General features: G+C 37.6%; 4 protein-coding genes across 6 annotated transcripts; 2 read left to right on the top strand and 2 right to left on the bottom strand.

The window, feature by feature from the left end:
* The first annotated feature begins 5590 nt into the window (after positions 1–5590).
* Fatp1 (Fatty acid transport protein 1) lies at positions 5591–54219 on the top strand. The gene is made up of 12 exons (XM_083139037.1): positions 5591–5838; positions 28802–28952; positions 29456–29693; positions 31514–31748; positions 33354–33555; positions 34495–34687; positions 36115–36258; positions 36995–37132; positions 38595–38661; positions 48893–48983; positions 50577–50730; positions 51643–54219. The coding sequence occupies exons 1-12, from the start codon at positions 5612–5614 to the stop codon at positions 51795–51797; spliced, it is 1995 nt and encodes a 664-aa protein (XP_082995163.1). The 5' UTR covers positions 5591–5611; the 3' UTR covers positions 51798–54219.
* A 19824-nt stretch (positions 54220–74043) lies between these two features.
* Positions 74044–136662, top strand: LOC146001546 (long-chain fatty acid transport protein 4-like). The gene is made up of 12 exons (XM_083139000.1): positions 74044–74495; positions 112857–113007; positions 121848–122085; positions 123820–124054; positions 124642–124843; positions 128051–128243; positions 129529–129675; positions 131225–131362; positions 132160–132226; positions 134237–134327; positions 135268–135421; positions 136147–136662. Exons 1-12 carry the CDS (start codon positions 74344–74346, stop codon positions 136299–136301), a joined length of 1923 nt encoding a protein of 640 aa, XP_082995126.1. The 5' UTR covers positions 74044–74343; the 3' UTR covers positions 136302–136662.
* Positions 136663–138976: 2314 nt separating this feature from the next.
* On the bottom strand, positions 138977–195784 carry LOC146001550 (uncharacterized). 2 transcript variants are annotated; one of them, XM_083139015.1, is made up of 10 exons: positions 195399–195784; positions 191230–191485; positions 185262–185553; positions 184954–185042; positions 181421–181549; positions 170458–170976; positions 157460–157852; positions 151685–151840; positions 146584–146835; positions 138977–142407 (listed from the first exon to the last, which is right to left on the bottom strand). In XM_083139015.1, the coding sequence occupies exons 2-10, from the start codon at positions 191470–191472 to the stop codon at positions 142252–142254; spliced, it is 2229 nt and encodes a 742-aa protein (XP_082995141.1). In that variant the 5' UTR covers positions 191473–191485; positions 195399–195784; the 3' UTR covers positions 138977–142251. The 2 variants fall into 2 exon arrangements, with proteins under 2 accessions (XP_082995141.1, XP_082995150.1); XM_083139024.1 differs by lacking the exon at positions 170458–170976 and having other exon boundaries at positions 138978–142407; positions 195399–195760.
* Positions 195785–217870: 22086 nt separating this feature from the next.
* Positions 217871–271435, bottom strand: LOC145989046 (ornithine decarboxylase-like). Of its 2 annotated transcripts, XM_083124344.1 has the most exons (9): positions 271356–271435; positions 242252–242369; positions 240123–240219; positions 230311–230387; positions 228318–228490; positions 226353–226647; positions 221646–221894; positions 220508–220716; positions 217871–218521 (listed from the first exon to the last, which is right to left on the bottom strand). In XM_083124344.1, the coding sequence occupies exons 2-9, from the start codon at positions 242339–242341 to the stop codon at positions 218440–218442; spliced, it is 1272 nt and encodes a 423-aa protein (XP_082980470.1). In that variant the 5' UTR covers positions 242342–242369; positions 271356–271435; the 3' UTR covers positions 217871–218439. The 2 variants fall into 2 exon arrangements, with proteins under 2 accessions (XP_082980470.1, XP_082980476.1); XM_083124350.1 differs by lacking the exons at positions 230311–230387; positions 271356–271435 and having other exon boundaries at positions 242252–242353.
* Positions 271436–272525: the final 1090 nt, after the last annotated feature.

The following is a 272525-nucleotide window of genomic DNA, read 5'->3' as shown; positions in this document are numbered from 1 at the left end:
CTCTTTACCTCGTCCCCTTCTTCCTGTTCTAATGCTTCAAGTAGGCTACCTATACAAACTAATTGATCTTCAGAATTATATCGGTATTTTCTTGCTTAGGACACACCCAATTTCTGGCACTATCGGTTGATTGATTAATTGGTTTCGTTTATTTTTCTTCGCTTTTCTACCACTCGCGAAGATTAGGATGAGTGATGATATGATGACATTGTTGAAGGGACACTCACAAAGAGCAGCCATGCCCAGGACGGGATTCGAACCCGGGACCCCTGGCATTGTAGCGTGCTGTGTTGACCACTCCGTCGCGGAGGTTGGCTCTGGTATTTTCGGAAACCAATACTTTCCATTCTGTCTCGCATAGTGGGCGAGCACCTCTTGGAAGCGCAAAATTTGTCTTCGCTTTGCTTCGCCACACCTCCGCTCTGGCATTACACAGGGTGGTACTTGTAGTGTGGTGAAAAGGAGTTTCCCTTTCTGGATTATGCAGCCCCCCTGTCTAGTTGCAAAGTTCTAGGTCTTCTCTCTCTCTCCTTTTCTTGCTGCTCTACACACGCACGAATTTTACATTACAAGGGGTAGAATGGGGAGTATTAATTAATTACATTGATTCAACTTTCTGTATTCCAGCAATGCTAAAAAAATTGGATTCCAACGAAGGTGAAGTGGCTGTGCGAACGAAGCGTTCGATTCCCAGTAAAGACAAGGTTTCGAATTCTACGTTAAATGGTAGATTCAGTCCTGCTTGCCCCCTCTGAACATAAAGTTAACGTAAAAGAAAATTGCCAAAATTTGAAACTAGCACATTATCATTATTTTATACTCAAGTTGAAGTTAAGCAACAGAATATGAGTTCATGTACGGTTTTCTATTGTTTTTAAAATATAATTTGGCATGAGAATTTATTTTAAAATTCTATTTTTGTGTCTAAATTATTGCCAAATTAGGCAATGGATTTCTACAATCTGCACTCCCTCTTCTGTCGCCTGCGATGAAAGGTAAACACATGAGATACTTATGCCCTACCTTCGGTAGGATCCTATCCACTGTGCAATGTGCTTCCATTTGGAGTCTAACCCACCCCTATTGATAGCAAGGTCATCGTGTTAGCCATTTACCGACAGGGCATAGTTCAATCTCTTTTCCCTGCGACGTAACATGCTATATAAACAACAAATAAAATTGCAATGGCCCTTTTATTACGTTATATACTCCCAGGCTATCGATTCAGGTTTCCGACAAGTTCAAGTCTATCCGAGAAGGAAGAGAAAGCTACCTTGTGGTCCACGTGAAAGCAAAGGACAGTTTTCTTCCCTCAAGGTTCCTGTATAGGAGTGTACCGAAAGTCACGCAACGACAACATAAGGAACAACACTTTTCGTTCCAAGGCTCGTGAACATTAATATTCTTCTCTCTCTAGTTGACTAATCAGCTGAGAAAGTAGAGTATGGTTATTTTCATAGCGTGTTAGGGGTGTGCGGGACAGATTTTTTTTGGTTGGGACGGGAATTTTTTTTAATCCTGACATTCGGGACGGGAAAAATTCGCTATTTCCCGACCGTCGGGAAATTTTCGGGACGGGAAATGTTCGATATTTCCCGAAGCTCTGAAAATCTCGAATTCTACACATCATTTTCAACTTAAGTGATCGTTTTTACATTTCTGGAATAAAAACAAACCATTTCCGATAAGTTCCAGACACTTGCAATGCAGAAAACGTCGAGAATTAACAACTTTTTAAAATGACCATTCGGTATTTCCCGACTGCTCGGGATCCCGAAAAGTCGGGAAGTCATTTTCCGAAGTCGGGGAACGGAACGGGAAAATTTTTTCCCGATCCCGGTCCCGACTTTTCGGGATATAGCGTGTATAGTCGTTCCGAAGAACAACATTGAGAGCGAGTCGCACTGTCCAAAACGGCCAATCACCTCGCCTGGTAAGTTCTTGACGTCAACCAAATACAACCTATCGGTTTCCTCTTTACCAACATTACGCAGTTAATAGGTTCGGCGCCTGACTTGTGCTGATTGCCACGGGCTTCGTAAAAACAACCCGACTGTTGACTAACCAGCCATATCGCAGGAAGTACGGCATGCAATAAAATACAGAGGATATAATCATACGTGTAATTGACGTGGTATCGAGACATTTGCCGGCCATCGTGGTTTAGGCATTAGAGTACTGTCTCTGTTTCTTGAACAATTAGCATCAAAATTGGAAGTGTTATTATCATGCTGCAAGTGCATGAAAAACAAATTTTCTACGGATGAGAGCTTGGTGATTTAATACGGAGCTAAGAAGAGGATCTGAGCCTATACTATTTCGAACTCCGATACATGCTGATTCCCGGGTTCGAATCCCGGTCTGGAGATGGGTGTTCTTTGTGAGTATCCCTTCATCATATCATCACTCATCCTCAACTTGGCAATGAGATAAAAGTGCCAGAAAGCGAAGTAAACCAAATCAACCAATCAGCATTCTGATTCTTACCGATACCGGAACTTTGAATTAATTTCAGTTTTGGAGACAGTAATATGCATTTGAAAGAAGGTAATTTCTTTACCAATCTCTCAGAGCTTGTCTTAAAAATATCCACGTGGGGGTAAAGTTTGTTCTAAAATCCACCTTTCGCTCAGATAGGTCAATCGGGACTGGAGCTACTGTTTAAAGTGGGATTGAAATCCTGTGCAAAGTGCCTCCACCGGGAATCAAGGCCTATTAAAATAATTGTCAGTTTATCTTGAAACTGATTTTTGCCGCACAATTTCGATGTAAAATAATGAAAGCAATAACGTAGACAATTCTCAGGAATTTTAGGCTTCGAATGTCCACAAATAGTAACATTGCCTTTTTGGCTCGGTTTTCTTTAAGATAAAATACGTGGTGCATGATAAGGTGATAAAGGAATAGCACCACTACTAAAGAAGCATGTCGTAGCCACCGTCACTCCTCACCAAACACCTATGCCCAGCCTAGATGGCAGCGCGCAGGCCTACGAAGTCAGAGGTCCCACCCAGTTTCGAATCCTGGAAAAAGGATGAACATTCCATTGCGTTTGTTCCTCCTGTAGCGCCACAATATCTGTGCCATATTTCCAAGTGATTTGGGCATGCGATGCTAGAGCCACTACTCCTAGGACAGAGATACAAAAGGGCGGTGGGTTAGTATCACTAGCTCTTATCCCCGATAGCGTAGTAGTTAACTTTCTCGGCTTGTATTCTAGGGATCCCGGGTTAGATACCCGGCGAATCCACATTAAGCAGTGCTTCAGATTCCGCTTTACGCCACAGGTCCAGTTCCGGTTAGCTTATTTATTTATTTAATTATTGAACACAACAGGCGAATGCCCAATAACGGTGTTCTACATTTTCTGCTTTGAATTTGTAAGTTTACATGATTTCATGATAAGAATATTCTTGCAGAAATGTAAACAAACATAAAACATGTCAGCGCTAAATCAAATGTGTATACAACAGAAGGTATAGTTACCAAAGCGTGTTTTAATAATAATGCATGTTAATTAAAGAGAGTGGAATAAAATATCAAACTATTATGTACAAAAAATAGCCTACATGAATACAATATTTCAAATATTACATTGCACAACGTACTTATCTTTACCACCATGTACAAATATATATATATATATATATATATATATAATACATTATAAATTACATAAAATATGGAACAATATCGGAACATTATGAAGACTTGGAACAAACTGTTTATTTCATGAATTCAATTTTACACTCACTGTTGTAGAAAAAGAACGTAAAATAAAAATAAAAACAAAAAACAAATAGAAATTCCTGATCATAATTGGTCGCTGTTTACTTGGGTTCTAGAAAGTTGACCGCAGGTATAGGTGATTCATTCTGTCCATGGCACTCCCTCTCCCTGTTATTTCACACCCTAGATTCAGACAACTAAAGGATGTTCACCTTACATATACTCACATACAAGTTCCTTTTTCCTATCGCGTCATCTTGCCAGCGTTCCTTTCGATCATTGTTTATCGTGCCAAAGTTTTCGGTGGAACTTCCGATAAGCGAGGAATGTCCATCATGTTTGCGGTGCTTATCTTTTGGACGGAAAGAACTTTGATCCGTGGCCTTGGTTAACTTTTATATTCATGTTTGAGAGATAACCTGATGTATCCATGCTTTCCTGTGTACACGGCTAAGGTTGAGTCGATCCCACTTTGAACCCATACTGATGCCGATACTCTCACTGATTCTCACCGATACATGCTTCAAGCACAGCGCTCTACGACGTCAAGGGTCCCGGGTTCGAATCCCGGCTTGGGCATTCTTTGTGAGTGTCCTTTCATCAGTGGTATCATACCATCACTCATCCTTATCATCGCGATTAGCCAAAAATAGTAGTAAAGCGACGCTAAATAACAAGAATCAATAAATCAAAAGTAGTTTAAAATATTGGTTAACGTTCGTGGATGAGTATTAAATTCTAATTGTAAGCTTCAATTTTCTAGAGTTTCGTAATATTCAAGAATTATATAAAATAATAAAAATATCTGGTATATATCCACGAAATACAGTTTTTCACGCAATAATGGTCCAAAATAAATAGAATCTTTGAATTTTGCATAACTTCCAGGATACTTACACTCCGCCGAAGTGCAGATCCCGTACGCTGACGTATTGTGAACATTGACGTGCTTAGTGGGGTTCGTGGGGGTTTTACCCTCTTTATTGAGAATGTATAGAAGCTGTACTCCTTGCGATTCATTTTTTCTTCCTTTTTCTTGGCTTTTCTGCACCTTTTGGCTAATCGCGATGATGGCATGGTGATTACATGAAATTGATAAAGGGACACTCGCAATGGAAATTTAGTTTGCTTTTTTTTTTACTTTTAAGTTTACTTTATCCACGAATAGGCTAATGGGGAACTCTTCCTACAGTTGAATCCAAACCACTGTATGCCTCCACCAGGTCTCGAAACCGGAACCCCTTGATCACAAGGCGACAACGATACCACTACGCCATCAGGCAGGCCCTAGATTGATAAAATTGCCCATTACCATTAATCTTCCTGTCCTCGATAGAGTAGTAGCTAATACTGATGTAATCAACTCATCCGGGTTCGATTTCCAGGCCGACCTCCGCGGCGGAGTGGTTAGCGAAACGCGCTATGATTCCAGGGGTTCCGTGTTCTAATCCCGGCATGGGTTTGTTTGTTTGTTGTTTTACGTCCAATCTGTGCACAGATAGGCTAATCGGGACTGGACCTACAGTTTAAAGTGGGTTCCGAATCACTGTGCAATGTTCTTCCATCGGGTCTTGATCCCGGAATGGGCGTTTTTCGTGAGTGTCTGTCAATTTCATCCTATCATCACTCATCCTCGTCGCCGCGATTAGTCAAAAGTGGCAGGAAAGCAAAGTAAAATAACAAGAACCAAACCAAATCGAATTCTGGTGGACATTTTATGCTTCTGTATTTTCAAAATAACTTTAAGGGCCACTTTGTTGCCCTTATTAGAACCGCAGCATGTTGCTTTTGCTCCTTCGGGAGCGAAAGAGAGTGGCCAAGATGCGAAAGTTAACGTCCTTTCCTCTCGCTCTTCCAGGATCCCGAGCGCCAAGACACCGACATGGCGAGGCTGGGAACCTGCACCTCAGTTCGCCGGCAGCTTCGGAGCGCTGCGGTCGTCATGGCGAAACTCGCTGTCGTGGTGGCGTTCGCCGCCATCGTCGGATACTTCATGGGATGGATGTTCCTCGTTCAGCTGGCGCTGGTCGCCGTCGTCGCCTACCTGGCTGCCGGCGGAGGGTACCGGTGGCTCTACGTCGCTCTGAGGACCTGCCCGAGAGATTTGAGGTGAGTGAGATTGGGGTCGATTGGATGTACCGTTATCGCCTGGTTTACTTTCAGCCTCTTGTGCACACTTGAAGATCCAAAGAAGTGAGCTACGATTGTGTTTGTTCTGCCCTTGAATGAGTTGCTGTGGAGGTAAATTGGGAACTTGCTCATGTCTGCAAGTGACAGGGACATAGCAAGCTAGCCTGATGTTTGAATTGATGTTGTTTTAAGTCCACTTTATGCATATATAGGCTAATCGAGACTGGACATGCAGTTTAAAGTGGGATCCGAACCGATGTGCCTCCACCAGCTATCGAACTCGGGACCCCTTGATTACAAGGCGATGACGTTACCTGTAGCCTGATGTGTTTGTTGGGGAGAATTTGTGTGTGTACTACATAATGCATTATGATTTATTTGTCATGTTCAGTTTTTAATATATAGTCTGAAAAAGAATGTGATTACATGCATTTGGAGAATATGGAAGTAAAATTTCCTCTGAGCCAGGGAATATTTGGGGGGAACATGCAAATTTCGGAGGGGCCAGTGCTGACATCCTTGGCAGAGTGGTTAGCAGCTTAGCTACGACGGCAGGGGTCCCGGACTCGAATCCCGGCCGAGCATGGTTGTTCTTTGTGAGTGCTCCTTCATCAATTTCATCATGTCGCTCATCCTCATCTTCGCGATTAGCCAAAAGTATCAGAAAATAAGTAATATTAACAAATCGGAAAGGCCAGTGCCCCCGCCCCCCCCTTAACAACATGTGTGACCAGTGATTTATCCACACATACCCAGATATTTGAAAACACACTCCCTAAATTTTTCATAATGGCTCACTGGAATTTTAGCACTAAATTTACCCTTACAGACTCATAAAAATGGCCTTACACCCCCACCCGGATGGAAAACTCTGGATAATCCCCTGATGTCAAAACATGCCAAATAGGTTTATGTTATATATTCGGTTAACATGAACTCTTTAATACAATTTTCTTGACTGTAAACGGTAGTAACACCAGAAAATGTTAGAAGAGTAAACAGAGTGACTAACGTGGGTACGCAAACTATTTCAGAAGTTTAAACGTTAATGAAGAATATTGTGTGTGATGATAAACAATGTCGGCGTACACTCAAGGGGTCCCTGGTTCGATTCCCGATAGAGGTACATTGCACAGTGGTTCGGATTCCACTTTAGCCTGCAGGTCCATTTCCGATTAGATTTTCTGAGTATAAAGTGGATTTGAAACAAACTTTTTTGATAGTCGAAATATCCACCCCCCCTCAAATGGGTATCTTGGTTTACCCGTAAACGTTGCCATTATAAATTTAAAATAGTGGAAAGGGCTAAAAGAAATCAGTTATCGAGTGACGTCACGTTCATGTTTACTGTACAAAGTGTATTTTAGTGCAAAGTGTGCCACTATGTAACTGTAGGTGGTATTGTTGAAATGGGGGGGGGGTGACTAACTAACATCCAGGAAGCAAGGCTTAAGAAAGGTACGCTTTCAGTGGAGAGTATTTTTTAGAGAAAGAAAGAAGCATCGTAATAAGGAAAATGGGCGAAATTGATTGATTTGCTTTATTTTACTTCGCTTTTTGTGCCACTTTTGGCTAATTTCCGAAGATGTGGATGAGTGATGACACGATAAAATTGATGAATGGACACTCACAATCCATGCCCAGGCCGGTATTCGAACCCGTGACCCCTGGCGTCGTAGCGCGATGTACTAGCCACTCCGCTACGGGGGTCGGCAAATGTGGCGAAATGTAGGACCTGATACTAATATAAGAAGACAAGCGCGCCCTCTTTTTCTGTTAGGTAGTGATTGCTGCTACAACTGTTATAAACATTGCCATTGCCTGGTAGCTTTTTGGGATAGTAATAATATGTGGTGGTTAGGTTAGGCTTGTTGGGTTTCGTTCTCTTAGAAGAATACGACGAAAAATAGTTGTAGCAGCAATACCGACGTTTCTGTTATATCCGCCATACTAAATTCGTACTCGAAACTCTAAAATTATTAGGCCCTATATCTTGCATATGTTCTGTTTTTACGAATTGGGGTGGTTGTGACCTCACTTAATACTCGAAGTGATGGGGGTGCGGGGTGATGGTAGTTCACAGCTGTTGACTGCCTACTCGTAAAAACATAGGAGCATCCCTTTCCCTCAGCTTGCCCCAAGATTTGTGCAAACATCCCCCACCAACTGCATTCCTTGGGCACAACTGGTTCCAAGCATACACAAACATTTCTTTGATCTATATGGGCTCATTGACCCTTTCATATATAAATATAATGCGATTTTGCAAAGGGGGAGAACTATAGGGTACCCAAAATCAACTACCTTGATTTCAGCTGGTTGCAGTTTTGTAACTTTGAAATTCTGTAAAGAATGAAAATTTGTTAAATTCCACAATATCTGGCAATTTCACGAGCACACAAGATTGGCGGATCATGATGGGAGTGTAATCTTAACACAACACCTTTATGTGAAAGGTATCTTTAAGTGTATTGCCGGAAACTTACATTAATGAATTTATGACTGTATCGTCTTAGCATTTGCAAGTGATGCCAATATTACTGTGCGTGCGTTTAAAATAATCTTAATCGTGCGAAAACAATATTATCTCATCGTTATATCACGAAAGACATGTTGTTTTTAGTGGATTCAAGGTTAAAGTTAATAATGAACAAATTTGAATCGTCGGCGCGCACGTCATTGTACAGCCGACGGCAAATATAATCATGAACCCAGTGTCTACCACTCTCATACTATGAGGTTTGAGAACTTTAGATGGGAAGATTTTCCTTGACAAAAAAGTGAACATTCTGTGCTGGATGCGGATTTACTTGGATTAAAAGCTTGTAAAATGAAAGTGTTATTAATTTTTAGTTGCATGCTTATTAATTTATTTTGTATTCTATTTATCTTATTTTTTAGTAGTTTTTCTGTTACTTTTAGGCTAATCGCGACGATGATGAATGGTGGTTGTTGAAAGGACAGTCACAAAATAAGAGATCGTCCTAGAAAAGCATTTTGAGGCAGGATGATGATCAGGCAGGCACTCTGCCTAAAATAGACACTATAGAAGTGCATTGTGAGGCTCGAAACAGCATGAAATAATTAAAAATATAAAATCCTTAATGCAAAAGGAATTCAAAAGGCATATAGGGAAAAATCTACGTACACCCTACTTTCAACATTTCGATTCCATAGCATGTTCCATGGCACCTTTCGCAGATTTTATTAGCAGTTTGCTTAGCATAACCGATCACAAGCGCAGATGTAGCAGCTTCCCTTTGCAATCTGAGCAATATATGACGTCTCATTTTGAAAAGCCATTAAGTATAAATAATAAATTGAATGCAACAGAAGAAAAGGGCGTTTCCTGTAAATAAATATAGGTTTAACTTAATCTACACTTCTTAAACATCGATTCATGTGCATTTACAGTATATAAACATCACAACCACACCACAAACAACTTGGAACTAGTGCACGGTCAGAATTGTACGTTAAGACTCGACACAAAATATTCACAATACTGAGCCACTTAATAAACTTATAATTTTATTTATATATGCAACAACATGTAGATACTTGATATACTAATAATATTGTTAGTCTCTGCCATTTCTGTGTTTGTTTTGAATAAATTAGTTTTAAAATCAAAACTGCACATCTTATTTTAACTCGCAATGTCTTTCATGTTGTATATAATCAGTCACAAATGCTATAATCGAATGTTACTTGCAATGTTCCCGTGTAAATTACTGCCTGCTATAAAATTACTGAAACTTTTTATATATATAATATATGGTGACAATATAGGGAAGCCAGCATGATGCAATTTTCCTCATGTTCTCACTGACACATCCCAATGTGCAACTACCAGATATGGCTAGGTATTGTTGCTACAGGCTTCATGTTAGTATTGATGACAAACTCGTGCATTTTTGCCACGGCCACCTGGATTTTGGTCCAAACATGTCTTAGGGCAAAGAACAAAATTATGTTCATTTCAACTTCCTACATACACAAGATCACTCTCTGCACCGACCACTTTTGGTAATCTGCACATCGACATGGGCCCCAACTAACAATGCTCACCGTGTGATAGCACATGAACGGTGTTATCACCTCTTCCTGACAGTGTTGCCACTTTTAAATGTACAACCCATATATATATATATATATATATATATATATATATGTTAGCAAAAACTGTTAAAACGGGCCTTAGGAACATACAGAGTGTAAGAGAAAGAGAATACAAATTGAAATGGACGGTTTGTCATTTTTGCATCGAAGGGGGCGGGGTGCGAGTCACAAAATAATCATTAACAAAGATTCTACAGCTTTTTTTGCTTTCTTTCGTGAAGCAAGAACACAAATGATAATGAGGCTCTGGCCTGGACTAGGGATGGCCAGATCGCCGGATCCGCGGATCCGGAATTTTCAGATCCGGATCCGGTACTTTTGGATCCGGATCCGGTACTTTTGGATCCGGATCCAGAACTTTCGGATCCGGATCCGGTTTTTTTGGATCCGGTTCCAGAACTTCCGGATCCGGATCCGTTTTGCCATCCCACATGCGCTTCTTGGGAAAGTAAGAATGTGCTTATAACATATTGTTACCCGCTAATATACATACATATATATATATATATATATATATATATATATATATATATATATATATAGTGTGTGTGTGTGCGTGCACGATTTGTAATTAATTAATGCAAGGGAGGTCTAAGTCTCCCCCTCCGATTTGCATGAAACTTGGCAGGTGTATAGAGGTCCCCCCTCAAATGTCAAGATGAGGAGAAATTGAAGTGGGGATCTGACCTCGAAACCACCCTAAATATGGCATAGGAAGAAACAGGGGGCATAGGGCCTCACTATACACCTGTCAAATTTCATGGAAATCGGATGGGGACACAGGGGTCAGATGATCCCCACGTCAATTTGTCCTCATCTTGAAATTTGAGACGGGTTTTGCCCCCTAAAAAAGTTTTTTAGCCGAAACAAAAAAACACGTATTTCTTCCTTTGGGCCCCTCTATACACCTTTGAAGTTTCATGAAAATCGGAGGGGGGCACAGGGGTCAGATCCCCACTTCAATTTGTCCTCATCTTGACAATTGAGTGGGTTTTGCCCTGTAAAACCGTCTTTTTTAGCTGAAACAAAAAAACACGTATTTCTTCCTTTGGGCCCCACTATACACCTGGCAAGTTTCATGGAAATCGGAGTGGGACACATAGGTCAAATGCCCACTTAAATTTGTCCTCATATTGACATTTGAGGGGGGTTGCCCCCTAAAACAGTTTTTTAGCCGAAACAAAACAAACACGTATTTCTTCATTTGGGTCCGTTTATACACACACCTGCCAAGTATAATGGAAATTGGAGTGGGACACAGGGGTCAGATCCTCACTTCAATTTATCCTCATCTTGACATTTGAGGGGGTTTTGCCCTGTAAACCCGTTTTTTAGCTGAAACAAAAAATACGTATTTCTTCCATTGGGCCCCACTATACACCTGCCAAGTTTCATGGAAATCGGAGGGACACAGGGGTCAGATCCTCACTTCAATTTGTCCTCATCTTGACATTTGAGGGGGTTTTGCCCCCTAAAACCGTTTTTTAGCTGAAACAAAAAAAAACACGTATTTCTTTCTTTGGGCCCGTTTATACACACACCTGCCAAGTATCATGGAAATCGGAGGGGCACAGTGGTCAGATCCTCACTTCAATTTGTCCTCATCTTGACATTTGAGGGGGTTTTGCCCCCCTAAAACCGTTTTTAGCTGAAACGAAAAAACACGTATTTCTTCCGTTGGGCCCCACTATACACCTGCCAAGTTTCATGGAAATCGGAGGGACACAGGGGCCAGATCCTCACTTCAATTTGTTTTCATCTTGACATTTGAGGGGGTTTTGCCCCCTAAAACCGTTTTTTAGGTGAAACAAAACAAACACGTATTTCTTCATTTGGGCCCGTTTATACACACACCTGCCAAGTATAATGGAAATTGGAGGGAGACACAGGGGTCAGATCCTCGCTTCAATTTATCCTCATCTTGACATTTGAGGGGGTTTTGCCCTGTAAACCCGTTTTTTAGCTGAAACAAAAAAACACGTATTTCTTCCATTGGGCCCCACTATACACCTGCCAAGTATCATGGAAATCGGAGGGACACAGGGGTCAGATCCTCACTTCAATTTGTCCTCATCTTGACATTTGAGGTGGTTTTGCCCCCCTAAAACCGTTTTTAGCTGAAAGGAAAAAACACGTATTTCTTCCGTTGGGCCCCACTATACACCTGCCAAGTTTCATGGAAATCGGAGGGACACAGGGGCCAGATCCTCACTTCAATTTGTTTTCATCTTGACATTTGAGGGGGTTTTGCCCCCTAAAACCGTTTTTTAGGTGAAACAAAACAAACACGTATTTCTTCATTTGGGCCCGTTTATACACTCACCTGCCAAGTATAATGGAAATTGGAGGGGGACACAGGGGTCAGATCCTCACTTCAATTTATCCTCATCTTGACATTTGAGGGGGTTTTGCCCTGTAAACCCGTTTTTTAGCTGAAACAAAAAAACACGTATTTCTTCCATTGGGCCCCACTATACACCTGCCAAGTATCATGGAAATCGGAGGGACACAGGGGTCAGATCCTCACTTCAATTTGTCCTCATCTTGACATTTGAGGGGGTTTTGCCCCCCTAAAAACGTTTTTTAGCTGAAACAAAAAAACACGTATTTCTTCATTTGGGCCCCACTATACGCCTGCCAAGTTTCATGGAAATTGGAGGGGGACACTTAGATAACCTCCCTTGTTAGTCTTACACTTTGTAATTATATAACACTGCATATATTATAATGTTCTATTTTAATTTGTAAAACTGTAACTGTAGAACAATTGTATAATTTTTGTATAACATTTCTATCTTGTTATATGTGTTAAAGGTTTCATTCTGGAATGGAATGTCTCACATTTATGTGTGTTTTCATTTCCAATACATTGGAATGAATACATATTCGTTTCCTGTGGCCGAGTGGTTAGCACATCGCGCTGCGACGCCAAGGGTCCCGGGTTCGAATCCCGGTCGGACTTGGTTGTTTGTGAATGTTCATTCATCAATTTCATCATTTCATCACTCATCCCCATGTTCGCAAATTAGCCAAGAGGCACAAAACGCGAATTAAAATAAACTAAATCAAATCAAACATATTCGTTTCAATGGCGTTTACAAAATCACCTCTGACATTTTATGTTAAACAAGTAAGATTTTTTTGTGCACGAGTGTGTTAGCCGATGCGTAGCAAAGTATTTTAGGAACAACACTTGAAAAAAATTCTTGTAGGACTAACTAATGAAAAATTTCTTTGTAATCAAAGATCATAATACCTTTTAAGGTGTGGTAATATTATAATGGGATTGAGATATGAAACTCTCGGATCCGGATCCGAAATTTTTGGATCCGGAACTCTCGGATCCGGATCCAGATCCGGAACTTTCGGATCCGGAACTCTCGGATCCGGATCCAGATCCGGAACTTTCGGATCCGGATCCAGATCCGAATGGATCCGGATTTTTCGGATCCGGATCCGTTTGGCCATCCCTAGCCTGGACTTGCCGTGAGGATAATCCTCTGCAGGAATTGTGTTGTATTGTCCATATGTGTTTGTGATTGCCCCTTCATCCATATCATCTTATCACCATTCGTCTTCATCGTCGCGATTAGCCAAAAGTAGCAGAAAAGTGAGGTAAATAACTTAATTCAGTCAATCGATCCAAAGCACAAAGAAACAGTTTCAGCAGTTACTCTGGCACGCCCCTTTCTTCAGACCTGAAAACCATGTTAATAGAACGTAATCAAAGGGTTCCGGTTTCAATACCCGGGGGAGGAATATTGCATAGTGGTTCGGATCCCACTTTAAACTGTAGGTTCAGTCCAGATTAGCCTTTTATGTGCACAAAAGTGGACTTAAACGAAATTCATGTTAATAGAACTCAAAAGTTGAACAATGCAAGCAAAACGTGCATATAATATGGAAGATTCTGCAGTCACAATGCATGCAGGATCGAGGCCGCCGGCTTTACCCGACTCCTTGGAATTCCAGAACTTCCGAGAATGAGGTAACAGCCCGCAAGACAATGCTGACGAGGAAGCTTCTTCAACAGTTGCTGGAGATCGCGAAACATCTGTTGCACGTCTCCGCGAGTTCAAAGATGCTGATGCCGTCTGCCGCGTGAACAGAAAGTTCGCAAATGTGGAGTTACGACCTCCTTTTTAGTAGACCCAGAAATTTTTGTAGTGAGGGTCAAATCATTGATATATTACGAGTATTATTATTCAAATAATAATTTCTTATTTAATGCTAGAAACGAGCGAATGTATGGTAGAACTGTAATTCTAAAATATAGTCGTTCTCATATTTTGTTACAATTTTAATGCATCTTACTCCAGGGAAAATCTTTGAAAGGGGAAATTTGTCACGAGATTTGTGGTACGTGACCTCTCGCATAAAAAAATCTCACTTTTATTAAAAAAACAAAACAAAACAAAAACTTATTGAACCATTATACTCTTTGGGTTAAGATGAACGTTAAAGCTTCCTTTTCGAACTGATTTTTTATTTTAACTATAAACATGAGGTTTTTAGTTTTGTCTTTACAGAATCAAACGGATTATGCCAATTTCCATGGAAAGGAGGAAATTGACTAACCCATTCGACATCCCCCCACCCCTCTTAAGTGTCAGCGGCGTTTTATTTCTTGAAAGAAAGATCAGCCCAATGTCTTCTTTGATGCGAGAAATTTCTGTTTAATCTCCGTTCAGTGCATAATTTTCAGTATTAAAAACTGCTTGGCGAGCGTTTGCCCTCAATAGAATGTTGCAGCACAGAGTAATCGGTTATTATACCACCAACGTATCTGTAGCCTCGGGGAAAATGCAAACAATAGAAAGTTCCCTTCCGTTTTTATCAGTCACAGTATTTATAGTTTTGTGCTATCCCGAATATGTCTTAATCCCTCCACACTCTTCTCTCTACACTTGTCAACACGAGAGAAAACCATTTCCAGCAGCCCTTTCCCATGTCTTAAAACCACTGATCCTTCCTCACCACTTCGGTCTACACATTCGACGGCATTTCAAGCTCACGGCTGCAGATATGTCGGTGGATCCGTAAAGTTGGGCCAAAAGAGAGCTTTGTAAATACCATCAACCCCCTTCTGGACACGCCACTGGATGCTGATGAGTGAAACTACGTAATATCTGCGAGTATGTCGATATATTGCATCAGGCAATAGGGATAAGGAATGAGGAAAATAGATACAAGGCAAGCAAGCTACACTATCAATTGGAAGATCATATCAACAAGTGTTTCTGTCTATGTAAGAAATATATTGTATCGAACAATCATCAAAGAAAAAGTTCGCGTTGTGGACAGTGGTGTTTTTTAAAATTTTACTTCGGAGGTGGTGCATATTCATGCAGCTACGTATATGCGTCGGTGCTCAACGGGGGATTAGGGAGCAGATGGTAGTTTTGTTCACCTGTCAACTACTAGTTCAATTAATAGGTTAGTGTTACTTGTAGTTGCCTCATGGGAGTCCATCATATGATAAACACCAAGAGGCACTTCTTTGCACGTCAAAGGGAGAGGAGAATTATTTAGTTGTGAGTTATTGACGACTTGTCATTAGTTTTAAACTGACCTCCGTGACGGAGTGGTTAGGGAAGCGCGTTATGACACCAGGGATCCCGGATTCGAATCCCGGCTTGGGATTCTTTGCGAGTGTTTATTGGGAAATTCCCCACCACCCCCTGCAAATACCACATTGATTTGCCTCGATAGCTTTCTCTCTTGTTACGCTTTTCAAACGGTTCAAGTTCGATTGCCAGTAGAGCCACGCCACACAGAGACAGTGGTTAGGATTTAACGTTGAACTCTAGGTCCAATCGTGAATAGTCTACATGAGCATAAATTTTCGAGCGAATTATATTTTTCCCTGCGAAACGCGATCGACGTGAGCTTCGTCGGTAGAAATTCATTGCTTATGCACTTTTTATGTAAAATACATTCCCACGTTTCCTCAATTCTCCAAGCAGAATCTACACACAACTGGTTCCACAAGGACCCACTTTTAACCTTCAAACAGCAGACAGGTGCAAAGTTGAATTTCATCATAATGTTCTCGGAAAAATCAGACACGTTTAATTCTTTCGTTGTGCGTATGAGACCGAAACAAGAAAATAACAAGGGCAGTCAGTAGAACACTCTTTTTTAAATCAATTTTCTCCGCGTATTTTTATGACAAAGGTAACCGCGTCGGCATGAATAATCGGGATGGACCGACGTGGGAGTTTAGCCGATACCAACATTCAGCCTATTCGATATGAAATCGCAAATGTTCCATGAAAAACATTTGTCATTAATTTATTTGTTTAATGTATATAATATAGGTGTGCGCAGTTCTTAAACATTTCACGATGTCACCTAATTTATATCGACAATAAAATACAGATTATGTAAATAATTTGTTTATTTATTATTTAAATTTATTATTATTATTGCTTTGAATGTATTTATCTATATATTTCCATTTTTTTCAATATGCAAGGATTATTATAATTTAATTAAAATTAGTGCAATTTTAGATAGTCATAAGTAAAATAAAGAACAGCACGCTTGCAAGTCATGCATCTAGAGCAAAGTAACTCCAAAAGTTAGTGACTCAGATCCTTAAAGTATGTAAGCAACTTTAAAGATACTCCTCCCTCCTGGGAATCTCATTTTCAAAATATATTACCAGACCTCCTTGATGGCATGTTGGTAATGCTGTTACCTTGTAATTAACGACTTCGATAGTCGTGGAGGCACGTAGTGGTTCCGGCCGGCCTCCGTGGCGCAGTGGTTAGCACACCGCACTAAGACGCTAGACGTCCCGGGTTCGAATACCAACCTGGGCATGAATGTTCTATGCGTGTCCTTTCATCAATTTAATCACATCATCACTCATCCTCATCTTCGTGATTTGCCAAAAGTGGCAGAAATGCGAAGTAAAATAAACCCAAAAATTAATAATTAAAATAGTGGTTCGGATCCGACTTTAAACTGTATATCCAGTCCGGATTAGTCTGAGATAAAGGGGACCTGAACCGATGTATATTATACTGTAGAAATATCACTGTACCATCTAACTTAATGATTGTAAAAGTATGTCCGTTTTATGATTGCAATGTTATTTATGTATCAGCATTGCATTATAAACCGCACAATTGTTATCAACATTTTTATTGGTACGGTAAGTAAAACACTGGGAGGCGAATCATCGTAAAGGAGTTGTTTATTTATTTAGTTTATTTAATTCGCTTTTCTTACACTTTTGGCTAATCACTAAGATGATATGATGAAATGGATGAAGGGACACTCACAAAGAACACCCATGCCCAGGACAGGACACCTGGTTGTTAGCGATCTGTGCTAACCACTCCGCCACGGGGTCGGCGCAAAATAGTTTTGTGCTAGATATTGTTGTCGAATCATTACGTGAAGGTTACCGTGATTTGATTGTTACATTTAGAAAAAAATAATGTGTTGTAACATTGGCACTTGCATGTGTGTTAGAACGTGTTTCGGCTTTGATGTTGTTTAACAGTTTTACCATAACTTCCTTGTACTTGAGAAATTGCGACACGTTGTTTCTCCGAGGACGTTCTTGCATTGCTTAACACTTGAAATGTCGACCTTGCGAATTCCATACCCTGAAGGAATGAATGAAGCTTTAGGGAGCACATGGCGTCAACATGTATAAAATATTACCATATTTAATGGATGATGGATGCCAACTAATTTTCAGCCTTGGTGTGTAGTCCGAAAATGCGGAATAAGTGGAGCCATGGGAAGGGGACTTTGTCCCCCTTGCGGAAACGAAAAATCATGCAGTTTGTACTTTTACTTCATTAATTTTCTTACTTATTTTATTTTATTTTATTTTTTTGTTTGAGACCTTTCATTTTTATCTCAATTTTCAATTCCGTTTCTGTAGCTTTCTTTCTTACTCTCGTCTTGGTCATACTTGCCGATCTTCGTGGGAGAGTGGTGAGAGTAACACGCTACCAAGCCAGAGGTAGAACCCTGTTTGTCCCATCACGCATTTCATCAGTCATCCACGCCGTCGCGTTAAAACGGCCAGGTAGAAAAAAAGAAAAGCCAACCATAAAGAAAGTTTTATATTTCTTCCATTTTTCTTGTTTGGTTATGGTCTTGTCTGGTTATTAGTATAAATGCAAATGTCCCCCAAGGAAATTAATGTCAAAGAATTAAAAATGGAATATTTATTGAATAACAATATGAGATTAGGTCCAAATCGTGAAAAGTGGGAGTTCACCGATGGCGTAGTGGTAACGTCGTCGTCTTGTAATTAGGGGATCCCGGGTTCGATCCACAGATCTCACTTTAAGCTGTAGGTCAAATCCAAATTAGCCTATTTGGGCATAAAGTGGACTTAAAACAATGCATGTGCAAAACTATGTTCCCAATCTAATCCTTACATTCGTGTAAGTTCGACGGAAATACGAGTAAATAACACTCGATTATGCAACAACTGATAAACAAGCATTTTGCTTATTTGATTTAATCAATTCCTTGGACCCCCAAATATGTTCTTGGCCACTGGTAATAAGTGCTAAGTAACATACTTAAGTAATTCTAAACAGATGTGTTTGGTGGCTGTGAAATAGATTGACGGTATTAGTGTGAAGAGGAAGAGAAACGGACACAGCGAGAGAAAGCTTCGGTGTAGAAAGCAGTGGAAGAAAAACTTTCAGAGGACCAAGTTTCTGCAAGTGAAAGTAAACACGGGAGTAATTACGTCGTCCACTGCCTCTTCCTGGAAAACAGTCGAAGGTCAATGATCCTGAGGAATGTCGCATTGTTTAGATTCCACGATTGCTGCTTTGTCAGTTGTTATCTTTTATCTCTAAGCCGTATTAGATAACCTCTGTCACAGATTGAGTCTATATAAATTCGTTACGGTATTGTGGGCTTGCGCGATGACGTAGAAGCGCTGACGCTTTGTAATAAATTGGTTCCAGGTTCAATCCCTGTTGGAGGCACATTGCACTATGGTCCGAATCCCACTTTAAACTGTAGGTCCAGTCTAGGGATGGCCAAACGGATCCGGGTCCGAAAAATCCGGATCCATGGATCCGGATCCGATAGTTTCGTATCTCAATCCCATTATAATATTACAAACAAATTTCTCATTAGTTAGTCCTACAATAATTTTTTTCAAGTATTGTTCCTAAAATACTTGCTACGCATCGGCTAACACACTCGTGCACAAAAATAGTCTTACTTGTTTAACATAAAATGTCAGAGGTGATTTTGTAAATGCCATTGAAACGAATATGTATTCATTCGAATGTATTAGAAATGGAAACACACATAAATGTGAGACATTCCATTCCAGGATGAAACCTTTAACACATAGAACAAGATAGAAATGTTATACAAAAATTATACAATTGTTCTACAGTTACAGTTTTACAAATTAAAATAAAACATTATAATATATGCAGTGTTATATAATTACAAAGTGTAAGACTAACAAGGGAGGTTATCTAAGTGTCCCCCTCCGATTTCCATGAAACTTGGCAGGTGTATAGTGGGGCCCAATGGAAGAAATAATTGTTTTTTTTGTTTCAGCTAAAAAACTGTTTTAGGGGGCAAAACCCCCTCAAATGTCAAGATGAGGACAAATTGAAGTGAGGATCTGACCCCTGTTTCCCCCTCCGATTTCCATGATACTTGGCAGGTGTGTGTATAAACGGCACCAAAGGAAGAAATACGTGTTTTTTTGTTTCGGCTAAAAAAACTGTTTTAGGGGGCAACCCCCCTCAAATGTCAATATGAGGACAAATGTAAGTGTGCACTTGACCTCTGTGTCCCCCTCCGATTTCCATGAAACTTGGCAGGTGTATAGTGGGGCCCAAAGGAAGAAATACGTGTTTTTTTTTGTTTCAGCTAGAAAAACGGTTTTACGCGGCAAAACCCACTCAAATGTCAAGATGGGGACAAATTGAACTGGGGATTTGACCCCTGTGTTCCCCTCCGATTCCCATAAAACTTGGCAGGTGTGTGTATAAACGGGCCCAAAGGAAGAAATACGTTTTTGTTTTTTTTGCTTCGGCTAGAAAACTGTTTTAGGGGGCAAAACCCCTCTCAAATGTCAAGATGAGGACAAATTTAAGTGGGCATTTCACCCCTGTGTTCCCCTCCGATTTCCATGAAACTTGGCAGGTGTGTGTATAAATGGGCCCAAAGGAAGAAATACGTGTTTTTCTGTTTCGGCTAAAAAACTGTTTTAGGGGGCAACCCCCCTCAAATGTCAAGATGAGGACAAATTTAAGTGGGCATTTCACCCCTGTGTTCCCCTCCGATTTCCATGGATCTTGGCAGATTTGTAGAGGGGCCTAAAGGAAGAAATACGTGTTTTTTGTTTCGGCTAAAAATCTGTTCTAGTGGGCAACCTCCCCTCAAATGTCAAGATGAGGACAAATTGAAGTAAGGATCCCCCTCCGATTTTCATGAAACTTCGCAGGTATATAGAGGGCCCCAAAGGAAGAAATACATGTTGTTTTTTTGTTTCGGCTAAAAAAATGTTTTAGGGGGCAAAGCCCGCCTCAAATGTCAATATGAGGACAAATTGAAGTGGGGATCATCTGAGCCCTGTGTCCCCCTCCGATTTCCATGAAATTTGTCAGGTGTATAGAGAGGCCCAATGCCCCCTGTTTATTCCTATGCCATATTTACGTGGTTTCGGGGTCGGATCCCCACTTCAATTTCTCCTCATCTTGACATTTGAGGGGGGTTCCCCCTAAAACATTTTTTTTTAGCTGAAACACAAAAACAAGTACTTCTTCCTTTGGGCCCCTCCATACACCTGCCAAATTTCATGGAAATCGGAGGGGGAGACTTAGACCTCCCTTGTAAGTGTATTAATTAATTACAAATCGCGCACGCGCGCACACACTATATATATGTGTGTATGTATGTATATTATACAGGGTGTTTCTAAAGGTCCTTTACAACGCTTGGGAGGTGATTCCTCACACGAAAACAAGCAAAAAGTCTAAGTTCCATTTTTACGACTGAGGCTTCGTTTCCGAGATAGGAGCCTCGCAAAAGGTGACAAAGTGAACGTCACACCTGACTGGGACGAATACTATAACAGATAGAGAGGCGGTTCCAAGGGAATCATAAAGGAATCGTATGTGCTCAGTCCGGAAGTCACTATGAAAAGTTCACTGCACGCATGCGCAATGGAGTCCTCAAAGGAATTGGAGATTTCCAGCAAGAACAATACATGGAAAGGGTATGTAACGCAGCAAGAAGGACCGTGACAATGAGAAATGCGTTCAAGACAACACATCCCGACCTCAAACATCAAAACATGAGCACCGAACACAAAATCCGAAAAGTTGAGCAAGGTTGCATACTCCCAGTTACACGCAAGGAATGAACGAATCATGTCATGTGGCATACGAGTTACACATTACTCCACCAGGAGGAGGGAAAGAAAAACACAATATCAGATGATTGCGACAACGTGTATTTTTACACGCGACAACTACGTAATATCCCCCCCCCCACACACACACAACAAACAACAAATGCTACAATATCTTACGCACAGACAGTGAGTGTCACTGTACACCAACTGAAGATGTCACTTTCACCACACAAAGGGGGTGGGGAGCAATACCAAGAGTGTTCTCACTGAGATTTGCCGAGGGCAATAATCACAGACGGTTTTCAAATGTCTGCCGTTTACTTCTACGCAGAGATGACAGCAACGAATCAAGGATGTCGAGTACGAGCAAACAAGCCAGGTGTATCTGCTACCGTCGCGGCGGCGACGTTGATGCGAGCAACGAGGTCTTCAGCTGATGTGACAGGTGTGTCGTATACGAGGGTTTTCATTTCTCCCCAGAAGAAAAATTGAGAGGGTTGAGATCTGGCAACCTCGGTGGCCAAGGCACAGGCTCATCCCTACCAATGAACCTATTGCGAAACACGTCATGCAGGAAATGTCGTACATTACAATCGAAATGAGCTGGTGCACCATCGTGTTGGTACCACATTTCTTGCCGCAGTGCCAAAGGTACGGCCTCCAACAGTTCAGGCAAAACCTCACTAAGAAACGCATGATACGTGCGACCATTCAGGCGAACAGGGAGAATGTATGGTCCAATTAAATGATCATGTACTATCCCGCACCACACATTCACTGAAAACTTGTGCTGGTCATGGGCCACAAAAAGTGCATCTGGGTTGTCAAAGTCCCATACATGACTGTTTATACTATTGAAGACATCCATCCTGGTGAAAATGGCTTCATCTGTCCACAATACGTTTGCTAACCACTCCGGCACGGGGGGCGGCTCTGCGTGTTCGAAACGAGGCATCAAACACATCATGTTTACCTTTGTTCGTTCGTGGATTTCCCCTATCTCACGTGTCCCTTGCAATTGTTGATATCACATGATACACGAAACACTCCGCGGTGATGTGATTAGCACAGCTCGCTACGGCGCCAGGTATCTCAGGTTTAAATCCTGGTCTAGACATTGGTGTCATTTGTTATTTCATCATATCATCCTCATCTTCGCGATTAGCCAAAGGTGGCAGAAAAACGAATTAAAATAAACCAGATCAATCAATCAATTATGGAGATATTTTAGAATGAGCAATCTTGAATTTCAGTCTGCCCATTATTTGTCTTGGTCAGTTTATAAATACTGTCAATGCTTCTTACAACATCGCAAGTATCATTAATGTTTTGGATTTTGTTCAAGCAAGTCTCCCAAGTTGTTGTTTTCAAGTCGTCTCTCTTAACGAGGAATGCTAGTGGCAACGCTGCCACGCGCCCCTGGTAGTTATGTCAGAGCAAGCGTTTGCTGTGTTGGGTTGCATACGTACAGGATAGAAACTAAGCGCTTACGAGGTAAACTTTATAGGGAAAAGTTACTTGTTTTTATGATATCTACCAGCACTCAAGCGTTGTTGAAAGAGTTTTGCGACACCCTGTATGTGTGTGTATATATTAGCAGGTAACAATGTGTTATAAACACATTCTTACTTTCCAAAGAACCGCATGTTGGATGGCAAAATGGATCCGGATCCAAAAATTCCGGATCCGGATCCGAAACTACTGGATCCGGATCTGAAAGTACCGGATCCGGATCCGAAAGTTCTGGATCCGGATTTCGGATCCGGATCTGGCCATCCCTAGTCCAGTCCCGATTAGTCTACCTGAATATGAAGTGGACTTAATCAACAACAAAATCGTAGCTAGAATGTGCCTCGACGAAGTGCGCTCTCGCGCGCTCGCGTGTGTATGTGTGTGTGTGTGTGTGTGTGAGGGGAGAAAGACTGGGAAGGGAGGTCGTCTCAACAAATAGATCTATAAGACGTAAGAGTCATTCCATGCGAAATCAACACAGCCTTTGACCTGACCATCTCCGATTTTCATGAAATTTTTTGGAGTTGAAACTATGCATGGAACTTAGTAAGTATAAAAATTTTTAGTTTCGTGCGTCTTGTAATTGTTAAATTATTCAAGGTCAAAGTTAGAATAAATTGCCCTTTTTGAGCCCGCTTAGCTATACTAAATCTGCTGTAACTCCGCCCCTATTTTGCCTAGGAAGCTCAAATAAAGCTTATTGTACAGGGAATTGAACAAGCTTTCCAGTGATATATAACAAGCATACCTAGCTTGATTCTAGCCTGATTTGATATATCGCATCACCCCCTTTCCTTTGAAACTTTTGCGTTGAATTCAATATGGCGGTCAACAATTTGCCGGACCTGCGCTTGACACACACGGCTAGGAATCTCCCTGTGCCTAACCTATTTCTTTTATGACCAATTATACCCAGGATAACTCCTTCACATTTTGTAGGGGGTGTTAATGGACTTTTGACTCGTTATAGTTCATGTAATGGGGCTTTTATCAGTCACATAGTTACACATATTATTTTGTATCTTCTGATCCCATTGCAGTCCCAGAATGATTTTTTGGTATGTTTTATAGTATGGTATGAGGGACCAAATATATTTTTTCACGATTGTTGGGGATGACATGTTTTGAGATATTCAAGGTCAAAAGTCAAGGTCACGTGACAAAATTATATTTTTATCCAAAGGTAGGCTTGTTATATATCACTGGAAAGCTTGTTCAATTCCCTGTACAATAAGCTTTATTTGAGCTTCCTAGGCAAAATAGTGGCGGAGTTACAGCACATTTAGTATAGCTAAGCAGGCTCAAAAAAGGAAATTTCTGCAAACTTTGACCTTGAATAATTTAACAATTACAAGACGCACGAGACTAAAAATTTTCATAGTTACTAAGTTCTATGCATAGTTTCAACTCCCCAAATTTCATGAAAATCGGAGATGGTCAGGTTAAAAATTGCACATATCTGTGTTGATTTGGCATGGAATGACTCGTAAGCGAGTTACTAACGATATACCCTTGAAACTTACTTGTAAATTTTCTATTAATTTATTTTTTATCAACCGCGTTGTTTATTCCCCTCAACATGAAATAGATCTAGGTGTCTTACTGCCACCCAGGAGACTCGGGTTCGATTCCCAACATGGATGATCTCTGGACGATGTTCCTGTACTAAGCAGCTCTGGGGTTCACCCAGACTTCTCAAGGGCTGAGATAAATCTTGCCGGTAAAGGAAACCGCAGCTTGATACTGATCACATAATCTGCATTGTGGCCGATTCAGTAGCGGCTCGTGCCTAAAATAACAGGCGAAGAAGTATATGTATAGGCAATGAAAAACAAATAGTAAGTGCCAGTGCCCCCCCCCCCCAATTTAAAACGTCTTTTTTGTCTTCATCCGTCCATCTGGAAAATGTTGTCTGCAACAAATTACACACTAAGTCATTTACTGGGTTCATTGTAGAAACCACAGCTCAACACATGAACACAACACACGATAGGAAACGCGAAACACACACGCGGAACAAGATCTCGCGAGAACGCAAAGATTTTGCCACGACCACTGGATGCAATGTTTTCTCCGACGAGACCACTGCTTCATCTAGGAGGCGACACCCGTTCAAGGCCAACGCTAGGTGACGTCACCGTTGCCATGACAACCGGCTAAGTTTTCCGCAACCTGGCGGTGTTTGCTCTTGGGTTGGGACGAACTCTTCACGTGCGTAGCGCCGAGCGGCGTGTTGTTTGAGTATTATCGTGTGCGTTCTGCTGGAAAATAGTTTAATTTAACAAGCAAATGAAAAATGTCAATATTAATTTGAAAATTAGGTGAAAACATCTGCACTTGTTGCACTTGGCCAGCCGCCACTGGCCAATATCGAGAATGTGTGGAACCCTGTCCCCCCTTTTCTCTCTCTCTCTCTCTCACACACACACACACACAAACACACACCTTCCTTAGGTGTCTTCATGGCATGGGTCAATGAACATGAGATATATGGGGAAAAGGGGGCCAAGACCCATTGGATATTAAATGTCATCCTAAAAATTTTCCAGGGGCAGGGAGGGGGTGTGCAAGTAAAATACTTTTCCAACAAAACATTGTTTCAGATTTAAGTTATCATGTTCCTGCAAATATCTGTACCAATCTAACTTGTAGGTACCAGTGCTTTATAAACATTTACACAAATTACTGACAAACAGAAATTATATGTGTGAGATTATATTGGTCCCCCTATCCAACTTCTGTACGTCCTTGGATTATATATTTCCATTCTTTTTCCATGTGTTGCCTTGCAACTAAAGTGAAAGTGTGTGTGTGTGGGGTGAGGGGGCAGAGCAGGGGTCTACAGGGTTCTGCTACTATGGCCCTGGTTCTAGCTATGGGTCTGACTCATTATAGCATCATCACGCATAAAGAAAACAAAGGTACTATGATTCCAGTACATCAATGTTCAATTAAATGTGAATTACACTTTTATGAGAATGAAACTTTAAAATAATAGTCCAGGCAAATTAGAAAAAAGAATGGAAAAAATTCCAACAGAGATAAAAATTGGTAGATATCACCAGTATGGTATTTCAAACAACATACTAAAAGTCCCCGACAATCCGAGTTGTGCTCTGTACGCCATATTGGAAAATGGCGGATGAACGGTGACGTTTGATCATAATTGCTTTATTAACTAAAAATGGTGAAGGCTGAGCCGAAAATGTGTTCAGACATAAATTAAAGAAAATAAAATTTCCAATAACTGTAAGAAGATAAATTTTTGTGATTTAACCTACCATTTCACTGTTAATAATATATGTAATTTCTTTAAGGGTGCTGCCCGTTGTGGAACTTCGATGTAATGGATCTGATCATCAGACAACAAACTGAATAACCTTTTTGGCAAGGCAACAATGGATATAACCCAATATTGTATTATTTGTGAACAAACGTTGAGTGAAGGTGACACTGTGGTTGTGATAAAAGGCTTAAATGCTTGCTATAAAGAGCAGCAGTTTACGTGGAAAAGATGGAATATTTGAGAAATTGGAAAATGAGACGAATGTGAGGTTACATATTAAGTGCCGTACAGACTATACTCGTGAGAGTAGTATTACTGCTGCAAGTAATTGTTCACCACAAAATTCAATACTCCTTCGATCAGCAGTACATATATTTCACTTCAAATGTGATTGCTTGTCTTGCAGTGAAGTTTGTGATTTTCAAGCAGAAATGAAAAACAAAAATGTGAACAGACGAGTTAAAATATTTGAAGTTCGATCCTTAACATTCAAGGATCAAATCATTGAAGTTGCCATCAAGAGGAACGATGATTGGGGAAGGACTGTGCTTGATCGAATACACATCGTTATTGATCTAGTTGCAGTTGAGGCTAGGTATCACCATCCTTGTTTCACTAAATTTTACACATCCTCACCTACATCAGGAAAACGTGGTAGGCCTGAAGATGAGTGTATTTCTATAGCATTTCTGCAGTTATGCTGCTACCTTGATAATGATAACGACGAGTGTCAGTACTCGATGAATCAACTTATGACGAAGATGAAGGAATATCTTCCACAAGATACTGATGTCTCAGAAACATCTCTTAAGAAACACCTATGTGATCACTATGGAGAAGACATGATAATAAAATACGTAAAGGGCAAACCACTACAGTATGTTTCCGTGATACAGGATATAAAATATTATCCGAAAGTTGGTACACACAGAAAGAAGAAGATCCAAAGAACGAAAGACATAGAATTGTTAGAACTGCTGCCGCAATAATTCGGGAAGATATACGATCTGAAACATATGATCCAAATCCACATTAATGCTTGAAGACAGCTGATGATATGGTTCCAGAGACATTAAGGGTCTTTAGAGAGGGTGTGATTATGAAACAAATAAAAGGAAATGAAGACTCCATCAAAAGAAAATGTGCGTGTATTGAGCATGCTATTATATCAGCAGTAAGACCACGGTCATTCAATTCAATGATTCAGATTGGACTTGCAGTTCATCCACATAGATATTTTGGTTCAAGAAATATTATTGATATGTTATCAAGCATGGGTTTATGTGCATCTACAATGAAGCCGTATTGTATCTTAGTTCTGCAATGTTAAGTGATGAGGAAATTGTTGTTGACAAGGAATTATTGAATCGGTTTGTTTTTGATAATGCAGACGTCAATGTTCGGAACTTGGATGGACTAATAACTTTCCACAATATGGGGAGCATTATGTGCACTACTCCTGCAAGATCTGTTCATCCCAGAAAAGAAAATGTTCGATTGAAGAAGCAACCACCAGAATGTTACCTTGCCAAATTTGGTAATGTTCCATTACGCACGTACGTTGTGCCTGCTGTCCGTTGCCTGGAGAAAATCAAGATTAAAGAAATTGAATACACCAAACAGGTAGCACCATCAGTGCATGTTGCATCACTTCTTGATTTTGTATAGATGTGTGGAAATCACCTTACCTTGTCACCAAGTCCAAGTTGGAGTGGTTATATGGAGCTTGCCACTGAAGGTAGCAAGGAAAATCACATTTCTGAAATAAGTATATTACCATTTATAAAGCTGCTGCCGACAAGTCCAGATGCCATATACTCATCCCTTATGTTCGCAGTTGAAGAATGCATGAAACATGCTCAAAAGACATGTATTGTTACTATCGACCAACCTCTATATCTGAAAGCCTCTGAAATTGTTGCGGCTTCTCTAGACAACGGAGATATGTCGTCAGTTGTCCTTCGTCTAGGTGGATTCCACATGCTTATGTCGTACAAGGGAGCGATAGGATACATGATGAGGGGAAGCGGATTGGAAGAAGCTTGGTCAGTAATATATATTGTTCGTTACAAGTCGCGAAATAAATTTATTTTTTACATTATTGGATTATATTGGTTAAATTTATTTTTAACATTATTAGATAGGTTGGTTAAATCACAAAAAATTATCTTCTTACAGTTATTGGAAATTTTATTTTCTTTAATTTGTGTCTGAACACATTTTCAGCTCAACCTTCACCATTTTTAGTTAATAAAGCAATTATGATCAAACGTCACCGTTCATCCGCCATTTTCCAATATGGCGGACAGAGCACAACTCGGATTGTCGGGGACTTTTAGTATGTTGTTTGAAATACCATACTGGTGATATCTACCAATTTTTATCTCTGTTGGAATTTTTTCCATTCTTTGATGACATTTTACCTACTTTTACTGGACTATAAGCTGGAATAAAGATACTCTTGTAGTAATCGACAAATATACATTGAATTTATTTAAATAATACTTGATCTCCAGAGTTTGTTTCTTTCAAGCAGTGCAGATGCGGGTCAGAGTTTTGAAAAATTGAATTTGTAACATTTAAATGTATATTTTAACATTAGAACATGAAAAGCACTGAGCATTTTCCATTATGTTGTTTCATTACAGAGCTCTCTATTGTTTTATAAGACTGCAATTACAAGTGAAGGGTTATGAAAGGAAGAATTTTTCAGTAGCAAAACTATTTGAACAACAAGTTGCCAAACATCCAAGTAAAATATGTTTCTATTTTGAAGACCAGACATGGACATTTCAACAGGTAATGATTTCGTTTTTTAAATAAATATTATATTTTTTTCAAAATATCCACAAAATAAATCATAAATTTTACCTCAGATATGATTTTCTTTATCCACAAAAATGTAAAATTGTTCTTATATAATATTATAGTATATGCGATATTTAACAAGGTTGTAATGTGCAACTAGCAGACTTGTGTGGCAGAAATGTTTAATTTCTGTATGTTATTTTGGGCAATTCTATATGATTGTTTTAGTATAGTCAAACTATGTTATTGTAAGTCCTTTGAAAATTTGTTTTAAACATATGTAAACATAAGCATATGCAACACAGAAGTAACCTCAGTATCCTAAATTAACCACAATAGATTATTTTAAATTTAAGCAATACATATTTATTAATAGGCTTGTCCTTCTATGTAATTACTGTAATGCACTAGAGTATGAGTAACAATATTTTTAAGGTGCAATTGTGTTTTTGTTTTTTCACATATTAACGGTATTGATTTCTTTTTTTTTTTAGGTGAATGAGTACAGTAATAGGGTAGCTAATGTTTTCAAGAACCATGGATATCAAAAAGGAGACACAGTTGCACTGTTCATGGATAACCGACCAGAATATGTGTGCATATGGCTAGGCTTATCTAAGTTAGGCATCACAGTGGCCTTCATAAATTATAACCTGCGGCTTCATACGTTAATTCATTCCATAAATGTTGCCAACTGCCAGGCCATTATATTTGGAAGCGAAGGAGCAGAAGGTAATAAGTGGCTTTAAATAGTTGCTAGATAAAATGAAATGTGCACATTTTGAGACATGAGTTGAATAAAGGAACTTATGGGTTTCCAAATTGGAATAGAAGATGCTGAAGTTGTATTTTAGCCTAAATGTTTGCTGTAAATAGTTCTCAAAGTGGGAAGAGAAGGGGGATAAGAACATTTCCCAGCTATGGAAATTTACTTAACACATCATCGTGTTTCATTGTCAGGATGTTAACATAAAGGAGAATCCCCACGCTCCCCTAAAATTTGTCACATGCTTGATTTATGGCATTTTTTGGTGTTAAATTTACTATTACATTCCCCTAAAATCATCCTTGTACCCTCCAAGTGGCAAATTCGAGATAAATCAATAGAGCAAACATCCGCTTCTAACAGTTTTCATGTAAAGAGCTGGCTGTAAAGGAAGAGGGAGGAAATCAAATCCATGTAGGTAGCTGTAAGTTTGATTGATGTATAAATCATTGGTGGACAACGCTTGAAGTGCAAAATGCTAATTGGGGGAGTTTAGTCCAGCCTTGGGCTAGCAGGAAGGGGGGTTGCTCCTATGGTTTAACATGGTGACATTGAGTCAACCGGGAGGTGATGGTTGGAGAAGATTTTGCTAGCCGGGACCCTCTGCATTCCTCTCACTTCTAGTACTGTTGGTGGATTAAAACAAGAAGGTACTTTTGCTTTTGAGCTTAGCCATATAATATGTAGTTAAGAAAGTAGAAGAAACCAAAGAGGGACTGAAATTAGATCATGTAATGAAGATGATGTTGCAATGATGTATATATAGTTCAGAATAATATTAAAATGCTTTTGAAAGCAGTAAAGAAAATAGCTTTGTATGTTAGCACAGAGAAAACTATGTACATCTACAGGCTGAAACCAAATGCTAGGTAATAATCTAAAGCTAATTATAGATAATTTTTCAACCAATTTCTAAGTTCAAATAATTAAGAGTAATATTAACGCATGAAAACAATGTTTAAGAGGAAATTAAAAGCAGACAAAATTCAGGTAATGCATAGTATTTTTCAGTTTTAAAACATACAAAATATTAATTTTGCCTGTATATAGTGCTTGAAGTGAAGGGGGAGGGGATGCAGGAGAGGTGGTTACAAAATTTCGCAGAGCATTCTTCCAGCTGGACCAACATTTAACCAATCATTCCCCTAGCTATCAATTTCCACTTCATATATGTGCATGTATATATTTGAAATATGATTCCTTACACTAACAGATTTTTGGGGTTTGTTTATTACTTAGTATGCAGGAAGTGGAGATTTGTTTGGTGACTACAGTGGCCATTGTTGACCAGGGCAGGATGTAGTCCTGACAAAGTGTGGGAGATGAGTTGAGGTCAGTTGGATGCCCATGATTTTCAAAGGTGGGGGAGGGGGTTACAGATACTTTGTTTAGTAGTCAGCCCTCATTTTTTCCATCTTTTCCTGCCTTTGATGTTCATTTTTTTAAGAATACTGTTCCGAATGGGAGGTTACAATCCCCACCAACTCCTCCCCTCCTTGGGCATGCCACTGGTTGAGGTATTATCTTCTAAGGGCCAGGGAGCATGGAATAGCTTTTCTTATGTGGTAAGAGTGGAAATCTCTCTGATAATAACAATAATTATGCTACACCTTTGGCTATTTGTAGATTTGAAGAATTGAAAAAGTATAGATGACCGTATGAATTCCTCCAGTAATTTTTGTAAGTGTTTGCATATGTGTGTGCACTTTTAGACATTGCATTATGATTATGGTAAAGTATATATGTTTATTGTGCAGAAAAATAACTCGTGTCTGTCTTCTTTCAGCAATTAAAGAAATTTCATCCTCGCTTGATTCAAACATCACGCTGTATCATTCCGGAGATAGTTCAAACACGCTCACAAGTGAACTTGGCTCAAAAAATCTGAATGCATTGGTGATAGAATCATCTTGCTCACCTGCAGCTGTTACAGACACAGTTGGCTTCGCAGATAATTTAATGTACATATACACATCAGGAACTACAGGTTTGCCGAAGGCAGCAATTATTACAAATTCAAGGCAAGTGTTTGTATCTAGCTAACAATTATTGTTTTTGTGGTTATTTCCAACTGCCAGTAAATATAATAAAAGAGTTTGCATGCTGTGTTAATAATTAACTAATATGAAATTATCATTAGCGTTGTTGATTGCCTAAACATGTTAATTGATGAACAAGATGTATTTAATCAATGAATTGAATCTTAATTGATTGTGAACAGTGTTTGCTCCAAGTTAAACTTGGAGCGAAACCAATCAATATCATTTTTAATTTTAATATTTGTAGAGAATACAATATATTAGTTTTTATTTATAGTAATTCCATACACTATGAAGAATAACACACACATTTCTTTATTGATGTGTTCCACAACTATTTATTATTATTATTATTATTATTATTATTATTATTATTATTATTATTATTATTATTATTATTGAAGTTATGCAAGAAACACTAGTTCATGTTAATGACCTGTCCATCCTACCTAACCAATGGTGTATACAGATTTTCCGTACATAGGATTCACAGAGCACTTCACATTACATTTTAATTGAATCAATTAAACACAGTTGATCGGATAATTGAATTTTCAAAGTTGATCAGTTAGTCAGTATTATTATTCAATTTAATTGACAACCCAAATTGCAACTTTAATTAATGTAATACCATACTGTTTTAATACTAATATACCAATAGTGTAGTAATGTATTACAAAATAGCATATATTAAGTACAGAACTTGAATGTTTCAGGAGTGGAAAATGATCAGTAATGTCAGTTTTTACATCTTGGTCTGTAGTCAGTTTAAAAATAAAAAGTGGTAATTGAAATCAGTTTTGTGAGTTTGTGCAATTTGTGATTTATCTTCTTCTTTTTTAGTTTGTTTGTTTTGGTTCTTTAATTTAGGGGAATTTCCCGTAACATTTATTTTTTTTTTTTTCAGTTTAATTAGTTTTATCACTTTTCCTAACTTAGTAATAAGTAATGTATACTGCCAAAATAACCCAGTTATGAAAGTGTTTCTTTCTTACTATGTGCTCATCATATTATGGTGCCTTCATGAACAGTCCATTTTTCTTGATTTTCTAGTACAAATAAGAACATTGTCTTATCTTCAAAGAAATATTCGTTTTGTGTTTAATAAAAAGGTGTGTCCTTGCTGGTTATGGGAATGTTGCATGCTAGATAATATTTTTTAAAAAATAATAATATCCATTTCATTTTTAGATTGCTAATTGATAGGTTGTAATTATACTGGTAATTAATTAGTCAGCTAATTATTTGGTTTTTAGGTTTTTTATTCAGTTAAGTGAGTAATTTTGACCCTTTGACTAGTTTCTACCTAGATATTTTTCACCAATTAAATACCATTGATGGATACAATGGTAAATAGAAATACACTGTGAGCAGTAAGGTAACCAAGTGTGTAAACTGGCAAAGAAAATATTTTGCGGGTAACATGATACCCTTCCCGGATGCACTTATACTACGAACAAGGTTTTGTGAGTCAAATAAATTGTTATATCTGTGTAATATATTATGGAGAGTAAGTGTCAATGTACTCACATGAACAATGTCTTGTATTTAATTGGTGTGTGTTCTGATTGGCTGATTTTCTTTCAGGTTCTTCTTCCTAGGAGGAGCAATTCATTGGTTGGTGGGTGTCACTCCAAAGGATAGGCTGTACATGACCCTTCCCCTCTATCACACAGCTGGAGGTGTCACTGCAGTAGCACAGGCCTTAATGTATGGCAGCTCTGTTGTAATAAGGAAGAAATTCTCTGCATCTGCATATTTTGTTGACGCTAAGAAGTATGAGTGCACGGTAGGTTGGGAACCATAAGTGCATCCACAAGGTTTAACCATCAAAAACACATTTTCAGTGCAATTAGGAATTTTCTTCATAAAAATGGAGTCCAAAGGCAGGATATTTTGATACCTCTCCCCACCTTTCAATAAAACCCCTTTGGTATACCCCAAGAAGAAAAGAGGGGCATGCTCAGGCATGGGTTGTTCTTGTGAGTTTCAACTGATCATCATTCACCCTTACCATGATTACTCAAAAGTGGCAGAATATGATATAAAATGAGAGAAAAAAACAATCTTAGAGACAAATAGGAATGGATCATTGACATTTTAGCCATTACTAGTAAAGATGAGATATAAAACTGCAAATGACTCTTGAAGAAAATGAATGGTTCATTAGCCTCCATCGTTGATTAATGTAACCAGTTTCCAGGGTATGTGAAGTATACCTTTATGTATCCATAAAAAATAACAACAAAATGGCAGGATTTTGCACTAAATTACATGTTTATCTCTCTCTCTCTATATATATATATCTGTTTATCAGACCAGCAAAATTATCAGTAATTGTAGCACAATCTGATACCAATATGCTTATATCAGCCAATACCTACAAATTATTGATTACTTTGTCTGATCCCTAATAAAAGATTGTATAAGACAGGAAAGCATACTTTATACTACAGGAGTAACTTGGCTGCACTTGTTTCCCTAAAATTTGCAGGTTTATTAAAATTACTTGTTAAGAACATTTTTTTAACTTCCTGGAACCTGAGGTTCATATTCTGTATCCTCTCCACCCCTAAAGTTAAGCCCCAAGTTATGTTGCCACCACCTTACACAAATATCTTTCTGATGAAACAAATGAATGATTTTTTTGTTGTTGTTATGTGTTGTGGTAGTCATGCAAAGGGAAATAAATACTGTTATGAACAATATTTTGTTGCTGTTTCCGTAGGTTGGTCAGTACATCGGAGAAATGTGCAGGTACATGTTGTCGGTCCCTCCAAAGCCTGAAGACAGAGAGCACAAGATCCGTGTCATGTATGGCAATGGCCTTCGTCCACAGATATGGAAACAGTTTGTAGAAAGATTCAACATCCGTGGCATAGCGGAGTTCTATGGAGCAACTGAGGGAAACGCAAATATAGGTAGGTATGACTACTTTCTTTTGTACAACTTCTTTAATATTTTTTAAGTACATTTAAGTGGCCGCAGTGTCTCAGTCAGTAACACGTCTGACTACCATGCTAAAGGTCCTGGTATGATATGATATGATTTGCTTTATTTTACTTCACCTTTTGTGCCACATTTGGCTAATTTACGAAGATGGGTATGAGTGATGATATGATGAAATTGATGAATGGACACTCACAAATATCCATGTCCAGGCCAGGATTCGAACCCAGGACCCATGGCATCATAGCACGATGTGCTAACCATTCTGCCACAGGGGCCGGCGCTAAAAGTCCTGGGTTCGATCCCCAGCTGGTTCAAATCCGGGAACTTTTCTAACGTTGAAGCGGCTCCGGCACCCACCCAGCATCGAATGACATGGGTACCTGGGGAAAACCCTGGAGGGTAAAGGTGGTCAGAGGCGTGATGCTGATCACATCACTCCCACTCACGACCGGATCAAGAAAGTGTGGGCATTACCCCCACACCCCCTATACGCCTTCATGGCATGGTGCTATGCACAGGGGAGCACTTTACTTTACTTTACTTTTTAAATTTATGCACATTTGTAGTGCAGCAACATGTCATCTTCTTGTCATGGTTAATCCAATTGGGCAATTAGGCAGCATTAATTAAATCATCTAGCTAATTAAAACAGTTCTTCTGCCAGATTGATGTTAAAATTATGATGGGCACATCAGTAAGGGGCAACAATGAAACATTGACAGGTCTGCAAATCAAAATAATTAAATTATTTATTAACTCGTAACTCGTTACTAAGAACTTAATGAACACTATAATGTACTAATTTTTTTATAAACAGGATATAATTTTTGTTTAAGAGTTTTAACAAAGTTATCGTTTGCATTATCACATGCAACAGAGTTGTAGTGTTTATTACATAGTTTGTTGAATCAGTTCCAAGATGCTAAATTCTTGCCCAAGTTGTAAGACAGTTTACAGGGTCAGATTTTTAAAATATCTTATTTGCATCTAAGCACTAGAATTTTTCCTGTTTGTGATAAAAATTGAGAGTGGAAATGTATACTTAGGGCAAACAAACACCTGATATTCAATAATATAAACTAACTAACAAACTCTCTAGCCTTCTTAAACCTGAAGGTTTATGGCTGCAGCAACTCAAGCCTTCCATCTGTCCCTATTCTGGGCAAGATCAATCCAATCTGTGCCATTCTTACCGATTCCCTTTAGGTCCATCTCAACGTTATCCCTCCATCTTCATCTAGGCCTTCCTACAGGTCTCTTACCATCCAGTTTTCCAACAAGATATTCAATAATGTAATACAGAAAACACTATAGTGGACATCAGAGCATTATACATATTGTTATTTTAATGGTTTTGAATTATACTTTAGAGACCTAATTATTGTTTTGTTTCCAGTGAATGTTGACAATACAATAGGAGCTGTTGGGTTTGTCTCCCGCATAGTCCCATCAGTGTATCCAATTGCAATCATCCGGGCAGATGCAGAGTCTGGCGAACCAATCAGAAATGAGAAAGGACTGTGCACATCATGTCAGCCGGGTATGTAGTTACTTGAACTGTGTGGAAAGGGTGGCCAAATCGAAATAGAATTTTATTTGGATATCACATTAATTGGATGTCTCGACTACTTAGATTATTTGGATATTCATGAAAATGGTAGTGGGCTCTGTAGTTCATTAACTTAATTTGCAACTTTAAACCATACCAACCCAATGTAAAAATCTAAATTAAGTTATACAAGGCATGTAGAAAGCATGTTCATTTTTTTTTCTTTAGTTAATACTAGACAAATCATTTCTGGCTTTTAAATATGTTGTGGTTGTTATGTACTATGATGCTTAACCTTCATATGCTTAACAGGAGAAATTTCTTCCACTGCCTTGCCTATATTGTGGTATGGCCAAGTGGGAGAAATATCTCCCACCACCATAAGGTAGAAATTAATGTGTCATTTATTTAAAACTACATGATATTTCAGTTATGTCTTTTTTTGTTGATTTGTATACATATGAGAGTATGACATTTTCTCAATAGCCTGCATCTTGTTGCCTTGGTCTATTAGTAGCACGTATGCAGTGAATACTTTTTCTACAGAGTAGAAGAGCCTGTGTCACTTGTCATTTTAGTCTGAAAGCTCTCAAAACTTATTGCATGTGTCACTTGGTGTACGCAGAAGTGAATAGGAAGTAGTCGTATGATAAATAGAATAATTCCAATTTGACTAAAACCTTGACCAGATCGTTGAAATTATGTATTTGTGTTTTTATGTTTACAGGTGAACCAGGCATATTTATTGGAAAAATAATACCCAATAACCCTGCCCGAGCTTATCTGGGTTATGTGGACAAAAAGGCCTCTGAGAAGAAAGTTATTTTCGATGTATTTCAGAAAGGAGATTCTGCATTCATATCTGGTGAGTACATTATTTGAAATCCGAATGTAACACTTTAAAGCCTGTGATTTTTGTATTTGCTTATTCTCATCCCTCTTTATCACTACACATAAAGAAATGAGAAGTTGATCCACTTCAGTCTCTTATTTGTTAAAATGCTGAGTCACTAAGAAGCAAAAATGTATAATAAATAAATGATACATTAAAAAGAAAAGAAAATTAGAATAATTTTTGTTGAACTTTTACTCTTCTCAAAATCTCTAAAGTCCCATTCGAAATATTTTTATTTTACAAAGGTCCAAATATCAGGTCTGAAATAATTCAGAAAATATCATTTTTAAGTTTTGATAACTTCTAAAAAATAACTGATATTCTTTGGTATTGACCCAATATAACTTACTTAAAATTCATATTTTTTAAGTTTGGCTTAATGCTTAAAATATTGCAGTGCCTTGAAATATGTTTTGGTAAAAAATGACTGATGCTAATAAATTAAGGCAGAGGTTCATGTCGTATTCAGTTCTTTGTTTCCATTGTTTATTTGTTAATACTTTAAAACCATATCATTCATAACTTGAAGCATGTGCACATGGCATCAAAACTTCAACAAAATAAAAGTTACACTACAGAGTATTTAATATGCAAGATATACAAGGTCCACCCATAAAGAAACTGAACTGTCAAAAAAAAGAACCCAACCAAATAAAAAGGTACTGTATTCTGGCAACACTGCAAAGAGCTATATCTAAACTTACCATCAGTGCATGTTTCAACCTGTTACAGGCAGTCGGTATTGGGGCAAGCGTGCATCAGATTTGGTCGTGTGCAGGCAGCATACAAAATACACACACCAAGATGGAACAAAGTTGCAACATAAAGTTTTGTTACAAATTGGGTAAATCGTTTACTGAAACAATACAAATGATATGGGCAGTGTATGGTGATGCAGCATTATGAAGAACCCAGGTGTTTGACTGGTACAATCGTTTCAAAGGTGGACGTGAAAGTGTCGAGGATGAACCAAGATCAGGATGCCCTTCAACATCAAGGAATGATGACGACGAATGTTTTTTGTTGCACGATAATGCTCGACCTCATACCACATTGTCTGTACAACAATACCTTGCTAAGCATTCAGTGACAGTGATCAATCACTCTCCATATTCTCCGCACTTATCGCCTGCTGATTTTTTCCTATTTCCTAAACTTAAGATGGCTCTGAAAGGGCAATGATTTGACGATGTCGCAAATGTTATGCATATTTTGCGAAAACTTACTGTCAATGACTATCAACACTATTTCCAAGACCTGTACAAATGCTGGTCAAAGTGTATTGCCTCCTCTAGTGATTATTTTCAAGGTGATAAAGTCATTTGAAGGTAATTACTTGTTTTCTTTCCTAAAAAAAAAGTTATTGGTGAATTTTGTATATTTGAACACTTTACTGGTTAGAAATTCATTGCCGTTCACTTCTGTTTTGCAGGTGATATCTTAGTAATGGATGAATTAGGCTACCTTTACTTCAAGGACAGAACTGGTGACACATTCAGGTAATAATGGTGTTTATATTGTAGAATAGATTATCACAGATTTAGATTTATAGATGTATACATTGCACATATGGAAAAACTTTTGGGGAGACATCACTTGTAATCAAGTAGCCTGGGATTTGATCCCCAGTGGGGAAAAATTGCACAGTGGTTTGGGTCCCATTTTTAATGGTAGCTTAAGTATCGATTACCCTGTATTGACATAAAGTGGGGCAAAACAAACTTTTGCTGTAATTTTTGTGATGAGTTACAGGGCAATGATGCCAGAGAACATAGAGTGTACAAAATATAAAAGCAAGGAGGGCTCTATATATATATATATATATATATATATATATATATATATATATATAGGGTGATTGGTAATTCAACCTATTCCTGGAAAGGGGTAATACTAGAGCACATTTGCAACAAATTTGACCATATGCACCGGGGGTAGGAAATCAATGGGTTTTGAGTTATTGCAGTTTGTAGATTTTCGTGAAATATTCCGACTTGCGACCAAAAAACTAATAATTGTGAAAAAACTACTACACCCTGGGCACTTAATCGACACGTTGCTAACAGCTGACGAATGAGTGACTACTGGGGAAAATATTCATGCCCAAAATTCACATACCCACAGAAAGAAACAGTCATTGGTGTACACGTCATGAATACATTTGGAAATTATCGTTTAAATCGAAGAGGATTACTCAAAAAATTGGTAACACACTTAGCGTAAAAATTACGGGAAAAACTTCCTCGTTTCATAAGCTCTCCAAAAATATACAAATGTTGTCAACTGGCACACGGGTTGGGGGAAAAATCTGAATAAAAAGCGGAGAAGGCATGTTATAGACCTCTTTGTAAAGTGAAAATAAGTTGTCGGTTGTGAGAAATAAAGGGACGAAAATGAGTGAAATAATAATGTTATTTATCATTCTCATGATTCCAGGTTGTCAGAATTAACTGTTACAAAAACTACAAATCCTAGTAAAATTGCCTCCCCCGGATACGTATGCAAGCACGCAGCCTGCGTCGTACTTCAGACACAGTCACTCGCGTTGACACTCTGTCTCTTATGTCTCATTTCTCTCTCTCTCAACTCTTCTTGGGAATCCACTGGTGTAATGTAGACTAACTCTTACACGTGACCCCAAATGTAAAAGTCGCATGGCGTAAAATCCGGACTCCTCGCCGGCCAGGGTTTCGGGCCGCCTCGACCAATCCATTGCATGGGATAATTGTCATCCAGCCACTGTCGCACACCTCAGAAATAGTGGGCTGGGCAGCCATCATGTTGGTAAATCATACCCCATATTGTGGCAAGCGGCACATCCTCCAGCAGTGTCGTCAATTCTTCCCTTAGGAAGTTTTCGTAGATAATGCCATTTAGGTTTTGTGGCAGAATGAATGGCCCGATCACATGATTGTGGATGATTCCCATCCACACATTCAGTGAGAATTTTCTCTGGTGAGCCTTTTCTTTAGATTTTCTTGGGTTATGACCCTTAGGGGCCCAAAAATGTGCATTATGAAAATTCGTAATACCATCGTGGTCGAATTTGGATTTGTCCGTCCACAGAATTCTTGTCAGGTGAAGGGGGTCTTCAGTGTCGGTATGTAGTAAAAATCGACAAAAATCCATCCTTCTGACAGAATTTACCTCCTCATTAGCATGCGACTTTTACATTTGGTGTCACATGAAAGAGTTAGTCTACAGTACACCAGTGGATTCCCAAGAGGAGTTGAGAGAGAGAATTGAGACATAAGAGACAAAGTGTCAACGCGAGTGACTATGTCTGAAGTATGCTGCAGGCTGCGTGCTTGCATACGTAACCGGGGGAGGCAATTTTAACAGGATTTGTAGTTTTTGTAACAGTTAATTCTGACAACCTGGAATCATGAGAATGGTAAATAACATTATTATTTCATTCATTTTCATCCCTTTATTTCTCACAACCGTCAACTTCTTTTCACTTTACAAAGAGGTCTACAACGTGCCTTCTCCGCTTTTTATTCAGATTTTCCCCCAACCCGTGTGCCAGTTGACAACATTTGTATATTTTTGGAGAGCTTATGAAACGAGGAAGTTTTTTCCGTAATTTTTACGCTAAGTGTGTTACCAATTTTTTGAGTAATCCTCTTCGATTTAAACGATAATTTCCAAATGTATTCATGACGTGTACACCAATGACTGTTTCTTTCTGTGGGTATGTGAATTTTGGGCATGAATATTTTCCCCAGTAGTCACTCATTCGTCAGCTGTTAGCAACGTGTCGATTAAGTGCCCAGGGTGTAGTAGTTTTTTCACAATTATTTGTTTTTTGGGTCGCAAGTCGGAATATTTCATGAAGATCTACAAACTCCAATAACTCAAAACCCATTGATTTCCGACCCCCGGTGCATATGGTCAAATTTGTTGCAAATGTGCTCTAGTATTACCCCTTTCACCAAGCCCTAACCAACTGTGGTTACGCCTCCACCCTCATCAACAAAAAAAATCACTAGAGCCACCTCCCACAACCGCACCAAACAACCCAAAACCAACCCTTCAACTCTGATCACCCAATACCACTCCCACATTACGAAAGTCAGACATACCCTCCACTCCCTCATCCCCATCCTGCACAGCGATCCTGACACCAGGGACATCTTTCGGGGTAAACCAAGGGTCATCTTCCATCGCCCCCCCAACCTCCAAAACATCTTGGTCCAAAACAGTCCCACCCCTTCCACACCACTCCCCCAACTCAAAGATCCAACAAACCCAGATGCAATACCTGCCCCATACTTATCACCTCCCCCACCCTCCTGATCCCCACAGCGGCAGGTGAATTCACCCTTCACCCTAAGGGCACCTGCCACTCATCCATACTAATTTACACCCTCATCTGCGAAATCTGCGGCAACTTCTACTTAGGCAAAATCTCCACCCCCTTGAACCTAAGGATCAATAATCACCGTTCCTCCACCCAAAACTTCGATTTCACAGTTGCCATCCACACCAGCAGCTATAACTCCACCTTCAATAACTGCTTCTGTGTTGCCATCATCCATCTTTTACCCCCCCCCCCTGCTCTGACACATCTTTCCGCAGGTGATGGGAAAGGGCCTAAAAGCAGGCATGCACGCTACTATATCCCCCGGACTCAACCTAGCCAACCAGTAACACTTTCCTCTCCTCCTCGAAACTACCCATCCACCTTACAGTAAACACTGGTTAAAGTACTTTTTGTTATCTATAAACTGTTTCTGGCAACACTGATTGTAGAGACACTACGGTCAGTATTCTGTGCCTCTACTCCATGTGACGTCGATCTATCTATCGTCTACCTTGAAAATGCGACACAGATCGCGAAATAGATAAACACAATTGAAGAAGGAGACAGTAAACACTACCACACAAAGATAAATAGTTTGATATCTCGCGACCCAGGTTGCATTTTCATCGGAGAAGAAAGAGATTGTGGTTACGAAGAGTAGAGGTACAGAATACTGACGGCTGTATTGCCAGAAACAGTAGATAGAAAACAAAGTTACTTTCACTAGTGTTTACTGCATGGTGGGTGGGTGGTTTCGGGAAGGGGGGAAAGAGTTATTGGTTGGCTAGAGGGGAAAGAGTTATTGGTTGGCTAGGTTGCATCCGGGGGGGTATAGTGGCGTGTATGCCTGATATATAGGCCCATTCCCATTGCCTGTGAAAAGACGTGTCTGTGTGGATGGGTTAAAAGCTGGAAAATGGCAACACGGAAACAGTTGTTGAAGGTGGTATTATGGCTGTTGGTGTGGATGGCAACTGTGAAATCAGAGTTTTGGGTGGAGGAATGATGATTATTGATCCTTAGATTCAAGGGGGTGGAGGTTTCTCCAGGTAGAAGTTGCCACAGATTTGGTAGATGAGGGTGCAAATCAGGTTGGATGAGTGGCACGTGCCTTTGGGGTGAAGGGTGAACTCTCCTGCCTCTGTGGGGATCAGGAGGGTGGGGGAGGTGATGAGTATGGGGCAGGTCTTGCACCTGTGACCTGGGGGGGTGGAAGGGGGGGAGTGTTTTGGACCAAGATGTTCTTGAGGTTGGGGGGGTTGCGATGGAAAGGACCCTAGTTTTATCCTGAAAGATGTCCCTGGTGTCAGGATCACTGTGCAGGATGGGAGGAGGAAGTGGAGAGTATGTCTGATTTTCGTGATGTGGGGGTGGTATTTTGTGATCAGAGCTGGAAGATTGGTTTTGGGTTGTTTGTTGCAGTTGTAGAAGGTGGCTCTTGTGATTTGTTTGTTGATGAGGGTGGAGGGGTAGCCATGGTTGGTTAGGGCTTGGTGCAGGCGTAGGTTGTAGTTTTAGTGGGATGAGTTGAGGCACTGGCCTCTGAGAGCTAGGGAAAATGTGATGGCTTTTTTGGTGTGGTAGGGGTGTGCGCTGGAGTAGTGAAGATACTGGAGGTGGTTGGTTGGTTGGTTTGATGTGTATGAAAGTTTCCAGGTGGTCTCCTGCAATGTGGATGTCCACATCTAGGAAGTGGTCACTTGGTCCTTGGAGTGGAACCAGGTGAATTTGAGGGTAGTGAAGTTGTTCAGTTGGTTTAGGAATGTAGTGAGGGAGGGTTCGCCATGTGTCCAAAGGAGGAAAATGTCATCTATGAATCTTAGCCAGAGGAGTGGTTTCATTTGTTGGGAGTCAAGGAATTCCTGTTCCAGCCTGCCATGAACAGGTTGGCATAAGAGGGGGCCAAATGGGTACTGATAGCTGTGCCACGTATCTGTAGGTAATGTTGGTCACCGAAGCAGAAGTTGTTACAGGTAAGTACAAGGTTGGCTAGTTGTATCAGGAAGTGGGTGCTGGGACTGTGGGGTTTGGGTTGGATGTTAAGGAAGAATTCCATTTCACAGAGACCATGGGCATGGGGAATATTGGTGTAGAGGAAGGTGACATCAATTGTAGTGAGGATGGTGTTTGGTGGTAGAGGTGGTAAGTTGTGGATGATGTCAAGGAAGTGGTTGGTGTCACGGAGGTAGGAGGACAGGGCTTGGATGATGGGTTGGAAGTGAGAGTCCAGAAAGGCTGATATGCGTCCAGTGGGTGAATTGTAGCTGGACACAATGGATCTCTCGGGATTGTTCGGTTTGTGAATTTTCGGGAGGAGGTAGAAAGTGTTGTCAGGTATGAGTGAGAAGATGGTGGAGTTGGATAGGTCTTCAGGGGGTCCTCGCGAGAGGACAAAATTGTGGATTTTATACAGGTATGTGGTGGATGAATCAACCGTGGTTGGCTGGATGAATCAGAGAGTTGGCGGGAGGCTTCCGCCACATAGTCAGAGGAGTTCATGACTACTGTGGTGGACCCTTGTCGGCAGGGAGGATTTTGATGTCTGGGTTGTTTCGGAGGGATCGGAGGGCTTGGTGCTGGGCTGGGTTTAGATTGTGGTGGGAAGGGGAGTTTTGGAAATATGAACTGTCGGAATCGTTGTTGACAACAGAGGTGATGTATCTTTCGAGGAGGTGGTTTTTGGTACCGGGGGGGGGGGGGGGACAGAATTGGAGGAGACTGGGATGTATGTCTGAGGGATTAGCATTGGAGGGGGGATTCTTGGCACAAAAATAGGTCCACCTGAGTCTGCGGACGAAAGTTTCGATGTCAAGAAATAGCCAGAAATTGTTTGGGTTAGAGGCTGGGGAGAAGGTGAGACCTTTGGTCCAAAACACTCCCACCCCTTCCACACTACTCCTCCCAGCTCACAGGTGCAACAAACCCAGGTGCAAGACCTGCCCCATACTCATCACCTCCCCCACCCTCCTGATCCCTACAGCAGCAGGTGAGTTCATCCTTCACCCCAAGGGCACCTGCCACTCATCCAAACTGATTTGCACCCTCATCTGCCAAATCTTCTACCTGTGCGAAACCACCACCCTCTTGAACCTGAAGATCAGTAATCACCGTTCCTCCATCCAAAACTCTGAATTCACAGTTGCTATCCACACCAACAGCCAAAATACCACCTTCAACAACTGTTTCCGTGTTTCCATTATCCATCTTTTACCCCCCCCCCCCCCACACACACACAGACACGTCTTTTTGCAGGCAGTCGAGCCAACCAATAACACTTTCCCCTCTTACCAAAACCACACACCCACCATGCAGTAAACACTGGTGAATGTAACTTTGTTTTCTATCTACTTTCTGGCAACACTGAAGGTAGTAACTCTGCCGTCAGTATTCTGTGCCTCTACTCTTTGTAACCACGATCTCTTTCTTCGATGAAAATGCAACCTGGGTCGTGAAATATCAAACTTTTTAATTTTGTGTGGTAAGTGTTTACTGTCTCCTTCTTCATTTGTGTATATCAGCCCTTCTGGCACCTTTTCTCATCCTATTAACACAGGAATGGGATCAGAAAAGGTGCCAGAGGGGTGGATAAATACAAATTTTAAAGGAAACACTAAACACTTACCACATGAAGAGAAATAGTTCTATATTTCGCGATATATGTCGCATTTTCAACGTAGAAGAGAGATAGATCAGCGTCACATGGTGTAGAGGCACAGAATACTGACCGTAGCAACTCTACGGTCAGTGTTGCCAGAAACAGTTGATAAGAACACTATCTATCTTCTACGTTGAAAATGCGACATATATCGTGAAATATAGAACTATTTCTCTTCATGTAGTAAGTGTTTACTGTCTCCTTCATCATTTGTGTGTGTGTGTGTGTGTGTGTGTGTGTGTATACACAGGGAGGTTATTTCAGCGTGTCGGCCGTTCGGCGGTCCCTTCATGCAACAGGTCCCGGCAAATTGCATTAGAGGAAGTCCGTAACAGAAACCGCTTGTTTTGTAATGTTTCCACTTTTCACAATTACAGTTACAATTACAATTGAAATAAGCAGGTACCTTGTCGCAAGGATGCTGGAAAAGGTGTCCTCCCAAATACAAATATTTCTGACATCTAATCTTAGATTAGACATCGCTACTTTATCCTCTGTTGTCGCGAGAGCGCCGGCAGCTTATCGGGGAGTTGTCAGCTGCGAGAGAGTGCTTCATACTGCAGCTGTCGGTAGTGATGTCAACCATAGGGACATGTCCCTAAGCATAGGGACTTTTCACTATATTTCGCCCACATAGGGACAGATTTGCCAAATGAGAGAAAACGTAGGGATTTTTTTCAATCTTGGAAAATAACATTTTATTGTGCAAAGGTGCAAAGCTTACTCGCCAGTCAGTTGCACTTTCTTCGTTCTTGGTTTGGAATGAATAGATTAGTTTATCTGGATACTTTAACGAGGAGGAGAAAAAAGAACTAACTAACAAATCTCCATCAGAATTTTGGAACATGTTATCGCTTACCAAGAACTTTCAAGGCAAGTTCTTTTTTGAAAACATTTACACTCTCGCCAAAATAGTGCTAACATTGCCACATTCTAACGTGGAAACGGAAAGAATATTTTCAATGTTAAATGATACAAAAACAAAAAAGAGAAATAGAATCGGACCTGAATTGTTAAAGACTGCAGGAAGTACAGCATCATCAAGCAACATCTATCTCTTCACAGCAGTAGCAGCATGTATGACTTCAAATAACATAATCAACATTAAATGATTCAACGTTATTCATTAGGGGTGTGCGGATCCAGAAAAGTCAGGACCGGGATTGGGAAAAAAATTTCCCGTCCCGATCCCGATTTCGATAAATGACTTACTGACTTTTCGGGATCCCGAGCAGTCAGGAAATACCGAATGGTCACTTTAAAAAGTCATTAATTCTCGACATTTTCTGGATTGTAAGTTTCTGGAACTTATCGGAAATTTTAAGTTTTTATTCTACAAATGCAAAAACAAACACTTAAAGTGAAAATGACGTGTAGAATTCGAGATTTCCAGCACTTCGGAAATTTCCCGATTTGGTCGGGAAATTGCAATTTTTTTCTGTCACGAATTTCAGGATTTAAAAAATTTCCGTCCGGACCCAAAAAATTCTGTCCCGTACACCCCTATTATTCATTAAGGCAAGAATTTACAATACCGGACCATTCTGTAATTTCTATGCTACGTCTTATACTCACGAAATAATTAGTCGTGATGATTTATCTCAAGTTAACATGTTGGGGTGATGTGAAAAAATTGTTCATTAATGTGTAGAAGTTGTAAAATAAGCTTTTCTATTCTCACAATGATTCTCTATATATAAGTATGGTAGCCATATTTGTTGATATGAACAATTGACGTTCGCAATTAGTTACGCTGTCTACAGCATTGCCACACTGTTGATTTCATACTTGGAGAGCATGGATCGTGTAAGAATGGCGGAAGAGAACAGTAAAAAAGTTGTTAATGTTGTACAGATTGTTAGGTGGAGTGTGCAGGAGGATGGCCGGGTGATAATTAATATACTGATGGATTTCGGTATATTGCCCAAAGAAGGTGCTTACATGTGACAGCGACAGTCACAATGTAGAAGAACGTGTGGAGTGTGGACTGATTTGATTACAGGTAAGTTTGACAACAGTGCATCGATCGTAAAATTGCAGGATACGAAAATGGTGTCTTCGATGATGAACGTTTGCCATTAAAGTGCTACAAAAATAAGATTTTTTATCGGTTCGTAATCACAGTTAGCGCAAAACTATTCACGGATAGTCCCACTGACCATTCTCAGTAAAGTTAGGTTAGGTTAGGCAAGGCAAACATAGTTAAAATTTGGGGTCGAAAAACCATGCACGGGTAGCCCCACAAACCATTGACAGATAGCCCCACGAACCATTCAGGTAAGGTAAGTTTAGGATAGGATAGGCAAACATAGTTAAAATTTAAGGTCGTAGTAATATCAGGAATGTATATTTCGTTTTTTAGGTATTAGAAACACAAAATCTTCCGGTAAATAATGAGCAATCGTGCCAATCGCGGCCCACTCAATTTCACTTATTTTGCAATTTCTACACGTGACCCACAAATTTTAACTTCAAAATTCGTGATTAGGAGGCCTCAATTAGTGAGTATGTGAAATATTACAAAAATCGGGGAGGGGTCCTGTATTGTAAATTCGTTCCTTCATTAATTGTGGAAGCACCGAGCAGAAAGATTTGGTAAGTAAATGTGTATATTTTATCCTCTGTTTTGCATGCTCATGAGGTGATGTTTTTTTTAGTCGCTTTGCTTGGCGTAGGGACATTTGGTCAGTTGTAGGGACATTGCCGAAAAATGGTTAGCAACACTGTCGGTTACCAGACGTAGTGAGTGTACCGTACCCTCATGTTCACTTCTGTTTGCGTTTATCATTACGCGTGTTTTTTATACTGTTATTTCTAGTGCTTTATTGTGTGTTAATTGTTATTCATTCATTAGTTATGCCGCTAAACAAATATAGTCTTGAACAAAGAGTTTTTATGTACGATAATTACGTGAAAACGAATTCTTGCACAAAAGTGGTCAGGCAATTACGAGAGACAGGATCTCTTGAACCTAAGAAACGTGTTGTATTGCTGTTGAAGGAGGTCATTTTCAACATCTCTTATAACACAGGAGGTTAGTGATCATCATTATTATTACTTTTAAATATCATTTTATGCTTTCGGTTTGCTTTATGCGCCTGGATGCTGTCTTCCCTTTCTGTCAACTGAGGATAAAGTAGCGATGTCTAATCTAAGATTAGATGTCAGAAATAAGGTGCCAGAAATATTTGTATTTGGGAGGACACCTTTTCCAGCATCCTTGCGACAAGGTACGTGCTTATTTCAATTGTAATTGTAACTGTAATTGTGAAAAGTGGAAGCATTACAAAACAAGCAGTTTCTGTTATGGACTTCCACTAACGCAATTTGCCGGGACCTGTTGCATGAAGGGACCTCTGACCGGCCGACACGCTGGCGGTAAACAACTGAAATAACCTCCCTGTTTATATATATATTATCAAGTTTGCAGGGCAGTGCTATTCCAGGCCAGTTAAGTGCACATCCAGTTCTAACAAACTGTGGCCTGCCTTTATCAAGCTGTTACTATAGGCATGGAATAACCTAATACAGAGTGTCCAAAAGACTTCACTTCTAGAATTCATAATTTACAAACCCCTTAGAGCACATGTTTCTTTAAGAATTCCAAAACCTTCATTATCTTCAGAAGAGAGATAAACATGATAATAATAAAAAGTTTCAAATGTGTTTATTGCATGCATTTGTGGCCCTTTTTATCACAAGTAATAATAATAATAATAATAATAATAATAATTAATAATAATAATAATATAAATTTTTATTCTTATAGATGGAAAGGTGAAAATGTGTCTACTTCAGAAATAGAGGGTGTGGTCAGTAACATTGCTGGGTACAAGGATGCTGTTGTGTATGGAGTTGAGGTGAGTTCAGATTCCATCTTTTTCCAACTCTTCTTAGTGACCCATTAAAACATACAGGAATCCAATTACTGGCAATTGTGTTATATAAGAAAAAAACAATATAATTACATGAGAACCGCAATGTGATGCAGAATTCTTTTCTGCTGAGATTTTTGTTGGAAAGGTATGGTGTATTGATTTATCTGTAAAATTACTGATAATTTTGCTGATTCAGTATTTCTAAAAATTGTTGATAATTTAGTTCATAGTTCTAATATTTTGTTGCTGTTTTTATGAATAAAAAGCATGATTTGTGAATTTATGTATCCACCTTTGTAAAATAAATTTCCAGAAACAGGAGTTTTTCCTAAGCTAAAATCCAACAGTGTTATGATTACATACTTTTATTAAGAAAATGAAAAATAATCCAGGTTTACATGAAACATTTAGTATTTTAAATAATTGTCGGTACATCTCTAATACTACTTGACTTTGTACCGAATGACACTTTATCATTTATCAGAACTTGATAAGTCCTAGGTTAAGTGTCTATTGATAAATTCCAAAACTCTTTCACTGGCTGACCTACATGGTGGATTAGTTAGCATAGCATGCTAGGATGCAAGGGGTGTCAGATTCAAATCCCAGCCTAGGCATGGGTGTTCTTTGTGAATGTCCCTTCATCAGTTTTATTATATCACTCATCCTCATTTTCTCAATTAGTCAGACATAAGTGGCAGAAAAGTGAAGTAAAATGAACCAAATGAAAAAGATATCTTTCACTGTTTTCAGGCCCAGATTTTGTGTGGGGGAGGGGGGGTTAAAGCACCAGGCTTTCATTTGCAAAGGCGACTCCACTGGAGAAGAATCCCTTTGAAAAGAGCCAGACTTTTTTTAAGAAGCAACATATTTGAAATGTGGTAAAAATATAAGTTTTGTAAGTAAAGGGGCCTCATGAAGTTAGATCTAGCCTTACACACATATATGAATCTAGACGTGACTGCGACATATCATAATGCAGTGTTTCATTGTGTCATTGCATTTGATATACCATCCAGCAGTATACACTTTTTGACACAAATTCCACATATACAAAAAAAAAAAAAAATTAAATCAATTACATGAAAAGAAGCTAAAACAGCGAAAAGTTCACAACTCCCCCTTTTTTTTTATCAGAAACCCTCCAGCTTATGTAAGTCATTGGCACATTAATGCATATATATTGTTACCACAGGATACTGTTACTGTTCAAGTAGATATAGTAAAACCTCTATATTAATTGAAGGTTTTCTCGGGCAATCAGCCAGGTGATTTCTGGAAAGGCTTCTGAGCTTTCGCGAGCTAACATCACCCTCATTTCAGGGAATGAAGTGCAGAGATAAGTCAGGGTGACTTTATATGTATTTGGTGTGGGAGGGGTGTGGTGTAGGTGGCGGGCCAATCAGGTGGCATTTCTCCGACGTCCGCACTCCCAGTCAACTATCGCTAAGCAGGCTGGAAAGCTTGGAAGCCTTTCCGGAAATCACCTGGCTGATTGCCCGAGAAAACCTCTTCAGTATTCGCCAAAAAAAAAGCTTGAAGAATTATCCCTATATTAATCTTTATAATCATCAGGTCCCAGGAGCAGAAGGTCGTGCGGGAATGGCTGCAATACTTGACCCAGATGATTCTTTGGACCTTAAGGCTTTGGCAGACGGAGTAAAGAAGCTGTTGCCATCATATGCTCGACCTTTGTTTATTAGGATAGTCAGGGAACTAGACATGACAGGTATGTATGAATTTTTATTATTTCTTTTTTATTACACAAAGACAGTTGAAAGTGCAATGAGCTCCCCACCCTCAACTTTCAAATTAAATGGCTCACTTACAGCATACTGCTATAATGCTATTGGTTTGAGGTATTGCTACTTCTTATATGTTTTTATGGGTGTCCTGGATAGCCCCTTAAAGAAGACTAAATCTAACACTAAATTGTCAATTAAAGTTATTGACACCCCCTACACTTGTCATCTAAAATTAAATGATCATCCCTTGAAACATCTAAAACTAATAATAAATCATCAATTGTCATAAGAATATTAGATACATTTATTCTCTTTTAATTTCTAAAAAAATGATTGTCCCAACTTGCCATCTAAAATTTAGCAATTGCCCACATAGACCATCTAAATGTAACAAATCATCTTAATCACAAATCATCTTAATCATCTCAAGACTAATTATAGTATTCACCTTCAAGAAGTGTACAATAAGTAAATAACAAGTCTTCATTATGGATCCTAACAAGCAACAGGTGCATGCTTAAGAGAGGAGAGAGGAATCACAATTTTCTTTTAAACTGTCCCCGAATCCACCACTGGTGGGTGTAACACACAACTTAATGTAATTTTAAGCAAGGCATTTTGCAATGTATTTTCAAATCAAAAAATCTACATTTGAGAATTCTTATCTACACAAAACAGGTGTTACAACTTTTCTCCCTTTACCCCCTTTTTTCAGACCTTGCCATGATACTGATGAATTTCATCCTGATATGCTTAAAATGTTAGTGGACCACACTTTTCTTAGTTTTTGACCTTCCAGTTTCCCTATTACAATTAATTGTCAAATTATTCCTGATTATATAAAGTTACTGGATAAATCAACTCAGACGAATAATATTTTTTATTATTATTTTCAGGAACTTACAAGTTGAAGAAAAAAGATCTGCAATATGATGGATTTAGTACATCACAAATTAAAGACAAGCTTTTTTACATGAGTTCCTCAGGTCATTATGAGCCTCTCACTGAGCAGATACATGATCAAATCATTTCCGGAAAGATTCGGCTATAAAGTTCAAGATAGGAACACTGAGTTTATTTTTATAATTGTGCGAGAAAATCCTCTTCTCCTCCCCATGAAGAACACTGTGCAAAATGGTGGCGGCTCAATACTCCATGGGCAATGATGGTCAGTTATCCACACTCAAGTAGACACAAAGCAAACCATGAATATGATCCATGGAACAGCACATTCCATTGCAGTTCGGATTTGTCCGTCCATTTCGAAAGTCACAGCATTTGTTGAAAATACGATAGGCAATTGCTGTCATGTTTATTCCTCTTGCTGCATATTTTGTACAATTTCTTATCCTATCTGAGATGTACTGCATTAATTTGCATACAACTATTTTTGTACTGAAATAATGCATACCATTAGGTGAAAGCATACAATCTTTTCCACCTTTGTTAAACATGAATAACCATCACCATAATCAAGTCTGAGTTTTGAACAATAGTTTTTGTGAGAATGGCAGAATACTAATTTCACTGAAATGTTTTATTTATATACAAATTTGACATTGGTTCTTTTAGATCTAAGCCACATATTTAATTTTTCGGTTCATATATGTGTCATCAGAAAGAATGTAATCTCAGAAATATTAATTGTCATATATGAAGCACACACAGCCTGCAGTACTCGTGATTTCATAAAGTTTAGTGAGAAAGAGCTTTCTATGTATGTAAAACGATATAGTTTACCTAGAACTGGGAAGTGATTGGTGATAATCTTATGCACACACATGTACTTTTTTTTCCACTTCTGTGCATCATATATGTGGCAAAAACTGTGCATAGAACTACATCGAGCAATGCAATCTACTTCCCATACCCTGAATCACATACCACATTCACATGATATTAAAATAACAACACACTTTTGGGGAGATATAATTCTAAATTATGATCAAAATATGATTTCCAAGTACTTATACTGCAGTCTGCTGAAACATTATTCTGAATTATGTGTGCTGTTAAGTTGTAAATATTTGTTATACATTTGTTCACAGTGCTTGCGCTGTAAGTGAAGTGTGATTTAAAGTATGCACAGAATTTTAATTTCATTACATAACTTGTTTGTGCCATTGCCTTATCGTTGAATCTGGAGAGTGAAACATAATGACAAGAAAAACATTTCTATACAGAGTTGTATGAGTGATTATGTGTGGTGAGATTGATGAAGTGTATTGTCATATAGAAGAAAATGGGACAACTTTGAAGTAACTCAATATTTTCATTCCACAAAGATAGAGCTTTTTTGTGTCTGTAATAGTAAGGCATTATATGTAGAAACCTTATTCATATTATCATACTAATTATGTTTCTAAATAACCGATCAAAAAGTTACTTTCCAATATATACTCTTTTAATTATAATACACAAATGAGGTAGTTGTCACATATGCAAGATGTTCACAAGCAAAATACACAATTTATCACGTGTGTTTGAGATGCTTCCAAGAATAAAATTACAATTTCATTTAAGTAAAATACTTGCAGCTATGAATGCAAGTATTTTATTATATATTGCATATGGAAGTAGTTTTGTGCAGAATTTTCATGTTAGACCAGACTATTAAAGAGAGTGAATACATGAGAATCTCATGGAGTGTGATGCCATGCACATACACTATATAGAGAATAAGCAGTTTTCTCTACAATTATTTTATATGTCTGGGTTATTAATTGTTGAAAAATACATTGTACTGCAATTAATATAGATAAATGACCAATTTTTCTGACGTTGCCAAAATTCACAAAAAAGGGGTACTCGTGTAGAAACAGATCTGCCATGTTACGTGTCCACAGAGTTGCCATGTATATTTATAATAGGTATCACACAGTATTTTGAAGGAAAAGTATATATTTTAGCAGAACAACCACTCCTGACTACATGGTGTAATGTGTAAGTGTTCATATTCTGTTCCTTTACATGGAAAATTGTTGTAATAAATACGAATTTGTAATTGTTAGCAAACTTTTTGAAAGCAACATAGAACATGTGTGTTTACAATACTGTAAATGTAGTTTTTCTTGTTTATACACAACATATGTAGTTTATCCACCAAGATATTTCTTTGGCTGGTCAGTTATATAAACAGTAATTCAGACCAGAGAGAGATCAGATTTGGTGCTGTTCTGCCTTGCTCTTTCTTCTGCTTTTGATTTAAAGAAACATGCCATAAATCTTTTTTTTAAAAAATACATGGTTTTTGTGTATGAATAGTTGTGGTGAAATTGTGCATTTCCTTTTTGTATGGATATTTGTTTACATTGTTAGTCAAAAGCTGTGATCTATTGTGCAGACGAAGATATTTACTATTGATATTCATAGTTATATTTTTACAACTAGTTGGGTTTTATGTTTGTATGTGAATTATAGTTGTCTGAAATGACAGGAAGAAAAGAAATGTTAAATAAAAGAGAGAAATGGTATTCTTGGTTATTAATGAAATGAACCATTTTTTCTTTCAACAAAATCAAGAGAAATTGCTGGTGTTAGGAACTTACTGAAAACTAACTGAAGTGCCTACAACTTACACCCCATTCTGTAAAATAACCTTGCATCATGTATTTCCTCTTGATTTTTACCATTGCCTGTTTGTCTTGCAAAAATGAATGTAAATTGTAGGAAATTTAGGGTTTGTTTTAGTGGTCACAATTTTCTTGTGACCACATAATTATTTACATCCATAATTCACAGAGATATGCAGTTATTTTCATTACTCATTCAGTTGAGCATGTAGAAATATGAGAAAAGCACATTCACAAGAATGGAACAGCTGCAAATTCAATAATTTCAGCTAACCTCATATAGACAGTGCTCGAAGTTGTATCCTCCCAGCTAGCTAAATTTTCACATAGCATCCCCTCAGGTGTCTCATTGTCACCTTGTTAGACCATAGCAGCATTCCCCCCAGCTAACCACAAGGCTTGACCAAACAAAAATTCCCCCAGTTTCCACTTCATATAGAACATATAGAACAAGAACATGCCACCACCAGATGTGTATTCCGTAGCTTCATCAGAATTGGATGCATTGCATTCTCCTTTTTTTTTTTTTACTTTATCATAGTTTATTCTAAGTTTTGTGAAGAAGTGTTGATTACTGACGTGCACACACAATATTTTGCCAATTACCTTTACATTCTATATCATTAAGCCAGCCAGCAGAAGATTTTCCAGTATTGATAATGCAATATTACCTCTAGTCATTGATTGAACAGCCTTGTCCTTAGTTAATATTTAGGTTCTCAGCAAGAAGAAATTCCTGTTCTTTACAACAGTTGAATGTTCACTTTCTGAAATTATTTTTCATTTTCACAAAAATATTGTGTACTGTGGTGTCTCAAGAGATGTCTTGCATTTAATATCTGAGTGCATGGGCTGGGTGACCTCCAGGGTTGCTTTAAGAAGCAATGTTGTCAGAGAAATTCCTGCTCAAGATCACCTACCCTGGAAATAGAACTTGAGTCTCCCACATAATCAGAGAGTGATTTCTTTGAGGTCGTTGTACGTAAAACAAGTAATGAAATTTCCTTTGCAACTGCTGACTGTCTACATTCTAGTTTTACTTACTGCACAATAAATATTTGATGCAAATTTATGACATCATACTTACATGGAAAAGAAAGGCAAACAAATTGCATTAGGGCAGATTGGTTATCACACACTGCTATGACGACAGAGGTCCCTGATTCGAATCTTGGCCTGGGCATGAATGTTGTTTGTGATGTCCCTTCATCAGTTTCATCATAACATCACTCACCCTCATATTCGTAATTAGCCAATGTAGCAGAAAAGTAAAGTAAAATAAAACAAATCAATAAACAATAATTTGCATTAGGGAGCATAAAGTAAATGAAACTTCAAAAATTAAGCAAACTATCAGATCTGTGGAGACATTGTACAGTGGTTTGGCCCACTTTAAATTTTAGGTTCAGTCCAGATTTGTTTACTTGTTTCCATGTTGAGTTGACTTGTTCACTTAAGTCCACTTTATGCACAGCTCCCCCTCTTTCCTTCTGGTCTGGCCTTCAGCACTTGTCTAGGCTTGCGATCCTCCTCCATTCTTGTAATGTGTCCAAAACATTGATGTGCCTTTCTGTAACTGTACTTTCTGTAGTGTTTTTTGCTGTAACTGATCTCTAATGGTGGTATTTCTAATCCTATCTCTTCTACTCTTTCCTACTACTCTTCGTAGGTATCTCATCTCCGCTGCTTGAAATCTGTTATTCTTTTTTGGTAATAATGTCAAGCTGTCTGTTCCATGCAGGAATGTGGGAATGTAGATTGTGTTATAGATCGTCATTTGATCACTTATTTCCTTTTTACCAATTAATGTGTTATTGAGTTGATAGTACACTTGGTTTGCCTTTTGTACTCTATTATTCACTTCTTCATCCATTCTTCCATCCGATGTTATGACTGTTCCTAGGTATGTCTAGCTTACTTGTTCCGGCTGCTTTTCTTCCCACTGTATATTTAGGGGTACAGTTTCTATTTCTTTTGTCAAAACCATCACTTTACTGTTATCCACTTTTATTCTTATTCATTCCTTTGTCTTCTATTGTACTCGCCCATTCTATTATCACCTTCTGCAACTCCTCTCTATTCCTAGCCACCAGGGCAATGTCGTCAGCATATAGGAGCGACTGTACTTGTACTGGTCACACAATCTTCTCTTTCCTTACTTAGTGCCTTTTCAATGACTTGCCAAAGTGTACTGTGTCAGACGGTTCTTTCAAAATGCAGCTTGTTCTTCTTCTAGGCTGTTTTCCACTAAATTTCATAATTTCATCTCGTGTAGACTTTCATAGCTACTGAGGACAGGCATATAGCTCTATAATTCTCACACTTTACTGTACTACCCTTCTTGTAAATTGGTATTATTATATTTTTCTCCTAGTATTGTTTGTATGCTCTTCTTCTTCTTCCATGCTTCTTTATATATTCTCCACATCCATGGTATAACCCCCTTTCTTCCATATTTGACAAGCTCTGGGGATATTTCATCTGCACCTGCCGATTTTCTCAACTTTATCTTTCTATTGGAAGCTCTACTTCAAACAATTCTATTCCATTTCCATCTTGGCACTCACCCTGTTCTCTCTCTTCCTTTTCTTGATTCTGTTTGAACATTTCTCCATAGTATTCACTCCATACTTTTAGCACTTCCTCTTTTTCTGTTTTGATGTTCCCTTCTCAATCTTCTATATTCCTTATTCTCTCTCCATATATCCCTTGAAGGTTTTTGACTGTTTGCCAGAATTTTTTAACATTTCTTTGATAGTTCTCTTCCGTTTCTCTTCCAAAATCTTCCCAAGCTTCCTTTTTTTGCTTGTTTTGCTGCCTGCTTGGCACTATTTCTTTTTTGCACATATTCGTTCCAGTTATTTTCTGACTTATTTCTAAGATACTTTTTCCAAGCTTCTTTCTTCTTTCTAACTTCCTCTTTAACAGTATTGCTCCACCATTAGGTTTGCGTCTTTCGTCCTCCTATTGTGGTAAGTCTACACACCTCTTCTGCCTTTTTAGCAAAGTTTTTCTTAACACATTCAATCTCTTTTCCAATGTATTTTCCCCTTAATTTATTTTTCTCTTGTGCTCAATTCTTCTGTCACTCTTCTTCCAAATTCTCATCTTTTCTCTGGGATTCATAGTTGGGCTACTTTAATTTTTGTGTATCTTTCTGATTTCTTGGTTCTTTAAATCCTGTCTTCATAACAAGTAGTCTATGCTCAGTGCTTAACTCTGCACTTCTATATACCCTAAAATCCTGTACTGCATATCTCATTGTCCTGGTGTATGTAAAGTAATCTATTGTACTTCTGGCTCCTCTGTTTCAAGCTTCAAAAGTTATTTTATGAATCTGCTTGTGAGGGAAGAATGTATTCCCTGTGAGCAAGTTGTTAACTATTCAAAAGTTTATCCTTCACTCTCCATTTGTATTTACAGTTCTTTCAGCTTCATGTCTTTCCATACCCCCATGTCCTCTTTCTTCTTTGTTTCCTATCCTACCATTCCAATCTTCCATTATCACAATATGCCTTGTATTATCTCTGGCTTTGTCCACTGTCTTGTGCAGATTTGTGTAAAACTGGTCTTTTTCAAATTCTTCTGCATCTTGGGTTGGGGTATATACTTGTATAAGTGCTACTTTTTCTTCTAGATCTAAATTTACTCTAATTATTGTGGAGCTCATAAGTTCCCTGTCTTATCACTTTGCTTCTAAATAATTCCTACTCCTTCCTTAGCTCTTTTCTTCTTACGTATTCCTGAGTAGAAAAGTGTGTAATTCTTATCCAGAATCTTCTCTCCGTTTCTTTTTTTCTTAGTTTCACTAACTTCTAGTACCTTAATTTTATATTTTCCCATTACTCCAACTATTTCAGTTTCTTTGCCTGTCAAAATAATATTCTGTGTTCCAAATGTCATTGTCCTTGCCTTGCCTTGTTGCCTCCAATGAATCCATCCATATTCTTTCCTTTGATTTGTCTGAAAATTTGTTGTTTTGCTCTGGGTGGATTATTGGCCCTACACCAGGCTAGCCTAATGGATGGGCTGCCTCCTCTTGGCCTTTAGGCTTGCCAGACTTTCTCTTGGGGTTTCTTTCCCTAGCCTTTGAAGATCCCTCTTCCATCTGCAAGGCAGCAGACCCTCACTTTTAAACTCTGGTGAGATTAGTTGCCTCTTCCACCATCCATGCTGATAGAATTTCTCCTCCGCCACTTCTGCCACAACCCTGGCTAGGGGCCCTTAGAAGGTACTGTCACGTACCAGCGTCCAGCTCCTTGGACACCTCAGGTGTCATTACCTTCTATATCGGACTCTTTAGTAAGGCTGAGGTAACACCTAGTCCGTTGCCAGCAATACAGGTCGGAATTTATCTGTTCTGTCCTCGAACAGATTGTGTTGATATTATCTGATTATTTTATGATGATAATTTTGCTGTCTTTTCTAATCTGATCTGGATATCATCAGCTCAAGTAATAGCGCTATTCCAAGAATGAGGTTTGTGTAGATCTTGTTGACATTGCTTGATCCTGTGGAAATACTAAAAAATCTCGTTAGCGGTGAGAATTAGGTACCCCTGGGTAAAGACCCTGGGTCGCCTTATTGCTGACGAATATCAAACGAAAGTTCCTGGTTGGGTTTAGGTGAAGACCTCGTCGCCCTTCCAGGTTTCCAAAGTGATCCTCAGACAGCTAAATCTATGTCTCGAGGGTGAAGACCCTGTTGACAGGACTGTTGGGCAGAGAGCACACGGGGTGATGACCCTATATGTCTCTGGTTAGCTGTCGAAATTTTCTCGCTTTTATACCCTAGTTTGTTGATATGGTAACTAAGTAGTCTTCAACTGTCTTGAGGGTTGCTATGTTGATAATTTAGTCTTGTGCCTTTCTGGCTTTCCATAATTTGTAAGTAAGAGATAATTATTATTCTATAATTTCTAGCAATCTTCTGAAATCATCATTTTCTTTAACATTTGCAGTTTTATTAAATTAACAAAATATAATTTATCCGCGTTTCCAACGAAATCCACAAAATATCCCTTTCGGAAAGAGGTCGTTGTATAGGAGTGTCCTGATTCTTAGAAAACGATAAAGTAACGTTCCTATAGGAGAATCCTTGTTTTACATATGACAGGAAAGTCGAACTTATAGAGTGGTACCTGTCAGTACTATCATCTGGAGCCAGATTGACCAAGGTTTTTTAAAGAGGTATTAGTCCTCTAGGTTCCTCTGCCTCCTCAGCCGTTGAGATGACCATCCATCTTCCGCCTTTGGAGCCTTGACCAGTAGGTTGCTTCTTAGTCTGGCTCTTCCCCCCTAACCTGCCCAGCTGTGTGACACTACCTCTAGCTAAGCTACCGCCGATATAGCCTAAGGGATCATCAGAGCATTCAATCCCCACCACCAACTTCAAGGTCATGCAACCAGTAGGTGGGGGATTTTGTATCTCTTGGGTTAATTGTGACAACGAGAGTGAATAATGAATTGATTAACACATGATCAGACAACACACACGTTCATGTCTTACAGAGGATTCAAACCAGGACTCCTGACTTTATGGTGCACTATGCTAACCAATGTAACTAACGAACACCAGGACCACTAGCTTTGGAGCACAATTTGCCAATCGCTATGCCTAGGATTACCAGATTGCTATAAAGGAAAAGTAGGACATAATGTCTGAAAATGTAGGACTTTAAGTTAAAATGTAGGACACTTTAACATTCACAATAAATAATACATATATCTAGAACACGTTAGAAAGTAATGTAAAGTTTACACTTTGCAGCTTTAAAAAAACATGATTTCTCAATTAATTCTTAAATGCAAAATTTCCAAACCTGTAATCAATACTAAACAATACACTTCTCAGTACATATGCTTTAACTCGTACTTCTCAGAGGAGCCAATTTTTATCAAAATTTTAAGTTTAGTCAAAGTATATTTATGAGAGACTGAACAGTCAAACTCTTTGAAATTATACTGAACTCAGGTACCAAACTTTTTACAGACGTTTTGAATAAAATATTTTTATCATGACTCCCTTGTACTGATGGTAAAGAAAGTACTCTCTCATTATGACCTGGAATGGTAAACAAATATTGAGCAATTACCGTAACTTGAAATGGTTTCAGAAGTTTCATCTAGGGTAGTTTTTAGTTCAATAACATTGTTCTCTATACCCCATGCTTTACAACCAAAATATTGAATAAGAATGGGAAACACCTTGTTCCATCAGTATAAACCCCAAGGCAAGAAATTCCACACATGCACTGAACAGTGACATCATCAGAATGTGGCCCCAAAACTACTTAGTTTTTGTTCTAACAGAAACTTTTCTTTTCTTTTTGGGCAATGACAATCAAAATAAATTTCACTACAGAGTTTGGGAGTGCAGTCCATAGACTTGTAACTTGCATAATTTCACTTTAACTAAATCACGCATTTTCCTAATTAATATTAAGTGATGCTCAAAATGTAGGACATTTATGATATTTTTCACATTCCTCCTGGATGCCGGACATAATGCAAGAATGTAGGACATGTCCGGAAATATCCGGACGTCTGGTAATGCTAGCTATGTCACAGAGGCCATACAGATTATCTCCACTGCTAATGACACTTGCGCTGACAACTGAGGGTGGGAAGATTCTGCCAAGAAAATGTAACCCTGCTAGTAGCATTAGATAAATCTCTCCCACAAATTATCTTCATTAAAAATCATGGTGTGCATTTTGTTAGAGTGAGCATGGTGCTGGGTACAGGTATATGGTATTAAACATGATCCCCCCTCCAGAAAATATTCCAACCTCTTCAGCCTCCTGTCACTAGAAAATTTTTGTAGGATGGATTTTAGATTAAGACCTCTTTGATGTGAGAGAATTTTTTTTCCCCAAGGATTTTTCATCTTGTTTCACGGACAAAGAAACAACCTTACAAAAAATGTTCACTGCACATCAACGAATATATTGTCTGAAAGTGATATATATATATATATATATATTGGCATCATATTTGTGTGTCATCAGAATAAGAGATAAATATTTTAAGGAAGATATGAAAGAAACGATCACGATTGAAGGAAAGGAAGACAAATAAAAGAAACGCTGAACAAATTTTCAAATACACTTTATGCTCATATAGGCTAATTGGGACTGGTCCTACACTTTAAATTTGGATCCAAATCACTGTGCAATGTGCTTCTACTACAGGTCGACCCCGGTAATCCTTGATTACTGAGCGAAAACTTTGCCAATATCCATTGCTGAGTCCCAAGCAAGGAACACAGAGAGAGAGAGAGAGAGAAAGAATAAAAGGTAAGAGAAATAAATAAGTGAAAGACATAGAGAGTCAAAAATATTAATGAGAAAAAGAGAGAGAGGAAAAGGGAAGGACGGTAAATATTGAAGCGAGACAGAAAGAGATGGGTAGAACAAAATGAAACAGAAAATGGAAATTAAAACATAGAAAAAGAAATGATCACGTGAGGAAAGGAAGAAGCACAAGTTGCTGTGTAAATTGCGCTTGGTGTCTAGAACGATTGCTACACTGACGTCAGTGGCGTATGCTGGTTTTAACTAGTGGGTAATCTCCGACACTTGATTCATCCACTCACTCCTGAAGTCTTCCTGCAAATTTACCTCAACATCCATACAGGATTTATGAATATATGTGTTAAAAATTTTACCATATTGTTGCGACCACTGTCGAATAATTGTTCAGATTGCACTTGCAGTTAATCTACGTTTAGAATTTCAAATAATTAAGCAAGAAAATATAATAAACATATAAGAAAAAACCTGTAACAAAGAATATGAAAGGAATGTGATGGTGAAATAAAAATTCAAGTTACCCCAGTACCCAGTTACTCGTGCATTCCCGATTTTTGTTTTTATACACGGAAGTTTAAGTTCAAGACCTGTGGTACAAGAGATGCTACTGACCTATCTACATTAACTATTTGCAATTTCTCCGGAAAAAATCCCGTTCCAAATATTTTCACACGCAAATATTGTATTATATCCATTGCCTTTAACTTCAGTAAACACAGCACTAGCACGAATACTAAACCACTAACAGCTAAACAAATATTAAATTCTCGAATAACTACAACACGCATTCAATTCCCTGCGCCAATCTTCTATTGTGGTTCCTTCCTGCTTGACACAATTAAATTCCCTACAGATGCTGAAAAATTCCCTTTCCCAGCTTTATATTCCCTGCGATGCGCGAGGTTCAATAAGTTGGAATCATTGCGTTTTTTGTTTATATATTTTACATTCAAACATCTTTTATCATTATGATAATTTTTAATCTAAAGAGGGGGGAAAGCAACTTAAATTACCTAATATATGTGTACGTATATATATATAATTTATTTCCGATAGCTTTCCCTTTTAAAAATTATTCATTTCTGTGAAAGAAGTACTCTCATTGGTTTTGAAGGCCACAAAGAAAGTAATCACGCATTTTGAAATACAAAAATGAAAAAAAAGTAAGCATATAAATAATTTAATTACTTCAATAATCGATTGATTAAATTGTTATTTAACGTCGATTTTCTGCCACTTTTGACTAATCACTACGAGTGATTATATGAAATTGATGAAGGGACATTTACAAAGAACACACATGCCCAGGCCGGTATTCAAACTCTGAAGCTCTGGCATTGTCGGAAGAATATTGCGAAGAAATAAAAAATAACTTTTTAAAAAATTATAGCCGGGTCATCTCCGATTACCTAGGTGACCCAGAGTATACGCCGCTGACTGACGTATATGGAGACTGGATAGTAACGGGCATGACTCATCGCACGAAAGTCAAACACCTTCTCGGTCAAGTGCCGTATTCATCTGAGGCAAGCGCGGAACAGAATGCTTTCGAGGTTAGGTTAGGCATGTTAGGTTAAAATCTATTAGCATAAATACACTACATTTACAGTAGTGTAATTGGTGCTACAACCAGTGCCACTTACAAGTGTACAAATGATGAGCTCATATAATTAAACAGCCCGATTTGCCCACACTTAAAATTATGCCAAGATGCCCTTATTCCCCAATTCTTCAAGTGTAATATGCTCTTAATTCTAAGAATTTTCAATCCTAGTGTACAAATGATGAGCCCCCTCAGATTGATTTGCCTACACTTATAAAAGGCACTTCTGTGAGATTGTTGTCCATAAATTTGTTAAAAATATGCCCCTCTTGATATTTTTTTTTGCCCACACCTAAAACTAAGCTAAGATACACCCACACCCACACCCACACACCCACACCCACACACACACACATATTTACTTCCGGTTCACTTCCGGTCCACTTCCGGTCCATTTTCGGCCCACTTGTGGCCTATTTCTGGTTTATTTATATTGCATCATGTTTTGCAACAAATTATTACCTAATATTATTCAAAAAATTATTAGACATGTGTTGTTTTCTGATTGGTTGCTTATGACATAATGTGATGATGTGGTGTTTTCTGATTGGTTTAAATAAGCAGGGTTTCTATTGGCTCTATAAATCTATATAAGCCAGAGCACAGTGCAGATTCTTCACCATTGCTGGATCGGCAGTGGAACCCACATCGCGGGGGATAGAACCTGAACAGGCTCCACCAAAGTATAGGAGACTTGAAGCATATAATTTGGCGGAATAACCCAAGTAAGGTCATAGAAACAATATACACTGGTGCAGTAAAAGCCAATTTTTGGCAGGGGGGCCAAAGTGGTTCCTAAATACAAAATAATTAATATATCAAGAACTAATTGACATAGAGCTATGCAGTTTTTTTTTTGTCTGCACTGAACCCAACTGATATTTTTTATTAAGCATAGAATTTTGATTTGAATCCCAAGAAATTTTATATAAATACCAAAGCCAAAAAATATTAACACACATACACACATACACACACTAAATATACAAAACACACTGCTGAACCCAACTGATATTTTTTTATTAAGCATAGAATTTTGATTTGAACCCCAAGAAATTTTATATAATAAACATAACAAAATTCTAATATTTATTTTTGTTTAACAGGAACAACAAGTTCTGAGCACATAAGCAGTTTCTGAGGAATACAAGGCAGCAGCAGCAGCAAGCAAATAACTTATAGAAGGCAGTGTGTATCATATCTAATTGCATGGATAATCTTGACACAGGATTTTTTGAGAGAAGATGTATTTCAAAATACATAAAATCTAAGTCACTTGTTGATGATTTAAAGCTTAGATTCATTGGTCTGTCGGAGTATGATCTGTTTGCTGTGCAGAATGAAACTGAAATGCAGTGGGTGCTTGCCAGTAACAGGCCATTCCAATGCCTATATCTCAATTTTATCAGTGAGTTTGAGAGGCATGTATACAACAAGAACAAGAGAATTGTTGGATTGTTTGTTAATTTTTATACAGACAGGTGCCATTATAATTTAAGGTTGAAATTGTTTGACAATTATTGGTTCAACAATGCTCATAGCAATTGTTTAGAATATAGGATGTGCATGATTGCATCTCAGAGTTCAAATTGGAGACATTATAAATATTCAAATAAAATTATTAACAGGATATCTAAAAATAAGAATATTGAATTTGTTACAACTGATAATGGGTATTTGTACAGTGGTGAAGATTTCAATCCAGAGTTTGTATTAAATTCCAACTATATATATTTGAATGAGCTTATTATGTATTTCATAAGGCAAAAATTTAGAGATTGCACTTATGATTGTATTGTTGAGGCACTGGGGCAGAATAATTTGCATGGCATATGCAACTGTGGGAGAGTTTTGTCCAGACTCTCAGTGTGATTTCAGGCACAGGAATCTGGCAGTTGGGCTAGGGATAATAAGTATAGACTATTGATATAGAAATTATTTTTTTCTTCAATCTTATTCTTAACAGTTCTATGCTCCTATGTGTCTGAGCAACATCAGTACAGCACAGCTCTGTTAATTAATATCTATTGAAACATGTGTCTGTGCGGGGATTTGTACCTAAGTATAGCTATTATTGAGTATAGAATTATTATATCTAGAACTATTTTCTGTGTCTGTGCAGGGATTTGTACTTAATGCCATCAGTACAGCATTGCTCTGTTAGAGTATAGATTTATATTATTATTGAAACATCTCTTCACAAACAATCTCATCTAACAATTCTATAACAGTTCCGCTCAGCTCTGTGTCTGTGCGGGGATAAACATCAGTACAGCACAGCTCTGTTGCTCATCTTTTCAGCTCTGTGTCTGTGCAGGGATTTGTACCTAATAACATCAGTACAGCACAGCTCTGTTAGAGTATAGATTTAATTATATTATTATTGAAACATCTAGAAATTATTCTTCAAACAAATATCATCTAACAATTCCATAACAATTCTATGCTCAGCTCTGTTGCTCATTTTTTCAGCTCTGTGTCTGTGCAGGGATTTGTACCTAATAACATCAGTACAGCACAGCTCTGTTAGAGTATAGATTTAATTATATTATTATTGAAACATCTAGAAATTATTCTTCCTAACAATTCCATAACAATTCCATCCATGCTCAGCTCTGTGTCTGTGCGGGGATTTGTACCTAATAACATCAGTACAGCACAGCTCTGTTAGAGATAGGGATATTAAGTATAGATTTAATTATTGAAACATCTAGAAATTATTCTTCAAACAAATATCATCTAACAATTCCATAACAATTCCATGCTCAGCTCTGTGTCTGTGCGGGGATTTGTACCTAATAACATCAGTACAGCACAGCTCTGTTAGAGACATTTAATTCTTCACATTTATATCCATAACATCTCTGTGTCTGTGTGTCAGTACAGCACAGCTCTGTTAGAGATATGGATATTGAGTATAGATTTAATTATATTATTATTGAAACATCTAGAAATTATTTCATTCTTCACAAACAAATCTCATCTAACAATTCCATGCTCAGCTCTGTGTCTGTGCGAGGATTTGTACCTAATAACATCAGTACAGCATAGCTCTGTTAGAGACATTTAATTCTTCACATTTATATCCATAACAGCTCTGTGTCTGTGTGAGGCAAGCACAGCTCTGTTAGAGATAGGGATATTGAGTATTGAAACATCTAGAAATTATTTCATTCTTCACAAACAAATCTCATCTAACAATTCCATGCTCAGCTCTGTGTCTGTGTGGGGATTTGTACATAATAACATCAAAACAACACAGCTCTGCTAGAGATAGGTATATTATATAAATTTAAAAATTATTTCATTCTTCACAAACAAATCTCATCTAACAATTCCATGCTCAGCTCTGTGTCTGTGTGGGGATTTGTACCTAATAACATCAAAACAACACAGCTCTGTTAGAGATAGGTATATTATATAAATTTAAAAATTATTTCATTCTTCACAAACAAATCTCATCTAACAATTCCATGCTCAGCTCTGTGTCTGTGCGAGGATTTGTACCTAATAACATCAGTACAGCATAGCTCTGTTAGAGACATTTAATTCTTCACATTTATATCCATAACAGCTCTGTGTCTGTGTGAGGCAAGCACAGCTCTGTTAGAGATAGGGATATTGAGTATTGAAACATCTAGAAATTATTTCATTCTTCACAAACAAATCTCATCTAACAATTCCATGCTCAGCTCTGTGTCTGTGTGGGGATTTGTACCTAATAACATCAAAACAACACAGCTCTGTTAGAGATAGGTATATTATATAAATTTAAAAATTATTTCATTCTTCACAAACAAATCTCATCTAACAGTTCCATGCTCAGCTCTGTGTCTGTGTGGGGATTTATACCTAATAACGTTTATATAGAAACAATGGGCATTTGTATGGAATTTAAAACTTGTCTGAAAAGTGGCAATCAATGCTGAGCATGGAACTGTTATGGAATTGTTAGATGAGATTTGTTTGTGAAGATCTTTAACAGAGCTGTGCTTGCCTCACACAGACACAGAGCTGAGCATGGAACTGTTATGGAATTACACAGAGATGTTATGGATATGGATGTGAAGAATTGAATATTCTGTCTCTAACAGAGCTGTGTTGTTTTGATGTTATTAGGTAAAAATCCCCACACAGACACAGAGCTGAGCATGGAACTGTTATGGAATTGTTAGATGAGATTTGTTTGTGAAGAATGAAATTTAAATCTATACTTAATATTCCTATCATATAACAAAGCTGTGCTTGCCTCACACAGATATAGAGCTGAGCATGTAATTGTTATGGAATTATACAGAGATGTTATGGATATGGATGTGAAGAATTGAATATTCTGTCTCTAACAGAGCTGTGTTGTTTTGATGTTATTAGGTAAAAATCCCCACACAGACACAGAGCTGAGCATGGAACTGTTATGGAATTGTTAGATGAGATTTGTTTGTGAAGATCTTTAACAGAGCTGTGCTTGCCTCACACAGACACAGAGCTGAGCATGGAACTGTTATGGAATTGTTAGATGAGATTTGTTTGTGAAGAATGAAATAATTTTTAAATTTATACTTAATATCCCTATCTCTAACAGAGCTGTGCTGTTTTGCTCTACATAGACACAGAGCTGAGCATGGAACTGTTATGGAATTGTGAAGAATTGAATATTCTGTCTCTAACAGAGCTGTGTTGTTTTGATGTTATTAGGTACAAATCCCCACACAGACACAGAGCTGAGCATGGAATTGTTAGATGAGATTTGTTTGTGAAGAATGAAATAATTTCTAGATGTTTCAATAATCAATATCCCTATCTCTAACAGAGCTGTGCTTGCCTCACACAGACACAGAGCTGTTATGGATATAAATATGAAGAATTAAATGTCTCTAACAGAGCTATGCTGTTCTGATGTTATTAGGTACAAATCCTCGCACAGACACAGAGCTGAGCATGGAATTGTTAGATGAGATTTGTTTGTGAAGAATGAAATAATTTTTAAATTTATATAATATACCTATCTCTAACAGAGCTGTGTTGTTTTGATGTTATTAGGTACAAATCCCCACACAGACACAGAGCTGAGCATGGAATTGTTAGATGAGATTTGTTTGTGAAGAATGAAATAATTTCTAGATGTTTCAATACTCAATATCCCTATCTCTAACAGAGCTGTGCTTGCCTCACACAGACACAGAGCTGTTATGGATATAAATGTGAAGAATTAAATGTCTCTAACAGAGCTATGCTGTACTGATGTTATTAGGTACAAATCCTCGCACAGACACAGAGCTGAGCATGGAATTTGTTAGATGAGATTTGTTTGTGAATAATGAAATAATTTTTAAATTTATATAATATACCTATCTCTAACAGAGCTGTGTTGTTTTGATGTTATTAGGTACAAATCCCCACACAGACACAGAGCTGAGCATGGAATTGTTAGATGAGATTTGTTTGTGAAGAATGAAATAATTTTTAAATTTATATAATATACCTATCTCTAGCAGAGCTGTGTTGTTTTGATGTTATTATGTACAAATCCCCACACAGACACAGAGCTGAGCATGGAATTGTTAGATGAGATTTGTTTGTGAAGAATGAAATAATTTCTAGATGTTTCAATACTCAATACCCCTATCTCTAACAGAGCTGTGCTTGCCTCACACAGACACAGAGCTGTTATGGATATAAATGTGAAGAATTAAATGTCTCTAACAAAGCTATGCTGTACTGATGTTATTAGGTACAAATCCTCGCACAGACACAGAGCTGAGCATGGAATTGTTAGATGAGATTTGTTTGTGAAGAATGAAATAATTTCTAGATGTTTCAATAATAATATAATTAAATCTATACTCAATATCCATATCTCTAACAGAGCTGTGCTGTACTGACACACAGACACAGAGATGTTATGGATATAAATGTGAAGAATTAAATGTCTCTAACAGAGCTGTGCTGTACTGATGTTATTAGGTACAAATCCCCGCACAGACACAGAGCTGAGCATGGAATTGTTATGGAATTGTTAGGAAGAATAATTTCTAGATGTTTCAATAATAATATAATTAAATCTATACTCTAACAGAGCTGTGCTGTACTGATGTTATTAGGTACAAATCCCTGCACAGACACAGAGCTGAAAAAATGAGCAACAGAGCTGAGCATGGAATTGTTATGGAATTGTTAGATGATATTTGTTTGAAGAATAATTTCTAGATGTTTCAATAATAATATAATTAAATCTATACTCTAACAGAGCTGTGCTGTACTGATGTTATTAGGTACAAATCCCTGCACAGACACAGAGCTGAAAAGATGAGTAACAGAGCTGTGCTGTACTGACGTTTATCCCCGCACAGACACAGAGCTGAGCGGAACTGTTATAGAATTGTTAGATGAGATTGTTTGTGAAGAGATGTTTCAATAATAATATAAATCTATACTCTAACAGAGCAATGCTGTACTGATGTTATTAAGTACAAATCCCTGCACAGACACAGAAAATGGATCTAGATATAATAATTCTATACTCAATAATAGCTATACTTAGGTACAAATCCCCGCACAGACACATGTTTCAATAGATATTAATTAACAGAGCTGTGCTGTACTGATGTTGCTCAGACACATAGGAGCATAGAACTGTTAAGAATAAGATTGAAGAAAAAAAATAATTTCTATTTCAATAGTCTATACTTATTATCCCTATCCCTGTGCTACTGTAATTAGGTACAAATCCTTGATATTTGTTAGATGCGATCCTAACTGAGCTGTGCTGATATTATTAGGCACTATGAAAATTCTCACAGAGCTGTACAGGAACAGGTTTCAAATCTCACAGACACAGAGCTGTACAGCTTGGAACTAATTGGGAACAAAGTTTCAAATCTCACAGACACAGAGCCTTGCTGATATTTCTACAACATGGAACTGTTATGGGCAGGAATTGTTAGATGCACTCAATATTCCTATCTATTATAAACACAGAGCTGTTATGGATATGGAGGGGTTGATGCCCAACTGCCAGATTCCTGTGCCTGAAATCACACTGAGAGTCTGGACAAAACTCTCCCACAGTTGCATATGCCATGCAAATTATTCTGCCCCAGTGCCTCAACAATACAATCATAAGTGCAATCTCTAAATTTTTGCCTTATGAAATACATAATAAGCTCATTCAAATATATATAGTTGGAATTTGATACAAACTCTGGATTGAAATCTTCACCACTGTACAAATACCCATTATCAGTTGTAACAAATTCAATATTCTTATTTTTAGATATCCTGTTAATAATTTTATTTGAATATTTATAATGTCTCCAATTTGAACTCTGAGATGCAATCATGCACATCCTATATTCTAAACAATTGCTATGAGCATTGTTGAACCAATAATTGTCAAACAATTTCAACCTTAAATTATAATGGCACCTGTCTGTATAAAAATTAACAAACAATCCAACAATTCTCTTGTTCTTGTTGTATACATGCCTCTCAAACTCACTGATAAAATTGAGATATAGGCATTGGAATGGCCTGTTACTGGCAAGCACCCACTGCATTTCAGTTTCATTCTGCACAGCAAACAGATCATACTCCGACAGACCAATGAATCTAAGCTTTAAATCATCAACAAGTGACTTAGATTTTATGTATTTTGAAATACATCTTCTCTCAAAAAATCCTGTGTCAAGATTATCCATGCAATTAGATATGATACACACTGCCTTCTATAAGTTATTTGCTTGCTGCTGCTGCTGCCTTGTATTCCTCAGAAACTGCTTATGTGCTCAGAACTTGTTGTTCCTGTTAAACAAAAATAAATATTAGAATTTTGTTATGTTTATTATATAAAATTTCTTGGGGTTCAAATCAAAATTCTATGCTTAATAAAAAAATATCAGTTGGGTTCAGCAGTGTGTTTTGTATATTTAGTGTGTGTATGTGTGTATGTGTGTTAATATTTTTTGGCTTTGGTATTTATATAAAATTTCTTGGGATTCAAATCAAAATTCTATGCTTAATAAAAAATATCAGTTGGGTTCAGTGCAGACAAAAAAAAACTGCATAGCTCTATGTCAATTAGTTCTTGATATATTAATTATTTTGTATTTAGGAACCACTTTGGCCCCCCTGCCAAAAATTGGCTTTTACTGCACCAGTGTATATTGTTTCTATGACCTTACTTGGGTTATTCCGCCAAATTATATGCTTCAAGTCTCCTATACTTTGGTGGAGCCTGTTCAGGTTCTATCCCCCGCGATGTGGGTTCCACTGCCGATCCAGCAATGGTGAAGAATCTGCACTGTGCTCTGGCTTATATAGATTTATAGAGCCAATAGAAACCCTGCTTATTTAAACCAATCAGAAAACACCACATCATCACATTATGTCATAAGCAACCAATCAGAAAACAACACATGTCTAATAATTTTTTGAATAATATTAGGTAATAATTTGTTGCAAAACATGATGCAATATAAATAAACCAGAAATAGGCCACAAGTGGGCCGAAAATGGACCGGAAGTGGACCGGAAGTGAACCGGAAGTAAATATGTGTGTGTGTGTGGGTGTGGGTGTGTGGGTGTGGGTGTGGGTGTATCTTAGCTTAGTTTTAGGTGTGGGCAAAAAAAAATATCAAGAGGGGCATATTTTTAACAAATTTATGGACAACAATCTCACAGAAGTGCCTTTTATAAGTGTAGGCAAATCAATCTGAGGGGGCTCATCATTTGTACACTAGGATTGAAAATTCTTAGAATTAAGAGCATATTACACTTGAAGAATTGGGGAATAAGGGCATCTTGGCATAATTTTAAGTGTGGGCAAATCGGGCTGTTTAATTATATGAGCTCATCATTTGTACACTTGTAAGTGGCACTGGTTGTAGCACCAATTACACTACTATTTACCTTAACAACGAAAGTATTTAACCTGACGTCAGAAGATGAAATACGGCGCTTGACTTACGTGCGATAACTGATAACTGGTGAATGAGGAAATCTGAAGTAGGTTCAATTTCCGGTGCCGATGTCCTGTGATCAAGACAGCTCCATTGTCGACATAACAAAGGCTTTTTACAAATACGAATTTGGTTCAGATTTTGACGTATTTCTATATATTTGTGTCAAATGGAGGAAGTATTGTTACCGAAACTAATTTATAACATATAAATATAACATGTCCTTTTGAAATTGAATTTAAAAATTTTAAAAGTCTGTATTTCACTGACATACAGTCTGATTTTGCTGAAACTTGGAATATTTAGAAATTAACATTTAGTTCTCTCTATTGTACACAATAATTATTCTTCAGCATTAATTCAATAACTCAAACAACAACAGCAAACAAATGAAACACAATAACAATAAAATATAAACAAGGCGTAATATAATTTCATACTTTTTCTCGGATGTGTACTGTTTTCACACATATTTTCACCATGATGGAAAGACTTCCACAATGGATGAATTAAATTCTTTTTAAACGAAAGAAGAAAGGTATCGTGAGGATGAAGTTTGGAAAATTTAACTGAACCTCCCTTTAGAAATTGTTTTTCCATGAACTGTCCACATACATAAATATTTTACAAATTACACCGTGCGAAAATAACAACAGGCGGTATCTAAAATTATTATTCAATATTTTTTTTTCGTTCAATTGTCACAATATGTACGCAACGAGTTATTAGGTTTTTAAGAAAATCATTGATCGTCCATAATAGCCCGTTGGTTGTTATTGGATCACTCAACTTAAGTTGCATACGTCCAACGGCATTTCTCACTTCGTCGGAAAAGAAGAAACCGCTAGCAACTGTCAGTTTAGTAACTCTTATTCTCGCAATCCACCGAACGAAACTCTGGGAACTTGTGACAGGCGACCGTTCTCATTCTACTATACTCTGTCTCGGGAATCTCTGGAGCGAACGAATGAAAACAAGTCTCTGCGCAAGTAGAATCGAGAGGGCTCGACCAATGAAGAAGTGCGAGGGAACGGAATTGCGTGGAAGTGGGGGTGGGGGAGGCGAATGCAGTTACCAGTCTTTGCAGAAAAGTGTACTGCTTCGCTCCGCCCACTCGCTTCCTGCATTTCTCTGCCGCTGTGCGCGACCTTGCTCCACAGATTCCCAGGAGATAGATAGATTGATTGATTGATTTGATTTATTTTACTTCGCTTTTTGTGTCACTTTTGGCTAATTTGCGAAGATGGAAATGAGTGATGACGTGATTAAATTGATGAATAGACACTTATAAACAGCCATGCCCATGCCGGGATTCGAACCTGGGACCCCTGGCGTCGTAACGCGATGTGCTAACCACTCCGCCACGAGGGCCGGCTCCCAGGAGATAGAGTATAGTTGCCTTGGTGTAAAGCAGTCTTCAAGTGATCGACTTTTCGACACCGAAGTCCCCAGGGGTTCGAATCCTGCCGTGGGCCTGGGTGTTCTTTGTGAGAGTCACTTCATCATGCTCTCAACCACCAAGTCCGCTGGGTACACAAGACAGAATATTTTGATCGGTATGTATACTTTTCATGTTCTACACTTCGAGTTCGATGCATACAACACGGTACGGAGTTCAGATTCCATCACGAGAGGGTCTCCACAATAGTGTATTTAACTTATGAAAGTACGTCTGGTAAATGTCTTATACCACGAGGTGATTGAAATGACCCAGGTATAATAGCCTACGTATATTTTTTCCCTTTCCTTTTCTCTCTGTTCATAAAAGGCAAAAAGACCTTGAAGTGAATTCCTAACGACATGCAAGTATCTGCTGTATCATAACGCGTGTTGGTTTGAACAGTGAAAAGAACGCTAGACATCTGCTTTCTTGCTGGGAGTTGCAATTTGAAAAACAAGGGAAATAATAATCAGCTCCTCATAGATAATAGGTCACCGATAAGAGCTCGAAAGGCAGAAGAAATACATTCTCAGCTCAGATGCAGCAAAGAGCGAGACAATCCCATGCTGATTGTGGGATATTAAGAAATATTCCAATTGTCTTTTGATGGTATCAGATGTGCGCATGCGTGCTTCGAAGGGCCTACGTACTTGGTGTGCACGAGTGGTTCGCCCAGTTCGCTCGTCTCTGTTTTGCTGGGTGACTTTGCGCGATGAACTTATTCGTGGTTTGTGCTGCAACTCTGTGTGCAGGACTGGCTATAAAATGCCTCACGTTTCTGCAACTCTCGCTTTTGTTGCTTGTGATTGCAACGTTTTGGAAGAAAATTTACATATCCCTTCGTGTTTTACCAAGAGATGCAAGGTGAGTTGTATATATTTATTCTTTGTTTTTAAAATAAGTATTTTTATATAAAACGAAAGTCTTTGGAAGTAGAAGTTATTCTTCTTGGGTAACTCTAACCACAACTAGTTACTTTTTGTAGTTAGTAATTGAAACTGTTACTTTTTTCAAGTAGCTACTAACGAAATTACTTTTCTTTATGTATGAAAGGAGATTTTCTTGAGCCAGATTTTTTTCTTTTTCTTTTTGCAATATCTTGAACCAAATGCTCGCGTGAAAGAATTGGCGAGTTTATTATTATAGTTGTTGGAGAAATATATTTTTATAGTGAAAATCGCCACTGCATATTTACAAGTATAATTATTTTGGGGATTCAACGGTAATTAACAAAATGAAGGTTTTCCAAGGACAGTAATTCTTTCAAGCACTTTTTAACTGTATTACTCTATCTTTTGTATATTTAGAAATACAAACACTCGCAAAATTCAACGTGTATGCAATCAATTTTGTCAACATTTTACGTACTTCATCTCGTTATTAATTATATACAAAAGTTATAACGTGGCTTTAGGTAAATTTATTTTCTATAAATTAAATGTGTACAGCCTTTGTATATACTTTTGTTATTAGAGGGAAAATTCTGCTTAATCGTTTCTTTGTTTTTCCATTAAGGTTGGTGCAAGTTCAATTTTTTGAGATACTGTATAGGTGGGTTTCATCTGACGTCACGATTCGCACCGCCGCCATGTTTGCGGCGAGGTTGCTTGTCGTCTGCAAGGAAATACCCACCACGTAGTGTTCGTTACACCTGCCCCAACTGTACGTTTGTTAGTACCGTGTAAAATGTCGTTGCATAAAATTAATGACAGTGTTGTGCAACCTGGAAATAGCTGTAATCTTTCATATGTTCCAGCTCTTTCCGTAGTCGACAGAGAAAGATATGGTGAAAACGGGAAGTTTTGCGGTATACGTATGAACTGGACGATAACGAAATGAAAAGGGGACTAAACCTTTGGCCAACTGTAGTTCACGTGTGTTTATTTACTTGACCCAGCTACCTGGAATCAATTTGTTTTTGGATTTATTAGTGGTTCGGATTCTGCTTTAAATATTTACATCCAGTACAGATTAGCTGTAAATTCCAAGGCTCAGCCATTATCGCCTGTTTCCTTTTAAGGTTTTTATACAAGCGCTGATCGAATAACTGTTTGTGTTAACGAACGAAATATAAGTAATCAGGTACAAACGTACAATTATCAAGATGAATTTAACTTTGAATGTTATCATTTTTATCGTTAAACTTATCGGAAGTATCAGCACCTTTCTACCAAAAAACAAGGAAACACTATTGTAAGTATGATTAAAAACACACCAGTTCGATCCATTTGTACTAAAAGTCACAGAGAAATGTGACATGAAATTACCTGAGAGGAATTGTTCAATGCACACTCTGTAATGTTTGCTTTGTTAATTCATGTTGGCACTATTTATTCTCGCCAACCAGACGACGCGGCATCTTCTGATCAATAATTATAGTCCCGTGCCGTGAAGCGCAACTTATTTTCTTTCTCCAAAAATTGGAGGATAAACGTGAGTTTCTCTTAAACAACCGAATACTGCACAGTACCATCGTAAACAAGGTTGAAATCTCCCGCCTGCTTGAATTGCGTATGTTTACAATAAGAACCGGCCTCAATCATGGCTGCTGGATCCCACAATGCAAGAGATTGTGACGTAGGTGAAACTATTTTTTGATGGTCATAATAGCCCAGTCAATAAAGGTTTCATGTCGGGAATAATTCCGTAAAAGCTGAATTTTGGTCAGTTGTTAGAACAATACTATGTAGTGCAAAATCCCAAAAGTCCCCGCGGCTTTTCCACCCCAGCCCCCCCCCCCCCCGAACATCAATTTCGTAGACTCTCGGTTATTGACCTATATCTCCGTAACCAATGGTCGTAGGCAGGTAATCTTTTTTTACTATTAATCCTCATTAGATGGATTCTGTTTAATTTTTCGATAATGTCTGTGGTTTTGCCGTAATTTAAAAAATAATAATCAAAAATATTTTTTTCTAGTACTTTCTGAAGTTCTTGCCTTGTAACGTTTGAACAAATTAAATAACAAAATATTTTTTCTTATAAAAGTTGCAGCCTAATTTATAAGCTTTAAAACTATATCAGTTTTAATATGTTTTAATGAAAGATACGCCATAAAATGTGTCTCCAAATGGAGGACAGCACCAAAAAAGTGTCTTTGTCACAGTCCGGCGGTTAAGTCCGGGATCATTGACTTTTCGATAAAAGCATGAGACTTGGTAGAATCAATTGTTATACCACTTAAGACATGTTCAGTCTAGTAGCCAATCGCCATCTGTGTGCTGATGGCCGCCATCTTGAAAAGAGTCCGCCATAGTGGATATTTTTTTATTTGATATCTCGGGAACGGTGGCACCTTTCAACTTCAGGATTTTTCAGAAATGTTCCAAATAGTGTAAACTTTTATAATATATCAATAAATCTATTTTTGAAAAATAAAAATAGTGGTCTTGTAGAAAAACTCACTATAATACTTTATGTGAATAACTCCGAGTTAAAAGTCTTAATAATTCTCGAACCATACAATAGTATTGTATATTTGGTAACGTTACGAAATGTTTGTCAGAAGACTTTAGATGAACTTAACCCTATTTTGTATTTATAAATTTACCTTAAATAACATTTTTAAAAGAAATTCAATTTATGTACAACCAAATTTGATTTCTGAAAGTAGAAGTAATTGAAATTCTATTAAATTGTTTTATTATTTGAAAGTAAAAAGCATTCAGTGTAATTGATGATACCAAAGTTTTGCAAAATATTTTGTAATGAATTTCTCATCACATCGGTTCCCTTTTTGATCATGTTTTAAATTCAAATCCTTCAAATTTGGATAATATAATACAGGCAAGATTTCCCATTCAACACCAAACGCCTATACTCTATCCTGGGAATCTCGGGAGCAATCCCGCGCATAACGGAAAAGAAGGGGAGAAAGTGAGAAAACAGCTGGCAACCGCAGTCCCCTTTGCCAATCCACGCAATCCCGTTTCCTCGCAAAATTTCATTGTTCGAGCCCCTCTTCGGCAGAGACTTACTTTCGTTCGCTTGCTTCATAGATTCCCGGGACAGAGTATAGTACTCTGTGCTTGGTTGTAGTGGTCTTGAACGTGAGAAAGTTTGTACTGTAGTGTTTTCAGAAGATTTACAGTTTTTTGAGTGACGTCAAACCCATGTCACATCATTACGATTTATTTAGTCATTAGGAAACAAAATCAGCAGTGCTGGTACATCACGTGAATGAGTTGAAGTTTGGGTATCCACTCATTGCTATCAACTCGTCTAGTTCATAACATGTCAGCAACAGGTGGTTTCTTTACTTGCAAGTATTTAATTAATCAGATCTTGAAGGCTGAAAGGTATTCAGCCTAAGTAACTCATTCACTTTCTAGCATTTCTAAACCCGAAGGTTTATGGCTGCAGCAACACAAGCCTTCAATCTGTCCCTATCCTGGACAAAATCAATCCAATCTTTTCCATCCTGACTGATTTCCTTTAGGTACATCTCAACGTTATCCCTCCATCTTCGTCTTGGTCTTCCTACAGGTCTCTTACCATCAGGTTTCCCAACGAGAATCCTGTAAATTCTTCATTCCTCTCCAATTCGTGCCACGTGGACTGCACACCTAAGTCTTCTTGATTTAGTTATTCTATTAATACGTATCTGGACATGAATACAAATTATGCAATTCTAAATGATGTAACAATCTCCACTCACCTGTCTCCTCATCCCTTTTAGGTCCAAACATTATTCTAAGGATTTGATGTTCAAATACTCTTCATTTATGTTCCTCTTTTAATGCAATGGACCAAGTTTCACATCCATGCAATACTACAGGCAAAATTACTGTTTTTTTCTTTGTGTGTTTTTGTTAATTTTAACTTTGTTTCATAGATATTATGTGCGAGGATAAAAGTTTATGAAGAGAAATGTGTTTTGAGCTTAAGGCCATCCGGAAATGTACAGTTATTGGAAAATATCCCAATCGTTTTTACTCGTCTTGACATGGCTAGAGTGGGATATTATGATCCACAGTGGCGCAGGAACGGGGGGTACAGGGGTACATTGTACCCCCTAAATTTTTGAAGGGGGTACTGTACCCCCTAAATCCGTAAATCTAATTGTACTCCCCTTAGATAATTTGACAGACGCAAGATGCTACTGTTAAAATAACCTATTTTCAATTAGCTCAATAAAAAAATGTTTAAATTGTTTATAACTTATAAGCATTATCTTCCTTACCACAGAAATTCAAACCATTATAAACTTATTCTACTATATTGTGCTCGCTACGATTTAGTTCATTGATCTGTGTTCTTGTAAACTTTTTTAAGGAGATGAAAATTGTTCAAAATGTGTGTGGAACAGTGGAATAAGGTAAAGTTTCGTCTACTCTCAGAAAATCACTCTCCAGGCGAATGTTCTTTTGCGTAAGGGGGTACACATTTCTTAAACGGTTGCGTTGATTCGAAGATAAGATATTTCAATTTTTCAAATGGAACTTTCCGAAACGAAATACTTACACAAACAAGACTAGACACGACAGACCAACTTGGAGGGGTACAATGTAGCTACACCTCGGAAAACTATACTTAAAACTATATATTAAGAGATTTGTTAAAAATAGAGATGTTACTAAGACAAGAAAAGTCTCTCCTCTCAAAATTTCAAGACGAGGATGAAATAAATCTCTGCAAAATCAAAGCGAGACGATACTTGATGCCCGAGACGATCTCATTGGAAACTCTGGTTATCATATTTGAAAATATTGCTTAAAAAAAATTTAAAATACTACAGTATGTCTTATTCAGACAGAGACATATCAAGTGTATATCTCATTGATTTTTCAAATTAGCCGCATATTTTATTTATTTTAATTGCAAAGTAAATCCAGTAGTGACAATTACGAGCCTGTGCTGCCCGATTTCATCCATTCAGGATAACATTCCGTATTTCGACGGTTTGCAGTTTCGAAACGAGATGTAAAGCAGACAAACGTTATTAAGAAAAGTTTTTGCTTTAATTATATATTGTACGTTGTGAGAGTGGTGACACAATGTATATATTGCTTATACTAAACATTTCGTGCGTCAGGACGAGATATGCCGCCCCATGGCGGAGTGGTTAGCACATCACGCTACGATGATCCGGGTTCGGGTTCCCGGGTTCGAATCCCGGGACGGGCATGGATGTTTGTGAGTATCCATTTATCAATTTCATCATATCATCACTCATCCCTATCTTTGCAAAATTAGCCAAAAGTGGCACAAAAATTGAAGTAAAATAAAGCAAATCAATCAATCAATCAGGACGAGATATCTCACCTTGTAATTGAGGGGTCCAACATGCACAGTGCTTTGGATGCCACTTTAAACTGTAGATCTAGTCCCGAATAGCCTATCTGAGCATGAAGTGAATCTAGAAAAAAAAAGTTTTAATAACTTCTGATCCGAAACCGAGACAAGAATAAGCACAAACACAAGAACGAGAAGGACCTCACCACACAGGAAACGATATGAGGCTGTGACAATTCTCGACTCGTCTCATCGCAATATCATTCCAAGGTGAAATGAAATGTTTCCTAGTCATTAAAACAGAGAGCGATTTGTGATTGTGGGAGAACTTGTTTTCACATATGTGTTAGGCATACTTAGAATTAAGACACTAATTGCTTCAAATCTAATTTGATATTGAATGAAACAAAAACACGACGCCATTTTAAGTTAAACCCTAAAGTCAAACTGAAAAAGATCAGATGAATGCACGATATAAATTAGATTTAGTGCAGGTTCTATGGTTTGCCAGTTGGCTTGTCAAGGGCACTGTGATGCTTAGACTTAATCCAATTTCTTGCAAATTTTTCTGCATGGAAAGAATGCACTGCGGATATATTTATTCAAAGGAAGAGTAGGTTTAAACTTCTAAATGATTTCTCTAATCAGTTAAGGTTAGGTTTATTTCATTGAACCCGCTTTCACATTCAATTGTAGATATTGGCAGTGGCGGCTGGCAGCTAGTATGATGGGTAGTGCCAACGTGATCAAGAAATCGAAAAAATTTCGCTAGCATATGTCATAGAAATCTAATGAAAGAGGTAATTTTAATGGAACTTTGTTTACTAAAATTGCAGGCAAAAATTCAGAGTTCCTAAGATTGGTTTATTTTACTTCATTTGTACTACTTTTGGCTAATCACGAAGATAAGGATAAGTGAACACTCACAAAGAACACCGATGCACAGGCCCGCAATCCCTGGCGTCGTAGCATGCTGTGCGGAGGTCGGCCAGAGTTTCTAGGAAATAAATGCGACTATTAAAATTTCGACGCCTGTCACCTTTACCATCGGACACTTTCACTTCACTAAAAATAAAAACACTGAACAATTAGAGACACAGAGTCGATCACGGTATTCCCGCCTTGTTTTGTTTATAATTTGCAACCCCAGCACGGCAGACGGTACATCAACAATCGGTGTTACTAACAACTGAAATATGATTATCTGCTAAATGAACTGTAGATCTACAATTTTTAGAATTCAATGCAAGAAATTGAATTATATCTCCAAGTAAAATTCTTATTCTGATAGATTTTCCGTGTGATTTTTTACAAATATTATAGTAAAAAATCCCCTGGTGATGCGAATTCCCTTTGATATTTAGGCAATTCTTTTGTACAGTAAATGTCTTCAATGTTATCAACGTCAGTTGCAACACATGAGTGTCTCTGTGCGTGAGAGCAAGGGATATATATTTTCTTAAGGAATAAATCGATAACAAAAAAGTCTGGATGGCTCTTTAGACGCATCTATCTAAATGGTTATATAAGTTTGGGGAAGTTATTACGTTAGTTCTTGTCAAGTATGCAGGAAAGCATCTTTCTCGCAAATTACTTCTCCAACGAGTATTACAAATCGGTCAGGATTAGTCACTTCTCTGTGAAGTTTGCAACTATGTCAACACAATGTGAAAGCTCTCGCGTCGTGCCACGACGCGAGCTGGCACGGCAGGTTGTCTTATGGCTGCCACTGGGCTACCACCCCACCTCCTCGCTCGTTAACTGCGGAGACTTTTTCATGCCTCCGCACAGGCCTCTGCGCTTAGGCCAGATTATGCTGGCCCAGAGCAAGTGAGAGAACAGCTGGGGATGCCGCGCAGGAATTGAGGCGGCCGTAAGCTGGAACGCTTACGAGATTCGAATCTCCTCGTTCGTAAATGTATTAATTTAACTATATTTTGGCAAAGCAAGTGCTATTTCTTTCTCTGAGGGTAGAGCCATGGCACGGCGGCTCTCCCCTTAGAGCCGCCGCTGGATATTGGTAAATTTTGGATTGGATTCACAAAGTCTTTGAGTGAGATGGGAATGTTTGATTGATTGATTTGGTTCATTTTACTTCGCATTTCTGCCACTTTTGGCTAATTAGGATGAGTGATGATATGATGAAATTGATGAAAGGATATTCACAAACAACCAAGCCCGAGCGGTATTCGAACCTTGGCGTCGCAGCGCGATGTGCTAACCACTCGGCCACAGGGTCCGGCGCCTAGAGATAAGAATGATGAAGGGACACTCACAAAGAACACCCATTTCCAGGCCGGGATTCAAACCCGGGACCTCTGTCATCGTAGTGCACTATGCTAACCACTCAGCCACGGAGGATGAGGAATTGACTTGTCACCCTAAACATACGCATGCATGTATCTACATTTAATGCTACTACATGCAAAAAGAAATCTTGGCTGGCTCTTCATATTGTCCACCAAAGATTGAAAAGAATGAAACTTTCGAGCGTATGGTTTTCCTTGCTTTCTCTGAGATATGAAGGATTTCAGTTTTGGTATGTTTAATAATAGTACTTTCAGTGCTTGAAGAGCGTCATTAGGTACAGATAAATAATTATATTACAAATAAATGCTTTGCCATGATTTTTTTAAATATTTTTTTATACGTAGGCATGGGACTTTAAAATTAAAATGAACTAAACTGAATTGGAACTCTATAAGTATGATATATTCAATAATATGGTTTTTGTATCCAGTAGGTGGGAGATGATTATTCCTCATTGGAATGGCTCAAGATAGAGAGGGTGGAAATCCTTCTCACACCCTTTAAATCGCAACCTGCATTGAAATGAATAGATGTATCTTTGTTCACAATTTTCACATTTCGATCTCCTTATTCTCCGTTCCATTAAATTCAAAATAGCCCAGAACAAGGTTCAGAGCTTTATATGTTTCGGAATTATTATCTGGTCTTAAAATCTGTTTTTAAAATAATCATAAATTCTAAAGAAAAACAAATAAAAATTATTTGTGCAAATTTTGCATTAAAGAACAAGATTCGTGTGTGCTGTTCTAAAATGGAATATTTCCCATGCCTTCACATTATACCAGGTGGTTATAATTAAAGTGACGGTGTTCAGAGTGGTACAGCACGGGCTGTAATGAGAGTAGCAGTCTGAAACTTCGTAGATATGATAATGAAGCAATGCGCTCGCGAATTATGAAAAAAAAAAAAAAATAGTTCCAATTCTCGCCACCAGGGTAAAAAATGGCGCTGTAAGCAGTCAAAACGTGGAATTTTCCGTAACTCTTACGTCAAAGTCGGTGACATTGCCTAACCATTGTGTGAGCTCCCTGGTTGTTGTTGGTGACGCTTGTTGCTTTTTTTTTTTCCTTTAGTGATGTGAATGTTCGCCGAACATTAAAAGTTTGATTTTTCCCGTGTAAAAAGCAATGGCTATTGCGAAGAAAGACCGTGCACTGCTAGTGAAGTTGTTTTACCAGAATGGGAGCAATAGTAACGCTGCACTGCGGAAATATCGCCAACAGAAAGGGCTGAGAAGAGAGCCCATGTCAATTAATGGGTTGAAGAAGATGATGAAGAAATTCGAGGAAACAGGTGAATTGGGTGTTGCACCAGGGAGAGGAAGGCGGCCCATCCCCGTGGAAGTTGTGGACGAAGTTGCTGTAGCTGTAGCTGACCGTGCAGCACATGCCTCAACTTCTGCAACCAGTGCTAGAGCTGTGACACGTGAATTGTCACTCCCCTGGTCAACAGTTCGCAAGGTATTGCGGTGCATTTTACACTGGTATCCCTACAAGATTCAAATTGTGCACCAATTGAAACCCCAAGATATTCCACAACGCCGTGAGTTTGCCCATCGGTTTTTGGCACGCATGGAAGTGGATGACATGTGGCCGGGGAATATTCTGTGGACTGACGAGGCGCATTTTACTCTGGTCGGTACAGTGAATACTCAGAACTGTCGCATATGGGGTTCCACTCGTCCACATGTTGTGCAGGAACAACCATTGCACTCAGTTTACGTGACTGCATGGTGTGGGTTCACTAGCTCCTTCATTCTTGGTCCGTTTTTCTTTGAGGAGATGACACCTCGAGGGCCTGTTAGGTGTACAGTGACATCTGCACGTTATAGGGACCTCCTTGTGCAACACGTGATTCCAGCTTTGCAAGAACGGAACTGTGAACACACCACCATTTTCATGCAAGATGGGGCAACACCACATGTCGCTCGCCACGTGAAAGATTTGCTGCGAGAAACCTTCACTAATGACCGCATCATCTCTAGGCAGTTTCCAGATGATTGGCCTTCCAGATCCCCCGACCTTAATCCATGTGACTTCTGGCTGTGGGGATATTTAAAAGATCGTGTCTATCAGGGACATGTCCGGTCTCTGCCTGATCTGAAGGCTATAGCTCTTTTCAGTTCTTACGTCGTGCGGTCTAGAAGCTGGCAGGGGAAGTGGGGACCGGGGAACATGCCGCTGACCAACCAGAGAACAGACCACCTAGCGGTGGAGCCGAGAGTTAGGCAGTTGCGGGAGGAAGCTGCAGGCGCTAACTTCGTTCTGCACGTTGCTGTGTTGCCAATTCATCGCGTTGCTGATGGTGTTTTGCCCCAGTGTTGATTCCTGTTTGTTATGAGCGGAATGTAGGAATAACATAAGTGGGAGTAATTGTTGTCGCGTCGTGTATTGCCTAACTGCATTGTTTCTTCGATAAACGTGTATGTGGCATGTGATGTTACGTTTATTTGTACTCTCGCTGTTCCATTGTGACGCGAACTGTGCAGCATATTGTTAGGGAAGGCAAAGACAGTCTTGAATCACCGCGCAAACGAATCAAAAGGAACAGTATCACAAAGGCAATCGACGGTTGCGATAAAGATATAACAAGAAGAATTATCCTCGGGTATTATTTAAAGGGTGAATATCCAACACTGAACAAGTTTTCGTTCATTTGCATACATTAATAAGCTTTCAGTGGGGAGTTTCGTCGTTGTGAAGGATACTGAAATATATGGGGTTCAAGTACAAAAAGAGCAATGACGGTAGACGATTTCTGATGGAGAGAGCCGATATACGAGTTACAGCCAGAGTAACGTTTTTGAGAAAAATGCATCTTCTAAAAAATAAGGAACCTTTGCCCTATATAGGTATTTCATTTAGATGAAACGTACATAGATCAGAATTACGCTCCAACGAAAATCTGGCAAAATAAAGAGGGTACAGGGGGTTTAAAAGTGCCCATGGGTAAAGGTGGGCGCATTATTGTTTGTCACGTAGGTTCCAGTCACACTGGTTTTCTAGAGGCATGTAAATTAATTTTCAGTGGTTTTTGCAGTTTTTAGATACGCTTGACGAAAGGAATATCAAAGACGCAGTGATTGTAATGGACAATGCTAGCTACCATTCGGTACAGTTGGAAGAATTCCTACAACGTATACACTTGATATCATACACTTATCGGTATTCTACTAACCACAAGATGGGGATAATACACATTCTCAGGCCATACGCGAACAATGGGACGTCTGTATTTCATGTTCTTTCGATTTCAACTCGCCTTTCCCGCTACTCTGGCAACGCTGCAGTCTCTCTCTCTAACCGGCCTGTCTCGTAGCGCTGGATAGGTCGTTTCCCCGCTCTCCACTTCCCCTGCCAGCTTCTAGAGCACACGCCGTAACAACTGAAAAGAGCTATAGCATACAACGACATGTCGCTCAGATTTCACCAGACATGCTGCGAGCAACCGTCGACCATGCCGTGTTACGAATGCAGCATGTTGCTGAATTGGGAGGCCATATTGAACAGTTCTTGTAACCATAGTTCCTAATAAACATGCCAGAGCCATTGTTCTCATGTGTTTGATCTTTCCTGCCTTTTTCCTGTAACTATACCACGTTTTGACTGCTTACAGCGCCATTTTTTACCCTGGTGGCGAGAATTGGAACTATTTTTTTTTTTGCATAATTCGCGAGCGCATTGCTTCATTAGAATATCTACGAAGTTTCAGACTGCTACTCTCATTACAGCCCGTGCTGTACCACTCTGAACACCGTCACTTTAATTATAACCACCTTTTCGATTTTATTACATGTCACACCCTTCCCACCCCCACCTTTAGGGGTGCCAGGGGTGTCTTGGACTTGAACGGCATTGGGTGTGTCACTATTCATCTTAGAGACCCCGAAAACTATGGATTCTACTAATATCGGTCGTTGTCGATTATTTTTACATGTCACCCCCTTCCCACCCGCACCCCTAGGGGTGCCAGGGGTGTATTCGAGTTGAACGGCATTGGGAGTGTCACTTTTTTCTTAGAGACCCCGAAAACTATGGATTCCACATTAATAACGGTCGTTTTTCCATTATTTTTACATGCCAGGAATAGGTAGGTAGGTACCTGTGAAGTAATATATATATATATATATATATATATATATATATATATATATATATATATATATATATATAAATAGGAGGCTGAATTTTGTACCCCCCAAAAAGAAAAACGTTCACTATTCGCTGTTCGTGATGAATCGCACCTTTGGACACACGAGCTGCAGATAGGAAATTCGTGTAATGGGATATATAATTTTTTGATCGAACTATGCCTGTCTGCCAATGGGAGTTGAGAAAATTGGCAGTAACAATCGATATTATAGTGACCTATTGGTGACAAATCAGTACAGAAATATTATATTGACGTCAGGAAGGACGTATTTAGGGGGAATCCAGTTGTCCGGACCCCCCCAAAAGACTTATTAAGTACGAAAATTAAATAATGTAAATATACTCGTTTAGCATTTGTTGTATAATTAATTTCCTCTGAACTTATTGGAAGACAAGGATTGTATTGGGATCATACGGTTTTGAAGGACAGGAAGGACGTATTTAGGGGGATCCCGTGGTCCGGGGCCGGACCCCCCCGAAAGACTTACAAAGTACTAAAATTAAGTAATGACAATATTAGTTTTTGTTGCATAATCGATGGTTATTAATTTCCTCTGAACTTTTTAGAAGGCAAGGATTATATTGGGATCATACGGCTTTGAATGGCATTACAAAGAAGATTTAGGTACACTACTGCTCAAAATAATATGCATAAAATATTAATCAGAAACTTACTTTTCTCCAACTACATGTAACATCATCATTTTTGTTATTCGATAAATATTCAATTATTCATCTATTTGATATTTATTTCATTACCAGGGCACTTGTTTTTATGTAAATTATTCCAATCTTAACTACAGGCAAGCTACGTAATGAATAGCTATGTGCTGTTATAGATATATCTATTCTTATACAGTATTTTACCTATTCGTGTAATAATAATATAATATTAATTGATGTATTGTGATTAGTATTAATTTGATTTAATATAATTATTTTAATTTAAACATTATTATTATTATTCCTGAGACACTTGGTTCGTACCCCCGGAAACATATTTCTACATACGTGCCTACGTTTAGTTTCATACACCAATTTGAGATTAAAACAAAACAATCAAATAGTAAAGTTGTTGTAACTTTCTAAAGCTTCTAACGTGTACACGTCTGTCTGTTTACATCGTCGCGTGGCAATGTCACATGTCATGATTTGAAATGTCAAGGACTGAATATCGTATATGCTGATTTGCTGTTGATCAACATGTGACCTGTTGTAGTCTAAGGCCAAGGCATTGACAGAAGTAGGCAATTTATATACATTTATTATTGTCATAGAGTAATTATATAGGTGGGATGTAGGAAGTTGCCGTTGTGGGCCTAGACAGATGAAAAATAAGCCAGGTCACTTAAATACTGACATGGGTCGATATTAATAGAAACAACTGACGATCTGTCTCAAGGTTTTGACACTAATGCTGTCTGAATTGTTGATTTGGATTCAGGAGCCAGTAGTAATAACAGCACAGAATATGCCCAAACTTGACATTCAATGTTTACAAGTTTCGTTAATATTATTTTGAATATCTCTGAAGCAAAGTTGAGTGAAGAGAATAAAGTTCAGTCCATCGCCCAGTCGAAGTGTAACACGGCAGACTTTGAACTTCAAAGAAGTTGATGATTCATCATGAAGTTTATCGCCTTAATTTTTTCTTTGAGTGATAAGGTTCTTAGCAGCAGCACTACATAATTTTTAGTGCAGATTGTGGACCAGGGTCAACACCCAATATGACAGTGAATGTTTGTTTGTTTTCAAAGCTTATTTTGATATAAAAAAACTTCCTAATTTCCAGTGGCGGCACAGAGGGTGAGCCATGGTCCACCCAAAGTCAGGCTCCCCCATCAAAATGTAAAGGACAAACTTTGCGACAAAAATTGAAACTATAAATATGATGGGAAAGTTGGAAACCTTACCCGATTTGAATCCAGGATCTCTGGTTTCGGAGCATAGTCTACTAACCTCTGGATTATGGAGGTTTGAACTCAAATTATAACACATTTTCAATGCAACATTTCAATTTGCATAATTTTACTCCAATATTTAGATTTCCTATGATCTTTGTGTTTGGATCATGTGAATTTCAAAATATATTTTTATTTGAAGATTTGGTCCACTAAAATCTTCTAAAATTATCCAGAAAGTCTGGCACCGCAACTGCTGTCTTCAATGTTAAAGATGACATCAGCGTTCACACGTTTCAGGTTCTTAGGACACAATTTTTACACTGTATATGATATGTTTTATAACTCCTGCCCTTTTGATAGGAACCGAGGTAGTCCAGTCGGCAGGGCATCTGACTGTCACATGGAAGACCTGGCTGGCTTCGATCCCCAGGGTAGTGAATTTTTCTCTGACCTTGTCCCTGCATAAAGCAGCTCTGGCGTTTACCCTGCCTCAAATAAATGTATACATGGGGACAAAACTGGTGGGTACAGGTGGTCAGAGCATGGTGCTAATCACATCACCTTAAAAAATGCCTGAGATCGAGAACGTATGGGACCCTACCTCCACATTCCCCTAGGTATCTTCACGGCACAGTGCAATCCGAATGGGGAACTTTATTATTATTTTTTTACTTGTCCTTTTAATGTTTTGTTCATGCTGCACAGGACTTATAGCAACTTGCTACTTCTTAATTATATCCCCTTTTTACTTCATGTGGGGGTTTGGTAAGAGCAGCCTTCCCCATATATGCCATGATGGCTGGGTGCACAGCCAAAAGGACTGATCACCAAACAACTTTCAATTTCCCATTCATTCACTCCTCACTTTTTCAAAATATTTTATTCGCATTTTTCACAAACAAGATTTGGTAAAAAAAAAAGCAAACTAAAAAACAGAGGACTTACTTGAACACTTAGCCAGTGATGTGAAATGCAGCCTTCTCATTAAAGTAATAGTTGATTGGTAAAATACAAATATTAGTATTCTAGTAAATTGTTCTATATAATTGTAATAAAAAAAACTATTGATGAGCAACTTTTATCAGGTATTAAGTTCTAGTCTGTGTCAAATGAAGGGTAAAGGTTAAGAACCCCTTCTTGTTGTATTAAATATTAATTAGGGCTGAGCCGATACCACTTTGAATCGATACTGATAGTCTCACAGATACCCACCAATACCGATAGTTGTATAATTTCAATTTAAAATAGAAAAGGATAATTGTATGTGTGTGTGTGTGTGTGTGTGTGTGTGCGAGAGCGCGGGTGTATGTAATTTTTATTATTATTACATTTTATAACGTATGCATTTCTGACGAGGGGGTGATGAATAAATTAACCCACCAAATGATGCTCTCTTCCAACGATGCATCTCAACTTTACAGTATTTTTTTAGATAAGTGACAACCGATCAGATGTTTCAAATATGAGAGAAATATTAAGTGCAGCTAAGAAGGAGGCAATCGTCGTCGTCGTCCCCCTCTCCCCCAATGTTGAAGAATGAGATCATGCCTCTTCAACCTCCTCTAAAAGTAAGGGATGATTCTTCCCAAACTAACATTAAATCATCCGTGAATACAAGAACAATTGGCGATTTAACCGCCCTGGACACGACGTCTAAAACTAACAGTAAAGCTGTAATGTGAAAACAATCTTGTCTCTTTTTTGTCCTTTAACAAAGAGAATAATAATTAGTAAACTAAATGTAAGGAGAGAATGAAAACTTACCAGTCACTTGTTTCTATATCAGGCGATCGACTAAAGTACAGTGATATTCCAACGTGACTTTGCTTTCGATATAATATACTATCGGGAGCTGCCCCTCCCCAGGCTGTAATGCAGTATTCTAAGTGAGGATAAATAAGACCATACTACAGGTTCATATTGATTTCCTTAATATTATATTGTGAAAGGATTTTCAATAGATAAAGATTTTTTGTGAGTTTATCAGAGAAATAATCAATATGACATGGCCAATTTAATTTATCATCGATGATCAATCCTAGGAATTTTTCGTGGTTAGCATACTCTATTTCATTTTCATCTAAATAAACCGTCAAGTTATCAAAGTTCTTCTTGTTGCCTGGGTGAAAAATCATTAAATTTGTTTTTTGATGGTTTACATTTAGGCTATTAGTGTTCAAGTACTGGGCTATTTGATTAATTGAGATGTAAGTCTGAATTTCTAATTCAACGATGCTCGTAGTTGAACGAAACTGAAGAAAACGAGAGCTAGCAAATGTGCATATGAATGGAAAACAATGTAATTGTTTTCACGTGATTTCATTTATCTCAGTTCCTGATAATTTAAAAATGGAAGTAAAAATATTTCCGGTTAGAATTCGCTTATTTATGATTATTCAGCATTTCTGGACATTTTGAAAAAAGTAATATATATTGGTAAGTGCTAGATATTCGTTTAAGATTTAAATGATAATCCATTTTCTTGAAATAACAGATACGACAGATCTCACCATTATTATTGTTACAACAGTGAATTACAACACTCAAGTGGCAAACGAAAGAATCAGGAAGACCCTAACGATCATTCTTGCTTGTTTATGTAATCGTCTCAGGGAGAACTGAAGGGGTAAGTTTAAAATGCCATTTTCACCTTCATTGATAACGCACAATTATAGGGTACTACATTACATTTTTGATCATTTTCTTGTTCATAAACACTTGAAATTGTACAGAAAATGTATTTCTCTCTGGTACGCTCTTTATGCGAAACAGACCTCCCTTCTTAGAATATATACTACGTGAGTGATATCTCTCTCTCTCTCTTTCTATACAGTTTCTAGAATTCCACCCCACTCCAATGGACATTCCTTAAGAACAACAATGATAATGAATACAAATGTTTAAGTCGCAGTAGCTCAGGTCAACCTCTGTAGTGGAGTGGTTAGCACAACGCACTATATGTCCGGGGTCCCGGATTCTAGTTAGTTTCGGACATGGATGTTTGCGTTTGTTCCAATGAGAATACAGAAAACAGAAAATTGACATACGTGGAAACTGAGACACTGGTGGTATCGGCTCAGTGCCCCCTAAAACCGTAAATCCCGTTGTACCCCCCTTAGATAATTTGACAGACGCAAGGTGCTACTGTTAAAAGAACATATTTTCAATTCGCTCAATAAAAAAAGTTTAGGTATATTGTTTATAACTTACAAGCATTATCTTACTTACCACAGAAATTCAAACTTATTCTATTCTACATTGTGCTTGCTACTAGAATGTAGTTAGTTCTTGGAAACCTCTTTAAGGAGATGGAAATTGTGTAAAATTTCTGTGAAACGATGGAATCTGATAAAGTTTACTTTCAGAAACAGATGAATGCTCCTTTGCGTAAGGGGAGTACACTTTTCTAAAGAAGTGGTCGCGTCGATTGATAGTTAATATATAAATCTTCATCAGAAGAGTAAGTATATGACTGACCTTTTCTTTTGAATTTTTCAAATGAAATTTTCCGAAACGGGACGACACACGATAGACCAACTTGGGGGGTACAATGTACTTCTGTACTTCACCCATAATTTTCATAAGTTTGTACCGTAAGAGGTAAAACATGGAGATGATACTGAGACAAGAAAAGTCTGTGTTTCCTCTCAAATTTTGAAACGAGACTGAGATAAATCTCTGCAAAATCGAACTGAGACGGTACTTGATGTCCGAGACGATCTTGTTTGAAACTCTGGTATCATATTTGAAGAAATTGGTAAAAATAAATTTAAATTACTGTCTCTCTTATCCAGACATACCAAGCGTATAATTTATTGACTTTTTTTTTAAATGTCGTGTATTTTGTTTAATGTAATTGCAAATGACATTAGTGACAATTGCAAGCCTGTGCTTGCCGGTTTAATCTATTTAGGATATAATTCCGTATTTCAACGGTCCACAGCATCGAAACAAGATATAAAGCAGAAAAACTTTATTAAGAAAAGTTTTGCTTTAATGACATATACGTTGTGAAACTTTGAGTGGTGACACAATGTGCGTGTTGCATATACTAAACATTTCGTGGGTCAGAACCAAGGACGTAGATAGGTTGATCAGTTCGGGGGGACCCAAAACTTAAGATTTTTTTTTCTATCAAACCATTAAAAACTAACAAACTATTAATATACCATATAGGCCTACATAAGTATATGTACAGTGTGTGTGTGTGTATAAAATATTGTTGGAAGAGAACATTATCTTCTCCTGTAGCACCCCAAAATTTCTAGACAGTCTTTAAAAATCCATGTATTTTCTCTTGTGTCAGATTTTTGAGACACCAAGAACAATGTCATTAGTCCTTACTCCTTAGATTTGTAAATTTGCTCGAAGAAAATTGAGAAGTAGAAAAAACCCTCTTCCGTCAGTTTAGATATAAAAAGGTGCTGGAATCAGGTGCACAAGTATGACAACGGTGCGAAAATGAAATGATTGTGTAATGAGTTCAAGATAGGTATCCCATGTATATTGTTTATACCAGGTGGTTATAATTAAAGTGACGGTGTTCAGAGTGGTACAGCACGGGCTGTAATGAGAGTAGCAGTCTGAAACTTCGTAGATATGCTAATGAAGCAATGCGCTCGCGAATTATGCCAAAAAAAAAAAAAATAGTTCCAATTCTCGCCACCAGGGTAAAAAACGGCGCTGTAAGCAGTCAAAACGTGGAATTTTCCATAACTCTGACGTCAAAGTCGGTGAAATTGCCTAACCATTGTGTGAGCTCCCTGGTTGTTGTTGGTGACGCTTGTTGCTTTTTCCTTTAGTAATGTTCATGTAATTCGAATAGTGAAATTGTAGCGATATTTTATTACAAAGAGTATTGTTTTCTGCGATTTATAGTGTTTTTCCTGTAACTATACCAAGTTTTGACTGCTTACAGCGCCATTTTTTACCCTGGTGGCGAGAATTGGAACTATTTTTTTTTTCATAATTCGCGAGCGCATTGCTTCATTAGCATATCTACGAAGTTTCAGACTGCTACTCTCATTACAGCCCGTGCTGTACCACTCTGAACACCGTCACTTTAATTATAACCACCTGATACCAGAATCGAATCCGGCGGCCTTTAGTGCAAGGCGACACCCTTAACCACTATTCTATGGGACATGCACGAGTCTTTTGTGGCGTCGTACTGTACACATTGGAGAATGATGACGAGATATATAAAATTTTACGCATACATCTAGTTTCTTAAAACTAATCTTCTTTGCGCGTGCAAAACTGAATATAAGATGGCAATAGAAACAACAAAATTCCCGCGCGCTCAAATTATTGCGCTCTAGTCTTTCAAGGTTCGATCCCTGGTAGAAACTCCAAAATTTCTGTGATGGCCTAACATCGTGAGGACAATTGAGAAGCTACTTAAAATCAATATGTAAGCGAATTCCACTCTCAAAACTAGATGGGACTCGATGTGATGACCACGCGTCACCGAATGGAAAAACATTTCGGAGGCTTTGTCCTTCAAAATTAATTTTACTGAATAACTGTAGTTTTCTTTAGAGGACCTAAACATGGCTTTTTTTGCACAGTACAATGTTGTTTTCTTTCACTCTTTTATAGTTTTTCATTGAAAGGATTCCACTCCCGAAGCATGAGCATGACGCACTACGAAACCAGAGGTCCAAGGTTCGGACCTTGGACAGGTGCGGTTGCATCATGTCTCGCATTGCTATTCCTTCGGATCATCATTCAATCTCATCGTCGCATTTAACCCAAGAGGTAGAAAAGCGGCGTAAAATAACGAAATAGAAATTATTGATTGACTTGGTTCATTTTACTTCACTTTTCTGACACTTTTTGGCTAATCGTGAAGATGAGAATGAGTTAAGATTAACTTGATGAAAGGACCATCACGAAGAAGACACATTCTCAGTCCGGGATTCGAACACGGGACATTCTGCTTCGTAGCCTAACATGCTAACCACTCCACCACGGAGTTATCGACCCAAATAGAAATGAAAATTAGAAAATGCCGTCTTGAATTTCCAGGAACAGAGTTCACCAGCAAGGGCAAAAGGTTTTCGCTCCCACTAGGATAGACAAATAACAGAAAATGCTTGATAAGTAATTTGGCTCTCCATATTTCATGATATTATTATGTAAGTAACTGTTATTCGCTATATAACTTTTTATTCATTTTATTTGTGTGCCTAGTCAACTTTCCCGCCTAAGCAGCAGCCACAGCGTCTGCATTTGCGGGTGGAGGCCAGGGTTGTTAAAGATCCAGGAATTTTAAATAAATTCAATTCCGGTCCAGGAGAGAAAATTAGCAAGCGTAAATGGATTCTGGACCGTAAGGAACCTCTTCATCTGTAACGTTTTCAATTTGGTCCATGATTTTTTTTTTCCAGATGAATTTAATTTCGGTCCAGGAACCTTATTTCCTGAAGAATTTAAATACGGTCAACGAACATTTTTTTTCCGGATCAGTTTAAATAGGGTCAAAGTTCCGTATTGAAATGAAACAATTCGCAACTTGGTACGAATTTAGATTGTGCGAGAGAAAAGGTTCCGGTCCTATAACGGAATCCTATAGAACAAATTAGAATGTACGCGTTCCCTAATCTTTAACAATCCCAGGGTTGTTAATGGTCCAGATATTGTAAATAAATTCATTTCACCTCCGGGAGAGAAAATCAGCAAGTGTAAATGAGTTCTAAGCCTCAATGCGGTCCAGGAACCTTTTTTCCGTATGAATTTAAATGCTGTGCAGGAACTATTTTTTCGGTAAAATTTAAATACGGTCCAGGAACCTTGTTTTGCGGCTGAGTTTAAAGACTGTCCAAGAACCTTTTTTCCAGGATCAATTAGAATTCGGTGCAGGAATATTTTCCGGATCAATTTAAATACGATCCAGTAACCTTTTTTTAATGGAACAATACACTACTAGGACCGAATTTAAATTGTGCGAGAAGAAAGTTTCCGGTCCTGCAACGGAACCCAATAAAACCCATAGAAGTTGTGGGTAGATGGACCTTTGACAACCCTGGTGGAGGCTAAATGAAGAGAAATCACACAATATGCAGAATTTTGAAACTTATTATTTCTAAAGCATGCACACTACTATATAAAGTTGACTACGTACCTAGTTTCCTTCTTTAATTGAAATGTGACTTATTCTTCATCACATGTGAGATCCACCGCCCTGGGAGTCAAACCCGGTCTCCTGTGTGGTAGTCGGACAACAATTTAGAAAGTCAATGTGTTAGACATTTGGTCGATCAGTCGATCCTACTTCATTTTTTTTTTAGATGAAAACAAGCTGGCAGCTTCACACTCGAAATTTCACTTCGCCTACCCCCGTGGCGGAGTGGTTAGCACATCGTGCTACGATGCCAGGTGTGCCGGGTTAGAATTCCGGACTGAGCATGGGTGTTTGTTGTGTCCATTGATCAATTTAATCATATCATCACTCATCTCCATCTTCGCAATTAGCCAAATGTGGCAGAAGAGCAAAGTAAAATGAACCAAATCAATCGAAATTTCACTCGCAATGCATGAAAATGAGATCTCAAGCACTCCGTGATCCTACCGGAATCTTACGTTTACACAAGCTAACTATGAAACCACTTCTTGGATCAAACTGTTCTTCAAACTAGCTGACAGTCATCAATTGTCGACCAATCAACACAGTAGGGCAAAAAGAAGCAGATGTTTCTTGAAAATGAGTGGAAAGTCACCAAGGAAGGATATAAGTCGATACATTACAAAGGCTTATTATGGCCTTTCCCTTCATTAAAGGTTATAAGCACAAGGTGTTGAGTGTGGGAACCTGAAGGAACCGCGACATCTTTGTCATTCATCTCCCGCCAGAAAAGGGACAAACAGTAGAATTTTGTCTCTTGCAATTTGAAAAGCCTATGTCCATGCTGAACCATAAAGTAATTAACCCAGAAAGTCCTAGTTACCTGCAGTGTGTTTCGGCGCGGCCGATAACCAGAGCCGGATGAAGAGGGTGGCCTGGCTTAGGCCCCCTAGTGTGCATGAAGGGAAAGTGTGTTTACAAAAGGTCCCTGACTTCCCAGAAAGGGACGGCCCATAAAATCACTGCATTTCCTACCAATGCATCCGTTTGTGTTTAACCAAAGTATATGTCACCGTAGGATCCGAGCACTTCGCGTTCTGTCTGTTGCGGAACTTCTTGAGTCTTTTGTCAACATGGTGCCAATCAGAGTTTCTTTCTGCCAAGGTCGTTGCACCTATGAATCGGCTCTTCAGCTTAAGTGGCAAAAGACATGTTGCATGGAGGAAAGTTGCACCGGAAAAATTACCTTCTTAAATACGATGAAACCTGTAAAACATCCACAGATATTTAGTCGGGGGTGATTCCTTTGACAAAACATCAATATTCTCAAAATTCTTCGAACGGACTGTGTAAAACATTGCAATACTCCACAAACTGAACCTGCTCTGCAACACAAGGAAAATGCCTCATTTAGCTATCAATGTGCCTTCGTTAAGTTGGTAAGTTCAATATGGCACTACATTTTAAATAATGCTGATGGAATAAATCAATAAAGTTTGTTAAATGATAACGACTCCTTACCACCAGAATATAATTATCTTTACGGATATCCCCTATAACGGTTGGGGGTTCGACGTGCTGACCCCACGTCACCCCATTTCTGGCTAAAGATCTCCACACCTCTAGGTAGGATTGTGGGAGGGACTGGCAGACGGGAGATAGACCAAGGCGTTCCAGGGCTGTCGAACCAAGAGACATTATTTATTTATAGATGCTTAAATATATGTGCAACCTCACATGTCTTTCCAGTGACTTATTGCAAGGGTTTGTTATTGTACTTAACTGAACAAAATAAGCTTACTGTGTGAGGCAGATTCATAGGAACCAAAAATACCCAAAATAATAACAATAATAATAATAATTTAGTTCAAAGTTACAAAAATGTATTTACTTGTTCTTGTTTAAATTTTGGATTCTTCGAAAAGTTTGTTAAGGAGTTGAGTTGAGTTGGTGTTTTTAAGTCCACTTTATGCACAGTAAGGCTAATCGGGACTGGACCTACAGTTTAAAGTAAGATCCGGACCACTGTGTACCTCCACCCATGTATCGAACCCGGGACCCCTCGATTACAAGGCAAGAACGCATCACTGCGCAATCGGGGAGGCATCGTTTCTTAAGGAGGATTCTCAAAATCGGTCTTCACGATATCGAGAATAATATGCGACTCTAGAAATCGTACAGTTTGTGAAGATAATTACTTTTAACACGTTGCGTGTTTTAGACTGTTTCAATAGTAGAATAGATATTTGGTGCGAATAATACTGCTTACCCGGAGATATGAGGCATCCTGCCATCATTATACTTATTTTGCGTATATACTTATTTAGCATATATGTGGTTTACCGCTGCACAAGCGGTCGTTCTTCAATCTACTCAAGCTCAAAACATTGTTTGGACGCAACGGCAACACTCAACGCCCAACCCTGCCTGTTGTTGACCTGCGACTGCTAGGGGTGGAAAGACCGCTCCCTCAAAATTCCGAGAAACAACGAAGTTCTAGGTTCCTACACTGATATCCACTATAGCTAGAACCAGGAAAACGAGAAAGAAATGTGGTTTTGGGTTCGTGCCACTCAAATTAAGAACAGTGTTTCTAACTTAAAGAAAAAATGACTGAAAAACTATTTTGCAATATTTGTCATGAAAGTAAAATTTTCAGCAAATGTAGAACAGTTTGCCGGGGCCACGTGAACGTTTCGGGGGGCCAGTGCCCCCCCGCCCCCCCTAACGACGTCCCTGGTCAGAACGTGATATCTCGCCTTGTAATTAAAGGGCCCAACATGCACAGGGCTTTGGATTCCACTTTAAACTGCAGATTCAGTCCCGATTAGCCCATGAAATGAATATACATAGAATAAGTTTTAACAACTTCGGAGTGGACACCGAAACAAAAAGCAAAAACAAGAACGAGAAGGACCTCACCACTGACACGGTCGTGCCAGGTTCAACTATAGCATATTAATATCCATAAGAATAGATTTATCTCAATACAAATTGAGCATGAGTAACATGAGACTGTATATCGGTATACACGTGATACCTCCCAGGGCACGGGAAAACATTAAGATTTGCAGTAAATTAACCAAACTCAGGACTTACGTGTTAACATCTAGGTTCAGAATATATTTATCTTGATTATACAATTAAGAACAACATTTTACATCATAACGAAATGCACTAAAAATCATATTAACAGCAGCACAAAAATTATCACATGAACTTCCATTAATCTCGTAACTTCTATTCCAAGATTCATATCTATCAGGCGGGATGATGTACTTCAGCAGACTGTTCATACGTCCGGGAAGGACATGTCAATCGCCACCTCCATTGAGAAACAAAATCGACGACGACTCGTGGAAGCACTCACAGTCTAGGAGATTTTGGATTCAACCTTCTAAAAGTATTTTCCTCATGTCTGGAGAACAATTAAAAATCTTCAGATTGTCGAAATTTACCTTGCACACTTCCTTACGAGTTTTTGTGTCCAATAACACTGCCGTGTTGAATGTCACTTGGGTAGCTATGAACGGTCCTGTCCACAAATAAAACAACTTGGAAATGGTTCGGTTAACAGCTGAACTTGGACGATGACTTCTTAGCAGCACCAGGTCATCCTCTTTCAACTGCAAAGCATGGCACTTCTGCTTCAGTTTCCGCCTCTGCACAGAATATCGTTCCCTTAACTGCACTTGAACAACCTTACTCTGCCAGTCTTTCTCACCGTCTTCTGACTTCTTCTAGTCTGGTCAAAACATAATTAATGTGCCGGAAATGTTTCTGCAAATCACAATCGAACAGTAATAAATCGTCGATATACTGGGTCAGAAATGAATCAGTTTCGGGCCCAAATATAGAATGCATAGCCGAAACAAAAACTGAAACTGCGTTAGCTATTCCGAAAGGCATTTTTGTAAACATCCACTGTCTTCCTTTATAAGAAAATGCAGTGTATGACTGGCATTCTTGCTTTACAGGAATCTGCAGATACCCGGATACCAAATCAAAACTAGTGAAGTACTTGGCACCTTTAAATTTCTGGAGTGCTTCGTCTATTGGTTCAACAGAACTTCTAGGAACAATAACAAACTTGTTCAACAACCGAAAATCTACACACGGACGTACAGAACCATCCGGTTTGTCCACAACAATGAGCGGGTTCAAGTACGGAGAGTTACAAGGCACAATTATTTCCCAATCTTTCCATTTTTGCAGTTCAACCTCCAGTTTTGCTCTTTTTGCCACTGGAATCGGGTACGGTTTTTGACTCACTGGAACGGTACTGGACAAATGAATATCACAAACTAAGTTCTTGGCAGTGCCAGGCCTCTCTAAAAACACCTTACTATGGGCAATAAATATCTCGAACAATTCGGCTCTTTGTTCCTTAGCCAATAATTCACTGGAGTCAATCTTCTCCCTTATATCCTCTAGCGGTGTAGCCCATTTATCGTAGCTAGCTTCAATCCTCCGGACGCTCCTTTGCTTATCAACGGAATCATCATCATCTAGCTTTTGCTCAATTGGCTCTCCATCCACCATTAGATACAACTTCTTATGCTTGAGATTGATCTCTGCTTCATATTTCTGCAGGAACGAATAACCCAATAATAAGTCTGAAGGCAAATCCTTCACAACAAAAATTTCTAAAGGTATGGTGTTCTCAGCAATTTCCAGCACGATTCTGCGCTTTCCCACAACTCGAGTTCAACTTTTTCCAGCGAAATCAATAAGTCGTACCTCTGGAGTAGCTTGTAACATGGCCCCTGGCAAATTTTGCTTTATTTTCTTCCAAATCTCGAGACTCAGAACAGATATTTCAGCTGCAGTGTCCACTATACAAGTGATATCAACATTTGCTACACGTGCCTTGAACTCAGGCGCTCTTCCAAAGTTTTTAGACTGACTAGCCTGACACAAATTGTAAAGAAACTCACTCTCTTCATGATTAATAACAAACACCAGCTTCAGATCATTACTTACAGACTGGGAATTATTTTCTGCAGGCCCCAGTTCTATCCGAGACCGCCCGACATCAGAAGGGGATGTTTCTATGCCAGGCGTGGGGTAAAATCCCGCACCTGGTCGAGATTTGCTCCATTCTCCCAGCAAAAATTTCTGGTCAGCTCAACGCTCTGTTGCTGCTCGTTACTAGGGTACGACACTGCAGCATCTGTTTGTAAGCCACTGCTCGCCGCTTGGAATCGTGAAGAGCTACGACCTTCCCTCAAAGGTTCACTGTGCTCCGGTGAAGATACACGGTTCTCATTTCGTGGTCTCTCACAAGGTTCGTATCTGGGAGCAGCATACTCACGTCTCTGCCTATTTTGGCTTTGTTGACAATAATGATTGCCGTTTCTATATGGACCTGCAGGGCGATTTTCACGGTAATTATTCTGCCTCTGGACCATACGAACCCTCGGGTTTCTGTTTGCCGAGTTGCCTGGAATATCTCTGTTGTTCTGGTGAGTAGGATTCTCCTTCCTCCACACAGTTCGCCAAGCATCCTGCTCTTCCGCTTGCTCGTATCTCTTAACAAAATCTGCAAGCAAATCAACAGTTACGGGTGTGTGGGCCATACACAATTGCTTCACTCTATAAGGCAATTGGCCGATTATGAGGTTTACCACCTCATGCTCTGTGTAGTGGCTACTCAGGTTTCTGTAAGCAGAGTATACAGACCAAACATATTCTTCCAAACTATTGTCATTGTTTTTATTGTACCGTTTGGCCCTAACAGATGCCAACTCCCTTTCTTTTGCCTCTGAAGACGCAAAACGCCTCTTAAACGCCCTACGGAAATCTGAATATGTGTGGAAATCATTCTTATGAGAGTAGAACCAATGATAAGCCATGCCCGTTAGCAAACGAGGAATAATCTCCAGCCTGTATCTATGCGGGATCTGAAGGATCTCAAGGTTGGTATCTAATTCTTTGAGATAAATCTCAGCCGAAGTGGCTATAATATTTCCGTCGAATTTCCGCATGGAATTCAGGTCAGCCATCCGGGGAGTCATCCCACCACGCGTAGCATTGATTCGAGATTTTCTTTCTTTTCTCTTTTCCGATAAAGTCGACTCGCTGCCTGAAGAACTGGAAACGATCTCTCTGTGGCGTCTTTTCTTTACATGTGTACGGTTTCGTTGCCCCGAAGAGACCTCAGAACGACTAGGAGACAGCAACCTTCGAAAAGGCGGGCCCAGCTGGTCCATCCGCGGTAACTCTGGTTCACCGGAGAGTGGCAACTTGCTTAAAGTGGTTGAAATTTGAGCCACTTCGTCACAAAGATTACGCATGTCTAAAGAAAGCTTCCCTTGTTTGGATTCCATATCATTTTTCCACTCTTCAGCATTCTCTCTAGGACCCTCCGTGCTGCTTTTAAGGTTTTCTGCCACCGTCTCTACAACTCGCAAATTCAAGTTCTCTCTCAGCTGATATGCCATACTGGTCACCTGGTTATCCAACTCTCTGGACATTTCTTCCCTGAAACCACTCTGTGTTTCAGTGATTTCCTTTCGGAAGTCCTCCTTGGTCTGCTCAGCTTCTTCCCTCAACAGAACAACTGTTTCATGGAGTTTAGATTCCAGCTGCTGAGAATTTGACTGACACGCTTGACGTAAGCTCATCTTCTCAATTTCAAGGTTTTCGTTCAATTTCTGCTGTCCCCCAGACATTTGCAGAGTCAGTTGTTCGATCCTCTGTCCCATCTCTGAATTGGACGCAGCGAGTTGTGAACAACTATGGGACAGTTTCTCCTCCATCCTTGCTTCTAGCCGGCACTCAAGACTTCTACTACTTTCTTCTAGTTTTAGTTGTAAACTGTGCTCCAATATATTCATATTTTCCTGGAGTTTATCCTCTAACCTCCTAGAGTTCTCGTGTAACTTAGCCTCCAAGCTATCAGAATGTTCCCGCATTCTAGATTCTAGATTATTAGCATTTTCCGTAATCCTTTCCTGGATTCTAAGTTCTAGATTACTAGAATTTTCGGCCATTTTTTTCTCGATTCTAGTTTCCAGGTTGCTGGAATTTGCCTCCAGCATTCGCTGCAATGACGCAAGCAAATCAGCAGTAACAGGAACAACAGGAACTGCAAGTTTTTCTTTGCATGCGAGACATGCTAATTCACCAGGAGAATTACTTTCCTTTGGTGACTTTAACTTTGCACAATTCAAATGAAAAGTATTGTGACACTCAGTGCAAACAAACGTATCATCAAGCCTTGATGTAGTCTCACAGCAAAACACATGAACTGTGCTTTCATCAACACATGAAGCTTTGGTTCCACTTCTTAATATTTTCTTTTCCATTGTTGCGCATCAAAAGTTCTGAGTCAACTGCAAATCTAAAACACGTTACCAAAGATTAACGTAGCTAATGCACAATGTGTTCGTGGCCCCACGTTCTGTCCGCCAAATTATTGACACGGTCGTGCCAGGTTCAACTATAGCATATTAATATCCATAAGAATAGATTTATCTCAATACAAATTGAGCATGAGTAACATGAGACTGTATATCGGTATACACGTGATACCTCCCAGGGCACGGGAAAACATTAAGATTTGCAGTAAATTAACCAAACTCAGGACTTACGTGTTAACATCTAGGTTCAGAATATATTTATCTTGATTATACAATTAAGAACAACATTTTACATCATAACGAAATGCACTAAAAATCATATTAACAGCAGCACAAAAATTATCACATGAACTTCCATTAATCTCGTAACTTCTATTCCAAGATTCATATCTATCAGGCGGGATGATGTACTTCAGCAGACTGTTCATACGTCCGGGAAGGACATGTCACCACACAGGAGACGAGATGAGGCTGTGACAATTCTTGACTAGTCTCATCTCGATATCATTCCTAGGTGAAACGAAAAGTTTCCCTTTCCTAGACATTAGAACAAGGTGCAATTTGTGATTTTATCAGAGGACGAGAACTTACTTTTACCTGAGTATTAGATATAGTACTTAGAATTGGACATTAATCGCTTAAAATCTAATTTTGCTATCGAATGCACACAAACACAACGGCGAAGATAAACCCTAAAGTCAAACTGGAAGAAAATTACATTAGTCAAACGAATGCAGGAGATAAATAAGACTCACCGCAGGTCCTATGGTTTGTCAGTTGCCTTGTCTAGGGCACTGTATTATCTAGACCATTCAGTTTCTTGCAAATTTTTCTGCATGAAAACAATGCACTGGGGTTATAAGGAAAGGAAAAATATGTTCAAAACTTCTAAATGATTTTTCTAATCAGTTAAGGTTAGGTTTATGACATTTCACATTCGGATGGTAGATATTGGTAGATTTTCGATTGAATTCACAAGGTCTTTGAGTGAGATGTTAATATTTGATTGAGTGATTTGGTTGATTTTACTTCACATTTCTGCCACTTCTGGCTAATCGCGAAGATGAGGATGAGTGATGATATGATGAAATTGATGAAGGGACACTAACAAATAACACCCATGCCCAGGCCGGAATTCGAACCGGGGACCTCTGGCATCGTAGAACGCTATGCTAACCCCTCCGCCACGGAGGCCGGTGGGGAGGGAATGTTTTGGATTCTCTTTGTAGATGCGAAAACCTTTAACTGTGACGCGCACATGCTTTTGCTTACATTAAAGTTCACCTTTTCACATAAACGAGGAATTGACAAGTCACCTTCAAACACGCATGTAATACCACTAAATACGAAAAGAAACTTGGCTGGCTCTTCATATTGTCCACCGAAGATTGAAAAGAAAAAGAAAACAACTTTCGAGTGTTTGGCTATCCTTGCTTGCTCTGAGATCTGAATGATTTCGGTTTTGTATATGTAATGATAGTACTTTTAGTGCTTGAAGAGCGTCAATAGGTACAACTAATTATGTTACAAATCATAGGCGTAACTTGGTGGGGGAAAGGGCGAACTTGCCTCCCCCAAATATTAAGGTTTATTGAAATTTACAAGCTGGGGACCTGAGGAGTAAAGTAGTAATATTAGTGAATTCGCAAACGGCACAGTTATTTAGCAATTACAGAAATTTGTTTCATGTTGATGGTAACGATTTCGATCACCAGGGAGCAGCACGTAGGCATATCACAGAGCAGCCAGAGCCAGTAGGACGAAAGTACTCTGTGTTGACTTACAAAGACGATGGTTGGTGTGTGAGTGAGTGTTTATATGGCACCAAAAATTCCAGTCTTTTGGGAGGGGTACATCTGTGCCCTTTCCGACGTTGGTTATAGTTATAGCCAGATAATTAAACAGTGCTACATGAAAGCATTCCATGTGTCAAAGAAGGGCATCAATGCAGTGTTGAATCGCCATAAAGCTTGCACTGTACCTGTTGCTGGAACCAGTCAAAGTGGGCCTCGGACATATCGGAAGCCCAAGCGTTCCTCCAATGTTGTGCAGAAAGTGAGATCCTTGGTGCGATGTGAAAACCCTGCAATGCAAAGAGTGATTGCACAGGCAGTGCAATGTTTCCCTGCAACTGTAAATCACATCATAGCCCAAGATTTACAACTTGTGCGGAAGCACAAGGCTCAAGTTCATAAGTTGCATGCCTCACATATCCAGGAGAGGAAGACCAACAGTCGGAAGCTCTACGAACGCCATCTGGTAGGGAACCGCTGGAAGTATGTGGTGTCCCTGGATGAACCATTTGTGTATCTGTCGGGATGTGGTATAATAGGGCCATCTACTATGGTCCACATGATGCAAGAGGTCGATCTGAGTGGGTACGTGAATGTGCTGAAAGTTTTCCACGCGGGTTCATGGTTGTTGGTGGTTACTGCCATAACGGCAAACTTCCACTGCGCAGAGTGGAAAATAAGGCTAAAATAAATGCAGCCTATTACCAGACGGAATACTTTGGAGCCACTTTACAGACATGATATTCCTTCTCTCTATGGCAGCGACACATCTCGTGTTGTCATCCACCAGGACAAGGCTTCCAGTCATACGGCAAAGTCCACGCAGGCATACATGGATCGGATGGCACGTGAAACGGGCATTCATGCAATCCCCTTTACAGACATCCCTGTGAAATCCCTCGATGCCTCTTCCATGAATTTTTGTGGGTTTCAGTTGTTGAAACGAGCCTTGGGAAGCAGACGGCCCCGCACAATTGAGGGTCTTTGGAAAGCTTGCCAGGAGGAATATGATCGTTTGGACCAATGTGTTCTTCAACGCAGTCTTCTCCAATGGAAACTCTGCTGCAGGGCCATTGCTGCAAGACAGGGTTATCACGTGGAGTACCACCGCTCGTGGCGTCACGGTTTTTCTTAAGGTGAGGTGGGTTCTAACTTTGTTTCCATGGACGTGAAACTACCTTCTGTAATCCTGGATGCTGTTTTTATGGGATGGAAAACTTTGTCTCCATTCCCACAAAGTAAGCCCCAGGTTTGATTTTAACCCCTCAAAATTAGGCCCAATGTCTTATTTTGCCCTCTCAAAATTAGGCCCAAAGTCTTGATTCCCCCCCCCTCAAAACCAGTCATCAGGTCTGATTATATCACCTCAAAATTAAGTCCAAGTCTGATTCTGCCACTCAAAATTAGGCCCAAGTCTGATTTTGCTCCCTCAAATTTAGGCCCAAGTCTGATTCTACCCCCTCAAAATTAGGCCCTAGTCTGATTCTTCCCCCTCAAAATTAGGTCCAAGTCTGACTCTGGCCCCTCAAGATTAGGTCCATGTCTGACTCTGGCCCCTCAAGATTAGGTCCATGTCTGACTCTGGCCCCTCAAGATTAGGTCCATGTCTGACTCTGGCCCCTCAAGATTAGGTCCATGTCTGACTCTGGCCCTTAAGATTAGGTCCATATCTGACTCTGGCCCCTTAAAATTAGGTCCATATCTGACTCTGGCCCCTCAAAATTAGGTCCAAGTCTGACTCTGCCCCCTCAAAATTAGGCCCAGTTTGATTCTGCCCCCTCAAAATTAGGTCCAAAGTTACGACCATGTTACAAATAAATGCTTTGTCAAATGTTTTAAAAATTTTCCAGACTTAGACCTCTTACGAGTTGATCGGGAACCATCTCAACTCAGTATTCTTTAAAAATACAACACCCTGTTGATGTCTGAGAAAATACCGAATACACGGCTTCCAAAAGGCATTGGATGTGGTACACATCTGCCATAAATTGTTTAAAGATATTTTTATGCTTAGCTATGGGACTTTAAAATATAATGAACTGAACTGATAAGTATGATATATTCAATAATATGGTTTCTATATCCGGTTGGCGAGAGATGATTATTCCTGGTTGGGATGGCTGAAGATAAGAGAGACCATAAATACTAAGAGAAATAAAGAAATAAAAATTATTTATGCAAATTTTTAATTAGAAAAACACGAAATTTGTCTGCTGTTCTAAAACTGAATATTTCTAATGCCTTCACATTATACCTAGGTACTAACTTTGAAATAGTATGTGTTATATATATATATATATATATATATATATATATATATATATATATATATATATATATATATATATATATATATATATATATATATATATATATATATATATATACAGGGTGATTCTAAAGGTAGGGTACAAACGAAAACCACAGATACCTCCCATGAAATAGAGACGAAAGTGCCCCTTCCACTTTGCTGAGAGATGCCTCCGTGAGGAGCTAGACAACGCCGAAAACGTGTGAAAATGAACTTCACACCTCTGTACAGCCAGTACCAGTGAAGATAGAAAGGCGGAACAAAAGAAATCAAAAGGAACACCAATGTCGCCCACCCGCTAAACCATGTTGCCTGTCGAGTGTCACGGACCACTTTCCTTGCATTCTCGGTGTGTTTCTTCATCCTACGTCGTCCTTCCGTGGTTCTGCAACTCCGCACTACTTTTCTCGACTGCACTGCTTCAGCCATGGTGTTTGTTTGCCACTGTGCAATTGTTACTTCATGCTTCATTGCATCTTTTGTCCCTACCTTTGTCGATCGCTACCCTTTCCCTTCACTTGTCTTGCGGGACACTTCTATTTCGTTTGTGGAACCCCATGCGCATGCGTTGCGCAGCTGCCGCCTGATGTTTTTCGGATGGGCGACATTGGTGTTCCTTTTGATTTCTTTTGTTCCGCCTTTCTATCTTCACTGGTACTGGCTGCACAGAGGTGTGAAGTTCATTTTCACACGTTTTCGGCATTGTCTAGCTCCTCATGGAGGCATCTCTCAGCAAAGTGGAAGGGGCACTTTCGTCTCTATTTCATGGGAGGTATCTGTGGTTTTAGTTTGTACCCTACCTTTAGAATCACCCTGTGTGTATGTATGTATGTGTGTATATATATATATATATATATATATATATATATATATATATATATATGCATGCATGCATGCATGTGTATGTATGTATATATACTATATGGGAGGCTGAATTTTGTACCCCCACCCAAATAAAAAAACCAAAGGTAAGTTGGAAAAGCTGAACGAACCTTTGAAAGGGAACTTATTTTCGTTTTGGCTGTGCTTCTAGTGACTCAAAAACAATGGTATCGGCCAGTATCGGTGTAAAAATATCAACCGATGCTTACCAATACCGATACCCATGGTATCGGGTCAGCTCTAATATTAATGCCATGCCTTTTTATTAAACTTTAAAATATGAAACAACGTATTGGAATATTTAACTATAAGATTCATTAAACTCCTAGTTTTAAACTGCATGGGCGATAAACCATCGAGAGTTCCAAGTTATTGGCAACATTTGTCACATTTGTAGGCATGTAGAAAGAGGGTGTTGTGTTGGCCCTTTAACCCATCAAGGGAGATTTCTTACAATGGAGTCAATTTGTTTTCTTTTTAAATTGCATTGCTGAACTTAACACCTGCAACAATATAGCAGTAGCGGGTGGGTAGCTTTAGTGTGTCTAGTAGTACAAATATGATGTGGCAGATGATGTCTGACCTAAGGGTGGTTCATGACCGAGGGCAGACCATAAATTCAACAAAGCTACAATACAATAGGCCTACTGCCAGTGGTGAAGCGTAGATTTCCTAGCAGGGTAGGCACAAAAATGCAATAATTTCCATTAGTTGCTTAAATATGTAAAAAGAAAGGGAGGGGGTCTATGTCATGGAGAGTGGTTCAATGTCTCTCCAGACCACTTCTTTACTTGCCTGTGGCGCGACGTTTTCAAAAGTGTTGTTACCGGCCATCAATACGATAATTATGTCTTAGACGTTCTCCTCCCGCCCACCAGATGTCATCGATCTAGATTTTGTTCATTTCGTTTGTTTTTTTTATTTGTATTTTTTCAAGCCCTGATTTATGCACACACCTCCAGAAAGAACTACCAATCATGGGACATCGCGAAAATCCAATGAATAGTACTCGAGCCCTGTTGTCAATTCTTCATCACTTTTTTTCTAAATTTATTTTGCAATTGAAGTGAAAAGGGGTGGACCCCCCCTTAATTTTCGGGTCAGTCTGACGTTTGTGCCGTGATCACACGACAGAATTCCGCACTTTCAGCGACTGTCAGTTTGGTACGTTCTACTGCTGCCAAATTAGTTTTTTTTAGCAAGACTTCCTCGCACCGAGGAAAACACCATTGTTATCTGTTGTCTAACTAAAGGAATGGTTGTAGTTAATTCCAATCTTGGCTTTCTAGATAAATGAATTTCTGACACCTGTAGCTATATGCAAGTAAACATAATTTAAGTTTTGAATATTTTCGTCTCATTTGTTCTGCTCTATGCTAATCGTGACGATGAGAATGTATGGAGAATGAATTAAAGATGATCAGGAAACATTGGCATGACCACAATTAGGTCACCTGGCTTCGAAACGTGTTAGGATGACCACCACGGGGCTTTAAAGAAAAAAACATAAGTAAAGGTGACCTCTCTCATTCAGTGTGTAGACTTCGCATCCTAGTTTGTTCTACCCCTTGTGTTAGTAGACACCTTTACGTGATAATAGAACATAGGATCCTTGTTTGGGACCCAGCAACACGACAGGTTACTATGTAACATATAAACAGGTTATAATAAATGTAGTTGCTTGAGAGAATAGAATCCCAATTTTTAGGTGCAATTTAGCTCTTTTCTGCCAATCCAATGTGACAACACTGGCCTGTTCCGCCAGACCTGAAACAGACATGGCCCGCGCAATAACCCCATAACACAACACCCTTTCTCCTAAACCCAAAAAAAGTCTTCCCTTGCATTGTACTCTCATTGAACGCCTCTTCTCTTGTTATCCCTTGAGGGTAAACGAAACTGCCTACCTCTTCGCTTGTGTCGGCTGCATAAAAAAATGTCTGCTTGTAATATTTATTCAACGACAGTGTTAACGCATTAAATAACGTTTCAACAACTTTGAATTTTTTTAAATATTTTGCTGTCACTTGCCACTGCTACTTGCAAAGGAAAATATAGTTGAAAATTTTTTAGAAATGGTTGTTATAAGAAGGAAACATGAAAGACCAAAAGTGGGTCCTACCTTACCGATGATTACATCTTCACTCAATTAAGAACTCGATTGTTCTTGCATTTCAGTCCGGCACTTCTTGCATAAATCTGATCGCTGCACAAGACACGAATCACAAACAAAGCTCTACCATCACGAAACTCGGCGCTCCGAGCCACGCTCCCTTGTAGCGTCCTGAGCAGGAGGCAAGTTTTCACAGAGAGGGAACGAGCGGGGAAATCCCCGTTCACGATAAAAGTAAATTATTCTATTTCCAGTGAAAGTAAAACTACTTTGTAAATATAAGGCGTAACTAGCATATTAATTTACATAATTTGGTATGAAGACTTACTTTACCCATATAAGTTCTTTAGACTTTCTGTTTACGCTACGGTGTTGGGTGAATCGACAAGACCATCAGCACTCTGACCAGAAAACGACGTCAGAACTACACCTACTCCGTAATTTTCAATTTCACTTACACTTGTCGATGAAAGGAAGGAAAACCTAAGTTTCGTACAAAATAAGGAGAATGTACAATGCAATAGAAATATCTCTGCACGAACACATGCTAATGTTTACAAAAAATGCCGGTACACCACAAATTTCCAACCCTGGCGGAAATGCAGTGTTGCTGATATTCTGTTCGTTCTATTAGGTAACACCGCGAGGCCGGCCTCAGGAGCACGTTATAAGCATACGTACAGTACTCGTAAGATTAGGCTTCCCGCATATACGACCGTACGACAGAATGTGAAGAGAAGAGGCCCCAGCAAATGTGCCTCACTCCGTGGAAAGTTCGTATACTGGACAGGGTTAGAATTTTTTTGTAATTATCATAAATGAAAATTCCAAACTTTTCCATTGCATCACATGTGTTTTGACAAAAAAATAAGTAAATACACCTTTAAAAGAGTAATGGCGTGGGTAGGCCCGGCCTCCTGGCCTCATAGGACGCTTCGCCACTGCCTACTGCCCACTCTTGGACTCCTCATTTGGAATTGAAAACTATATTTTCCCCCCCTTGAATCGATTGTGACATTTTTATTTGTAAGCTTCCATACAGATCAAAAATTTCAAGTAAAGTACGTACATATTTTGCATTGAGTAAGATAAGTAAGTCTCTTATGTGGGCAAGTCCATTTCTTGATGGGCTGTGGGCTTTCTTAGCAGTGTTCGAAATTGGTGGTCGCAAGTCACAAAATTCAATTAGAATTTTTGGTTTTGCACTTGTGCCGATTTGAAGTCTCAATGTTTCGTGACTAGATGTGACTAAACAATGAGTGTTCCACCAAGTTTTCAATGCCTTGACCCTTTGGCCACCCCTCTGCTTTTCCCTCGCATTTGAAACTAGGTAGCCTGGAAGAGCAATGGTACTCCAGAAATCTGCTTCCCAGTTGGGTCAAAGTGCTTTGTAAATCCAGCAATAAATTGGAAAACAAATATTTCTTGTTGCCATGGAAAAGTGCCTACCTGGTAGATACATTTGCTGCATCTTCACTTCTTAACCTGAATTCTTACTGATATGTTATGCATTTTTAAACAAACAATATTTCTAGTAATCTACAAATTATTTTAATTTTGTTTTTATGATTTTTAATCAATACCAAAATGAAAAATAATATTCTAGGTTTTCAGCACTCTGGATTGGTTTTTATCTTGGTATTATTTGGCTACTAAATTATCACTTTGGTGGCTAGAGGGAACACCTATTAGAAAGGCAGTTAGCAGAAACATTCTGACCAACCCAATGGATGGCAGTCGAGCCTTGTTGTCTATTCTTCTACCCTGTTAGTTGTGATGGAAGGGGAAAAGGAATGAAGGACTCCACACTTCTTGGGCAAGTTTGCTGCTTGTGTGGTGATATTAGCTCTGCTACAGCCTGGCAACCCAGACTTGGACAGCAATATCCACAGAATGTAGCAGACGACATATTTAGTCACTTCTTGCGACATTTAGTTGGTGCACATTTTCCAGTCCCATGGCACATTGCTCAATCACATTTTCCTAGCTGATGTTCTGTATAATTCTTTAACTTTGGCGACTAGCTCTGATGTATTAGGAGTCAAATGGTTCCTAAGTTCCAAAGTCCAGTTTCAAACACTGCCCCTTAGCCATTCTTGATACCTCTGCATTAGGTACACATGGATGAGTCTTCAGAATATAGAAATATTGAGTGTTGAAGGTTAGATTAGGCACACACAGGATATGTACAACGTAGTACGCCAGAGACCCAGGTTCAAGTCCTGGTTGAGCCTGCATTTTTTGCTGAAAATTTGTACTTAGTACATCTCCTGTGTGTGCCTAATCTTCAATAATTAACACCTCTACGCTGGGAGGAACCAGGCAATGTCAAAGTCTACTGTTTCAAAGGCAACAGATCCCGTTCCGGTAGCACTGGCAGAGATGATTCCACGCAGGTAAAACAACGATAGCAAAAAATCAGCGAGGCCAGGCTGGCTCGGTAGCTCAGTGGTCGGCTCCCATGGCAGAGTGGTTAGCACATCGTGCTATGATGCCAGGAGTCCCGGGTTCAAATCCCAGCTCGGACATGGATGTTTGTAATTGTCTGTCCTGAAAGTCCTGAAATAGATGTCAGTGAAATGATATGAGTAAATTAAGTGTGCCGCTTAGGGGCTTTCCTTTTTTTTTAAAAAAAAAGGGGTTGAGCAATGGCATGGTATGCCAGAGACCTGGGTTCGAGTCCTAGTCAAGCTTGCATTGAAAAGCTTGCTGAAAATTTCTACGTAATTATTGAATGGTTTGCATAATCTTAATAGTGCCTTTGATTACTTAGTTGTAACATGCAACACACACACACACACACACCATGTCTGTGATATAGATATGCAGTACAGAGTTCGAATCTCATCTATGGCATGGATTACTCTTTACTTAATTGTTGATCCTTGTATAGTCCCAATCTGCAGAGCAGTGTAAAATAACAAATTACAGTGCAATCAATCTCCATTTAGTCATAATTTGAAAATAAACAGGTTTTTGTGGGTCTGTGCTAAGGCAAAATATAGTGTTCCTGTTCAACATAGTCGTAGTAATTTGTATATGAAGCAATGGCTTTGTTTGATCAAGTTTAGCCAAATAAATGGATTCTTCTTTACAGGTTCATCTACCGATTCTTATGTGGGATGGTACATATACTTTATATGCAGAGAAAAGGCTTGACAGTTGGGCAGGTATTTAGTAGCAGAGCAGCCAAGCATCCAAACGATGTGTGCTTTTACTTTGAAGACAAAAAATGGACCAATAAGATGGTAAGTATTACAGTGTGTGTGCACTAAATAGTTTTGCTAAGCAGGGCAAACATTTTCCAAAGGGTAACTAACTATTTATGAAACTTGCTGTATACCTTTATCATAACTTAATGAATGATAATCTATTGAGAATAGAAGGATATTATACTACATCCAGCAGCAGTGGTCATATTTGTAAAGTATCAGACTGCCACACGAAGAGCAGTGTGTGATACCAATAGTGGTTGATCTTGCAAAACTTCTTATAATCTTGACAATTTTATGAGATTTATTTCCACATGTGCCTTTGTGCAATTATCTTTGGAAAGCTTAATTGGAAAAATCATTCAAGAACTGTTAAGGATCTTAATTATAAGTTGTGATCCATTAACTATTACAATACGAGTAAGTAAATTGTGAAATATGCTAGAATTCCTGAAGACCAAAAGCATCAAGAGTCATGAAATAGTAAGTAACCATGCAAATGGATGCTATGCCTACCTGTATATGGCAGAATCTTCCACTGTTCAAGTAACGTGAAACCTTTTAAAGTTAATTGTCTTGTTCTGACTTGTGTGTGGATTTAATCAGTGGATTGTCAAGAGAGGGTGAAGGTTGGCCAGGGCCAATCCTAAGTGGGTGCGAGGCTTGGGGCATATGATATATGTGGTGCTAGGGTGGTCCACAAATCCAGATATGAGTTTCCATTCTCCACAAGGATATTTTTATTCCTTGACATGTAACTAAAAAAACACTCCAAATTTTTCTTCAAACAAACTGTTTAGGGGTCGCCCCAATTTACACTTTTTATCTAATTAAATTGCATGTATCCAGTGCCGGATCTACAAGCCGCAAAACCCTGCAGGGGGGGAGGGGGGCTGGAGGCAAGTATGCCTTTAGGGGGCTGGAGGCAAGTACACCTTTAGGGGGCCCTCAGCCATTGGCATAGTAGAGGGTTCGTATATGCGTATGTAAAAAATAAGCGTAGTTACACAGGAGGAGTACAGAAACGAATACAATATATACAGGTAAAGGTAAAGTTCCCTGTGCATATAGCACCATGCTATGAAGGCACATTTACGGTATGTGGCCCCCCTATATTTTTGATATCAGCAATCTTGGAGGTAATATGATAAGCACCACGCTGTTACTTCCTTTACCCCCACCTGCACGGTACCATTTGATTTGAATGTGGGTGGGCCCTACATCCGCTTTATGCGGGGACAGAGCCGGAAAAATTCCAACCTTAGATCACCTACCCCGACTTTCTCATGTGGTAGTCAGACTAGAATCAAATCAGGCTGGATTTCACAGAAATGCAGTGGTGAATGTTTCTTCAATCTATCTTTAATCAGGAAAACTTTACAATTCCATGATTGTACAAAAATGTATCATTTTCCAGGTGTGAGGAAACAGTGTCATATATATCACCCCCTTCCCATTTTAAAAAAAAAAAAGAGTTAAATTCAATATGGCGGTCACCAATATTGCGGGCGTCCGCTTGGAACACACCAATGTGGTCCCCTTCTAAGCCTATCCTGTTTCTAATATCATGACCAATTGTACCCAGTCAGTATCATGACCAACTGTACACAGCCAGTGTCATGAAAAACTGTACCCAGCCTAACTCCTTTTCTTTTTATAGGGGGTGTTAAGGGACTTTCGAATCACCCTCTAGGCCCTTTTATATGTGACTTGCAGTCAACATGAGTTCCAGAATTACACACACACACACATAAATTATGCATGTGTATTTGTATACATATGTAAAAAAGTAAAGTGCTCCCCTGTGCTTTGCACCACGCCATGAAGGCATATAGGGGGTGTGGAGTTAGGGCCCCACACTTTCTTGATCACGGCTGAAGGTGGGGGTGATGTGATCAGCACCACGCACCTGGCTGCCTTTATCCCCCCCCCCCCCCGAGTTTCCTCCAGGTACCCACTTTATACGACACTGGGTGGGTGCCGGCCAGGTATCGAACCTGGGTCTCTCGCATGGTAGTCAGATACTCTAACAACTGAGTTACCACGGCATATATATATAGATAGAGGGGGCCTTTGGTAATATCTTGCGGGGGGCCCAAGATTTGTAGATCTGGCACTGCATGTATCTCTTATTTAAGAGCTGTACATTTAGAAACCCATGACAGTAAATTTGCTTTTGATGGAATTGGAAATATGTTTTTGTGATTTGTTACTTTAAGAAGAAGAATGAACTGTTTCTGTTCATCTATTTATCAGAGTTTCATTATAGTTTTCGATTAGTCTGATGCCTCGTTCTGCTGGGTCATTCACTACTTTAGTTTGTAAGATCCTTAAATGAAATTAATTGAAAATGGGATCGTCCATTCATTCCTTGGGATGTTTTTTGCAGAAAGGTTTCAGATTTTGTTTTTGCTTCCTCCATAAATATGTCATCTACAGAGCATGGTGAGCTACACCAGGAACTCAAAACGACTCATTTTCACTTCTTCCTTCTAGAAACAAAAGATAGAGGAGCAGAATCCTTTGTAATAATTCCTTGGTTGCAGGACATCAAGAGCATGTGGCAAATAATTTAGCACCCCTTGCTTCAACATTCAGAATATCGAATGCATTTAGCTGGCAAAGATCTCGCAGTAGATGATGACTTAATGGAACCCCTCCCCTCCCAAAGTTTTTATAATAGTATAAGCTTCAAGAATCCATCAATTAAGTTAAAATTTCGCACACAAGTAAGTCTGCACTAGGGGACAAAAATATCCTGTGGAAAATGCTTCGAATTACTTCCAAGTTTTTCCACAATAGTTTGGGAATCTGTCCTGAGAGGGGAAATGTGAACAATGGGGCGACTTCCAATTATGCATCAATCAGGTTAAAATTTTACACACAATTAAGTTTGTATTCGAGGACAAAAATAAGGTATGTGGAGAAGAGTTTTGAGCTAATTCAGTTCTTGCTATAATAATTTGGACCACCCTAATGTGGAGCCTATAACCAAAATTTTTCAGTGGTCTGAAAAAATCCGATTTTTGTTCCTTGGTCTGAAGTACAGGTGTCCATCCTATAGGGTTATTCCTTATAAAGTCAACCAATGAAGAGGCACATTTCACCCTCACATATTTTGATTCATATGATTGATTTGATTTATTTAACTTTGCTTTTTTTGCCACTTTTGGCTAATTTGCGAAGATGGGGATGAGTGATGAAATTGATGAATGGACACTCCCATAACATCCATGCCCAGGCCAGTATTCAAACCTGAGACCCCTGGTGCCGTACCGCAATGTGCTAATCACTCCGCTATGGGGGCCAGCTGATTCAAATGACACTTGGCATATTGAAAAGCCCACCTAAGGTAGGAAGCTCTGCAAAGTTCCAGACCTACATCTTTTGTATTTCCAAAATTACAAGGATGCAAAATGAGCAACTTCAGGCATTTTTTTCACCATCTTATTTCAAGTTGCAATATTTCGGCAATCAGGACACCTATAAAATTGATTCAGACGCTGTTGGAAAAGTCTTGAAGAGCTCTTTCACATGAGATATTACATGCCCATGTCAGCTGAAAAGTTTTTTTGAAGATGGTGTGAAAAAAAGTTTGATAGCATTTTCTCAAAAACTGGTCATTTAATTTCCCCCCAAAAGATTATATAACATGTAAATATATACCCTATTAATCAACAACTGTGCAAAATTTGAAAATGGGATACAAAATGCACATTTCCCCTGATATCAATATCCTTGACACAGCTACTGGAGCATGTAATTTCTGTTCCCTCTAGCTCAAGGTCAGTTTCCAAACAGATATGAATACTGTAGCTTGTTTTTGTGGTCTGCAATATATTGATAGTAAATAAGGCACAGATTGCCAGCCAATGACCTGATAACAATCATAACTATATCAGTAAGCAAATTGCATTAATTACATTAGCTCTAATGCTTTATATTCTGCTATTCATAGTTTCAGGAAGATCTAGCAGAGAACTTTAAACTTTGAACAACTGTGTTTGTTTACAAGCACTCTGAACAGAAGCTGTAAGCGCTGTGTTCATAAATACGTATATCACCATTTATATTAAATTTTAATATCCAAAGACTCATTGTGAACTGATAAACCTTATTTTTTTTTCAGAAAAGAATTATGATCAAAGTCTAGCAACCTTTTTTCTGTTTCAAACATTGAGTGGAAACTGTGGCTTTCCAAAGTGTGCGGGTTGGGATGTATACAAAATATATTCTCAGTGTGGTAGAAGGGTTTTCTTGAAGAATGGATGTAAATATTTAGAGTTGGAAGAAGAATGTTAAAATCCTTATATTCATGTTCAAATCAGAAATTTTTTATTTTAAATAACAATTCTAATAAGATAATTTTTCTTGTATGTACACATTGCTTGCATTGTAGAATTATTTCTCTTGTAGTCTACAGTTATTACAAGCATAAAGAAAAATGCCTTAAAATTTGTTTAGCGCATCGGTAATGCATCGAGATCAAAGTGATGTCAGGGAGAGAAGTTTGCATGCCATTGCACACGATTTTAATCCGATACATCCACCAAGAGCTGCGCATTATGAATGGTTGTTGCGAACAATTTACAGTGTGATGCTTCCATTGAATTAAAAGTCCTTCACAGTGACAAGGCTAATGTTTATGCTCATAAGGAAGTTCATAAACAGAATATGCGACCCTCGTCATCTGATAGCTAACTTTGGAGAGAAACTGCTTCACAACGTTCCCATAGTGTTGAAAAAAAGTCTGTAAAAAGTACCTTCTTCCATAAGCAAGGATGAAAAAACCTGTTTATTTAACAAATCCAAGTAGTCCTAAGCATTTAAGGTTCTGTTGATGGAAAATTGACTAACCAATCGGGTTCCACACAGCACGCCACACCATTAACTTACCAGCACTAACCATTCAGCTTTGATCTGTCGAAAATGGGATATCAGATAAAAAGCATCGAATATTCTGTTTAAGAACTTCCTTATGAACATAAACATTAGCCTTGTCACTGTGAAGGACTTTTCATTTAATGGAAGCATCACACTGTAATCATATCACCCAGTTTCCATTTAAAATTCTTAAGCTGAATTCAATATGGCGGATATCAAGATGGCCCCTTGGCCTGATAACGATTGGTCATCTCAATTTCCACGTAGCGCGATGCAGTGGCCTTGTACCGGGGGTGTTAAGTGACTTTTTGAGCCACCCTGTATAACACCATACATTCTAAAATTACGCATTTTTGTATTCGTAGAACCAGTCACTATCTAAACAGTAAATGGGGTCCCCACCTGAGTAGTCTGCCCCGAGGCCTCCGTGAGTCTCGTTATGCCCCTGGTAAACAGCACATTGTTTCTTGAAATCTGACAAAAAAAAAAAAAAAAGCCAATTGTGATATTTGACATTGTCATTTGTATAATTGGTCTTGGTTGAATCTTAAAATTTACACAGAGCTAACTTTGTTTGGGTTTTACAGCTGTCAAAAATAACTTTCCAAATTTTAGTACAATCAAGTAGTTCACGGTGAATAACATTAGTAGGAATCATGAAATAGTGTAGAGAACAGTATTGTGCTATTTTCAAACACCATCACTTGCAACAAGAAGGAATGTTCTGTTTACAGTATTAAAGAGTAAATAAAACCGAAGTTTATCTTTGAAAGGTTATATAGGTTACTTCATAGATATTTTACATGAGTTGATCTTCTAAAGATCATTTTCTGGTATCTCATCAAAATAATATGAAATAAAGATGATACTGAGCATTCGAACAACATAAATACCTCTTTACACCCCTAAAATTGCCTTATATTCCCCATATGGGAGATTCTGTATAAACCCTCAAACTCTTGTAAAGTAGGAACCATAACTCTCTTGCCTTCCTGCTAAAACAGCTGGCCACAGTACAAGTTTGTGTCTGTGAAAACTAACCACATCGACAAATTGAACACCACAAATGACATAGTTTGCCACACCCCTGTTGGCCTCCACATGTTATGGGCTTTTGCTGCTGGCACACCAGAGCTATCTTGCTTGTCTGTGGTGAAGTAGACAAGATGAGTGCATTGGCAACACTGATTGGTGGGGAAGCCAGAGTTATGCCTAGTGCCAGGGTTGTTTAAGGTCCAGGAATCCATAAATTCTAATGGGTTCTGCTGCAGAACCGGAACCTTTTTTCTCGCACAATTTAAATCGGTCCAAGTTGCATATTGTTCCATTGAAAAAAATGTTCCTGTACCGTATTTTAATTGTTCCTGGAAAAAAGGATCCTGGACTGTATTTAAATTGATGTGGGAGAAAAGGTTCCTGGACCAAATTGAAATTCATTCTGGAAAAAAGGTTCCTAGACCAAATTGAAATGCTTTAAATATGAAAAGGTTATACACTGTATAGAACACATTTACGTTTGCTGATTTTCTCTCCCAGTCCGGGATTGAATTGATTTACAATTTTTGAGCCAGGGTTGACCGATTAAAATTTGCCTTCTAAAAATGTCCGCGAGTATGTTTTACATTGGAATGTCACACTGCGGTTGTAGAAAGCGTAGCACACGTATTTTAATTGTTCCTGAAAAAAAAAAAGGATCCTGGACTGTTATTTAAATTGATGCAGGAGAAAAGGTTCCTGGACCGAATTTAAATTCTTCCTGAAAGAAGGTTTCTGGACCAAATTGAAATACTTTACATATGAGGGCTGCTGGAAAAGTTTCTGCAAACTAGCACCAACAGTGGCGCTAGTGTTCTGCTATTATAAAAATCAGAAGAATAAACCTTTATGTTTAAATTATTTTTTATTCTTTGTTTAAGCCTATTTGGAAAATTCTCGTGAACACTTTCGGGCAATGATTTTTTATGATTTCAAATGTAGTTTAACACCAAAACAATGCATCGAGCGACTTAATTTGGCTTTTGGGGATGAAACACCATCCAATAGGACTGTGTACAATTGGTTTCCCGAATTCCAGCATGGTCGCACATTTCTCAGTGATGAATTTTGTGAAGGTTGTCCATCCACGTCTGTTGTTGCCAGTAATGTTGATGCTGTGCGTGAAATGATTGAGAGAGATCGGCATGTGACATACTGTGAGATTCAGGCATCCTTGAACATTGACATGAAAGCAATACATACGATTTTGCATGGTCATCTGAATGTATGGAAACTTTCAAGCAGTTGGATCCCACACAACTTGACTGAAGCTCAAAAACTGGCTCGTGTAAATTAATGTAAAGAAATGCTCAAAAAATTCAACCCAGGCAAGTCAAATTTGGTGTACTACATCGTTACAGGGGACAAAACTTGGGATCTATTCATACGAATCCAAAACTAAACAGCAATCCACTGTTTTGGTGTTTCAAAGTGAGACGAAACCAACAAAAGTTGTTCTTTTGAGGACTGCTGCCAAGCAAATTGTTGCTTGTTTCTTCGGTTATTCCGGACATGTGGCAACAATAGCTTTAGAAGATCGAAGGACTCTAAATGCTGAGTAGTATACAACAATTTATTTGCCAGAGCTCATCAATGAATTGCGTAAAACAAACCAAAATTGTCGCATTATTCTTCACCACGACAACGCCAGTTCCCACTCAGCACACCAAACTGTTGGTTTTTTGTCCAGCAAAAATGTTGAATTAATGACTCACTGTCCGTACTCACCTGATTTATCACCTAATGATTTTTTGTTCCCACACATGAAAAATAAGATGACTGGTGAGCGAATTGTGTCGCCCCAAGCAGCTGTTGATGCATTCTGAACAGTGGTTTGTGAGGTATCAGCTTCAGAGTGGGAAAAATGCTTTCAAAATTGGTTTGAGCATATGCAAAAGTGTATCGATCTTAAGGGTGAATACTTTGAAAAACAATAAAGCCATTCCCAGAATTTCACATGTCTTTTTTCATATTGATTGCAGAAACTTTTCCAGCAGCCCTTGTATAAAAAGGTTCTTTAAGGTCCAGAACCCATTTACGCTTGCTGATTTTCTCTCCTGGACCAGAATTGAATGTTTAAAATTCCTGGCCTTTACCAACCCTGCTTAGTGCAAATAGTTCCTTGCAATTTAAAAACTTTTAAGTAGAATTTTCTCCTGAACCTGATTGTTAACATAGCCTTCATAAATAAATAGATTTTACAACAATTTCAGTTGCAATAAAAATTATATGTGCATTTGACTTGGAATGAACCAAAAAATTGATACCTGTAACTTCAATTACAAACTAATATTTAGTGGGAAACCCAGCTACAATTAAATAGGCCACATATCAACTCCAAAAAAATGCTATTACAAGGGTGAGTCATAAGCCTTGCAATATTCTGATACACAACATACTTTTATTCATTCCAGTACAATGAAAGCAGGTTAGCATTCAAAGTATAGCCCCTAATGTTGAACTGTCTGCAGCCACCTTCCTGCCAGTTCCTCGATTCTCCGAATCTGTTACCCAGGGGCGGCCGGACCGAGGCTAATCTTCGACATTTCTGCAACCTGCACGAAATATCTGAAACCAACGTGTTGCTGTGCTGTGGTTCACTGCACCTTCCCTTTTCACATGACAAATGTTAAGGGTTGCTGCCGCAGCGTTATGCCCGAGTTCGAACTCATACAGTAAGAGTTCACGGATCAGACGTTGTTGAACACTCATCGTCACTGCCACTCACAACTGACTGACGATGCTGATGAAGTGGCTCCCTCCGTATAATATAGTCTGTGTGCCACACTACCTCTTGGGCCAGTTTACCCTTGTCCTTACAGTCGCTCACGGCATATACACGTGCCCGCTGTTTGGGTTGTGGAAATATTCCAAGACTTATGACTCACCCTTGTATGTGAGCACCGAGTTACCTGTTGGTCATCAGATTATTTAATAAATACCCTGCTTCTTTCCAGGTGGAGGATCTCAGCAACAAAATAGCGAACATATTCCAAAATGCAGGTTTCAGGAAAGGCCAAGTAGTTGCACTTCTGATGGAAAACAGACCTGAGTATGTTTGTATCTGGCTGGGTCTCTCAAAAATCGGAGTTGTTACGGCACTAGTGAACACAAATTTGAGGCACCTATCACTTATACATAGTATCAAAGTTGCCGAAAGTGATGCTTTGTTGTATAGTGTTGAATATGCCCAAGGTAAATAAGTTTGATGAGAAATTTTAGATATCTTGCAACACTTGTCATATTGTTTTCATGCAATTACAAAGAAGATTTTTTTTTGTAGAATGCAGTATATATTTTTTAAAATTGTGTTATAATTAATGGTTATACTTAAAATTCTGATTTTATAAAATAGTAGAACTATGTTAAATGGTTGTTACTTAGACTGGCACCACCGGAAAAATATCTTTGCTTTAAGGCGAAGAGGGACAATTACGCACCAAGCATGCATTTATTCCAATATCATCAGAATGAGCAATGCTACTAAAAAGATCTCTGCCAGAAATGAAGAGTATGAATTTCTCCCCATGTGGCAAGTGGAAGCAGTTTCCTAAGTTGATTATTAAGCCTTATACGATTTTTGAAAAATATGATGAATTAGTATTTACCGAATCCCATGTATTCCTTATGGGACATCAACTTCAACTTCAAGTAACGACTCATCAAATGGGAGTTTCGACTTTTCCTACTACTATGACATAGTTCAACGTGTCCTTTTTCCATACATGTACTTTTCTACATCATCGGATGTTTGATATTCCGGAGAGAACGAATAAAATAATGGTCCCATAAGCCTAGTGCATTTCTCCTTGCCTCCTACGGCCATCCTGGCAGTGTTGCCAAACCTGATGTGCATAATAGAGCTAAATTTCACCATTAATATAGCTAAAGAGGACTTTCAAGGAGCTAGATTAACTAAGGCTGCATAAAGTGCCTACTAGGGTAATTTTAGTTGTCAGAGGCGTGGGGATGCTGCTATTACCTTTAGCTTTAAAGTGATGGCAATTTATTCATTAGTTTTCACCTCCTAGATTTGGCGGCATCACTCATCTCAATAATCCAATGATGTTAATATAAAATCGAAAATAAAGGGTTCCTGGATAACAAAATTGTCATCTTCATCTTAGCCACAGCGCTATTTATAAAAATACATGGGGAGGAAAAAAGAGGTGGGTGACGCAGCCTATAGCTATATGAATATCACGTCACGTGCAAAATGTACACTCATGGCAAAAGTTGGTATTTATGGGCCGGAGCCAGTGGTGGCATCATAGTGGGGCAGAGGGCGGGTGCCACAGTTCAGTCAAACGAGTGCACGAAAGAGCCAGATCTGGCTCGAAAAGAGCAACGTTGGCAACAGTGATCAGCAGCTGCCCCAGCGAGAAAGACCTAGGGGAAATTGTTCCTCCTCGCCTTAAATATTTTCCTATATTTTCTCTACACTACTTTTCCATTTAGCATTAAATTTTATATCATTTTTACTATTGTTATCAATTAATTCAAACTACTTGAATTATTCAAATACACCATATTATTATGTCTTGCAAATAACCTTATTTATATTTATGTATGATAGTCTCTAAAACTTGGAGTTTGTCCTCCAATATTAAACCTGTTGTCTTCATATAATTTATATAAAGATTTTATGATGATTTTATATTAGTTACACCTTTGGGGGAGGGGGCAGTGGTGGTGATTGGGTTCCAAAACTATGGAGGTGGGGAGGACAGTATATTTCCCTCTGTAGTTAATAGGGGCATCATATATTGATAACAAAAGCAGTTCCTGTTAAACGGGGAAAACAAAAAGTTTGTGATATATTGGAACTGCATTTTCAATATCAGTGCTATTTATATCTAGATTATATCTGCATAAATAATGATATTTGCATTTTACAAATATTTTTTTAAATCTTTTTACTTTTGACAGCTGTAAAAGATATAGCATCCTACCTAAACCCGAAGTTGGTCCTGTATCAATTTGAAGGATCACCAGAGACTAATGATATGAACAACAATACCAAATATCTTGACCAGCTTCTTCCAGGAGCTTCCAGTCATCCTCCTAAATGTAAAGACAAGCTTTTGTTCACAGACAAACTTGTCTATATATACACATCTGGAACGACAGGGCTTCCTAAGGCAGCTGTGTTTTTGAATTCAAGGTACTTTCTTATTGCCAAGTTTAGTGTCTATATCCAAGACAGAAAAAAATCAATATGGGATGCTTGATAAATTATTAATAAAATAAGCAATGGTATGTTAAATACATGGTTGATAGGAGATATAACCCTAAATTTGCCTCCAAAAAAAAACATTATCATGTGATAGCAATGAATGTTGAAAGACTACAAAATATTCCTCTTACTAAATTTCTGGGCAGGCATAATAATAATGTGTAGTCTAAAATTTGCCTTTGGTAGCTTTATTGTTAGGCATATTATAAATACTTTTAAATTTATTTTTTGAAAATAATTTTTCAAGTCAAATATCTACAGATAGCCTATAATTTAGTGCAAAATTTTGCAATTTTTTTTTTTTTAACAAATATACAGATATGGTTCATGCACTTTAGTTTTGTAAATATCTGCAAACCTTACAGTCCCTAATTATATATTAAGGATGTGAATGAACTATTCAGGTCCTACATAAAAATAATTGTAACTATCTTACTATTGATAGATGTGTTATCAGTATCAGTAAATTTTATCTGTTCTATCACTAAGGATATCCAAAACTTTCTCTTTTTCAGATTTGTGATGACTTCATATGGAACGTATTACATGTCAGCTATGAAAAAAGATGATATTATTTACAATGCATTGCCACTTTATCATTCTGCAGGAGGGATTCTTGGCATTGGAATAAGTTTCCTGTGTGGAGTTCCAAATGCAATCAGACGCAAGTTCTCAGCTTCCAATTTCTGGACTGACTGCATCAAATACAACTGCACTGTAAGTTCCTAGTTCTGAAATTTGATACAGGCAATTTTATAGCCATTTTATCATAGTTGCTCTTGTAAAAATAATAAAAATGTGTACTTTCATTGTTGAATTATCATTAAGATTTCAAGGAAATTCATAATTCCTTCAGAACAATAGTGTTTACTATACTATATACAGTTTACATTAAGAAAACTTGATAGGTTTTCACCTTTGGGGGAGGGGGGAAGGGGGCAGTGGCGGTGATTGGGTTCCCAAACCAGGGGGGGGAGACAGTATATTTTCCTCTGTAGATAATAGACCGGGGGCAAAAATGTGAAAAGTGGGGGGCAACTGCCTACCACTGGGTGGGGCATCATATATTGATAACAAATGTAGTTCCTGTTAAACTGGGAAAACAGAAAAGTTCGTGAAATATTGGAACTGCATTTTCAATATCAAATATTTATTATACAATAATTAATGTAGTCACAGAATAGTAGAAAGTTTCATCTGTAAATGGTTTCCAATCCTTAGGGCAGCAATTATCAAAAATATTTTTTCACTCTGGGCCCTTTTGCTTAATTAGAGCCCCAACTGACACACTTTCCACGTGCACTAACGCCTCCATAAAAGATGTTACATTGACAGATTTATTTCTATCCTTATAAACTGTATTCTGGTATTTTCAATTTTAAAAATTTTAAAATAACAACTGGGTTATTTTTAGAAATGCACATACTCATTACAGGGTGGCCACTCTAGGACCATTACAAAATTCAAGTATAATTCCCAGTTTTCAAGGCGAACTTTCCAAAAATTCAAGGGTACAAGCAGATGTTTCTTTCTGTTTCAACCTTGCATATTACCGCCTCTCACCACCCCGTGCCCTACCCCTCACCCAACACACACAAATACAATATATTAACAATATAATGGTTCTTTGTGATTCCAATGCATCCAAAAATTCTGATTCAATTCCATTAAACGTTATATGTATTTAAAGTATTTCATTTAAGACTTGAAGTTTACATTTGCCATTTCACATACTGAGACTTGAAATACATACACAAAAACGTCAAAAATGTTACAGGATATACTAATCTATGACAAATTGTTAGTTATACAAGAATTTCAAACTCAAATTTACCTAATCAAATTCAAGATATCTCAATGAACTTCTGTCTGTCACATAGATTGTATTGCAAAGGACACTAACAAAGTAAACTGATTGAGATAATTCTGTTTTACTTTCCACGCAGCTTTCATTTCCTTCCTTGATAAAAATAGAAGCTAAACTGTAAAATCCTTGCCTCAGGGCATCTATAAATATGTATAAACTTAATTGGATTTGTATTAATAAAAGTTGCAATTTTTCACGTCTACGGAGAAAAATTCACACAAAATTCCCAGAACCAAAAATTCACATATAATTCCAGGAACCAAAAATTCACATATAATTCCAGGAACCAAAAATTCACATATAATTCCCGGAATTCAAGGAATTCCCGTTGAGTAGCCACCCTGTCATTAGTTTCACCACAAACCTGCCAAGCATGAACAAGAGGAGGAGTTAGCCCAACCCTGTGGCCGAGTGGTTAGCACATCGCGCTGCGACGCCAAGGGTCCCGGGTTCGAATCCCGGTCGGGCTTGGTTGTTTGTGAATGTCCATTTATCAATTTCATCATTTCATCACTCATCCCCATCTTCGCAAATTAGCCAAGAGGCACAAAACGCGAAGTAAAATAAACTAAATCAATCAATCAATCAATCAAGAGGAGGAGTTAAAGGGGATCATCCTCCCCACTTTGTTGTAAAATTTCTGCTACAAAATTCTTAAGTATAATTATAATCAAATTATAATGCAGAGCAATACTATAAAGACATTTTCAAACCTTCAGAAGCCCCTTGATCATAGGTGTAGCTAGAACTTTATATTTGGGTGTGCACAAAGAAAAAAAAATGAGGTCTTGTACCTTTTTAATAGCATATTTTGCAACACAACGACTTGGCTCTTTAACTGCACTGATGTTTGTAAAGGAATATAAATTCACTAAATGACAGTGTTGAAAATTTCTGAATATATGTAGTAGACACAAGTCAAATTGCATAGATATTACTCACACAGAAAATGTTCATAAATGGTACAAACAAATACATAAAAATACATGTCATCTATAACAAGAGACATCTGTCAAAAGGTACAATGTTCTTAAACTCATCAATAACTTCATTTACATCAATCGACGAAGGTTTTTCCTGTTCCACAAATAGCAAGAGCAGGGCTTCCAATCTATCCTGCTTCTGAGTTGCTCTTAATTTAGTTTTAACTTGGGTAAGCTTGGAGAAAGCTCTCTCTCACACGTGCAGCTTGTGACAGGTATAGAATAAAGGCGCTGCAGTACAGAGTAGAATGCAGTAAACATCTTCTTTCTCCAATGACATAAAAAAATTGAAAATCTATAGACATCCGTTTCATCAGCGATAATGCACACGTTTGTACAGTCAACGGCAAAGATAATGGTAAGCAAATTGTCCACCGCTATTTTAATTACTTTTTATTCTACATCCTGTGCTGTGTAAAGGAATTAAACTATTTTGGTCTGGAGCAGGCATTCTTCTCTGCTTCTTGAAGTCTTTATTTCAATTCATTGTCATCACATTGTGTAATACAGACCGAATGAAAATGGTGGTGGACAATTCGCCTACTGTTTCTTTCGCCGTTGGGTGTACCAAGTAATGACATTTTCAACTTCTTACTAACTGCCGCTTATTTTCTCTCTTATTGAAATATCTGTCTTTAATTCTTTTTGATAAAGCAGCCCATTAGGGTGTGCCTAGGCACACCCAGCACACCCCGTAGCTACGCCTATGCCCTTGATACAGCTTCTGATACCTTAAATAGTCCTATGACTATACTTTGAGAAAAGTATGCACCTCACAATGTTTCACACAAATTTGGAATTTCTCAAAACACAAATATTTAAATGAAAATCTTTATATATAGATAAATAAAATACATTTGAGTTAAAAAGGAATAAATGATGACAAACTGATCCACTCGCTCAAGCTTGATCATCTAGTACAGTGTCATATCACTTACCTAGGAGTTCTGGGCATACTATACAAAAATATGAATATTATGGACAGAATGTATTACACAGGAAACAAAAGTAGTTGTTCATGTCTGGCACCAGTCCCCATAATGGATTGAAAGATTAATCGGAGATTGTTTCCAGGTTGCTTTCTATATTGGTGAGATGTGCAGATATATTGTATCTGTCCCTCCAAAGCCTGAAGATACAAAACATAAAGTGCGGCTCCTGTTTGGAAGTGGCTTGAAAGCTCGTATATGGGAGCAAATGGTGTCACGTTTCAAGATACCAAATATTGTGGAACTGTATGGCTCCACAGAGGGCAATGCAAATGCACGTAAGTTGTACTAAGGTACTAAATTTTGCATGAAAAGAAATATTTAGTACATAAAGTATATTTCACACTGTGCTAAATATAGGCCTTATAGGATGTGAAGCCTGTGCATTGCTTCATTGGCTGAACACACTGAGTGGTCAAGTCATGATATTTCCACCAATGGTTATGGGCTCTAGTTCTGGTATGGGCATGCATGACCTTTGTGCATGTTCGTTCATTATTTTTTATTGTCATTAGCACAGACGTCCTGCAAAATAAGAAAACATGAGTGCAAAGAAGCCTGTTCCACATTATAGAATCCTACCCTTTCTCTCCTTGCATGCTTAACATGACACTCAACAACATCTTGCCTCATTGTATGGTATATGAATTACATGTATGAAAGAAGTACTGGAAGACAAGACTAGCTTCAAAATGAATCTACACATGGAATAGGAGGTAGGTAGAAATTCATGAAACAATACTGTAGGTTTCAGATCAATGTTTGTTTAGTTTATTGTTGCTTGATTTGTGTTTGTGATTTGCAATGGCTGTTACAACTAGTTATATTCCCTCTTAATGGACATTGCTGGTGGAAGACCCGGTTCGAGTCCCGGGGCAGGTGATCTTGACTAGGAATTTATCCAGTCATTTCCCTGTTTCTGCACGGCTGAGGCCCACCCAGCCTCATATCAATGGGTACCTGGGTGCAACCGGGGGGGGGGGGGGGGTTAAAGGCATCCAGGCATGATGCTGATCGCATCATCAACTATGGCCGAGATCAAGAATATGTGGAGCTCTACCTCCACATCAGCCCATGGACCTTCACATCATGCACAGGTTTTTTTATTTTATATCTGCAATAACCTAACCTGAATTAAGTTGGCTAGAGTGACATTTAAACTTATGCTTGTAATAACTGTAAACTATAGGAAAATAATTCTACAATGCAAGCAATGCTTACATACAAGAAAAAAAAAAGACATTTAAACTATTTGTGAATGCTGGAAGAAGTTGAAGGGTGGTAGGATATGCATGCAGAGGTTACGTTTATTAAAATTTGTGCCACCCGTCTGATCGAGATCATTATCATCATCATGAATGCACTTGGTTCAAGATTTGGCCAGGGCATGTATTTTCTTTGCTAGTGTCCATTCACCAATTTTATCTAATCATTCATCCTCATTGCTGTGACTAGCTTAAAGAAGCAGAAAAGCAAATGTAAAATAAGAATCATACAAAATACAAATAACAACAATTTTCTTTTGAGGATCTGAAAGATTTGTCTCTTGCTTGTATTTTTCAGTGAACTTTGATAATACCATTGGTGCAGTTGGATTCATACCAACATGGCTTCCATCAATTCTATTGCCTATTAACTTGATAAAAATTGATGAGAGAACTGAGCAGCCAATCAGGGACAAGAATGGTCTTTGCATTTTATGCAAGCCAGGTGAGTTTTGTCAGAATGAGATTAATATTTAGATTAACAATGTTAATTTAAAATCAAAAAGTGAGTTTTCACCTATTGAATTTGTTTATCTTATGCATTTTATAATTTATGTTGCTAAAGTACTCATTTGGTGTGGGTTTCTGCATAAATGTAACTCAAAAACAATTTATTACTTGGGCCATAGATGGCAGGAGTGAATATGCCTACTTGTGGTATGCTTCAATGACATGATTCCATTCAATATAACCGTAATGTAAAATTATATCACAAAACCTTACGGAAATGTATCTGTAATGTTACACTGACATGTTTCCGCAATGTTACATTGACACGTTTCTGTAATGTTGCACTGTCATGTTTCTGTAACATTACGAATGTTATGTTAGATTCGCGGACATTTTTACATTGCTGAAACATCACAGTAACGTTTCGCAATGTTGCTGCAATGTTACAATGTTTCACGAGTTACGTATCCGTAACATACCTGAAACCATGTTGTGCTGTATGGGAGAATGAGTTAGTTATGAACTATGTTAGAGCAAGCTGTAAAAAAAATAATTTTGAAGTAAAATTATAATTTCCTCCAATATATTAAATACACATAAGCAAATTACTAACTTTATCTGTGGGACTTACTTCTAATGGTTTTATTAATTTTGGTGACCTGCTACCATCTACTTGGGAACATGTTGCTTTACCGACCGCTTACGTGTATAAAACGTGCTTTAAAAATATTCTAAAAGCACAAAAAATGGTACTTACGTTTTATGAGTATGTTATTTACAAAACTATGTTTCGAGAATCTACTGTTCTCGTCTTCAGGTCCAAAACTTCGACTAGGAAAAACTTTCCATAGCCACGTCAAGATATTTTAAAAACCAGGAATAAGGATGTGGATTTGATATAGGTTAGACAGGAATTCAAAAACTATGCCTAAAACTGTTGTTGTCTCCATATTCAGTTACAAATTAGCAGTCCCTGAAGTTAAAAGATCCCTTCCACCTAAAACACGTATTTCAACCTTGAACAATTTAAAAAAGGTTAAAAATGGCCCACGTCATTTCTCTACCTATAGTGATCCCAGAATGTTTCCTCATTGAATGCAGGAAGTTGTTCGCAAGCAGTTTTCCTTCCACTTATTTCCCCTACTTGCTTACGTCATATCGTATGTGAAGTCGTGCATTATCTGAGTTTCCCGAATAACGTCTGGGGTAACCTGGAAACCAATTTTTCTATATTTACGTTCTTCCCATCTACTAAACATTCCAACCCAAAGCTCATCTATGTTGCCATCCTCTCTATTAAATTTATTCTCTCTATCTTACGTGTATTTAATATACTACCATTTCTTTTATTCCCTAAACATGAATCCTCAAAGATAATATTTAGAAATCCTGAATAAATTCTGTTCATCATTGTAACAGAATTTCAAAGCTGGTGGTTAATCATATAATAATAATGAGGGTCTTGAAAGAATTCTGTAAAAACTATTTTGTTTCAGAAATATATATTTATGTTATACTTAAAAAAGATAATTGACCTATTTCAGGGGAAACTGGCATGATAGTGGGAAAAATTGTGAAAGGAAGAGCATTAAATGAATTCTCAGGTTATGTTGATAAAACTGCAACAAAGAAGAAGGTGATCCAAAATGTTTTTGCTAAAGGAGATTATGCTTTTGTATCAGGTAAGACTAACGTGATAACTGAATCTTTAAAATTTTATGGTTGAATCCTTATGGTTGAAAAAATATGTATATATTTTGTACTCCAGGAAAATTTTTGTACTGTATTTGTTAAATAGATTAATGGTGACACATGAAAAATGGGTAATACTAACAAATCTAAGTTCATGATCGTTTTGACATTTTTATAAGAGGTGTTAACACTACATAAAAAAAAAAAATGTCAAACTTACCTAAGATATTACATGCTAGTTTAACAAAAATATTGAACATGATTAAATATAGAATGTGAAACAAGATAATTAAGAAAAAATTACAATATAAGCAAATTTGTCACTAAATTTGTTGTTCATAACTATTTTAAGAGAGATTGTTTTTGAATCATAGCTAATTAAGATTAATTGGTGATTGACCTGCAGTTTGCATACTTCAGAAGTGTCCACATATTGGAGCACATCACTTAATGGCAACTTACATAGCATTTTTCAGGAATGCTTTTTTTAAATTTTCATAGGTAAAAATTTCTATTTTGCACCTACACTGTGCTAGGATTGTTATTCTTTCTTTAGAGTTGCAACAACTATGGAAGAAATGAAACATAAGAAAAATGGCAGATTTAATAGGATTCGTTAAATGTGTTCTCATAAATAAATGTCAAGGGAAAAAGAAAAGGAACGTTGAATTCTTATTTGATAGAACCCACATATAGATTACAAATGATGACTAGAAGCTTATCCTAGGAAATAAAATTACCATGATTGCTAAGAATATTATGATTAGATTTGATTTCTTTCTTCCAGGTGACCTTTTAATGAAGGATGAACTTGGCTATTTATACTTCAAAGACAGAATAGGAGATTCATTCAGGTAAATTTTTGCTTTGATAAATGGAAGAAAACTGCCCAGCAAACTGTTGCAGAAAGATATTTTTATTCTTGATCATTTTAAACTTCTTCAAATATTATTGTTTCTGTAAAATATATTTAGTTACAAAAATTCAGATTTCCTTGAATTTTCATCATTTTATGTTGATTTTCTATCACTGACTTTCAAAGTTGCAATTAAAATGTTAATACATACGCACACATGCACCTTACTAGATGGCAATTCTTCCAGGATGACATTCACTTTTCAACTGAGATGGTGACCCTCATCAGGTGCATACAAACAAATGGCTCTCAGGTCAGATGCCAGTTGAGATGCAGACATCGTAGTACACTTCCGAACCTGTCAAAACTGTATTTACTAGTCATGCAGACAGAAAACTAAATACTTTAAATCAGTTTAAAGAAGCTATCTAACTACATAAATGCAATTTGTTCTGGACACCTGTACTTCTGACCAATCCAATGCATTAGGGTGACCAGACACATACATTCAAAAAAGAGGACAGAGCATCACAAAAATGGAGGACAAAGTCGTAAGAAAAGAGGACAATGCAAACAAAATGCCAACATATTTGCCATTATTCACAATTTAATCAATATACACAATCTTACCAACACTTTGCTCACACATGCTTCTTAGATCAGTGGTTTCAAAAGTGTGTGCCTTCCCCTGGCTTGCCGTGGCTGGGTTACAGGGATGCCACAAAATGTTCCAATATTTCAACTGAAATTCAACCAATGATATGATTGTTCCAAATATGTGCTAATTTAGTACTTTTTACACATAAAATGTTTCTGAATTTAAAATGTGTGTTCATTTTTTAACTTAAGGCAAGCAACCTAACCACACTAACTGAGCATTGGAAGTGTTAGATAGACCTACATTCTGACTTGGGTGCCACGGAAAAAAAATCTTGAAACACTAAGGGCACTGTGAAACGAAAAGGTTTGGGAACCACTGTCTTAGATGATCGATCCTTTTCAGTAATTTCCTGTTACTTTTAAGCAAAGAAAGCAATCTCCTAATCTATTATTTAACACCTGACAATGGGTGCGTTCCGAAAGTCATGAACCTGGTGAAACCAGTTGTTTTACAGACTTATGGGACGCTCTAGATGAAAGCACAGGTGCAGCGTTTTGTTTAAAGAAAGTTTCCGCATGGCATCCAGCAGAAGGCATGTCCTTCTGGCAAAAATAAACTCTGCTGCAAACACTGTTACTCATTTTAATCACATTGTAATAAGAGTTAAGGCACACTCATCTTGTGCATGTTGCTTCATATCGCTCTCTGTTAAAATGATAATACATTTTTCGAACTAGTGCAGTTTCAAACCATCATGCAAGCAAGTTGTCTGCAAGCAGCAGACAATTCTCACCGAACAAACCAGCCTCCTGGCCCATGCATTTGGTAAATCTCGTTCTTGCACAAAATGCACGGAAAGCATCTTTTGGGACAGCATAACGAACCTCACGACATATGAGGACATGTCTGGATAAAAGAGGATGTCTGTTCACCTAAATGCAATAGCATTCTCCAGAAATCAGTAGAAAGAAGACATTAGTTAAGAACAATAACAATATGGAAACTATAGTGACATAATCATAGCTTGAGATAAAATAGTGTCATTTTTGACACACGTGTAATACGTTTTAGAAATCGTATGGCACCTTGTCACTGCCCTAGAAATGGAGTCTAAAACAACACTAAACCCTATGAGACAACAGCCCTCAGAGGACCAGAGGCCTGCCAAGCAAGTTTCTCATTGTGTGATGCATGATCAGTGCATAAAGTCCCCTTGCCATCATTTTCTGGCTTTTGCTACTTTTCAAGTAGATCTCAATTCTCCACAACCTTTTTGGCATGAAAATGTCTGATCTGTAGAATTAAAACTTGCAGTCCATATATAACTATGCATCTTTCTGGCTAATAAAAAATGTTTACAAGTTTCAGTGAAATTTTCTTGGTCATTAAAGATGATTTTTGTTTCAGATGGAAGGGTGAGAATGTATCCACTACAGAGGTTCAAAATGTCATCACTTCAGCAGTTGGGCTGAGGGATTCAATAGTTTATGGAGTTGAGGTAATAAGGTGGTAAATTATCACGTGCATAAGAAGTGTATTAGCTCCAAACTGAACACTAAATTACTCAATAAAAGCTTCCATGGTTAAAAATATATTTAACAAAAACATTTGCAGTAAAACAACAGCACGTAGTTATTTTCTTGAAGATCTGTTGCCAAAAATATTTAAAGGATTTAAAGAAAGATTGAAACACATTAAAATTACATTAACTTTCAATATTTTTGACCTAGACATAAGTTTAATACTAATTCTTTAAGGGTAGTAATGTGGAAGCAGACAATATTAATCAGCACATGCTGTCATTCTAAAAAAAAAATTAAAAAAATAGTAATATTCATACATCATTCTGAGAAGGATACCTTAGGAGAAGAGTCCAACCATTCCAGTCTACTGGTTGTGATGTTTCTCCTCCATAAGGATACATTCTGGAGCAGTTACCAACAAGAAGAAATTGATATCGAAGATTTAAACTATTGTAACTCTTACTCTGGAATTATTTGCCTGTAAAACAACTTGTAGCAAACAAAATCTTTCATTTTAAATATAAATTGAGTAATAATTTCTTGCATGCACATTAGATACAGTGAAGGGAGATACTCCACTTCTGGCCAACAAGTTCGATCAAAAGAAGCTAATATAAAGTATCTATTACATAAAGCAATTTTACAGATTGCAAAGGTGTCAACATGCAATATTTTTTTCCCTTATGACAAAAAAAAATTAATATTGAATGCACATTCACGAAACTTGTTCCATTCCAGAATTTTGACTAATGTAAATACAATTTTGGAATTTTCCATCAAATCGTTTTACCAAATAAATCATTTGAGTGTTCACCAATGTAAATTATAAATTGGATGTCATGTCCCTTTAAGGTACCCACATATGAAGAGCTACTGAACTGGCATTACATTTATTAAAATGATTTTTCTTTCCAGATTCCAGGTATGGAAGGCAAGGCTGGTATGGCAGCTATTGTTGATCTCAATGGAACTTTAGATCTCGATCATCTATCTAAAGAAATGGCAAAGAACCTTCCACCATATGCTCAGCCATTTTTCTTAAGGATTGCCAAAGCATCTCACCTAACAGGTACGTTCTTTCAGAAATAACTAAAACTCAAATTCTCTGAAAATAATGTATTGAGGGATTTATGGAGAATTTTCCATTGAGAGAGGGGAACCATAAATTGACCCTTTGTGAAATCTTGTTTGGCATATTGTTTCAATTCTAGAAGCATAAAACAAAGTGAAAATACATGGTGGTACACAATTTGCTTGGTAATACTTACGCATCTCATTTTACAAAGTAATGAGAAGTACTCCAAGAAGTTAACAGAAAATTTTGCAGAAATCTTGTATAATAATTCACATTAAAATGTTACAAAATATTTTGCAATTGCTGAACAAATTATTTGACCTCTCGACATTTGGTGCAAACACTCCCAGATTAGGTCTCTGGTTGGTAGGAGCTTCAAAATTTGTTCTGTCAGAGAGCTAGCTGAAAGTAGTGGCAGTTACCTCCACACTAGATAGCAAAAAACACCGGTGGGATTCAACATGGAGCAAGCACCATGTATCAACCATGTGAAAAACTGTGACATGTATTGGTCCTCGCCATGGAGGAATTTTCTTTTATTGAATAAGTTATTAATATCTCATTCTCGTCAACAAAGAAGCATTTCATTTGTTTGTTTCCAGTTGTATTACAGAATTTTCTGACTTTGGAAATAATAAAGAATAATTTAATTACTTTTTGATGAAAAAAAATTCTTTGGATAGCATGAAAACTTAATATGGCGTACTATTTTTTCAAAGGCACATTCAAACTGAAGAAATTTGAGTTCCAGAAAGAAGGTTTTGATCCCTCACTCATCATGGACAAACTCTACTTCAAGGACAAAGGAGGACTTTATGTGCCTCTGACAAACGAACTGTACAATAGCATTGTGTCTGGAGTGACAAGACTCTGAAGCATGTGAAAAAAAAAAAATACTTAAGGAGACCATATCTCCAAAAGACACATTACTACAACGTAGTTTTTAGATTTCTGGGATCTGTCATGCTTATTACTTTTTGCACATTTTATGTATTTTAATCAAATATATGGACAAGTGTGTTGTAACTTGTAAGGTCTGTGATACATGCTCAGGTAAAATCTGATCTGTTTTTAATTTGGATGTACAGACAGGACACTCCAGTCCAAATGTTTTTTGTGTATAAGAAAATAATACTGTTTGTGAACTCTAAAATGATACACTATCTTGAGTACTTTTATGATATAAATATAAAGAGGAATAAATATAAACTTCACTAAAAATAAACAATTTGTGTGTAATTATGCATAGGACTATAGAAAGTATTTTAGTGGATACAGCTCTTGTTTTTAATAGTATTATGCATACTGAGAACAGTCAATAAGAGAACTTCGTAAAATCTCTTTACATAATCTCTAGTGGCGATTGTTGTGGTGTTATCTCTCACCATTCAGATTCTATTTGTCTACCACGTAGCGCACACACAATAGCATACTGGTCTATCTACAGTGCAACTGTTTGTGGGTCATTTACATTTTACGCAATGGATGGTTAATTTTTGTCTAGGTAAGTATAATATACAGTACTGTTAGGACTTAAAACTCCAAGTGCTGTTTATTCTGGTAGAAATTCAATTTTGCTAGCTGAGTGGTTCTCTGCTAATCAATTACATTCAACTCGACATCATTACACAGTGCACTTTGGGAAGAAACAGCACGAAGTCCAAGTGTTAAAGAAAGTGTGAGAGAAGCCTTCTTGCAAAAAGGAAATTTGCATATTTTATACGTACACATTCCTCACATGATCACGATAATCATACCTTAAATCACTTCGGGAAAGGCCACACGAACAATGCTTACCTGGAATGTTTTCAACGAAGGGCCTGATCTGTTTTGCTGGAAACATGGCAGCTCGTGTGATTTCGTGCAATAAATTGTGAGGAAGTTGTTTGCTAAATATCATCCATTTCAATAACATTTGTATGAAAAGATCATAATTAAATTAGAATAACATTGATGCCTTACCTGAAGAGCATTTTCATTCTTGTACAAAAATTTAATCATACAAGATAATTTGATAAAAACTTTCAGCACATATCAGAAAAAAAAACAAATGAAAGTTTTTGATGAAAAACAATAACAGCGAATACCAAATAAACTATTTTGAAAGTGACTTATAGATATTCCAGCGGCCGCGGTGGCTCAGTCGGCAACGTATCTGACTACCATGCTAAAGGTCCCGGGGTTCGATCCCCGGCCGGTTCAAATCCGGGAACTTTTCTAATGATGGAAGCGGCCCCGGCGCCCACCCAGCGTCGAATAACATGGGTACCTTGGGGAAACCCTGGGGGGTAAAGGCAGTCAGGGGCGTGATGCTGATCACATCACCCCCACTCACGACCGGATCAAGAAAGTGTGGGACGTTTCCCCCACACCCCCTATACGCCTTCATGGCGTAGTGCTATGCACAGGGGAGCACTTTACCTTTTTTTTATTATAGATATTCCATAAATCATTTTACTAAGTTTAAATGTTTATCTGGCAGGATGATAATGTTTGGAATAATTGTCATCTGCTGGTAAAACGACTACAACAAGAGATTGTTTATCAAACTTGATAGCACCCTTTAGGTACTGTTGTTGACAATAGATGTTAGCAGTTACAGCAGCTTGCAAGCTGGTGTACAAGAAAACCAATTTACCACAAGACTTGCTGGATATGTCATCCAAAAAGGAAAATACAATAAATAAATTTTTTAAAAAACTCTAGACTACCTTGTTTAGCATCTCAATTCAATAATTTGACCATCAGGTTGAAATAATTGGATACTCTGTGAACATTTATTAAATTAAATCATTCACACATACATTACCTTATAGTGAAGCATGCTTGGAAAACCTTAATTGGAATAAAAGTATTAAAGAATTGTAATTTTGTGAATTTCATAACTTACCCATCCTATGCCAAGAAAATTCCTTAATACGAAGTGTCCAATTGTAAGTGTTAACCTTACACAATAGTCATTTAGGCTGGAGCAACAATAACCACACACATTCGAACAATTCAGTTCCTCAAGATGAAAGACTTAAATGGCAACTACAAGCAATATAAAAGCTAGCCTTGTGGGTGGGTACACTACATTTCATCCAAAATGAACACATTTTGTAAACAGTGGGAATCATTGCACAACTGAAATGCTTACAGAAGGGGAATTCTAGATAACACCAAGAATAAAAATGAATAATATGGGCTTCTTGCAGCTCAATAAATTATTCCACATAACAAAAGTTAACCAAGGACTGATTTTTTTACCACTAATTTTACGAATCTGATAAATGTATACATAGCCTGTAATTTAGTGCAAAATTCTGCTATTAAGTCAACACTTTAAGTGCCCACATGCAGTTTTTGTGTTTGTGTGTGAGAGAATGTGAGAGTTTGTGTGTTTAATTCTACTTTATGCTCAGATAGGCTAATTACATAACATCTGCAGCAAAATCTGAACCACTGTCCATGAGAATCAGAGAAAATTGTACTAAAACGAAAACTAATTTTCACAAAACACTAAAAGCTGAAAAAATAACACCCATTTGAGAAAAAAAATCCTGCCAAAGCTTTACAGATGTTTAATGCTTATGACTTATTACATTTTTTTATACAGCTGTACTTAATTTAATAAATATTATACAATATTTCCAACATGGTATGAAACTTTATACACTGTACAAAGATATAATCAACCTTACTTTGAAGACTGGTGTTGAATTCTTATGGAGTGCAAAAAACCCTTTTATATGCAAATGATGTACTACTTTTTTTTAAAATAGTCAGCCCACCATGGATTATTTACAACAAAAAAATGCACATACACACAAAAATCTTACAAGCTGCAATTCCACCTTCAATTTTGCATATCAAATTCTACTTAAAGGAGAAATTTTGATTTTGAAAATTGTAAAAAATTCTTTTTATACTGTTATTGCACATACTTAAGCACATATATTCAATCTTGCATACATTTATCATCCACACTTCATTGTATTAAACGTTAACCAAAGTTTTTGCTTGCTTTGACAAACTAAATTCCCAGACTTTCTCAGGTTTTGCAGGCAATTTTACAATAAATTTCCAGACTATTTGATGTTTTAGCATTTGATATCCGATAAAATAGGATTTCATTCAATGCTGTTTAAAATCAATGAAAAAAAAACATATCTCCCATACGGACGATGTTTTACTATAAAGGTGGAATTATCTTTCATTAGAAAATCCTGAGAAGTATAAAATACACTGGATTTGCTCAGACATTTCCATGTTTCCAGGCCAGTGGCTACTGTTTAAAAGTTGTTTACTGCTATAAAAACAAGGTGCCAAGAGGCATTACTAGAGCTGAGCCGATACCAGTGGTTTAGGTATTGGTTTGAATTTATTTATCAATATCTGCTGATTCTTTTGCAGCGATTTTGATGTTTGCAGTGTTTAATTGTCCTGGAAATAAGCAGAAGTTGTCATTCATTTTACACCAACATTGTGGGGGGAAAATGTATTTTCTGTTTACATACCAGTTATTTTAATATTTTTCAATAGTTTAAAGCAAGTTGGAGCCTATAATTGAAATGAAATAATCCACTAATATTTATCAATATTTTAAACTACTTTTAGATGTTACAATTTTCAAGCATTAGTGTGAGATGGTAAGAGTATCTGTATAGGCCAAATATCTAGTTATAATAATAACCCATGGTGTAACAGCCCATGAGGGCCAGCGACTACCTGCAGACTGAAGATCATCGAATCAGTTACAGGGTGACATGTGGTCAGCACGATGAACCAGTCATTGATGTAGGTTTTCAATGACTGAGTTCATAGCTCTCAAATTTCCTCACGATGGTGGGTGGCCACTGGTCCCATACACTGGCCGAAATCTCAGGAGAAAGTTTGCTAAGCTTCCCTCCAGGATTGTCGAGTTGTTCTAAGTCCACTTGATGCACAGTTAATTGAGACTGAACCTACAGTTTAAAGTGGAATCCAAACCACTTCCCCCAGGAGAATCGGACCTGTATGCATCCATAGCTGTAGTCCAAAGCTTAAGACTCATGGTACAGGACCAGCTATATTTATTACTATCTAAAATTTCCATTCGAAGGTCTAGGAATAAAATGGATAATATGCTTACGTGCATTTAGATTTTCTCATTTTCTTTGCAAGGGAACATAATACTTTTGGTGAAAAGGAAGTAAATTGCCGGTGGACATTTTTCATTAGCGAGTGTACAATAAAAGTAGAAGAAAAAACACTTGTAGCCCTTTTACCATTAATATTCTTACAAAATGAAGCTATGCATTCAATACACTATGTATTTCCATGTCTCAGCATTGCATTATTAGGCCCGATCTTTAAAATTACTTTGTTTTTAAAGTTCATTATGTAAGCTGCTATTCAATTTCATTCATGAAACAAACATCTGCCTACACAGAAGTTTCAAAACAAACTGCTTCACAATCATATGAATGTAACAAAATCCTGACACAATTTTAGGAATGTTTACTGTTTTTTTATCATCACAACATGTAAAATGCTAAAAAAAATATTCATGCTGCAAAAGTATTCTTACCCATTGCAAAGCATGACACTATCTTTGCAGCTTCTTAAATGATGTACTAAGAGGACTTAGGGAAGAAGATTGGCAATACACACCATAAAAGTCAAGATTTTCTCAAATGCATGAAATGTTGTGATGCCTGATCTAGCATATGGCAGTATGAAAGATTTAGCTACCATCACTTAACAATTCATAAAAAAATTGGCATTTGCAGTGAGTTTAAGATCAATTTTCATAATCAAACAGCATAATATTATGTATAAATAAAAGTTAACCTACCTTGTTTATTTGAACAAACCATTTACAACTTTCAACCTAACCTAATAAAATTATATATATATATACACACAGCATATGTTACACATCCTAATTAAAACACAGCACTGAGCTTGTAAAATGCTCGAACATATAATAGTAATCATAGACATGCATTCACAGCCTCTTTAGGATATGTTTCACTGCAACCAAATTACCATTATGCTACCACAGTGACTATAACATCAACATGATTTGAACAAATAGATGCTTTAGTTTCTCTTCATTAAAAAGCAAGCATTAACTTACAATCAACTGCACATGATGCAACTCAATCAGAATCTATTTCACACAAAGAGTCAAGAAATTCATAAGTTTATTATGCATATTGACTACGGCAGTCACACAGTTCAGTAAGAAATTACAAGCAATGAAAAATTATACTTTTACACATTCTATCGGATTCACATTTCTAATAAACGGGGCATATTTTTTTTTCTATCCACACACTTTCATGAATGAAAACTATAAACAGCTAAGTTTCTACCAAAACATTTGTACACCACCTTAAATGTACATACACCTGTACAAAAAAGCCTATTTCTGCTGTAACATCTTTGGTAAATTAAAGCACTTATTACACATTACAAAAACATTCTCATCAAATCACAGTCATTATTCACTGAGGGGGGAAAAGTCCTCTACAAACATCTTAAGTGTTTTCATAACATCATCTACATTATGTCCTGAGTTAGTTCATTAATGCTAAAAACTATGTAGTTTCCGAATAAGAAGTTATGTCAGAATCTAAGGCAAGATGTCTACAAAAAAGCACTGGTGAACATTTCTAACCTACCGATGTATGTACATACCTCTGGCACATTTACAATAATAAAAATTGTCTTTTGTTTAAAGTTCATAAAACATTTCTCCTCTTAATACAAAATAGCTGTGCCTTTGCATGTAGTGTGTGCATATGCTCTCGGCCTCATGTGAGGCACAAGAAGCCCATAAACATCGCTGACTATCATCAACTGGGAGGTATCGCCTTTGCTGTTTGTCCATAGCCAAGGTTAGGTCGCGAACCAAACCATGACATCTTCCACTCAAGCGTCTCCTGCAGAAGCTTCTCCTCATCGGGTGAGAACCGCAGAAGGGTTGAAACTGCCCGTGTAAGGTGTTGAGCCTTGAAGGAAAAAAAAATGTCTTATCTGTTGACTAATACAAAGACGTGCTCATACCTGTCACTGTATCTGTTCTGGGATACAAATAAAAGCACAGCACATAAACACCAAAAACCTGACGTTTCATGGCTTTCTCCTCTGTACTGCCAAAGTAAATGGAGGAAAAGTGGAAGCAGGCAACAAGTTGAAAGACCCAGACACACTGTGTCATGCACAAAGACTTACAGCACAAAAAATATTCTAAATGTAGTTACCAAATTATATGGTGGCATAATTCCAAGGGGATTGCAAGTTTCCCTGAAAACTTTTAAAATAATGGTGACATTATGATCTCCCTATTTCTGTATGCTTTTCGGTTTTATGTCTAATTCAATCAATTTAATGACTGTATTATTGGTGATTACACTCAATGTAATGGCATTTTAAATGCAAGAACAGTATGCATACATGCTCTTAATTTAGTAGTTACATAACATATTACAACAATATGAAATAAAATATCATTTACCTTCATTTGGGCCTATCTTTCAAATGTACAATAGGCATTACTAATGTTAAATTTCGTATTTCCACATTGCACAAATGGATGGTTATTTCCGATTAATTTCGAAGGCTCACTCCTTTCATTCACTAAGGGTACGGCGTTTTCCTGTCTTGTGTCATCTTTCTGATTTCGAGTGGCAGTTGGGGGGCTGGGCCGTCTGCTGCATTGTGTTGTTCGGTGTAGTGTAGTTCTTGTTCTTCGCATGGGTGGAGGAGGTCGTCGAGCGAGTGCACTGCATCTTTTCTTTTTGTGGTCTGGGATTTTTCGAAGGACAAGGTGTGCCTGTCCATAGTCCAGGTTCAGCGCTGGTTTCTGTTGGATGATAGCATGGGTTTCTTTGATGACAGAGCCGGTTGGGTGAAGTATGGATGTGGAGGAGATGATGTAGTTTGTGTGGAATGGAGGCGTTGCGAAAGGCCCAATCCTGGTGTGTCTTTTTTGGCATCTTTTGCGTGTTTGTTGATCCATTCTTGAACAGGGCGGATAGTTCTGCCAATGTAGCTACCAGGGGATGCAACTTTGGGTAGGTAGTATCTCTTGACGTTGGGTAGGGTGGGATACAGGTTTGTGTGCCAGTCAAATATTAAATATTTTGATAATTTGCCTGATGTGGTAGGGTGGTATGGGAAAGCGATCCATTTGAGTTTGGGATTTTGGTTCTATCTTCACCCATGCAAAGAACAGGAACAACAACACAACGCAGCAGCCGGCCCAGCCCTCCAACCACCACTTGGCAATGGCATCCAACAGAAATCAGAAAGCACAGCAGACGATACAAGCCAGGAAACACACACCAGCAGCAAGAAATGGGAAAAAATGCAACTATTGATGCCCGAGAACTAACAAAGAAGTGACACACTACCATCTCCGCTCCAGCTGCTGTACCCTTAGTGAATGAAGGCAGTGATCCTTCAAAATTTATCGGAAATAACCATTCAATTGTACAACGCGTAAATACGAAATTTAACGTAAGTAATACTTAAACGGCGTTTACAGTATGAATACACTAGGCACTATTTTTACCATATTTCTGTGCATTTTATCTCTGTTGTAGCTCTGATGTCAGTTAAGTCTCAATGTCTAAATTTTTACTGCGACTTACTACCATAAAGTATTTCACTATACCAAAATATCAGATTTTTAGCACTTTGCCTATCAGAGATATTAGGAACCAAACAAAGCCAAAACAAAGCTGTAACTCCTCAAATTTCATATTTAGTACAATAATACCACTAGAGTGCGCGTCAAATCTCCTGCATATGGCCTTGAACTGCTGAACAGCACCAGCGAATCACAGACGTGCGGCGTTGCCTAGTTCAGAACCTGTTTCACCTCGCCACTAAATCGTGTACCTGGCGCTCGGATATAAATATATTATTTCAAGTGTCAGTAGTTCAACAGATGGAAAGATAATGATTTTGCGAGTATGTACGAAAAACAAGCGTGATTGTAGCTTATACCGTTCCCTCTGTAGAAGCAATGTTATTATAAACGTATTTGCATTGTATCGTTTTTGTTCTCCCTTCGTTCCTGTCGCATTCCGAAACTTTCCGATTAGTGAAGGGAACAGAGCAGGTTCGTTCCCAGTGATGGTAGAAGGAGAAATTGACGAAGAGGATACCGTCACTGTTCGTTTTTCCCACGTCTTTAGTGTGTGTGTGTGTGTGTGCAGCATGTCGTTGAGTAAACCAAGTGGTAGTGATAGCGAGAGAAGAGAGAACAATGCAGTGTTGTACGAAGCCAGGCACGACAGGTGATTTTTTAGGTGTACAATTTTTTTTTTTTTTTTTAAATGTTCGAGTGAAGAAGAGAGCAGTAAAATCGACTTTAAGAAGTGCCAGGCTCTAACAGCTCAAGCGTGTGGTGTGAATCAAGCTACCGTTTCTCGGATATGTTCGGGGGCAAAATAATGTGGATCGGGGCCTGCTCCAATGTTTCAATCACCTAGAAAGCACATTAACGTACCAAAAAAGAACGACAAACTTAGATGACTTTGAAAAAGACGTAGTTTGTAGAACCGTCTTTGAAATTTACGATTGTGGCGAATTTTCTACTGCCAAAAAGATAACGTACTCTTCACGGGACAAAATATCTTACAAAGGCTGTACAACTTCCACCTTGAGAATATTGAAACAATTATGCAGTCCCTCTGGCATAATCAGGTATGTTCTTTTCTCCCATTAAGTTTATTAGATGTTATATTATCTAATGTCCCGTGCTCTCCGTGACAAGCCGTTTCGCTCAACCACGCTGTCTCTTTTCCGTGTGAGATTTCGACATGGCACCGCTGCAGTGCGCTGCTATTGGCTATCGCCATATGCAGGAGATTTGACGCGCACTATAGCAGATGTGTCTGTGTCTTGTAAAAAAATATTGATTCCTGAGAATTAACACCGATATGGATGATCTGTAAACTATTTGACAAGTATGATGCATATTTTTAAACTAAATTTTGTTGTTTAAGGAACAGATTTACAAAAATTACTATAGTAAAATTAACCATATTCCAAAAATGTACTGATTAGAAATATTCTTGTTTCATAGGTCTAGGCTTCATTGTTTCAAAGATACTGTTAATAGTTTAAAGGCTTGCAAATGCAAAATTTGTTATGTAGAAATTTCAGTGAAAAATGCAGCCTCAACCAGTACTCGAAACTGGATTTCTGGTATACCATGCCATTGTTCTACCAATTGAGCTACCGAGCCAGTCCTGGTTTCACCTTATTTTGATCTTGCTCTTTTGCCTGTGGGGAGTGTTCTCTATCAATGCCACCACAATCTGCTGCTTTTGAGAAACTGTTGACACCGACAGTGTCTAGTTTCTACCAGGACAGAGTTGGAAATTACGTAAGTATTTGGCAGAGAGAGAGAGAGAACTGCACATAGGTAAAACAGTAGGATTTTGTGAAACCAGGGCTGGGCCAGTAGAGCATTGACATACCATGTCATTCGGGTTGAGTCAGAATTTTTCTAATTAGTATATCTTCTATGTGTGCCAAATAGTAAGGCAACATTTGCTACACACCATGATGGAAACATGGCAGCAGACAAAGATAAAAATCAAATGTTATCAGTTTGAACATTGCGCATGGGGTTGATATGTAAAGAAAGGTGGACAGTATACCTTTGTGTTAATATCTGGAAGCTTCTTTTCCCCTACTTTTCAAATTTAACTTAGGTTATAAGACATAAGCGAGTTACTAAAGGTATATCCGTGAAACTTACTTGTGAATGTTCTATTAATTTTGGTTGCCTCTGCCATCATCCACTTGGGACCAAAGTAGCAGAGGCCACCGAAATTAATAGAACATTCACAAGTAAGTTTCACGGATATATCTTTAGTAACTCGCTTATGTCTTATATTATCAACCTCACTGTTTATTCCCCTCAACATGAATAACGTAGGTTGTTAGCAGCTTAATGAAAAACATGTTACAATCTTTAGAATTTACTTGGAAAGCAACATGGAACTATGTACTGCTTATTGATTTTTATAATAACCTGGCTTATCTATCCAACACAAATATGAATTATAAACTTTATTTTTATTCGTTGATTTTTTTATTATTGTTATTTATTTAATTTCGTAACAACGACAATAATCTCCTGACCCTGTGCTATAATTCAGCCTTACCTCACATTCTCGACTAGTAAGGAATTTTATCAAAACATGTTTCAGGTACTTGAAGTTCACATCATCATCTTCCTCCAAGCTTTTATGAAAATTGGTCCCATCCTTCTTGCGCACATTAGGCGACACGGCAGCTGTGGCTGTTGTGTGGGCTTCATTCGAACTGGCCCCATCAACAGCATGGGAAGAACAGCGGAGCTCTCGCTGCAGCGTCTTTTTCATGTCGCTCAGACGCTGCTGAAGCACCTTTATATTCTGTAAAAGGAGACATGCAATTAAAGACAACACGATGGCAAAACAAACACAAAAAATGATTGATTTCCTTTATTTTACTTTGCTTTTGTGCCACTTTTGGCTAATTTACAAAGATGGGGATGAGTGATGACTGGACACACACACACCCATGCCCAGGCCTGGAACCGAACCCAGGACCCTTGGCATCATAGCACGATGTGCTAACCATTCCACCACGAGGGCCAACTCAAACACACACACACAAAAGTGGGTAATCCCATTTACCTAGCATGCAAAATTTCAAAATTTTCTGTAAATGTTCCTTATATTTTGTTTCAGTGCATTGAGCAATTGTCCTTGAAGTGTCACGTAATCCAGTGACATGTGAAAAAACACCGTTCGATATTAATCATTTTTGTTTATTGATTCATATTATGTTTAAATGTAAAGTGTGAGGTTTGGTTTCTTTTGTGGAAAAATTGGTATCCGAGCCAGACATCGAGAGTTGGGAGACAGGTTTTTTCTGAGTGACAGCTGAACTGTCAATATGGCAAAGTACATGGTTTATTTGCACCAAAGCATGTTGTCACGGAGAAAGGATGGATTTATTTTTGTCAGGGCCGACCAAGGAGTCGCCGCGGGGGACCAAAAGTACTTTTCACGGATGACCAGGATAATCAGCTGGAGCCCAAGCTAGCAAGAACCAAGGACACGCCTTGTGACCGCATTTCGAGACAATGGACAGAGGTCATTTCCATCTCTTCGGAAACCCAAGCCAAGCCACTCTAACGTGTTTTCAACGGAAAATTTTGAATCTGGTATAAATCTGCAGGACTTTGAGTTCAACACACAGTTTTATCCAGATTTTGTAGAGAGAGAGCATCTCTGCTCTACACTCTCGCATGACTACTGTTTTGTCTACGTGGACCTTGTTTTTCTTGCGTACCGTGAGCGAGTTACCGATAGTGAGTTTACCAGTCCGTGCTTTATTCTGTGAAGCATTTCGCGGCGGTTTTTTACCAAGCATGGACTACCATAAAGATGGCCAGCTAAAAAGATAGAGAAAGGAGGCCGTCGCTTTCCCCAACGCCTGCAACGATGAAAGCCAATGCCAAAACCGACATGTTACGCCACGAAGCCAACCATTGCCCTACGCCCAGAAGGAAGTTTCCTGTTCGGCATCCAAAAGAAGCCCGTTACCAGAAAGAGAGAGAAGGATGACTCCAGATTAATGCCCGACAGAAGCCCAATGAGAGAGGGAGAGAGATGATTCCCGGACGACGTTTGATTGATGCCCGACACACAAGAGAGAGTGCAGACCGATGTGCGAGAACGTACAGCCAACGCTTGTGAGAAGAGAGACACGCGATGTTCTATGAAAGTGAAAGGCCCAATATCGTCGCAATCATCCTTCGATGCGTTCGACCTCGAAGAACATTTTCGCCGCAAAGGACCTTGTGCAAATTCTCGCGTCCAGGAAAGATGAACGTTCACATGATGTAGCAGAGTCTGGTAGTGTATTCTTCAGATGGTCTATGTCCATGTAAGCATGTATTGTTTGTATCAATGCCGTACCGTAAAAGCCGAAGTGTCACTGATTTGCAAAGTGACTCAGGAACCCCGAACCTAACTTCAGTGTCTGATATTTTTTTGAGTAATGTTATATAAAAAGTCGTTTCATGTTCATATGTAATAATTTGATTGTCTGCATTCACAGTTAGAAGCTCCATTCCATTACGTTAATTTTTCATGTAAATTGTCAAAGTGTGCTCCATTTTTGTGCAACCGACTGCCCCGTCGCGTCAATTAGCTTGTCAATAGTTGAACGATTAGTCTTTTTAATTTGTGGAAAGCATATTTTATATTGCAAGGTCGTGCGAGTGTAGTATTCTTTATTGCATAGTGGTTTTTGTAGAAATTTTTGATCACGCCGACATTTGATTTGTGTATTCCGGCAGCTGGAGCCAATTAAGTTTTGCATCACTATGTAATGGTGTATTTGTTCTCAATGGACGAGAGAGGCTTGTGTGTATTACCCCCTTCCGAGAAACTTGGTAATGTCATGCTTACAACTGGATGCGTACGTTCATTCAAACGAAAGGTTTAACTACGCCGACCCAATTGTTTTAGATAACTGCTTTCCGAGGGCTGGCGGATATTTGATTTAAAAGAGCACAGGAGTGGGTAGACTAATGACCTAAATTCACGTAAAGGTTCGAACAAAAAGGAAATGGTATGTTGATTTGATCCATGATTTGTATGTATATTCACATGTGAAATTCCTCAGAAGTAAGAATGAGAGAGATAAATTGAGAGAGTGAGTGAGGAGGCGATGTAAACAGTTTGTTGATTCCAATATTTTTTTTGTTGATACAATATATTCACATTTTTACCGTTCGTCAGTGTTATTATTTGATGTTTTTCAGGTATCTGGTATAATGCTATTAGTGTGTTATTATTGTTCGAGTCTACATATCTAAGGTAAACCGAAAAGTTTAACATTTCAAGGTATTTATCCCCGCCTCACACTAGTACGACAATAAACGACCGTCTCAGTACCGAACTAAAAAACCTGGACCGTAAGTAAAAGTCACGACCGGTTTCACGTACCCATAATGACATCTGGCCCCATGCTGGGGTATTAATGAATATACATCATTTCAGGGACCGCGAGTGCACTTATTACAGAAGGTCCAATGCCTGTTAAGAAGCTTTTATTGTGTGACACATGATCAGTGCACCCCCTTTCCTTCGTCAGTGTTAAGTTGGCTTTTGAGTCTAACTAAAACTATCCCATGGTGCAACAGCCCAGAGGGCCAAGGGCCTACCTAACAACTGCCACCTACCAAGGTGGAAGATCATTCAACCAGTTAAGGGGTGACATGTTGTCAGCACTACGAACCCTCGGTTGTTGCAGTTTTCCACAACCTGGTTATGCTAATCATTTGTACCTCCCCAATTTCCTCATGATGGCGAGTGGTCACCGGTCCCATTCAAATTCTGCTACCATTACCTACAAACAGCTCTCCAATTATTCTCAAGGTGCTGGGTTAACACCAAAATTTTTGGAGCTCCCACCAGGAACTGAACGGCAAGAGCATGAACCATTTGGTTATGGTGGTATGTAGAATATGGATGCATGTATAAATATAAGGGATTGGATATGACATTTTCGCCAATATTGACACAGAATAAATATAAAATTTACTGATACTAATAACCATTATTATACAGATTAATGTAAAATCACAAATATACCTTAGTGAACTTTAATGATTCATTCATTTCCTGAACGTGTGCAATCAGCCGCTAAACAGATTTTGCTGGAGAAAAAATACTGCATATTTAGCCATTTACTTTACAAAATCAGTACATATTGATCAAGGGATGCTCAGTCACAGAGGCAATATAAAATATGGAAAATGTAAAGACAAATGGAATAAACCTGGTTCACCTAGAAGGTAGAACAGACGGTTATGTGGATAAATGCTAACTATATACAGGGTGTATCATAAGTAAGAGCGCAAACTGACACAGTTGAAAGTACTTAGAAGTTTTCGAGATAATTGCGAATGTGCGGTTGCAAGCCACCACTGACTTCATTGTTTGTAAATGTCATCCTAGTTGGTAAAATGCTAATAATACAGTAAGTCATTGGAGATCTCATTGATTTTACTGAACATTCTGCATACTTTAACAAACGTTAATATCTTACATGTTACCATTACTGTACACTCGTACCTGTTAAAGGAGATGTTCAAAGTGTCATCCTTGCATCTGAATGTAATACTGTACACAATTCCGCATTTAGTTTGGAATTCTTTCAAACACCCCCGGTTCATTTCGGAATTAGTTACAAGCATGTACAATTCTCTGTATTGATTGTATTGATCCTGTTTGATTACACCACCACCTCTCGGAAATGTTCTGTTTTGTAAACAAAGAGCAAACCTTGGAACATGCAAGGAGTAAAGCACTTTGTGTTTACAAAATGCAATCAGTGATGGCTTCTAACCACATATTTGCACACATTATTAGCATTTTACCAACTAGGAAGACATTTACAAACAATGAAGTCAGGGTGGCTTGTAACCGCACATTCACAATTATCTCGAAAACTACTCGTTTGCAGACCTATATTTACTGAGACTTTTTTGCTTCTATTATCGTGTACTTTCAGCTGTGTCAGTTTGCGCTATTACTTATGATACACCCTGTATACACAATTATACTTTTTAAAAAAAGGCCAAGGGAAATTACTGATATGTAAATGTTATACATATGGTTCTCATATATTTTGCCAAAACAGATTTCCCACATATTTTCAAGTTGGTTCCCAGATCATTTTAACTGTTTAACTCAATTTACAGTATATTTTCAGAGTAAAAATATGAAAGAAATGGTTCCACTATATTTCTATATTCTTTTTAATTTTAAATTAAAAAGAATTATGTAATTCTCAAAAATAAATGTAATATCTCAGAAACTAAGAATAGCATAATTATAAATTTGTTTTGTTTGTAAAAAGCTCATGTCCTCTAGTAAATATAGAGAAAACATTATAATCGCTCTTTTTCTGCAAAAAGGTAACATTTGCCTCAACCCCTTGGAGGCAATGTTTTGACTTTCATATGAACCATGACAACAATCAAATTACTAATGACACTTATGTATCAACACAATCATCATTATCTGGGCCAAATTTGCCCTCAAAATTGCATTACATGCTGGGATAAAGTAAATCCAAGTGGGGACTTGTATTTAACATACAGAATTTTATGAAATTCAGTGAATTTTCCATGTCACTGGTAACCCAGATACAAGTACGTAAATTAAGTGGTGATAAATACTGCACTAACAGCAAGCATACCTTATTTTTCTCTGCCATTTGGCTTTCCAATTCTGCAACTGACTCCTTAAGCTGCTTTACGGCTTCTAAAGCCTGCTGCTTCTCCTCAACCACTTTGTCTGTCTCCTGCATTCTTCTGGAAAGCTCCTCCATTGACAAGGCTCTGCTTTCGAGATCCTGCATCAAAAACTTGTATCAATATGTTGCGATGCATGTTTTTGCCCTCAACATAACAATTGGTACAAATACGGATTCACGAGAAAAGTTAAATTTTGGGTACCTGAAGACGTGGATGTAAAACTTTTAAGACGCACAAACAACATCTCTCGGACCCTATAAGGCACTCAAAACAAAAATTATTAATTTTGTCTCAAGTGCATTCACTCTTCTACAACAGAAATCTTTTGTGTCATCATAATTATAGCAAAGCACACTAAGACAAAAGCAGCCTTGTAATTAGCACTTTGCATTATTTATTTCTGTTCTACTGGGTAATTTACAGTATGCTATTGTGCAGAATGTTGAATACAATTATTACCTCACCCAGAGTGTCGTTATTTATTTATTTATTGAGAAAATTTCAGATACAGCACGTAGCCATTTTACACTGAAATCAGTAACAATGAAAATAACAAAAATAAAAATAACAAAATAAGATAAAATATTAATATAAATAAGTCAAGATAGCACAATTAAATATTATTTAGCAACATATGTTCTGATGGTTGACCGAAAGGCGTACTCTGTGGAAAATACATCAGCCCTTGATGGGAGGTCATTATATTGAGTGGGAAGTCTGTGGAAGAGCGATCTTTTTTAAATTTCCAGTCTAGGCTTTTTAGTGTAAAATAGATGTGTTGCGTGTTGTGCATATAGGCACTCAAAAGTGGAATTCCTGGAGGAGTGTGTTGCAACAGATATATCCATTGACAATTTTGTAAAGATACCTAAAAATCATTCAGTAAACGGCACTGATAGGGAGTCTAAGTTTAGAAAGGACAGGAGATGTGGTGTTGAAAAATTGCATAATGAGGGGACCCTGTAACGAACTATAGCATGGAAAAAGTTAAGAACAGAATCGATTCTGGAGAGCTGAGTGGGACATGCCATGGACCAGACGAGAAAGCAGTATTCTATTATTGGAGAGATGAATGATTTGAAGTACAAGGTGAGGGCTGAGATGTCACTAATTTCGGTGAACCGATACAATAAATCTAAAAGATCGGTAGCCTTTTTTGTCATGCCTGTAATATGTTCTTAAAATGTGAGTTTTTGGTCAAAAACAATGCCTAGGTTTCTACGAGAGGATACTGCTTTGATGTTATTGCCAAAGATGGAGTAAGATGACTTTAACAGGTTCTTTTTGAGAGAGATGGCGAGAGTAGTACATTTTTCAGGATTTAATGTAAGTTTCCACGTCAGGCACCATGAAAAAAAACGTTGTTATGTCATTCTGGAGAAGATGAGTATCGTTGGAAGTGGAGATTTCTCTGAAAATCTTACAGTCATCTGCGAAAAGAAGGTAATTACTAGGGGCGGCTGTGAGATGGTCGGTAAGGTCATCGACGAATAATATGAACAAAAGGGGTCCTAGAACACTGCTCTGTGGTACTCCAGAAAGGACGGGAAGAAAGTTAGATAGAGTAACTGAAAGGACTACACGTTGTTGGTGTATGCTAAGGTAATCTGTGAGCAAGTTAAGAAAGTTACCATGAATGTGGAATCTATTGCATAATTTGTGAATCAAAAGACGATGACTGACAATAACGCAAGCTTTGGCTAGATCAAAATATATAATGTCCAGTTGGGAATTGTTTGAAATACATTTCATAACATGCGAGAGAAAAACAGACAGGTTCGTAAGACAGGAACTACCAGAAAGAAAACCATGTTGATTTGAGCAAAAATACAGAGAAACAAATTTATATAGTCTGTCTTTGATGATTTTTTCACAAATGATGGACTGTGGAGAGAGTAACGAGATTGGCCTATAGGATGAAGCAAGGTTTTGTTGCCATTTTTGAGAATGGGAGTGATGTTAGCTTGCTTCCAAGCATGAGGAAAGATGCCCTCCGAGAAACATCTATTCAGAAGAATGCAGAGGGGATAAGAAAGGGATTCCCCAGTTTTCTTCAGGAACATGGTGTTGATATCGTCCGGTGCTAGGGCGCGGTGAGCTGGGTAAAAAGGTAAAAAAGGTAAAGTGCTCACCTGTGCATAGCACCATGCCATGAAGGCGTATAGGGGTTGTGGGGGTAACGCCCCACACTTTCTTGATCTGGTCGTCAGTGGGGATGATGTGATCAGCATCATGCCCCTGACCGCCTTTACCCCCCAGGGTTTCCCCCAGGTACCCATGATATTCCACGCTGGGTGGGCGCCGGGGCCACCTCCAACGTTAGAAAAGTTCCCGGATTTGAACCGGCCGGGGATCGAACCCGAGACCTCTAGCATGGTAGTCAGACGCGTTACCGATTGAGCCACCGAGGCCAGTGGTTGGGCGATGAAATCTTTTAGTAGGTGGGGGGGATGGAAATGGACACTTCCAAACTATTGCGGTCAGCTGGGAGAGACGACAATAGACTTTTCACTTCATCGGTTGTAGTGGCAAGCTTTGTTAGAGAGGAAGAACAGACTGATCTTACGTTGCCAGGGGTGCAGGCGGACAGAAGTTACCATGGAAATCAGCATTTAAGAATTCAGCTCTTCAGTCACTTTTCACACTTTCACTATTGTGTGTAATTTCAAGAGGAATTCTGCTGTTGTTTCTACGAGTTTATTAGACTGAAGAAGTTCTTTGGATTTTCCTGGATTGTTGCATTGATATTGTTTATGTATTCTTTGTAGCCTCGGAAAGGAAGGATTTAGTAGAAGACGACATTGCATGAATGGCAGCTGTAAATAGCTTACCTGCATCGTCGACTGTTCCATCTTCCAAAAAGCCTCAGGGGAAGCAGTCGAGGGTGCGTCTTATCTCCTCCCACTGCACCCGGTTCCACAGGTGACGGTTCTTCTGGATCGAGGGGCGATGAAATCTTTCAGTAGGTGGGAGGATGGAAATGGACACTTCCAAACTATTGCGGTCAGAACTGAGGTGGTTCTTACGTGGCGTAATGCTTATATTGTTCAATGTGGACACAACATAATATAGATTACTGTCCTTCCTGGTGTTGAATAAATTATGCTGCCTTAGCTTTAAACCAGAAATGAAAGTTTCAATGAACCATAAATCATTTGCACACTTCGCGATTCCATGACCAGAGTCTTGCACTCAATAGACAGGTTGAAGTCTCCGAAAAGCGCAACGTCCCCCAGGGCAACTGCTGCAAGTAACGAATCTCGACATTCTTCGAGCAAGTACAGTGGACTATTTTTATTGCGTCTATAGTACGAACCAAGAATATTATTTGCATTGGATACTGAAACCTCGACCCACGGTAATTCACAGTTTTGCTTTAGATCATTGCATACTTTACTAGGCCATTTTGTGCTAACACATATCATTACACCACCACCGCGAGTCGCACGATCTTTTCTATATATGTTAAAATTGCTTATGAATGGTAGTTCACAGTCACTAACATTTTCAGTTACCCATGTTTCAGTAAATATTAAGCAATCGTATGTCATTAGTTCACACGCAAAAGCAGCACAGTCAGTAAGCTTGTTCTTAATGCTCTGTGTATTTTGGTAATACACAGAGAAATTTGCCAATGTTTTCACAGGTCCCGGATTCACTTGTACATCCCCAGAGATTAAAGCCATGCATAGGAATTGAAAGTACCGGGCTGGGGTCCCCTTACCTGCAGAGTGCTGCTCCCTGGTGCTGGGTGAAGCCATTGCGGAGACACGCATACCTGTTGCCGCGAGTGCCGAAAATGAAAATCCTGTCTCAGCACATTTCCATTGCAATAGATCGTGAAAATCCTTTGACATTGGGGAGGAAACACTATAGCAGAGGCACGAGTACACCAGGATTAAAGACAAACTCAGAAAGAACACTGAAAATTCTCGAAAAACGGGACGACGATCAGCGCAACTTCTACTAGTTGCCGCCATCTTGAGTCTTCTGAAGACACTATTACTGCAATAATAGAAAACCAAGCCAAGGGGCTTTTTCATAACTTATCGGAATTTGTCCAGCCTTGTTCCCGCATAAAGCTGCTCTGGAATTCACCCAGCCTCAAATCAGGGGCAACCCGGGAGGGTAAAGGTGACTGGAGAGTGGTGCTGGTCACATTACATCTAAAATGGCCAAGCTCGAGAATGTGTGGAGTCCTAGCCCCAGATCCCCTAAAAGTACCTTTATGACACAGTACCATATGCACGGGGAACTTTACCTTCACCATATTATTATCCAAATACTAAGAATATTTTTTTGTGGTTTGCAATGCAGTTATGCCTTAATAATCACATCCAAGTATTTCTCAGTTTTTCTTATTTTGCATTGCTTTTCTGCCACTTTTGGCTATTCAAGACTATGAGAGTGAGTGATGACTAGATGAAATTAATGAACGGACACACACAAGAGCACTTGAACCTGGGAACTTTAGTGGTGAGATGGAAAGTTGGCCATTTCAAGCACTTGGCCATTGAGCTGGCTTCAAATATAAATGTATTTTATCTTATCATTTCATGTTAATAAAGAAAATTATTATAAAAACTATACATATATATATATATATATATATATATATATATATATATATAAAGAATGCTTCCTTAGCAGAGGAGAATTTTTCTATAGAAAAAGAAAATTTTTGTTTTGTGGAAAGTAAATTCTATAAAAATGGATAACCATCAGTACTTGTCAGCCAAGAAGATCTGATTGCTATTAATGTTTTCGAACTTGATGAACTAACTTATTCCAAGAGTTTACTCTACTTGGATTTTCTCAATTACTAAAAAAAAAAAAAAAAAAAAAAAAAAATAGATAGCATTATTAAACGCTCCTCATTGAAAAAATGGAGCTTACAATCTCCTTCTAGCCAATAGAAACTACAAAAGTCTGTTCTTGCATTAGCAGTGTTCAAAATAATGAAGTGACATATTCTGCTTCATCCTCCTCCATATACTCCTAGATTTGCTCCTTTAGAATGTCACTTGTTCAGATCATGAAATTTTTTAAAACAATCAGAAGTTGCAGACTAATGATGCTGTCAGTTCAGATAATGTATGGTTGGATATTGAACTACAAGGTGATATTTCAAAAGGTTCTAGTATGTTGGACAAGGACTACAATAAGAAATAGAATGTTACATATTTTCACTGCAATGTTAATAAAGAAATTTGTCATGTATATTTAGATGCCCTTTGCATATTAATAGCGAACAACTTTAAATTTCAAATATATGTAACGGAATCTGAAGTGGTAGGTATGATTATAGATTTAAAGTTATATCAGTACAGCCTATGTATAAGATCTCTATAAAGAATTATTTTTATTGCTTTATGTCATGTATTAAACTGTCACATTTTACCAAATTAAAATGCAAATAACCACAACTTTTGAGCCTACTAGCCATGTTCCAATTGGCATAGATAGTTTGATCAATCCAACATTTTTTTTTTAATAAAGAGAAATGGCGTGGATTATTGTAAAAGTAAAACTAATGGAACACAGTCGAAGGGAACAAAAAATCTTACTTTCACATACTTCAAAGAAGTGCATAGGAATATTTTTTTCAGCACTATGACTGCTGATATGTTAAACAACTGAAGAAACAGTGGAAGACAGATCTTGAACTCGCTGCCAATATCATAATGGGAAAGAACATTTTAGTCATGTACACTTACTTGCTTGCTATCTGTAAGACTCTTTTCAAGCTGCACCACCTGGTCACTGAGACTGTCTCGATGCTGCACTACATCCTGCATTTCCTCTTCCTGCCTGTAGATCTGCTGCTTAGCCAGTTCCAAGCTCTGCGAAACCTCGGCGTTGCGAAGTAGCACACTGTCCTTGTCCTTCCGCTCGCTGTCCAGCTGAATAGAAAGGTCCTCTGTGTGCGAACGCTCTTCATGGAGCTTTTCGCGAAGTTGAGCAAGTTCCTTCTTCAGACCTTCCACATTCTTCAATTCATCTTCCAATGTTGACTTCAGTCTTGTTTGCTCATGCTCGGAATTGTGCAGATGTCTCTGTAAGTCTTTGCACTTTGATTTTACATCCGATGCTTCATTTTCCACTGATCCCTTTAAAATGGAAAGAAAAAAATATCAATGAGAAGCTGGTAAAAACACAACTACCCCAAAGCACAAAATATGCTGGCAAGGACATGCAACTCAAAACCACACATACGATGCCACGTAGCTCTCACTTTTATGCACATGTCCTGGATTCAATCCACTGTGGGAGCCCTAAAATTTCAATGTTGATCCTGCATCATGAAATTATCTGAGGAAAAAAAATAATTAAGCAACAGACTCCAATCTAGAAAAGCAGAAATCATTAACAGTGAGGCTCAATGCACTATGTGCCACCAACTGAATAATCATTTCACATGTTTTAGTCCAAACAAGCTCTCTAGTCTACGGAGTTTAGTTTCAGGACAATACAAACAAGCTTCCAATGTATCCTAGGTCTATCACAGATATCAAGCAAACAAGAACTTGTATTTTTTTTTTAATTATCTTATTTTAACACCCTTATTCTGCCTCTTTAGGTTAATTGTGATGAGAATAAATGATGATTAGATGAAGTTACACTCACAAAGGCATGCCCATGACAGGACTCGAAGCTGGGACCATCGGTGGCAGCATGGTAAGTCTGGCATGTACCTGGTTTAGCCACCAAGGCAACATAAGAAATCTCAATTCATATTCCGATTGTTCAAATGGGCTAATTGAGACAGGAACCTTAGCCACTGTATGTGCCTCCACAAGAAATTAAATCCAGAATTATTTTCCCTTGCTCATATGAATTCAGAATTTATGGAGTTCCTGAGGAAATGTGTTCATTTTTGAGAAACATGAAATGTAAAATTACACACTATATTGTTCATTTTCCTACCATATCTTTTTCATACAAAATAATGAAAATGAGAAATAACCTCTTAAAATTGAAATTTACTTTGTTTACAGTAATCTTTCAAAGTCTGAATTATTCTGGGAGTTAACCACAACCTACCAGAACACTGATTACTTCTGTTGGAAACTTTTGGATGGAAACATGCACTTTGGTAATTAACATTACTCTAAATATGCTTTTAGAATGGTAATTTTCATTCTGTATCAGTACACCATGGCTTTAAATCCAATTTTGGATTTCAACACCAAAATGCTATTCTACAAACTGCTTTTGATCCAGAAACACACTCAGTTCTTGTACTGAAATTTTGATATTTTGTTCACCATAAATGTGTCACCCTGATGACCATTTGCTTGAAGCAAATGAATGAGTGGCTTCACTTCACCTATTCCGAGAAACACAGTATTACTGTATTATGATCCTCCTTCGAAACATGATTGCCTGATGTGACAAACATTGTTTTTTGTATATTGTATTTAGTATGTTGTAGTGTTTGATTTGTGATTCTTTAACAAAACAAAAGATAAGTTTTTTTGTGAAAATTTACATAGCACAATGTTTATAGAACCTGTATTTTTGTTTTTTACATTCTTTTCTGCAACTTTTGGCTAATTGTTATGACGAGGACAAGTGATAATGAAATGAAATTGATGAGAGGGGACTTACAAAGAACACCCATGCCCAAGTTGGGATTGAAACCCAAGTACTTCCATGGCATGATTGAAAGTTGACCACCAAGCAGGCATTTTTTAAAAAAATCTCAGTTATTGCACAGCTATAATAAATATATTTTGAACACTATGGGGGGTGGGTGTGTGTGTGTGTGAGTGAGAGTGAGAGTGAGAGTGAGAGTGAGAGTGAGAGTGAGAGTGAGAGTGAGAGTGAGAGTGAGAGTGAGAGTGAGAGTGAGAGTGAGAGTGTGAGAGTGAGAGTGAGAGTGAGAGTGTGAGAGTGAGAGAGAGAGAGAGAGAGAGAGAGAGAGAGAGAGTGAGAGTGAGAGAGAGTGAGAGTGAGAGAGAGAGAGAGAGAGAGAGAGAGAGAGAGAGAGAGTGAGAGTGAGAGTGAGAGTGAGAGAGAGAGAGAGAGAGAGAGAGAGAGTGTGTGTGTGTGTGTGTGTGTGTGTGAGTGAGTGAGAGAGAGAGAGAGAGAGAGAGAGAGAGAGAGAGAGAGAGAGAGAGAGAGAGAGAGAGAGAGAGAGAGAGAGAGAGAGAGAGAGAGAGAGTGAGAGTGAGAGAGAGAGAGAGAGAGAGAGAGAGAGTGAGAGTGAGAGAGAGAGAGAGAGAGAGAGAGAGAGAGAGAGAATTCAAGTTACTGTCTCTATTGCAACTTCCTTATACTACTACAAACACAATGTACATACAATAGTGGCATGTAATAGGTATTAGATGTTACTACTACTCTTGATGCTAGTAGCAAACATTCTGTGTAGCAGTTCACAAGTGTTCAAAATACACAAGATTGTAAATAACTTGTATTTCACCTGTATGATAGTAATAAATTAAGAGAAAAGGAGAATTATTGTGAAGATGGTAACACTGGAGCGCTCCATTTCTGGTACCACTGAATCCAAATCAGGTTTTAATGTGTAGGATGATGTTTTATGCATCAACCTATTCTTTTACACAAAGCTGCAACTTCTACTTCCAAGCTACTACATTGGTCAAGTGGTTTGAGTAGTGGACCAACACCACCATTACCAAAAATTCCAGGTTCGAGACCAGCCCCTCTCTCAATTTCATTTCATCATCAATCATAATCTTTGCTGCAATTAGTTTAAAAGAAACAGGAAAGCAATGTAAAATAAGAAAAATACAAATACTCTACCTTGCTCTTGTTGGTTGACATTTGCTACTTTCATGCAAACATTTAAATTCTAAAGTATGCAACACTGCTGCAAGTTTCCGACACCAACATTCTCCATTTTGCATGTAGAGTTGTGTAATAAAACTATGGACGTAACTAAACCTGCTTGCCAGAAGCATTCAGGCAATTCAGTTGCTACTCCATGATGTAACAATTCTTTACGGGGCAAGGTCTGGCAAGGGGCCTTTTGTTCGATGATATGTGGTCAGTGCAAAAATTCCCATCACTGCTGCTTCCTTGCTTCCAAGATTTGATTTCAGGTAGATCCCACAGGTAATTGGAGCAGAGACCACTCACGCCAAAAGCAAACAGCACTTACAATTCGCTCAGTTTTATTCCTTCTATTTAGCATCCATCACATTTCTGCACTTTCAGCTAATTGCGATGTCAAGGATGAGATATAATTAGATGAAACTGATGAAGGGATAATCACAATAAACATCCATGCTCAGGCTGGGACTCTGAATCTTTGGTGATGAGATCGAAGGTTAACTTCTACAGTGCTTGGGCCTCCAAGCCAGCAGGTTAACTTCTACAGTGCTTGGGCCTCCAAGCCAGCAGGTTAACTTCTAGTGCTTGGGCCTCCAAGCCAGCAGGTTAACTTCTACAGTGCTTGGGCCTCCAAGCCAGCAACTCATTTTCTTCTTACTTCATATATTAATATGGCTTGCCAACTGTACGAGATCATCAAAATTCACTTTCAAATCGGTACTCAAAACTCAGAATTACCCATACCAAAAGTAGCATGACTAACCATTAAATTACCTAATTACCTACAATGATGATCACTAATAAAAGATTGTCAGTAGTAAATTTATTATTTTACTTCATAATTTTATTACTTCCTTGAGCTGTCAGGAGTCTCTCCTGCCTGTTAACTTCTCAGGATGGAATTTTTCAGAGAGAGATGAAATTTATAAATTTTACCAATAAATAATGAAAGATAAAGAGAATAAGAAGAAAATCAAAACTTTACAGAAAAATTCATATTTGTTTTTCCCTCTATGGATACCACAATAGACCAAAGTTAATGGAAATATGTATAAAGCAGTAGTATATTTCTACAGCCATGCCAATTTGCATTGAAATAGGTCGATATTTCTTCTTTGAGGAAAAATCATAAACATGTATAAGAAAAGCAGTGAAGCCATCTCATGGTATAGAGTTCCGAAAAATTGGTTCTATCATCTGCAGCATGATTGCTAGATTCACAAAATTTGCAGAGAAGCACGACAAAGGACCACTCTTTGAAAACAAGTAATAATGTCTTCCCATTTTGAATATATAATATACATGCATGTAATTTAATAGTATTCTTCATTACATTATGATGTAATTTTTAAAACTGAAGGTCCTCCTCTGCTTGGTAAAATTTTCTCAGCCACACACGAGTATCTGAATTGTTGCTTGCAAGTCAATATCACTGACTCTCAGCTCTGCCAGAGCTGGAAATACATCAACACCACTAGTGCACATTGCTTTGGTTTAGACTCACTCAGCAATGATTTTCTATCCACATAAACTATTTCAAGTGTCGCAAGTCATGTTTACAAAAGTTGCAAGAAAAAAAGAAATTTTGAAACTACATTTACATAAGAAATTGTACTTGCAAAAAGGAGAAGTATGTTGTGAACATTTTTTAATTTTTTTTTGTCATTACTACATAAAAGAAGAACGTATCAGCTAGAAACTATGGTAGAAAGTAATACCCAATTCAATGTCATGTTTAAAGTATCATTTAATAATTTTTCTTTGAAAAAATTGACATTTTCAAAATGTGTTTGTTAAATATAGTAACAATAAATATATTGTTTTGTCATTCCAATATGTCCTACCTTCACATGTATATAACTGAACAAAAAAGTCAGGACTGAGATATCATCAGTAGTTTTCAACAAATGACATGTTAATTGGTGACAAGTGATACTAGTTTCATTTCAAACCAGCCATCTTGAAGCATCTACTTTGGTTGGTTTTGTTTGAAACCAGCCATCCTGAAAAGGTTATATACAAACACAGTTTTGTGAATTGAGAATATGATGACCTGCACATACATTTGGTTTTAGTAGGTTTTATACCCTGTATCTAACGTTTTACCCTAACGTTAAAAGGTTTTGGGATTTTGCAATTTTAGACAACATGCTATCTGCTATGAGCATTTATATTTTTGAAATTTTAAAAATTTAGTTTTGCTATAAAGTTGTTTCATCTCACTCTGCACTACAGGGATTGTGGGGCAATGGAAACTGAAGACTACCAGAATTAAAAAGTGTCACCTGGTGATACTAGTTGCAATGCTCATAATAATTACATTTTACTTGTGCTCGACAAATGGCAATCAATATATCCGAGATCTGAAAGCCTATTGCAGTGATTTAATTTTCCCCCCATAATTTGCTTTTCTGTCTCTTTAGGTTAGTTGCAATGATGACAATGGATGATGATTGGGAGAAATTGATGAGGGGGATATTCAAAGGAATACTCAAACCCAGAACCTTTGGTGGCAAGACTGAGAATTGACTACAAAATGCACTTGGCCACCGAGACAGCTGAAGTGATTCTAAACCAGTGCATGTGCATTCCTGGCAGTACAATGAATGACAAAGCGTACCTGCAACTGATGCTGGTTCATTGAAGGTTTATTGTAGCTTAGATGTGGTCTCCAAGGGTAAGCACTTAATTTTAGCATTGCGGGGTGTGGTAGCACTTACTGTTAAGTTTAGGGCTAAGCCCATGCTGTTGCATTGCAATTAGCCGATACCAGCAGATACTTGTCGAGAGTTTGTGTATTTTGCTAGGTTCACAAAAGTATCATTGTGACACTTTTGCAGTCTAATCATATGCTAACTTTTGAAATTACCATCTATTTTAAATAACCCCTAGCACAACAGCCAATCAGGGCCAGGGCCTCCTACTGACTGCCTCAGCAGAGGCAGGCAATCATCTAGGCAGTTAAGGTGGCATGTGGTCAGCAAGATGAACCATGACCATGACCAGGTTATGCTACTCATTTGTAGCTCCAAACTTCCTCGCAATGGTGGGAAGCCACCGGTCCCACACACTGTCTAAAATCTCAGGAGAAAAGTTGTTATGCTTCCTCCCAGGAGACTCAAACCAGCGTGCATCCTGTAGCCTGAGCCCAAAACCCTGACACTGTACACCACAAAGCCATGGTGCAAGACTTCATTTATTTTACAAAAGTATTATACAAAAAATAAGATTTTGGGGCTATTTTCATATTCAGATGCAATTCTTGAATACTGTAAAGCAAACTATGCTAAATTGATGCTTCAATTAATTAAATTGTTGCAATAGAATTCTTGCACATTAATATTGATTAATATTTTGAACAATTTTTAACTTACAACTTTCAAGCATTGTAATCTGTATAGGTGAGATTCAATGCTATAGTTATGTAATTCACTCTTGGGGCATTCCAGCATTGGGTGTGTTACATTTTATACACAAAATTTAAGGTTCTAGACACGAGATTGGATTAAAATATTCACAATGAACAGATTTCATAGAGTTGTGAAGTACTTTATGGTGTCTGCTAACAAATGAAGAAAACTGGAGTATGATGGCATAGGCTGAATGCATGAAAAGCATTAACAAAAGTGTGTTACATGTGTGACACTTTAAAAATGAAGCAAATTTTGACTTCCTTCATTTGTGAAGCATATAGGTTGCAGATACTAGTGACTTTTATTGGCAAAATGTGCAAATTATATGCATTCACAAACATCTAAACCTAATGCAATTAAGAACAATAATAATTTTCATATAAATTCATTTTGTTATTAACATGGAGTAGGACCACTTTTCATAAAATGGCCCCATTTAGTGTAAAGTTCTAGGAGAAATCCTGTGAGCGATTGCTTAACCTTTTGGATCCCATGCATCTCGAACGAGATACCCAACTGTAACCCTCACTGTCCCAAGCATCTCGATCGAGACGCTGTGTCAAGGTCGTAGTTTTTACGTTATAACTTTTCTATTTTTGGCTAGAATTTCGATTTTTTTCTTTTATATTGTTCCTAACACATGTATTTAACAGAAATGTTTCTTGCACCTTTTTTTTTCTTCATGAAAATGGAGGTGAAAAGGCGGGAAAAGGGACTTCTCTTTTCAAGGGAAAATATAAATTTCAAACATTTCAACAATTTTTAAAAATAATTTTTTGGGGTTTTCTCCCTTCCCCCTCCATATATATGCCAAATGCATAAATTTTGCATTTTGTGCATTTTGAATTTTTTTTGGGGGGGGCGGGCGGGGGGAAACGCTATTATTTTAAGAAAAGTATTTTTGAGGGGATTTCCCCCCTTTCCCCCTTCATATGTACGCCGAATGTGCATAAGTTATATACCGTCTGAATCTGTGATTCATTCTGCGTACAACGGTATATCTTTCATATCTCTAGGGCATTTAGTTTCTGAGCTATAGTCATTTCAAGGTACCGCTGCATTTTGAAGCTTGAATCAGTGGCGTGCCCACCATTCCTTTTGGGGGTACAACTCAAGTTACATTGGTCATACGACAATGATGCAAATATTTTTCTGTTCCTTACATGCCATCGATAATTTCTATGTGCATTTTGAACTTTTCATATCCTTTTTTTCGGGGGGTGGCAAAACCCCATTTTTTTTTAAAAAAAAAGTATTTTCAGGGGATTTCCCCCCTTTCCCCCTCCATATATACGCCGAATTTGCATAAATTTCATATAGCCTGAATCTCTGGTTCATTCCGCGTACAACGGTATATCCCTCATCTCTCTAGGGCAATTAGTCTCCGATCTACACTCATTTAATTGAAACTGCATTTTGCTCAAAATCGGCTCGGGACCGAGAGGCTTACTTGTGAAAATGGCCTTGGGACTCAAAAGGTTAAGACATCGAACGAGAGACAGAGTAAGCTAATTACTTATTTTTCAACATATTACTGTTGGTTCTAGACAGGTCAGGATGAACTGCACCTCCCCATCCTTCTCCCACCCCTTGATTTGTCCATGGGAAGAAATAATATGCACGCTAGATTTTCATAGCATGAAATATCAAAGTCATTAAGGAATATACAGGATCATTAGCAAGAAAATCACTCTACATCTAAGGAATATACAGGATCATTAGCAAGAAAATCACTCTACATCACGTGTGTCCTTCGTGGACTGTGGAGGGTAAGGATGAGTGGAATGGCATGCACTACTCTAACCCAAATCCATCAATGTTACTGGAAGAATACCACATTAAACTAAACTAACTACTGTTAGCATCAAAAGAGAAAACAATTACTATGAAAATGAATTTGAGAAAAGTAACATGCAATGGGACACCAACTAACCAATCTTCATACTGGGCAGTTTCTCAAAATGAAGTACAGATGCTAAATAACTACAATTGTACTTTTAATGCATATGCACAATGAAAGAGTTTGAAACATATTGCACTTTTACATAGTGTATTCATGCATGTTAAATAACCAAAAATAATTATGACACAAGCCCCCAAACCTCTATGTTTATGTGGTTAAAGAAAACTCCTGTCTGCATCTACTAACCAAATTATATTAACACTACAAACCAAAACACAAGGTGACCCAAAAGTCCTGCATTGTGATGTGATGTCCATTGATATCAAAACATAGCTGTACGAGTGTTCCAGAGAATGCATCATAACCGACAAAATGGGAATGCAATTGGTACCTGTACCTGATTTTCAGTGTACACTTTGGATTTCAGGTAGCCTCATACCCCAGGTGGTCAACTGATTTCCTGCAACCAATCCAATGCTGCAGGACTTTTGGGTCACCTTGTGGAATGAAAAAATGTCTACATCTGTTTACACATTATGCTCAGAATTGTTTAAATACTTGAATATTGCAGCAATAAAGGAGTGTAAAACATTGTATAATGTGACACTTTATTGGGAGCAAGAAGGTAAAACAGGGTTTCCACTCATTTTTTGGCTGAACCAATTTCCTGATTTTTCCAGTTACCAGGTATTGTAAATAAACTTCATAAGCATTATTTGGTGGCCTAACATGTAATTAAACACATTTTAGATGTGAACCAGCACTTGCTATTCAAGAGAACCTGGTTTATTCAACATTGTTCATGATAAACAAAAGTAAACTATAAAAATATTTTTTATAGAGAATATCTATCACGAAAAATAAATCCTGGCAAGTACAAAAGAAAGATATTCCCTGATTTTCCAGGTCAGTAGGAACACTGTAAATAGTGAAATTCAGGCAAAATATAAAACTTGAGTTCATTATGTTCTTTAACAGAGGAAGCAATAATAAACTTAGCAAAAAATATTAATTCATTTTGGGATCACTGTTATTGTTTCATTTTTGTTTTTAGTACTTAGAAGTAAGACTTGCAATTTGTGATCTTTTTAAAAGGAAAATAGCTTGAAAATAATAGAAACTTTAAAGCAATGTTAGAGTATAAGAAGTTAAACTAGAAGGATTTTCTCCAATTAATTTCTACAAACTTCCCACAATTAATTACAAAACATCTACCAGTTTTTCAAACAAATAAGTTACTGTCTTGCCAAGCCACATTCTAATGTGCAACCCTCTTCATTCACAATGAACCACATAAACTACAATGGTTAGTGAAGAAAACATGCATGGAACGAAGTAACTGAATTTATTCAGGCAAAACAAAACTAACTCTAATACAAACTAAAACAGCAACTTATTTTACTGCTTGATTAAATAAGAAAACAACAACAAAATAAAATAACTACAACAAAGTAATTAATTTATGTTCCTAATTACATAAAACAAATGCAAATAATTTTAACAGATATGTGTTAATGGCACTGCAAGATTAGGCATGTACGTAAAATATAATCAATTTCCTGTGCAAATTATTAAAAATTTGCAATTTCAACATATATTAGCAGTTCAACAAAAAGCATTTTCATCTTGCACTTTAAAATATATGTATCACAACTATATTCATGACATTGCACATTTATATATAATGCATGGATTAAATGCTAACAAATCAAAATTCATAACAAAGAAAGACCTTTAAACAAAATTATAATACCATATGCACTTGTAAAACTCCAAACGAATAGTAATATCAAAACCTGTAAAACAAATTCTATTTGGGCAAGTTTCTAATGATGTTCTTCATTTGGGCAGACTAGATAGATAAGCTTCACATACGATTTGCTTCACCAATGCCACATTAAAGAAAAAGGAACTTATGTCAGTCTTTTGGCATGTGTATAAACCACATTTGTGACATCACACATGCAAATTTACGAAATACTAGTACATATTTTACTTTGAAACAGATGTCTCATCTTACATACCAAGTGCCATCTAACATAGTGCTGAAAATAATGCTGTATATTGATAAAAGTTTAAGGCACACTTACCAGATTTTGAATACTGAACACATTCTCTTTGATATAGATATTTTAGACTTATAATACCTTCAAGAAGTTTTCATTGCACTTATCCGAAAGATTTACTACAACAGTATTACTCAAAAGAACTGGTCTGGGTCGCAAGTCAGAAAGTGCAAATGCAAATTCTAACCTGGCACCTATTACAGTCTATAAGATCCTCATTTTTTCCAACTATGCAATGCTTGTACTTACAGATTCTATCTTGGGTATCCTGTACTGTGCCAAAAGAACATACATGTACACACAAGTTACTCAGATTGCTGATTTTCAACTATGAAGTGGGTGAAATAAAATCATCATAGATTTTTGGTGTCTGCCATGTAGCATAAAGCTCAGCACTCTTGCCTTTGGCGTGAGTGGTCCAAGGTTCAATTCCTGGTGGATAGGGGGGGCTAAAATGTTAGTTTTGATCAATCATCACTGGAGTGCTTCTTACAAAGAAGTACACTCTGTCCCAGCTATCTCTGGAGCAGGCACACGAAAACAAGTGTCTGTGCAAGTGGTGACGTGAGACGGCCCCACCAATGAACACGTGATAGTGAACAGGATTGCAGTTACCAGCCTTTGCAGTGTGTACTGCTTTGCTCTGCCCATCGATTTCCTCCCCTTCTCCGCTGCTATGTGCGGCCTTGCTCAAGAGATAGTTGGGACAGGGTATAGCAGACTTTGGTCTAGAAAACCAGATAACAGTGGTGATGGGACAAGATGCAGTGGCTGCAGGTTCGGGAATAGCCACATGGCAGGATTTGTTCATCAAAAGGTTTACATTGTTGGTGAAGTTGTAATCTTAGCAGAACTAAAGACAAAACTTGTTTACCTTTTGTAGTTCAAGTTGAAAACTTGCTCAATGTTCATGCAGGGTTCCAAAAAACAAATTCCCAAACTTTTCCAGTTTCTCCAGGTCAATGAGAACCCCGTAAATAATTCCACTGGTCTGCAATGCGTTTGGTGCCTGTCAGAAGTCTTCAAAAACATCCAAGATTTCAGACCAAAATGTCAAGCCTCTAGCAACACACAAGTTTCACGCCAAAGTGCCAAGCAATGTGGGCTGCTTGTCTCTAAAAAAAGCATTCCATGTGCATGAGTGACCATGAGGCTGTTTTAACACAGTGGACACTTTTGAGAAAACAACCTCGTCCAAGTGACATGCTAGCAACAAACAACATGTGCTGCTTGTAACGCCACTTCAGTACTTAAAGTTGTACTGGTTTCTGTAGGTTCATTTCAAAGTATCAAGTGCTTCTTACGGCTTGTCACTTTAATCTGAAAGCTCCTTAAGATACATAGTACTTTTAATTTGCAAGCACCTGGACTTGAAGTAAAGTTGGCAAGCAAGCATGGCAACAAACAAGCATAAATATAAAAAGCAGTACACAGAAACACAAACAGTAAATAATTATGGCAATAATATGCAATTTGAATGTGGCTGAAAATGTTCCATTATTTACAATGAAACTGTGGATAAATATATAGAGTTCCTATCTTCTCTTTTGTTCAGAAGATTATATTTAAAATTAAAATTGGAAGGGACTACTGTTGTAAAGCAACACAGTGTCCACATTCGTTGTTATATTATTGTAGTATTGTGAAAATCATGCTTAATAATAGCATAAATAGCATAAAGGTAGTAATTTATGTTTACAGTTCTTGTTCTGTGGACTTCTGAATTTCATTTTAACTTTATCAAAGGTTTGCACATCCATAAAAAGTAATACATATAGGATTCGCAACTATCTGCTGTCCTGGATAGCTGCATTAGATCTTGAAATGTAGATACAGAGGAACTACTGTGTTACGAATGTTTAGGATAGCTAAAATGCTACACTGAAGAATCTATCTAATGTGACAGAGCAGAGAAGTGATGCAAATGAAGCTCAATCTCTGAAGAGTTCCTTTATAGATTGTGAATATGCAATTGTGACAAAATTTCCCAGCAAGCAAACCTGTGAAGCTTGCACGAAGCCACATGAAGATCGCACAAGCTGACCCTTCACAAAAGAATGAATGCTAATATATTGATAAAAACTTTGTAACCACCACCGGAAGACAATTTCAAAAGATATTCAGTGCTGATGCAGTATTCAACAACACATCAATCATGCTGAAATAAAAAACTGATTTCTCATAAACTTACCTCCTTCAGCATATTAATTTAAAGAAAGCTTGAGAATTAAAGAATATAATAATAATAATAATAGACTCTTATTATGGCAAATATACTGGCCTATGTATGACACAAATAGACTCTTATTATGGCAAATATACTGGCCTATGTATGACACAAAACATTGTATTATAATGTTAACATACTCTCAGGAAATCTTATCCATTAAATAAAATCCTTTTCCAAAGAAGCAACCTAATGATACTAGACACTTGAAGTCATGCCAAGCTCATTAAGATTTTCATTGTGCTATACTAATCTTCTTGACACGATTGGAAAATTATAGTAATTGAAATACTCAATCATGACTCACTATCTTTTCCTGTAGCCTTCTTATCTCATCTTCTCTCTGTTTCTCTTTCAGATCTAATTCTGCCACCATCTTATCATTTTCCTTGTTCAGCCTGTCGATTTCATCATCTTTCACTTGCACGCTCGCATTGAGGTCTTCCAAAGACTTCTCAACAAGTATCAACTTCTCCAGCATGCCATCTCTTTCCTCCTCAACTCGCCTTCTCTCTAGGCTCTCCTCGCCGGCCTGCCTGCACAACCGTTCAACCTGAGTTTCAAGCGACGTTATTTTCTGACTCCATGATGTTTTGATTTCAGAGAGCTGCAAACGCGACTCTTCGAGTTTCTGTTCTAGAGCAGTCCGTTCGGTCACTAATGCTTTGAATCGTTCATCACCGGACAACTCCGATATCTGCTCACGGTTTTTTAACAAGGCCACTTGCTCACGTAAATGACTCACTTCCTCCTGGTTCTGCTGCAGCTCGCTTGACAGTTTCGAATGCTGAAGCTCTGAAGAATGGCGTAAGAATTCAAGCTTGTCCTGAAAAACAAGAACATTTTGCTCATTATAAGGGAAGGAATCTACTTATTTCACAGTACAAATGAAAGACGAGCCAAATGAAAATCGTGAGAGGTTATCTATCATCCTATTAATATTTGTCATATAGGTTGCATTGGCGACTTGTACAATTACTGTATTGTATATACTATTACTGTATCCCTGATGGCATAGTAATAGTTAGGGGCATGCATATTTCGTTTTTGACGAAAAAACGGAATTTGAAAAAACACGTTGTAGTGTTAATTTTTCATGTTTTTGAAAGGTGTGAGATGCATTTTGTGACCATATTTTGTCACGAAATAATGCGAAATGAACTGCAAAAAGCGAAATTAACTCTGAAACACGAAATTCAGGGTTTATTCACAGACGCGACACCTTCTGAGGTCTGAATTATCCTGAGAGTTATGCAATTCCCGGAACATTGATTAATTCTGCTGTTAATACTGGAGAAGCAAAATTGGACTCCTTTACACAGAAATAAACTCAATGCTATGATAACTACATAAATGTGCTATTAGAAGTGAAATGTTAATTCTGTGGAATTAGTGTAGTTTTAAAATCAAATTTAGGATTATATTCACAATTTTAAAACCAAAATGTCTTTTTATATACCACTTTTCATCCATTTTTCCACCGCTATAACACCGATATTTTATTTTATTTACCGCTTTTGAACCCGAAATTGACTCAGTTTTTGTACCGAAATTTTGCATTTTTATTTACCAAAAATATGTGCCTCTAGTAATAGTACCTTGTAATCAAAAGGCTCCAAGTTGAATTCCTGATGCACAGTGGTTAGAATCCCACATTAAAATATAGGTCCAGTCCCAATTTTTCTGCCTGAGCTTAAATTGGACTTCAAATAACTTTTACAACTATTCACACTATAAACAGAGGCTGTGAAGCAGACCTATGGGCATTCTCTGCTAGAAACATAAATAATTTGAAAAATGACAGTTTGTGATTTTTGAAGTTTTGTCACTTATTTTGCATCACATTTCTGTCATTTTTTGCACATCAAGATGGAGATAAATGACAATTTGGATGTAAGCAATCAAGGAACGCCAATGCTCTGCCATGTAGCTACAACTCAAAGACAGCAAAATGAGTGGAGATAAAATTAACTTTCAAGATACATTAAAACGATGGATATTCCACAGTACAGTTCAACACTTTTAGACAGTTGGAAGCCAGAAGCATATACATGTTGCATAATTTCAAATATAAAGTGTGTCAAATTGAGACAAATGGACAGGACTAAACCATAACCTAAACCGCACACTGTACAAACAGAATCACGGAAATACTTAAGTTTTATTTTGATCATGCATTTATTATCCAACAGTGCTTTGGCATATAAACTATGACAAATAGCCATCACCAAAAACATGGGAGAGAAATATGTGTTTACTTAGCAATTGACTTCGAAGCACAGAAATCTAGTAGAGGTATTTTCAGCACAAAAACAATGTAAGTAGAGAAGAAAAATATGCAGACACCATCAAGGATATGAACTGCTGCCCTACTGAGACAATTCATAAAGTATTTTATAAGTGATCTAATATTTAGGTTATTCTTGCTGAATTCTTACTGAATTTACTTATATGTTGCTGAAGGTTGTTCTTAGGTAAATCATAAGGAGAGGATGAATGAGATGAGGGATAAACACAATCACATCAGGCTTCATGGAAAATAAGTTGTCCTTTATCTATTACCATGATTTTCTTTTGTTGACAAATAAAAAAAGTAAAAATATACAAGATACTAGGGTGACCATAATATTTTGACTCCAAAATGGGACATTTCAAGGTGGTAAGTTTACCTCCCCTGGAAAAATAGGTTGGGCCTAATCATATAATTAATGTTATAATTAACATATTATTATTTATTAAAATATGGGGCACATAAAATATACATCATAAAGTATAAATGAAATATGATCTCCCGTTGTCAAAAGGCATTAATTATTATAACCTTGGAATGACTTACATAGTGTTTCTAGTCCCTTCTGACCAGCCTTTGATGTTAGTCCTACGCTGAATGCCGGAAATATTACCAGAAGAAGCAATCTTTTTGAGAATAGCTTCATTCTTCACCAACCGTTCACAAAACTTCCCACATATCTGACACACAATGCGAGATTTGTCTTTTTGAATTGGTGTTTTAAGTCCACTTTATGCACAGTAAGGCTAATCGGGACTGGACCTACAGTTTAAAGTGGGATCCGAACCACTTGTGCCTCCACCGGGTATCGAACCCGGGACCCCTTGATTACAAGGCAATGACGCTACCACTGCACCATGGGGGAGGCCCATTTGTCTTTTTGAGTTTGTGTCAAGATGCAGGAATTTAAATTCCAGTGCAGGTCCGTACTGAATTTACATATACGCATCTTGGCCATTGTTATTCACTGTATACAAATAACGGAACACACACAAAACAATACAACCTGCGATGCGAGCTAACTTGAACAGTAAACTGCTGTCTGTTCAAATCTTCCCGACGACAATGGAACGTTGTGATTGTTATGAAGTGCTTGAAACGAAGTCCAGCTGGTTTGCCATAGTGTTGCAATGACACTAGGTTAAAAATTCCATCAATATTTTTTAGCATGTATTAAATTTAGACTCGTTTTCAAGCTAACTGCTACACTTTTATAAAACAGGACAAGTGTTTTTAAATAATATAGATGGGACGACAAGGACATGCCTCTGAAAAGGGACTGTCCTGGACAAAACGGGACATGTGGTCACCCTACAAGGTACTCTCTAACATGCTCGAAAATACATTTTATACATTTACTATTTAACATATGTAAACAGAACATTCTTTCCCATTGAAAGTTCTAATGTTTCACAAACTTCTTGTTCATATCATCACATTCTGCAAAGCTGAAAGTAGAAGCCAGAGTAATAATAGATATTATGTTGAATGAAATTCCAGATGGCTGACTGTGACCATTGCTTCAGAAATTTCTTTCGTATCATCAAATAATGTCTTCAGCAATATGAAAAAATGTCCTATTTAAGACAGTAAATAGTTAATGAATACAAAAATAGTTGTTTCCATAAAGAAATGTAATCTTCAGCAATATATAAAAAAGTACTTATACCTTGCAGCACCAAAGCTATTCAAATATCTCTTTAGGTTAATTACAACCATGAGGATGGGACTGAAAAAACGAGCAACACAATGGAACATCTAACCTCTCACTAGGATTTGGCACACACCCTTTTGAAGGAGTGATTTGAGTTTAGTCCAAAATAATATAAGCATGTGAGTGTGTGTCACTCCATACCCTGCCCCCCGTGTCTCTACACTGTGAGGGCCTCCCAATAGTGCAGTGGTAGCGTAGTCACCTTGTAATCAAGGGGGCCCCGGGTTCAATTCCCAGTGAAGGCTCATAGTGGTCAGATTCCACTTTAAACTGTAGGTCCAGTCCCGATTAGCCTTACTGTGCATAAAGTGGACTTAAAAACACCAACTCAATTAATCAAACTACACTGTGAAACCTTTTGCATGTCTAAAATAAATTTTTGTTCCTGTTAAAATGCGACTTTTTGCATAGATTGACTTGTTGTTTTAAGTTCACTTTATGCACAGAAAGGCTAATCGAGACTGGACCAACAGTTTAAAGTGAGATGCGAACCACTGTGCCACGTGCCTTCAACAGGTATCGAACCCGGGACTCCTTGATTGCAAGGTGAAGACGTTACCACTACGTCATCGGGGAGGCACTCTTTTTACATGGAAAAATATAGTTAGATGTTGAGAACATGTGAAAAGTGACAAGAATCTGTTCAGAGCTTATCCATTGAGAAGGTCTGTCCAGTGTTTTTCAATTGCTACTTATAAGATTTTCTACTGTTGCATGCTCAACAATGTCCAATACTGGTTCAAATCAACCACTCATTTCTGGACAACCATCAAAGAAACAAACGGGGCACCACATTCCAGTTAGGATGTTTTGATTGCACCAAATATTTGTTTACAATTTACTTAGGTTGTCAGACATTTATTCTCAATTACCTGATGAAAAAGTTAATCTCAGGTTCACTTAGGAGTGGGATTCAAATCAATGAAAATAATACCATAAAATGAGGGGAGAATAGCCCATTGATTACATGGTAATACAATTGATTAATACTAATGGTGGGGAAGCTACAAAAAATTCACTAGAAAAGCTTTCTCTGATTACTTTACTATAGCACTTCACTTCACTGATATTTATGAACTCAATAGCCATGGTGGATCAGTTGGTAACGCGTTTGACTACCATGCTCAAGGTCCGGGGTTCGATCCCCGGCCGGTTCAAATCCGGGAACTTTTCTAACGTTCGAAGCGGCCCTCAGCGCCCACCCAGCGTCGAATGACATGGGTACCTGGGGGTAACCTTGGGGGGTAAAGGCAGTCAGGGGCGTGATGCTGATCACATCATCCCCATTCATGACCGGATCAAGAAAGTGTGGGGCATTACCCCCACACCCCCTATATGCCTTCATGGCATGGTGCTAAGCACAGGGGAGCACTTTACATTTTTTTACCAATGGAGGAATAGCCAAATGTAGTAAATTGCTAGGGATATAAGCCAGCAATACAGTGCAATAAAAATACCAGTTTCACATAAATTAGATCATCGAAAATGAATCATATTCAACAAATTCTGTTCTTCTAAATGCAACAATGCCTACTTTGAAACAGCCAATTTGCAACTACACTTTTATCAAAGCACCCAAAAACCACACTAAGGTAAAGATACATACTTAGCTGCTTGGCACTAAAACAATAAATGCTCACAGAGTATGTAAAAATGCACGAACAGAATGAAGCCTGTAAACTGGGGGTGTGCGGGACCGATTTTTTTTGGTCTGGACGGGAAATTTTTTTTAATCCCGACATTCAGGATGGGAAATGCTTGAAATTTCCCAAAGCTCTGAAAATCTCGAATTCTATATGTCATTTTCAACTTAAGTGATTGTTTTTGCATTTCTGGAATAAAAACAAACAATTTCAGTTCCAGACACTTGGAATGCAGAAAACGTCGAGAATTAACAACTTTCTAAAATGACCATTCGGTATTTCCTGATGCTCAGGATCCTGAAAAGTCGGGAAGTCATTTCCCAAAGTCGGGATCGGGACGGGAAATTTTTTTCCCGATCCCAGTCCCAACTTTTCGGGATCCTGCACACTCCTACTGTAAACTGACACCAAAAGAATAAGAAACTCAGATCCCATAATTCACAAACTGCAATCTGAGACATCATGCAAAATTCAAACAGAACTTATTCCACAAATGATAAGATGCCAATGCACAAAAGATAAGGAGAAAGAATATGCTCCATTCTGACACAGTATGATAGTTGTTCACACACATTTCAACCCCAACCACTATCGCTTCCCACCACCAGAAGCAAAACAATCCGTTAAGAGTTGTTGTTCTGACAGAGAATAACCTCACACATGGTGCTATTGATTTAAAACTGTACGAGTACGCTAACAGCTGGGTGATGTGAACCCATCACAAGACAATGGAAATTCTTTGACAAGCATGATAAAATTTCTGGAAGTGATCACTTCATTGACACATAAAACAATACACGATCACAAAAACTAAAATAGAGTTAGAAACAAGACCATAAATCCTGGCTCTATCCATAACAAGGCCCATGGGATGGCTATAGCTGAAGATTCTCAGAAAACTTGAGCTAATTTGATGAGTAGCAAAATTCAAAATAATGATAAAATCAGGAAATATAATAATATTTTTGTGTGCTTTAAATTCTCAGAAGCACCATTAACAAATATTCCGAATTCCACCATCTGGAAGACATATCAAACAAGTGTTACTTCCAGAAAATCAATCAAGAGAGCAACCACCAATGTCTGATTGCATTGCACTGCTTATAATTTTCACAGCATTCATTTGACTCATCCTTCCAAAATTTGGATTCAAATATGTAAATAAAAAAATGTGCTTTAAAATTATAATATATGGACAAAAAACAAATATTTATAATAAAAACCAAATCAAAGCCAGACAAAAGTTACTATCAACAAAAATGAGTTTATGAATTCATGCAAAAACATTAAAAGAATTTTATAATAAAAATTTGTTAACTGAAATTTAGAGGAAAATGTATTTAATAATGCATATGTGCCATCATATGTTTTGAATAATATTTGCTTTATTACAATAATATCTTAAACAGGGTTCATTAAGTATTTTAAACTAAAAAAAATAATGTTTGACACTACATACCTTAGTGGAACAATGTCGAAATTAAAAATCCACTTCTCCAAAGCTATTTGGGTGAGAACATACCGTCAGTGCATTCATTAGCAGCCATGTGGAAGTGCGAAAAAAAAATAGAAGCAACGCATACAAAATACACAGAACAGGTTACATATGAGCCATGCAAAACAGAAAAACAAGCAACAAAGCCCAAACATATATGTTCATATTCCACACAGTAAGATAGAGAACATTGTTAATCATCAGCCAGCGGTTACATAGAAGTGATGCAAACCCCTTAAAACCATTCATTTAAAGAATAGTATTTCATTTATGGTTTAGTTTTATCAGTTAATTAACGTGGAATCTCGTCCATAAAGTACTGCATACACATGCAATCTTTTCCATGTTCATCTTAGAATGGAGTGGTGGTGGTCCAATCTATGGGCTGTCTGACTGCTATACAAGAGACTCAGGTTCAATGATTTCTGGTGGGAATATTTTTAAGCAATGTCCATGTCCATGCTCTGGAGTTCACACAGCCTCTAATAAAAAGGAGTAACTGGAGGCAACCCTGGGGTTGCTGGTAAAGGTGGCTGGAGAGTGGTGTTGATCACCTCACCTACACAAATGGCAGAGATTGCGAATGTTTGGGGCCCCATCTCCATATGCCTTCACAGTATGTTGCAATGTGCTTTGCTGCTTTCTTTTTGCATCAGAGATATATGTATAAAAATGTGGGATTCCTTATATTTTGCATTACTATTATGACTCTTTAGACTAACAAATATGATGGAGATGTGCTCGACCATCAAGATTGCCGAAAATATGCAACATTAACTACATGATGAATACATCAAAATCTTTTTTTTAATATTATTTTAAATCTTTTTCCTGCCACTTTAAGCTAATCGTGGCAATGAAGGTGAAGTGCTGATTAACTGAATTTGACAAAGGGACACTCATAAAGGAAAGGCCATGTCTAGGCTAGAATTCAAACAAGGTTCTTCAGTAGAAAGATAGCAAGGGCATCACTCAACACCCTTGGACAGGGAGGTGGCAAAAGTACATGATTATTCTTGTGGTTAATAATACTATTCCTACAAACTTGTAAATTTAATGTAAAAATCATAAGTATTTATTTAGAAGAGGCATTTCTTTCTCTTGGAAGTGATTGATAAGGATTTTTTTTTAAAAAAACTTCGTAACAGTTGGGCTGAAAAGTTCGTAGGCTAACATAGTAAAAAATATTTTTTTGACAAAATTCGATTTTATTATTCAATATAGTTGCCTTCGAGGGCGATACAACGATTATAGCGGTCATACAATTTTTCGATGCCATTTTTATAGTACGATTTCTCTTTAGCCTCAAAATAGGCCTCAGTTTCGGCGATTACCTCTTCATCAGTGCTAAATTTCTTTCCAGCGAGCATTCTTTTAAGGTCTGCAAACAGGAAAAAATCACTGGGGGCCAGATCTGGAGAATATGATGGATGGGGAAGCAATTTTATTACGGTTGAATATCGCTAAACATTGCTCCGAATCATCAAAACGTTGTTGCTTTTGATCGATTGTGAGCACGCGCGGCACCCATTTTGCACACAGCTTTTGCATGTTCAAATATTCATGCACAATATGTCCAACACGTTCCTTTGATATTTTTAAAGTCTCAGCTATCTCGATCAACTTCACTTTACGATCATTTAAAATTATTTTGTGGACTTTTTTGAGGTTTTCGTCCATAACAGCCTCTTTGGGGCGTCCACTGCGTGCATCGTCTTCGATGCTCATTTCGCCTCGTTTAAATTTAGCAAACCACTTCTCAACGGTTGATTTTCCTGGTGCAGAGTCCGAATAATGTTTATGAAGCCAAGCCTTGGCTTCAACAGTATTTTTTTTCGCCAAAAAGCAATGCTTTATTAACACACAAAATTATTTTTTATCCATTTTTTCACAATAACAAAAGCTGCTTCACTCACAATGCTATATCTCACGAACTAATTATCCGGCAGCTGTGAAATTTATACACGTATCTTTTGAAGGTTAGTACTAAGTAAAAATCACATGGATTTAATTCTAGTAACGCCATCTATGAGTCAGCCTACGAACTTTTCAGCCCAACTGTTATAATGTATCGCATATCTCAAAGAAAGGTTAATCTTTTAAAAATAATAATAACAGTAATATAAATGTCTTGGAAAAACATTGTCAAGTTCAACATAAACTTCTCTTTAATAGTTTTTCTTGTATGTACGCACTGCATTGTACGAATCTCTTTAATGATTCAAGAACAGTCTAGTTTATTCAAGGCCAACACTAGCACATGCATTGCTGTGATTAGCAAATTCAAAAGTTTACATTTGGAAGAAAAATGTAATTTGTGTGTGTTGGTTTAATGAGCTATTGGAAAGGACACACGAGTAGTGTTCAAAAAGTAAGGATTACATTATTTATTGTACAGCTCTTGTACATGTAGATTTTCATGGTAAAATGAACATGTCAACAGTGTTTGAAAAGAATGCACATGCATGCAGTAATAGTGAAGGGACAAATACATAAAACCAATCTTGTTGAACTGACAGATTAATAATACCGAGCTCATTAGATCCATGAATATTGTGAACTTTATAAACAACCAATATATATTGTTGTCATGGCTATGGAGAACTATACAAATGAGGTGTGATGCAGAGAGAGGTAAAAAGTTTCAAAAAGGAAAGACAAACACAAATGCAGGTTTCTGACACAAAATGCATCCACTTTCTAGAAAAAAAGACAAAATTCGGTGATTCACAATTACGTACATAAAGTAAAATTAAATATATTCACTAACATATATGAACAAAGAGCAATACACTTTCTCAAGCTTTCTTTAACAACAAAATTGCCACAACAAGTAAATAAACAAAATAACTTCTGAAACAATACATAAAAAGAAATTGGGGCACAGCACTAACAAATAATAATTCATGGATGATATGAAAATAAACTTAACTGCTATACTGTACATGGGCTATTGAAGAATATTTCCGACATTTCTTTTTCTTTTATCACATAAGTATATTTGATACAATAAGTATTTAAATATAAAATACTAATTCATCACAACTTAAAACACTACTTTTTCATGTAGTGCATCTATAATGAAGACCAGTATATACATCTGCAAGTATTTTTGTCCTGTACTGATGGAATTTTGCTCCACAAATGTATTTTGGTTCACAAAATGTATGCACTCTTTCTCTTAGGGTTGTCACTTATACAGCACAGAGTAATGCAAATAGGATTACAATAAATGTGGTATATAGACAGACACACAAACACACACACCACACAGTTGTTTAACTGCAGAAATACCGAGATATAAATGTAGTGTAGAGAGGGCTACTTTTAATGTTTTATTAAACAACAATTGTCTAACAAAACTTAATCTGTAATAGTTTCTTATGCAGCTTAGAAAGTATATGAATAATTTACATACAGTGAAGGGGAAGATGAGAGAACAATGAAGAAAAGGGGCATAGAAATGGGAGGAAGCATACATGGCCTTCATTAAAAAGCATTATCTCAGAATATATCTGCACTGACTGAGGGGAATCATGAGGAAAAATCTGACAGAATGGCGAGTCACATGAGTTCCTCTTACCTTCAAAATCAGAGTACACCTCAAGCATTCAGTTAAGACATTCGGTCTCTGAAGAATTTAGCCTTAAAATAAGAACAGTGCAACTGAAAATATTCATCTCAATACAAAATCAGAAAATTAGCTTTGTACAAGAGAAGATTGATTGAATTTCTTAATTTTACTTCACTTCTTCTTCCACTTTTGGCTAATTTGCGAAGATGAGGGATGAGGGATGAGTGATGATATGATGAAATTGATGAATGGACACTCACAAACTCCATGCACAGGCCAGAATTCGAAACCGGGACACCTGGTGTCGTAGAGTGATGTGCTAACCACTCTGCAGGGGGAGGGGGGAAGCTACAAGAGAACCCTACTAATTCCTGACTGGAAATGCTGATGTCACAGTTTTATAAAACATACTATAAACCTAGCTGTAAAATAATCAAAATAATTTTCTGAAACGATCCTAAATAACTTGGTCCTGAAAATCAAAATTCAACAACAATTTTGCACAAAAAGAATTCCATCATAGTATGTTATTACAATTATATCTTAGTACTTACCTGTAAGTTGTTTAGCTCCTCCTCGTGGCCTTTCAATCTATTTACTTCACCCCGTAATGTTTCATTTTGGGTTTTAAGCTCTTGAAGCACACCTTCCTTATCTGTGAGTTCTTGCTCCTTGACAAGGAGCTAAAGATAATAAAAATAAAATTTGGTTAATGTATAACTCACTATAATCAGTTAACACTGATACTTCTCAGCTACAGGATACCAAAGGCGAGATAAGTGTAGGATCAATGTGAAAATAAAAAATAAATACTACACTGAAACATCCCTAATTATAGTAATTGTATGAATCTTCTAAAGACAAACTTAGTAGCTTGGCATTAAAGGATTTTTTAATATTTGTTTAATAGAAAATGGCATCAGAATAATCTTCTTTCATAAGCCATTATGTTTAACACGCCTGTCTAGCAGTAGCATATTCTCCGAATGGAATATTTTACCTCTCTTTATTAAATACACATGTAAAGTTTAATTAAAGAAGTACAAGCCAGAATTAAGCTTTAATTATAATTAAAAAGAGAGGTACAATTTACTATATAATGAATAGGGGCATGCATATTTCGTTTTTGACAAAAAAATGAAATTTGAAGAAACACATTGTAGTGTTAATTTTGCATGTTTTTCAAAGGTGGAGATGCATTTTGTGACCATGTTTTGTCACGAAATAATGCGAAATGAACTGCAAAAGGCAAAATTAACTCTTAAACACAAAATTCAGGATTTATTCACCGACGCGACACCTTCTGAGGTCTGAATTATCCTGAGAGTTATGCAATTCCTGGAAAATTGATTAATTCTGCTGTTAATATTGGAGAAGCAAAAATGGACTCCTTTACACAGAAATAAATTTAATACTCGGATAACTACATAAATGTGCTATTAGAAGTGAAATGTTAATTCTGTGGAATAAGTGTAGTTTTTAAATCAAATTTAGGATTATATTCACAATTTTAAAACCAAAATGTCTTTTTATATACCACTTTTCATCCAATTTTTCACCGCTATAACACCGATATTTTATTTTATTTACCACTTTTGAACCCGAAATTGACTCAAGTTTTTGTACTGAAATTTTGCTGTTTTATTTACCAAAAATCTGTGCCTCTAATAATGAAACATATTAAATGAAACTATAATTAGAAATAGTTCCACAAAAATTTCCCCCTATGTATATAATAATTCTCACAGATCCCTCTCATATCTTTCTCTATACATTTAGCTTTAATACATGGAAAATCGCTCATTATATTTCGTGCAAAATTATTAAAACAAGTTTCCAAACCCAAATTTAAGAAAATTATTTAACGAACTGAAAGACTGGTTTATGTACACCACAGATTGCACCCTTCTGAGCACCAAATTCAGGGTGGCTGGCCACTCTATGATAATGATAAAATTCAAGTATGATTCCCGGTTTTCAAGGCTAATTTTCCAAAAATTCAAGGGTTTTCTCTACTTCAAACAGCAGATGTTTTCTCTACTTCAACCTTGCCTCTCACCACCCCTCCCCCCCCACACACAAATGTATTAACAATATAAAGGGTCTGTGTGATTCCAATGAATCCAAAAATTATAATTCAATTGAATGGTATATGAATTTAAAATATTGAATTTAAGGTGCGGAGTATACATTTTCCATTTCACATACTTAGATTCAAAATATACTATCTACGAACACAAGTCACAAATGTTACTAGATATACTCATCTACTAAAAATTGTTAATTCTATAAGAATTTTAGATTCAAATTTAAATCATCAACTTCAAGATGTCTTATCTTGCAATAACCTTCCATCTGTCAGATAGATTGTTCTGCAAAGGACACTAACGTATTGGGAGAATTCTGTTCTATTTTACACGCAGCTTTGTTTTCTTTCTTGGATAAAAATAAAAGCTAAACTGTGGAAAACGTGCATTAGGGCATTTATAAATATGTATAAATTCAATGAAAACTGGATTAATAAAAGTTACAATTTTTCACGTCTACGGAGAATAATTCACGCAGAATGCATGCATAATTCCCAGATTCAATAATTCACGCAGAATTCATGCATAATTCCTGGAGCCAATAATTCACGCAGCATTCCAGAGATTCAAGGAATTCTCAGTGAGTAGCCACCCTGCAATCGTATGCACGGAGGACAAGGGAACTGAAGAAAAACTGCGTGTGCGGCTATTTAAAAACATGCAAACTGCGTAGTCAATACCATTGCTGGAAGCAGCATTGGCAGGAGAAAACTGCTTCTTCCCATCTGTTTCTCAGCCATGTTTGGCAGAGGCAGTGTTGCTACATGAAGAAATTGCTGGAAATATGTTTTACTTGCATGCCTGCAGAGGTGTTTCATTTCCCTTACCTCAAATTCATCTAGATGGGGGGAAATAATAATTGTTACGGTAAACCACGTCAAATTGTTAGCATCATCCACCGCTATTTAGAAATCAGTGATATGGCATCGGAAACAAATGGGTGGGTGTACCACTAAATATCATACAAAAATGCATATTTAAAATAAAAGAACATTTATTTACATAGTTTTTCTTGTTTGCTGGGGTGAGGGCTTGGCACCATCGTTACTAGAAAGTTGGATAAGAATAGCGATGAGATTAGATTTACTGTGCATGCTCACCCTATGAGAATACTAATAATAAGACGACGAATAATTCTACAATGCAATTAATACATATAAACAAGAAAAACTCTTTGGTTTGGCATGTCCTAGTCCTCAGAAAGCTGTAGTACCATTAAGTTTTCAGAAGTGCATTTTAAATTATTTTCTTTTCCAAACCATTTTAATTATTTTAAATGACATTTCAACTGCACTCTTCCAACCTGCACCTTTTCCTTCCCGAAGATTTACCATGAAAATGTTACATTTTCATCAGTAAAAAAAATCTTCAACATCACATTAGGCTGCACAAAGGATGCAGTAAGCCTATTCAGTGCGAGACTCTAGACATATATGGAATTTTGATTATGTAAAGTAAAGTAAAAAAGTAAAGTGCTCCCCTGTGCATAGCACTATGCCATAAAGGCGTATAGGGGGTGTGGGGGTAACGCCCCACACTTTGATTATGTACGAAATGTATTTCCATGATGACTGGATCAGAATCACAAATTTGGAACTTGGACCATTATATCAATCAGCTAACTAAACTAGTCAAAAATACTGATATTTTTTATTTATCTTGGAGCAAATTTCATAAAAGAAAAAAAAATACTACTCCCTCTGTCCCATAATTATTGTCCGGTACACTTTTGTTTGTTGTCACAAAATACTTGTCCGATATTCAAACTGTGGCACTTGTGTATACAGAAAAAGAAAATGAAACATGGGAATGAGTCATACAACGTTATTACTCAAGGATTAGTACAAATTGGCCGGTCAAGTATCCAAAAGAACATAAATAAAAAGTTACCATTTTGGCATACCGGACTATAATTATGGGACAGAGGGAGTATAAATTAATATTCATGTTTTAACATTTAGAGAGATTTTAAATGTTTCACTTTCCAAATCAATACTTACCAAATGCTTAATTTTGGCCATTTCTTGAGTCTGGAAGTCTTCCATCTGATCAATATCTTCTTGGAACTTGAAAGCTTTCTTCTTGTACTCTACAAGGCAAGTAAATAAAATCATCTCATATTATATATTATTTATAAGACAAAATAACATCAGAACATATAAATAAAATGAAAAGAAATACAAAAAAAAACTGTACACTATGTGCATACAAATAACATAGCAAAATATTGCAAATTCTATAAACATTTAGCTACATTTCCAGCATGATAAAAAAATTAATATATATATATATATATATATATATCTACCTTCTGCTAATTTCAGGACTTCTTCTAACTGCAATTTCTCTTTCACAACTTCTCTCTTCTCCTCTTCCAAAACACCCTTTTCCTTCTGCAGTACTTCCAACATTCTCTTCCATTCATCTTCCTTGTCCTCCAACCTCTTCTTCAGTTCTTCATCTCTCTTCTCATATTTCCTTTTCCATTCTTCCTCTTTCTTATCTAACTTCCTTTTCCAGTCTTCTTCTTTCTTCTCAAGTTTTTTCTTCCATTCCTCTTCTTTCTTATCCAACCTTTTCAGGTCTTTTGCTGATGAAACCTGTAAAATGCACAAAAATCAAGACATATCATGGGTTTCTAGTTATCAGTCATTACTGATTATACGGATACTGAAAGGGTGGCTAATGTTATTAACACTAGAAGCGCCAAGCCGGTCATTTTGACCGTTTTTCAAATTTCAATTTCTGCTTTGTACAGAAAAAAATTTCTTCATGCGTTGAAATATTGTGACTTTTCCTAAAATTTGCAGTACATTATTACTGCTATGCGTTATTTACAAAAAAATAATACTAATGGAAATATTTGTTTCTACCTAGAAGCGCCGTTGCTGGTCATTTTGACAGCTAATGTATTTAAATGGAAAACCACTTCTCGGTTGGAACGTTGCACTTACAGTTTCCACCCCTCTTCTTCCTTCCTCTTTTGGACTCGCCCATATATGTTGGCGTATTTTCGAAGCTGATAAGAAGGGGAAAGTGAACACTGCAGTTTGTAAGCATGTTTTCTAGACAATGTGTCCTCAGTCCAGAGGAATATTTGAAAGTATTACAGGAGATTAGTGAAAATGAATCCGATGTCGAGGACCCAGATCTTACTGTAGACGATTCCATGCTTCGACACATACAGAAGTGTACGGAAGAAGAAGCAGCTCGAAATCAGCAACCCAACTGGCATTTGTCATTACAAGAACTTGACGCTTTCCTGGCTATTTTATATGCTAGAGGAGTGTATGGGTGCAGTTCTATAGACTACGATTTTTTATGGAAAACTACTTTGGGGGCCACCTTTCTGTCAACAAATTATGTCAAGAAACAGATTCAGGGAAATAATGAAATATCTTAGATTCGATTCAAAATCATCCAGATCTGAACGTTTACAAATTGATAAATTTGCACTGTGCTCTGAAATTTGGGACAAATTTATAGCTAATTGTAGGAGTTGCTACACTCCAGGGGAAAATCTGACAGTTGACGAACAATTGTTTCCTTCGAAAGCGAGGTGTAGATTTACACAATACATGCCAAACAAACCAGACAAATTTGGTATAAAATTTTGGATGCTAGTGGACGTACATTCCAAATACATGTGCAATGCCTTTCCATACCTTGGGAAAGATGAATCAGGGAATGATAATGTTACTGTACCTGAAAATGTTGTATTGAGAATTACTTCACCTTATCTAAATGTGGGTAGAAATGTAACTACTGACAATTATTTCACATCGCTGAAACTCGCTGAGAAGCTAAAAGAGAAGACGACGAGCCTAATTGGCACTATGAAGAAAAATAGAAAGGAGATTCCTAATGAAATTCTGAACATTAGAACACAAGTGTATGAAACATGTTTACTAAAAAAGGGGGACATTACATTGTGTGCATACCAAGCTAAACCAAACAAAAATGTTCTACTCCTAAGCTCCGTGCATTCAAATGTAGAAGTAGATTTGCAAAGCCAGAAGAAACTCATAGAAACAATCAAGTATTCTAACAAAACAAGTGTTGATGTTGTTGATCAAATGGCACATAAATATTCAGTCCATGCTTCATCACATAGATGGCCGGTACATGTGTTTTACAATATCTTAGATCTGGTAGCAATAAATGCATGGGTAGTTTACAAAAGCAGTCGCGGGGAGGAACGTTACGAGACATAACTTTTTGATAGAATTAGCTGAGGAACTGAGAGAAGGACATTTGAATGCAAAGCCCAATAAAATATTGTCAACATAAATATCACATGCACGGAATGTAAGTGGCTCTGTTTTCAGAAAGAGGCGCCAATGCCAGGTGGCATTGTGCAATGAAAACGAAACAAGTGACATTTGTTCAATGTGCATCAAATATATTTAATATATTTGTGGAAAATGTGTTTCTGGTGTAGAAAAGGTACTGAAATGAAAAAAAATGTTATATGTGAAATTTCATGACGGACACTTATTTCCTTGAAGAAAATGAATATTTATTGTTGTAATTAGTGCATGGAAAATAAAAATCGCTGGGTTTCATGATATTTTTGTATTTTTTTTACAAAATATTTTGTTTTATTAGTAATAAGATGATTATTGGCAATATCCATTTTGAGAAATAGTCAAATTTTAAATACCAGTCATTTTGACCGGAGGTGGCGCTTCTAGGTACTAAAAAATCCTGGCGCTTCTAGTGTTAATAGGGCTGAGCCGATACCACCAGTGTCGGAAAGTATCGGTTGGAATTTACTTACTGATACCAGCCAATACTTTTCTGGCATTTTGGTCTCTCACAGAGACCACAAAAAAGCCATGCGACACTTTAGCAGTCTATTTATCCTGGAAGTTATGCAAATCGAAGTTTCAGTTGTGTGTGGAAAAACTAAGTGTTGTGATAACATAATATGTAATAATATACAGGGTTATCCATTTGGGTATGGATAAAATAAAACATAATAGAAACGTAAATGTGATAGTAGGAAAATTTTCGTGTTGGAGTTTTCGTGCATGAAACATGGGGAGTTTTTCTGTAGTGTGTTAGCAACAATGAAGTTGAACTCATTCGATATTGTTGAAATGGCATTTACGAACCAGCAACAAGCTAAATGTGTCCTTTGGTATGCTAAGTGTGAGAGATTTAACTCCTCCAGACTTCTTCGTATGGGGTTTCGTTAAAGACACTGTCTATTTACAGAAACCCACAGACACCAGAGATGTTACACCAGACGTGGAATGAAATGAATCACCGTTATGAGTTGTGCAGAGTTTGCAATGGAGGCCAAGTAGAAAACTGAACACTGTACCAAACTGTTAGTAGTGGATAAAAATTAAAAATTTCCACCGTTCAGTCTTTTGTATACATTTACATTTGACAAAAGAATTTCACATCCATACCCAAATGGATCATCCGTTATTATTCTAATATAATTCCTGAATATCTTAAAGCAAAAACCTTGGTAAATTGATGTATATAAATAGAGTAGAATACTTACACGCTAATATTAATCTATATATTTAACAACATTTTAATTATTACAATATTCAAGCATCGATATTGGTATCTGTATCTGCTGGAAGTGGTATTGGCTCAGTCCTTGTTATTAATATATGTGTTGCCTCTCAAAAGGTGTAAATATCCAAATGCAGAAGACATATTTTGGATTTTACGCAAATGACGTAAGCACCAGCATAGGCACCTGTAGCAGGTTCCACTCACATCAGGGGACTCCATGCCATGCCAGACGATATAACAATCAGGTTTGGCACACTTAAAAATGAGCATAACAAAATCATACTCTAAGGAAAGTACTGCATTAAAATATGTTGTAAATACCAGTGAAAATTGCAGGCTCGACTAGGACTCGAACCAGGGGGTCTGGCATACCATGACATTGCTCTTCCAAATGATCTACCAAGCCAGCCCTGGCTTCATCCGACATTTCACTGTCACTGTTTAACCTGCCTGAATTGTCTGTCAGTGATCTGTTGTGATTCAAACACTGATGAGTTCAAATGCATCAGGAATTTAGAGCACAGAAACCTACCTACACACACACACCCAGATATATACACATATATATTGAGTTACGAGTGGTAGAAATGGATGTCAAAGTAGAGCAAAGTGTTACCCTTTTCACACAACAGAACTGTGATTTTCTAGTTTTAAATGCAATACTCGCATCTTTCTACAGTAATTTAACTCTGACTGAAATCACTCTCATAGAGCTATATTGGAAACAAATAGTAAAAATCACACCCAACATACATATGGATTACCGGAAACGTTTATTTCTGATTAAAGAAAACAATGCAAAATGAACTACAGCTTGAAATCGTAAAAATTCTCCTGCACTAGAAAGTTTTATTTCATTTATTTATTATCTTTTTCTTATAGGAGGAGATACCCTCTTAACCTCACTGCATAACTTTCTCACATACAACTTTAAAAGCATTCTTTTTACATGCAGGACAAGAAAGAAATTATGGAAATACTAAGGAATCAACCTAAAAATCCTAACCTCCTTTAAATCTAAAAATGGTAAAACCTGTAAATAGTAAAGCCAGCCTCACAGTGGATCCGACACAACGAGTCATTTTGTAGCAAACCGACTCAAGGGAACGTTTAACATGGGGCTCTTATGAGAGCACACCAGACGAAACATTTGACTCGAGTCACGTTGCGACAAAACAGTGAAGGTCGTGGGAATTTGGTATCTGAGGAGCACGATGCGACAAAATGTTCTGCGCATGTACAAATCCATTCTTCTCGGCGTACCACCTGCATTCCATGCACAAAATTGATGTGCTATGGAATGAAGTGTCATAGGAAATGAATTACATTACAATTACACTACGTGAAAAAAATAGGCTTGATAGAAATTAGCTTGTAATGTACAAAACATATCGTATATTGTACAAGAAAAACAATCTTCAGGGCAGATCGAATAACTATGTGGTTGCAAAACGCGAATTAAACTTTTTCCTTTTTTGGTGGGAAGCAGCATTTAAAGTGAGCCGGAATGCACCGAACTTCATCCTGGCAAAACTCTGTTCCTGCTGCGACATTGGACATCCATTTTATTTATTTAATTCACCATACAAAAGTCCATTCTTCGTTACATTAATTCTTGTAAAGAATAGACAAAAGGGATAAAATAAAAATTATTTTACCAAATTTGTCTCTTGTCAGTGGAAATGTAGAAAAAATGATATATTGCGGTGAGTGCTATTCGTTTAAGATGAAAATGAGAACCTAAATTTCCTGAAATGACAGATGTCATACATCTCATGTTTATACATTTACTTTGGATGCAATAATAATAAAAAGCAGTGCTTTTTCCAGGTGGTACGCAACAGCACGCCGTACCGGTAACCTTTATATGTGAGAATGAAACTAAAAGAATTTTATTTTAAGGAAAGAAGTATGTGTGTGTGTGTGTGTACTGTATGCATGATCATTTATATACCAAGGGCCTTCCCGATGGCACAGTGGTAGTGTCGTTGCCTTGTAATCAAGGGGTCCTAAGTTTGATACCCGGTGGAGGCACAAGTGGTTCGGATCCCTCTTTAAACTGTAGATCCAATCCCAATTAGCCTTACTGTGCATAAAGTGGACTTAAAACACCAATTCAACTCAACTCATTTTTATACCACAATATTTAGAACAGTTCTTATGATAAACACAACAACAAATAACAACAACAAACCAACTTGTACCGAAAACTTTCTTGCCAGAAAAATAACACTGATAACAATAATTAATATTTGTTTCGTTTCGTCAGAAGCAAAGTGTCTCGTCGTGTTGTGTTGCATCGTGTCGTGACTCATCATGTCATATTCGGTGTGTGGCTGGCTTTACACATTATGAACGTAGAAGTATAATTATAAGGCTAAGGGCATTAAAATATACCTAATATAATCCAATCTAATGTACACACATAAGCAATCAGAAAACCTATTCAGTATGTTCTTACAGACATGTATAGAATTGGATTCATGTAGAAAGCATGTGTGCATAACGATGTCAGAATTACACAATCTGAACTTAGGTCAGGAGGAATCTAGCATACCACAGCCCAACAAGAATTAGACAATTTGTAAGGGACCTTGCTTGCTTTCACAACTTCCATGTAAAGTATTAATAATGTTAAACATCATGAAAGCTGCAGATTGCATAAGCATTTGCACTCTTGTCTAAAAAACAGAAGAGAATGAATGGAAGTTACTCCAAGTATAGCCAATATAACTTACTTTTCCATCGCTCAGTTCATCTTTCCTTCCACTCAACGAAACTGAATCCTCTTTACCCAGATCTCCAGCATCTGTGAAACTAGACACACTGGATCCAGAACCCTGCCTGGAATGGCGACCTTTGAATCCAGTTGATCCCCTCTTCTCAGTTTGTTGTGTGTGAGGTGTAGGGTTGTTAAGAATATGCTTCATCACATCACTCCCCGTCTCCTCTTTTATCTTATTCTTCAGGTTGGCAAACATTGCCACTATTCACCTGAAAGAAGATTAATTACATGATTTATAACATTGTATTTTATCTTATTTCATTAAATTCATTGGCAGTGTTGCTGAACTTACTGCTAAGAAGTTACTTCATGTGTGCGACCAGAAATCTCAATAGGTAGTGAAAATAGCAGCATGTGCTGAAGACCCGAAATTACATACACCTTGTAACACATTGCGATATTTTTCTAAATCCATGGTGTGCAGAAAAAAGTACTTGTCTCCTAAATGAAAATAAATGCATGCTGACGTAAACTTCACACATATTAACAACTAAAGAATACACACATCCGTGTAGCAGGCCAGGCCAGGTTGTATATCATGCAATGTGCAGTTTAAAATTTAGTGAAAATATCTCGTAAGCTAGCTTCACCCCTTGGTGAAGGTAGTCACTCCGATATAAATAAGCTTTGAACAGTCATCATTTTAACCTTTTTTTAAGGGGGAGAGAAGATTGGAAGAGATTGATTAAAAACTCCGGACATGTTCCTCAATTAATACATTTTCCAGCACCTGTTGAATAACTCCGCAATAGAATTTCTGTCAGAAAGCTATGGAAAATGTGTTATATGACTATCAACACATCCTTTCCAATATGTTCTCTCTCTAGTTTCTTTAGACCAAACATAGGTTATTAACTTGAGTGTCCCAAGATAATTTTGAACATAAATATACATCCAGGAGTTTTACTGAAGTTGCCATTACTTAATGTAAAACAAAATATTTTCTATCCCGCAAATTTATGAATTTCGAACTAAAATGCGGTATTTTTTACTCTTTTCTTCTCTACCGAGATTGAATGTGAATTTGTTGCTAGCAAATGCGAGGGTTATACAGCACGATCGACCCTTGCGTTTTACCATTTCAAAGTAAATAAAATATACGTTCACTAACAGTACGTATCACATACTTCAAATTGGCACTATGCATTTCTCAATTAAACATTCCAGTTCTAAGAAATAATAAAAAATATTACTACTTCATTACTTGCCATAGCTGCTGTTCTTTAACCAAGTCCATCTTGTAAACACACAATATTGCCATGTCGAACTTGTGTTTTAAACGTGGATATATATGCGAATTTCCACTAGGATTCAACGATTTTATTTCGCATTTTCATTTGTATTTATGATTTTTATTTTATTTTTGGATATTGAGGCAATTTATTTTCATTAATTTAACTTGTTTTTCTTCAATTTGTCTGGAAAATATATGGTTCTGGTTATTTTGTTGTTCAAGGTTGTCCTAGAATTGTGGAATAAGAGAGATCCTGACTTCACTTGTCTCCCTTATCGCACAATGTTGCATTGTAACGCCACTCAAGGAATGCCTATGTTGTTAGGTTCTCTTAGCATAAAAACACTGTAAATGTATTATTTATGCTAAGATAACTAAACCCACCAAGGCTAACAACAAATTACACAATTAGCTTACATCTGCATGTAAATTAGGATCATTATGGACCTTTTAACATGGGCCAATTTGAAGCCAAAAATTTTGAAACCGGAGAATACTATCATGGCAGTGAGCATAACTTCATATTTCAAATTGTAACAACTATCTTCAAGATTGAGAGTTGTTGCATCACACATAACATTGCAATTTTCAAGTTTACTAAAAAAGATATAACTATACATTAGGTTCACATGATGAAACCTACAATCATTCATTTTCCAGGCTCAAATTAAAATATGCATCTCCACCATATTTCCATCTACACGTGTTATAAGTGAACCAAGATGCGCGGCTTCAAATAAAAAGCTCATAGCTTTCAGTCTGTATTTAGATGTCTGTGGTTTTTAACGTGATGTGTATATATGCGAATTTCCACAAGGAATTAGCTTTCTTTATTTCATGTTTTCATCTGTATTTATGGTTTTTATTTTGAGGAACCTATATCCAACAGTAAAGTTCCTGTTCAGCCAAATCCGGAAGTTCCTTGTAATGTGTTATTTTATGGTACCTTATGTTCATCAGTTATGTTAGAATTTCTTATGTTATATTGCATTTCGTTAGGATAGTAGGTTAGATTAGATTAGGTTTGGTTAAGTTAGATTACACTTTCTTTGCCCTCAGTTCCATTTACTGTTTGTGATGTGCTTCCTTAAAAAAGAGCATGGAGCGAATTTACAATATAGAGAAATTCTCCAATTTTGTTAATTTTCAGTATACTAACTAATTTTGACCTCCTAATCACGAATCTGTTGAAAAAAACTGGGGGTCACGTCTGAAAAATTGAAAAAAAGCAGATTGAATTTTTTTTATACATAGGTGTATACGCGTAGTTTTACGAACAAAAATGTAATCTCCTGTCATTCTGTCCAACCACGCCGTTGTTTTACAAGAAAATGATTTATGATGTTCAATTCTAGTACGATCCCTATTTTTTCGATAAATTTAGGGGTAAAATGAGTGCTTATGGAACCTAACCTAACAGACCTAACCTCATGTGAATGGTTTGTGGGGCTACCCGTGGATGGTTTTTGGGGCTAACGTCAATGGTTTGTGGTGCTACCCGTGGATGGTTTTTGGGGCTAACGTCAATGGTTTGTGGGGCTACCCGTGGATGGTTTTTGGCGCTAACGAACAATTTTTGATCAAAATGTAGAATTTCCAGACGTGACCCCCAGTTTTTTACAACAGATTCGTGATTAGGAGGCCAAAATTAGTTAGTATCCCAAAAATTAACAAAATTGGAGACTTTCTCTATATTGTAAATTCTTACCAAGAGCATTCTGAATGTAAATTAAGGTCATTACGTTAAATTTACAATGGAGGTGTCTGATACTTAACACCACTTTTCTCCCCCTTCCCATGGTTTCCTCACCATAAATCCTACATTTCTGAAAGCCTTGATTTAAACCCTTTCCAAGGATGTATCATACATATTTCTATTAGAAAGGGTCGATTTGACATCCTTACCATTGCGAGGAACATGGATAGAAGCTCATTTAGTAAAAAGTCCTGAAGAAAAAGTCAAAATACTTGGGGTTGACAATGCCATACTATTATCTTTGCTGCATCAATTAACCAAAAATTGTTAAAATACTCATTGGGAGTCATCTGAAAGTGTAACATGTTCATGGTGCGAGCAGATTCAGGACTATTTTCTACTTTCTATTGATATGAATTAAATATAAATATGTTGTAAGCAACATACTTATTCAAAACTAGTTTATTGAACACATTGTGGCAAAACAATCAATCATATGACATTAAATGGATCTGGGGAGTCCATGAGTCGGGTAATTTGTGCATCAAACAGACAGCAATGTAATAATCTTACTTGTTCTTTAACTTTGACTTTTCATTCGACAGTGGTCTAGACTCTACTTTACGTCCTTATCTGCATGGTGATTGCTTCTTTGCGTTCGCAGGGCACAATCGTGGTGCGGCAGCCGGCATCTCTTCCGGTAAGTACCTATTCTTTTTACACTTTCTGTTCACGATAGCCCCAGTAACCATTCACGGGGACGAGGTATGCCTACGAGGTTAGGTTAGGTTCCATTAGCACTCATTTCACCCCTAAATATGTGCTTCATCATCGAAAAAATTCCTCAGTACGTTCAATTACGCATATCCGGACAACATCGGTTTTACTCGATTTACTCCTCCAGGAAATTTTTCCTCGCTTTGGGATTTACGTTGTTGAATTCCTTATAAAATAAGCTTTCCAACGATATGACAGGTATTTCTTAGGAAGAGTCTTACCCGACAGTGAGTAACAAAAATGTTTTACCCCACTATCATGGACCAGTTGAAATACTGGTAGTGATATCCACTTGGAACTCCGAATTTCTAAAAGATAAATTGGCTTGCACTTAAATTAGAGAAAGAAAGAGAGAGCCATAAAAGGTAACCGCATAAAATTGTATTGGCAACGTCAGCTATTTCCACGTACTTACGTTTAATGTACAGACATAAATATCAATTCCGACAGAGTGGTTTGGTTTCGCATTAATTCACTTTCAATTGGACGTATGCTCTCGCAAAATGTATCAATAACTCAGTTAATAAGACACGATTACATATGCATAAATGTCTAGATAAAGCACATTGCATTTGCAGTTCAAAATTTACATTGCCAGCATGAGGCATCACTACAAGTAGCAACCATTAATCACAAACTTCTTGCACAAATGTTAACTCATTTCTTATCTTCCTGCCACATCCCTCAAAGACGTCTAATTTATGCCACTAAGCCACTGATTAGACATTCTCGTAAAACTACACATAAGAACAATTTCCCGTTCAATGTTGCCAGAATAGTCCAAAATTTCTGCAATCCATCCCACTTTCACAAACTTGAAACTTGGAAGTTGGATGTCTCTGGTTGGAACACAAACCACGCCTTTGGATGTAAACATCGACATAGCAAAACTAATGTGGTTCACCTGTCCCATCTAAGCTACTCATGTAAACATATATAAGCAAGGTTTAGGTTATGACCGCAGATTAGGGCGGGACTTGAGTTCCAAGTTGCTGTTACGAGATATTTTTCTAGGGAGAAAATCGTGTCAGATCAAAACCGATTCCTTGTTTCTTCGTTTGACCGTGACAGCCCATACCTAAAAAATCAAAATATTTTAAATTTTACTTTAAAACTTTTTGCAATCAGCATATTTAAAACACATAAATACAATTAATTAAACATGTGTATTTGGGCTAAGTATCATTGGTATCATTTATTTATTTTTAGAAGACGAACGATATGACCAGAGAAGAAACCCCCTTCCCCTTGACAAACAAAGTACACTGTGAGCTGTGAGTAAACTTTTTGTGATGTGAGCGACTGTACCAAGAAGAAGAAAAAGAAGAGTGACTGCAGTATGGCGGGGACTCGAGTCACCTGTCAGTTGCGTATTTTCCATTTTCCTGTTACTAAAGAGATAAAAAGATACTTACTGCAGAATCGACAACACGTATAACGGTAAGAGTCTAGTTTACGTCCTTTTCCTAAGGAATACGTGTCATATATTGTTGGAAAAATTATTGTATAAGGAATTCAACAAAGTAGTAAATCCCAAGGCGAGGAAAAATTTCCTTGGGGAGAAAATCGAGAAAAACCGATGTTGTCCGGATATGCGTGATTGAACGTACTGAGGACATTTTTCGATGATGAAGCACATATTTAGGGGTGAAATGAGTGCTAATGGAACCTAACCTCGTAGGCATACCTCGTTCCCGTGAATGGTTAGTGGGGCTATCGTGAACAGAAAGTGTAAAAAGAAAAACTAAATTACCCTAAGAGTGGCCGGAGCGCCGGCTGTCTGCTATCACGGTTTTGAACGATGCACTGAATTATCACTGGGGATAAACGTATTTTACACTACCTAGAAGTTTTTGGAACCTGTTCTTCTTTAACACGCATTCACAACGCGGACACAAAGACGAGCATGCAGTGTTGTTAACTCCCATCGGTTACCACCAAAAGGCAAGAAGGACGTAAACTAGACTCTAGCCATTACGAGAGATGTAATTCAAAGTAAGCACGAAAAAGATAGTGTATTCCAAGGTCAACAATTTTTTAAACCAGAGCACATCCATTATGCTGTACAGTACACCCGTTCATAACTTGGCCCAAGTTCTGATTGTTTAATTCGGAACTAATCATAGTACGCGCACTTATTTTGGTAACAGTAGTATAAGCCGGAGACGGATTTCTTAAAATTTACAGGAGAAAAGACGAGAAAGTACTTACGGAATTGCGTTCTTGAGGACTTTCTGAAGCCGGGGAAATTGTTTTTTAGAATCGTGCAACGTATTTTGCCTGTAAATAAGGTATTTTTCGTCAATCATGCATCTCCGTTGTACGATAGCTCGTGCCGCCATTACCGTTGACTACGTGAATCAAATGTTCCGTGCGTTCGGTTATGTAACCCCCTCACAGTGTAGCAACCACGCGGAAGTTTGACAAGATGAAGTGTGAGCGTTTTTTTTTCGAATGTGAATGTAAGGTAAGACTCTAGTTTACGTCGTTTTCCTAAGGAATACGTGTCATATATAGTTGGAAAGCTTATTCTATAAGGAATTCAACAACGTAAATCTGAAAGCGAGCAAAAATTTCCTGAAGGAGTAAATCGAGAAAAACCGATGTTGTCCGGATATGCGCAATTGAACGTAATGGGGATTTTTTTAGATGATGAAGCACATATTTAGGGGTGAAATGAGTGCTAATGGAACCTAACCTAACAGGCCTAACCTAACCTCGTAGGCATACCTCGACCCCGTGAATGGATAGTGGGGCTATCGTGAACAAATCGAGAAAAACCGATGTTGTCCGGATATGCGCAATTGAACGTACTGAGGATTTTTTAGATGATGAAGCACATATTTAGGGGTGCAATGAGTGCTAATGGAACCTAACCTAACCTCGTAGGTATACCTCGACCCCGTGAATGGATAGTGGGGCTATTGTGAACAGAAAGTGTAAAAAGAAAAAGGTACTTACCCGAAGAGATGCCGGGTGCCGCACCACGATCGCGCACCGCGAACGCAAAGAAGCAATCACCATGCAGATAAGGACGTAAAGTAGAGTCTAGCCTCAATTTTTGCTTAAAAACCTTTTGTGAATAGTTTGTGCGGCATTTATCGGTTCATAAGTTTGGAAACACTGCACATCAGCTGACGACACTGCATATCAGCTGACGATAGACAATGTGAGTCAAAATTTGGCCGCCGAATTAGCAACGACCAATAAATGATTATAATGTTTAAAATAACGCTTTTTTCATGGAAAAAAAGTGATCCCCAGCTTGAAAAATCTTCCGCTATGCATATGAGGTAAGTAGCAATGATTTTTATTTGAAAACAAACGAGTTTAATGTGTCTCCGGCTTATACTACTGTTACCATATATACAATATAGCGATTACTCACTACCTGTTTTCTGGAGAACGATTTTTCCCTGCATACTTTATGATTCTTTGTTTGTGAGCAGCCATTCGTTTACTATCATCTTAGATGCGGAAAAAAAATATGGATATCCATACTTTATACTGCTTCCATCTACACACAAGCATGGGGTGTGAGGGGGGTATTGCATCCATGAATGTTTTCGTTTGTTAGGTCAGGTGTAAGGCTTAGCGTAAAAATACCGTCTATAAGTGCTTCCAACACCTGATCATGTAATATCTGGTCTCAAGCACGAAATTCCCTTTCAACCTCGCAAGAAAATCTGCTGGAACTGCACGTGTGAGATGTTCGTAAACAAAAAATGGTTGCAAAGCACGGATACTTGCATAAGCTACTTTTCAAATTTCTTCGGTAAATTATACTTTGACTGTGCTAATTAGTTTTGCCAAGCTTCAAACTTCCTTCCATACAGACAATTAGAAAATATGTACATTAATATGAGACACTTCCATGCATGTGGCATTGTAAACAAAGAAGTAGCTAACATGTTTGTTGTCATAATTTCTGAATAATTTGTCAGAAAAGACAAGCATACTGTTCAAAATTGATAGAGGTTGTAAGGATGATTCTCTGAAGTCACTCTAATGTCAACCCCTCTTCTATGTAGTACAGCCTGGCTTGGATTTTTGCAAGCTAATTAGGCTCTGCCATCTGGATTGATTGTACCTTCATCCATCCCACCTTATGACCATTTTATCCCTATCATGACCATTAGCCAAAAGTAGCAGAAAAGTGACCTAAGATACACTCACCATCTCTAAATTACCAAATACCCAATTTGTTTTGTGTTTTTGTATGTATATATTTTCAAAAAGAGACCTGGGCCCAGGAATGCTGTTAACTCACTGTACCCTCTCGAGAATTACATTGATTTTTTTTTTATCGACAGATTTTGATGTACGGAATATAAAATTGGTTCCAACATGTGGAAAACACAAGTAACATAGATATTTGATCCCAAATTATGGCCCTATATAAGTAAAAACCTCAGTACTTTTGCCACTTTTTATTAGTAATAAACAATTGTGTGCCACTCAAATAGCTAAACAACACATGCAAGAGCAGTTAGCACTCCTAACTGAACAAAAACATTGAAAATATCTATCAGCACCAAACCTACCAGTCCTAACATAACACAAAATAATTATAAACACCAATAAATCTAACACTCCTAAGGACAATTTCATTTCTATTTGAGTTTTCGTTTCTTAAGGTGATCTCCTACCCCGCAGAAGGTTGGAGCATTTTCCATGTAACATTATGGGGTTGTTGTTGTTCTCCCTTATGCTCATTTAGGCATTGGGTCCTTTCAGCCACTTCTTAAAAGAAGTTATATCCTGTGTCAGTCTTTCCTCTTTATCTGGTGTCTTCCCTCTCTCCTGTGCCAATCCATAGATGTACTGGTTCCAGTTTAACCTGGGTCGTCCCCTTCCTCTTCTTCCTTCTGGTCGGACCTGAAATATTTGTTTTGGTTTTCTCTTCATCCTAATGAGATGTCCCAGCCAGCCTATTCCCTCTTCTCGATGGATTCAATCAGTGGTTCCTGATTCAAGCATTCTCTTCTTATTGTTGTGTTTCGTACCATATCTCTCCTTGTCTTTCCTACTGTTTTTCTTAAGAACTTCATTTCTGTGGCAGTAAGTCTGCTCTCCGATTTGGTTTGCATTATCCAGCTTTCTGATCCATATAATAGCATGGGAAGATAGACCGTTTTATATATTTTCATTTTTGTTTCTTTACTAATCTAATCTCCTGTCTATCTATAATGGTGTTAATTATATTATAGTACAGATTATTTGCTTTCTGAATTCTGTGGTTAATTTCAGAGTCCATTTTCCCATCCGCAGTTAGTATGGTTCCTAAATATTCAAACTGTTCTACTTGTTCTAAGGTCTTATTATTCCAATGAATGCACATCTTTGCTGGTTCTTGTAGTAAAATGCATGACTTTAATCTTGCTAACATTGATTTCCATCTTTCGTTCTTTGAATGCTCGGCCCCACTCTAGAACTGCATTCTGTAGGCTGTTACTATCTTTTTGCTAGGAGAAAAATATCATCAGCATATACTAATTACTGATTACAACTTATAATTGCATTTTCTTGTTCTTCTTTTGCATTGTTTTATAATTTGATCCATGAATAATATGAAAAGAAGAGAGCTAAGTCCATCACCTTGTTTTACACCTTTTCCCATATTAAATTCCTTGCAGGAATATCCATTTATTCTAACAGTCCCTTTAACATTCTTATATAGACTTTAAATTATTCTAGTCAGTTTTGACATTACTTGGAACTGATCAAGGGCCTTCCATATTTGTCCTCTTCGTACTCTTCGAAGGCAGACTTTAGGTCAATAAAAAGTGTAAATAGTTCCCCTCCTCTGCTTAGTGTATTCTCTATTGCATTCCTAAGGGAGAAGATTAGATCTTGAGTTTGGTGATGAGGCCTTGCTTTTCTTCTACATTATGGGGTTTTGGGGATATTTTGGTCACGATTATCTCGAGAACCAGTCGACAAGAAAATTTCAAATTTTAACTGAACACTGAGAAAGGATGTTTCTAGAGATAAAAAGGAAAGTGCTCCCCTGTGCTTAGCACTGCGCCATGAAGGCGTATAGGGGGTGTGGGGGTAACCTCCACACTTTCGTGATCCGGTCGTGAGTAGGGCTGATGTGATGAGCATCACGCCCCTGACCGCCTTTACCCCCCAGGGTTTTCCCCAGGTACCCATGTCATTCGATGCTGGGTGGGCGCCGGAGCCGCTTCCAACATTAGAAAAGTTCCCGGATTTGAACCGGCCGGGGATCGAACCCAGGAACTTGAGCATGGTAGTCAGACGCGTTACCGACTGAGCTAGATGTTTCTGGAGAACCACTGATTAATATTTTCATTTGCTGTATTAACGTCCTGAAAATTAATGCATTCATTCTACTCTTTTTTTTTTCACTTTTCTTGACACAGCAACCCTGCAGAGCCCATTTGGCTCTTCACAGAACCTCGTTCACGACTAATGAACCAGGAGGAAAGGTGAGAAGACCCGAGGAGAGCTCACCAGATGTTTTAGAGCTGCAGAAACCAGCTTCGAGTATATCTGGGGAAGAAAGCTCTGTGAAGATTTAACTGGGTATTTTTGAAATTATAGGGCTAAATTGAAAATGGACAGAAGAAAGTGTTCAGGAATGTGAATAGAATCAGCACAGATGTACACGTATATTCACTTAGTCTGGAGTATTAAAATTCTTCAAGTACTGGGATGGTGAAAGTGTGCTGTAAAGCATTGCTGTTCTCAAGCAGGGGTTGAGGGTGACATATTCCCCAGTATCTCAGATGTCAAGAAGAGATATGAATTACGTAATGTCCTTTCAAAAAATTTTGACAATGAAATATAATATTGATATTCTATGATGACAAGAAAGTAAAATGTGTGTCTCATCACTGGTGTATGCAGGGGGGAGCTCAAGGGCTACAGACCCTCCCGAAATTTTGAGAAAATCATATATACTGCAGGTTAAATAATTCATGAATATCTGGATGATGAATTTCTAACAATTGATCAGATCTGCCTTTCCCCCCCTCCTATGGCCAATGGTGCATCTCCCCAGATCATTCCATAATCCCCATAAAGTATTTTATTAGGATGGCGTGTCTAAATTTTTTTTTTTTTTTTTTTTTAGCTTTACTGAACAATTTACTTGATCTGTCCCATCCTCCTAATTATTCCTTTTCTTCATTTAGAGCATTAAATATGGTGTACCTAGTAGCAAAAGAGACTGAACTAATTAAAGTGAATAAATTGCTAATCAAATATGTTCCTCTCTGCCTCATCACACACATTGCAGCAAGGTCCGAAAATCCGGATCTGATAGTTTCGTATCTCAATCCCATTATAATATTACCACACCTTAAAAGGTATTATGAACTTCGATAACAAAGAAATTTTTCATTTGTTAGTCCTACAAGATTTTTTTCAAGTGTTGTTCCTAAAATAATTTGCTACTCATCGGCTAACACACTCATGCACAAAAATAATCTTACTTGTTTAACATAAAATGTCAGAGGTGATTTTGTAAATTCCATTGAAATGAATATGTATTCATTCGAATGTATTGGAAATGGAAACACACATAAATGTGAGACATTCCATTCCAGGATGAAACCTTTAACACATTTAACAAGATAGAAATGTTACACAAAAATTATACAATTATTCTACAGTTACAGTTTTAAAAATTAAAATACAACATTATAATATATGCAGTGTTATATAATTACAAAGTGTAAGACTAACAAGGGAGGTTATCTAAGTGTACCCCTCCGATTTCCATGAAACTTGGCAGTTGTATAGGGGGCCCAAAGGAAGAAATACATGTTATTTTTGTTTCGGCTAAAAAACTGTTCTAGGGGGCAACCCCTCCATCAAATGTTAAGATGAGGACAAATTGAAGTGGGGATCTGACCCCTGTGTCCCCCTCCAATTTCCATGAAACTTGGCAGGTGTATAGAGGAGCCCAAAGGAATAAATACGTGTTTTTGTATCAGCTAAAAAACTGTTTTAGGGGGCAAACCTAACCTCAAATATAAAAATGAGGACAAATTGAAGTGGGAATTTGACCCCTGTCTCCCCCTCCGATTTTCATGAAACTTGGCAGGTGTATAGAGGGGCCCAAAGGAAGACATACGTGTTTTTTTGCTTTGGCTAAAAAACTGTTTAAGGGGAAAAAACCCGCCTCAAATGTCAAGATGAGGACAAATTGATGTGGGGATCTGACCTCTGTGTCCCCCTCCGATTTCCATGAAATTTTGCAGGTGTGTAGAGGGACCCTATGCCCTCTGTTTCTTCCTATGCCATATTTACGTGGTTTTGGGGTCAGATCCCCACTTCAATTTCTCCTCATTTTTATATTTGAGGTTAGGTTTGCCCCCTAAAACAGTTTTTTAGCTGATATAAAAAACATGTATTTATTCCTTTGGGCTCCTCTATACACCTGCCAAGTTTCATGGAAATTGGAGTGGGACACAGGGATCAGATACCCGCGTCAATTTGATTTCATCGTGACATGTGATGGGGGTTACCCCCTAAAACAGTTTTTTAGCCGCAACAAAAGAAACACGTATTTCTTCCTTTGGGCCCCTCTATACACCTGCCAAGTTTCATGGAAATCGGAGGGGGACACTTAGATAAGCTCCCTTGTAAGTGTATTAATTACAAATCGCACAGGCGCACTATCTATTTATAAACACATTCTTACTTTCCAAAGAAGCGCTCATGTGGGATGGCCAAAGGGATCCGGATCCTAAGGATCTGGAACCAACCAGATTCTCGGATCGGGATCTGACCATCCCTAATGTAGGTGTGTTGCTTACTTTCCAAGCTGATTTAAATCAGTCCACCCTGATAGCTACTAACAGACTTATTATGCCATTCGCATTATGTAATTAATAAATACAATAATTATAATTACATGATAGTTTATTAAAACTTAAATATTTTTTATAACTAATAACATAAATTTGAAGGATTTTGACGAACTTCCCCCTGTTATAATTTTGTTATCCAATGATTATCAATCTAGATTTTTTACAGGTACTTCTCAGAGTACACTTTATCTTGCAAATATATTTTTTTTAGTTCCTCCATCAGAGATATAGGAACTGAAATTTATAAAAAAGGAAATAAAAATCTAGCACTTTCAAAGAGCTTTGACTAGAAGAAGAAACCAGTAGCAGAGCTCTAATATTTTCTGCCAAAACTTCGGATGCATATGTTTTATCTAAAAAAAAATATAGCTCTTATATTGTATTACTTCCCTACTAAAAGAATCCTAAACTTTGAATTTCGTTCAAAATTGAATATAAATTTTGGCCTTAAATTTCAACCATTTTCATTAGAGATGGTGCAAAAACATAAAATAATGCTTGAAATGTACTGAAAAGCAGTGATCAGAACGCTACATTTTAAAAGTAACTTCGCTACAGCTACAGCTACTCTTCCAAAATGTAGCTCGCTACGCTACTCCTTTTCGCTACTCGCTACTTTTCCGCTACTTTTGCGTAAAAGAAATTAACAACCACATGGATATTCCAAGAAGACCCTAGCATGATAGTTGTACTTACTGGAAAATAGATTCTGTTATTTATTATCATGATTCCCGTAATTCTGTAATTTTGATAGCAGTGTTACTTCAGTTGCTTATTTTCAATATAGTGTTTCAGAATAACGTACCTATGTAAGCGGCAGATCAATTCAAATTTGATATATGAGTATTTCAATTAGGATGACACAAAATTAATGATTACAACTATACACAAATAAAATTTGGTAGAATTATTTACATTTCTATATCAACATATTTTCCTTGAGAATAAATATTGAGTTAAGTCACATAGTGGTTCGAAACCAGTCTCGATTTGCTTATCTGTGCATAAAGTGGACTCCAAATAAAAACTAGGAAAGATGCCTGGAGGATGGGATCCTCCTGCTCCTCCATTCCCCACGCTGCTCATCGTCTTTCATCATTCTCACAATTAGCCAAAAGTGTCAGAAAGCGACTCTAGATAAGATTATAGTATACATATAATGGACTAATACCATACATGCAGCACAACTTTTGGGGTAGTCTAATTCAAAACTATAATTAGTATATGTTGGATTGGATTGACTTTTTAAGTCCACTTTATGCACAGTAAGGCTAATCGGGACTGGACCTACAGTTTAAAGTGGGATCCGAAGCACTATGTGCCTCCACCGGGAATCGAACCCGGGACCCCTTGACTGTAGATAAGATAATTACTAAATAAAACATTGATCTTCATTGTCATGATTAGCAAAAGTAACAGAAAATCTAAAGGGAAATATATTGAGAAAACTGATGTGTAAATCCGAGAGTTCGGTTAACATACTGAGCCATTGATTGCTGGCACTATTGCTGTCATTCTAGTGGAAAATGGATCGCTCCTTTTTGCACTGCAAGTTGTGTTTTACACAGTAATTAATTACATTTTGCTGCCTCTTATACCAGGGATATCCACAATATATGTTCCGGGGTGGCACAAACTAGGTATTTTTTTTTCAGGGGTGCCACAAATGAGGCATTTCCTCAAAATCTCAAAAAATGTAGCTGTTAGCTGGAATATATTCATATATGTCAGTTAGTTATCTGGATATTAGAATTATTAAGATACTAATGAAATAAATTACGCGGATACCTATACTGTGATATCAAGATATTTATTACCTACATTATCCTTATTTTCATGTAATATACTTTGTCTTTATAATCCTCCTGCAAAAGTAAGCGTTATTGTCGATTTTTTTAATGCTGTTGCCACATTCAAAATTTACCTCAAAATGCTGAGAAGAAATGTAGCTGTAACGAAATTTTCGCTACAACTACAGAAATTTTGTAGCTTCGCTACAACTACAATCTTCAAAATGTAGCACCGCTACAACTACAGCTACAAATTTTGTAGCTAGCTACAGTAGCACCGCTACAAGTAGCAGGCTACTTTCGACCACTGCTGAAAGCAATGTTGTTTACCACAGCTTTCTATCATTTTTCTTAGCTGAGCTATCATAATTATCACAACTGTCTGCAAAGGCCAAAAATACCCGAAGTCACGAAACAAGAAAAATGGCCAGCATTTTTAAACAAAGCCAAGTTTTAAAACAATAATGCCTGCTTTGAACTACTCCTGCATATGTATTAAAACAACAAATATATTGAAAATTTTAAAAGTGGTCTAGCAACCAGTGCTGGAACATTTGGTCTGAACTGACCCGTATGCATTCTGGACAAAAATTCTAGTCTTAGTATAATTTATATAAACTAAAAGTGGATGAACATCATATTAATGCTTCTCCCACTTATTCAACATTTCTAACAATATCATGTGTACTCATATTAGTGGTAATTTGTGAGTGTTTTAGGGCCATTTGTCAAGAATATAGCTGTATGCCAGTTGAAAATTGGTTCATACACCCTATAATGAAACTTCTGATATTTTTACTATAAAAAATATTATCTTTCTGATTTTTTTAATATTATGTTTGGCATGTATTGCTTATGCTGTGTACAATTTTCATTGTGGTAGAACTTGGGACTTCCTATCAAACAATTACCTGAAGTGGAGTGTGTTTTCATCACAACGTATTACTTTAAAGTTTTTTCTACTTTTTGAGTAGGTAAGAATGGTAATATAGTCATTTTCAGTTAGGACTGTTCTCCTCCTCTCCAACAATACCTAAATCATCAATATACTCCACATAGTTTCCGAGATATGATATATTTTGTGTCACATGGTGCGTTCATTTGTCCACCCAATTTCTGAAAATCTTCAAATTTTCAAAAATTCGTAACTTTCAAAATATTTGTTGGACAAGTCTAATCTTACATATTTGTCATATTTGACCAAGTATCTATCAGTAAAGAAAATATGAAGGAAATCCATGACTATGAAGCACCTTTTTGTCTTTCAATTGGGTGATTTCACATTGAATGACCCTAAGGCAACAGATGTACTTTACTTCACAATAACACATTTCCACATGCAGAAATAATGCTTCAGAATGTAAACACCTTATGAGAGAGGATGCTTGTGGAACATACTTTTCACAACATGATTTTTCAGAAAATAGTAATTTGTGCTACTTTAAATTGCCCCACCTCCTAATCCTTCTTTAAAACTTGTGGAAATCATTACACAATCAGAACCATTAGCGAAGTGTGTGATCTTGATAATAAATTTTCTTTATTAAGTATTTCTTCATGTTGGATATTATTTTATACTCCTGGTGGAGACTGATGAAATTTACTGAAAATAGAAATCTCTTACAATTGATGTTTTTACTCATATTTCCCCCTGCATTTTGTCTTGAATTACATCACCAAGTAGCAGCAGTGCAAACTTTTAAATGTTTTTTCTTGACGTTCCAAAGTTCCTATCTGTTAGAAGCAAATTATATCTTTAAAAAAGTCTTTCAGAGTTTTCATTAGCTACTGGTAACCATAGGCATGTACAGACCCTCTGATTAGGGGGGAGGGGGGCAAAAACTCTGATGAAAGTCCAGTCGGGAAAGAAAAACTATTTTATCTCACTGTTTTAGTTTTATTACATTGATGGGTGTGTGTGTATATGTTGTGAGAACTCCGGTCCTCTGGATTACTTCCCTTGTATTATCCTTTCAATCTCTCCTTCCACCTCACCCTGGGTGCCAAGTGAGCAGATTATATTTGCGCCAGAATTACGAAAGGGGGGTTTCACATAACATTTATATTTTTAGTCCCTGGTTCGTTACACATGTACAGAAAGTGAATAAATATTTGGTTTAAAATGGACAGTACTGTAATTCTTGGAGTTAATTCAGCAAATCATAACATTTCTAGTAGAATTATATGGATTTATTATACGTTGCTATTATTAACATATTTACAAAGTGTTTACGTATGTGCATATACATAATCAACCAATTTATTTTCATTAACACAGAGTTATCCTAACTATCTCTGTGGCCTACCCTCGACTTAATTGATATTCCGACTAGTCTTGCGTTTCCTTACTTAGCATCCTCATTAAGCCCGCAAGGCATTATGATGCGACTCTGCAATATCTTACAAATGTAAATCTTTTGCTAATTGGGAAACTTGGGGATTTAAAACAGGGGTTGGCTTTACCAAATGCTGCATATATTTTCCATCATTAGTTTAGCCATCATAACCAACTTTCGAAGTAGGTTCCTTAGCGAAATGATACATTAATTCCAGTCAACAGTCTAGCCACCATAAGTGGACAAGACTTTCAAAGATGTTCATTTGCCAAGTATTACATTTAGTTTCCAATCATTCAGACCAGCCACCATAAATAAACAAGATTCGAGGAAAGGTTCCTCGTTGTTTCGACGGCGGTAAAAAACTGTTTTATTCTAAAGCCAAACTGGCCTTTTATATAGTTGGGGTAAACGTCCGTGAACGTGGACCCCATAGTAGTGGAAAATTCCACTGCAACGGTCTTTTGAAAGACAGCTCTCCCAACTGAGAAGCTAAAAAACAGGGGAATCTAATATCCTGCAAAAATCACAATTCATTAAGAACATACACTTACATGCAATAATAACATAAAAGTACACACTGGGAACATATTACTTAACCCTACACCTTGTAGCTGGCCAGCAATTAATTAGTATAATAACACAAAACCAGTAATGGTCAATCCGACCATTACAATGTGTTTGTGTAATATTCTCTGAAATGTGAACACTCCTTTTCCTCCAAACAATTGTGCTCATGCCCTTAAGGCAAAACTGTTTAGCATCAAGAATCTGAAGTACTTAGTAGTTATAACTTCTCTCTCTGGTAATTTACAATGCATTACAGAGAACAATAACATTGGGAGCGAAGCGAGAAAGAAAATTTTTTTTTTCAAATTTTTCCAAACTGAAGACAATATTGATTTAATATCGCACAAAAAATGTCATGGGGCTCCATGGCATTCTCTTTTATAATTTTTTTCATTCAGATCGTTCGGTGCACAGACCAACTCTCGCCATCCCTAACTATGGCTATGAACTTGACAAGACTGTAAGAAAAGCAGATATTGCAAGTGAAGCGAACAAGAACATTTTACAAAATGTATTTTTATTTGTGATGTGTTTGTGTGTGTCTTGTGTAGTAGTTGTGCTGTCTAATGTGTTTGTGTTCGTCTTGTGTATAGCTCTTTTCAGTTCTTACATCGTGCGGTCTAGAAGCTGGCAGGGGAAGTGGGGACCGGGGAACATGCCGCTGACCAACCAGAGAACAGACCACCTAGCGGTGGAGCCGAGAGTTACGCAGTTGCGGGAGGAAGCTGCAGGCGCTACCTTCGTTCTGCACGTTGCTGTGTTGCCAATTCACCGCGTTGCTGATGGTCTTTTGCCCCAGTGTTGATTCCTGTTTGTTATGAGCGGAATGTAGGAATAACATACGTGGGAGTAATTGTTGTCGCGTCGTGTATTGCCTAACTGCATTGTTTCTTCGATAAACGTGTATGTGGCATGTGATGTTACGTTTATTTGTACTCTCGCTGTTCCATTGTGACGCAAACTGTGCAGCATATTGTTAGGGAAGGCAAAGACAGTCTTGAATCACCGCGCAAACGAATGAAAAGGAACAGTATCACAAAGGCAATCGACGGTTGCGATAAAGATATAACAAGAAGAATTATCCTCGGGTATTATGTAAAGGGTGAATATCCAACACTGAACAAGTTTTCGTTGATTTGCATACATTAATAAGCTTTCAGTGGGGAGTTTCGTCGTTGTGAAGGATACTGAAGTATATGGGGTTCAAGTACAAAAAAAGCAATGACGATAGACGATTTCTGATGGAGAGAGCCGATATACGAGTTACAGCCAGAGTAACGTTTTTGAGAAAAATGCATCTTCTAAAAAATAAGGAACCTTTGCCCTATATAGGTATTTCATTTAGATGAAACGTAAATACATCAGAATTACGCTCCAACGAAAATCTGGCAAAATAAAGAGGGTACAGGGGGTTTAAAAGTGCCCGTGGGTAAAGGTGGGTGCATTATTGTTTGTCACGTAGGTTCCAGTCACACTGGTTTTCTACAGGCATGTAAATTAGTTTTCAGTGGTTTTTGCAGTTTTTAGATACGCTTGACGAAAGGAATATCAAAGACGCAGTTATTGTAATGGACAATGCTAGCTACCATTCGGTACAGTTGGAAAGAATTCCTACAACGTATACACTTGATATCATACACTTATCGGTATTCTACTGACCACAAGATGGGGATAATAAACATTCTCAGGCCATACGCGAACAATGGGACGTCTGTATTTCATGGTTCTTTCGATTTCAACTCGCCTTTCCCGCTACTCTGGCAACGCTGCAGTCTCTCTCTCTAACCGGCCTGTCTCGTTGCGCTGGATAGGTCGTTTCCCCGCTCTCCACTTCCCCTGCCAGCTTCTAGAGCGCACGCCGTAACAACTGAAAAGAGCTATAGTAATTGTGCTGTCTAATGTGTTTGTGTTTGTCTTGTGTAGTAGTTCCTCCATTCATATTGGGGGTTAGGCGTAGATCTGACAACTCTGCACTGTAAAAAAAAATGTCAAGGAACAGCAATATAAGGCCATGGATGTTCCCAAGGTAAAATATTTCGGAGGTAAAATAGTCCCCCGTTCGGAACTCTGGGTGGGGACTACTTTGGGAGGTCCCTGGACTAAGGATAAGATCTACGTTAGGAATAAGGATATTAAATTAGGCACCTGGAATGTTCTGAGCCTTTACCGGCCTGGGGCATTTCAGTGTACAGTTAATGAGATAGTTAAGTATAAATTAGATGTAGTAGCTGTCCAGGAAGTTAGGTGGCCAGGAGAAGAGAATTGTAAAACTAAAAATTATACTTTTTTCTATGGTGGTACTGAAAATCATAATTTTGGAACAGGCTTTTCCATAAATAATAGAATTATCTCGGCTCTTAAAACAGTATAATTTATTAATGATAGGATATCATATGCAGTTTTACAGGGTAGGTGGTGTAAAATTATTTTAATAAACATACATGCACCAACGGAAGATAAAGATGATAATACTAAAGATGATTTTTATACAGAGTTAGAACAGGTCTTTGATAAATTTTCTCAGTATGATATGAAAATTCTGTTAGGTGACTGTAATACACAGATTGGCAAAGAAGAGACATTTAAACCCACGATTGGTAAATAAAGTCTTCATGAATTAAGTAATGATAATGGTATAATATAGATTACTTTTGCAACCTCAGAGAATTTAATTGTGAAAAGTACCACTTTTAAACATAAAGATATCCATAAATATACCTGGTTTTCTCCATATGGTAAAACTCATAATCAGATAGATCATATTCTCATTGATAAGAGAAGGCATACTAGTATAATTGACGTTCGTACACATAGAGGTGCTGACTGTGCCAGTGACCATTATTTAGTAATTGCTAAATTAAGAGAAAGACTCTCAGTGATTAATCATAAGCAACAAAATCTAAAAGTTATAAAATTTGATACAGGAAAGTTTACTGATGAAAGAATTAAGAAAGATTACCAATTATACTGTCAGATTTGATGGTTTGCAGGATTTAAATGATGATGAAAATATAAATGAAACAGACGTAAATAAGAATTGGGAGCACATACGTAATGCAATAGAATCAGCAGCTAAAGAAAGTATAGGATACCATAAACCAAGAAAAAGTAAGCCATGGTTTGATAATGAATGTCATAATCTAATAGAAATAAGAAATCAGGCTAGACTTAGGTGGTTAAATAACTGTGATGATACAAATCTAAACAATTATAATAGAATAAAGCGAGAAGTTAACTGCACATTTAGAAGTAAAAAAAGAGATTACTTGAAAAGCAAAATTAACGAAATTGAAACAAACAGCAAAAATAAAAATATCAGAGATTTATATAAAGGTGTAAATGAGTTTAGAAAGGGGTGGCAACCTAAAGTAAACTTGATAAAAGATAAAGACGGTGATTTTAATTTGTTTAATATGGAATAAAGAAGAAATCCCTCAACAGTGGAAAGAATCCATAATTGTTCCTGTGTTTAAAAAAGGTGATAAAATGAACTGCAATAATTACCGTGGAATTTCTCTACTCTCAACAACATATAAAATATTATCTAACATTCTTTTAACAAGACTAACCCCATATGCTAATGAAATTATAGGTGATTATCAATGTGGATTTAAACGTAACAGATCAACTACAGATCAAATTTTTCACATCAGACAGACACTTGAAAGAAAATGGGAATATAATCAAAATGTCCATCAGCTATTCATTGATTTCAAAAAAGCATATGATTCGGTCAAAAGATATAAATTATATAATATATTAGTAGAGTTTGGAATACCTAAGAAGCTTGTTAGTATGATAAAAATATGCACCAGTGAAACAGAAAGTAAAATTCGTGTGGGTATTAATATGTCTGACAAATTTACAATTCATGATGGGTTAACACAAGGAGATGCATTATCTCCATTGCTCTTTAATTTTGCCTTAGAATATGCTGTTAGGAATGGGAGAGGAAAGAGGAGTTTACAGGATTCTTGTTGGGAAACCTGATGGTAAGAGACCTGTAGGAAGGCCAAGACGAAGATGGAGGGACAACGTTGAGATGGACCTAAGGGAAATTGGTAGGGATGGAAAAGAGTATATAGAACTTGCTCAAGATAGGGAAAGATGGAAGGTCTGTGTTGCTGCAGTCATGAACCTTCGGGTTTAAGAAGGCTAGGGAGTTAGTTAGTTAGTTAGTATTTTTATTTGTATAAAATTTGATATCGAGGGGGGTGAGTTGTGCCCCTGCAGGTTCTCTTGGCCATCTGGCAGAAATAAATCAAGAAAGACGTGAAAACTAATTCCATCTCGAGTATCCTTTTGTCCTGCTACTCTTAGATTCTATTAGTCTTGCTTTATTTTATCTCAGTGTTTGCCCCCCCTTGAATTGATTATCATCCAAGGTTGGGGAGTGGCAATGCCCAATGCTCCCCTGTCATTCCACCCCTTTTCCCCGCAGTTGCTTTGAACTTTAATCGGCTTGAAAATACCTTATTTTCTTTAAGAGTATAATAGCATTTAATAACGGCGATAAGATTCCTCTACACTAAATTTGTAGATGAAAGTATAATAATGTAGGGACATGGACGTCTGGAAGGGGGAGCCAGGATGGCCACACCTTTCTCTTAGAAATCGAATGTGAACCTAAAAGTATATATTTCACACGTATAATTTGACTTCAGTCATAGTTATTTACATTAATGCGATAATTTGAAATTGTAACCACCTTAAAATAAAAGAAAGATAGATACAAATGGTAACTACACTAGATAGCAAAGTATGGCAGTGGACCTATGAATATTCTACCAGATGTCTTGTTGTTTCTTGAATTAAAACATGCATTTAATTTTGGATTATCTGCTTGTTTATTACAAATATGATTAAATAATTGAGCCACAATTTGTTTTACATTCCTTAAGTATCATCATAATTTAACACAACTCAACGTATTCATTTACCTACAGACAAATAAAGTACAACTCATATAACCAACCTAGAATATATGTGTGCACTCTGCGGCTGCTCAGGAAGGAAGAACTCCCTAACAGGCGGAGCCTTTTCTCGCCGAGCAGAGAACGTCACGTGATCAAACAAAAGACAATCTCTTACACGTTAGTACCAGATCCTTTCATTATATTACCTCGTAACGAGTATGTTACAAAATTCAAGTGGTGTTTTTTGAGGGGCAACACTATTAAGAAGGTAATATACCCCATGGAAAAATACCTTGCTTGTCCCTCTGTTGAAGAAATCTGCAGATGTCCATGACTGGGGGGGGGGGGCAATTGACCCCCCTGTGCCCCCCAATCACCCACCCACCTTGTGTATGTATGCTTATGCTGGTAACCAAATCGTCATTGCAAGCTAGAAAGTTTGTCAAATGTTGGATTTTCTGTTTTAGAATTTATTATGTTATATTGCAAAGTAGAGTATCTTCATATATTTTTTTAAAAAGGAGAGTCAGTATATCACTACAGAAGGGTCCTTGCAAATCTTTGAATTCTATTGGATATGGCCAATGATCGGAAGTAGCATGCTACTGTAGCTAGAGTCGTTTTCACGTTCAGAAGAGACAACGGCGCTTATGGAGAAACCGCACAGTGTTGCCAATACAGCGCTAGCTCATGTCGCCGGGAAATGTTGAGCTTCCTTCACAATGAAGGTGTTACATATTTTGTATATATAATGATAATTATATGTAATTATTAATATTAATATTATACTGTGAACGTTACAGTTATCCTTTTTACTATGATCCATTGCGATCACTACACACGCGAGTGTAATGCACGAATATGACACTTCAGAAATTACTTTAAAAAGTAAAAATCACTGAGCGCTCACACAACTGAAAACACTTTTTCGAGAGAGGGAAAAAGTCTACTCTCACTCAAGTAAGGGGAACCTGGCACATGGGTTTGATTCAAGTTGCAACCCAAACAAACAAATGAGTTATGGCCCATGTGAACTGATAAGACGTAAATGACTCAAGCAAGTCATGTCATATCTCTATCTTGAAGCCCCATATTTTGTCACGTGTTGGAAAGCCTTTCAAAGGTTAATATGTCGTCTATGAATTTATGTGTACGTTGGAAACTGAAAGGTTTTCTTCATTTCAGTATTAATGTCGACAGTAATGTAAACAAAAACAACGTGTATTTGCGACAGCACTAATGTTGCTCACAACAGCAGCATTGGAAATAATTGTCAATTATTAAATTTAAGTAATTTCAATTCTATTATAACAAACTGCATGAAGTTCATATTTTTACTGAGTGAAAATAAAATAACTCCAAAACTTGGTGGTGATTAGCCGGAATGCTGCGGTGAGCCAGCTCAAGATGGCCAGACAACGTCTCCTTACTTCGCGCGCGGTTCGGGTTAAAAAGAAATTCCAAATGCATGGAAGTAATATTTCTGGGAACCTTTGAGTGGTTATAAAAAATAATTTCATTATTTTCTTCACAACTTTGTCGCTGGAAGTCTTTACTTGGAATTACAGAACAAGAAATGGCCAGCGACGACATTTTCTACTACACGAATATAAAAAATCTCCACATACTTTATTTGAATACTTTTTAATGCGAATATGCTTTAAAGTATTGATAAATTCTGAGTACCACCATCACCTACGACAATTAAAAAACAGTGTCAAATTTTTTAATAATGAATGCTTCAATTTTAGGGCATGTTTCAACGTTAGGAATGAAAACAATGTAAAAATTATGTTTTCACAGAAAATTTGCGTTTTTAATTTATCTAAAATTATGTAAGCAAGTTACCAGTTTTTTGTGTTCACCATCGTATTCTCTACAAAATTTCCTGCAAATCTGCAGGTACCGATTTTACTTAAGCTAAATTTGTTAATCCAGAAATTTCACAACAGCGCGCTCGTATTTCCCATAAGAAAAGCATTGCCCATAAGAGCCCATTGTGTCTTCTGAACGTGAAAACGACTCTAGCTACAAAATTTGTAGCTCTAGCTGTAGCAGTGCTACATTTTGAAAATTTGTAGCTGTAGCCAGTGGCGGATCCAGAGGGGCCACAGGGCACGTACCCCCCTCAAAATGCTCGAGCAAATTATACTTGTAAAATATGTAATTTACAAAATTAATTTAAAAAAATATTAATTATGTATGTGTACACTTTTGAAAAATGGTGCACCACGTATAGCATTAAAAAATTGCTGAGTGCAGAACATCATTTGAAGTTGGTGCCCCTTGTGCATTGTTGAAAGTTGGTGCCCCCCATACACCATTGGAAGTTGATGTCCCCAAACATCGTTGAAAGTTGGTGCTCCCTTATGCCGTTGAAAGTTGGTGCCTCTCGAACATCAACTGTTTCTTTTATAAATCGTTTGTAAAGTTTCTCCCTGTTCTTTGTTCCGTCATGAAAGTAAGGTTTAAAGCGCATTATCCTACCCAAAACTATATGCAGGTGGTGCGGTCAGAACTAAGCTCCCACTTATTCAACAATGTTCTCAAACAATGCAACGGTATACGTTGTTTATTTATTTTTAAGAAACAGCTGAATGTAGAAGGAAAGTTCTTGTCAGCTTTTTAAGACAATGCCTTATGTAAGTACGAGCACCCCTATGTATTAGGTGTTACATTTCTTTGCACGTATTTGAAAATCTTTCCTACAGCTACAGTATTTGTAGGGTGAGTTAAATGTCTTTAGTAAGTTCCAATTATTTAACAATTGAAAAGTTAAACTGGTGTCCAAATTACTAGCAGCTTTACCATGTAGCTATCATGCATGTTACTGAAAAGGACTCAGGTACTACATTAAACTAATTATAAAGCAAAAAAGAATATTAACAAATGAAGTAAAATAGACTGTTTATCATATGAAAATACTTCTGTAACTTTTGCATTTCTGTGTTCACGAGGAATACGCTATTTTTAATATGTTTTTTTTTACAATGTAATTTCTAAATATATTTGTTCTTAATAACTTGGCAGCATGTACAGATGACTGGAATTGGTACTTAAAGAAATATTAAAGTATAAAATACTTGTTCCACCATGGTAACCTTTAATTTAAAGTAGTACTGTAATCTTCATTAGTATTTATGTGTATACTTTTGGAAATTGGTGCCTCCCCCAAAACTGAATCCTGGATCCGCTCCTGGCTGTAGCAGTAGCGAAGCTACAAAATTCGTGTAGTTCATTTCTTCTCAGCATTTTGAGGTAAATTTTGAATATGGGAACAGCGTAAAAAAGAACAATAGAGACATGTAGATGATTTTTCATAAAAGCATATGGAATTTGCTTTAAAACAAAACATTCACGATTGTATTCATATTTAGCATCTAGGATTCCATTGCAGATATGTTTCAATAAATTGTCTAAACCTCCGAGTTCGTGATTATTAAGCAAAAAAATCTAGTGTTATCATGTTATGATTATTTCGATCTCCATAAAGACCATCTTGTGATAATTGTAAATTTAGAATGTGTTTCTTGTATGTGGAGCAATTAATTAATTATGAAGATATGCTTTCTCTAAATTTATTCTGATTACAAGGATTTATATTTCAGTTGTACAGATATTACTTAACCAACTTTCAAATTGTACCATGAGCAAGAGTTGTATAAAATTAAATAATGCATAAACTGGTCAACATTGAAAATGCTATTTGTTGATTGCATAGTCTGGGAGGCAGAGAGATGCAAAATTGAAATCATGAATGTAAGAGAAACCATAATTGTACATCTCTTTTGCTGTGCATTCAAACAAACAGATTTGTCACTCTTGTGCTACATTTGTAAAAATGGAATCTAAATGTAATACGTCTTTCCCAAATACTGATCACCACTTGTTTAATGACCAAATGTGACATTTTTTTCTATCTTACTGAGAAATAATATGAGGATTTGTTTTCAATACACTAGTGAAGTTGTTAATTTTTGTTCAATACTGGCATAAAGAAAACCAACTACAGAGATAAATTCAAACAAAAACTTTACAGTAACAATAGCCTACCAGAGATTAGTTAATGGTAGCAATCTGTTACTCCAGCCCCTGGATATTGAACCAAATATTTTTTTTTATAAAGTGTAGCAGAGTGAGAGAGAAGTTGTACAGATTTTTACACATGCAATGATCAGCATGACAGTCAGTATGCAAGAAAATCACTAAATGAGATGATGATAATAATATGTTTACTTATATCTTAGCTATGCTGTGATGAATACTAAAGAAATAGTAAAGGATAATTTTTTTCATACTTGCACTAAAACATTGGTCTTTGACTTTACCTCAACTCTACTCTTGCACCATCATGTACATTGCACTGGTTATGCAGGTCATTTTGCAAAATTTTGTATGTATTGTTACAATTCTGTTGAATTTTTTATTGGTGAAAAACAACTTGTTTGAACTCGCATTACATTGCTCTTTATTGTATGGAAATTTTTGTCACACTTTTCAACTCCATAACATGAAAAATTCATATATTTTAGATAATACAATGATAGTAATTGTTAGAACAAAGTTCCTTAATGACATAGTTCAGATCAAACCATTTGAAGGATCCCCCCTTTACCTCCTCACCCCCACAAACACACACTGCAAAGTGTCCAGGTTCCATGCCACTGTCACTGTCAATGATATTGGCATTGGAAACTTTGTCTGCTCAGCCATAATGTCTATAATTAAAAAAAAAAGTATAGTACTCAATCCCCCTTACATGCCCATTAATGGTTATTTGACAGATCGTACTGGTAACTTGAAAAAATGACATGGAAATGGTGAAGCTAGTTAAAGGACAGACATTGGCATATTGTGCACCTGATTTTGTGTTTTATTATATTGATTATTTACATTTGCATACATATATGTACACACTAGGAGTAACAATGAATTTTCAGCAATGTTATAATCACTATTAAACAGACACAGAACTTCACAGATGAATTTTCTGGGGTTAAATCAAATACATTCATATGTTGGTGAAGATTTCTCTGGAATAAAGAGATCATCTGTAAGTGGGAAACTGTTCTTCAGCATCAACCTAAATAGGGAAGAAAATGCTTTTTATTAATGACCAGTGAAATTGAAGAAGTAATTTCTTGGGTTTTAAAAAGTTCCAAACTTTATAATACAGTGCGATCCATTGAAGTGTAAACCACTGCATCAGTGTTTGCACTATTGGTAAGCGAGGCTGTTGTGGCCGTATGTCGGCACTGCAAACTGTCCATGAATCAAGCATGGAAGTTGCCATAACTAGTTTAAAGAGTGGTTTATTTATGGAATGGAACTTTTACACCCGGGAATGTTCTTTCAATTGCCAACGTGCCAATTGAGTTAACACACACGAATCATAAATTAATACACGTTGTGCAGTAGAAAACATTTGTTGAGCCATAACACACTTTGTGGATTAATACACTAGAAAAAACACAATTCGTAACAAGCACCCTATCATTTCACAGTCACCAGACTAATAAACAGGCCACACAATACAAAGCAAGTTCCCTTATCATTTCACAGTCTCCTGTCTTCTTTCAGGACCTCCGAAAAAACAGTTTCTAGCGCCCCCCCCCCCCCCTCGCCAGCTTATGTTAGTGTGTGTCTTAATAAAGATTTATGAAAAATGTGTGCGCATTGAAGGTGACTAGTTTGAACACCTTCTTTTATAAATGTGGTAAGTAAATCACTTTTTAAAATAATTAGGAAACTGTTGCGCTTGCTTTATTGACACTATACAATAACAACAAACGACTGGGAGTACCTTGCTTGTTGATAACGCAAACACTGACGTGACGGTCTACACTTCAATAAATCTCTGTATATTATCACCATTTGAAGACTCCTTGAATACACACCCACACATGTCAAAATAAAAAGAAGCAAAGAATGGTGTTGCATATTTAATTGTATGTCTTTTGATAATATTTATTTACGAGGGCTATTTTTTTTCCAACTTCCGATAGGGCTTGAAATCAAAACCACAATGAATAGCAAAATAGGTTTATTGGCAAAAGTTACGTACACGTAGGCTGTAATATATTTTTCAACGTAATCACCAAGAAGATTCAGACATTTATCATAACGATGCACCAGCTTTCCAATACCCTCTGCAAAAAAAAAGGTGCCGCCTGTCTGTTGAGCCAGGTCTGCACGGTGTCCCGAAGCTCGTCATTGGTGTGGAAACGCAGTCCTCCAAACCACTTCTTCATCACCGGGAAAAGGTGAAATTTACTCTGTGCCAAATCTGGTATGTACAAAGGGTGATGAAACACTTCCCAGTGGAATCTTTGAAGAAGGTCTTGGATTGATGCAGCAACATGCGGTCAGGCATTGTCATGAAGCAAAACAATGCCTGAAGACAGAATGCCTCTCCGTTTGTTCTGGATGGCTCTGCGTAGTCTGCATAATGTCTCACAGTATGCAGGTGCATATATTGTGCCCCTCTGCCTGTAGAAATCGTATCACACTACGCACCTCGCACCTGGCAAGAGAGTCGATTGTAGCAGACATCTGTACGGGCCCATCGCTGAGCTTCAACTGAAGCGTTGGCCTTGGCAGTGGTGGTGGTAGTGGCAGGGGAGACTCCAATCACGCTGTGTGATGCCCCACATCCTAGTCCTTCACGGGCCACCTAGTGGCACCATCGGAGGTTGAGAAAAAAATAGCCCTCGTACCTTTAAATTAGCAATGGCCAACAACTTTTGGATCCAGATTATTTGTTTATGAAAATATCCAAGTACAAGAACTGGTACCACGATCTGAAACTGAGAATCAGGTATCCAAATCCTGAACCTAGAACTGAGTATCAAGTTCCATAACTAAGTACCCGGTGCCAGGATTTTGGGTAACCAGAATCTGGTTATTTCAAGATCTCTGTCTGACTATCTCTACTTTAAATGGACTCACATCACACACACTAAAACATTTTAATACGAATACCTCTTTTTCTTCTTTTTTAAGTTATGACTTGGTTAGAGTGCAATTATATTTTTATCTACATGCAAAATATTTAGGAATTTGTACATGCCAGGTATTTTCTGATGTCACCATGCAGACTTTGGAAACAGGAAACCCATTAAAATTTCCAGCAAGAACCCAACTATAAGCTCCCATGTTTTCAAAGATAACCCAATCCCCAACATTCATCTTGGGAAACAGTATGTTCTCCAATATTTGATCCCTTCCGTCACATGTTGGACCCCAGAAGGATGATGGACACAGTCTTCCCTTTTTACTCTGAAATGTATAAATACTAAGTAAATAAAGTAGCAATAACAAAAAAACACACTAACACATATATTAATTCCTATATACTAAAATTAATGCATTACTTAGTGTATATTTTTTTTCTTTGTCATCTTATGAGCAAAACTATTTCATAATGTAAATTTTGGCAATTTGACATCTAAACCAGCAGTAGCCTTGAGTGTAAAACTTAGCCCAGACTGCAATTTGCCTTTAACAAGCCGAAAGAAAATTAACGAACTGATTTTGGTAGTGATCTTCTTTTTCCTTATTGCTAAACAATGTCAATGTTGCTGTTATTATTATTACAGTGGAACCTTGATAACTCGAACTTGAGGGGAAAAAGAAAAAAATTCGAGATATCAAGGATTTCGACTTACCAAGGTTATTGAGGGCCAAAATCGCCGACTTCGAGTTATAGAGGTCTACAGTTTACTGACCCTTCTGAACGTCCACACTACATATTGGGAGTTCAAGTCCCGACATGATTGTTGATCACCTAACATTATACGTATGCACCCTACACTTCGACTTATTGAGGTCCGTGCGACTAAAACTTTGAGTTATAGAGTTGATTAGAATTTAACTTCGACTCATAGAGGTTTTTCATAGTCTGTTATTGAGCTTGAACGGCATCCCATAAACTGTACAAAAATCCATCTTATCAAGGTTTTATTCGAGTTGTTGAGGTAAAATTAGTATTGAGTGTTATGGACAATTGAAGGGGATTACAAAAAAATTCAACTTATCAAGAAATTCGAGATGTGGTTCGAGATATCAATCAATCAAGGTTCCAATGTATTATGCTTTGCAATACATCATCTGGTTTGCCCAACATAAAAGTCAACATGCATTTTACATTTTTATCATTATTATTTTCATTGCAAATATATGTTTACTATACAGTGCAGATATCTTACCTTAAGTGGTACTGGTTTAACACGCAATTTTTCAAACAACACAATGTTGAAACTTCCATAGATTCCATCATTCAAGTAATACTTGTAAGTCATTGAATCATCTTTGTGTAATACCTCTCTTATAGAGTAAATGTTCGTGGCCAAGGTCCATGCAGATGCTACAAAGTACTGACCTGGCTCTGCAATGATTTTGACTCCACAGCCAAATGGGAAGTAATCATTGATAGCCATGTTAATGCAGTCTGCAAACTGTAAGCAGGAAAAATAACACAATTTATGTGCTGAATTCAATAAAACCATGTCAAAATTGGACTACAAAAGTATTCAGTGTCGAGGCAGGTTTTGGATGCTGGGGTAGGCAGAGCTTAGAGAAATGAGACTTCTGAAATATTTTGCATTTAAAGAAACGACACATCTAAATCCAATAAAATGCAAGTGCGCACAGAGTAGGAGGCACCAAGATAATTAATGTTCATACTTCAAATATAATATTAACTATACAAATAACCTATTTTTATAATCTGCATGATATTGATGATGAATTGGCCGCGGTGGCTCAGTCGGTAACGCGTCTGACTACCATGCTCAAGGTCCCGGGTTCGATCCCCGGCCGGTTCAAATCCGGGAACTTTTCTAACGATGGAAGCGGCCCCGGTGCCCACCCAGCGTCGAATGACATGGGTACCTGGGGGAAACCCTGGGGGGTAAATGCAGTCAGGGGTGTGATGCTGATCACATCACCCTCACTCATGACCGGATCAAGAAAGTGTGGGGCGTTACCCCCACACCCCCTATACGCCTTCATGGCGTGGTGCTAAGCACAGGGGAACACTTTACTTTACTTTACTTTATGATATTGATGTTTGGCTGCTTTTAAGCAAACAATAATATATATATTTATCAATTTTTAGTATTATTGTATTATAGTGATCTGTTATTTGCAATATTTGTACAATATCTTTTCATATATCATAAAATGTTAATCTTTAGAAAATCTCGATGCAAACTTGCTTATCATCAGTGATCAGAACACTACATTTTAAAAGTAGCTTCGCTACAGCTACAGCTACTCTTCCAAAATGTAGCTTCGCTACAGCTACAACTACATTTACTAAAAAGTAGCTCGCTACGCTATTCCTGTTCGCTACTTTTTTCACTACTTCTGCACAAAAAATTAAAAACAACCACATGGATATTCAAAAGAAGTCCCTAGTATAATAGTTGTACTGACTAGAAAATAGATTATTTATTATCATGATTCCCGTCATTCGATAATTTTGATAGCAGTGTTACTTCAGTTACTTATTTTACTATAATGTTTGAGAATAACATACCTATTCAAGAGGCATATCAATTCAAATTTGATATATGAATATTGCAATTAGGGTGTTACCCAAATTAATGAATACAACTATACACAAATAAAATATGGTAGGATTACATATCTATATTCACATATCAACATATTTTTCTTGAGAACAAATATTTCATTATTTAATAGACTGATATGAAGACAGCATTCTTAACATTCATACATATTGGGGATAAACTATGCTTTATAACATATTGAAGAGTAATCTATGCTTTATAATGATAATTTTTCTTATTAAATATCCCTGCTGCTCTCATGGAATATTAATGAAAATGGGGTCTTACACGTGTCCGTGTTGGTCTCATTGTCATATCAAAAATATTTATGTGGCTGACTACTTTTTAAATATGTATTGGAATTTATCATATGTATCGAAATTAACTATATAATGTGTTGTGCAAAATGGGAATAAGATAAAAATGTGATATTTATCAATTCTATCTTCTTAGCACTTAAATGGAATGCTAGTTGGGGGATTTACCCAAACCTTGGGGATAGCTGGTGTATGCTTCTTATGGTAGAAATACGTAAGTTTTCATGTTTGGATTGCTTCCTTGAAGACACAGTGGTAATTCTGTCGCCTTGTAATTCAATGGCCCCAGGTTTGATCCAGTTTCGATCAGCTTATCTATGCATAAAGTGGACTCAAAATAAATACTAGGAAAGACTCCTAGTTGGGAGAATGGAATCCTCCGACTCCTCCACTCCCCACACTGCTCATCATCATTCTTCATTCTTCCTCATTCTCACAATTAGCCGAAAGTGGCAGAAAGTGACTATAGATAAGATAATAACTAAATAAACCATTCATCCTCATTGCCATGATTAGCAAATGTTACAGAAAAATGACGCAAATGTAGGAAAAATACATAAATTTGAGAAACTATGTATATTAACTAAAGAAAATTGTCGTTTCTGGAAAAAAATTCAATAATCCATACGTACTCTTTACAATATGATAAAATGTATTGAGAAAACTGACACTGACATGTAAACCCGAGTGTTGTGCTATTGTATTTTTAAAATTTGTGAACAAATATTATCACGAAAATAAAGTAATTCCAGAAAGTGTATGTCTATCGTTCTTGTAACAATAATTTCTTGCTGCTCACATCATATATACTGACAATGATCAATGCTATTAACATACTGAGCCATTGATTGCTGGCACTAATGCTTTGTCAGTGTACTGGAAAATGGATCACTCGTTTTTGCACTGCAAGTTGTTTTTTACACAGTAATTATTGATATTTTGCTGTCTCTTACACCATGGATATCCACAGGATTTGTTCCGGGGGTGACACAAACGTGGCATTTTTTCCAGCGGTGCAGCAAGCGAGACATGTCTCTACCCAAAATAGCGATGCAACTAAAAAAAACGTAGCTGTTAGCCTGAATAAAGGTATATTTGTCTGTTAGTTATCTGGATATAAGAAATATTCAGATATTAATGAAATAAATTATGCAAATATCTATAATGCATGATATTGAGATACAATAATCTAGATTATACGTATTTCCATGTAATAGACTGTCTTTATTAACCTCCTGCAAAAGTACGCGTTATTGTCGAATTTTTTTTTACGCTATTGCCACATTCAAAATTTACCTCAAAATGCAGAGAAATAATGTAGCCGTAGCGAAATTTTCGCTACAACTACAACAATTTTGTAGCTTCACTACCGCTACAACTACAATTTTCAAAATGTAGCATCGCTACAGCTACAGCTACAAATTTTGTAGCTAGCTACATTAGCAACGTTACAAGTAGCATGCTACTTCCGACCACTGCATATCATTATCCTGTAGTTACGTTCTTCCATTACCACAGTGTTGGAAACATACTTTGTTGCCCTTATTACATCTTTGCTTTCTTGGTTTCCTTCATTTTTATTTCCAGGTGCATACACAAACAAAACACGTGGTTATTTCAAAAAGTTTATACTGTTCAGCACATGTTGTGCTTTTCACAACACTACTAGAAGTTTATCTTATAACACAGGATTGCTACTGCTATTACATAAATAAGAAAAGTATATCATCAGATGACAGAAAGTAAATATTATTGTTTTTTGTAAAATATTTATTGCTTTAGATATCTTACTTACATATGCTTCTCCTTCATGTTTTTTTTAGTATAGTGTTCTATTTTTAATATTTAATTTATTTAATATTTGTATTTATGTTTTAGAAAAACATAAATAATTATACAAGTTTATAGTAGATAACATCTTTCCTGTCCCTAATGCTGAAAGTATTGATAGAAACTACACTTTCAGTGGATAACTTTCTTATGTCAATGTGGTCCTTGTAATCAAAGGGTCCCTGGTCCGATACTTGGTGGAGGCACGTAATTTGGATCCCACTTTAAATTGTTGGTCCAATCCCAATTAGCCTTTCTGTGCATAAAATGGATTTAAACTCAAATCAAACCTTACGTCAGTGAATAAGAATGTGTCAAAAAATAAGACTCTTGGTTCACATTAATATGTGGAAGCTGGGTATAGTTATACCACTATAAACTTCTTTATTTGCTCAATGTTTTTACTATCTCAAGAATTATGAACACAGTGAAATCTAATTGATTTAACATGTAAATGAAAGAGGTTATGTGGAGGAAAAACTGCAGTACTCAGGCTTATCACCACTTCTCAAGAACATTTGACTTATATCATAAGAGGTGATATTGAAAACAAGTAGTTGCCATTGATAAAGACATTGTTTATTTGTGTCACTGTAAAACATTCAGAAATTGATTAAAATCTTGATGTTTTTACCCAGTTTTTCAACAAAAAAATATATGTTTATGAATTCACAGAATATAAATAAGTTAAAAATCGCAATGTAATTTTGAACATAGATCATAATTGGCTCATTGTAAAAATGTAACTGCAATTACATTATATTTGAAACATTGAGCCACTCATGTAATCACTGCAAGTACAATTTGCATTAATTGAAACTCCTGCCCTCCCCGCCTAGTTGGCTATGATATATATTGAACACAAACGTAGAAATATGCACTTTTTATATGTTGGATGTTTTGACATGTTTCTTTCTCACATGAAAATTGTTATTGACAAAAAACCATCTTTATTTACATCAAAACATCAAACAAATAAAAAAGTACAAGCACAAAAAGTAAATTTTTGAGGTTAGTGTTTCATATAAAATAACTGTGGTTATGCAAACACAGTAAAACACCGAGGCTACAATATTTATAACAAAATAATCTTTATGTATATGTCATACATGTCAACAAATCATGAATGTTTCTTGTAATAATTTCAATGCAATCTTCAACTACAATTCTCTTAAAAATAATTGATAATTACCTCATTGAAGTTGGAACCTTTGTCACCAGGGTAACCTCCTCCGATATCTAACAAGGTGAACTGATACCCAAGTGAAGTAGCATAGTCAAACACATCCCTTGCAGCGGCAATTGCACGTTTGAAAGATTTTGGATCTTGACAGCTACATCCAACATGAAAACTGACACCCACGACATCCAGCTGCATTTTGCTTGCAACTTTCAATAAGTGGCAAGCATCTTCCATGTTGGCACCAAATTTCTCTCCTAAATTGTATATGTCAATTTCTTCTTTGCAGAGAATGCGTATTAACAATCTGAAAAAGAATGTGAATGATGTTGTAGTGATTGTCATCTAATCAAGAAGTTTTGGGTTCAATACCCAATGGGCACATGGTGGTTCAGATTCCACTTCAAACTGTAGGTCTCATCCCAATTAGCCTTTCTGTGCATATAATGGACTTGAAACTTATCATGTTGTTTGGTGAACTTGAACAAGCTCCAACCTTGGGCATGGATGTTCCTTTGCAAGTGTCTTTTCATCAGAGTCGTGTAACCAACACTCATCGTATCTTCACCATTTTTCAAAAGTGATTGAAAATTACAAATCATATCTATTGTGTGTACTGATTTAACATTGTTAAAGTGATGTAAACAACAAATACACACTGATTATTTTACCGAAGGAAGTCATTGCAGATAGGATAGATACAGTAATGAAATAAATAGAATATACAGAGAAGAAGATATAATAACATGTAAAATGCAACTACCTAAGTTGATTTGATCACATATCCAGAGAATTCCAAAGGAGAAAGTTGCATGGAATACCTTCAAAAGCATGGTGAAAGGCAAGAGAGAGAGAGAGTCCTAAGTAGTCGGGCATAATACCTAGTGCAAGGATTATCACCTGATGATTTGTCTTGTTTCTGTGATGTTAATTTTAGGGATAGACGATATCGGAAGTTAGATATCATCTTTGTATCACCAATAAGATATCACCATTTACGATACAGTATATTTTTAAATGTTTTTTTCTATGCTGTGATATTCAGTTATATATCCTCTCCACAATATTTATTGTTACCGCAATATGATTCATTTTCACTATTTATCATGATAACCATATACAACATGTATCATGACTGTGGTATGTACTGTGTCAACTAAAGTCCATATCTCATGGCTCTTCATTTTGTACTAGAACACAACAAAATTACACTTCCATGATGCACAAAATTCTATGCATTCTGTTTTCAGCAAGCAGGCTGTGCCAGCAATACACATGCAGTGATCACAATGACCCTTTCAAAAGGTGGTTTATCAAGCTGTGATGGCCAATTTGCTGAACTGATTATTGCTCTTCATAGATGCATCTCTTGAAAAATGTATACAGTTGCAAAACAGTGGATGCAGATTTGAGCAAAGAGATACATGAATTCAAAACTGAAAAGGGGATTGATTAATTTTCTTTATTTTACTTTGCTCTTCTGCCTTTTAGCTATTCACAAAAATAATGAGGATTGGTGATATGATGAAATTGCAGAATAGACACTCGCAAAGAGCACCCATTCTGGAATTCGAACCTGAAACCCCTGGCATTGTAACATGCTGAGCTAACCACTCTGCTACAGAGATTAGCTTCTGAAAATATGGAGGTAATGGGCCAGAAGGAATGATGAGGAAGAAAGTTCACCTAAGTATGGACAAATGGGGAGATGCATCCACAATAATCAAGAAAAATGTTTTTTGTATATGTATATAATACTGGTGTATTCTACAGCATGACTCACCCCCAAGAACTCATAGGTAACTACGCTTATGCACCTAAGAACTGTTACACCATTGGAAAAGAAGAAAGAGAGAATCCATGCATATTGTGTGAATTAATTTAATGTAAAACCGGTGCTACTTATTATACACATGTATTTCAGAAGTTAGGTATAGCAGTGGAGTTAGGTAGAAAGCAGAAGTTACAGCATCCTACCTTGCAGTTGGGAAAAGATGTTTCACCTTGTGAAGTTCAATTTCATTGTCAAATGTCAATATGTCTACCTCCTTGGCTGCAGCATATTCGATATGAGATGCCTGCTTAACTGAATTAGCAAAAATTATTCTTTGTGGATGTAGACCCAACTCTAGCACTTTTGAAATTTCTGCCTGTATGTATAGAAAAAGAAAGTCAATATTACATGTGTTCGTTTCACTTTGAATTTTTATTTTTAATTTTAACTTAAATGTGGTGATTTGCACAATTATAATTATTTTCTTACTTTATTCTATTGAGTTGAGGAATAATTCATGAGCGTTTTTTTGAAATGTAAAAATGCATGCAGAAATAAAATGCATTGCGAAAATGTTTTATGTTAGTTGAAAGAGAATTGTTTGCTCTACAAGATAGTGTGTTCCGATTTTTTAATGTTATTGATCATCAAAATGAAATGTCGAGTGGACAAAATGGAGCATTTTCGACAACATTTGCTTTTTGCATTTAATCGAGTTGTTAAGACCGCTGAAGCTGCTTGTGAGATTTGTGTTGTGTATAGAGAAGGAGCAATGCCTCAAAGTACTGCCCACCGTTGGTTTTTGCGCTTCAAAAATGGGAATTTTGACCTTAAGGATGGATCACACACCGGTCGACCAATTGAGTTCGATGAAGATGTTTTGAATCACCTTCTGCACAAAAATCCACGTCAAACTACCAGAGAATTGGCGGAGCAGATAACTTGTGATTAAGAAACTGTGGTGAACCACCTTCACTCAATGGGCAAGGTTGAGAAACACACTTTGAGCGAAAACAACAAGAATAAACACTCCACAATCGCCAACAGTTTGCTCGCTCGACATTGCAACACATGGTCACAACAGCGTTTTCTTTACCACATTGTTACTGGCGATGAAAAATGGTGCGTTTATATCAATATGGAGCAGCGAAAAGACTTTCATCTCTTTCGATCGCTTTGCTTTGCATGGTGTATCATTCAATAATGACGTGGAATTTAGCGCTTGGTTCTTTGCGTCAAGACCAGGAGGTTTTTATCGCCGAGGCATCGAAAACTTATTAACCGATGGGAGGAAGTCGTAAACAACAATGGAGAATATATTATTGATTAATTTGTTGTAGTTTTTTGCCTCAAATAAATTTAAAACAACAAAACGCTCGTGAATAATCCTCAACCCAATATCTTTTGCACCCTCATATTTTAACATCCAGAAACTTCTTCTATGATGTGAATGCACCCTGAATGCAGTTATTTGGTTCTGTAGATCTATTTTTGTTATTTTACTCTGCTTTCTACCTCTTGGGTTAATCACAATGATGAGGATGAAGTATGAACTGATGAAATTGTGAATGGACAAACATGATGACACATCCATCCATGACTGACCAAGGTTTTAACATAGGACATCTGGTTTTGTAGATCATTACACTAACCAGTGATCTGGTTCAAATCCCAGGTAAGGCATGGATGTTCCCTTGATCTCGTTTTATTCTATTTTTCATTACTTTATCATTCATGTCTTAAGTATTAGCCTAGAGAGGTAGAAAAACAAAATAGAATTACAAAAATACAGAGAATATGTGCTAAACAAATCATAATGAAATATTTGTATAAAAAATAATAGTTATGTATAGCTGCATAGTGTACATCTCGTAATGTATGTCAGTATTTTTTTTGTTTAATGCACTGTGAGTCCCATAACATCTATTATGTGCAATGTGGAAATTAAATATTACTACTACCTTTGGTAGTAACCAAAAATAGAAGTGCTCTTGCCATTGCAATTTTCTATTTTCTCTGAATTTGAAATTGCTATCCTATGAATAAATCGTATGCAGCAAACTGTCTTGTATTACTACTAGACATAAGATTGAGCTCTCCAGCACAGGAAGCAATATGCTGTTACAAAAAGGAGTTCAATGACATATGAAATACGTACATGTAATATCCTCAAATAAGAACAAGAAAACTACCTACTTTCGATGCACAGTCAAATCCAGTTCCAAGGGCTGCTAATACTTTAAGAACAGTGGGATGATCATTGCATTTCACAGCTGCAAAATATATACATTAAAAGACATTTTAAGGGCTTGGGTGTAAAACATGGTGACATTTTGGTAATTTTTGAGTTACAAAGTTAAATGTGCCATCCTTCAATTTGCGAGTGAAATTGCAATGTCATACAATTTGCATTGGACTCAGTGAAGCCTTGTGAAATTGGTAAACACAACACGAGAAATTCCTACCTTGGTTTCACATCACTACCAATTCGATATTTGTAAACTCTTGTACTGCATGGGGAAACATGAAATGAAAGGTAAGGGAAAGTTCCCTGTGCATATAGCACAGTGTCAAGAAGGCACATCTTGTGGATGGGGGGGGGGGGTAGGGTCCCACACATTCTCGAACTTGACCATTTTGGAGGTGATCTGATCAGCACCATGCTTTGGCCACCTTTACTTCAAAAGGATTAACCCCAGGTACCCATTGATTTGAGGCTGGGTGAGCCCCAGAGCCACTTTATGTGGGGACAAGGTAGGAAAAATTCTGACCTGAGATCACCCACCCTGGAAATCAGAACCAGGTCTTCCGCGTGCCAGTCAGATGCCCTACCAACTAGACCACTGCGGCTGTATCAATTTAGTTTCAGTAATGTGTAAGAACATACTAGTACAGTGGAACCACACGCCAAAGAACTTGCACACACCCGCGATTCCTGTGCATTGTACTACCACATTGAAGGGAGGAGCTAGAGTGGAGCATGCTTCCTTATGACCCAAGTTGAACTGATGGGGAGGGGGGAGGTGCGCAGAGACTTTTGACTGAATGTTCTTTCCTTGTGGTCGCTCTATAGCTATGAAATCACTTCTGCAATGATTCTCATACGTGTTTGGGGGAGATTGACATCCCTGATTGTCCAGTGGGTAAAAAGTCATTTTTCAACTTTCTTATCATACTTAGCATTGCTGAGTAGTTCAGTCATTCTACAGCAGGCAGAAAAGTTAAGAATGTGTCAACTAAGGTAGGAGGTATTGTGCATTGTTTGAAGCTTTGAATGGCAAGAGGAGAAGTAAGTGATGGGAATGAACTAATGCTTGGAGCAGGAGAGAAAGGTTAAGAGTTGGTGGTTTATGAGAGAGAGGATCAGTTGTTGTTTTGGAGAGCTAGAGAAGAGAGTTGAGTTTGGATCTGGGAAGAAATTGTTGATCTTAGGATGAAGTTGGGTGTGAGTCTGTTGGTCAAAGTTCAGGAGATCACTCAGTAATTGGACTCTTAACGATTTAAGGACCAGGGAGATGTCATTCGGGGTAAACTTATTGAAAATATGTTAAAAGACTTTTCTGTGTGTACGAGGCTAAGAAACACCTATTTGATGACATCTACTGGACAAGACAGGTAATCCCTTTTCATTAATCATGAACGTGTTGTTTCAATCGTAAAGGTATTAAAATCAAATTGTGTGTGCCACCTTTCATTTCAGTGTTTGTTTAGATTATGTTAGTTGTACATCCTTTGCATGCTATGAAAGTCTAAGCTACTGGTTGGGAAGTAATGCATCCCAAGGTTCAATCCCGGTACCATTAAAGTACACCGTGAGTTGGTGCTATTCGTGGTGACAAAGCACGCTTAAGAGTGTTATTTTATGTGGTGGAGGTGCCGAGAATCAATCCCGTACCTCTCGCAGCCCAGTCATTTTTTAACTTTATTGAGTTTTCAAGTACACTTTTCCGTGGTAAGATTATTAATAAGAGAAGATTGGTGAGCAATTACTTCTGAGAGTGAGTACTGTTCAAGATATAGTTTATGAGCCACTGCCTGACTAATTACTGGTAAAACTTGTATGTTAAAATATTGTCCCCCAGCAAACCATGAAAATATCACTAACCAAAATGAGTGCAAGGTGGTTGCAGTGTTTGTAACCAACAAAATAGTTCAGCTGACATCGTGAAGTCTGAAAATAGATCTTAGTTCCTTTATCTGAATCACAATTCTTCTGTAAGCTTGCAATAAACAAGTAAATATTTAATTTAACTAATATCTGGGGCTGCAGTGGTCCAGTTGATAGGACAGCTGAATCCCACTTGGGTAACTTAGTCTTGATTCCTAAGGTGAGTGATATATGGTTGGAATTTTCCTACCTTGTTGTCTGCATAATGTGATTATAAGATTTACCCAGCCTCTAATGAACTAATATCTGGGGGCAATCTAAGGGGCAAAGACAGCCAGAGCACTGTGCTGATCAAATCGTCTCCAAAAACAGTTGCCGAGATTATACTGATTATACAAACTATTACTGCATGCCTGACAATATCAACATTTCTAAAATCCACATGACTCTCCTATGTACTATTCCTAGTATTTTTAGGAGGGATATTGGTTCTAATTATTTATACAACAAGACTTACACCAAACGAAATATTCGAGAATGTATGGCACACTACCTCAACATTTCCCTGTGTGTCTTCATAAAATGGTGTAATCAAGGGGTCCCAGGTTCAATACCCAGTGGAGGCACATAGTGGTTCAGATCCCAGTTTAGGGTAGATCCAGACCTGATTAGCCTTTCTGTGCAGAAAGTGGACTTAACAAAAACAAACTCAAACTCATTCATAGAATGGTACAATGAGCATGGTTAACTGTACTTTTCCCTAATTAACATCTGGCATGACTTATATAAGTGCCTGCATTTCTCCACCCTAAGCAGGCCCCCGTGGTGGAGTGGTTAGCACATTGAGCTGTGATGCCAGACATCCCAGGTCCAGTCATTAATTTCATCACTCATTCTCATCTTTGCAAATTAGCCAAAAATGGCACAAAACGCGAAGTAAAATTAAGCAAATCAAATCAAATCAAATCAAATTCTCCACCCTAAGGCTGGCACTGATTACAGCTATGCAGAACAGTCAAATTGCTCATGATTCTCTCAAGATCCATTATGGTAGATTTGCAGAAGGCCATTACAAAAAATGCTATCCACTTTGGGAAGGTACCTCACCTCCACGAAAAGAGAAAGAATGGTGGTGAATATACAGTTTAACACAAGGAGTACCATGATTTCATAGCTACCTATTAGGATTAGGATGAACCTGTCATTTTGACGGGTATAGTTTTTCCCATGCCATATTTCTTACTGCTTTTATTCTGAAAGTGAAACAACTCCTGTGTTTCTCTATTTCTTTTACTTTCACATCATTATAAATATTCATTACAAATTCTGCCTCCTGTAGTGGCTAATAGAGGGGCACATATTATTCATATTCAGTTAAATCATGGAAGACATGGAGATAACATTGTCAAAATTATAATTAAATGTATACATAAATATATAAATCACCTGTCAACATCATGGTATGTATGTGTATTTCATGTATTTTTTCATTTATTTATTTATGAGTATTTTATTTATTTAATTACGGTGTATTTTTATTTATTTTTGAGTTTTTGTGTTTTGTAGAAAAATTTTCCTTTCTGTTTAGGTTACGTATGCTTTTGTCATTGGTGGGAACTTTTGAAAAATATAATTACATTATTCTATCAGAAAAATTAGAAATACACGAACACTCACTTGGAAAGGTGGAAATTCCGGCTCCCATAACATAGTGGTTAGCACATCGTGCTATGATGCCAGGGATCCCAGGTTCAAATCCTGGTCTGGGCATGAATGTTTGTAAGTGTCCATTCATCAATTTTATCTTATCATCACTCATCCCGCATCTTCACAATTAGCCAAAAGTGGCACAAAAGCGAAGTAAAATAAACAAAATCAATCAATTAAGGAAGAAACATCAATCTGCCGACACTCACATGAATTGTCATCATCTTAAACATCTTCATCTGAAGAATAATGGTAGACAAGTTCGTAAGTCGTATGTAATGAACATCTATTCCGGCATTGTCATTATCGACTCTGCATTCATCATATTCATAAATGTTAAATATTGTCCTCTCCCTCTGATTCAACATCTGATAAATCACTGAGATAATGAGGTAGCTACATCACAATCCAGTAAGCCACATTAGGGCGACATATTGGACACTGAACTGAGCCAAATAGAGTAAGCGAATAGAGGCTGCAAATATTTTACTCTAGATAATTTGTTGACCTATCTGAACTAACATTCAACTTGATAATACATCTGTTGACAAACAACAATGAGCAAAGATGAACCTAGGTTCACTCACACTTAGAATACACTATTGCTAACAGATGTATCTACCTAAGAACTGTAGCCATCAAAATTATGTGTGATCGTACTTATAGTAGTAATCCATTGTAGTAGCCTTCACATGTGAGATAAAAGTTTAACTTTTTACACAAGTATAGAGCATTAATATTCGTTAAAAGTCACACAACATGGAAGCTGTGGAGTAAAATTAACATTGTCAAAATTACAATAAATTAGGGTCACCTGTCAAAATGACTGGTCCCTTTCTTCTAGTGTTAAATTAGTCACATCTAATTGATTCTGAAATATTTAAACCTGTACATTATACTAATTACTTACTGTTACATTTTGTGGTGTTTGCTTATAGCGATTATTATTTTAAAAGCTCCACCACATTCTCCTCATTGCATTCACGAGGAGTTTTGCATCGGAGTGTACCAGACGCTCGGGTCTCGTCGTCGGGCAAGTAGAACTGGCAACGCTGCTTCCCCTAGCGGGAGATCAGTGTAACTCAACGGAGAAGGCCACGCCTGCGGGCGAGGTTTTCTTTGGAGAGAAAAACAATGACAGTTGTGGCATACTCTCGAAAGGAGCTCTCTTCTCCTTGCTCGCACACAGGCGAAGGTGGTTGGACGTGGGTCTACATGTGGATTTGACCGTTCCTTTTGACTGCTGGTTTTCGACATGGAGTATTAAGTGTATTTGTATTTGGTCTAGGAATTAATTTGTGCGCCTGGACAAGAGATGGCGTAACGAGCGTATCGTCCCACAGTTCCGTGTATCCACACATGAGTTGAAAACTCCTGTCAGCGCGCATCGTTCGTAGTATAGGGGAGTTGATTGACGCGTCAACAACAGCATTTTGTAGTCAACTGAACATAGCGCAGTTCGTGCCAGATAAGGTGTTTTTGTGGGGTGTTCTGCTTCATTACTTTAACATGCAGAAAAGTGCTACCGAAAGTCATCGTATTTTGGTGGAAGTGTATGTGACCATGCGCTAGCTGAGCGAACGTGTCAGAAGTGGTTTGCACGGTTTAGAAGTGTTGATTTCGGCCTGGAAGACCAAGAGCGACCTGGACAGCCAAAAAAATTTGAAGACGAAGAATTGAGAGTATTGCTCGATCAGGATTCGTGTCAAACGCAGGAAGAACTTGCAGAAGCATTAGGCGTTGATCAAACAACAGTTTCCAAACACCTCAAAGCCATGGGAATGATTCAAAAGATGTCACATTGGGTTCCACATGAATTGAAAGACAGAGACGTTGAAAGACGAAAAACCATTTGCAAATTGCTGCTTCAAAGACGGAAAAGAAAGGGGTTTTTGCATCGCATTGTTACTGGCGATGAGAAGTGGATCCATTACGAGAACCCAAAATGAAGAAAGTCCTGGGTGAAGCCAGGTGAACCGGGTCTATCACAACCAAAACGAGATATTCACTGTGCAAAGGTTATGCTGTGCATATGGTGGGATATGAAAGGTGTGGTGTACTATGAGCTGCTGCAACCGGGTGAAACTATTAATGGAGAACGTTATCGACGACAATTAATGTGTTTGAAGCAAGCTCTGGCCAGGAAACGACCAGAATGGGAGAGCGATAAACTTATTTTTCAACATGATAACGCTCGCCCACATGTCACAAAACCTATTTAGAAAATGTCGGATGGGAAGTTTTACCCCACCCGCCATATTCACCAGACGTTGCTCCTTCGGACTACTACTTGTTCGATTGCATGAATAACGATTTGATTGGACAGTGGTTCACTTCTTCAGAAGATATCGAAAAATGGGTCTCTGACTGGATCGCTTCAAAGGATGAGGACTTCTTTCGCTACGGAATCTGTAACTTGCCTGACAGATGGGCGAAAGTGGTGGCTCGCGATGGACAATATTTTTCTTAAGGTATTTATGTATTTTGTGTTTGAACTACAGCTTCAATGTGTGCGTAACAACCGCACGAATTAATTCCTAGACCAAATAAAATTCATTTTTTGTTTGAAGTTAATGACCGGTCCGTTTTAGTTTATTATGATTTTATTTAACAGCTTAAATCATTCATTTTCGTGCTTCAAGATTTAATTTTTATATTCCATGCAACCACAGTAAATTTCAGTAGCTGATTTCTAGAATATCTCGGACAAAGGGACCTACGCTATTCCGATCACCTAAACCCATGCAAAATGCCAGAAACTTAATTAAATGTGTGCTTATCTTCGTACTGTTTTTGTAAAGGTATGTAGGGTAAATGAATTATTTATTGTGCATGTGTGTTTTTACTATTCTACGTACTGTGATATTGGTGAAGCCTTATTTTGTCAGTTGTTTACGAATTGTACGGGGGTAAGAATTGTTATAATAAATTTGCCACAAAATTGAAGTTCCGACGTTTTTTTTTTAAATGTTCATATTTGTTGACCAATCATTTCATCTATCTGTTGTTTTGGGGGACAAGCGTAACTGAAGTAATAAATGAGGAAAAGGAGCTATGTTACGTTCTTGAATAAGATAAAATTGTAGTTATAAAGCTTCTTGGTTCTGCAGGTTGAATCGGATCCGTTGTCGTGGGTAGACAACCACTATTACGGAAACCGATGGGTAATCGTGATGGTAGAGGAAAGGGGAACGAAACGGTATGATTGGGATCGGGTGATCGGGATCCACGATATTTTGTTAGTCAGCATAAAAGGGGGCCAATACTAGATATCTCTGTGGCTGGCTATATCTGAATATTATATTTCGGACAGATGATTAGTTTGTCACAGAGGTAATATATGGTGATTTGGAGTAAAAAGGGGAAAAGTTTGCAGGTTTGCGTATTTTCCCACAGACCTAGCTTTAAGACATTTAACTTGTTCTTTACTCTAAATTTGGCCAATGCTGATGTGAGGTGGTCGTGGGCTTGGTGGTTTAACAAAACATATTTTGTAATTTTTTTTTTTTTTTGTTGTTTTTTGGCTTCCAAAATTTTACCACCTTATTTGAATGCCACGACCACGTCACAATTTCACAATACATAGATATTAGTTATTAGATACTTGATATATGTATTAATAACTATTCAGCTAGATTTCCATATTGGAGAGGTGAACTCTCCAAATTTCTGAAAAACTAAATATGCTGACCAAGGCAGTAATTTATTTTATTAAAAACATAAACTAAACGTAACGTTTCAACCTTCTAGCAAGGTCTTCATCAGACTCTGTATCAAGTACAAAAGTAACAAGATACACAAAAAGGGCATTATATATGCACAAACATTACTCCCTCCAGACTATTAGAAAGTTGTTAGGAACTTTCTAGCAGGTGGCTTTCACTTTCCAACTGTACTTTCACCTAAAAGGCTAAACATAATTACTTTCATATATATATAGGAAAAGTAGATAATTTGAGTCAAAAAGAAAGGGAAGGGATGAAGAAAATCAAGACAAGAAATGATGTGGTGATAGAGCAGTCAGATAAAGGAGGAGCAATTGTGGTGATGGAAAGAGAATGGTACGAGAGGAAGTTTGAAGACCTAAAAGAAAACGGATATGAGGAGATTTGTGGAACAGGAGAAGAACAAACTATAAAAGAAAGGGTCATAAAAGACTGTAGGAGGAGAGGATTCAAGAAATGCATAAAGGAGACAGGAAGACTACCTAGTTTGAAAGGCTTTCCAAAGATACACAAAGAGGAGATAAAGTTAAGACCAGTAATGAACTGCAGAAACAATATTTTGGAACCCTTGGAAAATAAATTAAAGAAAGTTATTGAAGTGTTAGTAACACAGCAAGAAAGCAGAGCAGTTAAGAACAGTGAACAAGTAGTAGACCTCATAAAATAACTTAAGTTAAATGAGATGAAGACGACAATGTTTAGCTTAGACGTGAAAAGTATGTTCCCGAGCATCAAGAGGGGACACGTTTTGGACATTATTAAAAAGAGAATGGGATAGTGAAAGGGTAGTGAAGGCGCTGGAAACCATTTGGAATAACGGTTACAGTATAATGGGAGATAAAATAATGTTAATGAGTGAAGAACTAAATATAGGTTCTAGCCTTAGCCCAGCATTGGCTGAATTGGTTATGAATGAATGGGAAAAGAAAGTGATAGAAAAAGGAGGTGACAAAATAATTCTGTTTTGCAGATATGTGGACGATTGTTTTGGCATATGGAAGGGAACGAAGAGGCAGCTCGACATTTTTGCCAAAGAAATACAAGATGAAGAAAGAGGGATATTATTGGAACTTGAAATAGAAGAAAAAGACAAATTAAGCTACCTAGATATATTGATGCAAAGGAAGAGAGGACAAGAAATTGAAACCGCTTGGCATCAGAAGAAGTGTGCAGCAGGGGTATTCTGCCACAAAAGAAGTGATGTAAGTGAGGTGACAAAAATAAATTTTATAAAGAATATGGAGGACAGAATCAAGAAAATATGCATGAAAGAATGTGAAAAAGAAGGCAAAATAAATAGCCTATGGAAACAGCTTTAAAAGAATGGCTATGAGAAGCAGGCTAGACTGGACATAAACAGAAGAAGGAAGAAAAGAGGAAGGGGAGAATTGGAAGAGAAAGAAAAAGACAAAAGGTTTGGAATAAGGAGTATGGGGAAGGCCACAGAAAAGATATGCAAAGTGCTTAGGAAAGCGGGAATTAAAACTTACAGGAAGGGAGGGAGAAGCATCTTAAGAATAGCGAAGAATGCAAGCAAGAAAAAAGGAGAACAGAGAAGAGGAAGAGGAAGGGATTATCTGCGAAGTGAAATGTAAAGAATGTCAGAGTGTGTACATAGGAGAAACGAAAAAAAGGCTGAAAGACAGGTTGAAACAACATAGGGATGATGTACGACTTAAAAGAGAGAGAAATGCAATATTTAAACACACGAGAGAAACAGGACATGACATAGAGTGGGATGAGGCTAAGCAGATAGGAAGGGAGAAGAGAATGCTAGTGAGAAAATGGAAGGAAGCCAAGGAAATAGAGAAGAAAGGTGAAGAAGACATAATGAACTGGAATGGGGGACTGAAGTTAAACAAAGAATGGAAGAAGGTGTTAGAAAGAGTGGAAAGGACAAGAGAGAAAGAGGAGAGGAGAAGGGAGAAAAATGAAGGAAAAAGAGCGTGAGATATTCTATATGAATATCTCTTCACATTCTATATGAAAGTAATTATGTTTAGCCTCTTAGGTGAATGTACAGTTGGAAAGTGAAAGCCACCTGCTAGAAAGTTCCTAACAACTTTCTAATAGTCTGGAGGGAGTAATGTTTGTGTATATATAATGCCCTTTTTGTGTATCTTGTTACTTTTGTACTTGATACAGAGTCTGATGAAGACCTTGCTAGAAGGTTGAAACGTTACGTTTAGTTTATGTTTTTAATAAAATAAATTACTGCCTTGGTCAGCATATTTAGTTTTTCATAATCATGGAAACAAGGCTTAATGGTGTTCCAAATTTCTTTTCCATAACAGTTTATAACAAGCAGGCAGGGTGATTGATACTTGTAAGAAGGATGAAGGGGAATTCTCACAGGATACTGCACTCCCTTTTTGGATTGCAAATTTACAGCCATTCGAGTTTCTTTTACATTGTAGTTTATTTTAAATAATAATAAGGAATTGAACTGAAGAAACAATAAAAAATACCATAGTAAGGGTAAACCCGTGGTAACCTTCTTTTCCATTCTTCATATTTCCATACTATGTCATCAATGTTGCAAACGTAGAATGCTTCTTCCTGGTCCTGAAAAAAGAAAGAACTATGTATACATATTGATATACAGATCCAGACATGCCCTGATGCACAGAACTGATGTATTAACAGTACAACTGAGATTCAATGGTGCAAGAATGGGGAAGGGGGTTACCCCCTCTCCTAATTACTTATTATTTGAAATATGCCGCTTGTTCCCTCAAATAATTTGACATGCTGACTTTCAAGGAATCTCATTTTTACTAGCTAGACATAAAAAAGTCGTTTGGTATGCATTATCTACCTATCCAGAAGAACCAAAACCACCTTGAATCTATATAATACTACATTGTAGTACTTATTCACTTATCTGTTGTCTTGGAAAATTTTGTAACAGTAAAAAGTGTGTATTGCCAGTACAACCTTATGCACATTTTATATGCTTGTTCCAAAAATGAATGACCCATGATTTTGCACACATGTACACATACATACATACATTATTATGTATATATGGAGATTAAAGTTTGTACCTCTACTCCCAAATCAAAAAAAAATCATGCACCACTGAAGGGACTATGCTATTGCTATTACTACTCACTTATAGCTATAGTATAATCAGGACCGTAGCCAGCATTTTATTTTGGGCGCTCATCCCTTATCAGCAGAGGGGTCGCCAGAAATATTTTTAGGGGGTGGGGGCAGACCATCGATAAAACTTGATTAGTAGAAATAATAATGACAATAATAATTATTATCACGGTTATAAATAAACCAATATTAATCCAAATTAATTTTTGTTATTATTGTTATAATTATAAAAATGGAAGGACTTTGCTACTCGATCCACCGTATGAGTGACATTATTTTTCTCACATTTTGTACAGTTAGTGCACTGAAATTTATAGTTATTGTATTTTGTTATTAACTTTTACACATTCCGTTCAAAGAAAGTCTAAAAATTAGGGCAAATTTTACTCATAAAAGTTTATGTTTTGTGACCTCTCACAAAGAAAATTATAAATTTTGGGAGCTGTGGATCCATTCATTCATTCTTGGATTAAATTGTAGAATATAAAAATATAAGTTGGTTGCTCCATTATACACTAAACGTTTTTCAAACTAATGTTTAATCTTGCTAAGGAAGTAAAATTAATTACTATTTACAAGGCACGTCCAGAAAGTAAGTTCCGTTTGGTAATAAAATTAAATTGTGTACAGATACAGAAAAGTTATTTATTGCACAAAATTCTACAACTCTTAAACTACTTTTCCACATAACTGCCGAAATTTTGCAGGCATTTGTCATAGCGTGGCACAAGTTTTTGTATACCTTCTTCATAGAAATTTGCCGCCTGTGTCTTCAACCAGTTGGAAACAGTTTCTTTCAGCTCGTCATCATTGTTGAAGTGTTGACCGCCAAGGAAAGACTTGAGATGTAAGAACAGATGAAAGTCGCTACATCTCAAGTCTTTCCTTGGCGGTCAACACTTCAACAATGACGACGAGCTGAAAGAAACTGTTTCCAACTGGTTGAAGACACAGGCGGCAAATTTCTATGAAGAAGGTATACAAAAACTTGTGCCACGCTATGACAAATGCCTGCAAAATTTCGGCAGTTATGTGGAAAAGTAGTTTAAGAGTTGTAGAATTTTGTGCAATAAATAACTTTTCTGTATCTGTACACAATTTAATTTTATTACTAAACGGAACTTACTTTCTGGACGTGCCTTGTATATTAGATATTTGTAGAATTTTGGGGGAAGGGACTTCAGCCCTTTTAGCCCTCTCCCTGGCTATGTGCCTGAGTATAATTATACAATTGTGTTCAAGTTGTTTTCATTTCTACATGTGAGTACTTCTGGAGTTATTAAATTACAAGGTTCACTTTCTTTTTGGTTTAAAATTAATAAAGTCAACTCCAAATGAATCTGTAAGTTTGGTATTTTCATAGTCAATGTGAAAAGTACATTTATATTTTGTTAAGAATAGAAGATGGAATAGTAGTCTCATACAGATAATTTCAGAAAGTGTACTATGTAATACAAGTGAATATATTAGAAAATAAAAATATATTACTTACACACATCTCAGTAATGTTAGTTATTGTCTTCCATACATCTGGTTCAATGCCATTGATGTGAATCTTCTCACCAAAGATGGAGGTATCCATCTGACTGTTGCACGCGTATAATAGTACACTGAAAAGAAATTATACACTAACAGTGACGGACGGTAAGCAAAATTCTGTTCTGACATTTATGTCAACCAGCCCCACATTAGAATATCAGGGGGTGTCTACCATTCAAGCCAAGAAATCAACAGGTAGGTCCAGAAAGTAAAGAAAAAGTCAAGAAATTATGCTTGTGGTCAAGAATTTTTTGCTATTTTTCACAGTATTGTTAATTTATGTAGTTATGTACCTGTACTGGAATTTGATAAAATTGAATATTTGGAAATCTAAAATTGTATTGAGTTGTGGTTAAGATTTGTTCACTTTGTTTTTTAAGAATTACATTCGTGTATGCATTAAATTTTGTAAAAATATTAAATAAAGTAATGTGGTAATTCCTCATCCAGGATGAAGTCTGAAGCATTAATTTTTACATGCATATTTCTTGTTTCACTTCCTTCCACTAAAAGCTTCCACTCCCCATTCTGTCTACCTTCATTTGGATCAGAGAGACTGACAGCGAAATATCGGTGTCTTTTACAAACGTTCCTTCAGTGTGTTTTTAACGGTTTTTAATTTTATGTCGTCTGGCAACCAAATCTTACACAACAACATCATAAGATTTTGCTATCATCCTGAATGTGGAAATGCAAGAAACTAATGCAGTTGTTCAACAACAACCAGGAAGGAAGATTTGTGCATTCTGCCCCTCAAGCAAGAGGAGGATGACCAGATTTTTCTGCTGTCGTTGCTCCAAAGTCATGTGTGTTGAACACCAGTCAAAGTGTTGTTTTCAGTGCATACAGTACTTATAAAAATGTAATTTTGCATTCCTGACATGCTATTTATATATTTTGGAAGTAAATACTAACTTTTGTAGTAAGTAAAATATTTTTTGCAAAATTTAGGCTGTGTTTAATTCTGAAGAAATCAGCAGTCTAGCAGACAAATGGTTAGCTTTAACGTTTGGCACAGGACACGTTAGCTTTTTAGGGTAGGGGTTTTTCATTGAATAAAAATATTTTTCTTAATTTCCAACTGTACCTAAGTAGGAGGTGATTAAATAAATGTTAAGAAAAGGAAGGGAAAAAGGTTAAAAAAAAAGTCATGAAAGAGTCAAGAATTTTGGATTTGTTATTTTGGTAGACACCCTGAATATGGAAAGACTGGGGAAAAACCTACATTTACACTTTTGTTCTAAATTTGTTTTGACAAACAGCTGATTGCTCTCTCTCTCAGAGCTTGTATGTAATGCTATTTCAGTTAAAGAAAATATGTGTGATTTCACTTTAGCAGCATCCTGCTCCTCTGCCTCCCCCATTCATTTTTTTCTTGTGCCGTCACTGCTCTGACTTCCCCATCTAGAATTCTAGACTGGACAACAGCAGGGGGAGGGGGCGATTTCTCTGTGTAGGAAGTGAGGAACTTCCTACAATTCATTTATACTTGCTTCCAGTTCTCTACTTTTTTAGGAGTTTAATAATAATAATTATAAAATTATGAGCCCAATGTATGTACAATTGACTAGGTTAGCTACTGTCAAGAGTTGACTGGTGTCGCTCGTTCCAGCTGCAGCGCCAAAGACAATGGGCACACATGCTTTGCTGCCCCGCCTGAGGAACCTTGGTGGTATCACTACAAACAGATGGGTGAGGAGTGGAAAAGGGGCAGGAGGAAAGTTGTGGTTTTAAAGCATCCAGCGAGGAACCTTCGAGGGGTTCCTACAATCAGTGGTGACAACCCCATCAAAATGGTGCTAAATCTTGCACAGTTTAATCTTCGTTGGCACCTAACATCCTGCTTTTGGTATAATGGTAAAATCTAGCATAATCTGCAAACGTGAGTCCCTGGGAGATGGAAATTGAATTCAAAGGAATATGTTTTCAGGAAATATAAATAAAATTACGTCCAAATCTTATTTATACTTCCCTTGTTTAAAAAAAATCGAGTATGCATACACAGCGACAAGCTTTTTTTACAACCATGCCACTATCCATCCTCTATCTTTTCTTTATACTGTCGATTTTGTTCGTGAGAAGATTTTATGGCAGAAAATCGATAGAAGGTTGGGGGTGAACACACAGTTTTCTCAAACCATTTGAAGTTCTATGCTGAACTAATTTCTTTTGTTGAGCCATTCTACACAATTTTGTGGGAGAATTAACAATATCACATAACTGTAGTGAATAATAAGTAACGCAAGTTCAAAACTCGAATAGTATATGCATAATTGAACTTAAAACTGCAGTTATCTGAAAAAATAACACTGGGGAACAGTGAAATTGCAGCACAGTGTTTGAGAGCTAATTTAGGGTGATTTCATGCTGCTGAATAATGATATAATAACAGTTGGGCTGAAAAGTTCGTAGGCTAACATAGTAAAAAATATTTTTTTTGACAAAATTCGATTTTATTATTCAATATAGTTGCCTTCGAGGGCGATACAACGATTATAGCGGTCATACAATTTTTCGATGCCATTTTTATAGTACGATTTCTCTTTAGCCTCAAAATAGGCCTCAGTTTCGGCGATTACCTCTTTATCAGTGCTAAATTTCTTTCCAGCAAGCATTCTTTTAAGGTCTGCAAACAGGAAAAAGTCACTGGGGGCCAGATCTGGAGAATATGGTGGATGGGGAAGCAATTCGTAGTCTAATTCATATAATTTTGCCATCGTTTTCATTGATTTGTGACACGGTGCATTGTCTTGATGAAACAGCACTTTTTTTCTTCTTCAAATGGGGCCGTTTTTTTGTGATTTCATCCTTTAAACGCTCAAACAACGCTATCTCGATCAACTTCACTATACGATCATTTAAAATTATTTTGTGGACTTTTTTTGATGTTTTCGTCGGTAACAGCCTTTAGGGGCGTCCACTGCGTGCATCGTCTTCGATGCTCATTTTGCCTCGTTTAAATTTAGCAAACCACTTCTCAACGGTTGATTTTCCTGGTGCAGAGTCCGAATAATGTTTATCAAGCCAAGCCTTGGCTTCAACAGTATTTTTTTTTCGCCAAAAAGCAATGCTTTATTAACACACGAAATTCTTTTTTAACCATTTTTTCACAATAACAAAAGCTGCTTCACTCACAATGCTATATCTCACGAACTTATTATATAGCAGCTGTGAAATTTATACACGTATCTTTTGAAGGTTAGTACTAAGTAAAAATCACATGGATTTAATTCTAGTAACGCCATCTATGAGTCAGCCTACGAACTTTTCAGCCCAACTGTTAATATATTTCCTGAATTGGCTCTAATTTATGAAATAAATGCAACTAAACCAAAATGGCGGAAACATAAGACATACATATAAATGAACTTCGAACAACAATTTAATATTTCTTTTTGTGATTACAATCATTATTATAAAAATAAATTTATATAGGCCTATGATCATAATAATTAAGAAAATATGTACAAACTATGTGAAACGTTTTCTATACGATTTCCTGCTGTATTGCTTTTTAGGACAATCCCTCTGTAAGCTCCAACAGTAGTCGGTCATCATGTGGCGATCCCACCGTCCCTGGTACCTTTCTTCCATTATCCTTATATCCTGATGGAACCTTTCTTCCTGTTCTTCACTAAAATCACCAAGGTTCTCAGGGAATCTGTCAATGTGGCTATGTAGAAAATGTATCTTCACACTCATATTAGCTCCCAATTTGTCAACGTTTTTCAACATATTTCCAACTATATCAGGGTAGTTTTCTGCTCTGTGATTCCCCAAAAAGTTTTTGACGGTGGACACAAAGCTCAGCCAGGCCTCAGATTCGATGTAAGACATGTAAGTTGTAAAATTGGCATCATTTATAAGTGTACGAATTTATGGTGGTCCGTCAAAGATTCCTGCCTTCAATTTTTCAATATTTAGTCCTGGAAAAGTGTGGCATATATATTTGAAACAATCACCACTTGTATCTAAGGCCTTGACAAACTGTTTTATCAACCCAAGTTTAATATGCAGTGGCAGAAGGATGATTTTGTCCCTATCTATCAGCGGTTCATGAATGATATTAGCTTTTCCCACTAATATTTTCCCTTGGGGGCCAAACTTTTATCGTCCAATGTTTTTCTCTAGCACGACTATCCCACAAACATAGGAAACAGGGATATGTTGTGTACCAACTTTGCTGTCCTAGTAAAAAATTCACCATCTTCAAATCCACACACACGAGCCACTTATGTTCAGCATATTCAATTTTTTTTTAAAACCATTTTTATGTTTTGGTATTCTTTCTTAAGCTTTTTTGAGTGTCCGATATATTGCCTAGCAATGCTTCATAAGTTGCCTAGCAACAATTTACAAATAAATAAATAAGTTTCTTAATGGGAATTTCAGTCCATTATCAAATTTTGATATTACCGAGAAAAGCGTAGAGTAATTTTACCTCCTACATTTTCAATGGTGTGTTTATTTTTATAACTGGAGTCAATTCAACTGAACCAATCAAGCAATTGGCAATCACAGCTGTTTTGTGTGCTGAAACTGCTATTAAACTTTATGCCTCAAAATAAAATCTTTTTTTTTGTTCCCCAGTGTAATTAATAATAAATCCTAGCACCATTTTGAAGCATTTGGCATAATTTCAGTTTTAGCAGCACTTTCTATTATCCTCAATCCACACAACAGGGAGATGGGACAAAATCGAAATTCCTGCAAAATTTAAATATCGTCAATGCAATTTTCGTAGGTTTTTATACCTTCACATTAAAATATTTCATAGTTCAAGGGGTCAAGGTCCTACACCTAACATTCAAAATGCAATACATAGTACAAACGATATGTGTGACTGTAATTGAACGAATTTTTAAACCTTCCTCAGTTTACCATAATTTCTTCCTACACTCCAAAAAAACCGCAAGTCGCCACTGGACCACAGTTGAAATTATGACTTTGAATCCTGATGTTAACTGTCATCCAGAGGTGGATTAATGGCTGTCTCTTGAAGGACAGGAGCCGGTGACCTCTTTTTAACTCTTGGTAGGTTTATTGAACATTTATTATCCGGTTTTGACACCTTCTCGAAGAGTGATCGCTTCATTTTTTATGCCAATGAGAGGTTCTCTTTACTCTTAGGCCTCTCTCCAATGGCGTAGTGGTAACATCACCTTGTAATCAAGGGGTCCCAGGATCAATGCCCTGTGGAGGCACATAGTGGTTCATATCCCACTTTAAACTGTAGGTCCAATCCTAATTATCCTATTTATGCATAAAGTTGACTTAAATCAAAAACTCAAGCTCCTTTGCTGTTACATTAATTGAAGATTTGTACTTTTGGGGTCTGATGGGGTGATTATTGCTTACTTCTAGACTCAAGGTAATGATATACAATCTTTAGCCATCAAAAAAAGAGGCCCTAACATCTTTAGTCCACCAATGCTGCAATCCCACACAAGGAATCATATTTTAAACAGCAGTTTTTCCTCACACTCCTCTTCTCCCTCTAAAATTTCCCCAAAAGATTTGATTTGCGATAGTTTTTAATTAAAATTTATCATGCCCTTAAAATATTTCTTTTACTATCCTGTGTGCCTAATAAAGGGAATCCAGAGAAATTCACCTCTCCTATTAGTGACTTTCTCTGAGAGGGGGTCATTACCAGTGATGTGCTCTATGCTAAAGTTTGCTTGAACTCCACTTTATATTCTGATGAGCTAATGGGACTCACCCTATAGTTTAAACTTTGATCTCAACCACTGTGCAATGTAAATACACCAGGAATCGAATCTGGGGCCACCTGAATACAATGTGACAGGGTTGGCACTATATCATCAAGGAGGCTCATTGTAGAAGGCTCCATATGTAGAGAATATAGACTATGTAATTTGCGCAGAATATGCAGTGGCGCAGGAAATTCTGTCTACTGATTTCAGTAGATCAATGGGGGTTTTGAAACATGTACTGTTTTCAGTAGATGAACTGTAATGCTACTGTCTTCCAGTGACGTAAGGTGACATCGACACTTGGGATAGAAATCAGTGGTGTGCTCAAAGGGGGAGGGGTTACTGTGGGCCCTTTAGGGTTCAGTGTTCCTAAAAAAAATGTCAATAACAGGAAAAGATTGCAAAATGATGAATGAGTACTAGAAAAATTACATGTAACTCCCACCCCATTCGGAAATAAAAAACGATTTGATTTGACTACTATAAGCCAGAGATAGTGGGTTCAAATCTCGACTTGGCCATGGGAATTCTTTGTGTGTGTCCCTTCATAACTTTTATCGTATTATCTTCGCGATTAGCCAAAAGTGGCAGAAAAGTGAAGTAAAATAAACCAAATCAAGCATTCAATCAATGATTTGATTTCATTTTTGTTACTTAGCGTCGCTTTTTTGTCACATTTCGTTAATTGCGAAGATGATACGATAAAATTAATGAAGGGACAAACACAAAGAACACCCATGCCCAGGTAGAGGATCGAACCCGGAATTCCTGGTGTCATAGCGTGCTGTGATAACCACCCCCACGGTTGGTTGATTTGGTGTTTTAAGTCCCCTTTATGCACAGAAACAAAGGTAACAAAATACACTTTTTTGTAGTTTCTTCAATAATATTCATTTGGCTTTTTGAGTTCTGAGATACATTTTTCATTCCAAATTAGAGTACACTGCAGAGTACGTACAACACATAGGAACAAGAATGCGTGCTCATCGCGGGTTCGAATCCTGCCCTGGATTGTTCATATGAGGCCCTTCATCAATTTCATCATATCATAACTCTTCCTCATTTTCGCGATAACCAAATGTGGCAGAAAACCAAAGTAAAATAAACCAAACCAACAACAATATAAACGTGCGTTCTCTTGCCCAAATAAATACATCCGTATTTACGACTGTTAGTGGCCAAGAGATTAGTATATTAAATAAAACACTACTAGAACGAGAGTGAGAAAGAGCCTCAGCACATATTTGTAATTTAATCATTATATATTCAATATTTGAAAAAAAGAAAAGAAAGAAAGCGTAACATTATTGTCTGCACACAACCAGTGGTGAAGCGTCCTATGAGGCCCGGAGGCCGGGCCTACCCTAATATATCTGTCTATAACGGATTATTTTATTACTTATAAATTTCATTAAACGACGCTTAATAAAGAAAACTGAAATTCTTGGTCTTCCGATAATTACCGCAAGTTTGCAACCCTGCCTGGAACCGTATCTGAGCATTCAGCGAGGCCTGCCCGAGAGTGCCTCAGCTGGTCCCATAAAAACCTATGTGATTTGTGCGGGAAAGCATAATTTCAGGGGTGCGTTCGCCTGTAATGTAACCTGAGAGGCCGGCCTCTTTTCTCTCTCTCACCCTCTCTCCCTGACTTCCAAAGAGTGCCGATCGTGTACGAGCACGTGACGAAGCAGGCAGTGGACGTACAGAGCTTGTTGAAGCAGTGTTTCCATGGAAGATTCAGAGCTGTGCCGGGAGCGGAGCACACCCAGCTGCTAACATGTAGCGAAAATGTGTTGCTAACACCTCTAAGCCTGGCCTCCTAACCTATCAAAGTAGGCATTATTAGAATTCTAACTGCAAATAATGCATGCATGTTGGTTACCAGTGTTAAGTTTGGTGCTTTCAGCTCTTTTGAGGAACCGCTTTTCGCGAAGTGTTAGCTGCTGGATGTGCCCCACACCAATCTCGATTCAGAGAGGGAAAGTATTTTATTTCTTTGAGGAAAGGGATATTGAGACGAAATTTCCTTTCATGATTAGTGACATAACTGAAAACGCGCTACTTTTAAAATGGGTCAAAGTACGTACAATGCAAACGTATAGAGAAAATCCATGTTACTGAAATTTTATGACTGTGTGTTTCTCTGTCCGTGTTCTCATTTAGCATTTCATAATTTTCTAAATCATATAATTTTTTTAAAAAAAAGTCGCCTGTTGAAGAAGAATTATATGCATAAAAAAGTTAAAAAGAAATAATTGATTGATAGATTAATTTATTTTACTTGGCTTTCTGCCATTTTTGGCTAATTGGGAAGATGAGAATGAGCGATAATATGATGACATTGACGAAGGGACACTCACGAAGAACATGTATGCCCAGGTGGGAATTCGAACCTGAGGCCCTTGTCGTAGCACGCTGTTATAACCAATCTGCCGCGGAGGTCAGCATTAAAAAGAAATAAACGCTAAGTGACGATCAAGTGAACCAACCATTTCTGTAATGCGAGAAACATTTACAATTCTGTTATTGAAGTAGCAAATAATTTTTACGAGCAGCTTTAATCTAACAAATGTAAGATGGCTGGGGCCTGACAGAACGGCTTTTTCATTGGGTGACGCGTGGTCAGAACATCGAGTCTCATTGTCACTTTTTTCTGACCTTCGAGACAGAAACACCTTTATTCTCAGATATACAATCGAGACTAGATTAAAGTACGTAGAATCTGAACCAATGCCTCCAGCAAGAATCGAACCTTCTACTTCTTGATTATAAGGCGAGAGCGTTAATCACTACATTATCCTTTACAATCACTATCCCGACTTAAGTAGACGAGATTCAGGCAATATGTTATCTTTTATTTTCTAGGGGCTATATTTTAACATACTACTGTTAAAAAAAAATCACATCTTCCCCTCCCCCCAAACCCTGCTCCGTCCTGTGCCTTCCCTTCCAGAGACAGCACGCTTCGCCACTGCAGATAACACGTTCCCATTTCATAAATAATAAAACTTCATCCCATATTATGCATACATATTGTACACTTCTGTTCACAGAAAGTGGCACACTCGTTTGAGTTTAAGTTCAGCTTCGTCGCCGGAAGTACAGTCGAAGTAAGTGTTCCGAAAGGAGCAGTGTTGCTTACTATCAATCAATTTAACCATTTGCATGGAATTTTGTGTCTCTCAGACTCAAAAAAAAGGGCTAACGAAAAGATTGCAGCGTAAATATTAATATAAATATTACTCGAAACTTTTGATGTCGCTTCTCGCTAATTACATTAATTTGAAAGCAATACGTTTCATCAGATAGAGTTCATATGTTGTACACATTGCTGACAAAATACAAGTGAAGCATGTGCATGAAAATTAATGAAGACGTTGGGATATCGTACTTTTGTGGAATGTTAGTATTTCCAACCATAAATGATTACCATTCTCTACTTTCCGTCAACATAGCGGATTCTGCTATGTGACGACGAATCTCATTAACCAAGGGCACATAAATTATATTATTTTAAACTATTTATTTCAAAATGAAGAGTCATTATGCTGGAATCTACGGAGGCATTCATTCATTTGGTAAGAATTTTACGATTTACGAGTCTCACAATTCTATTTTCTTGCTCCATTACGAAACCAACGTGCACGTGTAAAAAAAAGTAAAGCCCGACAATTTTTATTTTACAAAAATTCCATTTACTGTTAAAGTTATATGAGAGGACAACCATTGACTTATTTTTAATAGCCTGGATTATTGATGTGTGGGGTACCTCCTCTCATGTGCCCCCTGTGACATAAACTCTTCTTGCTTTAGGATTTCTACTATTTTTCCCATCGCATATTCAGTGCCAACTTTGCGATTCTGTTTGCCAAAGTGTATGTGGAAGGAGTTTATTTATTCTTCCAGCCTTCTCCTGGACTAGGATAACACTATTTCCGAAATATTTTTTTTGTATCATTTTCAGGAATTGCAACAGCACTATTTTTGTCTCGATTATTCTTATTCTTATTTTCCTTTTAGTTATTTAGTGTTGCGTTTTTCAATTTTCGGCTATTCGCGACGATGAAGAAAGACTCAAAAAGAACGCCCATGCTCAGGCCAAATTCGAACCCGGGGCCCTCGCACTGTAAGGAATTGTGATAACTACTTCGTCACGAACGTCAAAAACGCGTTTCTTTTTCAAATAAATATCAGGAATATTTCACATTTACATAACTTTGATTGTAGGTGTGGAAATTCCAGTTAATTAATCTTTACGCTGCAATCTTTCCGTTAGCCCTTTTCTTGGAGTCTGAGAGACACAAAATTCCCTGCATATGGTTAAATTGATTGATAGTAAGCAACACTGCTCCTTTCGGAACACTTACTTCGGCTGTACTTCCGGCGACGAAGCTGGACTTTAACTCAAACGAGTGTGCCACTTTCTTTGAACAGAAGTGTACAACGTGTACAGGGTTGTGTAAATGCAGAGAACATAAGTACTGCAGAATTTTTTTTCCGAGTTCTTTAGAGTATTTACAAAGGAATCGAAGGGAAACCAAACCCCTATATGTCCTATAGGAGATAGACTGGGGGTCCTGAAACCACGGGCTTTCAACCATTGCACCGGGGGGCGAGAGGGCAAGACAGGCAGAGGCAGAAATCTACCCTTTTCCTTCGGGTGGCCGTTTCTACCTGGAACAGGTGAGGCGGAGGAAGAGCGAGCTAGGCCAGTTTTGCCCGCGGATCGCACCGAGGGACGAGAAGCGCGTGAAAAAAGTGTTGCATATGAACTGTGACTTTAACAAGACAATAAATATTGTGATTTGAAAATAATTAGAAATGGGAGATTGATTGATCTATCTCTGCTAGACTAGCTACTCAGTGCATGTCACTGCTGTTTTCTACTGGTTTCAGTAGCCCAACTGTGTCCAATGTTTTCAGTAGCTGAACTGGACTGCTAATGTATTTATTGATGAGGAACACATAAGTTCTAGGCTTCTATCGTTTTGAACTCATTTTGAACTTTTTTTTGGAGATCAAGTAAGGTAATTACCCACTGTATAATAGGCTCATGGTGTTTTGATTCTTTTGGATAGGGAGATAATGTAGACAAAAAAAAGTTTTTGCATTTAGCTACTAAAAATGAAATTGCAGCATCTTGTGACTATCACGCGGCGACCAGCATAACTTCAGGCATTATACAAGCATAGAGCTGAATTACATTATGGTTTTATTCTCACCTACCTTCGAGGTAACATTTCATACCGCCAGAGAAAAAAACACCGTGTGAAAGTGGGGGAGTGGGGATAAGACGGTGTCCCATACAGGATCTTGGCAATTGTCAAGGTGACGTAATCAGCATCAGTGGCATGCCCAGGACTTTCGAAAGAGGGGGAGGGTTATGTATATTTTTTAGTAGTCCGCACTAATTTTGCCAACCGTTCTTGCCTTTGACTTTTTTATATACCGGTAAATACTGGCCCAAAGGAGAAATTACCCCCAATCACCTCCCTTGAGCACGCCACTAATCAGCACCATTTTTACCCTCCTCCATTCCAGTTGTCCAGTTCATTAGATGCTGGGTGAACCCCATCCTCATGTGAGGGGCATGTTTGGAAATATTCCTGCCTCACATCACCCATCCCGGGAATCTAAACCGATTACCCCACTAGACCACAGCGGTTCCTTTAGTATAGACTTTTACCAGAAAAGAAACTGTTTATATTTACACTTCTCAAAATAACGACCTCCTGTATATAGTTCGAAAAGGGCCTCACGTTTTGTAATTTTTGCAGCCCTGCAACCACGCAGTACAGATTCACAATTCTGTGTTATATTGTCATAATAAACAAAACCACATTTTTTCCTTGTCCTACCACATCTATTACACTCATGGCCGCTTGCAGGGAAAATTTTCGGGGGGGGGGGGGGGTTCACTCATAATTGTTCCCATGGGTGTCACAAGAAATTTGAATAATATAAATAATAACAATATTAATAATAATAATTTCATAAGCTAATTAATTCCAAACGTATTATTATTTTTATTATTATTATTGCTGTCCTTATATCCTGGAGGCGACTTTTCTATTGTATCCATCAGAAGTGTGAATATGCAGCAGAACTGTTTTTATTTACTTATTTTACGTTTCATGCAGTGTATTCTGAAATGCATAGTTATTATATTTTGTTATTAAATTTTAGATATCTCAAGAAAAAGCTTTAAAAGTAAGAGAGACAGTTTAGGCATAAAATTTATGTTGTTTGACCATTCACATAAAACTTAATTTTCTGGAATTTTGAAAACTGTGGAGCCAGTTATTCTTTGGATTAAATGGTAAAACGTAACCTGGTGCCTGTATTGTATCCTCAATTTTTCGATCTAACGCTGTTTTTCTTTGGTTATTTTGTTCGAATACTAACTAACTGGACTTTATTTCCGTTATTAACAATAAAACTAAGAAACATTATGGTATTTTGTAACTTGCAATAAACAATGTCAATTCAGGAAAGGGGGGGGGGGTCGATGGACCAGTTAGATCCCACTTTTCGACGCTCATATTGTTCTTATACTTACCAAACAGCATTATATAGAACCACTATGCACTATGCAAGTAGCCCATGTATTTTATAGGGCCGCATATGGGTTACGGTGGAGGCACATAGTGGTTCGGATCGCACTTTAAACTGTAGGTCCAGTCCCGATTAGCCTTACTGTGCATAAAGTGGACTTACACCAAATCAACTAACGCATATGGGTTAAATGTATCTACCTACTATATCGAAGCGCTGGGTGAAGGATACCGAATGTAACGTGCTACGAAGCTCTATATCCTAGGTTTGAATTCTTATCAAGGGGGAATTTAAAAGTTGGGACGGGAAGTTTCAGTCTGATCCAGGAAGAGCACTAGAAAGAGGACAGCAGAAGTGAAAATAAAGGGGTCGCGGGTTAGCTGCGATTCTGAGAATTAAATCAGTTTCGCTCAAATTTCAGAATTCAAAGTGTTTGAAAATTCTAGCTCGCTCATTCCAGGATTGTCTCCCAGTTGTATATTTGTAAAACTGCGATTTTTTTTTTTTGAAAATGTCTTACAAATTTGGTTTCTAAACTTCCATTAATCTAACATGCCAGAAGTTTGGGGGGGGGGGGGTTGACCTTTAACCCCCTTCTCTAAATACGGCCATGATTGCACTTGAAGTGGAAGTCATAGCTACTCATTTACAAAAGCGCTAGACAGTTAGACACTGAACTGTGAGCATGCACCCTGAGCGTGTTCCAAAATTCCAAAACCTAAAACACCCCCCACACGATTTTTCGCCCATACCCCACGTGATTTTATTTTTCCTATAAGGATAATACGCCTAGAATGTATGCAATCCCGCCGAACATGCTCTATGACACTCAAGGGATCTGATCACTATTCCTCCGATTTTAGGTTTTCAACCTATTTTTTACGTCAGCGTTTGATTAAAAAACGGAACAACTGATGAAGTTTCATAGTGCCTAAAATACAGAGGGATCGGTCATCGGGAGATGCGGCGATGACAAAGCAAAATAACAAAAATTTTGCTTTTTAAATATCTTAGAGAAAAAGTAAAAAATAAGTTAGAATGCTTGCATATTTGAGAGAAATTAGTCACACGACGCCACGAAACAGCTAGGTTTAGCGCATCGAAAGGAGAGCCCAGATCTACCCCCCCCCGTACCCAACCGTCCCGCTACGTATCCTGTTGAGTGCAATGGTGTCAGGCGGCCCATGTGTATGTATCCTCCTCTCTCTTACACTCCCGATTTTCCTCTTATTGTTTTCCCTTTTCTTTTTTTCCCTCTTTTATTCTTTTCTAATCTATTCTCACATCTTGTTCCATTTCCTTTCGCTTTGTCTCTGATGGACACAATTATTTCAAGGAAGTGTTTACCCATGCACAGCCATACATTCTAATCACATTCTTTCATGCATGTTAATACAGTGAAATAATTGTGAATTAGGTTTAAGCTTGTTGATTTTATGTTTTCGGCGACAGTGATAGAAAGTGCGATGGTAGACAATCGTGAAGTTTCTCGTAACTTAAATGCATATTCCTGAGCGTAGTATTTTCACCGTATGAGTTTTTCACCGAAAGAGTTTTCTTACTCCTTGGTAGTTACTTTTCTTAGCTTACAAGGTTTGTACACTGACAAATCTATCTGAATGTTTGTAGTACCGGCGATTGGGAGCTAACATTTGAAGGGCAAGGACAATATACGTTTTCTTGGTAGAAAAGGCTTAGCATAAGGAGGCCAAAGTGCGGGGGCAAAAAGTGGCAAAATGTGGCGATGGAACTGCATCCCCCACTTCCCGCTACTCCTAATCGCCGCCACTGAATGTTTGGATTAAAGTGAACGTCTTATTAGAAATGATTTAAAAAACACGCGGAATACCAATTCTTTGTTCATTGTCCATGAAGTATTCCTAGGCTCGTGAAAGGCTATTTTGACAAAATATCACGCATAAGTAATAAACAAGTAAGATTGAAAAATCTGTTCAGAATTGAAGAGATTATTAGATAAGTTGCTATTCGTTTTCTGAACTGTCATGATGTTACTAATGCGCAGGGACGGCGACAGGGGTGGGCACAGGTGGGCAAGTGCCCACCCAAAAATTCCTGTGCCCACCCGATTGCCCACCCAATCAAATTCACTAAGTACATATACTTCGAGATATGTGAAGTGAATGTTGAAATAAATAAGTGTATTGTGGTGTTCATTACATTACATGTATATTTTACTAATGAATATTATGTTGCTAGAGATCTTGAAACAAGAAAACTGTGACCAATTTAATACTTCTATGACTAGAAGCAGCTAGTGAGCTTAGGAGGCACAAAATTATGCAGGGTATGGTCAAAATGAGATCAGGATTCAGGGTGAGCTTCAGGGCTGCAACTCCGGGCCTTCACTGGGGAAGAAACTGCTTTGAAATGTACCACAAAGAGAAAAAAATTAGGTAGTTTGGATGTGATGGAAAAATGCAGAAATACATATAACTAACCAAACCGACTAAACCTACAGTTTAAAGTGGAGTCCGAACCAGTGTGCATTGTACTTCCACCAGGGAAGGGGGCAGTAGAAACCAGAACCTCTTCATTATAAGGCGACAACGTTATGCCATTGGAGAAAAAATGTACAGAAAGAACCCACAAGGAACGTCATTTTATCACCATAAAAGATGCGTTCATTTAAGAGGGTGTATTGCCAGAGAAAAATATTTGAAACTTTTGGAAAACAACGTTATTGTTCACGGACTTAGCTGCCTTGATCCAACAATGAAACACTGTAAAATTGAAACTACCACCTCAACTTTCGAAGTGGTATGAACTAATGAAACTCCGCTTTTAGAAGAGCAAGTTGTTGCTGATTCGACTGATTTGTTCTATGTGAAGTCACTTTTGTGCTAATTTTGGCTAATGGCGACAATGAGGTCCAATAGTGATTAGATGAAAGTGACGAAAGGGAGACATTGAAAATACAACCCCCACATAAATTATTATTTTGACTGTGATTCCAGGCGCCAGAGACTCGTTCGCTTGCAAGATTAAAGTTTCCAGGGTGTACAACGCAGGATAGAGGTTGACATTTGAGCGCTTTCGAAAAAGTCACGCCATACAACCCAAGTCGTCTGTGAAAAAGAGATGAATTACCGGGTATAGTGATCAATTTCGATGAATTCCTTGTGTCCAAAATCACATTCTGCAAAATGTAAACTATTTGTTACCTTAGTGCATGTGTTCATCTAACCATACGTGTATCACTTCTCCCGCATGAGTAACGAAGTCTTAGTTCGGAAAACTAATAACAACTTAGCTAACAGATTTTTCAATGTTACTTGACTATTACTTTTGGGCGATATTTTGTCAAATTAGCCTTTCATAAGCCTGGGGATACTTTATCCAGGATGAATAAAATTGGTTTTTCGTTTGTGTTTGTGTGTTTACATTCCCAACAAGACATTACTTTTAATCCAAATATCCAGTGGCGGCGATTAGGATGAGTGAGGGGGAATCCCCCCCCCCGCCACATTTTGCCACTTGTTGCACCCGCACTATGGCCTCTTAATGCTAAGACTTTTCTACCAAAAAAGTAAACTGTCCTTGCCCCCACGTTTTTGGTACCCGATAGCCGTTACTGCAAACATTCAGATCCATTTGTCAGTTGTAATAACCTTGTTAGCTAAGGAAAGTGATCATTAACCCCCAATTTTCAGTCAAAAACTCATATGATGAAAATAATATGATCAGGAACACGCATTTAAATTACAAAAAAGTAATTTAATCCTTTACCATTGTCTGCCATCACAATTTCTATCACTGTCGCTTAATATATAAAGTGGAGTAGGTATGTGCCTTGCATTTTTGTACTTCAAGGACAAAATGTGATGCAACCAATTCACATTGATTTCACTACATTGGCATGAAGGAAAGAATGATTAGATGGTTGCACACACACAAACACTTCCTTGAAATAATTGTGTCCATCGGCAAGGGCGTATCCAGGGGTTCTGGACCCCAATTCCATTCTGCTTTTTGAAAATGCTATGAAGATTCAGCATACTTTCCGATGAGACACTTGATGTGGCAGGTATAGAAAATTCTCGGTGTGTGCACGGTTTGTGGATTCCGAATATAACATCCACTCATTTTTATTTTTTTTTAGTTTTACACTGGGTAGTGATATATCAGCTGAAACAGTTTTGGTACAGTAAATGAAGTTTGTGTATTTTTTATAAATAATAAATGCAAAGGTGAAATACTAGAAACAAATATATTGATTGCATTATGTACCAGACAGTAAAAACAAACTATTGTTAGTGTGTGAAACTCGATTTCTAGAAAAACATGATTCACTCCATGTTTTGGTTAAATGTCTTCAACCTTGTCAGTCAAGTGGAGCTGTCTGAGTGAACCATCCCAAGCAAGTAATCTAGCCGCAATTGAAAAGTGGACTTCCTTTATTGTGAAAAGGTTTTCAGTTTTACTGTACAATTGCCAAAGTATTTAAAACCCTCATCACAATTTGGCCTTTGCTCTTTCTTAATCCAAGAGACGTCACAGAACTGCTTCAGAAACTTCGTGAAATATCAAATGAAGAGTTCAGTGAAATATATCAAACTGCTTCTGAAAAGTGTTAACAGATTCAATTCTGAAATTGCTATCATCGTAACTGTAGATAACTATCATCGTATTATTATAGAGGGGGACACGCCAATGGCCTTGGACGATGGGCAACCCTGGCTGGACTCCCCCCTTCAAATTTTATTTCTGGATACGCCCCTGTCCATCGGAGACAAAGAAGTGGAAAAAGATGCGAGAATAGATTAGAAAGGAAAGAGGAAAGACACAAACACACACACACATATGTGATGTGTGTGTGCATGTAAGTTAAGAGAAACATTTGAAGAATTGAAGGAGAGACAGTGAAAGGGAGAAACAGGTAACAAGCTGAGAGAGAAAGATATAAGAAAGCATTAGGGAGTAAAACAGAAAAAAGGAAAGGGAAAAGAAGTGAAGGGAAATCGGGAGTAAGAGAGAAGGTGATACATATGCATATGTCGTATATATATATATATATATATATATATATATATATATATATATATATATATATATATATATATGATCTTACATTTATACCTGCCCACCCTAATCTATCGATATACAGCTTCTGCCCACCCGGTCGAAAATTTCTGGCGCCGCCCCTGCTAATGCGGGAGAAGCAATACACGTATGGTTACACGAACATATTTTTTGAGGTAACAAAATGATTTAGGACAATAGGATACCAGTAATAATTCATCTATTTTTCATAGATGACTTGGGTTGTATGGTGTGACCATTTCGAACACATTAGAATGTCAACCTCTATCCTGTGCAGCATACCCTGGGAACATTACTCTATCCCTGGCGCCTGGAACCACTGTCAAAGTAATAACTTATGAGGGTTTGTATTTTGAGTGTCAGCATGTGTTTGTTTTAGCCCCTTCGTTACTTTCATATAATCACCATTGAACCTTATCGTCATTATCAAAATTAGCAGAAAAATTACAAAATAAAACAAATCAACCACAACTTACTCTTCCAAAAATTGAGTTTCATTAGTTCACACCTCTTCGAAAGTTGAGGTGCTAGTTTCAATTGCACAGAGTTTCACTAGTAGATCAAGGCAGCTCATTCCGTGAACAATGACGTTGTTTTCCAAGTCTCAAATATTTGTCTCAGGCACTCTCTCTCTTAAAATGGACGCATCTTCTGTGGTGATAAAATGACAAGTTTAGTTCGAGTTCTTTCTGTATATTTTTCCCCAATGGCATAACGCTTAATGAAGAGATCATGTGTTCGAGTCCCTCCTACTCTGGTGGAAGCTCAATGCACACTGGTTCGGACTACGTACATTATTTTTTAACTTTTTATTTTATTTTTTTGCTTATTATTATTATTATTATTATTATTATTGCTTTCTCATTGTTGACAATTTCAGTGTAAAATGGACACCTGTGCTGTATCTGGAATTTTCTCAATAAATAAATAAAGTTTTAGGTTTAGTCCCGATTAACCTATCTGAACATAAAAGTGGGCTTAAAAACAAACTAACAAAATCGTCTTCTGGATACTTCGTGACATAACTTTTTTCTCTTTACTTCAGCTGCATCTACAGATTCTGTTGACATTTTCGACTGATTCATGTGGCAAAATTTATGTGTGGAACGAGGATTTCTAAATAGGATAAGGCAATCATTAGCAATTGAATAATTCTGTAGCTTTTTCCATACATAACTGGTTTATTAAAATCTATTCCCTTCGGTATTGTAGTGATTATTGTGATTCCATCCTATTAGTAGAACGAATATTTCGCATACCATATTGATATTTGAAGATGACAGGTATATAAATCGAGTTGTTTTTGAGTTTGTGTTTTAAGTCCACTTTATGCACAGTAAGGCTAATCGAGACTGGACCTACAGTTTAAAGTGGGATCCGAACCACTTGTGCCTCCACCGGGTATCGAACCCGGGACCCCTTGATTACAAGGCAATGACGCTACTACTGCGCCATGGGGGAGGCCAACAGGTATATAAAAATTGTAATGAAATGAAAAAGGGACACTTCTGGAATTTCAGTGCAGAGCTAATTAAAACTATATTATACTCTCTAGCATACTTAAACCCGAAAGTGTATGGCTGCAGCAACACAAGCCTTTCATCTGTCCCTATCAGGGGCAAGATCAATCCAATTTTTCCCATCCTTACCGATTTCTTTCAGGTCCGAATCAACGTTATCCCTCGATCCTCGTCTTGGCCTTCCTACTGGTCTCTTACCATCAGGTTTCCCAACAAGAATCCTGTAAACTATTCTTTCCTCTACCATGGCCTACTCATTTAAGTCTCTTTAAATAAATTATTCTAATAATAATTAAAAAGTCGAAATAATTTATTGTGTTGCTGGAGGAAGTAACGCTAAGATGATGTTTTTATTTGTTTATTTGGAAATTATTTTAACCATACCCAGCCGGGATTTATATACGTATGTGGAGGTCCGGAGCTGCAGTTCTCAAGTTCACCCTAAATTCTGATCTAATCTTGCTGTTTTTAATCATGGAAGTATTAATTTGAACACAGTTTTTGTTTCAATAGCTCTAGTAATTAGTTTCACTTTCTATTGACAAATTGTTTTATGGGTTGATAATATGTGAATATTTCTACCATAGTTAATATTCACAAGTAAAATATATATGTTATGAACACCAGAATACACTTATTTATTGAATCATTCATATATCCTCAAGTATATGTATTTATTGAATTTGATTGGGAGGACAATCGGGTGGGCACAGGAATTTTTGGGTGGGCGCTTGCCCACCCCTGCTCACCCTTGTCGCCGTCCCTGCGGGCCAAGTCATCGCAGCAGGTCTGCGAATACACCTTCGACCGCTCTTCCCCCGCTCTTGAAGGTCTGGTCATAAGATACCTCTGTTCCAGTCCCCTTGTTTACAAACCAGCAGGGTTTCTGTGACGTCATAAAGATGAAACTTCTCAGAATGTCCAGCCCTGTAGGCCTAAACATCGCAACGCAACTTACACAGAATACATGAAAGTAATGGTACATAGAAAAAAATATAAGTAAGCAAGGGCACAAATTTCCCCACGGTTAGTGCTAGAAAGAACTGGGGGAAAAACAGTTCTGGAACCATTGTAGGCTATTTCCTTCGCAGTATTTCTCCTTTTCGTTTTTTATCCTTTCTTCTTTTTGATCCTACGGTTCAAATATCGATTTCGGATAATAATGTTCTTGCTTTACAAAACACGAGGTACTTCATGTTGTTTTGTGTTTACTATGCTCACAAATGACAAGACTGATCAAGATTTTTGTTCTCGAGATAACAGACATACTTACTTGGACAGAACCTTTTCAATAACATATCTTACTTTCACACCAGGGATGGTCAAAAACATCAGGATTCCGGAAAATTTAAAATCTCGATTCGGAAATTTTACTACCCGAATTTCGGAGGCAATCCGAATTTCGGAGAGAAAGGTTTAACAATTTTCCATTTTCGAGTAGAATTTAAGAAAGTTTAGTCTTCCTTATTTTACAATCTTACACTCCGTACAAAAAAAAATGAATTTGGCCATCTCTACTTCACACGTCTGTAAGAACACTATTATCATCATTATCAATGTAGGAATCTCCCCTCTCCCCCGTTGAAAGATTGACCCTGACGTTTGGCAAGTCTTGCGATGACTACGTAAAATGTCACGTTTCGCCACCGCTAAAATAACATATTTTGCTTGTTAGAACATATTATAGATTTTTGGCCCTAAATCAACCCCCCCCTTTTTTGTCCTTATGTATATTGTTAAGGTTTTACAGAATTTTTATATCACACAGAGCTATTTGTTTTATTTGGTGACGAGAAAAATATGTGACTAACTTGTTTGAAACATACTTTTTGTCAATTTCCCATCTTCCAAGTCCATGCTGTTTTTTTCAAAGCACGAAACAAAGCAAAATGTCTGGCGCCACTGTTGTGTGTTGCCTGCACACAGTGGCATGTCTAGGAATTTTTTTTATTTCATTTGATATTTTGTTTTAAGTACACTTTTGGGGGAAAAAAAGCTAATCGGGATTTGACCTACAGTTTAAAGTGGGATTCGAACCCATATGTGCCTCCACCTCGTACTGAACCTGGGACCCCTTGATTACAAGGTGACCACGTTATCACTACGCCACCGAGGAGACCTCTAGGACTTTCGAAAGTGTTGGGGAGTTACTCATACTTTTTTTAGTAGTCAGTCCTAATGTTGCAATCTTTATCTGCCTTTGACTTTAGTTTTTTTTTTAGGAGTGCTGGGCCAGGGGAGGGGGGCTGACCCCCACAAACGGGGAAGGTGAGTTTCTTACCATAAAACATAAACAGGGATTTTTGCAAATTTTGAACCAGGCTATGCATCTCCCCACCATAGGCGCGCTCACGGGTGGGGGGTAATTGCCTCCCCCCTAATCATGGACGTCCGCAGATTTTTTCCATGGAGGGACAAGCCAGGTATTTTTCCATGGGGCATATTGCCCGATAATAGCGGTGCCCCCTCAAAAAACACAACTTGAATTTGAAATTATCGCATTAATGTAAATTACTATGACTGAAATCAAATTATACGGGTGAAATATATACTTTTTAGGTTGACATTCGATTTCCAAGAGGGGAGCGTGGCCATCCTTGCTCCCCCTTCCAGACGTCCATGTTTCTACATTATTATACTTTCACCTAGAAATTTTGTGTAGAGGAATCTTATAGCCGTTATTAAATGATATTATACTCTTAAAAAATGAAGTATTTTCAAGCCCCTCCCCAACCTTAGACAGAAATTTATTCTACGGGGGTAAAGGGGGGGGCAAACATTTAGGTTAAAGAAAGCAAGACTATAGTAGAATCTAAGAGTAGCAGGACCAAAGGATACTCAAGATGGAATTAATTTTCACGTCTATCTTTCATTATTTCTTCCAGACGGCCAAGAGCGCCTGCAGGGGCCACAAAGGGGAATATCAAATTTTATGCAAATTAAAATACATTTCCTAAAATTTTCTTGCTCTCTTTGTTCGCATTATCTGCTTTTCTTGCAGTCTTTTCAAGTTCAGAGCCGTAGCTAGAGAGCGCGGCGATGATTAGGGGTCGACAGACACCTAATTAGAGGGTCTGCTCACGCCTATGCTCCCCACCTATTGATTTTCACCCAAAAGCATCCCCCCAGGAAGTTCTATTTTTTTTTCCTGTGCATTATCTTCAGTCCTGCTAGATTCCTACATACAGTGGAACCCCAAATTTACCCTCCGGATTTTCAGCCTCCCAGATGGCGCAGTGGTAGCGTCGTCGCCTTGTAATCAAGAAGTCCCGGGTTCGATACCCGATGGAGGTACATATAGTGGTTCGGATCCCACTTTAAACTGTAAGTCCAGTCCCGATTAGTCTTACTGTGCATACAGTGGACTTACTATAAAAACACCAAACCAAATTTCCCGGATTTTATATTCTTCTGCTTTTCACTTTTTCTTTTTTGGTCCCAATGCAGAAAAATATTTGTAATTTTTTCTGGATAATACAATTTCGCACATGATGAGCTACAGTGTTCTGAAAAACGTGTAATCGCACAGCCCCTCTATTTTCTGACGTCAAAATATCCTATTGCAATACGCACAACCTCCACAGAAAAAGAAACTAATATACGTAACCGTCTTTAGAATTTTTCTCAGGAAGGGGCAAGCAAGGTATTCCAGGGGGTAGAGACAGACAAGGCAACGCCCTTATCGCACTAACATAAATTTCTGTGACGGGAATTCAATTGTATGTATTTAACTTTAGGCTAACATTGGTTATCCAGGCGTCTATACTGATATACTGATATATACAAAACTTTTATAACCTTGACCTGAGAATGAGCTGTATAATTATGTTTTTTTTTTTTTTTTTATCAGTGCGATGTTTCTGAATACGCATTACGTATGTTGGAAGTAAACCTAGCATTATCAAAGAGCGGGCATAAAACATCCTGGTTCTACAAAAGCAAAACTGATAAAGACAGTAATGTAGTCGTTAAATAAGTAGTACTGGAGCACTGGAGCCAATCACATAGAGTAGTAAATACCAACTTATCAGGGATACGAAACGTCGACAGCGAAGGGGAAGGGGAACATGGAAGCGGAGAAAACGAAGAACTGCACGCTTTACCTTTAGTTATTCCTCGCACATCATTTCTTCATTATCTACTGCTCTGTGTCGACAAGCCGAAGGCAGTGCGGTAGCATAGTTTTGTCTCAAGTGTCTTCCAATAAAATAATTATTGTCTTGTTTGTTATACAACAAAGGCGTCATTATTTTACGTTCTGTTTAGATAGACACATAACAAGTTAATGTTAAATAAAGCAAATTTAAAAATTAAATATTTAATTTTACATCAAAAGTACTGGGGCGGCGCCCTTGCACGACTACAATTATGGATATAGATGACTACTTACTAACTTAGTCCTTGGCTGCTACAACCCCTGAAGGGCCTTGGCCTCTCTCACAATGATAGCCCATTCTCTTCTATCTTCTGCTCTACTTCTCCACCGTCTTACTCCCACCCTCCTAAGGTCCTCCTCAACATCGTCTAACCATATTTTGCTTGGCCTTCCTCTTAATCTTCTCCCTCCTGGTCTCGCTTTATAAACTTTCTCAACCACACTGTCTTCAGGTATTCTTTCCACATGTCCCAGCCACCTCAGTCTTATGCTTCTTATATCGGCAACTATATCTGTTATTTTTGTAGTGCTCTAATTTAATCGTTCCTCATTATTCGCCACTATCCATTATAATTTACTGCCCCGTATATTTTCCTTCCCATCTTCGCAAAAGTAATTCATCACCTTGCCCCAAAGTCCACGTCTTTGCTTCATATGTCACCACTGGCTTTACCACTACCTGATATACTTTGATTTTCAAATTTCTACTCAGACTACGAGATTTGAAAACTCTTAACAGTGAGAAATAATTTCGATTACCAGCTGCAATTCTTGCTTTTATTTCCTCCTTAATATTATTATCCATGGTAATTAATGTTCCAAGGTATTTAAACTTTTGCATTTTTCGTAAGTGCTTCCATTAACTTGTATTTGTTGTCCTTCCCCGAATCCCTTATTTCGCGCTTAGAACATGTACGAGTATTTAGCCTTGGTTTGATTTATTTGGAGCCCAATCTCACTAGCTGTATTATCCAATCTTTTCAGTTTTTCCTTCAGTTTTTGCAGTCTTCGTGTCATTATATCAGTGTCATCAGCATTTGCTAGAGTTTGGGTCACTCTGTTGAAGAGAGTCCCTGCTGGGTTACTTCCTTGACCCACTCTTCTCGTGATCTTTTCTAAAGCTATATTGAACAATATCGTAGATACTAGCACATCTCCTTGTCTCAAAACTTGGTTCACTGCAAATTCTCTTGCGAGCTCTCCTTCAATCTTCACCTTGCATTTAATATCCCTTAACGTCATTCTGGTTAGTCTTATTAGCTTGCTTGGGATCCCTTGCTCCTCCATTGCCTCATATAATATTCCTCGCATAATGCTGTCGTACGCCTGCTTAAGTCTATAAATAACTAATGAATATTAATGTTATATTCGTAACATTTCTCCATTATTGGCCTAACCATGAAGATTTGATTCGTAGTGGATCTGTTTGCTCTAAAACCACACTGATAATCCCCTATTATTCCTTCAGTGAGTGGTGACAATCTTCCCGCTAGGAAACTTTTATAAGCACTTTGTATATTAGGTTCGGTAGTGCTATACCTCTATAGTTCTCACAGCAGGTTTTATCGTTCTTTTTATGTATAGGACAGATTATTATCATACTCCATTGATCGGGCATCTGTTCATGTTCCCATATAGCAGATAACAATTTTTGTATACACTTTATTAGTTGGTTTTCTCCATTCTAACCCATTTCAGCAGTGATATTATCAATCCCTGGGGCATTATTATTCTTAAGAGACTTAATAACTGTTCTCACTTCTTCTAGTGCTGGAGGTGCTCCGGTTTTGTCATCATAGTTCTGTCTCCTGCACACTCTGTCTGCTTTCTTTCTTTTTAGTGTATATTGTTCTGTGTTATACCTGGTTTTCCTATTAAGCATTCTCTTTCGTGCCTCATTTCCTTCATTTATTGCTGTTCTACACTACTCATCAAACCATTCACCTCTTTGGATCTTCGTCTTCTCTCCCAGCACTTCCTGTGCTGTTTCATCTAGTATCTCCTTAATTATACTCCATTTCCCTTCAATACTTTCGCTTTCCCACCTTTGACTTCTTTGCTCAATTTGGTTATCTCCCATAAAGCGAAATTGGTTGGCAATTGCTTCATCTCTTGTAACTTCGCATAATTATACCTTGAGGTCACCTTTCCTCTTCTTCCATCCCTATATGTGGCTATTCGCTGTCTGTATTTAATGCGGACTAAGTAATGTTGTTGAATATCAGAGGCATGCCTTCTATCTATCACCACATGGTCAATTTGGTTTTGTGTTACACCATCGGGTAAGCACCATGACATTTTCCTCACATTCTTCCTTTGATGATTACTATTAAGTTACTCTTAGCCAGATCTATCAGTCTCAGACCATCATCATTTGAAAATTCATGCAAACTTTCCCTTCCTATAGTGTCTTGGAGGAAAGCTTCTTCACGTCCAACCTTGGCATTAAAATCTCCCATTATTATTTTAATGTCATGTTTTGGTACACAATCGATTACCTGTTCCAACTGCTGGTAGAATCCATCTTTTTATTCTTCTTCTGTTTCTTCCGTTGGGTCATATACACATACTAAGGTAATATTGAAGAACCTGGCTTTCATTCTCAATGTCTCTCATTTATTGGCGTGAAATTCTTTACTACAGTTTTATATTTATTGTTTAGTAGGAATCCTGTGCCACTTCTTGTACTTCCACTATTTCCACTATACATTAATGTATAGTCGCCAGTAGGTAACGTTCCATTTCCTTGCCACTTGTCCTCCTGCACTGCCGCTACTATTATTCCGTATTTCTCCATTTCCCCCTTTAGGTTTCGCAGTGCACCTGGTTTACTTAATATTCTAACATTCCATGTGGCCATGTAGATATCATTCATCCGTTTACGTAGTCCTTTACCATGCCTGTGTCTTTCCATACAATCCATCCGGCTATTATTGTTTCTGAGTTCCGTAACAATGTTTGTTAACAGGGTCGTTAGCCCCATGCTCAACCCCCAACCTGGAGGACCAGGTAATTTGTTATCGAGGTTTTTTCCTCTAGCCTTTGGAGAGCCAACTCCATTCACCTCAAGGCCGCAGAGTCTGGTTTTGGTCCGCCCCGGATATTAAAATACCCGGTACCCACCATATATATCTGGTGAGCATTTTCTTATCCGCTACCTAAGGAGGCACCCGTTAGAAGACTAGCAACTCCGCACGGGATATAGTAGATGACTGATGAAGTTTAAAACTGCAAGGTTTTCCTTTATACCATTATTTTGTCTCTTGTTTCAATACCATGTGAACCACGTTGCCGGTGGAATATACAATTTGATTTTTATTTACAAAGGCCCACTTGCGAAATCGTTGAAGACTGGAAGAAGATCTTACTTCACACACACACACACACAAAACGGGAAATGGCGAATGGTATATTAAACTTGAAACTTCATTTTTTTCCATTTCAGATAAGTGTCACGCAAGTCATTAGCCAAGATTGCGCTGAACATGCAGCAGCAAGTTGTTGGAGAGTTGGTAATTGCATACCAGAATGGTCGTGACGGTAGTAAATCTCTTATCAGACACGGATACACGGTGAGGTTGATAACAAAGGACGTATTTAGGGGTACAGGGGGTCCGGACCCCCTCCCCCGAAAGACTTATCAAGTACATAAATTAAATAATGAAAAATATGTTCGTTTAGTCTTTGTTGTATAATTTCCTCTGAACTTATTGGAAGACAAGATTATAATAGAATTATGCGGCATTGAAAGACACGAAGGACGTATTTAGGGGGTTCGGACACCCCCCCCCCACCTCCCCACCCGAGAGACTTATTAAGTACGAAAATTAAATAATGATAATATACTTGTTTAGCATTTGTTGTATAATTTCCTCTAAACTTATTGGAAGACAAGGATTATATTGGGATCATACGGCTTTGAAGGACAGGAAGGTTGTATTTAGGGGGTCCGGACCCCCACCCCCACCCAAAGGACTTATTAAGTATGAAAAAAAATAATGTAAATATACTCGTTAAGCATCTGTTATATAATTTCCTCTGAACTTATTGGAAGACAAGGATTATATTGGGATCATACGGCTTTGAAGGAAAGGAAGGACATATTTAGGGGAGTCCTGGGGTCCTGACCCCCGAAAGACTTACCAAGTACTAAAATTAAGTAATGGAAATATTAGCATTAGCTGCATATTTCCTCTGAACGTTTTATATTGGGATCATATGGCTTTGAATGACATTACAAAGAAGATTTATGGACACTACTACTCAAAATAATATGCAGAGAATATTAATCAGATACTTACTTTTCTCCAACTACATGTAACATAATTTTCGATATTCGATAAATATTCAATTATTCATCTATTTGACATTAATTTCATTGCCAGGGCACTTCTTTTTTATGTAAATTATTCCGATCTTAACTAAAGGTAAGCTACGTAATGAATATGCGCTGTTATGCTATATTCTTATACAGTCCTTTTACCTATTCATATAATAATAATACAATAATATTAATTTATGTATTGTAATTAGTATTAATTTGATTTAATATAATTATTTTAATTTAAATATTATTATTATTATTACTACTATTATTATTATTCCTGAGACACTTGGTTCGGACCCCCCCCAAAAAAAAAACATATTTCTAGATACGTGCCTGGGTGATAGGGGCAATTCTTGCCAGGTTTTTGGATATATTATTATGCGTGATATTTTTAAAGGCTCAACTGATTTGTCTTTTATCACCAAGTTTAAAGCTTTATTTAAGCCCACTTTTTGCTCATGATAGACTAACCAGAACTGGATCTACAGTTTAAATTTGGATCCGATCCACTCTGCAAAAATGCCTCAAAAGGAAGATCGAACCCGAGACCCCTGCAGAGAATGGGGTTTTGTTTCTTCGTTTCTTCATTTTACTGCTGATATCTCATATCATTTAGTTTACCCCCCCCCCCAAAAGTGCTAATCTCTAGAACATAGTTTTAGTTGGTACCTGCTGACTGCTGACATTGTTAACATAATCAGAGCAAGTGTAGGTTAGAATTGATTCTCGGCGAGGTGAGGTACCCAACTGATATTCGCCGCTACCAACTCTAACTTCTAAATCCGCCACTGTCTCTTACATGCATTCCCTTGCAATGTATGTGTGTTACTGCCTGCCCTAATCGAGCAGCGACCCGGTAGGGAGATTTCACACCGAAGCGACAGCCGACGCGTGTAGCTTGAGGATTTTACCAGTCAAACTTGTGCGGCCTGTTATGTCGTTACGGTGTGAAACGTTGCTGTTGATTTGCTCGTTCCGTCGCTTCGGTTTGAAATCCCCCGTAGGCATTGGCACTGAGATAACTGTGAAGTGACTGAAGTCTAAGCGACACGCAAGCTATAATCAGCATGTCCAGCTTGTGTCACTTCGGTTCCACTTATTTCTCAAGTTTGGCTTACAAGTGATACGTGTCACGTGTCGTTTTTCGCCTCTTGCTTCAATCTGATAGCTCCCTTATTCTGTTATTTGAATACATTGCAAGGAAAGAAATTACAGGCGTTTTAGAATTAGAACTACCTTATAACCTTAACGGTACCTGCTGTTCCATAGGCGCCGACTTTGGGGGGGGGGGGGACAAAGCACTTTCTGCCCCCAAAAATTCACATAGAGAGACACATTTTATACATATTTACACATATAAAATATTGTTTATGCAAACCTTGCCCCCCCAAATTTACCTTCCCCCCAAAATGCATCTCTGTGCTGCTCAATCCTTGTTTGCAATTTGGCATCTAAAAACAAAAAGTTTCTTTTTTGTATTAGCAGTGCTCGAAGTGAAGAGGGATTCGGGGGGGGGGGTATCCCCCATAGCAAAATTTTCGCAAATCATTCCCTCAGTTAAACCCAAGGTTCGACCAAACAGTGCCGGATCTATAAACTTGGAATCTTGTGTAAAATATTAAAGAAATAAACCTCTAAACATTTGTATGCGGCACGTTGAATATCGCGGGTCCCAGTGTCCCCCCTCCACCTTATAACGACATTCCTGCTTATAATCTTACCTTACGAATATCAGGTTTGTTGTAGTAATCAAATACGATCAGGCTTGGTATTGTTGGGTGGCAGCAAGGCTTCGCGACCAAATAGAGACTACCGTGATATTATTTACAAGAAGGCATTATATAGTGAAAACATATAAGTACGTTATTATAGCCAGTAAGCTAGCAACACGTAATTACTTTATCGCAGTTGTGTGCGTGAGTCTTTGTCTCCTGCATATAGGTCCGTAAGTGCCATCGTGTACACAGGAACGTCGGAACTTTCTGCCGAGTGCGGGGTCAGGATTTCAAGGACTTGCCAACTATTATCAAGGTTGGTTCGAGCAAAACACCTCTCGGCTTCAAGGACTGATAAGATGAAATTAATGAAAGGACACACAAAAGGATACCCTGGGCTAATTGTCCTAGACTCAACATCTCGTAAAAACATGTAATTTTACATGTTAATTTTAAAGTACATAATAAGTCAGGATATAATATAAAATAACTTCTCATGTTACAGGAATATGATCATATGATCGTACATTCTGTCACTTATGTCATAATCAAGGTGATTGTCTGGTGGGGAGGGCAGCACCAGGATAAACGTGCCAATAATAATAATAATAATAATAATAATAATAATAATAATAATAATAATAATAATACTTAGTAATAGCAGTAGTAGTAACATCAAATATGTTATTATCCTCGTGATTCACGCAAAAAGGGGGTACAAGTCGGTGCAAATGCAAAGTGTCGGAATAAACTATTTTAAATATAATTTCAACACGTTCAATTTCGCATTGGCTAACAATTGAAAATTGTATTTTTGAAAGACAGAAAATGCATGACGAATTTAAATCGTTTTGTAATACATGACATGTCCTACATTGCGAGCAAGAAAATTTTTAGATGCACTTTTTTTTGCAAACTGAAAACAATATTAATTTACTAGGGCTCAAATAATTTCACAGGGGCGCCATGGGATTCTTTTTAACATTTTTTACCCATTTAGATCGTTCGGCTTCCAGATCCGACTCTCGCCGCCCCCTAGCTCTGAACTTCAGACTATAAGAAAAGCAGACATTGCGAGCAAAGCGAGCACTAAATTTTTAAGAAATGTATTTTTTTTATTTGTACAAAATTTGAAATCTACGGGAGGCAATTGCCCCTCTTTGCCACCCTGCAGGT

The sequence above is a fragment of the Lepisma saccharinum genome, chromosome 1 (assembly GCF_977018435.1).
Source record: "Lepisma saccharinum chromosome 1, izLepSacc3.1, whole genome shotgun sequence".
In the NCBI taxonomy this organism is placed as follows: domain Eukaryota; kingdom Metazoa; phylum Arthropoda; class Insecta; order Zygentoma; family Lepismatidae; genus Lepisma; species Lepisma saccharinum.
Note: the sequence above shows the minus strand (reverse complement) of the source record. Positions and strands in the feature narration are given on the sequence as shown.

Bases quoted from the DNA above. Each gene is read 5' to 3' on its own strand.
- Fatp1 (XM_083139037.1), top strand. From the start codon at position 5,612: ATGGCGAGGCTGGGAACCTGCACCTCAGTTCGCCGGCAGCTTCGGAGC. The intron at 31,749-33,353 runs GCAAGTGTTTGT...ATTTTCTTTCAG, and splicing joins GCAATTATTACAAATTCAAG to GTTCTTCTTCCTAGGAGGAG. The intron at 50,731-51,642 runs GTATGTATGAAT...TATTATTTTCAG, and splicing joins CAGGGAACTAGACATGACAG to GAACTTACAAGTTGAAGAAA.
- LOC146001546 (XM_083139000.1), top strand. From the start codon at position 74,344: ATGAACTTATTCGTGGTTTGTGCTGCAACTCTGTGTGCAGGACTGGCT. The intron at 129,676-131,224 runs GTGAGTTTTGTC...GACCTATTTCAG, and splicing joins TTGCATTTTATGCAAGCCAG to GGGAAACTGGCATGATAGTG. The intron at 131,363-132,159 runs GTAAGACTAACG...TCTTTCTTCCAG, and splicing joins AGATTATGCTTTTGTATCAG to GTGACCTTTTAATGAAGGAT.
- LOC146001550 (XM_083139015.1), bottom strand. From the start codon at position 191,472: ATGTTTGCCAACCTGAAGAATAAGATAAAAGAGGAGACGGGGAGTGAT. The intron at 146,836-151,684 runs GTATGCTTGCTG...CTCCTTTTACAG, and splicing joins AAATGGCAGAGAAAAATAAG to AATATAAAGGTGCTTCAGCA. The intron at 142,408-146,583 runs GTAAGGCTGAAT...TTTTCCTTCAAG, and splicing joins TTACTAGTCGAGAATGTGAG to GCTCAACACCTTACACGGGC.
- LOC145989046 (XM_083124344.1), bottom strand. From the start codon at position 242,341: ATGGATACCTCCATCTTTGGTGAGAAGATTCACATCAATGGCATTGAA. The intron at 221,895-226,352 runs GTAATTATCAAT...TCCTGCTTACAG, and splicing joins AAGGTTCCAACTTCAATGAG to TTTGCAGACTGCATTAACAT. The intron at 220,717-221,645 runs GTAAGATATCTG...TATACATTTCAG, and splicing joins TTAAACCAGTACCACTTAAG to AGTAAAAAGGGAAGACTGTG.